We start from the raw sequence: 283,558 nt of genomic DNA, 5'->3' as shown, positions 1-283,558 counted from the left end.
GAAGTAGTCCCAGTATCAGCCATGACTTCAGGAATTGTCATCCGTGCCCTGCAGCGCTTAATCACTACACTTGGACTGCCGGACATCATCGTGTCAGACAATGCCGCCCAGTTCACTTCGCGAGAGTTTCAGATGTTCCTGGATAACAATGTCATCTGGCACATCACGTCAGCGCCATTCCATCCCTCCACTAATGGGCAAGCTCAACGAACGGTGAGATCCGCGAAGGATTCGCTGCGCAAGCTCAGCCACAGGGACTTCAGCCAGCGCCTGACGGAGCTCCTGCTGTGGCAACACACACCCCACACCACAACGGGCCGGAGCCTGGCGGAGCTGCTAATGGGGCGAAGGCTGACCACCCTTTTGGATCGATTGCACCCAGATTTCACACCTGACGCAAAGGGGGGGGACTGAGGTGCCTGACCCACCCAGGGCATTCCAGCCTGGCGACCTTGTGTATGCCAGGAACTACGGATCTGGTCCAGTATGGTTCCTGGCAACCGTCACCAGGACCACAGGGCCAGTTTCCTACAAAGTGGCTGACTCCGCTGGCAAGGCTTACCGCCGGCACATCGACCAGCTGCGGCAACAATGGCCGCCACGGGAGCAGGAACAGGACAGAGACTTGCCCCCTTGTTCTACAGAGGTGAGAGCGGAAACAGATGTTACAGCCGAGAACCACAGGGATGGGCCACTGGAGGGCCGCGACTGTCTACCAGCAGCGTCAGGCATCCCGGGCACTGCCAAGACAAACCCCTCCATCCCCGCAGTGGAGCCAGCAAAGGATGTCGGGGGACCAGTCGAGGGGAACCCGAGCACAGAAGGTTTGCGCAGGTCCCAACGGGTTCGCCAGCTGCCTGCTTTTCTGGGAGACTATGTGTGGAGCGGGGCACCCCAATCTTAGGGGGGAGGGGTGTTATGTATTGGGCTAGCTTCAAGATAAACAGGGCTCCTCAGGTAGCCAATCCTATTAGGAACTGGGATATCAGCAACCAATAGTTTCCCCTGGATGTGGGCCAATTGCAATCATGTAAACATGCTGCCTTTTGTTTAGTGCATGCAAATGAAGGATCCTAGTGCCTGTGTCCTTATTGGGGAGTTTGTGAAATGGGGTGGAGTTGGAAGTGTATCTATATATGTAGCTCCCTTGGGAGCCAGGTTTTTTTCCTTGTTACCAATAAAGGTATACTATGAGCTGAAGTCACTGCCTGGCTGAAATCACTTGAGCGCCAAGCTCAGTACTTAGCACCAAAACTCTCCCTCTTTTAGACCCAGGGCAGCAGGGCCCTTGCCTCCCCCATGATTTCTCCTCCCATTCACTAACCATCTGTGTGGCTTATCAGATGGTAGCAGCGCTATGAGATCCAAGGACAGCCCCTTCCCAGAGCAGCAGGGGAAGGAGGAGGAGCAGGGGAGGGCGTGGGACTAGTCTCACTAGCGGAGGGAATGGTAACAGCCATGCTCCGAGGTCTCCTTGTTGAATAACCACCTGCATGAAGTAAAAACAGAGACGTGTGCAGTGATGGCAAGTCCCATCCCAGGAGGTCAGTGTTCAGGAGTCACGCACACACACCCCCGAGGGCAGGTGCTACTGCTATCCAAATTACACTTACCCAACCCATATGGAAGTGCTCAGTGTCTTGGGCAGCAGGCAGGTCCTAATTGTGGGCCAGGTTGCCTGGGAGCTGCCTGGTTCTGCTGAGTGGATCACCTGGCCAAGCAAACCTGAGACCCGTTCCATTGCAGGATCAGGGCTCTATGCAGTGCTGTTAGCAGGAGCTAGTCAATCAGAACTGGAAACCATGCTCTGTTCATGCTTAAGGTTTCTTCTTTCCTGTTGAAGTTTTCCAACTACTTTGTCAGACTGCACAGGGAAGCCATTGAAATTCACAAGCATAAGCAAAACTTCAACAGGAAAGAAGAAACCTTAAGAATGAACAGAGCATGGTTTCCAGTCCTGAAAAACACCAGGCTAACAATATACCCAACAATAGCCCTGCAGAGAAGATTAGCACATCAAGCACCAAGCCATATGCAAAAGAACCTCCTCAGGATACAGTGAAGCCTCCCGCCATTAGCATTCCACACCCTGGGAAACTCTTACAGGATGACTCAGCTCAACCCCACCCCTCCTGAGTAGATATAAATGACCTGCCAACACCTTTTCCACACCGTGACACTGAGAGATCTCTGTCTTTTGGTGCTACATCTCTGAAGATGCCAGCCACAGCTGCTGGCGAAACGTCAGGAACTACAATGCCAAGACCACGGCAATACAGCCCGGAAAACCCACAACAACCATCGTGCTTGACATTGTCTGTAGTAATCTCACTATTTAATCTCCCCTTGAGTCTCAGTGAGAAAAGCGGACTATAAATGACAAAAATGCTTCTTGCCCTTGGTGAAGCCAGCGCAAGTAAGACAGACAGTAGACGGCAGGAGTGCGTCTTTCTTTCTTTCTTTCTTTCTTTCTTTCTTTCTTTCTTTCTTTCTTTCTTTCTTTCTTTCTTTCTTTCTTTCTTCTTTTTTCTTTCTTTCTTTCTTTCAGTTATTTTTATTTTATTAATGGAAATAAAAGCCCACAAAAAGGGCAGAAAACAAGAATAAAGAAAACGTAGACAGTAACACAACTTGAAACTTAGAAAGGAAAAAGAACAATAATACATATTTCATTTCCATTCTTCTCTACACCTTTTTTTAAAATCAAAATTACAGACTCTCCAAATTTTTCTCTTGCACTCCTGCCTCCCTTTTATTTGTTTTATATTCCCTCATTTTCTTAATTATCAAAACAAATCATCAAGTCACTATTCATTTCGTGCAGAAAGTCAATAAAGGGTTTCCAGTTAAAAAAGATAAACAATGTTTTGTCTCTGATCAAAGCTGTTAGCCATCTCCGAAGCATCTTGGCAGGGAAATGTGAGAGATGGGAGTGTCACTGATAGGGAGGGCATATGTTGTACTCCCCCCGGCTAGGAGGCACCGCCTTGCATCAAGCAAATGCCTGGCAGAACAGCTCTGCTTACAGGCCTGGCAAAAAGCTAACAAGTCTTACCCGGCCCTGGTCTCATTGGACAGAGCCTTCCACTAGGCTGGGGCCAGGATTGAAAAAGCCCTGGCGCTGGTCAATGCCAGACGGGTCTCCCTAGGGCCAGGGACCTTTAGTAGATGTTTATCACTAGAGTGAAGAGTCCTCTGGGGTTCATATGGGGAGTGGTGATCCCGCAGACATGCTGGTTCCAGTCCGCATAGGACTTGGTAGGTTGGTACCAAAACCTTGAACCTGATTTGGTACTCCACCGGCAGCCAGCGCAGCTGATGCAATACCAGTGTTGTCAGTTCCTTTGGAGAAAATGGCTGCTTTGGAGAGTGGGTTTTATGGTATTATACCATTCTGAGGCCCCTCCTGTCCCCAAACCCCACTCTATCCAGGCTCCACCCCCAAAATCTCTAGGAATTTCCCAGTGTGGACTGGGGCAACCCTACTGTGATGCCTGCCTGCTTGTACCCACCCCCCCTTTCTGATGGTTCAGTTGCGGAACTCTGTGTTCTGAGGTAAAAATTGGGTCAAGAAACTGCAGACAGTTAAAGAAAGACAGTGCAAGACCCCTGAACAGGGATTTTATATAAAAGTCAGTATGGCAACTGAGTTTTTAAAATGTTCATGGGGAGATGGTGCATGACCTTTCTAGGGGCCATTTCAAAGTGAACCTCTCACATGAACCTGCCCAAGTGCCCACCACACCACCCCTCCCTCAGTCCAACTCCACCTCACACCTCTTGCAGCCATCACCTTTTACTGCCCCCAAGAAGCCTCCTGGCAGGCATCATACAGGATACACCAATGCTAAAAGGAGGAAAGGGTATTTTGAGGCACTGAGCATAGCCCTCAAAGATGTCGGGGGCTATGATACTGACTTCCAGGAAATGGCACAGCACCATCGGGCTCGCTGAGCTTCCTCACATCCTCTTGGAAGCTCACCTCTCAAACTTCAAAAGTCCCCCCGGAGAGGGGGGTTAAGCTGAAGCGCAACAGGGGGTATCAGGTGGAGCAGCGGCTCGGCTTGCGACCCCCCCCCCCATCTGCTCATTTGGCGGAGGGTGAAGAGGAAGCCTTGTGGCTCACAAGCTGGGAATCCCAAACTTTGCATAACTTAGCATGACTGAAAATGACAAGCACCGTGAATCTGCAACAGCAAACGTTTGAATATGTTCCGAACGTATGGGTGAGATCTGATCTTTTTTCTTTTCAACCTAACTGAAGTGGCTACCAACCTAGAGAAGTTTCAAGTATCCCCCACCCCGACCCTTTCTCTTTTTGTGCTTCTCTTTTTACCTTGTTTGAATTACAGGGGGGCGGGGAGAGAAGAAACTATTTGCTTAAGGTCCAAGGCACCATAAGGACAGACTTTTGCTTATTTTATACTAAGTGACAAATTAAGACTACCCTTAAAATAAGAGAAGAAGAGGCTCAATAGGCTTCTATATGGCCATCAACTGATATTTAGCAACATCAACATATGATCTACGAGCTGAAACAGACATGATGAGTTACCTAAGTTCAACTTGGGTTTCCTTACATCAAGGTTTGACGGGAAGTGTAGGTGTCCTTGCAGGTGCATTGCTGCATTTCTTCTTCCCCTGCTTGTGTGACCCAGAGCTACATAGCCCCATGTGCTCTGCCTCCCCCACCATTGCACTGAGTGTCACTTCATCTCCCCCCCTCGCCTGGCCCAGCCCCCACAGAGTGACACCAGGCTGCACTGGGAGAGCGGGAGGAAAGGCTCCCGGAGCATGCTGCATCTCCCCCTCACTCGCCCGGCCCTCACCAGAAGCTGTGCAGCCCAGAACTGCAGGGACTGGGCCAGACAAGGGAGGGGGGCAGATGAAGTGACACTCAGTGCGACGGCAGGGGTGGGGCAGAGCACGTGCAGCTATGTAGCTCCGGGCCACGCAAGTAGGGGAAGGAGAAATGGAGCAATGCACCTGCAAGGACGCCTACATTTCCCGTCAACCCAAGTTGAACTTAGGTAACTCATCACGTCTGTTCCAGCTCTACGTTGACAACTTTTAGAAAGGCTTTGGGATTGACAGAAAAAGACCTCTGAGTTACTAATAAAGAATATCTGGATTACAGTGTGGTTTTTAGCTTGCATGGGGTTTTTTTGTTTCCTTTTTGCCTCCTGTGATTTTGGTTCCTATATTTTATCTTTTCCCCATTTCAGGATATAAATATATGTTTTTCTGGGTTTTGCTCCTTTTCATCTTTTCCTTTTCTCAGTGGTGGATTCTTGATGATCTTTTATTGCTGAAGCTTGGCTGGATTTCTATTTGGATAGATCTTCATTCTTTATTTTTTATTTTTTGTATTTTGGGGGGGGCTCTCAAAATGGAGTACAAAGTAATTGAATCTGTGTAGTGCCTCTCCCATCTTCTGTAGCTTCAGGAAGATCTCCCAAGACTAACTTCCGGGGCATAAGTTGGTTCAGCAAGAGAGAATGTTGTGTTTTTTCTCCTCGAAAGATACTCAGATATTGTCTGGATGAGAAAGGAACTGTTTTGGAACATTGTGGTTAATGAAACAAAATACTTTCTTCTATCTTAAGTGGGTAGACGGAGGGAGAGGGATGGGGCCTGACTATTTTAAGTTACTGAGCTGACGATAGATAGCAAAAAAATTAGAGAGGAGATATTTGTCTAAAGATGTTGCCAGGTAAAGAAAAAGAAAAAGGCCATCCCCTGGAACCCTCAAATCTGTGACATCAGCTATGACACAGGCACCTACATCCACAGAGGCATCAGTCCAGACAATACAAGTTAGCATGGCCCAGTTGCTTGACCAAAAGAAAATTATGAATGATAGGTTTGAAGAGTTCCAGAATGAGATGAGAGAAACCAAAAAGGATGCAGCCGAATTAACAGCTAAGGTATGCCCATGAAAGAATTCAGTCAGGGGTGAAACCACCATATAAACGCCAGTAATGAAAAGTGGAGGAGAAGACTCAACAGAATGAAGATAAAACTGAAAAAGTATCCAAAAGCCAGTTGATGATGGAAACTAAATTGATAATTTTACAGATGGAGAAAGCAGCATTCATGCTGCGTTTGCAGAATGTGAAGGAGGAAGGAGGAGAAAATACCTTGAAGGTGGCATCAGGGCCACTGGCAATAGCATTAAATATTCAACCAGAAGAAATGGAAACACAGATAGACTCAGCCTATAGAATAAGCTCATCCTATGCAAAAAAGAACAAAAAAACATGGGAAATCCATGTCAGATTTATCAGACACAGACTCAGAGATGACATTCTTAAAGCAACTCGAGAGACTACCTTGAAGTGACACTGAGAGGTCTCTCTTTTGGTGCTACACCTCTGAAGATGCCAGCCACAGCTGCTGGCGAAACGTCAGGAACTACAATGCCAAGACCACGGCAATACAGCCCGGAAAACCCACAACAACCATCATTTGTATGGTTTCTTTTCTGTGTGAATTTTTAGATGGCAATTAAGACTTCTACTTTCAATAAAGGCTTTCCCACACTCCTAGCATTTATATGGTTTCTCCCCTGTGTGAATTTTTTGGTGGGAATAAATCTTCCACTATCACGGAAGCTTTTCCCACACTCCAGGCATTTATAAGGTTTCTCCCCCATGTGAATTCTTTGATGACAATTAAGACCTCTACTGTCATTTAAACTTTTCCCACACTCCAGGCATTTATGTATTTTCATTTGCTTATAAATGTTCAATAGAACATTAATATCTGATATTTCCGAAACATTTTCCCCATTAGCAGTCTGCTTGTTCCTACTGTCTCTTTTGTGTATTTTCTGCAGCGGAGAGTCACCCTGCTGTGAAAGTCCTGAATTCTTCCTCCCTTTATGTGGGTGTTTTCCCTTCTTAATATTGACTGTAGTAATCTCACACTACATAATCCCTGGAGTCTCAGTGAGAAAGGCAGACTGTATAAAGACATAAATAAATACTTCTTGCTCGTGTTGAAGCCAGGACGAGTGAGGCAGGGGGTCCCTTGGGAGACAGGCAGCAGATGGCAGAAGTGCTTCTTTCTCTGTTGTAGCGCTCAGTGGATCAGGCTGCTTGCCTTGGCTGCGTGATGGTGAGATACCAAGGCTGCCCACTTAGAACTTCTCTGTCGGAAGGTGGGGGAATTCTCGCACCCTGTTTGGTGGGTTATCTAATACACACCCAATGTAGGGTCTACCTAGCTCAGTTCTGGGAGAGATGACCTCAGAGAGATCTATGGAAGATAAGTCCTGAGAGAGACTTACAGCACAGGGAAGCATCAGGGTCTTGGGATCTGATCTTCTGCCAGCAGAAAAGACAGGGAGCTTCTTCGTGGTAATGATTTTATTCAAACAAAGCATAACTCTTTTAATTGAGCAAGAACTTGATAAGTAAATACAGGAGCTAATTATTCCTACAATTACAGAAAAAACACATGCAGCAAAAATCAGGTCTCCTAACATTTCTCCAACTTAGCTACATAGATGAAGGTAAGGCACAACATGTTTGAAGCTGATTGGCAGAATGTCATGTAAAGTTTGAAAGACCCCCTGCTAAAATACATATCTAATAGCAAAGTGGCACTGACGTGTGCATACTTAAATCCGGGAATTGGGACCATCTAGCTACAAACAGTTGCTTCTGCAACTTTGGGGGACTCCCCAGGTTCCCCCCAAACTGAAAATGTGTAACAATTACATAGGGGGTGTTACATCTCCTCAAAACAAAACTGTTTCTGCCCATGTGCAGAAAATGTGCTTGCCTCCTCTTCCATCAGCAATGTAGTTCACTAGGGCCTGGCAGCACCACGGGATCAACCACTTGGCTTCTCCTTCCACCTCCTCCTTACTTCCTCAATGGACCCGGTGGTGGCAGAGGCAGAGACCTGCTCAGGGCCCAGCAGTGGCACCTGGGATCCATGCCAGGCCTAGCACGGGTACCTGCCTCACCAAAGGAGTCGGACAAGGAGGCCGGCGGGAGCAGTTGTGGAGGAGAAAAAACTGCAGTAAGGCAAGCTGCAGGGAAATGACTGCCACCATGCCAAGGCTGAGGGGGGTAAGACACCACGGGAACACAGGGGGGCGGGGTGCAAAGAGTTGTTTGAATGCTCCCTGCAGTCCCCTCCCCATATTTCTCACAGGAGCCCACCCTTGCGATTCTGTATTAGGCAAGAACTTAATATAAACAGGAGCAAATTAATCCTACAAGTACACACAATTTCAATGCAATAAAAACCAGATCTCGTAACTCTTCTCAAACAGAGCTAAATGCATAAATGTAACAGGCAAACCAGGTTTCCACCTGCTAGGCAGAATGCTGTGTGAAACGGGAAACTCAGCACACAGGATATGCTGCCCAGTATGAAACTTCCAGGGAAGGAAGCAGAGGGGGAGAGACAAGAGGACAACAGGCAGAACAGGAAGGAGAAAGCTGCAGATTTCCATAAGAGCAGGTTGAAGGTCTTCCTTCCTAGGAAGTGGGACAAACGGGTGCATTTGAAACGTCACATGGCAAAGAGCCGTGTCAAGGCAGAGTCCCTTCATTGGAGCTAACAGGATTTCTCCAGAGGTCCACTGACTTGATATGATAACTGGATCAGACTCCTCTCTTCTTCCTCCACCTCCTTTGGTTTTTCCAGCCTGCAGACTCCATTCTGCTCCAGGCTCCAGAAGAGACTCATGTTTGCTGAGCATACCTATAACTGTCCAATGGGACCACTCGATCGCTCCAGAAGCTGGGTGGACCCAGTCCAGTGGCTGTGTAGAGTGAGTGGCAGCCTTCACCTGTCACTGCCCCTGTGGTATTTCCCTCCATGGGTGCTCATCGATGGGGGCATTTCAAAAAGGCTATTATGTGCCTGGTCAGGCAACCCAGATAAATGCTTGTTGCATTTTGTACTCAGGAAATCCTTAAATGCTGGTAGCTCTTCTCTGTACCACACAGCCTTCCACTGCACAGCCACACTATTTAAAACAGGCGCCATGGAAAGGGGGTGGTCTAATGGCCGTTCATGGATCCCCCAGTGGTACACAAATGCAGCAAGCAGGCAGTGATTGGGGGAGACTGGGCACAAGGCAGGGCTTCAGAGTGCCAACGCTGAATAGGGGAGTAGGGTGTCTTGGCCCTCCCCATGGGGAATTCCCACAAAGGCCAAGTGGTGGTGGTGGGTACAGGACAGAAAGAGGAGAAGATGGGGGATTCAGGGGCAACAGACAGGTAACACATGCAAGGAAGAATCCTGGACAGCAATGGGTTAACCCCAGAGGGCAAGAAGGAGCAGTGCTCACAGGTCAATGGGGCTGTTCCATCACTGATAAGTTCCAAAAGGGCACATCAGCAAAAAAACCTGCCGACTGGGTCCTCCCCTCCTATATTCTGGGGTTTACAGGGGCCTCTCCCCACAAGGGCACCAAACTAGGAGCCCCAGGGGTGCTATCCCAGGGCCTTTCCACTGATCTACCCCTGTTATTGCATGGTCTCAGTCTGGCCCCACATGAGTGGGGGTATGTCGAGGATGCAATATAGCAGTTAAGAGCGCGGGACTCTAATCTTGAGAGCTGGGTTTGATTCCCCACTCCTCCACTTGAAGTCAGCTGGGTGACCTTGGGCTAGTCACAGTTCTCTGGAGCTCTCTCAGCCACACCCACCTCACAGGGTGTTTTGTTGTGGGGATAATAACGGCATACTTTGTAAACTGCTCTGAGTAGGCATTAAGTTGTCCTGAAGGGCAGTATATGATCCGAATGTTATTATGTTATTATTAACTGATGATGTTCCTCCTTTGCAAGCACCATCTTGACCTGGAAAATGGACAATGCGCTGTGATTCAAAGAACTCATTGAGAGTTGCCAGCTCTAGCTTGGGAGATTTCTGGAGATTTAGTGGGGGTGCTTGGAGTGAGCAGAGTTTCAGGAAGAGAACGACTTCAGGACGGATGCAATGCCTTAGGGTCTGCTCCTTAGAAGCTGCCATTTCCTCTATGGGCTGGAGATCAGGTATAACTCAAGAAGAACTCCAGTCACCAACTGGAGGTTGGCACCAATACACCCATCTCTCCTCCTGTGGTACTCCAGTGGGAGGGGCTCATGGGGATGCAGCCAGATTGGGCGTTTGCCATGCCCATTCCTGCCACTGAAAGGGACATCATCAGGCAATGCTCTGATTGGCAAGTTTTGCTAGAGATTCCGGTATGATCACGGTGCAATCTGGGTCTTGAAGAGTGCCAGGTATTGTTTCACTACTCCTCTAGAATGTCCATAAGGATACAAATCCAAGCATTTCAATTACTTCTCACTTTTGTGAATCTTTTGATGGGAAGTAAGACTGTCACTGGGATGAAAGGTTTTTCCACACTCCAGGCATTTATATGGTCTCTCTCCTGTGTGAACTCTTTGATGGTGAGTAAGCTTTTTACTCTCATTGAAACTTTTTCCACACTCCTGGCATTTATATGGTTTCTCCCCTGTGTGAATTCTTGCATGGACAACTAGGCTTCTACTATGACGGAAGCTTTTTCCACACTCCAGGCATCTATATGGTTTCTCCCCTGTGTGGCCTCTTTGATGGCAAGTAAGTTTTCCACTCTCATTGAAACTTTTTCCACAGTCCAGGCATTTATATGGTTTTTCCCCTGTGTGAATTCTTTCATGGACAACTAGGCTTCCTCTATGACGGAAGCTTTTCCCACACTCTAGACATTTATATGGTTTCTCCCCTGTGTGAATTCTTTGATGGGAAGTAAGATTTCTACAGCAGCTGAAGCTTTTACCACACTCCAGGCATTTATATGGTTTGTCACCTGTGTGAGTTTTTTGATGAGAATTAAGGCATCCGCTATCACGGAAGTTTTTTCCACACTCCAAACATTTATATGGTTTGTCACCTGTATGAATTCTTTGATGATAATTAAAACCTCCACTGGCACTGAAGCTTTTCCCACACTCCAGGCATTTATACGGTTTCTCTCCTGTATGGATTTTTTGATGGGTAGTCAGGTTCCAACTGAAACTGAAGCTTTTTCCACACTCCAAGCATTTATATGGTTTCTTTCCTGTGTGGACTATTTGATGGCGAGTAAGGATTCTACTCTCACTGAAACATTTTCCACACTCCTGGCATTTATAAGGTTTCTCTCCTTTGTGAATTCTTTGATGGGAATTAAAACTTCCACTGTTACGGAAGCTTTTCCCACACTCCAGGCATTTATAAGGTTTCTCCCCCGAGTGAATTCTTTGATGGGAAGTAAGCTGCCCACTGTGGCTGAAGCTTTTCCCACACTCCAGGCATTTATATGGTTTCTCTCCTGTGTGAATTCTTTGATGGGAATTAAGGCATCTAGTATTTTGGAAGGTTTTCCCACACTCCAGGCATTTATATGGTCTCTCTCCTGTGTGGACTCTTTGATGGTGAGTAAGTTTTCCACTCTCATTGAAACTTTTCCCACACTCCTGGCATTTATATGGTTTCTCCCCTGTGTGAATTCTTTCATGGACAACTAGGTTTCCACTATGACGGAAGCTTTTCCCACACTCCAGACATCTATATTTTTTCTCTCCTGTGTGAATTCTTAGATGGGAAGTAAGATTTCCTCTGCAACTGAAGCTTTTTCCACACTCCAGGCATTTATATGGTTTCTCTCCTCTGTGGACTCTTTGATGGTGAGTAAGTTTTCCACTCTCATTGAAACTTTTCCCACACTCCTGGCATTTATATGGTTTCTCCCCTGTGTGAATTCTTGCATGGACAACTAGGCTTCCACTATGACGGAAACTTTTTCCACACTCCAGGCATTTATAAGGTTTCTCCCCTGTGTGAATTCTTTGATGGGAAGTAAGCTCCCTACTTAAATGGAAGCTTTTTCCACACTCCAAGCATTTGTATGGTTTCTCCCCTATGTGAATTCTTTGATGGGAAGTAAGCTGCCCATTGTGGCTGAAGCTTTTCCCACACTCCAGGCATTTATATGGTTTCTCCCCTGTGTGAATTCTTTGATGACAATTAAGTCTTTGACTGTTACTGAAACTTTTCCCACACTGTAGGCATTTATGTATTTTCCTTTGGCTATAGGTGTTCAATAGAACATTAATATCTGATATTTCAGAAACATTTTCCCCATTAGCAGTCTGCTTGTTCCTACTGTCTCTTTTGTGTATTTTCTGCAGTGAAGTGGAATCACCCTGATGTGAAAGACCTGAATTCTTCCTTCCTTTATGTAGGTGTTTTCTCTTCTTCTTTATCAGTTCATCACAATCTTCACCCTTCTCTGTTACATGTGAATACATATCCTCTTTTTCCAGCAGTGCCAGCTCAGCTGGTTCATTGGTCGACTCCCAGGTGCCTCCTGCAGATAGGAAAAGAAATCCGGTGTGATGATATGCCATTTCCCCCTAGCTATTCATGTAGTAATGTAGCCAAAGAGAACAAAGAAAAGAGAATACACAATGGAGACTTTCTGCCTCAAAGGGAATCAGTGGTTTTAAGTGTCTCTTTCCCTGCCTGGGTGAGTTTAGAGGGGGATATGGCTTGTGAGGAGAAGGAGGGGACTGATTTAGAGAGGGAAGGAATTGACAGACAATCTCTCCACCTGGAGCAGACCTCAATGCCAGTGGTTGCCAGGCAGGGTAGTATGGGTGGCTGGGGGGGCACAGCTGACTGGCACCCCTCCACAGGCACTCTAGGGAATTGCCAACGGACAAGTAGCTGACTGGGGCGGCTTAGTGGCTAAGGGCTGTACCCAGCCTTGTGTGGGCTGATTTTTCTCCCTACAGTTTAGTTGCCAGATGAAATCCAGCAATTCTACTCCTAGCTCCATAAGGCCACAGAGAGTAAATCCCAGTTGTAAAAGAGAAGATGAAGGCTCGGGAGACACTCATCCTCTTTGTGGACTGGTAACTTAAGAGTGGGACCAGCAGGGTAAACCCTCATTCCCTGTGCAGGGAGTGATTTCACTATACCTGGGATGAGCACACACAATAAAAAGGAGCCTGAAACCAGGGAATGAAGAGGCCCCCTGCCCTCCCCCACCCAGGAGGGAATTAACGAACAGCCTCCCCCTCCCCTCTTCTGCTGTGGAGAAGGTAAGAACTTGAAGGGCTGGTGTCTGGACACCTTCCAATGTTATGGTTGGGAGTCTGCTCCTCCGACAGACTGGACAGTATTGACCATCCTGTAGCTCTTGGCAATTAAATGGAGAACAGCCTTTCACAGAAACTGCCATTTGCAGAGAGACAACACAGAAGTCACACTCAGACCTGACTGCTTAAGGAAGTGGAAATCACTGCAGTTTCCTGGCCTGGGATTTATGTAAAGAGGCGCACTGACTCCAAAAGGGGGGAAGCCAGTGTGGGGGCCCTCCGAACAGAGCTATGCTTTCAGAAGACAGTCAGGAGCAACCATCAAGGGCAGCAGAGATTCAGAGGCACAGGACTTGATGAGAGATGCGCAGACAGGTGAAGAAGGCAACTGGGAGGATTTTAATCTGAACAACAAACACGAAACTAGTAAGTCACATTTGCCTCTCTCTTTAAACATCATAGAAATCAGTTGTGTGGGGACACAAGATGCATTTTTGCATACTTGATTCCCAGTGCTCAGATGTCGTAGTCGTACAGTAGTCAACTATTTGTTTTTTGCATATCTACTGAATGCTATATGCTATAAGATAAATAGTTCTCTTTCTTAAATTGGTGTCCTTTGGGCTTATAAAAAGCCCCAGGATTGGGCTCCTGCATAGTGGAGAATATCTCTAAGGATTCAAGAGTTTACCCCTACCTCCACGTTGGCTGATATAAAGGGGGGGGATACTGATAGTATTAAAGAGGGTCTCTTTCAGCCAAGCAGACTGTAAGCCTCTCAGAGGCAAAAGGAGCCAGCTCTGAGAAACAAGAAAGGGGATTGAGCGGGATAAAGGCTGAAAGGTCTGAGGTTTAGCAACTGGAGATTAACGCCGTCAGTATCAACCCCTCATTCCCAGTGGAAAACAAGGCCCGGCAGGGTCATTTTAGCACAGTTCTCCCGGCCAGAACTGGACCCACCTTTCCTTCCATCCTAGGAAAGGCCCCTCACAATTTGGGAACATAACCCACATCTTCTCTCCCCTCCTCCACTATGACGAAGAACCAGGGGTCCGTCCCCCCCCCCCCGCCTCAGGCATCAGCTCCAGCACCTCTTTTTTTAGCAATTAAACATGGGAAGAAGGCAGGAATGGAAAACCTTAACAGTTAACCCTACATTCAGAAAGTGGGGCCAGCCTCGGACGTGAAAGTTCACTCTCCATTCACCTTGAATTGCACAAGGTGGGGCAGCTCTCGACCTCGCATCGCCTCCAGCCTCCTGCAAAGGGCAGCTCTTCATCCAGAGGCTCTGCTACAGCCAGGTCTGCCCTGGGCCAGCCTCCCCTCCCCTCCAACCCAACCCCTGATTGCTGTGTCCCCATCCTCTCCCCACCCCCTGCAATGGGGGAAATCCCCTAATCACCCCTCCTCCTGTGAAAACCACTTCTGCACATTGCACAGGATACTAAATGAGCAAGTGGAAGAGCTGGATCTGGACGAGGGTTCAAAATAAGCTGGGAAAGACAGAATTTCTGTGGTAAGATGTTGAATTCCATATTAGTATGCTGTACTGTTGGCAAATGAGCTAGACCCTTCAGAATCACTTACAACCCTCCTCTTTGTAAATGTGGAAAGAAGTGGAATGTGTTCATATAAATGCATTCTGGAGTTGCTTTGGGGCTTTTTTTGGGATAAACAACATGCCCGGAAGAAGCAATGCCTGGCACCTCCACTTCCAGGGGTCTCAGGAGAAGCAGGGCTTAGTGTTTTGGGGTGAATTTTAGAGAATCGGACTCTGTGCTTTCACATTATGCCATAAATTATGTCATTGGCTGATGCTATGGGGCCAAATGAATTTCGGTTTCTGGATTAGTTCCCCGTGCCTCCATCCCCCACCAGTGAGGTGACCCCCCCCCCCCCAACAGAGGAATGGCAATACTGGACATACAAGAGATACAGAGCAAACCATACCAAATGAGATGAGAGTAAACAAAGAGTTAGTAGCATGATGGTTACAGAATATACAGCCAGACTACAGAACTAAAGAAGGACAAAATACTGTAAATGGGTGAAAACTTGACAATATATACAGTCAATGGCACAATGGAAAAATGTGCCAAGTCAAGTTAAATATAACATACAGCCAACGACACAATAATAAAAATAGATGGAGAAAAATTCCTTCCTTCATTCATCAACTACCTCCTTTACACAATATCCTGAAGATGCCAGCTGTGGCTGGCATCTTCAGAGGTGTTAGCCACAGCTGCTGGCGAAACGTCAAGAACTATAACGCCAAGACCACGGCTATACAGCCTGGAAAATCCACAACAACCATCATTCTCCAGCCTTGAAAGCCTTCGACAATTTTTTAGTGTGGTTATCCCAAGAGTTATTTCAGCAGCCAGAAGTAGGTTTAGTTTTATACCCAGGAGTGAGCTTCAAATGTAGACCACAGAGAGAATTTTCCAGTGGAATTTCCACCCCTTTCCTCATGTAGAAAGGCTGAATGAGGTTTCAGGCTGTGGGTTTCTCAGATTTTTTGGGAAGATCTGAGCAGAAATGAGAAACAGCCTTCTGCTTCATGAGGCCATTAGAGATGTAATGTGTGTGTCCTCTGAAGTCCTTTACACTTCCTGTTACTAAGAGATCTTTTGATCTGAGACATTTTCCCAATTCAGCCCATGTTTTGGAATGTCTGTGTAACCTTGTCTGTGTGGGTGAAACCAGTTGGCCTTGTAGAGCATCTGAACATCACAGCAATATCAGAAATAAGAACCTTGAGGCATATTTTCCAACGCATCATAAACACTCTGATTTTGTGGTTTTTGCTACTTAGGTGATAGACGCTAGGCCATACACCCATTGGGATGTAAGTTATTGATTGTGAATCTGTAGCATTTCTTTAGTTTGGGGGGAGGGAATTGAAATTCTCTGTAGGCTTTTATCTATATTATTGGTGTCCTAGGTACACACAGAACGGATGGATTTTTGTGCCTGAAGTTTGTTTATTCCACCAAAATCTGAAGAAGGAAATTTCCTGCTTTCAGAGGTTCAATATTTACAGGCACAACTTCATCTCATTTCAACTCATCTAAGCTTTTTTGAGGAGAAACTCAAACTGTGAAGATAAAGAAGGCCACAGAAATCCACCAGCCTTGGAAGGAAGTGCAGACAACTCACAGTCCCACAACAAACGGAAGTGGCTACCTGTCAATCCCTCCTCTTCATCAGAGCCCTGGACAAAGATCTCTTCCTCCTCTTCTAGCCAGGATATGAGGCCAGGCTTGGCATTCTGAGGTCCTTTGGGTCAGGAAAAAAAGACAGAATTATTTGTGTGCACATACAGTCAGCAATTCCATGCCATAAATACAAAACAGACAGGTAGTAGAGGTGGGAGGTAGTACAGTATGGGAAGAAGAATCATCCATTTGGCACTGTAATCCTCTGCCTAAATCCTGCCCCCTTGAGTACTAAATAAAGTGGCAGAGAAGCCGGCAGAGTTCCCTCCACAGTCACATCTCAGCCGAGGGAAGGCAAAGCCCAGACTGGAGGGAAGCCCCTGCTTAGACCACCCCACCTTCTCCAGGCCAAACCTCACTTGGCATCTCTTCTGATGCCCTCTCATGGGGTCCAGACACAGGACTGCCAGGCAGGGGCTCCCTCTCTGCAAGGAGAACCCAGAACCCCTCCCATATCAGGGGATGGATCACGGAGGGAGGCAGAGATCAGCCTCTGGGTCCAGAGGAGACAGCCTGACCACCTCCTTCCTCATTAAGGACCTCCTTACAGCCACTCTTCACACAAAGAAGGAGAAAGCCCAGGAGAAGCCGATACTTACCCAGGGAGGCCACGTTCCCAAAATTCTCCAGCATGACCTCCTTGTAGAGAGCTCTCTGGGCTGGGCTCAGCAGGGCCCACTCCCCCTGGGAGAAATGCACAGCCACCTCTTCAAAGGACACCCCACCCTGGAAGAAGACAGAAGAAGCATTTCTTTACATTCCTTTACATCACTGGAAAGCCGGTCTATGGAGGGCAGGGGTGCAAAAAGAAAAGAGAGAGAGAGAGAGGAGAAGTAAATTAATGTTAGGAGACCAGCACAAACAGGAGGGGAGAAGAGCCGTGTGGGAATGTTGCATATTCATCTTTTTAATGAAGTATATGCACGTTGATCTATGTAGTTTTATGGAATGTCATAATTTCTGGAAGGCTCAACTGCTAGTCAGGAATAGTACCGAAAGTTCAGGGCCACCTCTCAACTGGAGAATTAATTATCAGTATAGCTGAAGAAACAGCAGATTAATTGTTCTTTAATTGCAAGTAAGTGCCAATTTTAGACTTACAACTTTGTTTGGGGAATTTAGCAAGAGAAATCAAAATGTTTTATAGACCCCTTGTTACTGAGCTGCATAATCCGTTCAGGGACTAATTCTTTTACTTACAGAACCATCACGATTTAAGATTTCTAATTTTGGAACGAGTGACTTTCCAAGTACAACTGGCACAAAACACTTACAAGTTGTGATTGTCAGACTATGTCATTCCAGACTGGTAGTCTGTCTCACTCCCTTCTGCAAGAAGACACAGTCTTTTTGATTTCAAAAGGTTTATTGTGAAAGACAGCATTCAAGTCCAGATGTACATATTCCAGGACTAGAGGTCCTGGCCGAGCAAAGAGTTGTTAGGAATGACTCATAGAACGAAAGTTGTTACATCTCACACTCCCTGAGTCCAACCTCCCCCCGAGTTACACAGCAAAACTTCTCAGAGGAGCGCTGAGCTGGCCAAGGTCGAGACGACAGATAAGACAGTATCCTTTCCCATGGAATCGGCTCTTTGCAGGTGGTGGTGCCTGGAGGGAAAGACTAAACACTACAGGATTAAACATGGTGTTACTTAGGTTAAACAGGTTCTGACATTGGTGGCATTGTTTGCTTATAGTGACAGTATGCTATTTAACTCTTTTAACTCAGCCGGCCAACAATGATCTGGTGCAGGAAATATTGCAAATAAACAACAAATATTTCAACTTATTTTTCAAGGTTGTTTCTTTCTTTGAGTTTCTTGTCGTGACAATCATATGCAATAATTCTTCCTCTAACGAACATTTTAGAAGCATCCCACTCAACAGCACAAGCACTAGCTGTTCCTTGGCTAGTTTTAAAAATGCTCTAATAATTCAGCCATCATTTCATTTTTAAAAATTCCATCAGTAATAACATTAACACACCATCTATCAGGAGGACTAACCCAAACTGGAAACTGAAGGGCTACTGAAATGGAAGCAAGATCTATACAATCCGGGGCATCAAAAAAACTGAGACAAGAAAATAGTTTAAGTGAAAGCAATTGTGGTATAGAGAAGAAACCCAGCTGTCCCTTAGATGGGCTGGCTGGAAGAACACCCGCCTATTCTTTGAAGCGACACCGGCATGGAGGGGCGTCCACTGCTCAGTCTACTGCTGACCCAAATGATCATCAGCCTGGCCAACCACACGCATGGGGGCTGCAGTTGGTCTTTTCACTTGACACAGCTGTCATGGGGCGTGGAAGTCTTTTGGGGGCCTAGTGAACCCTCCTGGGAGCCTCCAGCCCCACAACCACAACCCTTTCCCTCCTGCCCCTTCAGCCTTGGAGTAGGCAAGGGCCTTATACTGGCCGACACCACTCGGGTTTGGGAATTCAAGTATAGGAAGCCCAGATCACCCCCCACCCTATCAAGCAGCGCTGGGTGAGGAATCCTCTCCTACTCTTGGGGGAAGAAGGCCTTCCCCCTTCAGGGGGGACTTGTGTTATTTCTCCCATGAGCCTCCCGACTGGCCTTCCCTTCCTCTCCAGTTTCCCATATTCCAATCCTAAAGCAGGGAAAGATCTTGGGAAGTGGCAGCCAAGCCGACTGGAAAATTTACGCTAGGCCTCAGGCTTCCTTAAGGCCTACAGGCCGAGGATCTTGACAACAGCATTCTCCTTAAAACCTGATCAGCCTTCATCATGGGGAACTGTAATGATTATTTATCTAGCTAAGTTTGGGAAATGTTAGGGTTTTTATCACATGCATTTTTATCTGTCCTCATAGGATTAATGTCTGTGCACCTGCATATATGGATCAGGTTCTCGCCTAATCAAAAGAGGGTTTTTTATTTTAAATGAAATCACTTCCTCCTTGAAATTCTCGGTCTTTTCTGCTGGAAGAAAAGCTGCAAGACCTCAGTCTCTCTCATAGTTTGTCTTGAACAGACCTAAGGAGTGATTCTGCAGATGAGCACAGCTAATGAGCAGGGTTCTCAGGTGCTCGACAGTCGCAGGCAAACTGCCAGGGGTTTGCCACCTGGCCCGCTGATCCGCCAGTGGTTGGCAGGAGGTCGTAAGCTCCCAGACGTTGCCTGCCACTAGGCACCCCAGGAATGCGTGCTGTGTACATGCTCGCAAGGGGCACAACGTCACACTGCGAAGTAATGTTGCTGTGCTGGCTGTGGGAGCGTTCCTGCGCTTCGTTTGTGGCCAATTTGGATTGCCAGCGTGACGTAACTGCCAGGTCCCCCACCACTTCTGGCGGGAGGGTATAGAGACCTGTCAACCCAGCTAATGAGGCTGCAGCGCTCCAAGAGCCGAGTTCTGGGCACATCCCTAAAGTGGGTACAAATCAGAAAGTTTGTCACAGGGACTTTTCGCTCCCCACTCTCAGTCTTCTTTGGAGGTGTCTTGGGGCCAGAGGGGCTGAGCTCAGTCGCAGGGGGACTAGCAGCCTTGGGAGGATGAGGCCAGAGATGTCCATATGGCAAGTAACCACGCAGTTTTCTGTAGGAAATCCATGGTCCACTATTGTTTCCAGGGCCGGTGCCAGAGGTTTTGACGCCTGTGGTGGTGTGTGCACGCTCTGCGCACGCGCCATGGACTGCGTGATGACGTCATCACAGACGTCATCACGCGCCGCAGGGGGGCTGGGAGGCACGTGGAGGACGGCTGAGCGCAGAAGCTGCGAGCTGCTGCTGGAGCGGCGCGTGGAGGCTGCTCCGTGCGCCGGCCTAGCAGCAGCTCATGGCTTCTACGCCCAGCTGGGATGGAGGAGTGCACAGTGGAGCTGGGCTGACTGGCTGCAGCAGTAGCTGCAGCTAGCCAGGCAGACCTGTGCTGCCGCCGCCACATGCCCCAGCCGAGCACAGAAGCTGCCAGCCGTGGCTGGGGCGGCGCGCAGAGGCTGCTCCGTGCGCCACCCCAGCAGCAGCTCACGGCTTCCACGCCCAGCTGGGGCGGAGGAGTGCACAGCGGAGCTGGCTGCAGCTACTGCTGCAGCCAGCCAGCCCCATGTGTCCGCCGCCGCCACATGCCCCAGCCTGGAGCAGAAGCTGCAAGCCGCTGCTGGGGCGGTGCACGGAGGCTGCACCCGGCTGGGGCGTGTGGCGGCGGCAGCAGGGCTTGAGTGGGGCACAGAGGCTGCACCCGGCTGGGGTGTGTGGCGGCGGCAGCAGCAAGGGGCTGGCTGGCTGGCTGCAGCAGTAGCTGCAGCCCAGTCATGCCAGCTTCACTGCGTGCGCCTCCACCAACAACACCCCCTCCAGTGCCCCTCCAGTGCCCACGCGCCTGAGGCCACCGCCTACCTGGCCTCCATGGGCGCGCCGGCCCTGATCGTTTCATAAGCCCTGCTCGGGTCACCATTTTCCTGCCTCCTCGGTGGGCAGCCACGACATCTTGCAGCTCCAGAACAAAGGAACCAGTCTTCTGTGTCTTGCAACACATAAAGAGGCATCAAGCACAGCCCCCCATCCCGCATACCTGAGCTAGCTGCATGGCGGCTCTTTTCCCTTCACCACACAGAGAGGATGGCGGAGAAGGCATCAAAGGTCTCTTTTCACCGCTGCTTGGGAAGGAGAGAAAGAACCTCCGTGAACTTCTCTTTGGATTGGCTTCAGGGCACAATTCAAGAGACTGCATTTGATCTAGGAAGGCTCCAGAGTGTTTGGCCCCACATCTGTCCCCCCAGCCATTCTTTATGGGGAGGGCAGTCCCACCTTCCTCATTCACCCACTCCTTCCCATCCATTAAATGCTTCCTCCCAATTCCACATCAATGAATCCCTGACCCTGCCTGAAGTTAAACCTCTCCCTCATCCCCACTGAGAGATTGTAAGACCCTCTGTCCTGCTCCACACAACTAGGAGAACGTGCTGGGAATGAAGTGGCAGAGCCTGAGGGGATGAGAGAAAACACTTCAGTGAGCGCAGGCGGCTGTTGGGAGATGCCAGCTTGGAACAAAAATCTCCCCGCACTGAGAAAACTAGCTCTGCAGGGGAGAATTTCTGCCTTCTCTGCCTGTGCTGGCCATAATTTTTTTCTGTGGCAAGGACATTTTAAAAGGAAAAACATGTTCCTCCACTCATGTCTCATGAAGCCACCTTAAAGTTATAGATGGAAAAAGAAGGAGAAAAGAGCCCACGTTAATGGCATCCACTTGGAGATGTGGACAGATCTGAGACTCACCGTGTCTCCTTCCTGCTGACCCGAAGGCTATCTTGCCACTACTGTTAATAACTTAAAAGGGCTTGGTGGGAAAACACCCCTTTACACATGCTCGGTAGAGCAGAAAAACAGACCCCAAATTACAGGGGAAAGACAGAAAAGAGGGGGAAGGTGAGGGGGGCATCTACGGCGTTTCCCCAGGGGACAAGCTTCGGGATTCCTCCATTCCGTCCAGGCACAAAGGGGCTCCCACGTGGCATTTCCCCTGCCCCAGACCCCCAGCAGCCGCGACCTCCACCCTCCGGCACTTCCAACTCCACACACACACACACCCACTTATTCCCTTCCCGCATTTGCTCCCTCCCAATCACCCCCACACCCAGTTATCTCTCCCTCCCCCCCCCCCGCGCAGCCTCTCCGTCCTCAACGCCGCTGGCCTTAAAGCCACGTGAGGCACGCCCGACCTCCCAAGGGGCCGAGTTCGACTCCCTCCCTGAAGGACCGCGTGGCTGGGCGCCAAGGGGCCGGGCGGCTCTCTCTGGGGCAGGAGCGGGAGAGCGGGGATGTGGGGAGGGGCTCCCGCTCCGCCCACCCCGGGGCATCCCCCCCCCCGCCCGTCTCTCCGCGTTGGGTCTTGCCTTGCAACCTCCCAGCTCCGCTCCCCCTCCGAGGCCCCTTTGAGCTCACCGGATTCCCCCAAGAGAAACCCCGAGACCGCCGGTGGGGGCGGGAGGGCTTTCCCGGGGGCCTCTCTGGGACTGCGGCTCGCTCTCTCCCTCTCTAACCCTTGACGCGCATTCCAGCCGTCCAAGGGGCCCGGCAATGCAAACAGGGCATCCCAGCAAAGGGCAGGTGGAAAAGAGAGCCATGCATCCCTCCCGCCAGGGCTTTTTTTCCTGGGAAAAGAGGTGGCGGAACCCAGTGGGTTGCCCTTGGGAAAAAAATGGTCACATGGCTGGTGGCCCCGCCCCCTGATCTCCAGGCGGAGGGGAGTTTAGTTTCAGCTGAAAAAAAGCCCTGCCTCTGCTATTGATGAGGTCCTCCCTTGGCCGCCCTCCAGGCTAGACTGTGTTGGAAGAAGGGCGGGGGGTTTGCAGCTGCCTTAACTTCATTCTCCAGCATTAATGCTGGATCCAGAAGAACCCCGTTGAAACTGGGGAGCACAGCAATCCCGCCCGGCTTGCATACTCCGCCCCTCTCATGACTTTTGCAACTGATTTGCATTTACGTGGCCCTCACTCCCTGCACCCTCCCCTCACCCCCTCTATATCTCTGCCCGGTTTCTTCATACCCTCCATGCATCTGACGAAGAGAGGTGTGGTTCTCGAAAGCTTATGCTACTACGAGCAACAAAGACAGTTGTGGGAAATCATACAATGGGCTCTAGAAAGGGGAGGGTGGGCCGGAGGGCATTGCCTCCTCCTCCTCTGTGACTGATCCCGTCCAGCTGAAGGCGGGGGGGGGGGGTGTCATGGCCACTTCCTCCACACCTGGTCCCTGCTGCGTGAAGGTGGGCATTGCCTCATGCTCCGCTCATAATCCCAGCAATGCAAACCAAAGAAGAAGCGCCTGGAGACTAAGCTAAGAAGTGGAGTGAAGACCACACTCAGAGATTAGTAAAGATTCTCAAGTATGCTATTTGTAAATGAATGAATTAACCTCTAAACATATAAAGTGCCAAGTGCAATCAGAATACTTATAGTCAGCTGAATCCGTTTCAAAGAACACAGTATCTGAAGATTTCACACCAGATTAATATACAATGTATCCAATCTGAGTAGAAAAACTATAGACAACCATTTGCCAAAACGTTTGCAAAACATTTAAGGTAGACCATATATTCAAATCCTCTAACTTTTAAGGTGGACCGTATCTTCAAGCCCTCCAGTGCCGCTTCCAAAAAAATATTTCATTCATCAGTGAATTTTGGTGGTTGTATCCAAAGAGTTTACTAAGGTTGTTTCCACAAGGATTTAAGCCTTTTCTTAATGTTTTCTTGCAGGTGGAGCTGAACAAACTCCAGGAGGGGGACCCAACGGATCTCCAATCCAAACAGAGAATGAGACCCAGGGAAGCGTACCAAGGTAGTTTCCACAACAATTGATGTGTTCTCCCACGCATACAATGTTTATATCAGAAATTTTCAAAAGGGTATTTTTGTAAGGGGAAGAGGCTTGTAGTTCCAGTCTCTCAATTTTTGGACTTTTGAATTGAATTATATTTTGAACGTGTTTTGTTTTCTTGCATTGCTCTGGTTTCTGTATACCTACAGGACTGCCTCTCTTCCTACGTTCTGCCAGGGCAGCTTTGCCCTTCTGAACAGGGCTTTCTGCAGGTGCCACCCTCCACATGGGCAAAATCCACAGCTGCTCCTACACGTGCATTCTCTGTCGTGGCTCCGCCCTGTGGAACGCCCGCCTGAGGTCAGAAAAGCCCCCACTCTCCTGGCATTCCACAAATAATGCAAAACTGAATGAATCAAAAAGGCTTTTTTACTCAAATAGGAGGGCTGCACTGTAGGGAGGTGGTCTCAAACAGAGAGGGACCATAGACTTCACTGCTATGTATGATCTGTTGCATTAGGTACGATCCAACTGCGTAGTTCTATCTTGTTTAATATGTCAGTCTTAGAATTGCTTATGCTCCGTTTCAGCATTTTTTCTACTCTGCATTGGATTTTTAGAGACATTGTCTTTGTAAATTCACATTTGTATACCCTATTGCATTCTTTATTGAAATGTGCTTAATATTGACTGTAGTAATCTCACACTACATAATCCCTGGAGTCTCAGTGAGAAAGGCAGACTCTAAAAGACATAAATAAATAAATACCTCTTGCTCTTGTTGAAGCCAGGACAGGTGAGGCAGGGGGTCCCTTGGGAGACAGGCAGCAGACAGCAGAAGTGCTTCTTTCTCTGTTGTAGCGCTCAGTGGATAAGGCTGCTTGCCTTGGCTGCGTGACGGAGAGATACCAAGGCTGCCCACTTGGAACTTCTCAGTGGGAAGGTGGGAAAATTCTTGCGCCCTGTTTGGTGGGTTATCAAATACACACACAGTTTACGGTTTACCTTGCTCTCTTCTGGGACTGAGGGAATACACACACAGTGTAGAGCAGTGGTTTCCAAAATGGGCAGTACCACCCCCTGGGGGGCGCTGTAATGATCCAGGTGGGCGGTAGGAGCCTTGAGAGCAATTGGGGGGCGTTGAATAAATATAAGGGGGCAGTGGAAGTATGAAGAAAGAAGAGTCCAGAACCTATCTAAAGCGGCCTTTTCCTGCCTTCTCCTGGTGTTCCCTGGGATCAGGGAGGGAGGGGGCAAATTTGTCCCTGCATCTTTTTGTCCACTTCATGAACTTAGATTTCCAGGGGGGGGCCGGCGCTGAGAAATTTTTTTCCTGAAAAGGGGGCAGAAGGCCACATTTGTTTGGGAACCTCTGGTGTAGAGTCTACCTTGCTCAGTTCTGGGAGAGTTTTCCTCAGAGAGATCTATGGATGTTAAACTGTCTGAGAGAGACCTACAACACAGGGTAGTATCAGGGTCTTGGGACCTGATCTTTTGCTAGCGGAACAGGCAGAGAGCTTCTTCACGTTAATGAAGTTATCAAAGCAAAGCCTAACTCTTTTTGTTAGGCAAGAACTTGGTAAGTAAATACAGGCGCTAATTAGTACCACAATTACAGAAAAAAAACGCATGCAACAAAAATCAGGTCTCCTAACATTTCTCCAACTTAGCTACATAGATGAAGGTAAGGCACAACATGTTTGAAGCTGATTGGCAGAATGTCATGTAAAGTTCGAAAGCCCCCCTGCCAAAATACATATCTAATAGCGAAGTGGCACTGACGTGTGTCTTCTTTGGGGGCTTCTTGGAGCCAGAGGGGCTGTGTTCAGTCCCAGGGGGTTAGCTTGTGAGGAGAAGGCCAGAGATGTCCATAGGGTAAGTAACCACACAGTTTTCTGTAGGAAATCCATGGTCCAGTATTGTTTCATAAGCCCTGCTTGATGACCATTTTTCTGCCTCCTCAGTGGACAGCCACGACATCTTGCAGTACAAGAACAAAAGGGAAGGAGCCTGACCCTCTCTGCCTTGCAACACAGAACCAACCATGCCATCTGCTGCACATCACCCCAGTGAACCACCCCCATACCTGAGCTGGCTGCATGGCGGCTCTCTTCCCTTCACCACACAGAGGAGATGGCAGAGAAGGCATCAAGGGTCTCTTTTCACTGCTGCCTGGGAAGGAGAGAAAGAACCTCCATGAACTTCTCTTTGGATTGGCTTCAGGACACAATTCAAGAGACTGCTTTTGATCTAGGAAGGCTCCAGAGTGTTTGGCCCCACATCTGTCCCCCCACTCACTCTTTACAGGAGAGCCAGTCCCACCCTCCTCATTCATCTACTCCCCTCCCATCCATGAAATGCTTCCTCCCGATTGCTGCCAATTCATTCCAGAGCAAGGAATCCCTGACCCTCCCCACTGAGGGATTCCAAGATGGTCTGTCCTACTCTACACAACTAGGAGAATGTGCCGGGAATGAAGTGGCAGAGCCTGAGGAGATGGGAGAAAAGACTGCCTGACTGCAGACTACAGTTGGGAGATGCCAGCTTGGAACGAAAATCTCCCTGCACAGAGAAAACTAGCTCTGCAGGGGAGAACTTCTGCCTTCTTTGCCTGTGCTGGGCATGATGCTATCTGTGGCAGGGAGATTTAACAGAGGGAAAATGTGTTTCTCCACCCACAGTCTCAAGTGAGGCCTCGAATTCCACAGGGAAAAAGCAGGAGAAAAGTACCTGAATTAATATTTTCCACTGGCAGCTTTTCCTTCTGGATATGTGGACCACATCTGAGACTCAGATTTACAGATGTGCCGGGCAGGGACTCAGTCATCAAACAAGAAAAAATTCCCGTGTACTGTAATGCCTCCACAATCAACAATAAAGCATGTAATATTGTCTCCAGAATTATTTATTCACCAATATATAAGGGGTATATTAAACAACTTGTATTTCAAATTATTTCTCTTAGCACATTCAAGAACTGTACCACATATTGCACTCCCCCTCAACCTCAATCATATAGGCATTTCAGACGTCCTGTAATTAATCTATTAAAGTGTCACGTGCTCCAAGTGCTATAATTATTACAATTAAAGTGCATTTACTGGTCGGGCATCCTATGACACTACTTTTCCTATACAGGGTTTAAATTGCCTTGTTCACAATTATAATATACAGTCACAATATAGGTGCAGTCCAAGAATAATTCCAGACACTGTGGGCGTCACAGCTCGTGGGTAGACCTATGTCCTTCCAATATGCATTGTAAACTCTGTGACTGAGTTCTCTAACGGACGGTCCAGATCCTTGTAAGGTCCGTTTCCAAAGTTCTTTTTCAAAGAGCACAGTAGCCTTCTAAACAGCTTGGAGGCATTAATTATCAAAGAGAGCTACAAGTGTTAGATTTTACTGGAACACAGAAAGGAACCCCACCCACGGCTCTCTGATCTCCATCTTGGCGGACAGCTTGACAGCTTGGCGGAATGTTAGACAAGTGACAGTTGAAAAGTCCATTGGACAGCAGTCAGAGAGCGAAGCTGCGAGACCAGGATGCCTACATTTCCCATCAAAACTTGAGGGAAGCTGACAAGTGTCCAACCTGTGCAGTTTGTCACTTGTGGTTCCGCTCTGAGTCTCTTGCCTGCTGACCCTGAGAGATCCTGCAGCTGTGGTTAATAATCTGTTGGGGCTTGGAGGGAAAACACACATGCCCGTCACAGTAGAAAAAGAGCTCCCAAACTACATGAGACTGAACAGAGTAAGGGAGAAGGAGAAGGAGACAAGTTGTTGGTGAGGAAAAAACCTAGGGCCCCCCCCCACCACCACCCATGGCAACTTCTGCTTTTCAGAAAAACAGGTCTGGGAAAGATTGGCAAAAAGCAAGGGGGATCTCTGGGAGGTGTCCGAATGTTCCACGAAGTTGCGAGGAGGCAGGAAAAGAAATACAATCCCCCCAAAGTATTAAATTCGGAGCAAATAACCCATGTGGGAAAAAACCGGTCCTGCTTCTATTGCCAAAGGAGAAAAGGGCACAGTGTTGATACCAAGAAGGAAGATTTACTGAGAAAATCCCCCCACTCCACTCCAGGTTCTGTTTTGCATGGGCCTTCCAGGGATCGAGGGCCACAGTCCGAGTCCCCGACTTCTTACCACCCCCTCTCCTGCTCTTTCAGCCCTTCCTTCAGCACCGGAGTCCTCATCTGCTCACCGCCCCCCCACTCTCTCCCTCCCAGCATCTGCCCGCTCCTTCCGCCTAGAATCTCCCCCATCCCACTGATTCCCTTCCTGCATTTGCTCCCTCCTTTTCCTTCCCCAGTCTCACCCCACACACACACACCCCACTCCCACCATGCATGAGCCTCCCGCGGCCTCCTTCCAGGCGAGGCCAAGTTGGAAGAAATCAGCTTTTGCAGCTGCATTAACTTCCCTCTCCAGCAGTGCTTTGAGAACCAGGATAATTCCAGTGAAACTGGGGAGCTCCGTGTCCTTCAGCATCTCCGCCTTCCCAGCCAGCATTTCTATTCTTATTTGTTTTCCTTGGGACACCGTTCTGGTATTAGCACTGTTTTAAGCTAACGTCATAAGCAGTGGGCTCACCAGAAGGGATATTCTGTTATGGTTATTTATTTACTCTGTTTACAGCCCACCTTTTTCACTTGGAAGCGAGTTGTACAGAGTAAAACGATGGAATCAACAGAAAGGGATGTCTGATTGACAATGCGGTAGGGTTTAACTTGAAGAAATCTGGAACCAACCAGGGATCAAAAACAAAGCATAAGAACAGGACACATGAAGTGATCTGGTTAAGGGAGGGGGACTGTAAGCTATACTACTGGGTACTCTCTGCTGGTGTAGATATGCTCCTACTGGATAGCTTCTGTGTCCTTTAGAAGTGCTACAGTGTTTCTGCAGCCCATAACCTATTGTATTGTTTACTAAATGTCCCATCCACTAATCATATTATTTACACTGACCAATCTGCCTTGAGTCTCAGTGAGAAAGGGACACCACAGACAGACGAAAAGACAGAATTAAGAACCTGCTTGGTAACAGTCCCATCAGGCCTCAGCTCTGGTGGGGCAAACACACATCTCTTGGGATGCAGACCAGCATCCCAAAGCAGCAGTGACTATGTGCTTTTCAAACCATGCTGCTTTTTCTGATTCCCGGAGGGGCTACCCCTCTACTCCTAGGACACCAGGGCTTTTCTGATTTTTTAACAAGTCCTCAATTTCACATCAATGGATCACCCTATCATTGTAACAGGAGATGCAGCAGATTCTCTAAATTGCCATTTTTTATTTAAAGAAAAAAGTACGTCTCTATTCCCTTTCCTTGTGGAGAGAAAAGGGGAAGTGCCTGTCAGCAATAGAAGGGGCAGGAGACTCATTTTTTTAAAAAGAAGAAAGCATAGAATTCAGACAACCTGCTGCCCAGATAAAACATTATGAAATTGAAGGAAAGGAAGGCAGGGGGATGAATGGTTCAACAATGATGAACATCCAATCATCGAGGAGCGGGTTGGAGGTGGGTAGGACTGGGTGTGACAAACAAAAACAAAAGAAACATTACGCACAACAAAAAAAATGACTCAAAATTGGTTTCCAGAAAAAGATTGGACTAAAGAACCAGAAGAAATCAGGGGAGGGGCAGGAATGAAGAAATGTGTAGTATGAGGCCAGAACCAAAAGCGGGAAGAGGGGGATGTGGAAACCCTCAAGGCTTGAAAGCTGACCATGATGTACTGGTTGCTTGCTAACCTACCAATGGACACTGGAGAAAGAATTCCTTTCTTTAAGTTTCTGTTATTTTGGGTTTGTTTCCTGTGCGTTTTTTCAATGAGCTGGAATTAAGGAAATGTATACAAGGTTAGTCCAGAAGAAGTGTATTGTGTGTTTTTTAAACTTCTGTATTAAGCTGTAGAAAGAAATCCTCTTGTAAATGCTTGAGAAGGGCTCCTTGGGCCACCACTGACCCCCGTGACCAAACCAGCCCATTTCACTGAGAGCAGAACTACAAGTGACAAAAGGCACAGGTCGGACACTTGTCAGCTTCCCTCAAGTTTTGATGGGAAATGTAGGCATCCTGGTCTTGCAGCTTCGCTCTCTGACTGCTGTCCAATGGACTGTTCAACTGTCACTTGTCCAACATTCCGCCAAGCTGCCTACATTTCCCATCAAAACTTGAGGGAAGCTGACAAGTGTCCAACCTGTGCCTTTTGTCACTTGTAGTTCCGCTCTGAGACTCGGGATGTCTATCAGTTAAGTTCAAGAGCCAAAATGCTGAGTGGATCTGGGTTCAAAGCTGCACTTGCTCCAGGAGGTCATGGGCTGACCTTCGGCCAGTCACTTTCTCTGCCTAACATACCTTACAGGCCTACTAGATTTCCAGGCTATGGGCTGCCTTGGGCTGGACATAGAGGGGCAGGATTATCATCTCTGTTGAAACACAGCAGCAGCTGAGGAGCCTCAGTCATTCCATCGATGGTTCTAGGCTGCCCTACCACTGTGTTAGCTCTATTAATCCTCACCTCAGGGATCTCCCCTCAGAACCAAGAACAGACTTATGGGAGGAAGGATTCCTCAAGCTAGACAGGCACATTTCCAAAGCACCCAGGGCAGCACATCCCTCCATGCTATAATCCACGTGGGCAGCCAGCAAGAGGGAGTGGCTGGAGTCCTGATATGACTGCTGGGATGCTGTTTCCGAGGGTCAGGAGCACACGGCACAGCTGGTAGCTATCACTGGGGATAGGGCTGGCTGGCAAGTGTGCATCAAGAACTGCCTGGGCAGCTGTTACAGTGATTGGTGGCCTTGCACTGGCCACTGCAGTCCCCCTCCTACTCCACAAGTGGCAGCAGTCACCAGGGATGTACCCCTGTAGCTGGCACTGGCAAAGGGGTGCTAAAAAGCACCCTCCAGTGACCAGCTGGCACTCATGTCTGGCCTAACGTTTCTTCTCCTCTCCCCTTTGCTACACATGGGAATTAAACAGGGTGGACCTGTTTAGAGATGCTCCAAAATGCACAGGGTGCTGGGGCTCTCTTCCCAATTTTTTTGTGCTGCTGCCTCTGCTGGTTTGGCTGGCGCCTGTGCCAATGAATGGGCGGGGTGTGTGCCACAGGTGTGGTCCAGAAACCAGTGAACTTGCCTTTCCCTACCCCCTGCTCACACGCCTGCAGAGCTGAGTCCTCATGGCTACCATTCAGACTTTGTTTGGTTTCCCCATCCATCACAGCTATGCTATCACACGCCTGTGACATTAACTGGGCACAGTTGTTGACAACAGACCAGTGTAACCACTGTTCCACCAACAGCTGGCCACCCTCACCATAGCAGACTTCAGGATTGCACTACCTGTCATTCTTTCTCCTGAATAAGTCTTTGCAGCCTATGCTGAGAGCAGGGAAAAGGGCAAGAGCACAGTGAGCAAACCAAACACACGTAGCTGGAGGAAAACAAGGCCACAACTTTATTGAATACAGCACAAGAGGAGCATTGGCGAATCATATGAATCGGATCCCAAAATCGACTGACACGCCTGCCAGTCTATGACCCCTCACCCCCTCAGACCCCCGCTGAGGGGGGGGGGGAACCAAGGAGTGACATTAAGGGGGAATCACCTGGGCGTACACTCCTTGATGATTCCCCTGCCGTCTGGGAGTGGGTGTGCCCTGGCAGCCCCCAAGCTGGGCATGCACCTCCATCACCCACTCCCAGGATTCCTTATGGGAATCCCCGTCAAGGAGAACCTGGACACTGCAGGTCCTGGTTCCCCTCAAAAGAGATCCGATCCAATGGCAAACCGCCCAACCATGTCGTGACAGAAAAGAAAGCATCAAACACATAATAACAGGGAGAGGTGGGTGGGTCTTTGCTGCAGGAGAGCAGAATGCAGGGGAAGCAAGGGAGCAGCTAAATAAATACCTAGCTGCTGAACCAGAGGGAGAACTGCCTCCCTGAGGTCCAGTGCCAGCCCCGCCCCCTTTGCATGTCCCCGACTGCTGCTGATTGGTTGGCCTGGGATTTCAAACTGATTGGCTGCTGGGAAATTCAAACCAATTGGCTGCCGGGGATTTCAAACTGATTGGCTGCCAGCTTGCCCAGGGGAATGCTGAGCAAGCTGCAGCAAGGGCAGCCACCATGCCTGTCCCTCCTCCCCACCTGTTGGCTGCAAACCGGCCACCAGGTAAGTTCAGTGGCCAATGCTTCCCACATACCTACACAATATGTAAAACAGAAATAATTAGGAGAATTGTTCTGTAAAGGTAACAGCGTTGTTTTCTCTCTCAAAAAATCTCAGGCTGTTTTACTGAATTATGTATTGTACATATTTTACTATTTTACTGCATTGCTTTCTAACGTTCTAATTCAGTTGATTTTTCTCCATTCCAAGCACTGCTATGGTTTCTCTCCTGTATGAATTCTTTGATGAGCAGTAAGGTTTCCACTCCGATTGAATGTCTTTCCACACTCACAGCATTTATATGGTTTATCTCCTGTGTGAATTCTTTGATGAAAAGTAAGTTGTGAACAAAAAATGAAGCTTTCTCCACACATGAGACATTTATATTTTTTCTCCCCAGTGTGAATTCTTTGATGGGAAGTAAGATTTCCACTGTGACTGAAACTTTTACCACATTCTAGGCATTTATATGGTTTCTCCCCTGTGTGAATTGTTTGATGGGACATAAGGTTTCCACTCTGACTGAAGTTTTTTCCACATTCCATGCATTTATATGGTTTCTCCCCTGTGTGAATTCTTTGATGGACAGTAAGTTTTCCACTCTCACTGAAACTTTTTCCACACTCCAGGCATTTATATGGTTTTTCCCCTGTGTGATTTCTTTGGTGGAAAGTAAGGCTTCCCTTCTCACTGAAACCCTTTCCACATTCCAGGCATTTAAATGGTTTCTCCCCAGTGTGACTTCTTTGATGTGATGTAAGTTGTGAATTAAAACTGAAGCTTTTCCCACACTCCAGACACTTATATGGTTTCTCCCCGGTGTGAATTCTTTGATGGGAAGAAAGGTGTCCACTGTGACTGAAGCTTTCTCCACATTCCAGACACACATATTTTTTCTCCCTTGTGTGAATTCTTTGGTGGGAAGTAAGATTTCCACTCTGACTGAAACTTTTTCCACACTCCAGACACTTATACGGTTTCTCACCTGTGTGAACTGTTTGATGCGAAGTAAGGTTGCCACTCTGATTGAAACTTTTCCCACATTCCAGGCATTTATATGGTTTCTCCCCTGTATGAATTCTTTGATGGGAAGTTAGTGTATCTGTCCGCCAAAAACTCTTTCCACACTCCAGGCATTTATATGGTTTCACCCCTGTGTGAATTCTTTGATGGGAAGTAAGGTTTCCTTTCTCACTGAAGCTTTTTCCACACTCCAGGCATTTATATGTTTTCTTCCCTGTATGAATTCTATTATGGGAAGTAAGATGTCCCCTCTTATTGAAGGTTTTCCCACACACTGCACACTTATATGGTTTCTCCCCTGTGTGAATTCTTTGATGGGATGTAAGGTTTCCACTCTGACTGAAACTTTTACCACACTGTAAGCATGTATATGGTTTTTCCCCTGTGTGAATTCTTTGATGGCAAGTAAGTTGTGTACTCTGACTGAAGTTTTTTCCACACTCCAGGCATTTATATGGTTTCTCCTTTGTGTGCAGTCTTTGATGGGTAGTAAGTTTTTCTGTTTGCCCAAAAGATTTCCCATATTTCAGGCATTTATCTCTGCTGTTTCTGTTATGGGTGTTCCAATGAATATTAATGTCTGATTTTTTAGGGAAGTTTTCCTCTCTCACAGCGTTCTTGTTCGTATTGTCTCTTCTTTGTGTATTATTAAGTAGTGGAAATTCTTGAGAGACATCACCTTGTAAAAGGTGGGATTTATTCTTCAGTGGATCTTTTCCGTTCTCCTTCTTCAGTGCATTACAATATTCAGTGTTCTCTTTCACATCTATATATTTTTCTTCTTTCTCTTTTACTGGATGCTCTTTTGTTCCATTTGCTGACTCCCACATACCTCCTACTGAAAGAAAGAGAAACTTAACATAATCACAATAAAAATGCAATAAAAATTAGGGAATGAGCTAAATTTACTGCTGTAAAGAATGGAAGAAATGAAAGGCTTAGTTTCTGGAAACACTTCAAAATCTCTTACTTGGGAATATAGTTCTGTGAGATCCTATATGGTATTGACTGAACTGTCACCTGTGACAATTAAAGGGAGAATAGCTTTTCAAGAGAACAGTTACTACCACAGAGATCCTTCTTTGACCCAAATTGTAAGTCAGAAGAGTTGCTTAAAATGTGGCCATAAGCCAGTGAATTTTAATTCAGGCAGTGATGAAGGTCCCACATTTCCTGATTATTTGGTCTTCCCAGATCATTGGGGGCTGATGGAACTGTGGTTGTGCTAAAAAGGCAGTGGAGATCTCCTGCCAGTGATGTTGGACCCACAAAGCATGACAGAGAAGCCCACCATTGTAGGTATCTGAAGAGATGAGCTGTGACTCACGAAAGCTCATATACCCTACCACAAATTTTGTTAGTTTTATAGGTGCTACTGGACTCTTGCTCTTTTCTCCTGCTACAGACAGACTAACACAGCTACCCATCTTGACTGATCTCCATTGCAGACATTGTGCATCTTCTAGTCTCTTTCGCCTTTTGGAGAGAGCCAGACCATCTGAGTTTGGGATTGTTTATTGGTTTTTCAGCAAAGTGGGAAATAATTTTATATTATGGGTCTGCTACACTGCAGTAGTAAGAATCAACATTAACTCCATTGCCATGGTAACAGAGATCTCTTACATACTAATAGCCAAGTGGGCCTGATCTGAAGATACTTAAAGCTGGAGACTTAAGCCATAAATGGACAAGACAAATCTTCCTACATGCCTGAAAAATGCCCCTGGTTTGCAGTAAAAACCTGAAAGTTGAAAAAATACACAGGGGTGGGTGGGTATTTCAGGTGTGGTTTTGTGTCGGGAAAAGGTGGGAGGCAGCACTCTATCCAGGGGTGTTTGGGCCTTTCATAGAGGACTCATTCAGGCCAACCAATAGGCCACTTGATACCACAAAACTTGCATGACTTATCCAGGCCTGGCTGCTTGTTACCAGTTTAGAGTAGTCATTAGAGTTTCAGAATAGGATGTGAGACCCAAGTTCGAATCACCCCTCTGCTGTGGAAGCTCACTGGGTGACTTTGATCCAGTCCCACATTCTCAGCCTAACCTAACTTTCAGGGTTGTAGTGAGGATAATATAGAGGCAAGGAGAATGATGTAAGCTGCTTTGGTTCCCCATTGTGGAGAAGGTGAATTAAATGAAGTAAATTAAGAAATCTAGGTGAAGATGGGAGGCAGACAAAAGGTAAGTTGTTTAGTAGGTTTGAAGGAGAGAAGCACATAGGGAAAGGTGACCATATGGAGGCTGCCAAGAAAAAGGAAACAGAAAATAGTGTGGGAAGGGGATTCAAGGGGAAGGAAGTACCCCCCCCACACACACACACACCATGAAACTAGGCCTGGCTCAGCAGACACCATGCAACTGGGCCATATGGGAAAGGAAGTCTGGGAAGGGAGGGGGAAAGGTGAAGACAGGGGCAGGCAAAGGTGGAATGGAAGGAGAGAAGGAAGCAGGAAAAGGGACGAGGCTATGAGGGCAGGGAAGGAAAAGCAGACAAGGTGAGAGGGGGGGAAGTAAGATGCACCCCCCCGCAACTCTTTGTGGATCTGCCATTTTAGTATATGGCGAGTTTGGTGTAGTGGTTAAGAGTGACGGGACTCCAATGTGGAGAGCAGGGTTTGATTCCCCACTCCTCCACTTCAAGCCTTGGGTCAGTCGCAGCTCTCTTAGAGTTCTCTCAGTCCCACCGACCTCACAGGATGATTGTTGTGGGGACAATACTAACATATTTTGTAAAGTGCTCTGAGTGAGCGTTAAATTGTCCTGAAGGGTGGTGTATAAATTGAATGTTATTATTATTTTTTATTATTGTCACATATCTAACAGCCAAACTACATGAGATGCCAGACATGTGTCACTCTCTCTCTCTCTCTCTCTCTCTCTCTCTCTCTCTCTCTCTCTCTCTCTCACACACACACACACACACACACACACACACACACACACACAAAGAACAGCAACTTGATGTTCAAAAATCCAGTCCGCTCAGTTTTCATCCAGCAGTTCAGAAACGGCAGAGGGAGGGGAGGGATGTAACAAGAGGCAGGGAAAAAAACTGAGAGAGAAAATCCATGATGAGATTCCCCACCAGAAGAACAATGGGAGGGACTGGGATTCCTTCTCACATGCAAAAATCTCTGCTTTTTTCCTGCCTCCTGATATATCATCTCCTCCCGCCCCAAGTTCTGGGAGGATTTTTAAGAGAGAGAGAGAATCCCTCCAGTTGTGATTCTCCCTGGCTGAGAATCGCATCAAGTGGCTGGGGTTTTTTTAAGATTATACTTTTCAGGGAACCTTGCAGGACCCAACACGCGCCCGTGCATCTCTTGTAGTTCCACTGTAATTTGTAAGTCATCTCGGCATGCACGTATTGGGAACATTATACTAATAACAACAACAACAACATCCGATTTATATACCGCCCTTCAGGGCAACTTAATGCCCACTCAGAGCAGTTTACAAAGTATGCTACTGTTATCCCCACAAGAAAACACCCTGTGAGGTGGGTGGGGCTGAGAGAGCTCCAGAGAACTGTGACTCGCCCAAGGTCACCCAGCTGGCTTCAAGTGGAGGAGTGGGGAATCAAACCTGGCTCTCCAGATTAGAGTCCCATGCTCTTAACCACTACAACAAACTGGCTTACATGAGTTAGCATTTTCCTCAGGCCTGGGGCATTTCCAGTTCTGCAGGAAAACATTAAAGCTTTGGAAAAGGTGTGGGGGTCCAAACCCCCACCCCAAGCAGCACACATCACTGCATTTGCTTAGATCTCTTACAGACTAAAAAACCTGCTGGGCTGATTTGCTCACCAAAATTCAAGAAGCTGACAAGGCATGTCATTTGCAAAGGCTCCTCGACGCTGAGGCTTCAGGTAGGTGAGTCTCTGCTGCCTTTCTTCCTCCATCCTTCCCAAGAAAAAGTCTGGGGGGCAAGAGGCCAGCCTGGGCCCTGGTGATACAGCCACTGCAATGGGACAAAGTGGCTGGGTTTGCAGGCACTTTGGCCACAAGATTGGGATGGGCCTGGAGGGGTGGTAGGGAGGGGAAACCAGGGCATGGAAGCACCCCCTCCCCAATGCACAGAGGCTTCCGTGGCTGGTGCCCCCACAACCAATATGCCACTGTAAAACAGTGGCTCTAAAACATAACAATGTCAAAAGCAACTCAGGAAAAAGGACTCGCCCCCGTTAATACTTACAGTATTAACGAAAACTGTTAGGGAATTTTTAACCTTTCATCCATTATGAGTGCTATTGAAGCAGACCGGCGGAACATTCTTCCTTAGCTAAGCAGTCTCGTGATTAGAAAGTCAGGGTGACCTCACAGTAGCCACAAAAATGTCAACATCTCTTGTTTTCCTCTTCCCCGATCAAAATATAGCCTTGGAAAGCAGTCACTGTACGAAGCAAGGCAGAAAACTTCTTGACATGTTTGTATCAGGAAGTGTTTGCTGTCTTATCATCCAGACCCATCAGGAGCCATAATTCCTGAAGACAGCATTTCCAAAGAATTATTTGTACAAACCCTGGCTGTTTCCACACGCACTCCCCTCCCAAAATTTGGCGCAAAACTTACAGAACGACTTGCCTTCATAGCGCAATTTTCCAGCATGACTTCGCTTCATGGCACGTTTTCTGACGTCATTGCTCCACAAAGCAAAGTCATGCCGGGAAATCGCGCCATGAAGGCGCGCCGTTCCGTAAGTTTTGCGCCAAATTTCGGGAGGGGGCGAAGATGTGTGGAAACGGCCCTTGTGTGAACCTTTGATCTTTTATTCTGTAAACAATTCACCTTGAAAGGTATATAAGATTCTCTGCTGTATCTGATCTTTATGCATGTGTCAGAACCTGGCATAACATCTGGGTTTTATTGTAAATAAAGCTCATTATTATGTATGGATCACAATTTTGGTGTCTTGATTACTTGTGGGTAATGGCTGTTGGGAAATATAATCTGAACGCAGAGTACCTTTAAGAAATGTTTCCTTAACAAAAACCAACTACATATCCCCACACTATGCATAAGTGTCACTGGAAAAAGCCAGACTGTAAATAATAGAAACAAAAACCTTTTAAAAAATGAACTTCAAACTGGGAAATTCCTGGAGATTGAGGGGGTGGGGCCTGGGGAGGGGCCTCAGCACGGACTATTGCCATAGAATCCACCCTCCAAAGGGGAAGGGGCAGCCAACAGATTCTGCACCATTTTATTGCAGGTCCCCACTTGTTTTTATATAAAGTTCAATAATTGAGAAAAAAAGACAAGGACAGGGAAAGATCTTTTCAGACACTGCTTGGCCATGCTTATACAATATAGGCTACCACGGTATTAAAATAAATACCGTTCTTCCATCCTCAAAGGGGCAGCCCCCTATTGGGGAATATAAGCCATAGCTTTTCCTCTGTACCGGTACAAAAAAAGGAGCAGGATTAACACACATACCCCAAGCTCATCTCCATCACCTTTTTAAAGCAAATAAACATAGGAAGAAGGAATGGAATTTGGGGGCGGGCGTAAAATGTCCATTCTAAAAGAATGGACATAAGAAGTGAAGGCTCTCTCCTCCTCCCCCAGTGAAGTATCAGCTTTGCAGTCCTGCCCCTCCCCATACACCACTTTGGCACATTGCTTGGGGAACTAAGAGCCAAAACACACGAGAAGAAATACCCAGGTTCAGCACGTGTTCTCTTACCTCAAGGTTTGCCAGGATCTGTAGACATCCTGGAAGCTTAAAGTTTAGCATTTACAGAGCAGCAGGAAGGGAAATACAGGCGCCTGAATTTCCCTTCCCCTTCCTGCTGCTCTGTAAATGCTAAACTTTAAGCTGCCAAGACACCTACACTTCCCAACAAACCTTGAGGTAAGAGAACAAGTTTAGCATTTACAGAGCAGCAGGAAGGGGAAGGGAAATGCAGGCGCCTGTATTTCCTTTCCTGCTGCTCTGTAAATGCTAAACTTTAAGCTTCCAGGACGCCTACAGATCCCGGCAAACCTTGAGGTAAGAGAACACGTGCTGAACCTAGGTATTTCTTCTCGTGTGTTTTGGCTCTAAGTCAGTTCCCAGAGTGGATACTCCAGACTTCATGCAACTGGCTGTTAGCTGGAAGAGATGAATCCAGGCTAAAGCATGAAATATGCCGGGAAAGCTGGGATTTCCTCTGCAAGATGCTGACTTTTACATTTGTCTGCTGTACTTTGGGGGAATTTCTGTGTGCCAGGCCCTTCAGAATTAGAATTATCAGAATCATAACAGCTACGTCCAGGAAGAAGGTTAAAATATGTTTGCATGTGGGCTACCTGGAGTTGCTTCAGGTGCCAAAATAGTAAAGAGTCCAGTAGCACCTTTAAAACTAATCAACTTTACAGTAGCATAAGCTAACACAAGTTGGTTAGTCTTGGAAGTGCTACTGAACTCTTTACTATTTTGCTACTACAGACTAACACGGCTAACTCCTCTGGATCTATGGCTTTGGGTGACCTGTCTGTGGTAAAGCACATGCTTTGCATGCACAGGATCCCAGGTTCAATGCCTGTAAATGCCACTTCAAGGGATCTCATGGGAAACGATCTTGCTAGAGACCCACTGCCACTTGGAGCAGGCAATACTTTGTGGAGAAGTGCCCTCCACCCTAAAGATCAGATTGATTTTCCAGTAATTGGGATTACACCCTATCTGTGGTATCCCACAGGACTATGGGAAAGGGATGTCTTGCTGAGCGGACACCTGGCATGGCAGCGGTGTTTTTTAGGCCAGCAGGAACAGGGCTTGCAAAACTGTTCCTTCACAGTTGGCTCTTTTTGGGAAAAGTGGTATAAACAAGTTGCCTGTTTCCCTATCTTCAGGATCTACAGCCTTCACACCTCATCCAAGCTCTTTTCTGGAGAAGGTCAAACTGGGAAGATAGACAAGGCACCAGAAACCCACCAGCCCTTGGAAGGAAGCGCAGGCAATGCACAATCCCATAACAGATTATAGCAGTTACCTGCCAATCCCACCTCTTCATCAGAGATCAGGAGAAACAGCTCTTCCTCCTCTTGAAGCCAGGATAGGAGGCCAGATTTAGTAATCTCTGGTTCTTTGAATCAGTAAAAAATCCTCTTTGTGCACATAAATCCAACAATTCCAACCAGTTTGACTGTCCCTCCAGAAATATACAACAGGCAAGTAATAGGGGTGGGGTGGAGTAAAGTAGGGGGGCCAAAAATTATCCCTCTGGCACTGGCAGTTCTCTGCCTATGCCCTGCTAAAATGAGATGGAAATGCCCCCTGAGAACTAAGCAAAGTGGCAGAGAAGCCAGCAAAATTCCTTCCACAGCCACGGATAACGCAAGGCCCAGACTGGAGGAAAGCCCCTACTCAGACCAGCTCACCTTCTCCAGCCCAAGCATCCAGTGGCATCTTTTCTGATGCCCTCTCATGTGGCCCAAACACAGGACAGCCGGGCAAGAACTCCCCTCTCTGCAAGGAGAGTCCAGAATCCCACCCACATCCGAGGAAGGATCATGGAGGGTGGCAGAGATCAGGCAGCGGGCCCAAGGCAGGCAGCCTGACCACGTCCTTCCTCATTTTTAATTTTTTTTTTAAAAAAGATTTTATTTAAAAAGAAAAGATGTAACAGTAGAAAGTGCATAAAAACTGATACAGGCATAACATCCAAAATCAGATCAAATGAACAGAAAGATACATTCAGAGAATGTAGCAGCACAACTAAATTGTGTAATAGCTCTCATGTCCTTCCTCATTAAGGACTTCTTTAGTCACTCCTCATAGCCAGAAGGAGACAGCCCAGGAGAAAGGGATCCTCACCCAGAGACGCTGTAGTCTCACAATTCTCCTGCATGACTTCCTCGGAAAGAGTTCCTTGCGCTGGGCGCAGCAGGGTCTGCTCCCCCTGGGTGAAATGCACAGCCGCCTCTTCAAAGGACACCCAGCCCTGGAAGAGGAAGGAGACACTTCCGTACACCCCGGATCCATTGGAGGGAGCCCAGAACGGAGACATTACATTAAAACGGAAAGACCAGCACAAAGAGGAAGGGGAAATGGCCCCAGGGGGACATTTGGAGCCCCCCTTCCCAGACCTCCTAGGGGGGCGTCTTGGTGCCAGAGACGTGTCCTCATTGAGGGGACCAGAAGCCTTGTGGGAAAGAGGCAAGAGAAGCCCCTGTGAGAAATGCATGGTCTAGTACTGTTTCATAATTCCTGATGGGGCTTCTTTGCGCAAGCCATCCCAGACGAGGGGGAACCAGTGGGCAGGCTCAAATCTTCCAGCACCAGAACCACGGGCTAGGAGCCCAATCCTCTGAGGCTTGCAGCAGAGAAAACAACATTCCTGGCCTCCACTCTTCAGTGGAACCCCCCCCCCCCCCGCATCTCAGCTGGCTGCAAGGTGGCATCAGGGGCGTCTCTCTGCTGCTGTCTGGGAGGGATAGAAAGAAAGAGGGTGGGAAATCCCTTTTCTGTGCCAGCCCCTGGAGTGGACCTCTCTCTGGATTTGCTGTCTACAGACCAAGACAAGATTCTGGGGTTTGATCGATGAAGACTCAGGAGTGTTTGGCCCCACACCTCTCTCCCTTCAGGCAGCCAGTCCATATGCATGGAGGTCGCATCTGTTTTATCCATCTGTCCCCTTCAGTATTCTTTCTAATCCCTGCAAATCCATTCCTGGAAGCCATTCCCTGACCCTGCCTGAAGCTGCACCACTTCCTCCTTCCCTCTAGGGAAGCCAAGTCCTTCTGGACAGCTCCACATAATGAGAAAAATGTGCTGGAAATAAGGAGGCAGATCCCTGACATAATGGAGTAGACTAACAGACTTGAGGCAGCAGGTGGGAAATTCCAATCCTGACCGTTCCAGGTACAAATGTTTCTTTGCATAACAAAACAATTCCCCGCAAGTAGAACGTTAGCACTGCCAGCACTGTCTGGTTCTGCTTGCTGTGCTGCTTTCCTGTGGCAGGGAGTTTTCAGCACAGGAAAACATACCATAATGTGCTCCTCCCCTCTGCAGTCTGAAGGGACGTCATTTTCAGGCCACCTTCAGGAAAAAAGGGGCTTAAAAACAGGGCAAATAAAGTGACACCCCCACTCCCACTTCATCACCTCAAGTCTCTTCCACGTCTCTTCTTAGGCCTGAGACTGAAATTTATACATGTGTTGGGCAAGGAAGATGTCGGTCAGGGAGGGTGTCTTGTTTTCTGTCCTACCCGGCTGACCCTGAAGAAATCGTGGGTCTGTGGTTAAGAATCTCTAGGAGCCTGGAGGGACCCCCACCTTTCCCACACACCCAGTGAAGTAAAAGGGCAGCCCAAAATTTAGAGGCGACAGGGCAGGATTTCAAAACAGCAATGGGAAAGGAGGCTCTTCTAGCACACGCCCCATCGAGGATTTGGGGTCCTTTGGGAGCCTGAGGTGGAAGACGCCTGGGGGAGGGGGGGGGGGGGAGAAAGGAAAGCCCTGCTGGGGCCAGGCTGAAAAAAGGCAGAAGGGGAGGAAAGAGTGGGGGCCCTCCTCACCCCCCCATTTCCTGCCCTGCCTGCTCTTCCCCAACCTTCACCCACTCCATCCCGTCCCCAGTCCAAACCCCAATTAAGATTAAGTGAGTCTCTTTCCTATTGGTGCCTCCTGCAAGTCTTTTATTTCCTGGCCAGTCTTTGGACATGTCTTTAGTTTTGCACAAAGCTGGTGTAGGAGGGCAGGAAAGCAGCTTGGCCGGGGGGGGGGTGCTGTCTCTCATTCCCTGCGTCCCCTCTTTTCTGACTGCTTTGGGTCTTGTATTGCAGCCCCTCCTCTATAGCCCCCCCTTCTCCCGTTCCAAAGCCCCTTTGAGCTCACCAGATCCCCTCCCAGCCATTCAAGCAGAAGCCCACGAAATGCAGAGGAACCTCTGAAAGCGGAGAGGGGAGCAGGAAATGCCCCCCCCCACGGCTTTCCTTCTCTACCCCCCACCTGTGCCTCTCTAGGACTTCCTCTCTGTCACTTTAACCATTGGAAAGGCTCTCTCCCATCAAAGGAGCCTGAAGCAGATAGCTGCCAAACTAGACATTTTTTTAGCAATCCAGTTCGCTTTGATGCTGCATCTTTCCCACACTCCAGGCGTTGATATGTTTATTCTCCCCCCATGTGAATTCTTTGATAGGAAATAAGGCGCCTACTCTGACAATCCTTTCCTACACTTCAGGCATTTAGATAGAGAATCTCCCCACCCACCCCCCAAAGCTTTCCCCACATTTGGCATTTAATTTGGCACATCTGGCACTGAATTATTTTCTTTCTCTTACGGGTGTTCCCATGCATATTTCATCTGAAGCGGGATAGGTCAGCTGAAAGTTGGGAAGTTCCTGGAGTTTGGGGAATGGAGTCTACGGAGGGCAGAGTTTGAAGAGATGCAGACCTCAGCTGGGGTGGAATGCCACAGCGTCTTGCCTCCAAAGGATCCATTTTCTCCACGGGAAGTGATCCCTGTAGTCTGGAAATCAGCTCTAATTCTGGTTGATCGCCCAGGTCCACCTGGAGATTGGCAACCCTGCCACTATGCCTCAGAAGCTATGACATGGAGTCAGGGGCAGCCTGCTCTCCTTCCAGGGGAGACTGCAGAGGAGAGATCAGGTCTAGGACACCCCCTTAACCCCCTCTTTGAACAGGGTGATTTTGGGTCAGTCACAGCTTCTAGGAGCTCTCTCAGCCCCACCCACCTCACTGAGTGTTTTGTTGTGGGGATAATAAGAACATACTTGTAAACCGCTCTGAGTGGGTGTTAAGTCATCCTGAAGGGCGGTATATAAATCAAATGTTGTTGTTGTTGTTATAATAACTAGTTTCACTAAGAACTTGGAAGAAAATTGGAGAAAACGGGGAAAGAAATCTATACCTATCATTACAGAAACGGAGGTTGATTTGAGTCACGGTTCACTCCCTACATGAAGCTGCATTTTATTGAGCAACAGAAACAAATGAAGGGAGGGGGAGGGGGAGGGGGAGATCCAGTCCAAATAAGATCAGGTAACCAAAAAGGTTGAGAAAAGCAAATCCAACTGAAACGAATGCAAATGATAATACAGAAACAAAAAAAAAAACTAATACAAAAATATTTAATAGGATATTAAAACAATATCTAGCTGTACAGTTCCACAGTTTAGCACCTTCCCCTTGTGTAATACAAACAGAGGACAAAATATGCCAATACACTTAGGGAAGCCATACAGATTGCTTCCAAATGATCAGGTACAATTACATAAATATCTCCAAACCAAACACATCTTAGCCAAAAGATCACATAAGTGAACCACTTAGATCTATTGTAAATCAATCACTAACTCAGAGCACCTTCCCACGGCAGCTCAATCAGGCAGTTATCTGTCTGCTAATTAAAAAAAACATCTCTAGACAAAGCTGATGTGGCCATTTATCGCCCAGTCTCTAATCTGCCCTTTCTGGGCAAAGTGATTGAGAGAGCAGCAGCAGACCAGCTCCAGATCTTCTTGGAAAACTCTAGCACTCTAGACCCTTTCCAGTCTAGATTCAGACCAGGGCATGGGACAGAGACAGCACTAGTAGCATTACTGGATGATCTCCATTTGAATATAGACAAAGGCCATGCCTCCTTACTGCTCCTCCTGGATCTATTTGCAGCCTTTGACACAGTAGACCGTGCCATCCTGTTGAGGCATTTAGTAACAGAAGTGGGCATCAAAGGATGTGCCCTGGATTGGTTTAAATAGTTTCTCGTGGAACGGACTCAGAGGGTGGCCCTCGGAGATCAGCTATCTCCAGAATGGGAACTAACTTGTGAGGTTCCTCAGGGCACAATCTTATCTCTTATGTTATTCAAACTCTGTGTAAAACCTTTAGGAGAACTCATTCACAGCTATGGAGTGGGATGTCATCAATATGCAGACGACATTCAACTCTATATCTCACTATCCAGGTCCCCACAGGATGCAATAGAAATCTTAGATTGCTGCCTGACAGCTGTAGCGAAATAGCTGAAAAATAAATTGACATTGAACCCAGACAAGACTGAAGTGATGCTTGTTGAGAAGTCAGAGCTCTTGAAGGACATTGTACTCCTCACTTTCGATGGAGTTCTTTGACCCTTGCAAACTCACTTAAGAACCTAGGGGTTATACTGGATCCAGCGCTACTACTAGAAAAACAAGTTAAGGCAGCTGCAAAGAAATGTTTACTACAATCTCACTCTAGCCTGGAAGATGGCTTCTTATCTTGTCATGACTAACCTGGCCATGCTATGGTAACATCAAAACTTGACTATTGTAATGCATTATACATAGGTCTCCCATCTAAGAGCAGAACCACAAGTGACAAAAGGCACAGATTGGACACTTGTCTGCTTCCCTCAAGTTTTGATGGGAAATGTAGGCAGCTTGGCGGAATGTTGGACAAATGACAGTTGAAAAGTCCATTGGACAGCAGTCAGAGAGCCAAGCTGCGAGACCAGGATGCCTACATTTCCCATCAAAACTTGAGGGAAGCAGACAAGTGTCCAATCTGTGCCTTTTGTCACTTGTGGTTCTGCTCAAAGTTAATGAGGAGGCTCCAATTAGTGCAAAATGCTGCAGCTCAACTGTTAGCAGGAGCAAGCAGCGGCATGAACATCACTCCCATCCTACAGTCGCTCTCTACTGGTTACCCATCAGTTACTGTGCTCAATTCATTACTGGGGGCTCTGGGCTCATTTAGTGGGTGAGGAGGGGAGCCAAGCTAAGTGGAGCCAAACCCTTCCCATGGAAGAATTCAAACTCTGACCAGTTTCTTCTCGCACTCCATGCATCTGACGAAGAGAACTGTGATTCTCGAAAGCTTATGCTACAGTAAAGTTGGTTAGTCTTAAAGGTGCTACTGGACTCTTTTCAAACTCAGGAGAGAAGCTGATTGGAGCCCCAAATCAGGCTAAAGCATTCCCTAGTGGCATATTTGGCACCAGAGAGCCAGTGTTGTGTAGTGGTTAGAGTATCAGACTAGGATCAGGGAGACTCGGGTTCAAATCACTGCACTCAGCTACATTCTCTGTGCCTGACCTACTGTTACCAGAACTGCTCTTTTATTATAATGGGGAATTAGCTGCAGCAGTCTGTAACTTTAATATTAAGCGAGGATCATAACCTATGTATACGGAGGTCCCGATCCCAGACACTCTAGTGAAAAAGAGGCAGACAACGACTAAGTTCCAAACACGTGTATTGAGTGTGGCGTAAGCCTAGCTTGCACAATCATACAAGGAACACCCAAGGTCTAAGAAATACAGAGTAGGAAATACAGAGACATTCGCATTAGCGGGTTCCCAACGATGGTAAGGGAAATACTCACAATCCTGGAGCGAAGCAGAGACACGGCAGCGAGGGTGGCCCAATGCCAGCACTGGGACCACAGGCGGACAGCAAGGAGGTCTGGATAGGGAATGGCCGAGGCACCGAGTGGTCTGGGAGACCAGCTTAAATACCCCAAAACGTACCCTGGGGCTGGTGCTGTACTTGGTGGTTCTCACAGTTTAAAACAAAGGGTCTAATGGGCTACTGAATGGCTTAGATGGGCCACTTTGGTAATCAGATTGGGATAAGTGACACCTCAGGAAGAGGGGACAAAAGAGGGAGGGGGAAATCCAAGTGGGCTGAAAGGATGTTCCAGCGGACAGGGCTTGTCCTGATGTCATCAGCTTCTGGAATGCGGAGGTTTCTTTGAGATGCATTCTCTAAGTGCTTGGGATGGTCGGCACTTAGTTCCTTCTCTGGGGCGGCTCCTAAGATATGCAGAGCGGGGCGAGGGGCTCTCGCTGCGGACGTGGTGTGCCCGCTTCGCCGAAATGGCTTCCCAAAGCAGTCTTCTTCCCAGGATCTTCTGGCTGCCTGAGAACATGGATGCCGGCTGGGCATAGCTGGGGCTGGATAGCAGGCTGCCCGGTGGCGAGGGCAAGCTCGGCGACCAGCTCGCGGGAGGCTCCAGGCGGGAACTGACCAGGGAGCGCCTAGCCAGGCTCGCTGGAGGTTTCCCCCGGCTGGCGCCCGGCTGCTAGCAGCGTCTTGGGCCCATATGAGGCAGGCTTTCATGGAGGCAGCGGGAACAACACTTTAAAACACAGTCCAAAGCAGGGAACAGGCACGGTCCGTGGCAGATGGCAGTGCAGGCACGGGGCACACTTGTAACACAGTCCAAACACACACTTGGAAGTCCAGATACAGGTCAGGGCAGGGCTGCCCAGAAAGAGAGTCCTTTGTGCAGTTATCCAAACATGGAGTCAGTAACTACACAGTCTATAGCAGCAGCAAGGCAATTGACACGCAGGCAGGAAACTGACACGTGTATCAGAACACACACGTGCAAAGCAGTCTTTGTGCAGCAGTGAAACAGTAACGCAGGAAACTTTAACACAGTTCATAGCAGGCTTTAAAGCAGGGGAGGGGGCCTACTTGGCAACAATTCCCCCCCTCGGAGACCCCGGGACGTCAGGCACGCGGGTCTCCGAACTTGACTTCAAAGGCGAGGTGGCTGGCAATGTCCGGTGGTCGAGCTTCGAGCGAGGAAGGAGTGGGAAGGGAAGGGGGAGGAGGCGTCACTCAAAAATTTAGTTTGGAGAACCACCTAACCGAATAAGTGCAATTTAGATCAGCCAATGGGCTGCAGGTCTTTGGGTTCACACCAGGGGGTGTGCTAAGTGCAATCGTCAGAATAAATAGCAGTAATTCATAGGTAATAGCAATTCATAGTGATACAGGCAGCAATGAGCAATTCATGCATATAAATAGCAATAATTCATATTTGTGTACATTGATTAATTCATGGATGAAGGTAGTTCATACGGAATTCATGGTGGGTTAAAAGTACTAAAAACCAGGGGCAATTAATATACATGGATCAATTCATAGATAAGTAAAATCATAAATACATAGGATTAAAAGCAGGGATAATTCATACAGGGTAAAGTGAAATGTGCAAGCATGGCATAATTCATTGAGGGTAGGCTAATTCATAAATGGTTAAAATCATAAATACATAGATACATAGGGTTTAAAATGATAATTCAGGAAGTTAAAACCGATTTCATAGATGATAGCAGCCATAGTAAAAGCAAGTGCGAAGAAATAATTCATGAGGGGTAAGCGGCGGAAGGGCTCATAGGGGACAGAAAAATAAACTCTGCAATTAAAAGACCAACTCATATAGTCAGATTAAAACCAAATTCATCGAACTTAAAATCAGAAATAAAATAACCTTTGAAAGAGACCGTTCAGGAGGGGTCCCGGTTAAAACCAAATTCATAAAATAATAAATAGGCTAGAATTACCTCGGCGGAGGGAGTCAGGTTAAAAAGGCAATTCAAAAGGTTAAAATCAAATTCATCGGGATAAAGTTAATGGGGGGTGATAAAAAGGGTCCCAGTTCATGGGAAGATCATGGGCGCACTTGCGATAGATAGAGGGAGGGGCTAGTTCGGGGCTAAATTCATGGGAGTGAAATTCATAAAAAGCAATGGCAAGAAATTCATAAAACAATAGAGCAATAAAGATCACAGACGGCTCAGTCCGCAGTACAGCTGCTGGACTGGGTTGCATATTTACAGGAACAAGCAAACTTAGCTCATGTGTTCTAAAACACACTTCCACCCCCCCTTGCTGTCTGCGTCAATCCGCAGGGCAGGGTCGGCAGGCGGCGAGAAGGGCTTCAGACACACAGTTCTAGTCCTCATGGAGGTGGCGCTGCTGGCGGTCGTTTTGAGACGGGCCGTGGGCCGGGAGGCAGAGTAATATGTCCCCCCCTAGTCCACAAGAGGGCCTCGGAGCAGTGTCCGGCAGCAAAGCGTCCATGGGGCTGGTTCAGGATCCATACACATAATAAAATATAGTCATAGTTCATAACAACGCAAGCAAATAAACAAGGGTTAAAGGAGGGCGCCAAGAATAACCCTTAAGGCAGAAGAAGGTCGGGGTTATAGTGATCCAAGCGGTGAGACAGCTGGAGTTGCTGGAGCTGTCGGCGGCTCCAACAGCCCAAATAAAGCAGTGAGGCACATAGTAAAACTTGAAAAGCCAAAATAACAATAATCGGGTGCAAAGCCAAATTGTAAATTCCAGTGGCGGTGGGGCTCCAGCCAAAGAGGGTTTCCCACCACGAGTGCTCACCGGTGGTCTTAATCCGCTGGACAAGATCCAAAATCTCCTTGCCGTTGTGGGACACAACCAAAGCAGTGGTATCCCTGTCCCTCTGGATGCTCTGGAGGGTGCGGTGGAGCTGCGGGTGGGTCAGGAGCTCGTGGATTAATTCCAGACCGATGCCAAGGGGAATGGGCTTCACATAACAATAGATGGAGGGTGCCACCAGGATCTCTTCTTGGGTCCAGACCGGTACCGTGTAGGTGAAGTCGCAGGCTGCCACCGAAGACAGGTTGCAAAAGCAGCGATTGACTCCCGGGATCACGGGCTTCAGCTGGAACGAGTTCAGGACCACAAAATCGCAGGCCGTTCGCACGCAGGCACATCCTTTCCCAATGTAGACGACAGCGGAGCTGTTCTCCCGGACGACCTCGAAGGGGCACTCGTTGAGGGCGTCGACTTGCGGGGCTACACAGGGGTGATGAGGTGCAAAGGCTTGGTCTTGGCAAATGAAGCCGGTCTGGTCTCAATGCTGGCACCCTTGGAGGCTGACGAGCTGCCATCCGGTCGGGGTGAAGCGGGCCCAATGGTCGGGGTGGCGGGCGTAGAGGACTTCGGTGTCGCTGACTTGGAGTCCCAGAGGCACGACTGGATACACGTGGAATGACTCGTGCGCACTGGCCGTTAATAAAAATAATTTAAGCTCCTGGGTGGTCGGTGAGAAGGAGGAATTTACAAGAGACCACCAGGATTCAAGCTCCAGTTCAATGGGTGACAATTTGGGCATAATCAATCTTTTAATTTCCAGGGGCAAATGCCCATCCGTGGCTTGCCGAATTAGCCCCATGGCCACAGCCTGGTTTAATTGTTGGGCTTGCATACATGCCATGGCTATTGACATGTTGCGTTCCAAAGACTGTGTTCCTTTGAGCAGCAGAGAAAAATCTCTTTCAATTTGACTCTCCCAGTTAACTAAAATGGAGCTGATCTCGTGTTGCCCATTCGAAATGGAATTTAGGGACTGCACCACCGGTTTACCTAAGTCGGAGATGCTAGTCGTGACATGGGCAAACTTATTAGCGAGAGTCTCAATATTGACCGAATCCATGATTGCTAAGCCTCCGGCTGCAGGAGCAGTCCAGTCGGCAATGCTTCGTCTGGCACGCGAGAGAGAGGGGGAGGGATCGATCCACAGTTGTAGCCATGCATTCCAACCCTTGCTACCGGCCTCCAGATAGGGAGTGCACTGCGGCAGCCTCTGGGTTACATTTAGCTCAGCTAAGTCTATGCGGATCTCTTTTAAAGACATTTGCGGGCGGACTAGAACTCTCTCTCGAATGTCAGTTTTCAAAACATGGGAGCCCACTATATGCGTGCCGCCTTGGCTTAATTGTTCACTGCTAGCAATCAAAGGGTCAATTTGGATGGTGTGGGTCTCCTGGGTCCGGATCAGCAAGGAATAATTGCCTGGTTCATGAGTCAAATTTACAAAGAGCAGCCCAAGCCGGTGAAATTTCTCTACTAGGGGCTTGGTTTGGCATTCGGGCGTCTGTTGAACCAGTATCCAATCGGGTGGGCCGTGTTTGGCTAGGTCTTCCTCTTTTACAATCCAGGTCAGATTCTCCCAGCGTTCTATAGCAAAGGAGAGAACTGCGCCTGAAGGGGGCGTGATAGTGACTGATGCAGATTCAGTGGCAGTAGTGCCTAGTAAGATGGTCATTCTAAAGGGGTCTCCTGCCTTCCATACTGCGGCCGACACTAAAATAACTTCACAGTATGGTCCGAAATCCTCAGTGACAAAGGGCGAGGTTTCGAAGTTGGCAGGGGTGGTATATTTGTCTACCACCGGGACTGCGGTGGGGGCTGGCCTGATGCGGGGGAGGAACATACAAGGGATCGGAGCAAGTGGTGACACCGTATCGGTGGGCGAGTAACACACTAGTTCTTGGGACATAGTTTTTACTCCCACACATAAAATAACAAGCTCAGGGGGTCGGATCCACTGCTCTTCACAACTGCGGAAGTTTGTGCGATCCGTGGGGGTGGTCATATTGCTCTGCTGCACAACCTTGCAGACCATCATTTCATTTCCTGCCAGGGTATTAATACATCTCCAATGGGGGTAGGGCATTAATTTGGACGGGCGTCCCTCTATTAGGGTGCCTGCCAGCACGAGCAAACACAGGGTAGCCAGGTGCCTCATCTCCTGGCCTTCTTTTCCTTTCTGTAGTGAAAATATCCTGGGGAGACCTGCGGATATAAGTACAGGCTCCCTGAGTTTCTTGCAGCAAAAATAAAATAAAGTGAAGTGGAATGGGGGAAAAGGGAGGGTGTATTTCTGCCAGCACTGTTTATTAGGCGGGGTTCGAACGAGAAGTCCCGGAGCATTAAGCGAGCCTTCCAGCTTGTTGCTCTGGGGAACTCCTATGCGGAGGCTTCTTCCTAAAGCATGTATATTTCAGGGGGGACGTCTTTGCGTCGGGCGAGGGTCGGCGGAACGTTAGGCGGGATTATGCAAACTCGCCCCAGGGGTCCCTGGGTGCCTAGGCTATGTGGCCTTCAGGTGCCCCTGGCTCGGTGGCGGGCTGCTTTTATTTTGCAGGCTGAGAGCTATCGGTCCGGCTCGGCCTGGCCTTGCCGCTTTGAAAGGGAAAAAAAACTAGAGAGCGGTTTCCATTAACTATAAGGGTTGCTGCAGACGGGGGCCCTCGCTTTAATTTTCAAAAATAGGCCTTCGTCATATATTTGCAGGACAACCAATTTTTGGAGGGACTCCCTCGGGAGGCCCCATCTTCTAGTTAAAAGAAAAAAAGATACACCGGGCAAAAAAAGAAAAATGCACTGAGCGAAAAGAAAAACACACGGAGCAAGAAGCATACGGGTGTGGGGTGCTTTTAGGTTGCCCTTACTTGGGGTGCCTGGCATGGCTTCATTAAAACTTCAATATGTCTCCCCCCCTTCTTTTCCCTTATACGGTACGGGCAAGGGAAAAGATTACGTGGGGCGAGCAGCTGCTGGCGGAAAGGGCCGAAGTGGAGCCGAAGGTGCTCGGCAGCGTTTATCGAAAAGCGGCGGAGGCGGCCGAGATCTGCCGGCGCCACTGGGTCTGGGTTATTCGGGGGTCATCTTGGCGCAGGGGATCCTGGCTATGTAAATGAGGCACGCTGCCCCTTGTGCGTGGCGAACGCACCCCAATAACACATTCCAGGGGTAACATATTTACAAAATACTGGCGGGTCTTTTACCTTTGCACTAAAGCGTACTAGATGGTGGCGCCGTATAGCAACTCACCATGACGAATATGAACATTAGTAAAAGAGGGATGTTGGGCTATCTGGGGGTCCTTTTCCAGGGGAGGCACGGCCCTCAAAGCCAAAGCCGACCATCATGCGAAAGCGTGGGTCTGGCAGGTGAGACCCCGAATCTACGTAGATGCGGGATCTTCACCAGCACGGCGGGTGAAATGTTTTCAAACAAAGAAATCACCTTTTTTGGTGGTTTCAACGTTGGAAGACTGCATTCACTTTTGGGCTAAAGCCTCTCCAAACACTTTCACACACAGCAAATCTCCCCTGCCTGTGCAATTTTTTTCCTGAACATGCGGCTTAAAATCCACTTAAGAATCACTCTCGGTGGTGGTCCCACCCGGCCTCGGTTGCCGTGTTTCCCCCAAGGGTCCCAACTATGGGGCCCGCCAATAAGGTTAAAGAATAGAACTGACAAGAAATAACAAAAACACTAAATAATTATAGGAAGCTAAGTTGGCCTTTTACATGATTATAGGAAGCTACGTTGGCCTTTTACATCTAAATTCAAAAGGGAATTGGGCTTCAGGTTCACACACACATAAAGTTAAGACTGCACAACGAAAAGGGAGGGGGGCTGCAGGGACTTGAACTCAAGTCTCCTTAAGGTGGCTTTTCCACTCCTGGTTCCAATCCCTTCCAAATTCTGACAGGGAACCAGTGATTACATTTATTTGGGCTTACTTCAGCCTGGGAGAGGACAAAAGGAAGAACTGGGAGGAGGTCAGAATCCTGGTCTGGCCAGTTTTTCCATTTCAATGAGGGGTGGGGGTGCAACGCTGAGTGGGAACAGTCTGTTTTAGACGCTGCTAGCAACTGGGATTCTTTCTGGAGTCTGCTCACTTGCATTATTACATTCCTGACTGCACTTACTGCTGGAGGCTCTACCTTTTCATTAAGTTTTGGGCTTGAGCCTTTTAAAACGTGGAAACAGATACACAAATGTCTTTGAATTAGCTCAAGCACTACTAAACCACACAGGCCCAACATAAGGTTTTCTTCAGGAGTGTTAGTCAGGGAAGGCTGAGAGAAAGCTATTTGGTGTGTAGTTGCAAGCACTGGATTCTCAAAGCAATTTAATTCTTTTAAAGGAACTGCATTTTTACTTTTGTTTACCTGTTCTTCAGGATTATTGCAAGAGGGCACAGTCACAGTGGGCTGTGTATAGCTTGGCTGGGGGCAGTCTATGGGAGCCAAGACAATTTCTTGGGGAATGACTTTTAAACTCTGCACATGCTCAGAGGCTAAAGTGAATTCTGGCTTCTTGGGCATGGGGGCTGAGGCAGAAATTGGAGGCAAAGGTGACTGGCTACATGTTTCACTGCCTTTGGCGGGGCGGGGTGCTGATTCAATCACTGATTGTTCCTCTAAAGTCTTTAATCTGGCCTCAGTGAGTCTCTGGGATTCCAGGAGATTTAGCATCAGGGTTTTTAAAGTGGCAGTTTCATTATTCTGGTTCTCCAGCAAAGTCTGCATGTTAAGGAATTTATTGTGGAGCTGCTCTTTCTCTATTGTGCAAGCATTTAATTTTTCCTTTAATTCCTTATTCTCTTTATTAAGATCATTTATTTTTAAATTCTGTTCCCTATTTACACTTATGAGTTCATGGATTTTATTTTGCAGCTCTGCCAGGTTTCTTTCAGAGGTGTCTGGCAAAGTTGCTGCTGGGTTCTGGGTGCGAATCACCCTTTGGAATCTTTCCTTCTCTCTTTTAAGTTCCAAGCTATTTTTAGTTCCCGGAGGTCGAAGGCTAGCCTCAACCTTTGGTTTTCTCCCACGGGCAGTTAAGTGGGGAGAAGCATGTGTGACCCCCGGGCATCCCTATTGGAAAAAGGGGTTCCCAGCTGGTGGCGGTTCTCCTATGTCAGAGGGCTCCTCATGGTCCTTTGGCTGCGGTCTCCAGGAGTCAGCCTGACTTGGGGGAGGGTAGACCTGGTGATTGTATGTGTGCGGTGCTCGAGGGGGCGGAGGTGCCGAGGGCAGCGCAGGTCTCCAGGGCTCAGAGGGTCCCTGTGGGGAGGAAGGGTAGCGACTGGGGGTGGGCGCAAAGGTTACTCCTGGATGGGAGTCCCTCTGGCTGCGGCCCCGAGTGAAGCTACCACTTCTCCCACGCAAGATGCCACCTCTAGGCTCCGAGTACGAGCTATGCCCTTGGGGCCGATATTGGGAGTGGGGACCATGGTTGGCATACGTGACTGTGTTGATGGGCTCACTCTCTTTCCTATGGGAGGCCGGGGACTTCACATGGCGGATCGCCCCAGTTTCTCGCAACAGGCCAGCAATGCTCCTGATGCGAGCTTCCAGGTCTCCCCATGAGATGCTCCCGGGTTCTACTCCTGCCAGGGCCAGGCGCGTGGTGCTGTTGAGCCCATCTATGACTGCTCTCCTAAACTCTAAGTCATCGAAGTCGGGCATGTCGCTCAAGTCTAAGTCTACCTCGTCTGCTAGTTCGGCTAGGAGCTGCTTTCTGGCTAAATATGCCTCTGGGTCCTCTCCGGGTTTTTGATACTCTGCAATATACAGGGCCTTTAAACTCTTGGTGGGCCATAAGAATGCGCACAACTCTTTCATGGCACCATACTGACTGCGAGTGGCTAGTCTCCGGTTAGAAATATATGCGTTAAGAGAGGTGACTATCTCGGGGCTGGCACAATGGCGAGCCAGCTGAGCTACATCGGAGCCACTGGCGGAGGGCTGGGACATGGTCACGTGTGCAAACCATTGTATAGCTGAGTCTCGGTTCAGGGGTCCCATTCGGTCCGCTATGGCTTGGAGCTCATCGGGCCTCCAATTGCGGGTCTCTTTAACTATTCGGTCTGTCTTCCTGCCATCATCGTCTGTGGTGACAATTTCTTTGGTAGCTATCGGATGGAGGGGCTGTGGAGCTTCCTCGGGCTGGGGCGAAGGAGGTGACCAACTGTCAGTACTACCTTCGGGGAGGGCCAAGAGGGCTGCGGGATGCACGGCGGAAATTACGGCCTGCTGCATCCCCAGGTGCTGTTTTAGGGCCTCTAGCTCCCTCTTACAAGCGGAGTGGTCTGCTGCGGCTATCTTTGCAACTTTCTGCTCTGCCATGAACTGGGCGGCATGGGTTAGCTTAGCGATTCTTTCCTGTCCCTCGATTACTGCGTGCTCAGCCATGTCGGCACGAGCGGTGGCCGCTTCAGCCTTGTGCTGGGCGTCCTGGAGGGCGGTAGTTAATCCTTGCTTTTCTAATATGAAATTGACGCGTTCAGCGCGCCACTCAACTGCCTTTTCCTCATGGTCTTTCTCCTGTTCGGTTAGCTTAGTCCTGAGGGTCTGGATTTCTAGACGCAAGGCGTCCTGCTCTCATTCTGACCTTTCCTCTAGCTCCTCCTGCGCTGAGTGCAACTTACTAATGAGGGACACGCTGTCCTGTAGGGCGGTGAAAAGTGCCCAAGCTCCGTATCTGTCCTTCTTACTTGACCTAGGTTTCTCTTTTTCACAAAAATCTTGGAAGGCGCTTCTGACTATCTGGAGTGGGTCGGGTCCCTTGAAGGAACCGGCTTCCCAAGGGCAATCTCCCTTCTTAACTAGCCACTTCTCCAGGCGGGGTACGGTGGGGTTTGCCCGGTACATTTTTACTTTCGTTTAAGGCTGACCTCGGGGGAGGTTAAAGAGTAGATCAGCGACACCAGGGGTGGGGCGATTAAAGCTGCTCAGGGGTTTTAACAACTTCTTCCTCTCTATGTTCCTTTTGGGAGGTTTATCCTTCCCTCAGGTCCTCAAGGGTTTTTACCAGGGGGTTTTAAGGTTCTACTTTTAGGTTCACAAGGGGATTTTTAAGGGTCCTACACTCGGCTCTTCTCCACCGGGGGAGAAGGAAAAATTCCTATTCCCGTTTCAAGCTTGCCTACAAGCCACGGGACCAGGAAAGCTTACTGGCTCAGAAGGTGCTCTCAAGCTCTCTAAGCCCAAGAACCAAAAAGAACGCTCAGTGCTCCCAAGCCTCTGCTCAGAAGCCAAAGCTCAGGGGTCTCCCAAGCCTATGTGCTCAGAAAACCAAAAAAGTGTTCCCAAGCCTCTGCTCGGAAACTGCAACTAAGGGGTCTCCCAAGCCTCTGCTCAGGCAACCAGAAATGCTCCCAAGCCTCTGCTCAGAAGCCAAAATGCTCTCAAGCTCTCTGCCCAAGAACTATACTCAAAAGTGTCCCCAGGCCTCGTGCTCAGAGACAAACGATTAAACTGTCTCCAAGCCTCGACCAAAAGACTAAATGCGCTCAAGGACTGCCTCTGCAAGTCCCCAAGCAAAAGTGCCCAGGAGTAAAGCTTACTGTACTCCCAAGCGGAAAAAGCGCTCAAGAGTTCTAACAACTCCCAAGCAAAAGGGTGCCCAAGAGTCCCACTGACTCCCAAGCGAGGGGTGCCCACGAGTCTGACTTAGAACTCGCAAGCGGAAAGGCGCCCAAGAGTCTATCTTAAAACTCTTAAGCACGGTGCGGCCGGCTGCCGCGGGGCTTCAGGAACCTGGCTTTAGATTCCCAAAGCTAAACTGACTGAACAAACGGACTATCGATCCCTTCACGTTTCCTCCGGAGCGGGGATTGAAGCCTAAGTGCTGGCAGGAACGGGGTTTGGACGGACTTAGGAGAGACGGGGGAGGGCGGAAGAGAATTTTATATGTGCTGCTTCAGGATGTATATATGAATCTATAGAGCCTACTTCTGGGATCCCACCCACATAGACGCGTTTAGGCGGCCCGGAAGGTGGCCAGGAACTTCACCAGTTCAGAGGTCCTCACCCACAGTACACCGGTTATAACGGCTGGAGGGCCTCGCGGTGCACCACAAAAGGCAAGTAGTCCAAAGCTGGCTGAAGGAGGAAATGGGGAAAAGCCAACCCACAAGATAGGAAATGCTCGCTAGAGCCACACACACTCACACTTTTAATTCCCTGAGCTAAATTGCGCTCTTTACACTGAGGTCTGGAAAATTTTCCTCTAAGTCAGTTCGCTGAAGACACGCGTGTCGACTCACGTGTATTCACACGAACTGGGTTATGCCTGCATTCTCCACCAGTAAACTGTTACCAGAACTGCTCTTTTATTATAATGGGGAATTAGCTGCAGCAGTCTGTAACTTTAATATTAAGCGAGGATCATAACCTATGTATACGGAGGTCCCGATCCCAGACACTCTAGTGAAAAAGAGGCAGACAACGACTAAGTTCCAAACACGTGTATTGAGTGTGGCGTAAGCCTAGCTTGCACAATCATACAAGGAACACCCAAGGTCTAAGAAATACAGAGTAGGAAATACAGAGACATTCGCATTAGCGGGTTCCCAACGATGGTAAGGGAAATACTCACAATCCTGGAGCGAAGCAGAGACACGGCAGCGAGGGTGGCCCAATGCCAGCACTGGGACCACAGGCGGACAGCAAGGAGGTCTGGATAGGGAATGGCCGAGGCACCGAGTGGTCTGGGAGACCAGCTTAAATACCCCAAAACGTACCCTGGGGCTGGTGCTGTACTTGGTGGTTCTCACAGTTTAAAACAAAGGGTCTAATGGGCTACTGAATGGCTTAGATGGGCCACTTTGGTAATCAGATTGGGATAAGTGACACCTCAGGAAGAGGGGACAAAAGAGGGAGGGGGAAATCCAAGTGGGCTGAAAGGATGTTCCAGCGGACAGGGCTTGTCCTGATGTCATCAGCTTCTGGAATGCGGAGGTTTCTTTGAGATGCATTCTCTAAGTGCTTGGGATGGTCGGCACTTAGTTCCTTCTCTGGGGCGGCTCCTAAGATATGCAGAGCGGGGCGAGGGGCTCTCGCTGCGGACGTGGTGTGCCCGCTTCGCCGAAATGGCTTCCCAAAGCAGTCTTCTTCCCAGGATCTTCTGGCTGCCTGAGAACATGGATGCCGGCTGGGCATAGCTGGGGCTGGATAGCAGGCTGCCCGGTGGCGAGGGCAAGCTCGGCGACCGGCTCGCGGGAGGCTCCAGGCGGGAACTGACCAGGGAGCGCCTAGCCAGGCTCGCTGGAGGTTTCCCCCGGCTGGCGCCCGGCTGCTAGCAGCGGCTTGGGCCCATATGAGGCAGGCTTTCATGGAGGCAGCGGGAACAACACTTTAAAACACAGTCCAAAGCAGGGAACAGGCACGGTCCGTGGCAGATGGCAGTGCAGGCACGGGGCACACTTGTAACACAGTCCAAACACACACTTGGAAGTCCAGATACAGGTCAGGGCAGGGCTGCCCAGAAAGAGAGTCCTTTGTGCAGTTATCCAAACATGGAGTCAGTAACTACACAGTCTATAGCAGCAGCAAGGCAATTGACATGCAGGCAGGAAACTGACACGTGTATCAGAACACACACGTGCAAAGCAGTCTTTGTGCAGCAGTGAAACAGTAACGCAGGAAACTTTAACACAGTTCATAGCAGGCTTTAAAGCAGGGGAGGGGGCCTACTTGGCAACACTACCTCACAGGGTTGTGAGGATACAAGGGAAGAGAGGAGAAGGATGTCAGCCTCTTCAGCTCCCCAGTGCAGAGAAAGGTGGGTGTAAAAGAAGAAAATAAAAATTAGATCGATTTCATTTGTAAGCACAGAGGTGAGGTGGTACACTGGCATTGGGGTCCCACAGAAGATGTGTGACATCTTGGCACACGTTGGATAATGCACTTCCAATCCTCTTTAGAGATCATTTGGAACTGAATTTTTCATGTGTGAAACAAAAAATCCACCTCAAACGATTGCTAAAGTGCATTGAAAGTGCATTATCCAACATGTGCGGAATCAGCCCTTGTTCCAACAACCTAAAGCGCCTTTCTGCCCCTCAAGGCTGTGAAATTTGCCCTAATTTTGTTCGGGCTCTGCTGCAGTCCTGTCAGTCAAGTGGTGGCTTTGCGTTTCCTGCTCCTTCTTGGTAGGGGCAAACTGACCTCTCCTGCTTCAGAAGAAATAAGCATAGGGACATCCATAAGAGAAAGGAAATAAAGCTGCAGTCAGAGATTGGATGCTCTGCTTTTCCCACACAGGTAATAAACATATACATGCATAGAGCGTGTGAAAGAGCAAAATTATTATATTAGTAGAAACGTTTTCTCCCGGGAATCTGTCTTTGTTTTCCCTCTCCCCTCACAGGGTTCTCAATTCCTGTTTGGGAAAACCTATGGATTTGGGGATGGAGCCTGGGGAGAGACTTCAGCAGTGTATAATGCCAAAGAGTCCACCCTCCAAGGCAGCCATTTTCTCCAGAGCAGTTGATCTGTGTACTCTGCAGATCAGTTGTAATGCCGGGTGATCTCCATCTCCTTTCTGGAGGTTGGCAACCTTACCTGTGTTCTTTAAAGTGGCGAGAGCCTCTCCAAGGGTTAAGGCGAACGAGTCTGGCATCCTAGAGAGGCATTTAGGGGGGGGGTTCAGTGTGTGCGCGTAAGCCATTTTTTGGTCTTCCCTCCGTCCTGCAGAAGCTTCTGTATCTCGGGCTCCTGTTTGAAGGACTGGGGAGGAATCTGGTGAGCTCAAAGGTGCTTTGGAAGGGGAGGGGAAATAGAGAGGGAGGGGCTGCAATGCAAGACCCACAGCGGAGAGAAAAGAAGGGAAGGAGGCGGTGAGAGGGAGCCCCCTGCCCCCCCCTCTGCAATTCCCCTGCTCTCTCGTACCAGCTTTGTGCAAAGCTAAGGAGATTCCCGAGAAAAAGTAAGGGAATAAAAGACGCACAGAAGGCACAGTTTGGACCTGGGCGGGGGGGGGGGCAGCAAGAGGGGCAGGCGGAGTCTTCTTCCTTGCTTCTTTTCAGCCTGGCCCCAGCAGGGCTTTCCTCCCTCCCCCTAGACTCCTTCCACCTCAGGCTCCCAAAGGACACTGGCTCCTTGATAGTGTGTGTGAGCGGAACTACAAGTGACAAAAGGCACAGATTGGACACTTGTCAGCTTCCCTCAAGTTTTGATGGGAAATGTAGGCAGCTTGGCGGAATGTTGGACAAGTGACAGTTGACAAGTCCATTGGACAGCAGTCAGAGAGCCAAGCTGCAAGACCAGGACGCCTACATTTCCCATCAAAACTTGAGGGAAGCTGACAAGTGTCCAACCTGTGCCTTTTGTCACTTGTACTTCCGCTCTGTGTGTGTTGGAAGAGTCCCTCTTCCCATTCTCCCTTTATCATTTCAGAATCCTGGTTTGACTCCTTTGAGATCTGGGCTGCTCCTTTACTCCACTGCATGAAGGGAGATGGTTTCCTCCAGGCTCCCAGGATTGGGGGGGAGGGGGTGTCAGCCATGTCAGACAGGCAATGAATGATGCCCACTCTCTCCCACATGTATATAGTTTCCCATCTAAGGCCTGCTTCGCACATGCCAGGGAAGGAGGTTACAGGGACCTGAGATGGGGGAGATGGCTGGCTCACTTTATGTGCAGTGTTATTTAAGCCCCCTTTCCTTAAGAGTGGACTCAATGTAGCTTCACTGCAGACTGCAGGTGGAGGAGCACATGAAGGAATGTTTTCCTGTGTTAACAATTCCCTGCCATAGGAAATCATGGTAGCAAGGAGAACCAGAGGACAGAAACTTTCTACTTGCAGTGCTAACTTTCTGTGCGCAGGGAAACGTTCCCTTATACAAAGAAACATTCGTAGTTGGAATGTTCATGGCTGGAATCTCCCTCTTGCCGTCTTGTGTCAATCATCTCATCATGGCCAGGAGGGGAAGGAGACTGATGAATAAGATAGGTGGCACCTCCACTTACAAAGAATGGCTGGTCTGGGGAGAAACATGTTGGACCAAACACCCTTTCTACATCAAATGCAGTATCTTGAATTGTGCCCCAGAGCAAATCCAGAGAGGGTCCACTCAAGAAACGGGCATGTAACAAAAAGGTTTCCTCTTTCTCTCTTTCCCAGGCAGAAGCATAAACCCAACCTTGATGAGGTGAAAGGAAAAGAGCTACGATGCAGCCAGTTGAGGTATGGTGGGATTACCAGAGAGACGTGCTGTAAAAGGCAGGAATGCTTCCTTCTCTGTTGCAAGGCAGAAAGGACTGGGCACTGTCAAATATCGAGGCTGCCCATGGGAAGGCAGGAAAATGCCCCACCTCTCACTCACCCCATCTTGGATGATGTGGGCAGAGAAGACCCATCAGGGACTATGAATCAATACTGGCCTATGAATTTCCCACAGAAAGTTATTTCCCAGGGGAAACTGTTTGGTCCTTTACCAAATGGACATCTCTGGCCTCATCCCCAGAAGTTGCTAGCCCCTGCCAATGAGGACAGACCTCCTGGCCCCAAGATGTCCCCAAGGAAGGCTGGGAGGGGAGAGCCAAATGTCCCCACAGGGTTTGTTGTGGCAGAAACAAAATAAAGACCAGGTGGGATTAAAAGAAGCCGGAAGCTTATTAACAACAGCTATAGGGTCTCCGTGAAGGGCACCCTGTCCCTTGAGTGTCAACTACGTGAAGAATAAATGAAACAGCAGTGCATGCTCTCTTAAGCATAAGAATTTGCAATACATAACAACCCTGCCTGAGAGCCAGAATGCTATCTCCAGGCAGGAAAAGAAACATTTGTACTTGAGTAACTGAGACAGAACTGGTTTATACTGGTATCCATGCACTCCAAGGGTTCCCCTGCCCTTTATTTTGGGACCTTTTAACCTGGATTTCTAAGATGGAGTCTGTTAAGTTTAAAATGGCTGCTAGAGGCTCTTCTCTCCTCCTCTTTCTGCTGATCTTCCAGTATGGATTTACTGTCTGTTTTTGCCTCCTGCCTCCATGCATCAGCTTTCCAGAGATATAAACAAACAGCTTGTTCTTCTCCTTCCAGGGTGTCGTGTCTTTTGAAGAGGTGGCTGTGCGTTTCACCCGGAGGGAGTGGATCCTGCTGCGCCCAGCCCAGAGGGCTCTCTACAAGGAGGTCATGCTGGAGAATTTTGGGAACGTGGCCTCTCTGGGTGAGGATCCTTTTTGTCTTGGACTATCTCCTTCTTGCTGTGAGGTGTGACTGTAAGGAAGTCCTTGATGCTGAAGGACGTGGTCAGTTGGTCTTCCCTGGGCCCATAGCCTGATCTCTGCCACACTCCATGATCCTGTCTCTGATGTGGGAGGGATTCTGGGTTCTCCTGGCAGAGAGGGATCTCCTATCGGGCAATCCTGTGTTTGGATCACATGAGAAGAGGGGCCGAGGGATGCTTGTTAGGGAGAAGGTGGGTCTAAGCAGGGGCTTCAGTCTGGGCCTTGCCTTCCCTGGTCTGAGATGTGGCTGTGGAGGGAACTCTGCTGGCCTCTCTGAAACATAGTTAGTATATGATTGGCATTTCCCTCTCAGCTTGGCAGGGAGCAGGCTGAGAACTGCCAGTGCCAGAAGGATGATTCTTGGCCCCATATTGTACTCCACCCCACCTGTGTTACTTGCCTGTTGTTTATTTCTGAAGTCAAGCTGGAATTGCTGAATTTATGCGCACTCAGAAGTTTTAATTTCAATTTCTCTTACTGATACAAAGGAATTCAGGTTGCCAAACCTGACCTCATATCCTGGCTGGAAGAGGAGGAAGAGCTGTTTCTCCTAATCTCTGATGAAGAAGATGGATTAGCAGGTAATTGCTTAGATCTGTTGCAGAATCATAGAAAAATAGAGCTGGAATGTCCCCAAGGGTCATCTAGTCCAGCCTCCTCCACAATGCAGGAAATTCATAGCTATCTTCTCTCTACCCTTGCTCAATGGCCAGAGGAAGACAAAACCTCCCAAATCTCTGGCATGGAGGAAAACTCCTTCCTGGCCCCTAAGTGGAATTCAGCATTAACCAGGGCACATAAGAACAGGCCACGAGGACCGAGCAGTGGCTTATCCCTTCCTGCCCTCCCTCTCACTATCTGCCGAAGTTATAGAATCCATATTGCTGACAGCTGGCCATCTAATCTCTGCTTAAAAACCTTCCAAGAAGGGGCGTCCACCACTTCCTGAGAAAGCATCTTCCACTGAGGAATCATTCTTACCATCCGGAAGTTCTTATTAATTTTTAGTGAAAAACCTTTAGTTTAATTTTACCCCATTGTTTCTGGTCCAACCCTCTAAAGCAAGTGAACACAACTCCACCCCGTTCTTTAGGTGCAGCCCTTCAGATATTTGAAGATGGCTATCAAATCGTGGGATTGTGTGTTGCCTGTACTTCCTTCTAAGGGTTAGTGGATTTTTGGGGCCTTGTGTATCTTCACAGTTGGAGCGCTTCCTGAAAAGAGCTTGGCTGAGTTGTGGAGCTTGTAGATATTGAAGATACGAAAACAGGCAACTTCCTTATGCCCAGTCGAATCACTTTTTCCAAGCAGAGCCCGATACGAAGGAGTGGTCTTGCAAGCCTTGTTTCCGTTGGCCTGGAAGGTCAGAAAAACTCTGCTGCCCTCCCAGATCTCTGCCCAGCAAGGCACCCCCTTTCCTGTAACCACTTCCAGAAATAAATCTGAAAGAGCTCTGGTTCCCGACCTTTTTGGTATGGTGACCCACAAGTCCAAATTTACTTTATAGGGTGCCAAGGCTGGCCCAAGGTGTTTTTGACACCCTTGATGAACCATGACATTGTCACCCATCTAGTCCAGTCCTCTGTTTTCTGTAGTGCCCAATCCAGGTATCTTTGAGAAAGCAGCAAATATTGGCAGGTTGGCAATATTGGCATCTGGAGATTATATTTGATCACCTTGTCCTTAACCATTACTCCCTCTAACCTCTGTAAGATTCTAAGAAACTCACTGTAGCAACCATTAGGGCACCTTTTACTTGATTCTTTATCAAACAACATAGATAAAAAAACTCCAGTAATATATGACATGAAAGATACTGTTTCCAAGGTCAGGCCTAAAATACAGTGAAGAAGAAATACCAGCTTTATCCATGTCAAAGCCTTGCCTCCAAATAAGCACTGAATTTGATTCTTCTAAGAACCACGGCACGCATGATGATTTTCCCACAGAGAGAACTATTCAAGAAAGTAAATTGTCTATATGTGTACAGTGTGCAACTGTGCCCTGAAGTGTGTATCATGGATCGCTTACTGAGATGACAAAATTGGTTTCATTCTTCAACCCACACGTGGAGAAACACTATAGAAGAGTGCCTCCTGCTACACCAATTTGTACATCTTGCGCTCTGTACCAGCATTGCAATGTAAAGGCCCTGCCTAGTTGCTGCATCTCCCACTTCATTCAGACTAGCTAGCACGGGGACGATCTGTTACACTTTACCACTTTAGAGATGGTGAGGTCAACTGCTTCCCCTCCCCTTTCCTGGTCTTCGGAAAACAGAACCAAATTGGAGTGGTGTTTTTGGAGAGATCAATCTTTTCGCATTCAAATTATAAGAAAGTCTAATGAATGAATAAAAAGCGTACACACCATCTGTATATTAGTCAGAACAATGGTGTAAAGAAACAGTGAAGCATACAGTCCTTTAAGCCCGAAACTCTTTACTTACTGTAAGCGGTGTTTAATTAGGATAGGTGAGCCATTTTTGTGGCATTTAAAGTATCTTCATTATGTTAGTTTTTGGAGTTGGGATTTCTTCCCATTGTCCAAGACAAATGATGAAGTGCCTAGGTAAAAGTTTAGTCCTTCATGACATGTGCTCATCTGAGGAAGATGAACAAAGAGAAGAGAGAGTGAAGGGAGTTTCTCCCTCATGTTCTGAGAATCAATTAATTGAATGGTCAATATGCAGATTATAACCAGCTCATTATCCAAATCCTCTGCTGATGCAGTAGAGGTCCTGAGTCGCTGATGGACAGCTGTCGTCAAACGGCTGAAAGCAAACAAATTGAAACTGAATCCAGACAAGATGGAAAGGATGCTGGTTGGAAAAGCAGAGATCTTGAAGGACATTGTACTTCCAGCCTTTGATCAGGCCCAGTTGACCCTGGCTGACTCATTGAAGAGCCTAGGGGTTATATTGGATCCAGCACTCCTGCTAGAGAAGCAAGTAAATGCAGCAGTAAAAATGGCCTTCTCACAACTTAGACTAGCCTGGAAGATGGTCCCTACCTTGAACATGGCTGATGTGGCCACGAGTAACATTGAGACTAGACTACTGTAATGTACTCTACATAGGTCTCCCCTCAAAGTCGACTTGGAGATTGCAGTGCATGTGTGTGCGTGAACCAATACTTAGGGAAGTGGGAGGAACTTTGATGAAGTCTGCTTCCTTAAAAAGAGATTTTTATTCACTACAGCACAGAATCGGGAAAATATCACAAAACAAAGGCTATTGCAGACTAAGAAAGGAAAATAACTCACGATGATTTATCTTCGGCATCCCTCTCAAGGGAATAGGCGTAAATCCCCAGGAATGTAGGTATATACAGGCAAAGGCCTCTCTGTTCCCTCCTTGCTCCTAATTCAGCGGGAACACCCACAAAACCAGGGTTTCAGATCTTTTAACCCTTTCTCCTGATGAGATTTGGAATCAAAGCCCGTGTGGGTCCTTCCTGAATCATGTTAGTGTACATGTGACCCAGCTTTATTGCCCAGCACGGTACACAAATAGTCATCCATCTTGCCCTTCCTGGCAAAGGGGACAAATTATTATCTTCTGGCAGGAACTCATTTCCTCTCAGTCAGTATTTGAGCCTTTTTTTACCCTCCTATCCCAGGAAAGAGAATCCTTCCCAGAAACATTGTGGCACCTGGAGTATAATTCACGGGATTTTACACTGATCATTTATCACACTCCCCCCTCCTCTTTCTGTCAATTTTTGAATTTCCTATTTAAAAAAAAACTCTCCATCACCATGGCAACAGGATTAATCTCAGTTTTCAGAACTGCAGTTCAGAACCATAATGTAAAATTATTTTCATTGAAAAACATATAATCCCATGAAGCGGCAGCTGCCTCGCGAGATTATTATTGACTTTTCATCTAAGAAGACTTGGGACACCATCTTAGACAATTCGTATAATGTGGACTTGGATTATTTGGGCAATAAGGTTAAAATATTGAAGGATGTTCCATTTTTGGCTCATAAAAGAATATTCAAGTATAAAGGACTTGCGGCTTTCTTGAGGAAATGTGATATAAAATATAAGTGGCTGTTTCCAGAAGGTGTCTGGTTCAGATATAAGGATCAAACTTACAAGATCACATCGGACGCGCAGCTGACAGACTTTTTGTTCAACCATCAGGAGTTTCAGCAAGAAGAAAGTTCGAAGTCTGAAGGGGAAAGTAGCGGGGGGGGGGAGGAAAGAGCGGGCGCAGCTGCTCCAGCTGCGCAGAGAGAATTGAGACCGAGACGCAAGGGGGGGGGAAGAAGTCCTGATCCTGAATATAATCTGTATTGTATAAGACCTACCAATCTGATAGCATATTAGAAAGTTAACTTTTAAGAAAATTGCAGCATGAAGGGAATACAAGACATGTAGTGTAGTGTTTGTTGTTTGTATGTTGATTTTCCCTTTTCCCAGTCCTCCCTTCCCTTTTTTTCCCCCTTCCCTTTATACTTTTGTAGTCTTTTGTAGTTTTTTATGTTAGATATTAAAAAATAATAAAAAAAACTTTCAAAAAAAAAGAAAAACATATAATCCCAGACTGAGAAGGTATGGCTCTGTCCAGAAGGCCAAAGAACATATCAGCTGCTAAATATCCTTAATGGTGGGCATCTCGGTCAGACTTTGGGGGTCCAATGTCACAGGCAGGAAATTCCTCCTGGCTTTCCATCATCCCAATCAGGCAATAAACCCAATCAGGCTATCTGGGATCTCCATATCTGCCTTAGTGCATACTTATTGGGCGGTGGCTGCTCTTTGGATCAGCTCTTCTGACTTGCATTTTGGGCCAAAGAATGATCTGTCATACAGTAACTGTCCCCATGAAGTGCTGTTCTCCCTTCAACTGCAACATACGACAGATCAATCCATACAATTTCGGATAATTTCAGGTAGGTAGTTTTAGGCATTCCCTACAGCAGTTAATTTAATTCATGCCCTAATGTTTAGGCTGCATTTTTTTTGTTTATCATGTTCATACTAGGCTTTGCTTTCTTTCAGGAGAAGATTTGTGGGAGTCAGAAAATAAAACAAAAGAACTTCCATTGATGGGGAAAGAAGATATATATCCAGATGTGAAAGAAAACACTGAATATTATAGTGCACGGAGGAAGGAGGAAGGAAAAGACCCACCAAGGAAAAGTTCTTGTCTTGTACAAAGTGATGTCACTCATGAAGTTTCACGACTACAAAAAATATTGAAAGGAGAAAATAGGAATGAGCAAACAGAAAGAAAGGAAAATGTTCTTGAAAAATCAGAAAATAATATTCTCTGGAAAACCCATAAAGGAAAGAACTTATATAAATGCCTGGAGTATGGAAAAGTATTTCAGCAGACAGATAAATGTACTTCCTATAAAAGAATTCATACAAGGAAGAAGCAGTATAAATGTCTGGCATGTGGGAAAAGCTTTGGTCAGAGTACACACCTTATTTGCCATCAAAGGATTCACACAGGGGAGAAACCATATGAATGTCAGGAGTGTGGAAAGAGGTTCATTCACAATGGAAGCCTTACTTCTCATCAAAGAATTCACTCAGGTGAGAAACCATTTGAATGCCTTGAGTGTGGAAAAAGATTTAGTCAAAGTGCGAACCTTACTTCTCATCAAAGAACTCATACAGGGGTGAAACCGTATAAATGCCTGGAATGTGGAAGAAGTTTCAGTAAGAGTGATCAACTTACTATCCATCAGCGAATTCACACAGGGGAGAAACCATATAAATGCCAAGAATGTGGAAAAAGCTTCTCTGAGAGTGGAAAACTTACTGTTCATCAAAGAATTCACACAGGGGAGAAACCCTATGAATGCCAGGAGTGTGGAAAGAGGTTCATTCATAGTGGAAGCCTTACTTCTCATCAAAGAATTCACACAGGGGAGAAACCATATGAATGCTTGGAGTGTGGAAAAAGATTTAGTCAAAGTGCGAACCTTACTTCTCATCAAAGAACTCATACAGGGGTGAAACCGTACAAATGCCTGGAATGTGGAAGAAGCTTCAGTAAGCATGATAAACTTACTGTGCATCAACGAATTCACACAGGGGAGAAACCCTATGAATGCCAGGAGTGTGGAAAAGGCTTCTCTAAGAATGAAAAACTTACTGTCCATCAAAGAATTCACACAGGGGAGAAACCCTATGAATGCCAGGAGTGTGGAAAGAGATTCATTCACAGTGGAAGCCTTACTTCTCATCAAAGAATTCACACAGGGGAGAAACCATATGAATGCTTGGAGTGCGGAAAAAGATTTATTCAAAGTGCACACCTGACTTCTCATCAAAGAACTCACACAGGGGTGAAACCGTATAAATGCCTCGAATGTGGAAGAAGCTTCAGTAAACATGATAAACTAATTGTTCATCAAAGAATTCACACAGGGGAGAAACCGTATAAATGCCAGGAATGTGGAAAAAGCTTCTCTGAGAGTGGAAAACTTACTATCCATCAAAGAATTCACACAGGAGAGAAACCATATATGTGCCTGGAGTGTGGAAAGAGGTTCATTGACAGTGGAAGCCTTACTTCTCATCAAAGAATTCACACAGGGGAGAAACCATATGAATGCCTGGAGTGTGGAAAAAGATTCAGTCAAAGGACAAACCTTACTTCTCATCAAAGAACTCACACAGTGGTGAGACCATATAAATGTCTGGAATGTGGAAGAAGCTTCATTAAGAGTTATCAACTTACTGTCCATCAAAGAATTCACACAGGGGAGAAACCATACAAATGCCAGGAGTGTGGAAAGAGTTTTATACATAGTGGAAGCCTCACTTCTCATCAAAGAATTCACACAGGAGATAAATCATATACATGCCAGGAGTGTGGAAAGAGTTTTATTCACAGTGGAAGCCTTACTTCTCATCGAAGAATTCATACAGGGGAGAAACCATATGAATGTCTGGAGTGTGGAAAGAGATTTATTCAAAGTGCACACCTTTCTTCTCATCAAAGAACTCACACAGAGGTGAAACCGTATAAATGCCTGGAATGTGGAAGAAGCTTCAGTAAGAGTGATCAACTTACTATCCATCAAAGAATACACAAAGGGGAGAAACCATATAAATGCCAGGAATGTGGAAAAAGCTTCTCTAAAAGTGGAAAACTTACTGTCCATCAAAGAATTCACACAGGAGAGAAACCTTATTCATGCTACCAGTGTGGAATGGGATTCATTCACAGTGGAAGCCTTACTTCACATCAAAGAATTCACACAGGAGAGAAACCATATGAATGCCTGGAGTGTGGAAAAAGATTTAGTCAAAGTACACACCTAAGGTCTCATCAAAGAACTCACACAGGACTGAAACCATATAAATGCCTTGAATGTGGAAGAAGCTTTAGTAAGAGTGATCAACTTACTGTGCATGAACGAATTCACACAGGGGAGAAACCATATAAATGCCAGGAATGTGGAAAAAGCTTCTCTGAGAGTAGAAAACTTATTGTCCATCAGAGAATTCACACAGGGGAGAAACCATATTCATGCCAGGAGTGTGGAAAGAGGTTCATTCACAATGGAAGCCTTACTTCTCATAAAAGAATTCATACAGGGGAGAAACCATATGAATGTCTGGAGTGTGGAAAGAGATTTATTCAAAGTGCACACCTTACTTCTCATCAAAGAATTCACATAGGGGTGAAATCGTATAAATACCTGGCATGTGAAAGAAGCTTCAGTAACAGTGATAAACTTATTGTCCATCAAAGAATTCACACAGGGGAGAAGCCATAGAAATGACAGGAGTGTTGGAAAAGATTTAGTTGAAGTGCACACCTTACTTCTCATCAAAGAACTCACACAGGGGTGAAACGGTATAAATGCCTGGAATGTGGAAGAGGCTTCAGTAAGAGTGAAAAGCTTCCTATCCATCAACAAATTCGCACAGGTGAGAAGAAATATAAACGGCTGGAGTGTGGAAAAAACTTCAATCAGAGTGGAAACTTTAATTCCCATCAAAGAATTCACATACATGCTAGGAGTGTGGTGAAAGCTTCAGTCAAAGTGGAATTCTTGCTGTATTCAAAATGGAGATTTTATAAGGATTTATACAGGGAGCTTCCGAGGAAAATGGCAAACTGAACAGGAGCATTTTTAAAAGTTCCAGACTCATCTTGGTGTAAGGCATACTCATACCAGGATTGAGATAATTCATGCTCCAATCTTTGCCGAGTTCCCTAAGGGGGAGCTCTCACTGATAGCTCTAACTGATAGGTGAATCCATGGGGTGTAGGGAGGGGGACCTGATCTATTCAGACTCCTCCTGGGGTTTGATAACACCAAAGTCAGTGGAGAATAAAGAGCTTTTGCCGGGAAAGGTTGACTCCCCCCACTTCCATTTATTTTTTCTTTTTTCTTTTTCCTTTTCTCTTTTTCATAATTATGTAATGTTTTGGCTCATTCCTAAGATCCCGCTAGGAATTATAACTTACCTTGGTGGACTGGTAGATTCCCAGAAGTGTTTAATTTCACCAGTAAGAGAATTTCTGAAAAGTACAGAGAACTAACTAACGAGATTTATGACAGTGCAGATATAAACTATTGAACTGTGCCTAATTTAACTACTACTTTCAAGAAAGCTCTCAAACAGAGCAGAAATATCAGAAGCAGATGAAATAATCTGTATTCTTCCCTTTTAGAAAAATTTTATCTCAGTGCACAAATCTGTGGATTATCCTACCTGTGGACTAACAATTGGTTCCAAATTCAGGTTCCAAATTCAGATTTATTACGGTCAAATGACCAGATCACATATACAAACCATAGTTCTTATCTACATAAAAAGAGAGAAAAGATTTAGTTAAAACTGTTATCATACTCTGCAGATAAATCCTAAAAAATAAAACTATCTTCAGTCTCTCCTTTTGTTAAAAACTTCCGCTTGTTTATGACCAAAAACCAATTATTTTGTTACTGCAAAATTTTGCTACTGCAATATTTTGCTACTGGAAGTCTTCCAACAAATATTTCAGCAGTACAGAATCTACAAATTTCAAATAATTATCCAAAGATTTAAACTAGGAGAGTAATGGATATATTAACTGCTGTCTCTCTTCGGAATACAACTTACAATGTATGAGAATATGAGCAACGGTTTCAACTTTCTCCTCTGGGCATATCCAACATCTTTGATGGATAAGCCTACGAAGAAACCTTCCCCGCAACACATTAGAATTAGAAGAGAAGGCATAGAAACGAGCTCTAGAAAAGGCCCATCTGTACTTTTGGTGCATAATGTTAGAGAGATATGGGGCTGCTGCAAATCCAGACCATGATTTAAGACTACTATACATACCAGGTAAGAGTGCTCCATCAGTTTGGACCTCTATGTCAATCAAACATTGTTTAACCATAGATCTGGCTGTACTTAGACCCATTTCCAAAAGATTTTCCGTGGATATCCCAATTGTTCTCAATTTATCCATTATTCTAATAGACCCATCAGGGTATGGAGAGGAATTGTCGAAGGCTTTCACGGCCGGAGAACGATGGTTGTTGTGGGTTTTCCGGGCTGTATTGCCATGGTCTTGGCATTGTAGTTCCTGACGTTTCGCCAGCAGCTGTGGCTGGCATCTTCAGAGGTGTAGCACCAAAAGATAGAGATCTCTCAGTGTCACAGGGTGCTACACCTCTGAAGATGCCAGCCACAGCTGCTGGCGAAACGTCAGGAACTACAATGCCAAGACCACGGCAATACAGCCCGGAAAACCCACAACAACCATCTATGGAGAGGAAGTTAAGAATAAAGGGATCAGTCCCATAGGCTTTAGGTGGATTCTTAACCAATAACATAATAATAATAATAATAACATTCGATTTATATACCGCCCTTCAGGACAACTTAATGCCCACTCAGAGCATTTTACAAGTGTTATTATTACCCCACAACAATCACCCTGTGAGGTGCGTGGGGCTGAGAGAGCTCCAGAGAATTGTGACTTGCCCAAGGTCACCCAGTAGGCTTCGTGGAGTGGGGAATCAAACCCGGCTCTCCAGATTTGAGTCCCATGCTCTTAACCACTACACCAAACTGGCTCTCAGCCAGTCCAGATATTGCAGCTGTCCAGATATTCAATTCTACTCTTGGTATCCCTGCCTCGTCTTAGGACCTGTCATGATCTGGCTGTGCCAGGAAGGCCTAGCAAGGCCTCAGAAACCTGTTAGCAGTGGGAGTAGGCCTGCCTACAATTCCCAGGAGCCCTGGGCCATTTGGCGCCCTTTTTGGCCAATCAGAACACAGGGGGCTAGTGCCATATAAGGCTGGGAGGAAAAAAGCCTGTGCTCTTTCTCCCAGGGAACAGGCCAGAGGAGGTTTCTGCTAGGGAGAGAGGCCCTCATCCAGGTAGGGTGAGAAGACAGGCCTGGCAGACAGAGGGACAGTGCGTTCAGTTGCGCTAGGGCCTTTAGTTTTTTTTTGCTTTCATCCATCTATTGTTGCGAATGTACCTTGCTTGTTTGTTTGATATTAACTGACCTCCTTGTAAATAAATCCTTTTGTTTGTTGTTACTCTGCTGGGTCCTCACGCCTGTTTATTGGCCAAGCTACGGAGGTCAGAAGGGTTGAGAGGGTACTCTGGGCCTTCCCAAGGGACCCTAAATCCCAGAGTGGTGGCAGCGTAAGGTGGCTCACCCCACCTGAGGCATGACATGACCACATTCGGCATACATTTTGGTGCAGTAAACAGTGCCCTGAGAAATTTGGATTGTAACCTCTCTAGCTCCGTATAGTTATTACTGCTGCTTAAAATTACTTCCATCCCATAAGTAAGTTAGGTCAGTACTTTAGCAGAGAAGAGCTTTAAAGCTGCCGGGACTAAACCTGCACCTTCATTTCTGAAGACTCTGAGGATAGCATTGGCACTTCTCTCTGCTGTGTTGGTTATAGATGTCATATGGGCTGATGGACTGCCATTATATGTAAAGGCTTCCCCCAAATATTTATAAGCGTTTACTTGTTCGATGTTCTGGCCATTGATTTTCCACAATTGGTTCCTATTCCTCCTCCTCCTTTTTTTTTAAACTTGGTGAGGGGTGTTTATTGTTTATTGAAGGGACTGGAGCTTCGGCTCACGTATGATGCAGCAAAAAAGAGTAGCTTGGCAGATTCGACAAATAGCTCAACAGAAAGATATAAATTGCTCTCTTATTTTAAATGTTATTTATTAGAGTACCATCTCTGATTATTCCCAGCATATTTTTTTTCAGACAACAGGAACCAAAGAGGAATCAGCACATTGGAAAATAAAAACATAGTGCTGGGCAAACCCCCCTCCCTCACTTTTTTCCTTTGGCCTTTTCCGGATGAAGTATAACAGATTATTATAATAGACTCTTAGGAGCCAACAAACCAATAATATATATATACTAATATTTGTTCCTTTTCTTTTTTTCTCTTATTTTTTCTCTCTCCCTTCTCTTCCCATTCCCTCTTCCCAATTCCCCTTTCCCTTATTATTTCTCTCCCCGCCCCTTCCTTATTAAATTAAAATTTCAATAGAAGACATAAAATGTTTGACTGGTGACATGATTATGATCATGAAATGATGGTTGAAAATAAGCCATATTTTTTCATTTTCATGTCTTTTATTCTTATGTATAAAGATTTTCTCCCTATTAGGCAATGACAGACAACCCCATAACAAAAACTCTGCCAGGAAAACATCATGATGTAATATCCCCCCATGGGTCAGTAATGTCTCGGTGCTTGCACAGGAGACTACCTTTACCTTATAACAGATATTCACTATAGTTTGGTTATTTTAATAATATAAAATGTGATAGTTGTAAGTTCCTATATCTGCACAGAAAAAAGATATAGAAATAGTACGTGGGAAATCTGTATAATATTTTTAAAAACAGAAGGGTTCTTGAATAGCATCTGGAATATGTCAAAAACACAAAAGGAAAGTAGAAGAAACTGATGAAGACCAAAATCCCTCAAAGAATTGGTGGAAAGCTATTGGAAATATTAGTAAATCAAATACAATAATTTGAGGAAAGAACTTAGAAGAAAATTCAGAACATTCAAGAATCTAAGAGAAGAACACAGAAAAATATTCAAGAAGCACGTCAGGAAATAATCTGCTGGACTATCAGATTAATGCAAAATTACAAAACCAAATACAAGAAATCCTAAGTATTAAAAAAGCAAAGAGAAAATGATATATATCTAGCCAGTTTGGTGTAGTGGTTAAGAGCACAGGACTCTAGTCTGGAGAACCGGGTTTGATTCCTCACTCCTCCACTTGAAGCCAGCTGGGTGACCTTGGGTCAGGCACAGCTTCTAGGAGCTCTCTCAGCCCTACCCACTTCACAGGGTTTTTGTCATGGGGATAATAATAACATACTTTGTAAACCGCTCTGAGTGGGTATTAAGTTGTCCTGAAGGACAGTATATAAATCGAATATTATTATTATTATAGAAAGACAAGATTCTCGAAGTGAGAATGCCGAACAAGGAACTGAAATCTTGGAAACCCAATGCAGAGCAAATAGCCTGTATTTTAGAGGCATATCAGAAGATATGTAGAGGCTAAACTTGGAAGAGAGATTGCTTGACAATACAAGAAGACATTCCTGATATTGATCAGATATTTAGAGTGAATTCAAAATTTGCATTCAAGAATAAGCTACCTTGAGATATACTGGTTCACTTCACTCAAGAAAATACGAGATGCAATGCTAAAGACGCAAAGAGAATAAGACAAGATACAAGGATCTTAGACAAGATGCAAGGATCAAAGGAATAAAAGTGGATGACAGAGAATTTAAAATGAGAACTTATGCAGGTGACATGGTTCTAACAGTTTTGGATCCACAATAATTGTATGTAATGGAACATATTTAAGAATTTGGATCCTTTTCAGGATATAAAACCAACAGGAAGAAGACAAAAAGGGTAACAAAATTTTTAACGCAACAAGGATATTATAAAGAGTATAGAATGAACAGTAGCCACTGATTCTATTAAATATCTCGGGATAAATGTGAATGGACAAAATTGCAATCTTTTGAAAAACAATTAACAGAAGACCTGGAAACTGATACAAGCAGATTTATCCAGATGGAAAAAATGAAAAAAATCTCATGACTGGAGAGAATTTCAGCAGTCAAATGGATGTCAAAATTATTTTTTCCATATGTTACCTATATATGTGTAGGACAAAATACTAACAGATTGGAAAAAGATAAATTTAGAGATGGACTCTTGAGGATATGGTTTAAATGCGGATATATAAGTTATTACTTCAGTTAGAAACAGAAGAAGAACAAGTGAAAAATGTACAATTAAATGGATGCAGAATTTTAGAGAGCAAATACCTATGCACCAATGGGAACGGTTATGGGGGAAAGGAATTAAGTTCACAGCCAGCTGAGCGTTAAGAGAAATTGGTATAAAATATTTTTCAGCTGGAATATTACTCCAAAGGATATTGAGAAAGTAGACAAAAACTGCAAAGGAAAATGGTGGAAATGTCAAGTATAGATGAAATCTTTGTGGTGGATTTGCAAAAAACCAAAAAGATACTGAAAGGAATTACATGGGAAAATGCAGAATACATTAAAATTTAGACTCCCTAAGGAAGCTAAGAATATGCTGTTAGAAATATTGTCTAATAAACTACCAAAAGTTCTGGAAGAGATATTTGAATATATATGTGGTGACAGTGGCTAGAATCATCTACACAACAAAATGGAAACCAGCCATCTGTCCAAGCTTAGAAGAACGGGAAAATAAACATACAAAATATGCAGTATTGGTGAAATTAACAACTTATTTGAGAAACAGATCAATCACGAAATTCGAGGAGAGATGGAATGTGTATTATGCAAACAGGAGATAAATTTAGAATGAGAAACAGTTTTTAAAAACTGTTAACAGTATTGCAATGTAGAAGTAGAATGAAAGTAAGTTCTAAGTGTAACATCTTGAATATAAATGTATAAAGATGTAGATTTTGAGCAGAAACCTCCTTTACTTTCTTATTTCCTTATTTTGAGATATATAATGGATTTACCTTTTGTACTTTATTACCTATATGTTAAAGGTTATTGTGGGTATATAGAAGTGGCAGAAGTATGTAATATTGAGTTATGTAGTAATGATGAAACCAATAATGTAGTCGCAAAACAGATTAGTTATGAAATTTGAAACCTAAAACATTGAATATAAATGCACCCCAACACAAGCATGTCCCATTTTATTTCGTAGAGTCTTAAAAAAATTTAATGAAGGGGGTGTTGGGGAGAACTATTTATTTTGTTTTATATACTGGTCTACAGAGTTATGTTATGTAATCCCTTTTCCCCCTTTCTGTATCCCCTCTATACTATCATTTTGTTTTAAAAAATAATATATATGTTATATATTATTATATCTATATTATTATATAGATATATATTATTTTTAAAATTATATATATAATTTAATATAATTATAAATATTAAATTAAATATATTAAAATTACATATATATAATTTTAATATATATATATAATCAGTAAGAGTTCATACCTTACTTCCCATCCAAAAGCCCCATACAAAGCAGTGGGACTGACCCCCAGAGAGGTGGCACAGGGAGATGAAAAGGAACACCGGGCTGGCCATGGAGGTGTGCCGAATGGTGACTGCTTCCCAGCATTCCAACCACAGTTCTGGGGCTGGCCCTGGGGAGGCTCCCTGGACAACCCCAACTGCCACCACTCATGCAGCAGGAGAGAGAAATGCGGGGTCAGAGTCTGGGGCAATGTCAGAGATTACTACTGAAGGCAGCCCATTCAATCGTACCAGTCAGCTGCTCACATCTCCTATGACCAAGCACATGCAATTTAACATAACATATTAAACAATGTGGAAATTACCTGGTAGAGTATACCGGGTAATGAGCTCACACTCATTCTCTCCCCCGATGACTACTGTCAAACACATTGACTCTCTCTTCTGTTCACTGTCTCCATCCCACACCCCATCACGCTTTCTCTCTCCCTCTCCAATGCCTCCTATCACACATGCACACTTTCTTTCTCTGCCACCCACTTCACTTTCTTCTCCAATTCCTCCTGTCACACACACACTCTTTCTCACTCTTTCTTCCTCAATCCCCTTACCACACTTTCTTTCTCTGGTTGCACTCCATCACTTTTCTCTTTCTTCCTCCTCCAGTGCATCCTGTCACACGCACTCACTCTCATTTTTTCTTTCTGAAGAGGAAACTATTGCGGGGGAGGGTGCAGCGATGGTTTCCTCTCCCCCTCTCCCCACTTGCAGTTTCACCATGTCCATATTGTAATGCTGTGGTATTGGTACAAATTCAGCTCTGTTTTACGTATACCACCACAGAGAGGCTGTGACTCTTGGTACTGCCCCACACCACACCTGCATACATATATGCATCTAAGACAGCAAACGATAAAATGTGTTTTGATTTCTGCACATGGTCTTACCTCATGAACAGATATTAAAGCGATGGAGGGCTATGTGGAAAAGTACAGCATTCTGTGGTCACAAACTGACTCTTTCCTCTTGGAACAAATGGACTCTTTCCAGCTCCTCCCCTCACACTCCGTTTATGGTCTTAGCATCTTGGCTGTATGTACTTCAATTAATGGAACCATTGCTGAACCCGAACAGAAAGTTTGTCAATTTAATCTGATTTCAGGTTTTTTTTTCCTGTATAGGTATAATTGTCCTAGTCTTAACTGTGTACCTAACCTTTAAGGGCCCTGACCTGGATAGGCCAGGCAAGGCTGATCTCCTCAGATCTCAGAAACTAAGCAGGGTCAGCCTTGGTTAGCAACTAGATGGGAGACCTCCAATGAATTCCAGGGTTCCAGAGGCAGGCAATGGTGAACCACCTCTGTTAGTCTCTTGCCCTGAAAACCCCACCAGGGGTCACCATAAGTCAGCTATGACTTGAGGGTACTCTCCACCACCAACCCTGAAGGAGCAAGCAAACCACAGTAAGTTTTGTTTTCTGCATCCTCCTTGACTCAGTTTTATGGTATCCTATCAAACAAATGATGTCATTCCAAGGTGGGTCCCTTGCAGATCAGCTTCTCCATCACGGAAACTCTCTCAATTTCTTTTTACCCATATTCCTGTTTCCCCTCAGACAACTGTCCATCCTGCTGCATCAGTCCTGTACCCCCTAACTTTCCTGCTGCATCCTAACAACCTAAATTTCCAATCAACTTCAGAATTATATCTCACAGCCCAATCCAGATTGAGACATGTACCAAGTGTCCATAATAATCACTCTCATTTACATATGCACATCCATTTTAGTATAAGCAAGACACTCCAATAGGCGATGTGTGCACAGGATCCAAGGTACGTGTGCAGGTTGTGTATATTGCATACAGGTGCATTGGCAAGCTCACTGTCTTGCCTAGCTTCTTGTACAGGTTGCTGGGCTCCAGTATCGGGTTACAGCATCTCTTTCAGTTACTCAGAATAACAAGGCCAGGGGGAGTTCCAAGGTCAGGTCATTCAGGCTGTAGTCTGGTCTTCCAGCAATCAGTCTTTTTTAAGATAAGCCAGAGAGGGAGTATCCGAAATTCAGGCTGAGGGCAGGTCTTTTCGTAATCAATCCAGATAGTGTTGGCAGGTCAGCGTCTCAATGTATACTTTGTGTCCACTGCCCAGAAGCATCTCTCTCTCTCTCGAGGCTTTATAGCCGGCATGCCCATACGTCTCGCACCCCGCCGGCTTTTCAGGCAGAGTCTTGTAGAGACTCATCTTCAGTGTCAGCAGGCAGCTGCCATCAAGCGTGCACTGTGCCTTTTTGCATGTAATTCTGCCCTTAGTCTTCGCCTACTGCGATCCATATGCCTCTGGATTGATGATCCTGGAGGGTTGGGAGCAGATAGCTGGCCTTCACCTGCTGGGTCAGAGCTGGACGATAGAGGTGCTTCTGGCTGTAGGTCCTGGCATGCCTGCGCCTCATTCTCCTGCTGGTTGGCTCCTGTCAAGCCTGGGCTGGTTACATAGGGCCCTCCTCACCTCTGCCTTGGGAAATTCCTGGAAATCTGGGGTGCTGCCTGGAGAAGGTAGAGTTTGGGGAGGGGAGAGAGCTCAGCAGGGGTGTGATACCATAGAGTCCATCCTCTGAAGCTACCATTACTTCCAGGGGAGATATCTCTGTAGTCTGGAGATCACTTGTAATTCCAGGGGAAGTTGGCAACCCTCAGTAGCTCAGAGGGACCTGGCGATCTCCCGGAATTTCAGCAGATCAGACCACAGAGATCAGCTACCCTGGAGATAATGGATGCTTTGGAGGGAGGACTCAACAGCATCGCATCCTGCCTGAGCTTTCTCCCCTCCTCAAGCTCTGCCTTGCCCAGGCACTGCCACCAAATCACCAGGGATTTCCCAAGCTGACATTGGTGAACCTTTGCAGTGGGTAGGGGTGAACTGATGCCTCAGGTGAAATAGGCATAGGAACACTCATAGGTAAAGGTAGTCCCCTGTGCAAGCACCAAGTCATTACTGACTCATGGGAGGACATTGCATCACAAAGTTTTCTTGTCAGACTTTTGTTACGGGGTGGTTTGCTGTTGCTTTCCCCAATCATCTACACGTTTGAACAGCCGGGAAGGAATCTGGTGAGCTGAAAGAGGTTTTAGATGGGGAAAAGTGGTGAGAGAAGGGAAAAATAGGAGGGGGGCTGAAATGCCAGACCTACAGCAAAGAGGAAAGAGGGGAAACAGGAGGGGAAGGAGCGCCCCCCCCCCAGCTGCCTCCCTGCTCTCCACCAGCCTTCTGCATCAGAAAGGACTGCTTGGAGCAAAGTTTAAGAAATCCCAAAGAGCCAGGGAACCAGCAAAAGGCACAAAAAGGAAAGGGACCGGCTTACCCTTTTGGGAGGTTTGGGGAGGGGGAATGATGGGCCAAGGCTGGGGAGGAGCATAAGGTGGGGGATGAGGTGAGGAGACCCACATACACACATTCCTCTGGCCCCTTTGCTTCTTTTCAGCCTGGCTCCAGCAGGGCTCATTTTATCTGCTCTGTTATTTAAACTCAGCAGAGGAAAGAGCAACAACTTCTTGTTTGTGACTTGCCCAACTTACAGTTCCATCCCCATAGAATACATAACCAATAGTAGATCTCCAGTCTGAATTTTCTTTAGCCCTGTCTGCATTGGCATACTCCAATAGTGAGGGATTTTGGGTAGCTGGCAACCTTAGTTTAGAGTGCAACACCCTTTAAAGACCAGGGAGTGCACGTCAGGTTTTTAACCTGAAGGCTCAATTTGGAAAGGTTCAGGATTCCCAAATCGGCCCCAGTATTGCTGAGCCGATTCGAGAATCCCAAAGCAAAGCTTCTTGAAGTGATTGGTATTGCTTCAGGAAGCTTTGGGCAAAGAGCAACACCTTTCTTGCCACTTGCAAGCGGCAGGACAAGTGTTGCTTTCAAACGCTCACAGCTTTTCAGCTGCTCTCCCTCCCTTCAAGCATCAGGCGTTTGAAAGCAGCAACACGTTTCTCGCCGTGCAAGTGTAGCTGCTTTCAAACGCTGGCTGCTTTTTTCAGCTGACAAGAGGGGGAGGAGGGAAAAGCTGGCAGCTTTTTCAGCTGATGGAGGATCCCCTTCCCATCAGCTGAAAAGTGGCCAGAATTTGAAAGCAACACCTTTCTTGCCGTTTGGTTTCTGTCAGGAAAGGGGGGGGTACAGCCCTTTCCAGAACCAATATGGCCTTTGAGGGAGGACTCATCAAGGGAAGGTCTGGCAGCAACCATTGGACAACTTGATATCACATGCTTTGGATGATTCACCCAGGCTCAGTTGCTTGCTGCTGTTCAACACTGGACTCAATTCAAGGTTTTGACTATCACATCCAAAGCTTTTCCAGCCCTTGGCCCCATCTGTCTCCACATGCTCCACTATGGTAACTTTGTTCATCTGAACCAGGCCTTCTGCAGGTACTACCCAGCTGTTGGGCAAAATACATGCTCTTTCTCTGTGGTGGCCCCCACACAGGGGCGGCGCAAGGGTTTGCCACGCTCGCGGCCGGCCGGCCGGGCGCCCCCGCGCGCACGCCCACTCACCGGCCTGCATGATGATGTCACACGTGACGTCATCACGGGAGCGCACCGCCACTGGCCCGATTGCTGCGGCGGGCGGCCTCCGAGCTCTCCCGCTTGGTTGCCTGCACCGCCGCAGATGCCTGCCCGCGGTGGCTGCGCCTGGCCGGGGGCTTGTGCTGGCGGCGGCAGCGGCGCGGGGTGGGAGGGATAGGAGGCTGGTGCTTTGTGGCACGCGCTCCCGCCCGCCGCGCCTCCTCCAGCGCTCCCTCCGGCACCCCGTGCCTGCGGCCACCACCAACTGGCCTTAATAGGCGCGCCAGCCCTGCCCCCACATTGTGGAACAGCCTGCCTGAAGGGGTCAGGAAAGCTTCCACTCTCCTGATCTTCTGCAAACTATGCAAAACTGAATTATTCAGAAGGGCTTTTTCACACAAGCAATAGAGCTGTGCTGTGAGGAAATGGCACAGAGAGATGATTGAGATAAAGGAACTGTAGACTATATTACTGATTACAATCTGTTGATGAAGCTATGCTCCTGCTGGTTAGTTTCTGCATCATTCATTAGGTCATGTTAAATTGCGTATTTTTAGTTTCATGTCATGTGATGAGGCCCAAAATTCTCATGTTTCTTGTAGGCATCTCTTCTGGAAAACACTGTATGTTCCTTCATAGCTTGGTTCAACATCACTTCTTTCCAAAGTTCTATCCAGTGCATGGAATTCCATTTCCACCACTGCAGGACTCATCTTTTGGCTTTGGCTGTTGTTGCCTGTAAAATCCATAATTTATTTATCTCCCACTTTTCCTCATGGCTGAAGACAGTTTCATGTATTGAAATGGGCAGGCCACGCTTTTCATGGCATGGAGAGAAATGATATCACCTGGTAAACGAGATCCTATTAAGCCTCTATTAATAGGACAGGAGATCCAGTCCGGCATAGCGGTTAGAGCACTGGACTAGGATCAGGAAGACCCAGGTTCGAATCTCCCCTCCGCCACAAAAGCCCACTGGGTGAACTTGGGCCAGTCACATGCTCTCAGCCTAACCTACCTCACAGGTTTGTTGTGAGGATAAAGTGGGGAAAGCGAGAATGTTGTAAGCAACTTCGGGTCCTCTTTGGGGAGAAAAGCAGAGTATAAATGATTTTTTAAAAAATCTCAAAACAGTTGGCAACCCCTGTCCTGAGACGGGTTACACATCTCATTTTTTTAAAAAAAATCCTGCCCATGCAAACAAACTTTCTGCGGGGATATTTATTCCCTTGCAAGTTATGATTCTTCCTGGCACTGCAGAGTAGAAAAAGCCTCCATCGCGGTGGACTCCTCACTTCCTAGCAAGGAAATTCACACGCGAGAAAAAACATATCCACGCCTGGAGCGTGGGAAAGAGCTGGCATCGACGCAACTTGGGTAAGAAATATTTTTTCCGTCTCTCTTGGCTTTGTCCCTCCCAGGCACCTTTGCCTGGTAAGATCCAATCCGAGGGTTAAAATGAGGGAGACCGCGGTCCTAGAGAGGCGCATGGTGGCAGGGGTCATGTGGGGAAGCCATTTCCTGCTCACCCCCCCCCTTTGCAGAGCTGATTCTGAGTTCCTTTGGCTGCTGCCCAAGAAGATCTTGGTGAGATCCAATGGGGCTTTGATGGGGGAGAAGTGGGGCTGTAACGCAAGTCCCAAAAGAGAGAGAGGGGGGGTAGGGGAGGAGAAAGATTCCCCCCCCCAGTTCCCTCCCTTGCACCTCTCTGCGGTTGTCCTGCCCTCCTGCACCAGCTTGGTGCAAAGAAATCCCCAAAGAACGGCTTGGGGATAAAAGACTTGGGGGCGGGGGGGCATGAATGGGAAAGGGACATTCTTGCCTTTTGGGATCCGGGAGCGGTCACGGCTGGGGAGCAGATTTGGAGTGGGAGAAAGGAGACCCCCCCACACACACACCGACCCCTCCTTCCCCCTCTGCTTCTTTACAGCCTGGCCTCAGCAGGGCTTTCCTTCCTTCCACCTCAGGTTCCCAAAGGACACCAAAGCGTTTGCTCCTTGATGTGCTAAAGGAGCCCCCTTTTCTGTTTTGAAATCCTGGTCTGTCACTTCTAAGTTCTGGGCTGCTCTTTTCCTCATTTGTGCATGTCGGGAGGGGTTCCCTCCAGGATTCCAGAAATTATTAATCGAAGTTGCAGGATTTCTTCAGGGTGAGCCATGCTGGACAGAAGACCAGAGACAGCCTCCCTATCCTCCACATCTATAAATCTAAATCTCAGGTCAGGTTCACTCATGCAAGAGAAGGTAGTGGCAGAGACCTGGTGGTGGAGTGGGGAAGGGCTTACATTATTTGCCGTTATTTAAGCTCCCTTTTTCTGAAGGTGGACTCAAGGCAGCTTCAATTTGGACTTGAGGGGAAGGAGCACATTAAGGCATGTTTTCCTGTGCTGAAAACTACCTACCACAGGAAAGCAGCACAGCAAACAGAGACAGAGGGCAGAAACTGTCTCCTTGCCGTGCTAACTTTCTAACTGCAGGAAACTGTTCTGTTATACAAGGAAACATTTGTAGCTGGAACATTCATGGCTAGAATCTTCCACCTGCAGTCCTGAGTCAGGCAGTCTACCCCATCACCTCAGGGCTCTGCCACCTCCTTCCCAGCACATTCTCTTTGTTGTATGGAGCAAGCCGGAGGGACTTAGCTTCCCTCAGAAGGGAAGAGGGAGTGGTGTGGCTTCTGGCAAGGTCAGGGACTCATCTCCAGGAATGGATTTGTAGAGTTTGGGAGGAAGCATTTCAAGGAGGGGAGGGGGACATATGAATAAGGTCAGACCTCCCCAGTAAAAATTGCTGGTTGAGGGGTGAGAGATGTTGGGCCAGAAACTTTGGAAATTCCTATATCAAATGCAGTATCTAAAATTGTGCTCTGAAGCCAATCCAGAGAGGATCACTAGCACAGAAAATATGTATGTGGTAAAAAATGGTTTTTCACTCTCTTTCTCTGCCAGACACTAGTAGAAAAACACCCTTGATACCTTCTCTGTCATGTTCTTCATGTAGGGAAAAGTTCTGCCATACAGCCAGCTCAGGGACAGGGTGAAACTACAGTAATGTGCAGTAGAGGCCAAGGATGCTTCCTTCTCAGTTGTAAGGCTTAGAGGATTGAGCTTCTTGCCCTTGGTTCTGGCACTGCAAAATGTCGAGAATGCCCGCTGAGGAGGCGGAAAATAATCACCCCCTGCCTACGATGACATGTGCAGAGAAACCAAAGCAAGGATTATGAATATCCCATGGGAAATGATTTGGTCCTTTACCACGTGGACATCTTTCCAGCTGTATAAAGAAATGCTTTCTCCTTCTTCCAGGGTGCGGTATCCTCTGAAGCAGTGACTGTGTTTTTCACCCTGGGTGAGTCGGCCCTGCTTGCACCCATCCACAAAGAAGTCATGCTGGAGAATTCTGGGAACGTGGCCTCTCTGGGTAAGGATCCATTTCTCCTGGGCTGTCTCCTTCTTGCTGTGTGGAGGAAGTCCTTAATGAAGGAAGACATGGCCAGACTTTCTGCCCTGGGCCCAGTGGCTGATCTCTGCCACCCTTTGTGCCCCCTTTTCTGATGTGGGAGGGTTATGGGCTCTCCTTGTAAATAAGGAGCCATTGCCTGGTTGTCCTGTGCCTGGACCACATGAGACGGCATCAGAAGAGGTGCCAAGGGATGCTTGGTCCGGAGAAGGAGGGAGGGTCTAAGCAGGGGCTTCCCTCCAGTCTGGGCGTTGCCTTACCTCATCTGAGGCTGTGGAGGGAACGCTGTTGGCTTCTCTGCTGCTTTACTTAGTTCTCAGCTGGCATTTCCATCAGACCTGGGAAAGGAGTAAGCAGAGAACTGCAAATGCCTCATGGATTGTTCATGGCCCACAATGTACGCTAAACACCCCTATTATTTATCTGTTGTGTGTTACTGGAGGGACAGAGCCAACACTGCTTGGCATTGCTGAATTTAAGTGCACTCAGAAGGATCATAATTCTGTTTGTTTTCCATGATAAAGAGGAGCTTTAACTTCCAAACCTGCCCTCAGATCCTGGCTTGAGGAAGAGCTTTTCACTGTTTCTCTGATGAAGACAACGGATTGACAGGTAGATGCTTAGCTCTATTGTGGGATTTGGGTGTTGTCTACACTTCCTTCCAGGGGTTGGTGGATTTCCATGGCCGCCTTTATCCTTAACATTTGCTTCCTCTCAAAAGAGCCTGGATGATTTGTGAAGGCTATAGGTATTAATCATATGAAACTAAGCAACTTTCTTTACCAAATCAGGTCAGTCTTTTTAGCGTAAAGGAATTCTCCCGCAAATCCTGTTGCCAATGGCTCGGAGAGATCAGACCCCCCCCCCCCCGCCCCACTTCCGTCCCAGGTCTCCACTCGGCAGTCCATCCCTTTCCCATTGCCCCAGTTTCTCTCAGACAGCAACAAATCCGAAAGAGCATCTTCTGTTAGACAAATCTATATGTCTACCGCTCTGGATCTACATTGCCATTTAAAAGTTCTGCCTACCTGCTGCGTCTCTCACATCCCTAGAACTCGCTGGCGCTGGGAATATCAGGGATCCCTCCCCCCTCCTCAGTGTTTTGATCTTCTGTATTCATTTTAAGCTCTGGTTTTTAAAATTATTTTGGTGATGTATTTGTGTACTCATTTTTATGTTTTTTTAAGTGGATTTTTAAATTTGTATCGTTTTGATTGGTTAGTCACCTTGGTAGCCCTCTGAAGGGTAGAAAGGAGGGCTAAAAATTTAGTTAATAAACAAGTAAATAAATTCTTCATAATTCTTGGAGCTGGGACTTCTCCCTGTTGTCCAAGTAAAAAAAGACATGGAGTCCCTACATGATGGTTTAGCTCTTTAAGGCTTATCTCCTTTTTAGTCTATTCGCTTCTAGAGTCATTGCCAATCTTCCTAACTCAATAACAACAACAACAACAACAATAATTTTATTTCATTTTCAATCCCTTCAACCATTGGTTGGTTGGGATTATAAATAAAACAGAAATGGAACAGGTCAATAAACAATAAATACTAAGATAGTTTAAAAACATATGCAAGAAACCTAGGAACAGCTTCCAGCCACCCCGCATCATTTGAAAACAACAGTTTCATCAATCAATCATTCATTTATTACGGTCGCAAGACCAGCCAAATGTTCAAAATAATATAATTATGAGAGTACTGGACATCAGAGTTGACAAGAGGTCCCAATATATCAATCCTAGCTTCAGTAAACAAAGGACAATATAAGAGCACATGTGAGATGTTCTCTGTTGCTCCAGACACACAAGAACAATTTCTTTCAGTCAAGGGAATACTTTTAAGCCTTCCTATTTATTCAGCTGTGGGGAATGAATTACATCTTGCCGAAAGTACTAAGCATCTGTGTTTGGGATTTTTTCTAATGATAATCAAATAATTAGCAACTGTAAAGGAGAACACTTCTTGTATGATAACAGTAACAGTAATAATGGTGTGCTTTTATACCTCTCTTCTAGACAGATTAGTGCTCCACTCAGAGCAATAAACATAGTCAGTGCTATTATTATCCTCACAATACAGCTGGGGAGCTGGAGCTGAGGGGAGTGGCTTACCAAAGGCCACTTTCAAAGAAACTGTTGCCTAGCCTTCTTGATTTCCAGGTCTCTGTCCAGTTAATTGTGACATTCTAGCCAAAGTATTAGATGATAAACCATTTGTCTCCGTCCGTAAACGCCTTTCCTCTTTGTCAGATAAAAGCATGCAGCTGGGCTTCTGTACATGGACAAAGTGTAGTCTCATTTCGTGGAAGGTAAATCTAATCTCTAGGATGGAGGGCATTTCTCCATACCAAGTACTGTGTCTACTCTAGGTCTCTGGCAAGATTGTTTTCCATGAGATCCCTTTAACTGGAGATGCCCAATATTGAACCTGGGATCTTGTGCTTGCTAAGTGTGTGCTTTACCACTGAGGCATGACTCCAGACAGTGTTCATGTGAACACATTCATCTTCCCAGGACTTAGCAGTGTTAAGCGATTTTGAAGGGATATTTCCCTAAAGCAGAGCATACCAGTGTAAAATTCTGCATCTTGCAGAGGCTGTCCTAGCTTTCCCACCATATTTTAAATTGCAGCCAAGATTTATCTCTTTAGTTTTCACAGCCCACTGCATGTTATCTAGGGTAGCCTACCAGGAAGCCGATTTAGTATCCAAAACAATGCACAGAGGGAAGCAGTGTGAGCAGGGGAGGCCTGCAGAGCAGACAGCTTGGCAGAGGGGAGCCAGAAAAAGTGTCCGGCCAAGTTAGAGGGGCAAACAGGCTGGCCTAGAGATGAATCGGATGTAGCAGCGTGTCCCTGAGAACAGCTGGCACTTGTGGGAGGCAGGAGTACTTTTCTGTTCAGCGGCGATGCAAACTTGACAGCTGCTACTTTTTCTACTACTGGTGGGGCATCTTGAGGCGAATGGCAAGGGAACCATCACTTTCGAGGCTGGCTCCTTTTTTATTATAAACTTGAGCCTTTATTTTTCCCATTCCTTCTTTATTTCCATGTTGAATTGCTATAAAAGAGGGCCCCCTGCTCATTTATCATACTGGAAGAGAGTAGACACCCCTTTCTTTTGGTTTTTCATTCCCAAAATCAATACCACCACCACCACCCCCATATGTACTATCTTACTATCCCATGATACTGCAGAGCTTTTTTGTTTTCAAGATGGAATATTTTACCCACAATTGTTTTACGGGGTTGATTTTTGAATTTGCTCCATCCCAACAGAATTTGCCCTTGTGGCTCTGCTTGAATGTCGGTTCTTGGAAAAATCTCTTATATTAAGCCTTTATTTAACCAACTGTCCCCTTAAGCTCCAGAAACTCTGGTTCCTTTGCTTAGTAATAAGGACCCTGAATTTATTTTAGCCGTCACAAAATATGCTTCGGTCCTTTTAGCTTGGATACAAGGGCTAAAAGGACCTTTTAAGGAATATCTATTTTCTGCTGTTCAAGATTTATGAATTAATGAGCTTCTAAAGGGAATAAAAGGAAAGGAAGGAAGGGAATAGAGAGGATGTGAGTTACGTTCCCAAATTGTGAGGTGCCCTTCTGAAGCTGTGAGAAAAGATCGTCCTAGCTCTAGTGGGGAAAACTTCTGTCACATGTCACCCTTCCACGTGGTCAAGATTAAAAGTCCAACTGTAGTCAAAGCTTAACGTACTACATAGATGGTCCAATGGAAAGAGGAATCACAATGGATTTAATGTATTCTTCAGCATAAATAATTGGGTTCAGGAAAACGTCTTTTGAAAATTTATTGTGATACGGCAGCAGCATAAAATTTACAAGCATAGTCAAGCCATTTTCCAAAAGATCTTCCCCTGTTCTCTTTTCATTTTCTCAATATTTGAACTTTGTATAAAAAGATCTCTCCATCACCGCAGCCCCAGGTTTTATCTTGATTCTCTGTATTGCAGTGCAGAGCCATATAAAATTATTTGCACTTGGCTGAAAAACCAATAAACAATCCCAAATTTAAATGTTCTGGCTCTGTCTGCAAGGCAAGATGCCAAATACCCAGAATGGTGGGCCTCTCAGTTGCACTTTGTGGGTCCACCATCACATGCAGAAAATCTGCACTTTTTTTTTTTTTAACACTAACACAATTCCATTTTTCCACATTGGTCCAGCAAAGAGCAAATAATCAGGCAATGTGGGACCCACATCTCTGCCCGAATGCAAACACTGGCTTGTGGCTGCATTTTGGGGAAGCATTTCTGTCTTGCAATCTGAGTCAGAGAAGGATTTGTGTGGCAGTAACTGTCCTAGTGAAATGCTACTCTCCCTTTAATCACCTCAGACAACAGCTTGGTTAACACCAGGTCCACAAGCAAGAGTTTTCAGTGTTTCCAGACTCCAAGCATTCTCTAAACCTAAAGCAGTTTAGTTCATTTGAATTTTTAGGCTGCCTTTTTCATTACTTTGTTCATGCCAAGTCATTCTCTCTCTTTTTCAGCAGGAAGTGTGTGGGAATCAGTGAATGAAACAAAAAAAATCACTAACAAAGAATATACATATCCAGGTGTGAAGGAGTACACTGAATATTTTGATGCATTGACAATGGAGGAGAGGAAATATACAGTGGGGAATAATTCTCTTCTTTTACAAGATGATGTCTCTCACGAAGTTCCGCTACATCAAAAAGTATGCAAAGAAGACAATGATGAGTGCACTGCAAGTGAAGAAAACTTTCCTGAAGAATCAGACATTGATATTAATTGGGACACCCATAACAGAAAGAACACACACAAAAGCCTGGAGTGTGGGAAAGACTTTGGGCAGACAAAGAACCTTACTTCCCTTCGAATTCGCAAAAGAGAGAAGAAGTATAAATGCCTAGAGTGTGGCAAAAACTTTAGTCAGAGTGGAAGCCTTTCTTCCCATCAAAGAATTCACACAGGAGAAAAACCATATACATGCATGGAGTGTGGAAAAAGCTTCCGTGAGAGTGGAAGCCTTACTTCCCATCAAAGAGTTCATACAGGGGAGAAACCATACAAATGCCCAGAGTGTGGGAAAAACTTCAGTAAGAGTGGAAATCTTACTTCCCATAAAAGAATCCATACAGGGGAGAAAAAATATAAATGCCATGAGTGTGGAAAAAGCTTTAGTCAGAGTTCACAACTTACTATCCATGAGAGAATTCACACAGGGGAGAAACCATATAAATGTCTGGAGTGTGGGAAAAGCTTCAGTGACAGTGGAAAACTTACTTATCATAAAAGAGTTCACACAGGGGAAAAACCATATACGTGCCTGGAGTGTGGAAAATGCTTCAGTCACAGTGGAAACCTTACTTCCCATCAAAGAATTCACACAGGGGAGAAACCTTATGAATGCCTGGAATGTGGAAAAACTTTCATTCACAGTGGACACCTTACTTTCCATCAAAGAATTCACACAGGGGAGAAACCATATAAATGCCTAGAGTGTGGAAAAAGCTTTAATCGAAGAGGAAATCTTACTTCCCATCAAAGAATTCACACAGGAGAGAAACCATATAAATGCCTGGATTGTGGGAAAAGCTTCAGTGAGAGTGGAAGTCTTACTTTTCATAGAAGAATTCACACAGGGGAGAAACCATATAAATGTCTGGAGTGTGGAAAATGCTTCATTCATAGTGGACACCTTGCTTCCCATCAAAGAACTCACACAGGGGAGAAACCATACGAATGCCTGGAGTGTGGAAAAAGCTTCAGTGAGTGTGGAAAATTCACTGTCCATCAAAGAGTTCACACTGGGGAAAAACCATTTAAATGCCTTGAGTGTGGAAAAAGTTTTAGTGACAGTGGAAAACTTTCTGTCCATGAAAGAATTCACACAGGGGAGAAACCATATCAATGTCTGGAGTGCGGAGAAATGTTCACTCAGAGTGGAAGCCTTACTTCCCATCAAAGAGTTCACACAGGGGAGAAACCATATACATGCTGGCAGTGTGGAAAAACCTTCACTCAAAGTGGAAGCCTTACTGTCCATCAAAGAATTCATACAGGGGAGAAACCATATACATGCTGCCAGTGTGGGAAAACGTTCAGTAAGAATTCGTACCTTACCTCCCATCAAAGAACTCATGCCGGTGGGAAACCATAGAAATGCTTGCAGTATAGAAAATATAGCATCAAACCAAACTGCATTAGAAAATTAGTAAGCAATGCAATAAAGCAGTTTCATGCATACAATACACAGTAGAGCAAAGGTGACTACAAGTTTTGCGCAGATCATATATCATATATATGATCATATACGATCATATATTCGGTGGCGCTGTTGTTCTGTTCTCTAAAGAGAATCTGCACAGTCTGCAACCATGCTGGTGTGCTCCAGTGTTGTCATAGTAGTGTTCTGCTGCAACCATGGTGGACAGGCCAGAACCAACCAACCCCAGTGTAGCAGCCATGGAGACCCAGACCCTTATACGTATGGGTAGAGGGTTGGGAGGAGGAGAGCTCACACACTTAAAGGGCCATACCCATGGCGCACATCCCATCCACTTAAAGGCATTGGCCTCCATCAGAATGAGGGTAGCTGCACAAAAAAGAGGGGAAGGGAGCCAGACAGCCACGTGCACCAGGCACACCCTAACCAGATCCATCCAGGGAAGGGCAGAGTTAGGGAGCACACTAGGCGACCTCCTCTGGTGGAGCAGGAAAGAGACCGCATGGGCAAGGAACTGGTCTGAGGCCATGGATGGCTGCAACAGGTCCACAAGCAACTCCTCGATGTTCGTAAGGGAGGGGCTGTGGCTTAGCGACAGAACATCTGCTTAGCATGCAGAAGGTCCCAGGTTCCATCCCTGGCAGCGCCAGTTGGAAAACATCAGGCAGTTGGTGATGTGAAAGGCCTCCGCCTGAGACCCTGGCCAGCTGCTGCCACTCTGAGTAGACAAGGCTGACTTTGATGGGCCAAGGGTCTGTTTCAGTATCAGGCAGCTTCGTGGGACTTGTGCCTTGTCAGCGATCCATGTCCAGGTGCCCTGTAGCCACTTCCTAAGCTGTTGTGAGCCCCTTCATGTACTGCCGACCCCAGGGCACAGCATGCATCCAGGTCTCTAGCCATTCCCTCTTGAGGGTAGCCCACTTGCGCAAGAGGGTAGAGGGATGCTCTGTGCTGAGTTTGGGTGCTTTGCCCTGAATCCCAAGCCCCACTGGGGACTGTATTGAGCACCTCATCTGAGGCTGGGTCCAGGTGCCCAGATTCCCCTTATCCTTCATGGCCTCCATCCTGGTCCTGTCAGCAGATGTTCCACAACACCAGCTGAGAAGGTCAATGTGAAGGAGCCTGGGGGTCAATATAGACCAACACATCAGTTGGCAGGGCCCACCTTTACCACACGTGGCCCCATGGCCACCCTCATCCATCCCTGCAGCCACTGAGGTGGGTGTGGCTGCCCTGAGACCGGCCTTCATCTTCTGGTTCACCCTCCGTGGTGTGGGTGTCAGGGTGCTTCCCACACAGGCGTCACTGGAGTCAGTCGATGGGCCTGGAATGGCATCAATGTCCTTCTCCCCCAGGAGAAGGTTGGGCTTGTGGTTCCTGAGCCTGTGCGCAGCTCGGCACCCAATGGCCCATCACTGACCTCCCTGCTGAGCAAGTTGCCTGAAAGAAAAGGCGGGAATTAACGGTGCTGTGACTGGATAATGGGGGAGGGGGGCAGAATGAACTGCAGTCCAGTCAGAATTCTTTTCTGTCACACAGGCTTCTCTCACTACTTCACTCAGAGTAACTCTCTCACCCTCACAGACATAGACTCTCTCTGAACTCTTTCCCTCCAGATCATCTAACTCTGACTAAATGGCAGTTCATTCCTCCTCGCTGTATCCCACCAGGGGGCACTGTTGGCCATATTGCCACTGGACAGGGCCTCGATACCATGGCATCTCAGAAGGAAGGACCATCATATGCTGTGTTGCATCAGCATAGGGCAGACCCTCCACCACCATCTGTTCATATGTCAAGGGCTATGAGGGCACACGTGCTTCTGAGCCGGCTTGAAGGGGTCATTCACCCTCTTCAGGGCAGACATCTCCCTCTGTGCAGTGTGGCCCATGGCAGAGACCTGCTCCACTGTCATGTGCCAGAAGGCACAGTGGCAAGAGCTAGTCAAGCTGCCCTGGCAATGGTGAGGGCCAAACTAGACTGCTCTACCACCAAGCCTGTAAAGCAGCTCCTCTGCCTCAGTCCAGTTAGGCTGCCTCTCTTTCCTGTCTGTGCTGCCTTTTTCTCTCTAATGGGGACACGTTGTGGCCTACTTTACTCTGCACCAATCCATTTTACCCTTACCACAACCTTGTGAGGTAGATCTCTTTCAGAGTGTGAGACTGGGCCAAAGTCAGCCAGCAAACTTCTTTGGCAAAGTGGAGATTCAAATGTGGATCTAGTCTTTATATATTAAAATTTTCTTTATTTAAACTATAAGCAACACAATAAACAACAAACATAGAGAACAAGAAAAAACACCCAATTCTAAACAACACATATATCTATAAAATGTGGATCTTCTTGATGCTAGTCTGACATTCTAACCACAACCCCACACAGGCTCTGATAGGAGAGGGAAGTAGTGATGCCCCCAGTGTTGTTTCATCCGGGGGTGAGGTGCATTTTCCACCCTCCCTGTCTGTGCTGCCAGCATTTTTCTGGCTTACTGTGAGTAAACCTTTGTTTCCTTTGCAAATAGCAGAGAGATTTTGTGGATTTTCCACTTTACTTTTGGCACTGCAAGTCCAGCCATCATCCAGAAACAAGTGAAATTTTGAGATGCCTAGCTTTACCCTCTGCCTGCCCCAGTCAGCAGTAGCTTCCAGAGCAAATACTGGATTGGGGAAACAGCTGTTGCATATCCATGATTTTAATCAGGTATTCATGTAAATCATATGTATTCCTACATATTTCTTTAATGTAGCTGAAGAACTAGAAAATGTATTGCTTTTTAAATTGCAAACAAGGGTTGAGATTAGACTTATAACTTTGAGAAATGAATGAGTGTTATCAAGCCATCAGGCCCACTTAGAATTAGATGGCTTTTCTTTAGAATAACTTTGGGGAATAATCTTTTTATTTAGAGGACAATCGTGTTATAGTGAGAAAGATTTATGACTTCCAATAAAGACTGCAGGTAATCCGAAGCAACTCTGCACCACTCCTGTCTCTTTTGCATGCTATGCTTCCATTGGGACCTGTTTCATTTGATACTTGTCACAGATATAGTCAGAAATAAAGGAGAACAGTTTCTGGATTTGGCCAAAAAGTTCATAGAAGGTGTTTCTGCCTGCAGGAATAGAGCTAGCCTGATCCCACAGCTAGACACACCACGAAGGGAGTCTAGAGACCCACAATGGAGAGGGGGTATGAAACAAAGGAGTAACACAATTATACAGCCTTGTATAGATTAGAAGAGCTGTCTAACCTTTATCAATAGATACTGTGTTGAGGTGCAGGTGCAGAGACCATCTGAGAATGACAGAAATGTCTAACTTCACAGACATAAAAGATACGATTTAAGAATGGGTCTATTGGTTGAGAGCCGAAAGATACTCATATGTATGATAAACCTTTAATCACTGATTTAGACTTTGTTAAGATAAGAATGACCTAAGAATGACCTAACAATTTTCACATATTTTAAGTATAGCTAATATTTCAAGTATAGCTAATTTTGAATGGTGTTTGAAGTTAATAAGATAATTAGTGTGTGACTTTATCAGCTGCTGCTAGGAGGATGCTAAAATCTCATAAACAGAATTTGATTTGATCAGATGTTCCTTGCTTGTGATTTGCTTATTTTGGGGGTAAGAAACTTTCTTGGACTCATGTAATTACTCTCCATTAATAATCTATGTAGTAATGATGGATGGTATGATTTAGTCAATGTTAAGAATGCTGACTCTTCATGTTTTAATAAAGGTTTAAAATCAAAGCACAGATTCTGCAATAGTATTTACTTGTGTAATATGCTCAGTAACAAACCTAAAATGTTGTTGAGGTGAATCTCTTGCCAGGAGTTAAATGATCTTAGAAAGCTAACCTGACACTTGGTGGTGGAAAGTACCATCTGTTTGCGACTGACTTGTCGCAACCCCATAGGGTTTGCAAGACTCGATATGTTTAGAAGTGGTTTGCCATTGCCTGGCTCTGCATAGCAACCCTAGACTTCTTTGGTGGTCTCCCATCCAAGTACTAATCAAGGCCAATTCTGCTTAGCTTCCAAGATCTGCCAAGATTAGGCTAGCCTAGGCCATCCAAGACAAGGCAGGGCAATTATTATTCATTTTCTCTGTTCCAACAAGACAGTAGCAGGTAGGCTGAGAGATTAACAGTGTGATCCTATTCAGAGTTACTCCAGTCTAAACCCATTGTTTCCTAGCCTATGTGGAATCTGAAAACAAAACCCGTGTAATTTATTCATGTGTGTTATGTGCTTCTGACTTTTGGCAACCCTATGAATTAATGACCTCCAAATTGTCCTGTCATTAACAGCCTTACTCAGGTCTTGCCAACTGAAGGCTGTGGCTTCCTTTATTAAATCAATCCATTTCCTTTGGGGTCTTCCTCTTTTCCTACAGCCTTCCACTTTTCCTAGCACTATTGTCTTTTCCAATGATTCTTGTCTTCTCATGATGTGACCAAATATGATGATAACCTCAGTTTGTCATTTTAGCTTCTAGGGAGAATTCAGTCTTGATTAGATCCAGAACCCACTTAATTTGTCTTTTTGGCCACCCATGGTATTTGTAAAACTCTCCTCCAGCTCCACATTTCAAATGAATTAATTTCCTTCCTATCAGTTTTCTTCATTGCCCAACTTTCACAGTTCATCTTCGTTCTTCTGTGCCTCCACACATGGGGACTGCGCAGGCGCAGGCCAGCCGCCGGAGAATTTTCTAGAGCTTCCATGGCTCCGAAGGGGCCGTTTGTCGCGCGCCTCAGCGACCGTTTTCCCGCCCAAACGGTCACGTGATCCTCCAGCGACCAACGGCCCCTTCCCTCAGTTCTCTTCTTGCCGCCGCTTGGAGAGAACGTGAGCTTTGTTGCTCTGTGCTTTTTTGTGCTTCGTGCTTTATTCTGACTGATTGCTTGGCTTTTGACTTCGGACTTCGTGACCTCGACTATTCTTCGGATCTCGTTTTGGACTTTGTTGTGGACTCGGTAATTTGACTCGGACTGTTTTTGACCTTCCTTTCGCGTGCCCCTGAAGATGGCCTCAAAGGCTCTCTTCAAGCATTGCCTCCAATGCCACACGAAAATGGCCAAGACCGATGGCCATGAACTGTGCCTGTTTTGTTTGGGGGAGACCCATAATGTGTCGGCCTGTAAGATCTGCCAGGGCTTCACCAGCAAGGCCCGGCAGGAGCGCAAGGCCCGACTGAACTCCTCCCTGTGGCAGAAGGTCATGTCCGGAGGCGCTCCGTTGCCCTCCCCCAAGGCCGGCCCTAGCCCCTCTGCCGAACGGCATTCAAGAGCTGGCTCAGTGGCCTCCGCGAGGTCGGGGTCGAAACCGCGTCCCCCGAGTACCTCGGCGTCGAGAGCGGCCTCTCCAGCGCAGGGACCGGTGCGGCCGCCCCGTAGCGCGTCATCTACCAGGTCGGATCCGAGACCAGCTTCGGAACCGAGGATCCTGGTACCGAGTCCCCGGTCGGAACCGACGACCGGTTCGATCCCGATCAAGGCGAAGAGGTCGAAGCCGAGGTCCCCTTCGAAGGCGAGGAGCGCGTCGGTTCCGAGGTCTTCTTCGGAACCAGCGAAGAAGAAGAAGAAGACCAAGCATCATCGGTCGCCGCGTCCCGCTCCTCAGGAGGAGGTCATCGTGCTTCCTCACACGCCTTCCCCTCACCTGGGCTCCCCTGAGCCAGAAGCCATCTCCGTGCCGGTGCCGGATCCGATGGCCTTCAAGACGGTGCCCGCGGAATTCTCGTCGGGGCCGGAGCCGAGCCCGCACCGTCGGAGCCGACCATCGCTTGCCCTTCGGTCGCCGAGGCTGGAACCGAGCCCGTCTCCTCGTCGGAGCCGTCCGTCGCCGGTCCGTCCGTCTCCACCTCCGGTCGGTCGTGAGCGGCATGGTTCCGGGGACAGTGTCCGATCGATCCGGTCCACTGCGTCCCGGCATCGACAGGCTTCCTACCTCCCCTCGCCATACCGTTGCCAATGGGAGGGGGCACCTGCGGGCTTCTCCGCGTCGGAACCGAGGCCTTCGACATCGAGGTCGGCGTGGGCTCCCCCTCCGCTCCAGGTTCCGGAATCCCAGCTCGGTTCCGATGAGGAGGATGTGGAGAGCTTTGGCGGCTACCAGTCGGAGTCCTGGTCCGAACCATCGCCAGCTGAGGAGCTAGTGCCATCTGCGGACTCGCCATTCGAGGACCTCCGCATCTACGCCGACCAGATGGCAAGGATGGCCAAGGCTCTCGAGATGGATATCTCTTCGGCAGTCCCCCAGACCAAGGACAAGCTCCTCAAACGTATTTATGGGGATAATCCGGCGTACGTTGGCTTCCCCATGCTCGAGGGTATTGAGGAGATTGTGGAGAAGGTGTGGCAGGTGCCCTGTGATCAACCTCCAACATCCAAGCGCATCGAGCAGCTTTACAAGATCAAGCAGGGCACCTGGCCGGCGTTGGTGAAGCACCCTCCACCTTCCTCCTTGGTCACTGAGGAGTTCAACCCCCGACGATCGGGTCACTCCTCGGTGCCTGCCGATAAAGAGGGCAAGAAGCTTGATGCCATGGGCAGGCGCCAGTACATTGTAGCTTCGCTGGGTCTGAGGATTGCCAACTACCAGACCATCATGGCAGGGTACCAACTGTACCTCTGGGAGAAGTTGGCATCCTACACTCGAGACCTCCCACCTGAGCAGAAGGCTGTCGTCTCCCTGTTGCAGACAGAGGCTGTCCGGCTGTCTAAACAGCAAATGAACGCTGGGAGTCACGCTGCTGACACTGCTGCTAGGGGGATGGCTTCTGCGGTGGTCCTCAGGCGCCACTCTTGGTTGCGGTCGACGGCCCTGTCCCAAGAGGTGCGTTCCAGGGTGGAGAGCATGCCCTTTGAAGGGGACTCGCTGTTCTCCAAGTCCACCGACGAGACCCTGAAGAAGAAAAAGGAGGACAGGCAGACGGCGCGGTCTTTGGGTCTGGCTCCAGCGGACAAGCCCTCCTCCAGGTCACGGTACGCTCCCCGGTCTGGCCCTTACCATTACCAGGGCAGATACCAACAACAGCGGCCGGGCTACCAGCAGTATCCTGCCTACCAGCAGCGGCCTTACCCTCCCGCACAACAGCAGAGGAGGCGTCGGCCCTTCAAGCCTCGTCCGGCACAGCAACCGGCCCAGCAGAAAGATCAGCAGGGCGCCGGGAGGCAGTACTGACGGGTCACGCCAGCCGTATCCCCGAACTTTTCGGACAGACTGAGTCCACTCCTCGCTGAGTGGGAGTCAATAACATCTGACTCATGGGTCTTAACTATTGTTGAACTGGGATACGGGCTGGAGTTTGTTGAGCTGCCTAGATGCAGTTCACCCCTGACAGCTGTCAATAACACTATGGCCGAGCTGGATGCGGAGATCGTGTCGCTCTTGGCCAAGGGTGCTGTGGAAGAATTGCCCTATGAGGACTCTGTAAAGGGTTTCTTCTCTAGGTTCTTCCTGGTCCCTAAGAAGGATGGGGGCTTACGTCCCATTTTAGATCTGAGGGGCCTTAATGCCTTCCTCAAGGTGACCAAATTCAAAATGGTTACGTTGGCGGCTGTGATCGCCTTGCTGAAACAGGGAGATTGGTTTGCAGTTCTTGACTTAAAAGACGCATACTTTCACGTGGGCATACGGAAGGAGCACAGGAAGTACCTGAGCTTTGTTTACCGGCAAAGGGTTTTCCGGTATAAGGTGCTCCCCTTTGGCCTGTCCACTGCCCCACGAGTGTTCACTAAATGTGTGGCCCCTGTGGTTTCCTTCCTACGGGAAGAAGGCTGTACCATCTTTCCGTACCTCGATGACTGGCTCATCGTGGCTGAATCGGAGTCTAGGCTGGTGCAGGACATTGGCTTGGTACTTGGCACTTGCCAACGCCTGGGGCTCCTGGTGAACTTGGAGAAATCCAAGCTGGTGCCCAACTGCAAGGTGTCCTACATTGGTGCACTTTTAGACTCTGTGGAGGGTAAGGCCCTGCTCCCCTTGGAGAGGGCTCGGTCCCTAAGGGGTCTGGTGTCCATGTTTAAAAGGAACCGGTTCCAGTCTGTGCGCACTATCCAGTGCTTACTAGGGCATATGGCAGCGGCCACCTCTGTGGTGCCTTTCGCTAGGCTGCGTATGCGCCCTCTCCAGAACTGGTTTGTGCGGAGGTACGATGCTCTACTGCACCCTCCGTCCCTCAAATTCTCTATCCCGAGGGTCATCCTCTCCTCCTTGGACTGGTGGCTGTCTGATGACAACTTGTTTAGAGGGACCCCTTTTGGGTATCAACACCATGACATCACGGTTACCACTGATGCCTCTCTGTTGGGATGGGGGGCTTACTGTGGTGATGTGTCTGTGCAAGATGTCTGGTCTGACAGGGAAAAGACCCTCCATATCAATGTGCTTGAACTAAGGGCCATTCGTTTCGCGCTTGTGTCTCTTACAGCACTGCTGAGAAATCGTCAGGTCTTGGTGCAGACGGACAACACGACTGCCATGTACTACGTGAATCAGCAGGGGGGCACAGTGTCCATGGCCCTGTGCCGGGAAGCCACACTCACTTGGCAGTGGGCTATCAAGAACGGCGTGTCGCTCCGTGCTATACACGTGGCTGGGTCAGACAATGCCCGGGCAGATGCCCTCAGCAGGGCCCCTTTACTAGACCACGAGTGGGAACTGAACGGAGAGTGCGTTGGGCCGATCTTCCGGATGTGGGGTCATCCGGTGATAGACGTGTTCGCCACTGCGGCGACCACCAAGGCCCACACGTTCTGTTCCAGGGCAGGGAGCGACCCCCTCTCTATTGGGGATGCCTTCCAGTTTACGTGGACGCAGGGCTTGCACTACATGTTTCCTCCATTCCCCTTGATTCCCAGGGTCCTGTGCAAGATAGAGGAGGACGGGACGGACTGCATCCTAGTGGCCCCCTTCTGGCCACGGCAGGTTTGGTTCCCGAAGCTCCTGCGGATGTCCCAACGGACATATGTGAGTCTGCCCCCTCGGCAAGACCTTCTCTTAAACGGGAGCCTAGTCCACCACGATCCCAGGAAGCTGCACCTAACGGCTTGGCGGATCGTTCCTCCCCGGTAGGCTTTACTGACGAGGTACAGAGAGTCCTCCTGAACGCCCGTCGGCCATCCACTAGGCGCGCTTATGCGGCCAAGTGGCGCAGGTTTGAGCTTTGGGCACTTGCTAAAGGAGTGGTGCCCGAAAGCAGTCCCTTGGGGGTTGTGTTCGAGTATTTGTGCCACTTGCGTGGCCTGGGCTTGAAGGTGTCCTCCCTCAAGGTCCACCTGGCAGCGATATCAGCTGCCCACACCCGAGTTGAGGGTGCTACGGTGTTTTCTCACCCACGATCCCGCCAGTTCCTTAAGGGCATGTACAATCTTTACCCACCTGTGTCGGCGCCAGTGCCTCAGTGGTCGCTGTCCTTGGTGCTCTCACGTCTCATGTTGCCTCCGTTTGAACCTATGGCTACATGCCCCTTGGATATGCTATCCTACAAGGTAGCATTCTTGGTGGCCGTCACATCGGCCAGAAGGGTCAGTGAGCTGTCTGCACTGCGGTCTGACCCTCCCTTTCTTGTGTTTCATCCTAACAAGGTGGTCCTGCGTCCCTGCCTCGGGTTCCTGCCCAAGGTGGTGTCCGCCTTCCACCTCTCGCAGGATATCTCACTGCCTGCATTCTTTCCTCAACCTTCCTCTAAGGGGGAAAAGGCCCTCCATTCCCTAGACTTGAAGAGGGCCCTAGCCTATTACCTGGATAGGACGAAGGGATTCCGTTCCAGTCCTCACCTGTTTGTATGTTTTGGGGCCAAGGACAAAGGTAGCAGGGCTTCCTCACAGACCCTGTCTAGGTGGATTGTGACGGCCATTAGCAAGGCCTATTCCCTGGCAGGGGTAGCTTGCCCGCTTCATGTCAGAGCCCACTCCACGCGGTCCCAAGCATCCTCTTCGGCACTCCTCAGGGGGGTGCCCCTGGTTAACATTTGTAAAGCAGCCACATGGTCCTCTGCAGACACCTTTGTCAGGCATTACGCCGTTGATGTCAATGCGGAGCAGGATGTATCTGTGGCCAAGGCTGTCTTACACTCCCTTTTTTCCTGAGGGAGTTTTGGAATGACTTTCTTGGCGTACCTGTTGGGTACCCTTGAGTGAAAGTGTGTATATATGTACCTGGGGGTGTGTATATATGTAAATATTGAGTATTTATGTGTCCTTACACAGTATTTTTACATAGATGTATATATGCATATCTATTTATTGTTGTTCTTGTTTGCTTAATAAAATTGTGTTGGACTTCACCCCCGCCTTCCTTATTGTGTGAAGCTTGGTACACTCCCATGTGTGGAGGCACAGAAGAACGAAGATGAAAACAGGGTTAACATACCTGTAACTTATGTTCATCGAGTTCTTCTGTGCTGACACACAACCCTCCCTCCTACCCCGCTGTGAACTCCAATGCACGATAATGTAATGGCTGTAACGGAAATTGGTGTTTTTAAGGTGTTATGGCTGAAGTGTGTTGGTCAAGCGGCGGCAAGGGAGAACTGAGGGAAGGGGCCGTTGGTCGCTGGAGGATCACGTGACCGTTTGGGCGGGAAAACGGTCGCTGAGGCGCGCGACAAACGGCCCCTTCGGAGCCATGGAAGCTCTAGAAAATTCTCCGGCGGCTGGCCTGCGCCTGCGCAGTCCCCATGTGTGTCAGCACAGAAGAACTCAATGAACATAAGTTACAGGTATGTTAACCCTGTTTAATGAGGAATAGGGGCGTGCACTGAAAAACTTCCATTTCACTTTTGGATCCAAGGTTTCTGAAGGAACTATGAACAATTGTTTTTTCTGGTTGGAGCATTGCCAACTCAAATCTAATCTGTTTCCTTTGCAATGCCCATTCTTTGTCTATGGTGACAAACTGGTTGGCGAAGCAGTGGTGGTGTCGCAGTGGCAGGGCGGTGCCCAAGCAGGTGAGCATTCCATCCAGCACAGTGCATCAAAGGCATTAAATAAAAATCCTGCTTTTACATATCCCTGTATTCTGAAGCTGACAGGTAGGGAAGGGTCATGCTCCTAGGACTCAATTGACGGGAAGACAATGCCGTTGCCCAGGTAGGGCTGAAATGAAAAAAACAAGCTGCACCTTCCCTCCATGGAGTTATAATAATAACATTAATAATGTAATAACAGTGTGCTTATATATTGCCCTTCTAGACAGATTAGTGCCATGCTCAGAGTGGTGAACAAAGTCAGTTTTGCAACTATCTCCACAATACAGCCAGGGTTGAGGGGAGTAAGATGCATGCTTATATGGTCAGCATGCATCTGACCATGTCAGCATCCCCATTTTGTCCTGGTGTGTAGGGTAATGGTAATTCTGTGCTGAGCTCCATTTTCCCTGAGATACGTCTGAATTGCATGAGAAGTGCCCAACTGCCATTATCAGGCTAAATGTCTTGGGATTTTCTGTTGAACTTGTTAGAGGCTATAGTGACATATTGTCTCAGCTTCTGCTCAATCTCTTTCGGCAAATAACACACAATATTTCTTGAGAAGTCATCAATAAAAGACAATGATGAATGTTATATCCAGTTGATGCTGGTTTAATAGGCCCACATAAGTCAGTGCGGATTAGCTCAAGAGGCTGCCTTGAGCATCGGTGGCTTCATTTGGGAATAATAGGCGCACTTGCCTTTCCCTTTATACAGCATGCACATAATTGATTATCACTGGCACATTCACTTATATTGATACCTGTTAGCAAATCCTTAGACTGTAGCTCCTTGATAGCCCAAATATCATAGTATGCAAATCTTCAGGGAATCCTCTTTAGCAGGAATTGTTGTGGCTGTACAGGCCTTTTATTCCTGGCAGTCTGCGTCAAAGGCTCCGTTCATAAGACCACTCACTATCACGAGAGACTGTACATGCATTGTTCTAAAAGTGTAGAGCAGACCCTTTGTTTGAAAGGGAATTATTATTTTACTGCATGCAGAGGTGGGTCTACTGTGAAACTAATGAAGTTTAAGCTTTGGGGCCCCTAATCCCAGAGGGCCCCTGAAGCAACTTTTTTTTTTTAATGAGTAAATTTTTCAACAAAAATGAATGGATTTTAAAAAAATGTTTGTTATTAAAATAAGGACATTTTAGTGATAGAAGCATAAGCCAATGGGTTGAAGTACTTAATATTGACATTAGAATGGAGCATGCTCAGTGTTGTAGCTTCCCCTAAAGTGGGTTGGTTGCACCCAGCAGCCTAGCAGTTTAGCCTGGCCCAGGAAGAAGCAACAGGATCATAAGGGTAGGGAAAGACCTGCACAGATCTTCTTGTTTCAAGGCCTGTTTTGGATTACTGCAGGTAAATGTTGGTAAACTGTGCAATTATTAAAGATCTTTTAAAACAAAGGTGAAGTTACTTCTTGGGAAGTAACTTCTTGGGCCTTCGACAATACATATTAAATGTTAGTTTGGAATTAAGACTTCTAATGGGAAATTCATATGATCATGAAAAAATATGTAATTTTAGCTTTATTCATTGAACCACAGAGCTGTTCTCTCTGAATGGCTCAGAAGTTATTACTGATATAAAGGAAAAACGATGTTTCCAGCCAATAATCATTCAGTGTTATCTTTAAGACATTTATTAAAAATCAATCTAAGCAAACTTGAAGCAATTAAATATACACAGATGACAAAGATACCTATTACAGATCCATATATGAAAGAAACAGATAAGTATGCAGATGGAGGCGCAGGTGGCCTCCCAGACCTCCTGCACAGCTGCCTGTGCAGCCGCCGTCAACTGTGTGCACTCCCTGCTAGCAGCCACGCCCAGCATCCTGTTTTTGGTGGCACCTAGGGCAAGCAACCCCCCTGCCCCCCCAAGTATGGCCCTGCTAACATAGACTCAGTAATAGAGATGTGCATAACAACAAATGAGCCAAAAATATACAGAGAAATCAATGGTTCAATTTGTTAAAGAGGCTTCTGGAACAGTGGAACAAATCCATGACACCAAGTTATAATGGCACATTCCCACCAAAAAGTTTGTGTTTCTTTTCGGTTCATACTTTGCAGCAGCAGCAGCAGCAGCCGCCCTAGGCATTGGGCTCGGACAGCAGCATCTTGTTTTCCTCAACAGCATTCACCAAACGGATCCAAGATAACCCTTATGTTATTAATTAACTCTGTGGGTGGGAAGGAGAAATGTGCAATGCTCATGAGTGCATCCCCACCCCCACCCTCACCCAGGAAATGGCATTGCCTCCCTGCCAACCAGGTCCTCGCAAGGGGAGACCCTTCCTGGCCTATCAGCTTTGGAAATGTTTGAAAGAGGGAATAGGCTACAATTCTAAAGACATGTTCCTGGGAATAAGCACTACTGAATAGCATGGGGCTTTACATCTGAGTAGACCTTTTTAGTGGGTGCATCTTGGTTTGTTTTGTAGTGCTACCTGGGCATTTGTCTGTCTCCTCCACCCCTATCAGGGCACTTGGACAGTCAGTCCCAGTGAAGTTAGTGAAGAAAAATGCTATTCGGTGTGGGTGTGTGAGCGTAATTGGTCTGTTTAGTCAGTCAAACTTGATAAAAGCCCCAGAAGACTTCAATCCTAGGTTGCAATTCTACAGACACTTCCCTGGGAACAAGCACTATTGAATAACATGGGACTTACATCTAAGTAGATCTGTTTAGGATTGCTTCCATAGTCTATCAGAGCTCTCTTTTTCTGAGTCAAATGACAAATGTGTACTTACTCCGCCCTTTCAAAAACAACCCAGAGCAAAATTAAAACTTAAGGGGAAAACATAGGTATGTTCGGGAAGTGGAAGGGTGAAATTCAGACCATCGTTCTGCCTGCCTACATTTGAGCAATGGAGAAGATTGGCAGCAAGAATGCCTGGTTTTGCAGCAGAATACTGAACGTCAAAAAGAAGTATTTGAATTCGTCCATCATCGTGGGAACAAGGAAACATAACAGCAACAGGCAACAACAGATTGCCAGGGTAATAATCGATTGGCACAATAATTGCTTGGCACAATAGAAGAAGAAAAAAGTGAACTTGAAGCAGGATTGTTTTTAATGTTCCTGCACTGCAACGATTCGCGCACTCTCCTGCTTGGGAACTGCCCTGCCATCAACACTGCCCTTTTGCCAGTCCGTTCCCCACCATAAAGTAGGCCTACTGACACTTGCCTTCTATGAGGTCTGCTGTTCCACGTATGTGATTGTGCTTGAGGAAAAACTCAGTGGTTTTCAATGGTTTAGACAAGAAGAGGGACTAATGGTTAAAGCTGTCTTTGGTTAAGTGTGAAAACAGCTTCCCCTGAGCCTCGTTTCCCCACCCGCCCCCTGAAAAGAACAGAGTGTACATGTGCAACCGTCCAACACTCACCTTGATGCCTTCCCAAAACATTCTTCAGGGTGGTTGTTGTGGGTTTTCCGGGCTGTATTGCCATGGTCTTGGCATTGTAGTTCCTGACGTTTCGGCAGCAGCTGTGGCGAAACATCAGGAACTACAATGCCAAGACCATGGCAATACAGCCCGGAAAACCCACAACAACCATCGTTCTCCGGCCGTGAAAGCCTTCGACAATACATTCTTCAGGGTCCTTAAACACTGAAGCCCACTGTTGTGTGTGCTGAAACTTGGTGGGTCAATGGCTTTGATGGAGGACTGTGTTATCTGCGATTTTGGTGCCATTGACTGCAAAAACAGTGTCCCACAAAGCCTGGAAGCCTCGTTGCAAAGAATGGGTCTGAAACTCATGATAAGGAAATCAAAAACATTACATCCGAGCCACCAATGCCTCAGACAGAAAAAAAAACCCAGCAATGGTACATAGTTGGTTTAGAACCCCCCAGATCCAAAACCGAAATGAAAATTTTTCAGTGTATACCCCTACTCAATATAACGTGAAGTCCATATGATTCTCCCAGCTTCCTCTGTTTTGTCACTTCCAGTGACCTGCAACGAGTTTCTTTCTGAGCTTAAGAATTCTCTCATGGAATAGATGTTACAAATAACTGATGCGTTTTTAATTCCTATGGAACATTTTTATGCTGGGTAAAGATCCCAGAGGGATTGGAACAGATGAGGCTATAGGTAGAGCTCGGCTGTAGATGATGGATTGTCTGGCGTGAATCTCATGGTCAGTTTCTAGCAGGGTCTCATGGGAAAGGGACAGGCCCCGCTCAAGTGAGAGGGATTCCTTTTAAATATTGACAGAAATGATGATACTCCCTTGCTCTCTCCCCTCACAGTAGGACTGTCTTTACCCAGCTAACACCCTGACTCTTGTAACTTCTAGGGCAAGGCCAGCCAGGAGCACTTTTAAGGAACTGAGTCCAATGGCCCCTTAGAGACCAACAAGATTTTCAGAGTGTGAGCTTTGGAGACCCAAGAGGAGAGCTTGTGGCTGAAGAAGGGAGCTCTGATGAGACAGAAGTGCTAGTGGTGAGGGAAAGGTCTGACCCAGGTCCCAGGATTTAAGGTGTCACCCATTCTGGATGGGATTGCACGCCCCTTGAAAAAACAGGTCCATAGTGTTTGGGGGGTGCTCTTGTGCCCAGGCCTATTGCTCAGAGCCGTATCTTGGGCTGCCATCCCAAGTCCGGTGGCGCCCCTGCTCCCACACATGCACAAAGCATGTGCACGCTCCAAGGAGTGTGTGATGATGTCATTTCCATGATGTCATCACACAGGGTGCCCCCCGGGAGTGTGCTGCCTGCACTGCCGCTGGAGGGCTGGAAGCGTGCAGCAAGCCGGCTGCCCCATCAGCACTGCCGGCACATGGCACGGGTGGCCTCCCAGCCCGCCCGTGCTGCTGCTGGAGGGCCGGGAGTGCACAGCAAGCCAGCCACCCCATCAGCATGGCAGACGCCCAGCGCAGCACGGGCGGCCTCCCAGCCTTCCCACACCACTGCCCATGTTGCCTCTGGAGGGCAGGCATGCGTGCTCCCAGCCACTCTGGTGCCCTCTGTTTGGCAGCACCCAGAGCAAGTGACCCCCCCTGCCCCCCCAGCCCTGCTATTGCTGGATAAACCAATGGCAACTGTGGCCAGGAGCGTCTTTTACCAGCTTTGACTGGTTAGTCAGCTGCAGCCATTTCTAGGCAGGAAAGATCTGGATGCTCTGGTGCATGCCCTGTTTACATCTAGGTTAGATTACTGAAATTCACTCGATGTAGGACTACCCTTGAGAAGTATTTGGCAACTTCAGTAGGTGCAAAATGCTGTAACCAGGATATTGACTGGAGTGAGTCGTAGGGCTATCACTCCAGTCTTGGCTTGGTTTCTACCAGGGGTCATTTAGTAGAAAAAGAGCAGAACTCATTAGCATAATAATTAGCACAACTCATTAGCATTTGCCACGCCTCTTGACATCACCAGAAGTGTGTCATTGGCATAACTGATTTGCGTATGCTACACCCCCTGACATCACCGACCCTGGCTGTTTTGGACCCAATCCTGGCCATTCAGGGCTGAAATTGGGCCCAAAATGGCAAAAAGGGGCTGAAAATGGCCGAAAAGGGGCCCAAAATGGTCAGGATCGGGCCGCTGCTGAGTGGGAGAGTGATTCACCACCCATCATAGGCCCAATCCGGGCTGTTTCGGCCTCAATCCAAGCTGAAACGGGCCCCAAATGGCTGAAAGTCAAGTGGGCGGGGCCACTTGACATGTGACCTCTTTGGGGAACTACTGGAACTGCGTTCCTGCGCATTCCCCCTCAAAATGAGCCCTGGTTTCTACACTGGCTCCCAATTTGTTTCCAGGCACAATTTTAGGTGCTGATGCAGATGTTTAAGCCCTATATGGTTTGAGACCAACATACCCAAAGGACTGCCTACTCCCTTATGAACCTACTTGACCACTATGGTAATATTCAAAGGCCCGGTTTGGGTGCCCTCCACCTTCTGAGATTAGGCAGGTGGCAACACAGGAGAGGGCCTTCTCAGAAGTTGCTCCGAAATGCTGGAACTCTCTTCCCAGAGAAATCCCACCGTTCCCTTCTGTTGCCATCCTCTGCCGGTAAATGAAGGTTTTTTGTTTTCTTTGGCATTCTTCAGTGATCCCTCCTTCGTGTCCAATATTTTTCACTGTTGTTTTGATTCTGTATCTATTTTGGCTCTGGTTTTAATTATTTTAATAATGATTTTTATTGGGTGCTTTTAATGGTTTTGAAATGTGATTTTATTGTGCGTTGTTCTGGATGACTCTGGTTCCAATACAGGCATGCATTTAAGAAGCCATAGGCATCTATAGTTAGCTTTCCTGTATGAGATCTTTTTAGTTCCTGGCAAGAAGTATGCTTTAAAAACATTTCGGTCCATTTCAGGTTTACTATACAAGTAATACTGCTAGAGAGTCTCTGCTTCCATTTCAATCTTTTATTAAAACAAAACTATAACATTTTAACATTGACTAAATCAACAGAAAACTATGCCATTCATTGTTAAAGGAGAGCAATTAAAGGAGTTAAGGAGTCAATAATATACCAAAAGGTAAGCAGGGTACAAGCAAGGGGCCCCTTCTTTTAAAAATCTCTCAATCAATTCAACATCTCATATATATATAGGTTTTGGAATCATCTTCTAACAATAGCTCACTGTCCCACTTGATATGGGCACATATTCTTGGCTGATTAATTTTCTTCAAACACCATACGAGGTTATCTATGCTTGAAATGTCTTAAAATATATAAAAATCGTTAGTTCATTCCTGCCATGTTTTATCTTAACGAAGTCTGCTTAAAGTAGTGGTTACAAGTTTCTCATACACATAAACATATGTTTGCCTCTCAATGAATACACCCATCTTTAAATCACATCTTCACTTCTGTGAAGCTGGATGGCCTTATCAATCTCAGATGCTCTCTGTGTCTGGGTCTCAACAAATAACGTCTATTGATACGTGTTAGGCAGCTTCTAATCTACACAAGGCTCTATAATTATGTTACTACTTTGTTTCTTGCCCCTCTCAACGGCTATCCTGTTCTAGGTCTCTAGGCTCCCTTTCTGGCATGTTTAGCTGACAGGCCATGCTATCTCTTCTACTGTGCACAGACACATCCTCTATAACCTTTTTAGATAAGTCCAAAATCTGTTCCCTTATACTTCTGGTCATACATTTTAATATGTTAGCTGCCTTGGTGACCTTTGTCACCAGGATGCAAATTTTGTAAAATAAATTAAAAAAACACAGAGGCTCGGTGAGGTAGTTAGAATGTTGGATTGCACCTTCGAATCCCCACTCTTCTATGGAATGTTGCCAAATGTCTTTGGGCCAGCACTCCTTCTGAGCCAGACCTACCTTACAGGGTTGTTGTGAGGATAAAATGGAGGGGAGGAGAACCATGTAAGCTGCTTTACATTCCCAATAGACAAAAAGGCAACAGAAACTGAGAGGGTGGAAATGTTCCTTTCATTAAAAAACAAAGAGGGTTTAAGGACCTCCCTGAGCTATGAGAAACAGCCTAACTGGACTGAAGCAAAGAAGGTGGTGTTCTAATGGCTCGTGGTGGAGCAGTCCGGGGTGGCCATTCTGCTCCACAGGCAGTGGTCACCAGGGGTGCTCCTGCTGTGGCTGAGACCCATGGTGCTCGGCACCTGTGTGTGTCTCCATATTCCTTTTGCTGTCCCCATGCTGCTTCCCTGGGGGTTGGCCCCATTGCTTTGCATTGGGATTACTTCTGGGTGGACTTGCCTATGAATGCTCCCAAGTGCTCGGAATGGTGGAGCTCCCTTAACCCCCCCTTTTTTAGGCTGCTTCCATTTAGATTGGTGAGGGCCTGTCCTTTTAAGGAGGTGGGTTGTGTGTCATAGGCATAGCCAAGTGGTACATTGCTCTGCCCCTTCCCAACCCTCTACTCATTTGTCCATGGGGCTTGATCCCCATGACTGCTGCTCTGTGTTTGGTTGGTTCCCCCTGTTCACAGCTGTGCCCTGTGGCATCTTCTAGACATGATGGTACAGTAGCTATGGACAGAACAGTAGTGCCACTGTTATGCCAACAGGTGGCAGCCTCAGCCTCAAAGGAACTCAGGATTGTATTTTCCATCATTCTTTCTCCATGGACACCAGATTTAAAACAGAAATGATTAAGAAGGCATTTTCTTAAAGGAAATAAGGTTGTGATTTAAAACTCTGGAAAAAATCTTTTTCTGTATTATGTATTGTATGCATTTTGCTATTTCATTGCATTGCTTTCCAGTTTTTTAATCCAGCTTCATTTAAAGCAACATTTTCTACATTCTGAGCATTGTTATGGTTTCTCTCCTGTATGAATTTGTCGATGGAATTAAGTTGTGGAGCTGTTTCCAAACACCAGGCTTTTATATTGGTTGTCCTCATGTGAATTCTTTGATGGGAAGTAAGGTGTGCACTCTGAGTGAATCTTTTCCCACATTCCAGACATGTATATGGTTTCTCTCCTGTGTGAATTCTTTGATGGTAAGTAAGGTAATCACTGCGACTGAAGCATTTCCCACACTCCCAGCAATTATATGGTTTCTCTCCAGTGTGAATTCTCTGATGGATAGTAAGTCTATTACTTTTACTGAAGCTTCTTCCACACTCCAAGCATTTGTATGGTTTCACCCCTGTGTGAATTCTTTGATGGGAAGTAAGGCTTCCACTCACACGAAAGCTTCTTCCACACTCTAGACATTTATATGGTTTCTCCCCTGTATGGATTCTTTGATGAGATGTAAGATCTCCACTGTAACTGAACATTTTGCCACAATCTAGGCATTTATATGGTTTCTCCCCTGTGTGGATTCTTTGATGAGATGTAAGATCTCCACTGTAACTGAATATTTTCCCACAATCTGGGCATTTATATGGTTTCTCTCCTGTGTGAATTCTTTGATGATAAGTAAGATAAGCATTCCGACTGAAGCCTTTGCCACACTCTAGGCATTTATATGGTTTCTCCCCTGTGTGAATTCTTTGATGGGAAGTAAGGTGATCACTGCGACTGAAGCTTTTCCCACACTCCCAGCAATTATATGGTTTCTCCCCTGTGTGAATTCTTTGATGGATAGCAAGTCTATCACTTTTACCAAAGCTTCTTCCACACTCCAGGCATTTGTATGGTTTCACTGCTGTGTGAATTCTTTGATGGGAAGTAAGGCTTCCACTCACACGGAAGCTTCTTCCACAGTCCAGACATGTATATGGTTTCTCCCCTGTATGAATTCTTTGGTGACATGTAAGGTCTCCTCTGTGACTGAATATTTTCCCACAGTCTGGGCATTTATATGGTTTCTCCCCTGTGTGAATTCTTTGATGGGAAATAAGGTGATCATGCCGCCTGAAGCTTTTTTCACACTCTGGGCAATTATATTTTTTCTCCCTTGTGTGAATTCTTTGTTGGGAAGTAAAGTTATCTGTCTGTTCAAATGCTTTTTCATACTCTATGCATTTAAACATTTTTCTTCTGTTACGGGTGTTCCAGTGAATATTAATCTCTGATTTTTCAGAAAATATTTCCTCTCTTGCAGTGCGCTCATTCGTATCGCTTGTTCTGTATATTTTTTGATGTAGTGGAACTTCATGAAAGGCATTGCCTTGTAAAAGACCAGACTTATTCCTTGGTGGGTCTTTTCCCTCCTCCTTTCGCAGTGCATTACAATATTCAGTGTTCTCTTCCACATCTGGATACTTATCTTTATCTGTCACTGGATGGTCTTTTGTTTTGTTTCCTGAATCCCACACACCTCCTGCTGAAAGAGAAACCTGGCATGAATATGGTAAGACAAATGCAGCCTAAAAATTAGAGAATGAACTAAATTAACTGCTGTAGAGAACCCTGGAATTTAAAGGCTTGGTATCTGGAAACACTTTGAGAACTCTTGTGTGGGAATATGGTTCTGTGACATCCTACATGTACTGACCAATATATTGTCTGTGGTGATTAAAAAGAGAACAGAATTTTATGGAGACAGTTACTGCTTCTTTTACCCAAATTGTAAGTCAGAAAATCTACCCCAAAACGTAACCACCAGCCAGTGAGTTTCTCCTCAGGTGGTAACGTAGGCCCCAAATTGCCTGATTATTTGTTTTTCCCAGGTCACTGGTGGACGACAGAATTGTGCTTGTGCTAAAAAGGCAGTGGGGATTTCCTGCCTGTGATGCTGAGCCCACCAATTGTGACAGAGAGGCCCCCTATTCCATTTATTTGTCATCGGATCGTATCTTTGGCCTTCTAGACAAAGCCAGACCTTCTAAGTTTGGGACATGTTTTATCAGTTTTTCAGCAAAGTGGAAAATAATTTCATATTATTGCTCTGACCTGTAGTACTGGGAATTAAGATTGCCGTATGATGGAGAGATGTTTTTATATAAGATTTAAGAGCTTGAGAAAAAGAAAAGGGGGGGATATTTTGGGAAACTGCTTGTCCAGGTTTGTAAATTTAATTTAATTTAATTTAATTTATTATATTTATATTCCGCCCTCCCTGCTTTCGCCATGGTGTTACAATAAATTTTTGAAATACGTGTTTTCTTGAACCCAAGTATTTAGGTCAGAGAATACATTGGACCTGTCTACATAGTACAGGGACCCTTGGCTACAACTGGGCTTTCCCCCCTAACTGCATGGAAGGGTGATATACAGCAGAAGTTCCCTCTGCCAGAGCTAGAACGATCCGTCCCCCCATCCAGAGAAAGACACCCCTCCCACCTCCCCTCTTCCAGTATGATAAATGAGTAGCCCCCCCCCCCTCCAAAAGGCTTTCTCTCCAGCAACCTCTTTCCTTAGCTTTTAAAAATGGGAATAAAGATGGATGAAAAAAACTAAGGGTAAAGTTTACATTCAAAACGAAAAGACAACCTTGGAAGTGACAGTTCACTCGCCATTCACCTCAAGTTGTGCCACCAGCAGAAAGAGTGGCATCTGTCAGTTTTGCATTGCCACCAAAGGGAGAAACACTCCTGCCTGCCAAAAGAGCCCCCTGTTCTCCCAGAGCCTGTGCTACATCCAACTCGACTCTGCGTTAACCTGTCCGCTCTTCCAACTTGACTAGCAATTTCTCTCTCCTCCCGCATGAGTTATCTGCTCTGCTTCTCCCCCCGCCCCACTTTCCACAAACACACACCATTTCAGCATGTTGCTTGGGTTACTAAATCAGCTTTCTGACTGGCTGCTCTGAACCACACACAATTGGCTACTAACTGGTGGTGGAAACTGCCGTCATGTTACTGCCAACTTATGGCAACGCTGTATGGTTTTCAAGGCATGATACTAAGAGAGATGGTTTGTCATTGCCTGCCTTTGTGTAGTGACCCACTGGATTGGTCTCCAATCCAATTACTAATCAGGGCCAATCCTGTTGAGCTTCTGAGACCAAGATCACCCAACTAGGGTTGTTAAAGAGAAATTATCTTAATTCCTCTTTACCCAGTTGCTACCTCAAATCCAACAATACTTCCCATCTTTTTAGGACTCAGGATTCAGTTTCTCATTAATTTCTTTTTGATCAAAGAGAAATTTGAGGAAAGGAGAAACAGGAAGGGAGGTTTTGCAGAATTTCACTCTGTAGATGCTCAGAGACAGGCCACGTCTTCCTAAACCTTCCATTCTTCCTGCTAGGGCATCGCCATAGAGCGTATAGCATAAAACAACTGCAAGGGCTGATGTTACGAAAGGGTGTCTTGATTTCTCTTTGAATAGAAATGAAAGAGAAAGGCTGCTCTTAAAAGAAAAAAAAAGAAAATAAGAGGCATCAATGCTTAAAAATGTTAATTTTGGGAATAGAAATTCACCACCCCATAGCAATCCTACTATTAACTGGAGAAGAAGAATCATTGCTAAAGTATAAAATACTCTGAGAACAGCCAGAGTTTCCTGTGTAGATGCCAATTTTTATATTTGTGTGCCCTGCTTTGGGGGATTGGTACGTGCCAGACCCTTCAGAATCATTTAGAACACTGCTAGGTCCTGGGGGTGGAAAGGGGAGGTAAAATTTGTTTGCATGAGCATTGTTGGAGTTGCTTTGGGTCATGTCTCTCTGTAAGATTATAGGAAAGGGATGCCTCTCTAGCTGGAGACCTGGGATGGCAGGGTGGCTAGTCTGAACTCCCAGGCCAAGGGGAACAAGACTTCTGAGATAGTTCTTCACATGTGGCTATACGTGGAAAAAGTGATACAAAGAAGCTGCATAGTTGCATATGTTCAGGATCTACTGCCTTCACAATTCATTCAAGATCTTTTAAGGAAAAGCAACTGTGGGGATAAAGAAGTCCAAAGAGATCCACCTGCCCCTTAGAAGGAAGCTCGGGCAACACACAATCCCATGAGAGATCTAATTAGCTACCTGTCAATCCCTCTTCTTCATCAGAGATCTGATGAAACGGCTCTTCCTCTTCTTCCAGCCAGGATATAAGGTCAAGTTTGGTAATCTGAGGTACTTTTTAATCAGAAAAAAACCACAAATTATGTCTTCTCTGTGGACATAAATCCAACAATTCCAAGCCAGCTTGACTCTCTCTCTCCAGAAATGCACCACAAGCAAGTAATAAAGTTGGGGTGGAGTCTAGCAGGGAGCCAAGAATAATCCACCTGGCACTGGCAGTTCTCTGCCTAAACGCTGCTGAGCTGAGATTGCAATGCCAGCTGACAAATAAGTACAGTGGCAGAAAAGCCAGCAGAGATCCCTGTACAAGCCCATCTCAGCCTAGGTAAGGCAAGGCCCAGACTGGAAGGAAGCCCCTGCTTAGACCGCCCCACCTTCTCCAGGCCAAGCAGCCCTTGGCACGTATTCTGATAGCCCTTCGTGTGGTCCAGGCACAGGATTGCCAGGCAGGGGCTCCCTCTCTGCAAGGAGAACCCAGAACCCCTCCCATATCAGGGGATGGATCATGGAGGGTGGCAGAGATCAGCCACCGGACCCAGGAAAGACTGCCTTCTTCTGCATCAAGGACTTCCTTACAGTCATTCACCCAGCAAGAAGGAGTCAGCCCAGGAGAAAAGGATCCTTACCCAGAGAGGCCACGTTCCCAAAATTCTCCAGCATGACTTCCTTGTAGAGAGCCCTCTGGGCTGGGCTCAGCAGGCTCCACTCCCCCTGGGTGAAACGCACAGCCACCTCTTCAAAGGAGACCCCACCCTGCAAGGAAGAAACATTTCTTTACATAGCTCAAAAGTTGGCCTATGGGGGGGGGGCACGATCCAAAAACAGCGATAGTAGAAGAGCAGCGGAAAGAAAAAGAGGCCTGTGGGGACATTTGGTTCCCCCATCCCAGCCCTCCTTGGGGCATCTTGGGATCAGAGGGGCTCTCCTCATTGGCAGGTGGCTATCAGCCTTGTGGGGAAGGGGCCAGAGATGTCCATATGATATACGGACAAAGAGTTTTCCATGGGAAGGTCATAGTCCAGGCTTGTTTCATAGTCCCTGCTTGGGCTTCTCTGCCCATAACATCCTAGACGAAGGGGTGACCATTCTTCTGCCTCCCCCATGGGCACCGCCAGAACCAAGGGCAAGGAGCCCAATCCTCTGAGCCTTGCAACAGAGAAGGAAACATTCATGCCGTCCTCTGCACGTCTCCCCAGTGACTCCTTTCCCCCTTTACCTGAGCAAGTTGCACGGCGGTTCTTTTCCCTTCGCTATGCAGAGGAGAGGGCAGAGAAGCCATTAAGAGTGTCTTTTTGCTGACGCCTGGGAAGGAAAGAAAGAAGATGGGAAACCCTTTTTAGCACACACTCACTTTCTGTACCAGTCCCATCTATGGAGCTCTCTGGATTGGCATCAGGGTACAATTCAAGATACAGCATTTGATCTAGGGAACTGAGGAATGCTTGACCCAATATCTCTGTCTGCAAACCAGCCATTATTTATGGAGGGAGCAGTCCCATCTCCCTTGATCATTCATTCCTCCTTCCCCTCCTTCCCCTCCTTGAAATGAATCTTCCCAGGCCCTGAAAATCCATTCCTGGGAGATGAATCCTTGACCACTCCCTCCTCTCATCAGAGGGAAGCCAATACTACCAGGCCTACTCCACAGAAGTAGAAGAGTGTGCTGGGAATGAGGGGGAAAGAGCCCTGAGGTGGAATGATGAAATGACTGACTTAGAGGCTGCAGGTGGGAGACGCCAGCTATGAACGTTTCAGCTACAAATATTCTTTTGTATAAGGAAACAATTCCTTGCATGCAGAAAGTTAGCACTGCAAGGAGAAAGTTTCTGCCCTCTGTCCCTGCTTGCTGTGGTGCTTTCCTGTGGCAAGGAGTTTTTAACACAGGAAAAGATTCCTTGTTGCGCTCCTCCCCTACACACACACACACACACACACACACACACACACACACACACACACACACACACACACACAAATAATAAAGGAGCAGCCCAGAGCTCAAAGGAGACAAGCCAGGATTTTAAAACAGGAAAAAGAGAACAGGAATGTGATAGGATTCTTCAGTCCAGGTAAGGAATTTCCTGGAAATTTGGGGGGTGCAGCCTGGGGAAGATCAAATTTGGGGAGGGACCTCAGCAGGATGTGATGTCATATAGTCCGCCCTCCAAACAGCCATTTTCTCCAGGTGAACTGATTTCTGTAGTCTGAAGAGGCTTTCCCCTGAAACTTTCCCCACACTCCTGGCATTTAAATGTTTTGTTTCTCACTACGAGTGTTCCAGGGCCTATTTCATCTGAAGCAGGAGAGGCCAGCTCACCCCCTCCGCTGCACCTCAAAAGAGACGACAGAAGAAAACAAGCAACAGAAACATTTCAAGAGCTAAACTGAGAAAAAGAGAAAGGATTTGGGGGGAGGATATTTTGGGAAACTGTTTGATCATGCTTATAAAACTTATGCTGCCATAGTATTGCAATACATTTTCAAATGATATGTTTTCTTGAGCCCAAGGATACATTTAATCAATAGTGCTCCTCTTTCCACTGGGCCCATCCTTGTAGTATGTTGAGCTTTGACTACATCTGGGCATTTATTCCTGACCCTCTGGAAGGGAGATGTGCAATAAAATGGCCCCTCCTCAGAAGGGCACCCCAGTATTAGGGAACATAATCCACATCCACTACGATAAAGGAATAAGGGTCCCCCCCCCCCCCACCAAGGCTTTCTCTCCAGCAACCTCTTTCCTTAGCAATTAAACATGGGAAGAAAGAAGGAATGGGAAAAATTAAGGTTTATATTAAAAAAAGAGAAGCCGATCTTGGCAGTGACAGTATACTCTATTCACCTTGAGTCGCACCACCAGCAGAAAGAGTGGCAGCTGTCAATCTTGCGTTGCCACCGATGGATGGGACAAGCACTCCTGCCTCCCACAAGTGTTCACTCGGTTTCTGTGCTATATCCGACTGAGCTCTGGATCTGGCCGCCCTTCCTACTTGACCCTCAATTGCTCTGCCTCTGGGGGGATCTGCTGAGGAGCTCTCCCCATTTGCATGTTTTTGGGGTAACTAAATCAGCTTCACAAGAGGATGCGTTAACCACATACAATGGGTTATTCTCCAGAAGGGATGAATCCTGGCTAAGGTATAAAATATGCGGGGGAAAGCCAGCATTTCCTGTGCAGGATGCCAAATTTTACATTGGGGTGATCTACTTTGAGGGAATCTCTGTGCCAGGCCCATCAGAATCACTGCTAGTTCCTGGGGGTGAGATAGGGAGTTAAAATGTGTTCACATGAGTGCTGTCTGGAGTTTGTTTTGGGTCACGTTTCTCTGTCAGAGGACATGCTTTGCATGCACAAGGTCTCGGGTTCAGTGACCGGCATCTCCAGTTAAAGGAGAAGACTTGCTGTGGAGAAATGTCTTCCACCCTAGAGATTGGGTTTATCTTCCACAAATTACTATTGCACTCTGCCAATGTTCAGAAGCCTGGCTGCAAGCTCATATCTGACAAAAAGGAACGGTGATGCAAACAAAAGATTTACCATCCAAAACCTCGGGTGGAATGTCACATCTAAAGGGACAGAGACCTGGAAAGCCAGAACTCTGGATAGAGATACTTGTTCAGATCTTTTCCTGGCAGGGGCTAGCAAAGATGGAGATCTGAAAGGCAGTAGGGCTTTTCTGAACTCCTGGGCCTACAGACACAGGGCTGGCAAGACCATCCCTTCACTCTTGGCTATACTTGGTATAAGGAGGCTGCATATTTTCATATGTTCAAGATCTACAGCCTTCACAAGTCATCCAAGTTCTTTTGAGGAAAAGCAAATGTGAGGAGAAAGAAGTCCACAAATCCACCAGCCCTTGGAAGGAAGAGCAGGCAACACACAATCCCATGACAGAACCAAGCAGCTACCTGCCAATCCATCATCTTCATCAGACACCAGGAGAAAAAGACCTTCCTCCTCTTCCAGCCAAGATATGAGGTCAGGTTTGGCAATCTGAGGTCCTGTTTATCAGGGAAAATAAACATAATTATGATCCTTTTGAGTCACATATATTCAGCGATTCCAAGCAAGGTTGACTGTCTCTCTCCAGAAGCGCACAGCAGGCAAGTAATAGCAGAGTTTGGAGTGTATTATGGGCTACTAATCATTCATCTGGCATTTGCAATTCTCTGCCTTTTTCTTTCTCAGGTTAGACTGAAATGCCAGCGAAGAACAAATTCAAGTGGCAGAGAAGCCACCAGAGTTCCCTCCACAGCCACATCTTATCCAAGGTAAGGCAACGCCCAGACTGGAGGGAAGCCCCTGCTTTGACCAGAATGAGAAGGTACCATTTTCGGCCAGTACATTTTTGGCCATGAATTGGCTCAGTTGCAAACTTCATCTTTGAACAAAATGATTCTCAGACTCTGACTCTCTGTAGTTTGCCATCAGGAACTGTGACTTTTGCTGAGACTGCAAAAATACTGCACTGGGTGGTGCCTGTGTATTCCATGAGGAACACATCAACACAAGTAGCTGTAAACTCTGGAAAAGCACCTCCTAATATAATAATGATGATGATGATGATGATGATGATGATGATGATGATGATGATGATGATGGTTGTTGTGGGTTTTCCGGGCTGTATTGCCGTGGTCTTGGCATTGTAGTTCCTAACGTTTCGCCAGCAGCTGTGGCTGGCATCTTCAGAGGTGTAACACCAAAAGACAGAGATCTCTCAGTGTCACAGTGTGGAAAAGATGTAGGTCATTTGTATCTACTCAGGGCTATTGTCGAGTATAGAGTGTTTTGTTAGCCTGGTGTTTTTCAGAACTGGAAACCATGCTCTGTTCATTCTTAAGGTTTCTTCTTTCCTGTTGAAGTTTTGCTTATGCTTATGCTTGTGAATTTCAATGGCTTCCCTGTGCAGTCTGACAAAGTAGTTGGAAGTGTTGTCCAGTATTTTGGTGTCCTGGAATAAGATACTGTGCCCTGTTTGAGTTAGGCTATGTTCAGCCACTGCTGATTTTTCAGGTTGTCCAAGTCTGCAGTGTCTTTCATGTTCTTTTATTCTTGTCTGGATGCTACGCTTTGTGGTCCCGATGCAAACTTGTCCACAGCTGCAGAAAAAGACAGCAGAGACCCCCTCACCTCTGCAGGAGTATACCGTATACCCTGCAGCTGTGGACAAGTTACCCTGCAGAGAAGATTAGCACATCAAGTACCAATCCATATGCAAAAGAACCTCCTCAGGATACAGTGAAGCCTCCCGCCATTAGCATTCCACACCCTGGGAAACTCTTACAGGATGACTCAGCTCAACCCCACCCCTCCTGAGTAGATACAAATGACCTACATCTTTTCCACACTGTGACACTGAGAGATCTCTGTCTTTTGGTGTTACACCTCTGAAGATGCCAGCCACAGCTGCTGGCGAAACGTTAGGAACTACAATGCCAAGACCACGGCAATACAGCCCGGAAAACCCACAACAACCATCGTTCTCCGGCCGTGAAAGCCTTCGACAATACAATAATAATAATAATAATAATAATAATAATAATAATAATAATAATAATATTTGATTCATTGGAAGTCCTCAGAAAGCACTGCTGATTGCTGAGGAAGCAAGAGGTCCCCAAGGACACAGGCGCACCCCTGAAACTGACTAATAAGACCAGGCTCATAACCAATCAGAAGGGTTTTGACTGGCAGACTGTTTTGGAGTACTGGAAGATGTTGTGGGTTTTCCTGTCCTCTGTGTGCCAAAGTGAACAACAAATAAGGGGAAATTTGTCCATACCTCTTTCTCCATCCCTGAGCAAGTGAAAGGCATAAAGACCTTAGGTGAGAGCCGTCTTCTAGCAACTTAACAGCCACTCACCTGTGGATACGGCCTTGCTACCTTCATGTCCCTTTAGACCTGTTTCTGGGACGTGGACTTAGGACTTTTACCGTCTACATTTTCAGAAGTTTTGGTCTTTATTCCTGTGGTCTTTTGTTCTCCCCATGAGGAAGAAATATACTTTTCAAAGGTTTTATTTCTCAGAGCCAAGGAACTCCAGGTTTGACTAGGCCTGTCTTGTAGATCAGGCCACAAACTCCTGTGCCTTCCCCCTCCCACCATCCTACTTCTCAAGAGTTGGAGGGCTGAGAGCTAAGCTACACGAGACAAATTACACGAGGAGCACGTGAAGGGAGTCACCATGTTAGCCAGGAAGCTGAGTTTTAAAAGAGATCAGAGGGCTTTGTCAATTTCCCCTCTACAGAGCCAGGGAGATCAGAGCTCAGAAGGTTTGAAACTGACAGAGTCTGCCTCTTCAGTTCTTCCTGGGTCCTTGGAAAGATCCTTGGAAACTGCATCAGCAAGGAAAGGAGGCAGAAGGACAATTAATGATTTCACATATAATTGCCTTAAGCTCACTCTCACGTTTGCCACCTTTTGTTTCAAGTGTGTTTACAGTCCTTGATGGTTTATGGTTCATCTCTTCATGGCCTACTGTGTCCTCAACAGGGGATTGGTTTAGAACTATATCTATTTATACATACCATAATATTTTTCTATAGCCATAAGCACCTTTCTAATGCTTTCGTATCCTTGCCTTTTCATATGCATTCATGTATTGTGCATCTAATGCAGTTTGCAGTTCACGTTTATACACATTAGTTCACATTATACAGCAATGCTTTCCAATAAACCACTTAATTCGTATCAGTAACATGTTAGTCAGCATCTTTCTACTGACAGGTGTGTATCCACTGGGCTGGGAACCCATAAGAACAGAGTTCCTCCTGTTCAGCAGGACTGAAACAGTACAAACATCCCTTGGCACATCTTCTGATGCCCTCTCACGTGGTCCAGGCACAGGACTGCCAGGGAGGACCCCCCTATCCTCAAGGAGAACCCAGAACCCCTTCCACATCAAGGGAAGGATCACAGAGGGGGGCAAAGATCAGCAGGAATTCCTCACAGTCACTCCTCACAGCAGGAAGGAGACAGCCCAGGAGAAAAGGGTCCTCACCCAGAGAGGCCACATTCCCAAAATTCTCCAGCATGACGTCCTTGTAGAGAGCTCTCTGGCCTGGGCGCAGCAGGGTCCACTCCCCTTGGGTGAAATGCACAGCCACCTCTTCAAAGGACACGCCAACCTGGAAGAAGAAGGAAGAAGCATTTCTTTACATCACTGCAAAGTTGGTCCACGGTGTGTGAGGGGGAGGGGGAGGGGGAGGGGATCCAAAAACAGGAGCAGTGAGCCCATACTGGAAGAGCAGCAGAAAAAGGAGTGCCCTGTGTGGACATTTGTCTCCTCATTCCCCCCCTCCCAACCCTCCTTTGAAACTCTTGGGGCCAGAGGGGTTGTCCTCATTGGCAGAGGGCGAGCAGCCTTGTGGGGAAGATGACGGAGATGTTCATATCATAAATCCTTTTTCTGTGAGAAATCTGGGATACAATATTGTTTCGCTGTCTGTGCTAGGGCTTCTGTACACATGAAATCCAACCAAAGAGGTGACCGTTTTCCTTCTCAGCGGGCAGCCTCAACATTTCGCAGCACCAGAACCGAGGGCCGGGCGCCTGAACCTCTGAGCCAGACAAAGGCGAAGGAATCATTCATGCTTTCCACTCCCCAGTGGACCTCCCCCCCCTTACCTGAGCTGTCTGCATGGCGGCTCTTTGCCCTTCACCACATGGAGGAGATGGTGGAGGAGGCATCAGGGGTGTCTTTTCTCTGCTGCTCTGGAGGAAGAGAAAGACGGTGAGAAACCCTTTTTGATACACACACGTCCTCTTACTGAGTTCCTTCAGTGACCTCTTTCTGGATTTGCTGAGGGGCACAATTCAAGATTCGGAATTGGAACTAGGATGGCTCAGGAGTGTTTGGTCTGACGTGTGTCTCCTCAAACCAGTCATTCTTTATGGGGGAGGTCCCGCCTTGTTTATTCGTCCCCTCCTGCTCATGTTTCCTCCCAAACTCTGCAAACATCTCCCGTATGTTCCTGCCCTCCGGACTGACTTATCAACCAAATAAGCTCAGTTGGTGGGTTCATGATGAGCCTCTTTGCTCCCACTACAAATGCCGTCGGCCTTCTCAGTGCCAGCCCTATGATTATGGAACAATCTTCCCACAGAAGTGCAACTGGCTCCCCCACTTCTACCTTCAGGGGGCAACTGAAGTGTGTTTTGTTTAGGGTGGCATTTGTTTAGCCACTTTTAAAATGTATTTCTCGTTCTGAACTATTGTTTTCAACTGTGTTTTGATGTTTTTTAAAGCTTGTCCTGTCATACTGTAAGCTGCCTTGAGTCCCAGTAAAGTGGAAAGGCAGATAATAAATATTTTAAATATTCCAGGGCGATGAGTGCTTGCCAGAAGCCACTCCCTTGTTTGATTTGAGGGAAGCCAAAACGTTTTGGCCGGCCCCATACAAAGTGGAGAACATGCTGGGAATGAGGTGGCAGAGAGGCCTGAGGTGATGGGATGGACTGTCCTGACTCAAGGCTGCAGGTGGAAGATTCCAGCCATGCATGTTCCAGCTACAGATGTTTCTTTGTATAACAGAACAATTCCTTGCATTTAGAAAACTAGCATGGCAAGGAGACAGTTTCTGCCCTCTGTGTTTGCTTGCTGTGCTGCTTCCAGGGGCAGGGGGTTTTCAGCACAGGAAAACATTCCTCACATTCTTCTCTGCCTGCAGTCAGAAGAGAAGCCATCTTGAGTTTAACTTCTGGAATAGGGAGCTTAAATAACAGGGCAAAAAATGAGCGCCCCCCCCCCTCACAACTCCACCTGCCTCAAGCTCTGCCACCTCCTCCTCTTGCATGCCAGAGACTGTGGCTTAGACAAGTGCTGGGCAGGGAGGGCATCTCTTGTCTTCTGACCAGCACAGCAGACTTTGAAGAAATCTTGGGGCTGTGGTGAATAATCTCTGGCAGCCTGGAGGCCCCTCCCTGTTCCTACACACACAGCAGAATAAAAATTCGGAGGAGTCAGACCAGGATTTCAAACCAAAGAATGGGAGGGGGAGCTCCTCTAACACACACCCCCATCGAGGAGTAAAGGAGTTGGTCTCCTTTGGGAGCCTGAGGTGGAAGGAGCCTAGGGGGAGGAAGGAAAGCCCTGCTGGAGCCAGACTGAAAAGCAGCCAGGGGTCAGGAGGTGGGCGCCCTCCTCTCTCTGCCCACCAACCTCCTGCCCACCCCTCCTGCTGCCCCCACCCCCGGTCCAAAAGAGCAAGCACTTCCCTTTCTTCTTCTGTGCGTCCTGCGGGTCTTTTGTTCCCCTGCTGATCGGGGCGGGGGGGGGGGGTCTTTGGCTTTGATGCAGGCGGGCAGGAGAGCCGCAGAGGGGGTCGGGGGGGGGGGGCGCTGCGAGGCTCTCTCTCACTCCCAGCTTCCCCTCTTTTCTCCCTGCTTTAGGTCTTGCGTTGCAGCAGCCCCGCTCCGTGCCCCCAAGCCCCTTTCCGCTCACCCTCCCAGCCTTTCAGGCAGCACAGCGGGAAGCCGGAGCAGCTTCTGCAAAGGGAGGGGGGCGGAAATGCCTTTACTACATCCCCCCCCCCCCAATGTGCCTTTCTAGAACTTCGACTCTCTCGCCTTAACCTTGGAGCCTGGCAGAGAGAAAACAAAGAGCCTCTGAAGCCAGAAAATGTTTCCAATCCACTTAGCTTTGACGCCTCCCGCCTCCCTTCCAGGGACCCGGTAAAATCCGGAACAGACCAGAAGGGGCGCTAAATAAATAAATAAATAACAGCGCCGCAAAATACAGTGGAATGCATTAATGACACTGAAGACCAATAGTTCGAAATTAAAATCGTGAACTACGGTGCCTCTGGGCTCCAGCCCTGACGTGCTTCTCCAGACCCACACGGCTACCTAACTTGTTCATTTATTTCCTTCTTTTACTGTCTGAGGCTCAAAGGCTGATCACATATTGAAAAAGAATGAATGAATGCAATAAGAACAATATGACATTTAGCATGAGCAAAGGAATACAAACAGCCTACAAACTTTAAATAGCGTAAAATTGCAAATTTTGAAAAAGAGGGACCGACCGATCTCCTTCAGTGCCCCTCCCCCCCTCATCCTCTGGATTTCCCAATGAGTGATCCCTCGAAGGGGTTAAAGGGAGAGTGTTCCGATGATGAGGCAACTTCCGGCTCGGTCCCCCCTTCCAGAGGGAAAAGAGGCCATTCAGAATCTGGTGAGTTGGGGGGATAGGGGGAGATTTCCAGCACTGCAATTTGGGGAGGGGCGCCTTAATAGGAATAATAATAATAGGAATAATAATAATAATAATAATAATAGCAAAATCTCAATGAGAGTTGGCATGGCGGGCTTGGGATGGAGAGATGCTCAGCCAGCAGATGGGGGTAAATGGCAGGGCGAAAGTTGTATTGTCGAAGGCTTTCACGGCCGGAGAACGATGGTTGTTGTGGGTTTTCCGGGCTGTATTGCCGTGGTCTTGGCATTGTAGTTCCTGACGTTTCGCCAGCAGCTGTGGCTGGCATCTTCAGAGGCATAGCACCAAAAGACAGAGATCTCTCAGTGTCTTTTGGTGCTATACCTCTGAAGATGCCAGCCACAGCTGCTGGCGAAACGTCAGGAACTACAATGCCAAGACCACGGCAATACAGCCCGGAAAACCCACAACAACCAGGGAGAAAGTTGCTGCTGCTGCATTGCGTGGGAGGGCTTAGTTGGGGTCAGCAGTCCTGAAAGTGAGATTCCCCCCCCCCAGAAGAGACTCCCCCCATGCTGCTAATCAATCCCTCCACAGCACCCACCCCTTGGAGCTTTTTTCCTCCTCAACTAAGTATTTTCTTACAGCATCTTCCCAAAGACCTTCATGCAATACCATTTTCTTTGAATCTGGTTACCTTTAAACAAGTTTCTACTTTGGGTTAAGGGGGGGAGGGGTCTGGGTGCGTAGTTCAAAGGCTTGTCAACTTCAAATTGGGAAATTCCTGGAGATCTGAGGCTGGAGCTTGAGGAAGACTAGGACTGGGAAGGAGAGGGGCCCCAACAAAGCAGCCGTTTCTTTTCTCCAGGGGAAATTATCTGTAATGTCTGGAGATCTGTTATAATTCTGGAAGATCTTGAGGACCTTCCTGGAGTTTGGCAAGCCTGGATGAGGCAAGGCAACTGGAGAAAGTGGAGGGGATCTAGACCAAGAAAGAGTAGATGGAGGGAGAATGGGGAGATCAATGACAGTATGCCACCGGTCACACATCTGTGTCTGCTGTAGCAACCATTTGGAATGGAACACAAATGAGTATATGAAATTGCATTCTACTGCATCAAGCTCTTGGTCTATCAAAATCATTATTGCATGCCAAGCAGAGGCTCTACCGTTGTCTCGATTTTCCCATATGGAGAAGACACAATCCAGGATGTCAATAACAGAATAGTAGTACAGTATCACAGGGCTTCAGCTTCTAGACCTTGAGTATCTGGCCCTGACTGTCTGTCAGTTTCTAGTTCCTGTTAAATAATATTGATGTACCGTTATTAAAGTTCCTTCACAATATCTTGGGGACTCTGACATGTGTGTCAGGAATACCTCTGAGAGCCGAGATAGGGGAGATGTCTTACGAAGCAAAGGCTTGGTGGAGAGCATTTAAAATAAAAATTAGGATTTTGAAATCAAACTTAGAACCAGGTCTTCTTGGGTTAGTTATGCTGGAAATATTTGGAATACAAATTATCATGTTTGGACATCACCCATGATCTGGGCTTTTTTTCTGGGAAAAGAGGTGGTGGAACTCAGTGGGTTGCCCTTGGAGAAAATGGTCACATGACCATGGTCACATGGCCGGTCACATGGTCACCATGTTACCATTTTCAAGAGGTTCCAGAACTCCATTCCACCGCGTTCCTGCTGAAAAAAAGCCCTGCCCATGATATGATAGAAACTATAAGGAGCAGAAAATTAAGTAAGTTAATCAAAAGATGTTTGAGGGATCTTGATTATAAGATCATTTTCGTTAGAGCTCACAGGGTATGTTCTTCTCTTTCAGCTGGTATCCCTCCTCTGATAAAAATGCCAGACTATATGTTTAACTCTCCCGAAGTACAGAAGGGTAGTCATGCTTGTGCATTTGAATGCCTTGCCATCGGCAGTGTTGTTGGGAAGTTTTAGTGGTATTCCCTAGTCTATCAGACTCTGTGGATGTGGTAATAACTAAATTGATTCTATAGATCATATTTTTGGGATAGTCCTGAATTTAATAATAATAATAATAAATTGAATATTAAATTGAATAATAAATTGAATAATGAATAATAAATTGAATGTTATTATTACTAAATTGATTCTTCCTCTGTTTAAGCAGGATTTCCTTTCTCTTGAAGCTAAATCTTCTTGGCTATTAAGAGATGAAGATAAACGAGTAACTTTGCGTGTGGCTAAATTTTTGGTGGCTGTGGTAAAATTACATTGTAACTCTGGCAGTAAGCTAGGTTTCCCTTTCAGGAGGTAATGGCTCGCTCTTTATGAAACAGTAATTAAGAAGAAGTCATTCCTGTTAAAACTGTAGTTATCCTCCAATCTTCCTGCAAGGAGTAGACACTATTGCTCACTGGAACTGGACGCTTTCACCTTGTGGGATTCCTGCCAAGCTGTCCATTAAAGAAACTCCAGCCTGAAGAAACTGACTGGGTCGAAGAGCAAGGAGATCCTTTGGCCCTTTGTGATGGATTCCCTGGAGCACAGAGGCAAAACGGAAGAGGAAGGGTCAGCTGGTCGTCAAGGAGGAAAACGTCATGATGCTATCAAGACTGAGAGCAGTGAGGAATTCTGGGAAAGAGCCCTGCAGAAGAGCTTGCATGAGGACAGCCCCTGCAGTGACAAACGGCAGCAAAGCTTCAGGCAGTTCCTCTACCATCAGGCCGAGGGGCCCCGAGAGGTTTGCAGCCAACTCCATGCCCTTTGCCTCCAGTGGCTGAAGCCGGAAAGGCACAGCAAGAAGGAGATCCTGGACCTGGTGATCCTGGAGCAGCTCCTGGCCATCCTGCCCCCGGAGATGGAGAGCTGGGTCAGGGAATGCGGGCCGGAGACCAGTTCCCAGGCGGTGGCCCTGGCGGAAGGTTTCCTGCTGAGTCAGATGGAAGCCAAGAAGCAGGAAGGGCAGGTGAGAACAGCTCATCCTCATAGTCCGGAAGTAATAATATAATAATAACAACAACAGTGTGCTTATATACCTCCCTTCCGGACAGATTAGTGCCACACCCAAAGCAGTGAACAAAGTCAGTGTTATTATTTTCCCCACAATGCGGCTTCCCCAAGACTATGTGTTGAGCTCATGGCAGTAATGGGAGTTGAACTAGCAGAGTGCTGATTCTCAGCCCAACCACTTAGCCACTATGCTACAACTGGTGGGTGAGGGATATGAACAAGCATGTGCTAAAATACCCACCAAGCGTCGATTTTTCCTCCCTTTTTATCATCCTAGCAGTCGATGTCCCAAATTCCCCGGGAGCTATTCTTAACCATTCTTTCATGAATCTTTCTTCCTATCTCCTTCTTGGGATCCTAAAATTATTTCATGTGCAGGGACCACCCAAAGCAGAGGAGGGTACACCTGATGCCAAGGAGACGTCATTGCCAAAGGGGCTCCAGAGGGACCAAAGCATCACTTCTCAAGGTAAGAATGAATTTTTTCAATTAGTCTTCCACTAGAAACAGAGCCTGTTGTGAGAAAAAATACAACGGGCTCTAGAAAACTGATTTAGCAGGGCCCTGCTGCGTGGCCTTGGGAGGGCAGTGCTGCCATGCTGGGCCTCTCTACTGCCTCCATGGGCCACATCGGGCAGCTCCAGAAGTTGCAAGTGCTGCCGGGGCGGCAAGAGCCCTGGAGTGCTCCTGTGGCCCACAGCCACCAGATTCGTCCCCACAGCTGGCTGCAGAGTGGGGAGCACTGTGGTGGGGGGGCATCAAGGGCCCTGGCGTGCTCCTGCACGTTGCAGCTGGCTGCAGAGGCAGGGAGCACTACTGACAGGGGGTGTCAATGGCCCTAGTGCACTCATACAGCTGCCTGGCAATGCTATGGGCAGTAGATCTAGCCTCTAGGAGTACAAAGGCCAGGTGTATCCAGCCAGCAGAGCCATGGCAGGTATACCTGGCCTTTGTGGGTCGTGAGGCCAGGTCTACCTGCACAGCAGCCAGGAAAGAGGAAGGTAGATCCGGCCTTAGGGGAAAAGCCAGGAGGGAGGAGGAAGAAGAAGTGACTGGCCAGGGTGCTGCAGCGCACCTCAGGCCAGTGGGAGGGTGGTGGAGAGAGGGAGGAGGCAGCCAGCTGGGCGATTCAGCGCTCCTTGGGCCAGTGGGAAGGTGGGTGTGTGTGGGGGGGAGGCGGCCAGCCGGGGTGATTCAGCGCTCCTCGGGCCAGTGGGAAGGAGGGGGTGGGGGGAGGAGGCAGCCGGGTGGGTGATTCAGAGCCCTTCGGGCAGGTGGGAAAGCCGGAAACGGGGAGGGGAGGAGGCAGTCCTCTGGCGAGTTCATGATCCCAGCAGCGGCTGTTTTGGCCTCCTCAGGTCCCGATCTGTGGCAGCAGGCAGTGCGACTCTTTGCTTATCCCCTCTAGGGGCGCTCTACTGTGCCTGCACTATGGAATCCCAGTGAGTCATCCAAAACATGCTTAAAGAACTGTTATAGGATTCTTGAGACTTCTCGAGCTCTCTTGACTGCTTCTGTGTTGCCCTAAAGAAATTTTTACTTCCAGCAGGTTAAGACGTCTCTAGAGATGGACATGAACCGAAATACAAACCAAAGTTTGGCACAAACTGGGTCAGTTTGTGGTTCACAAACCAGCGGTCCGTCAGAGCCCGTTTCTGATGAACTGCCACAAACTTTAGGCTGGTTTGTCTGGTTTGTTTTTCAGTTCGTCACTGCAGACAGCCTGACGCCGATCAATCAGTTTCCTAGGCAACAGGGGATGGACTTTCTGCAGACCTTCTGTTGACCTGGAAATGACAGTCTGCTCACCTGGAAGTGACATTTTCATGAACCAAATGAGCTGGTTTGCGAACCGGGGAGATTTGTGAAAGTTCGTGGTTTGTGGTTCATGAAATGCGACGAACCACGAACCACAAGATTTGTTTTTTTCCCAGTTTGTGCCCATCTCTAGACTTCTCCTATCAAAAAATGATGTTCATTATGGCCGCAAGCTCTGATTCCATATATACATGGATAAGGTCTGAACTATCAGTGACAAACCCAGAAAGTAGTCTCGGGGGGTCACTGTTAAATGTTCTGCCCAATGTGGCAGAAGTAAAAACAGGAAATTCCATGCTAGGTATAATTCAGAAAGGGATTGAAAAAAATGGAAACTTGATTCTAATGCCTTGAGAAAAATCTCTGCCAGGGCTACATTTCAATTACAGTGTATAGTTCTGGTCAGTCCTTCTCAAGAAGAATGTGGTAGATCTATGTTGTTGCCTCACTTGGAATATTGTGTGCAGTTCAGGAGGTATCGCCGACAGGACATTGCAGAGACTGAAGACTCTGAGACTTTTCAGTTTAAAAAACAGACGACTGAGGGGGGTACAATAGAGGTTTATAAAATTGTGCAGGGGATAGAGAGAATGGACAGAGAGTAACATTTTCTCCCTCTCCCAAAGTATTAGAACTCGAGGCCATCCGATGAAGTTGATGGGAAATAGATTCAAGATGGACAAAAGGAAATTTATCTAACTGTGGGTTCCTTGCCAGTAGAGGCTGTGATGGTCATGTGTGTAGACTATTTGAAGGTCAAACTATACATTACAGCTTTTAGAGAGTCTGGTGTGGGTTCCCTGGACCCAAGTTGTGTTCCCCATTGCCACACAGCAGCTGCATGAAATGTCTTTTGAAGGAAGGAAGAAAGGAAGAAAGCTCAAATAGGCTTAGAAGGCTACCTTGGTGTGTGTGGGGGGGGGGAGATCATGCTCCCCCCCAAAAAATATTTTCCTACTCAAAAACAGCTCTGGGGAGTGAGCTTATATACCCCCTTTTGCTGCACCAGAGCCCTTTTAGGCATTCTTCTTCTTTCTTTCTTTTTAAGAAGCAATTCCTCACAGTGGCTGTGTGGCCGTAGGGAACCCCAGCCCAGCTCTTTGAAAACTTGTTAACATACTTTGGCCCTTTAAAGAGGACTGGACAGATGCATGGAGGGGAGGTTCAACTAGTCCCATGTCCTGTTTTACACAATAACCACCCAACTTCCCTGGAGAGCTTCATGTGTCCATGTCTCCAGCTTGCAAGCTTCTGGCCAGCCATGGTGGGTAGCAGAATGGCTGCAGTGGTGCCGATGTGGAGAGAAAGAGATTCTTCACAGAAGCAACTGTAATCCAACATATATAAAAAAACCTAAATGTGCAAAACATCTTCTTGCCATTGTTTTATCCTTTACAGGCAGTGGAATGGTGCCAGCAATGCATTCTGGGTCTCCTCTCCTTGGTGATGGAATGGAACCAGGTCAGGTGAGGAAAAGTCTCTGTCCATTCATGAGGACGGCCTCCCTCCATTTTCCGCCCATCTGCATGGCCCTGAAAGACTCTGTCTCATTTGTCTTTTGTCAAAGCTGCCCAGCTCAAAGTTTTGAATCCTCCATAAGAACACACAGTTAATTCGCCATCACCCACTCTTCGGGAATGGGCTTAGACATGCCAGAACTATGGCAGAACTTATGAGGAAGACATTTCTCCTTCTTCTCCTTTTCCTCATCTTCCCTGCAGTGTCTGATGTCTTTCGAAGATGTTGCTGTGTATTTCACCAAGGAAGAGTGGGCTTTGCTGGATCGAGACCAGAGAAACCTGCACTGGGAAGTCATGATGGAGAATTATGGGAATGTGGCCTATTTGGGTGAGCATCCTTCTTAGTTCTAGGTTGTTAAGACATTGTCTACAAATACTACGGGAGAATATTTTTGCGGTCCCAAGAGTCCTCCTCTGCTGGCCTGGCAGGATTCAAGTACCCATTTTACAGAAGTACCCTAGTAGGGGTCCTTTCAGGATGTCTGAGGCTTCCTTCTGGCTTGCCTTTGGAGGAAGGGTGATGCTCAAATAGGACGTCTTGCTTTTATTTTGGCTGTGGTTCCCTGTGTTTCATTATGGCCAATAAGTCAATGGAACAGTCTCACAGGGAGGAATCTCTGCTCCTTAGTTCTGTTGGTTAGTCATAATGATGGGCTGCCTGAAACCATTTGCTCTCATCCCTGAATCTCCTTGCTAATAAACGGATGTTTTCAATTCTGCTGTGTGAACCTAAGAGCAAGAACCTGAGTGAGTACCCAGTTCATGATTTGAAAGCAAAAGGAATTGTCACAGGTCAAGCACCAGAATGATGTTTCAGTACTACACACACTCACACACTCAAATGTATATGAAGAAATTAAATCAGAATCATAGGGTTGAAAGGGACCTCCAGGGTCATCTAGTCCAACCACAATGCAGGGGATTCACAACTACCCCCCCACCCCCAGTGACCCCCTGCTCCACGCTATACATCTCCTTTTGCATTTGTGGGGGGGGGGGGCGGGCGGGATTGGCAACAAAGATTACATGGGCTGTTTCCACACTACTCACCTTCTTCCGGAAGGCTGCGGAACGTCGTGAAAAAAAACACGGAAGATAGCGTCTTCTCGCTCAAGTTTTGCGTGACATTGCACAAAACTCATGCGAGAAGATGCTATCTTCCGCGTTTTTTTCACGACGTTCCGCAGCTTTCCGGAAGAAGGTGAGTAATGTGGAAACGGTCAAGGTTTAGAAACTCTCTGAGCATGCTCATGTCAGAATTCATCAGTCTCCATTCCAGGAAGGGCTTCTGATTCCCAAATTGGATCACAGTTCCTGGTGGGATAAAGAGAAAGTTCTACTCATTCAGGATCCCGAAGAAGGAGAAAAATCAGCAGATAACTGCATATTTATGCCAAGGGTCCCTTTGTTAGGCATGTCAGGCTAGAGGGTGGCAGACATTTCCTTTGGCAAAAAGTCATCCTTTGGCATCTGTGATCAGGAAATGGCTGCCAGTAAGAGAGCTGATTGAAGATACGCAGTTGCCACTAGCTGGGCCGTTTCCAGATGGCTTACCTGAAGCCGCTCCATGCCGCAATGTTGTGGATCGTGCCGGGGAAAATGCGAAATGTCGCGTTTTCTCGCGCAAGTTTCACGCGACGTTGCGCAAAACTCGTGCGAGAAAACGCGTTATTTCGTGTTTTCCCCAGCATGATCCACAACATTGCGGCATGGAGTGGCTTCAGGTAAGCCATCTGGAAACGGCCCTGATCTGATCTTGAATAGCCTACCAGGGCTGGCAGTGAATCCTTTATACACTATGCTACTTGTGAGCCATTGCCTGGAACTGTTGAGGATTCAAGCTGGGACTTCTGCACACAAAGGAGGGGCTTAAAGAAGCAGTTGAAGCCAGCTGTACGTTGTATCGCACCGGCTACCTTTTAATGCCAGTCAAGTGCGGCTATTTAATATCAGGCAGAATTTGCCTCTTTCTCCATAGAAATCTTAAATGAATATAATATTTAGGGTGGCACCAAAATTGTGGAACTCCCTCCTGCTGGGATAGCCATATGTTTCCTTCACTCACTTCCCTCAATGATTCCACCTTCTTGCATTATGTTTTAATTTGCTCTCTTCTGTTTTATGCATATATCTCTAGCTTTGGTCTTTAATTGCTTTTACGACGTATTTTTATTATCCTGTTTTAATTGTTAGCTGCCTTGGTGTGAGATTCCGTCAAGTAACTCTCAAAGGCGTCACTGCTTGAGTCCAGGAACTGCATGAGTTAAAGCATTTTATTTGATAAGCTGCTAGTTCATTCCCTATTACACTCCTTGCCAGGAATGGCATTTCTCCACAAGCACATAACGTATATAGGATTCTAAACCCAGCACCAGAGTTCCCACCCCCCTTCAGGAAACAGCTAAGTTTAATAAATGAGCAGCAGGACACAGCAGAGATGATGTGTGAGAAACTCCAAGGCCATGAGGCCCGGCTTCTCAAGCGAAAGAGAAACCGCAGGCCGAGAAAGAGATAAGAGCGGGCTGTCACATTCCAGGCAGAGCACAGCTTCTAACATCAATGCCGCACAGAATCAAACAGGCCTTGCAGAGTATGACAAGAAGTATCCTTACTGACACTTGGTAACCTTGTTAGGGTAGAAAGGTGGACTATGAAATTTGCAAATAAATAGACTAAATAAATATTATGATACAATAGGCTAGGACAGGATAAGATACAGAGAAATACAGTAGTTGTTCCTATACAAGGCTAATTTTTTTAAACCAGGTATGACATTAAAAAAAGAGGGAGTCAACTTCAGTTAATGTACAATTACATTTATGGCTAATAAAAAAAACTGAGATGCAAAAAATTTTTTTAGGAGTGGGGGTCATCTTATATTCAGGGTCACCTTTGTTTCAAGTAGATACATTTTTTGTTCTTCAAATTAAAAGCAGTTTTGTTTTCTATGCCTGGAGGCTCTCTTTATCTCCTGGCTCTTACCAGTTTTCTCTTTCTCTTCCAGCAGGTGGACAGGAAAGGCAGAATGAGAGCAGGCCATTCACACCATACTTGGAAGAAAAAGGACATCAGAGAAGGAGAACAACAGAAGATCAGGCCAGGAAGAATTGTAATTCCTCTCCTCCTCAAAGTGATGACTTGCATGAAATCTTAGTGCAAGAAAAAGTAGTCGAAGGAAAGGAATGGGCTCAGGGGCCCATGTTTGGGGAAAGCTTCAGTATGAAGTCAAACCTTAATGCTCATTGGCAAATCCATACTGGTGAGAAACCATATAAATGCTTGGAGTGTGGAAAGAACTTCACCTGGAGCTCAACATTAGCTACACATCAAAGAATACACACTGAGGAAGAACCCTACAAATGCTCCGTGTGTGGAAAAAACTTCAGCACTGCCGCAGTCCTTATTAGACATCTAAGAATACACACAGGAGAGAAACCATATGTGTGCTTGCAGTGTGGGAAAAGTTTCTGTCAGAGCTCATCCCTCACCAGGCATCAAAGAATCCACACAGGAGAAAAACCCTACAAATGCTCAGTGTGTGGAAAGAGTTTCAGTGCGAGCTCTGTACTGAGTAATCATCAGAGAATCCACACGGGGGAGAAACCATTTCAGTGCTCAGAATGTGGAAAGAACTTTTGCCAGAGGGCAAAACTTATCAGGCATCAAGCAGTTCACACTGGAGAGAAACCATATACATGCTTGCAGTGTGGGAAGGGTTGCAGAGACAGACCCGATCTGATTTCCCACCAGAGAATCCACACAGGAGAGAAACCATATCAGTGCTCAGTGTGTGGAAAGGGCTACGGTCAGAGCTCATACCTCAACAAGCATCAAAGAATCCACACTGGGGAGAAGCCGTACAAATGTTCAGAGTGCGGAAAGGGCTTCACTATGAACTCAGTGCTTAAAAGACACCAAAGGATTCACACTGGGGAGAAGCCATACAAATGCTCTGACAGCGACATGAGTTTTTGTCCAAAAATCTAGTCCTAAACGTTTAGCAGGAACTGCACACCCATAAGAAACTGTATAAATGCTTTGAGCATGGAAGAAGCTTCAATCCTAGCACAAGCCTTCACATCAAAGTATGCACACAGGAACAAACCATATCAATGCCTCTGGTGTAAGAAGAGCTTCATTTGAAAATGAAGCATGGATTTGCATCAAAGAATCAACAGAGGAAATCTGTGTGTGAATTCAGGAAATGCTTGGCACATAAAAAGAGCCTTCAGGTGCAGATCAAAACTTCACCTCAAAGGATTTACTCACCAGTATATAAATAGCATTTTACTAACTAATCAAACCTTAATAATAATCCATGAAGGATTCTGTTTCTCATTTCCCTCTCTTGCAAGAAGATCTTGCTATAATATTACATTCTCATGGCTTTCCCACATGGGAAAACTCCAGTGGCTGCACTCCAAGTGCACTTACAGAGAGTAAATCCCACTGAATAAATGGAACTTCTGAGCAAACCTGCAGCTCAGAAGTTCCTGCAGCTAAAAGCACACTTTTAGTTTCCTGTGGGATGAGATTTTTTGGGCATTTTTGTAAGATATATTTACAAATATACAACTTTGATCTTGGAGAAATAAATACATGGGCTGGACCCAGTGAGATGTTTCTACAGGTGCCAGGATTTCTGCCCGTGGAGTGCAACTTTCTCGTCATTTAGGGCTGCTGAGATGCTAACTTTCTTGGCATTTTGGGAAGCTGAGGAAGTCATATTCAGCTGGATCCAGCCCAGCAGATACCCTGAGAGACAGGACTTTGGTTTCTGAGTGCAGTGACAAAAGTAGTATGTGGATCCTTGGTAAGAGGGAGATCCCTTTTGCAGGGATCCAGCTAATGTGAAAATGGAGCCTTCTCTGTTTTCTCAGCATGGGGTCAGGGACTCTCTATGTCAGGGGAAGGGAGATAGAATCGCTTCCCCCACTTTGAAAGGGATGGAGGTCATAGAACTGTGGTGGTGTAGTATTTAGAGTATTGGGCTAGGATCTGGTAGAGCCATGTTCGAATCCCGCTGTGCCATAGAAGTAAATCAACAGAGTTGCCACAGTCTAGGGTCACACACCTTCCCGATCACTTCAGTGAATTTACCCCAAAACAACCTGAGTGATCATAGGGAACCATCAGCTCAAACTGGGCGGCAGGACAATCCTAATGCAATCATAATAATTATTTCCAATGTAAAATGGAACAGGTTTTCACTCCATTTCTCGCTGGAAGCTGACTTGGCGTTTTGTGAAAGATGAGTGTCCCCACTCGGTTGTCCTTTTTCTAAAATGAAAGTCCCAGACTTTTTAGCCTTTTCTCATAGGAAACATTAACCATCTCAGTCATCTTGGTTGACATCTTCTATACTTTTGCCAGCTCTGTAATATCCTTTCAGAGGCACAGCGACTGGAACCGCAGGTCTTGGAGGTGGCTGGCTCTGGGAACCAGTCTGACATTTGCTGCTCCTTTTCTTTACTAGACAGCTAGGTCCTGCTTTTGGGGGGGGGGGAGGCGGAATAAGGTGGTGTGAGATTTTTTAAAAATCTGTTCTTTTCTGTTTTATCAAATTGTTCTGTAAATTTTTAATATTATTGTTATATCGTTTTTATATGTTGTTATATTGCCTGAGATGCTTGGGAGAAGGGTGGGTATAAAAAATATACGTATTTTAAATAAATAAATAAAATTGGCCCAAGTTTCCCAGTCCAGTGCTTTCTACTCTACACACTGGAGGTCCCTTAATACCAAGAAAAAGAGATTTTGCATGCCAATTCAGCCTTTTCCGCTCTGTTATTTACAGTAGGAATTGTTTGAAGTAGATTGTGCTACATATCCTACTCCATATTCTTTTACTGCCAATGAGCCATAAACATATATTTATTATAATTGTTTGGATTTTGGATTATTTATTGTTTTATTTTGAGATTATAAATGCCTTGGATTTTTTATACAGATGAAATGGGAGAGCGAACTGTACATGCCTCCTTACTTAGTGACTTACTTATACTCCACCTTTCTCCCCAGTAGGAACACAAAGCTACTTATGTTGTTTACCATCCCTCCATTTTATCCTGACAACCACCCTTTAAGGTAGGTCTAAATGAGAAAATGTGACTGGTCCGAAGTTGGCCAGTGACTTTCCATGGCAGAGGGGGGATTTGAACCTGAATCTCCTTGATCCTAGTCCCATACTCTAACCACTATACCCCACTGGCTCTCCTTTGAGCTCCTTGGAGGGAAGGGATAAAAATTCACTAGTCGGATATATAGAAAAGCAGGACAGAAACATTCTCAAACAGATATGAAAATGAATTTTAAGCAAGGCTACTGAGTCAACCAGCAAATAGAGTACCGAACAGGATCAAACGATTTGATCTATTAGCAAAGATTCTTAATAAAACAAAACAATGTAATGGGGTTGGGCACTGAGGAATTGTTGTCTAAGGCAACAAAACGATCAATGTAGGAAATGTTTTTCACTTGTAGAAGTCGCGTCTTGAGCTCATCCATTCTACTATAGCTCTCTCTTTATAAGAATACTCTCCTGAACAATTCTGTTTTGGACATTCTGTGAAACTATAGAAGAATGGGGACCTTTCTGACCTCTTCAGGCAGGTGATTCCACAAGGTGGAAGCCACAACAGAGAACAGCAAGATTCAAGTCCTGAAGCACTTTAAAGGCCAACAATATTTGCCTCTCAAATGAAAATCTTGTTGGTCTTGAAGGTGCGACTGGACTCGAATCTTGCTGTTCCACTGCAGTCTAACGTAATTGCCCACCTGAAATAAAAGAGAATGCACATTAATGGGAGGTTGCTGGATTTTGCCTCTTTGTAAGGTGGTACCTTCAGAAGGCCTTGCTCAGATGAGCGTTGCTGTTATGACAGAACTTAGCAGAAGAAGTGCTCATGCAGGGATGTGGATCAAGTGCTGGGGAAGGTGTCCAGGGTTTGAGGTTTATGAAATAGTCCCACCTGGACTAATGTGTGATGTTTTGTTTTTTTTTAAAGATCTGGGTGTTTCAATAAATTATTTAAAAACAGGACAAAGAGATGACAGCACTTGCCCATAAATTGAAATTGATTTCCAAATCTGAAGGTGGTGCTAATGTAGATCAACTAAGGGAAACTGCACTATAATTCAGCACCAGAGTATATGAAGCCATCCATTTGCTTCCTGACGTCCTAGTTAAACACAATTTGCTGCTACACTGCCAGATTGATTTGTCCATCGCATCAGTTAACATGTCCATGGCCACAGGTTCCACAACAAAAATCAGGAATCTACTGCTTTGTGGCACTACTATGGAGCAAAAGCATGTGTCTGAGGTACAGATTCTCATTGACCCTCAAGATTTTATATGGGATTTACCTAAATTCACTAACAAATCACATATCGTTTTCATAGCCACAGATTGCACCACAAAAATCACACACAAGCCACTTCAGGGTGCTGCCACGGCACAAAAACATGTTTCTGAGGCACAGGTAATCAGGATTACCCCAAACTCAACATCAAATCATATATATCCATGGCCAAAGAACTCAACAAAAAAAACACAGATCCACCAAACATCATGCCTCGAAAATAACAAGAGGATAATGAAGGGGGAAAGACCCAACACAAAATGAATCAGGTAACCAAAAAAGCTGAAAGAAACAAACCAAAATGAACAAAATACAGAGAACAAGAGAAAAACATGGAGGGGGGAATCCAAAAATATTTAATATGATATAGAACAATAAAACATGTAGTGAAAACATCTATATGTATGGTTCCTCAGTGTAGCTTAAACAATGTCCACCACCGCTTCCCCCAGTGTTTTGATTGACTCTCTTTTCACTTTCAGTTGCCAGCACAAGCATTAAAAAAAGAAGGGGGAAAACTACCTGCCATTTCTGGTTGGAGATTACAAAAGGAGCCATGGACATTTGAGAATTTTTTCAGAGGCCAAGGCCTCAAAGCAGCCATATAATTCTGCCATTGGGACTCAATTAAAACGAGCCAGCATAAAGGCTTGTTAATATTTAGGGCCTGTCAGGTTGTCGAGATACACTGGGCTAGTTTTTTGGATATGCCGTTCCCAAGTAGAGAGGAGAACAAACTCTACAAGCCCAAATTCTGGTACGGAGCTCATCTAAATCATAAAGGTATCTCAAAATCAAATTTCTGGTAAAAGTCAGACTGGGGCAATCAATGTCGTTAAGGGGAAAAATCAGGCTAAAGAGTTAAGTTATGGCATATTGGCACCAGAGAGCTAGTGTTACAGTGGTCAGCATGCTGGACTAGAATCTGGAGACCCAGGTTCAAATCACTCCTCAGCCACAGTTGACCATGGGCCAGTCACACCCTCTGAGTCTGACGTGCCTCACAGGGTTGTTTTGAGGATAAAAGAGAAGAGAGGAGAATGATGTCAGCCTCTTTGGGTCTGCAATACAGAGAATGGTGGGTATAAAAGAAGAAGAAAAATTAAACCCATTGTTGTGTACTGGGCTGAGTTGGCAGAGCAAGGCCTCTAAAGCAGTTACTGTATTGATTGTAATGCACTATACTGTGTTGAGCTTAAGGTTCAGTCAAGGCTCCCAATGCCTGCATTCTCATTAGTCCATAATCCCTGCAATATCATTGGTTACTTTCTCAAGGCAGCAGCCAATCGGTCCTCTATAATAAAGACCAATCAGTGGCCTGCCTACTTCATACATTGTATATAGTTTATGCAAATAATGGTATTGTAAAGTATGTGTTCTCATTGGCTATCAGTCTGTGTGTGTGTGTGTTGTGTTTAGGGTTGCCAGCCTCCAGGTAGTGGCTGGAGATCTCCCAGAATTACAACTGGTCTCCAGGCCACAGAGATCAGTTCACCTGGAGAAAATGGCTGCTTTGGGGGGGGGGGGTGGACTCTATGGAATTATGCCATGTCAAGGTCCTTTTCCTCCCCAAACCTCACTTTCTCCAGGTTTCAACCCCCAGATCTCCAGGAATTTCCCAACTTGGAGCTGGCAACCCTAGTTGTGTTCCTGACAAATAAAGAGCTGTTGAATTACTTCATGTTTGAACCCACAATTTAACACCCATACATTTGTATGAACAGTGGTGGGGCAGGATACTGACACTGGAATCTCACAGCAAAAGTGTGAGGGCTTGTTTCAACAGCCTAAAGCGCCTTTCTCTCATACCCCTGTACATTTTGTCTTAAGTTTGTTCAGGCTCTTTTGCAGTCCTGTCAATCAAGTGGTGGCCTTGCGTTGCTGACTCCTCAGAACTTAGGGGTGCCAACCTCCCAGAATTTACAACTGATCTCCAAACTACAGAGGTCACTTCTGGAGGATATAGGAGCTTCAGGGGCAAACTCTATGGTATACCATAGATTCTAGGTGAAATCCTCCCCAAGTTCCCCCGCTTTGCAAGCACACACACCCTAAAAAAAATCATCAGGAATTTCCCAGGCCAGAGTTGGCAATCCATTCTGGCGTGCACCGGGATCAACACTTCCATACTTCACTGCTCCCTACGGCAAGAGACAGCAGCCTTGCTTTCTATTTAAGAGTTAAACAAACGATTTTGGGATTGCTAGAGAGGCATCTTTCTGCTCTGCAGCCCCCTCTCCCTCATCCCAAGGGTGGGTGGGGGGAAAGGAGACATTGATTTTCCTATAGAGGAACTGGTGAGTTGAAAATTCATTTGCGGGGTTGGAGAATCCCGGGGATGGAAAATGCAAGAAAGACAATAAACAGAAGGGGAAGGGGGTGTTCAGGCTCAGCCAAAAAATAGAAACAAAAAACTCAGGGGGGCGGTGCTTTTGCTGAGAGGGGGAGATTGCACTCCCCCCCCCCCCACACACAATTTACCCTACAGGGCCTCTGGAAATCTGAGGTGTTTTTCTGCAATGAAGTGGGGTACATATGCTTCCTATGAATTTAGACAGGGGAAACCAGATTCAAACTGGTTTACTTTTATCTTCAGTAAGCATACGGGTGGGGTGAGAGGGATTCTGGCTGGGGGCTTCTGAGAAGGGGATTGTAAAAGAACCTATTGGGAAGGGAGGGGTCAAAGGAACTCAGAGAGAGGGACATAGAGTGGTTAGAGACAACCCATCTGTGGGGAGACCCAAGTTCAAATCCTCTGACAGCCGCACAGGCCAGTCTCTCTCTAAAAGGACCCCCGAGCTGTCTTCAATAGAGGCAGGATAAACGAAGAGACGAGACACTCCTCTCCCAGTTTACATTTTCTTTTAGAACCCTAAAATGGCTCTAAGAGGGAATTAGGTGCATTCGTGGAGGAAAGATCAACTAATGGCTACTAGAAATAGGGACCAAAAGAAACCTTCATATTCAGAGGCAGTCAGCCTCTATGTCCTGTTGTTGGCCCTCCAGAGTAATTAGTTGGCCTCTGTGTGAGACGGTATTCTGGACTAGATGGGCCGCTGGTCTGCTCTAGCAGGGCTCTTCTGGTGTTCTCAAATGTTTGCCTGCCTTTTGTATAGAGACCTTACCAGATTGCAAGCTAGAACCACCGCCAGCTTTGGTCTTGAATTCCCAATCTGGGGCTAATGTCTTGGCTTGCTTGGACTTAGGGACGCCTCTAGTTGGATCAACGAAGAACATGTCAAAAGCAGGAGGGGATTGCTGGGCCTTATCGGAGGCAGCTCTGGAGCAGGGGTTGAAAACAGAAGAGAAAGAATCTTGCCTTGGAGCATCCCAAGGGCCTGTTGCGATCCAAGCTGGAAGAAGTGGGGGAATCTGTGAAAGAAGCATGCAGACGTTTCCGGAAGAGGACACCGTCAGCGCCAACGCACAGTGCCTGCAGTTCCGGCAGTTCCCCTATCAGGAGGCCAAAGGGCCCCGTGAGGTTTGCAAACATCTCCACAATCTTTGCCACCAGTGGCTGAAGCCAGAACAACACACGAAGAAAGAGATGCTGGACCTGGTGATCCTGGAGCAGTTTCTGGTTATCCTACCCTCGGAGATCCAGAGCTGGGTCCAAGAATGCAGGCCAGACACCTGTTCCCAGGCGGTGGCCCTGGCAGAAGGCTTCCTCCAGAAGCAGGCCGAGGGGAAGAAGCAAGAAGAGCAGGTGAGAGCACTTTGTCCAGGGAATGTGTGGGGGTTAATATTTCAAACAAGGAAGGATGGGCTAAAATTCACCCGTATCCCAATCTTTTTTTTAGAAATCTCACTTCCTGTCCAATGCTTTTATTGTTGTCTTGATGTTTTGTTATATATATATTTTAACTCCAGTTTTAATGAGGCATATTTTGTTGGTTTTAATGGTTTTTAAGATGTGATTTCATTATGTGTGTTTCAACTTTGTTAGCCGCTTTCATGGCCCTCATAAATAAAATAAAACCTTTAAGGCCCACGTTAGTTTATTTTAAACACCCCCCGCCATTTCCCTGTGGGGATCCTGATATGTTCTTTCTGGAGCAGGGGCCTTTATCAGACACGACCGCAGCTCATTCCCCCAAGATGGAGAACGCTCAGTCAGAAAGCAGCCTGAGGCCACCGTTGAGGTGGGTCGTGGAAGAGGGTGACCAAGATGCAGTTGTCTCACTGGGTAAGGATTTAACAGCTTCTCTTGACCTGGTTTCTCTTTCCTTCCTGTGCCTAGAATCCAGGGTGGTGCTTGGGTCTTCCCTTGAGTTATGAGAGGGAGACGGTTGTGCTTCTGGCCTCTCCCACACAATATTATATGTTCATAGCAGCAACTAAAACTTGGGCCAAAAAAGGAATCCTTGGCAGAGATTAAATAGGAAAGTGATGTTGGGGTCTTGGTGGATACATTAATGAAGACGTTGGCTCAGCACGCTGTCTAGAAGTGCACATGTAAGCCTATTTAGAGCATTTTTGTTCAGGCTCCTGAGATCTCTCAGGTCCAGTTTTGGCCTGCCACCCAGTTAATTAGTTGCACCTGTGTGCCGTTGCTCAGACAAGGCGGCCTTGACAGAAAGGGAGTCTTGGTTTCCGCACGTCCTCTTTCTCTGTCTCAGCCTAGCAATGCTGATGGCAAGTGACTTCTGATTGGCTGTCACTGCTAAAAAAGTTGGCTCCTCGCTGCACCCTAAATTGACTGCACTCTCACCAGGACTTGGCTTGACCGTCTTGCCTTGACGCTCTTGTACCAGCATGTGAGAAACTTTGTGCCCTGTCGGGCCTGAAACAACCTGAGCTGCCTGGCATGGGGTTTGGACAGTGTTGTGAGTATGAGCACTCGAACCACCAGAGAAGACAAGTTAGTTAGTCATGTGTCTAGCTAGTCAGCTTTTAGCCAGAATAGAATAAAATTGTTTTTTGTTTTATTTGCCATTGCTTATGCCTTGAGAGTGGTTACTGCTATGCTGCAAACACTCTCCTAACGCAATAAATAACTACCTTCGTTTTATGTCTGTGTCTCGAGTGTCTGACTTACCGTGTGCAGGGTCCTCCAGACTAAGAACCCAGAGACTGGGAAGTCTCATATAAAATAGGTGGGTTGTAACCCTCTAGGAGGGCTGCTAGGGGTCTGGGTGGCTGTTAGTAGCACCTGGAACGGTGGCCAGAGGGTTCACCCACTTCAGACACACGCGTCAGAAAATTGCATGTAAAAAGGGAATATTAGGAAAAGGATTGAACATTGCCTGTACTCGAAGGAGCTTTAGCAAATCTGTGATTCAGCTTGGCTGGTAGTGCTGGTCCATTCCACGTTCCCCGTCTCTGAAAGGACACCACAGAACTAGGAAAGGTTCAGGAGAAGGGGATGGAGATTATCTTTCCCTTCCCAAAGTGGGAAGCATACGTGAGAGGCGACTGTACGGTTCAGTGAAGGCTGAGGGGGAGAGATGCTTCATCCTCTTTTATAACACCAGGCCTCGGGCTTATCTGATGAAACTGACCGGCAGTTGATCCTCTACAGACCAAAGGCAGCACATTTATCAATCTGAGAGGCAGGTCCATTTATTGACGTCTCTCCCTCAATTAGAAACGTATATAGTCTTTGAAGAATAAATTTCTCTAACTCAGTGCATAAAGTGTACAAAGTGCTCAGTGCATATGATAAATACAGTTCAATAAATACATCCAATAAATAGAATTAAATCTGTCCCTTTTTGAAAAATATATACAATAAAATTAACAGACTGTCTATGATTACACATCAGGAGAAATAATTTCAAATTGAGAAGTTATTCCAGCCTAATTATGCACGGAATGTACTGAGGACTTCTTATGAGTAATTTCATGTTGTATGATTCGTTGATGCATTGTGTTTTCTGAGCTGAATATTTACGGTATATATTTTTCAAGAAGGGACAGATAATGGCCTGAACTGGGAAATGTGTTTTTAAGCTTTGTTGTGATCCACCCTGAGCCTGCTGGTGTGGGGAGGGCAGAGTATAAACTGAATAAATTAAATTAAATTAAATTTAACTTTATTTATTGAATAACATATGCACTGAGCACTTTGTATATTTTATGCACTGAATTAGAGAAATGTTAAATCGGTTATTATTATTAATTTATTCTTCAAAGACTGTATACGTTTCTAATTGAGGGGGAGATTTTGTTTGTTAGCTTCTATCCATATCTCCCCAGAAGACTCTCATAGGTTTGACCATTTACTGATGTGTCTTGTAGTTGGTAGTTCTCAGATAGCATGAGCATAAAGAATAAAACATCTTCCTTCTATCTTTGTCTGCTCAACAGGTGATGGGCCAGCTTTAAGCCCTGAATTTTCTGCTCATTGTGATGGAGTTGAGACTGCCTTGGTGCAGCCAGAACAGGTAAGGGTGGGACAGGCCAGGGACGGCTTGGGTACCTCTGGCCCCCAAACATCTACTTTTCCTTCTATTAAAAATTTCCTCTGGGCAGGCAGGGACTGCCATGGATTTTCATTTGGGAGCCTGCAGGAGAAATTTCAAGACAGTAGCTGCCACTACAGCAAAAGGATCTTCATTGTATGACTGAAGATAAGCTGCAGCAGCCATTTTGTGGCTGGCTGTGCCTCCTGTGGCTGCCATTTTGTGGCCGCCCTCACCACACTCTGTCAGAATTCCAGAGGTGCCCACAGACACAAAAAAGTTGAGGACCCCTGCAGTCCATTATCTGTGGGAGAACATGTTTCCTTCTCCTTTCAGGGTCCAGTCTCCTTTGAGGAGGTGGTTGTGTGCTTCACAGAGGAGGAGTGGGCTCTGCTGGATCCATGCCAACGGGCTCTGCACAGGGAAATCATGGTGGAGAATTATGGGACTGTGGCTTCTCTAGGTAAGCCTCCCACTTTCCTTCAGTTGGCAAAAACCGGTGGAGGTCCCCAGCAGTGGCCTGAAATCAGGGAGGGTCTAAATATGGGAGACAAACAGAAGCTTGATCGAGACAGGGTGGGGGCACTTTTGGATGGTGAGAAAGGAAAGCTAGGTTAGGTGTAGGGTGTATTTTGCACAGTACTGACTCACCCTGGAAACATCAGTTTTGCCTCTTGGGATGCTACTGGCAAGCTGGGTGGCAGAGGTAGTCTGGGGTGTCATTTTGCTGTTCAGGATTGCTTACTAATGTTCCTTTCCCTAAAGGCTGATCTGGCTGGGGAGACAAAATGTGTGTGCCAAATATGCTTGAGAGCCAGTTTGGTATAGTGGTTACAGAGTCTGTGATCTGGGAGATCCAGGTTTGAATCTCCACTCTTACAGGAAAGCTTGCTGGGTGACCTTTGGCCATTCTCATCCTTTCAGCCAGACCTACCTCACAGGGTTGATGTGAGGATAAAATGGAGTTACGTTAGCCACTTTGGCTCCCCGGTGGGGAGAAAGGTTAGGTATAAATGAAGATAAATCAATAAATAACCTGGGGGGGTGATAAACAAAGTGTTAGAAGGCTTGAACTCTTGTGGCCAGGATGGGAGGGCTAGAGCGCTTGGTACCCAGTGAGAACAGAGGTTGTGAGGTTGGGTGTTTTCCATATGGGGACAGGCATTTGTCGTTTTCTCATTACCACTATGGCTGCTGATACAGTGCAATGACAATGGAGCTTCCACATGGCAGGTTTCCCCATAGTTGTCCTGCCCACTTCCCCTGGGAGCAGCCACCTTCCATCTACCCACAGCATCAGGGCTTTTTAAAAAATTGGCAACTGAATATAGAGTGCTAGATGTCAGGCTCTGCTAGTTAGATCCCCAGTTACTTCACTGCAGACACTTCAAGAGTCCAGTTAAAGTTTCTTTATTAGAGATCCATCGGTATCAGTGCACTCAGACAACAGCATTGGCAGAAGTGACGTAAAGGGGGAAAACAATGTTAGTTATAGGGCAAGGTTCCCGCCCTGGGATAAGGACCATTAGAATTTAGGTGCACAGGGCCTGGGAGGTTGGATGGGGTAGGGGAGGGGACGACGAGGATGAGCTCATTTCATGTCTCAGGGAGACATGGTTCCAGCCAGCATTTCAAGGACACTTTCCCATGCCAGTCGAGAAAGTGAAAGTAGCCACCTGCAAGATAAGCGATTCACAGCTTCACAGTTAGACGGTTACACAGTATTTCTTTACACATTCTCAGAGGCCAAGAATACAGTACAGAGTATAATATGCACACATGGCAGATAAGCAGGGCACATCTGACACTAGAAATATAACATTATAGCAACCTGTGTATCAGGTTCTCTGAATTCCCAGCTTTCATTTAAAAAAAAAAAATCTGTCGTCCTTTCTGTTGCAGAGATGTGCCTTTCCCCTTGTATCTCCACAACAGAAAGGGCTAGATACGTGCTTTTTTTAAAATGAAAGCTGTGAATTTAGGGAATCTGATAACAGTTTGTTATAAAGTTATATTGCTAGAACTATATTCAGTAGCTTAAAACGGAAACAAAGATGCCCCCCATGGCTGGGGTGGGGTAGGTAAGTGGCTGTTGTGCGAGGCAGGACCAGGAAGATCTGGACTTTCCTATCCACATGGCAGCCATCCAGGCTTTACTGCAATCTGTCCCAAAATTTTGGAGTAAAGCAGGCTTGAGAAGGAGCAGAGAAAAGCCAGGGAAACCACAGGCGGTAGGCAAATGCATGAAAATGCTGTGATAAAACAGGAGAATAAAGCTCTTCTCAAGAGTATCGAGCTGAGCGCAAATGACCCATGTGGAAACAGCCTCAGGTTTATTCCCCACAGAGGTTTTTCTTCACTGTTGGTTGTGAACTGTAGCACTGTTGCTTTTTTGCAGCATTTGCAAGATGCCATCTCCTTTTTATATATATATATATATATATATATATATATATATAATTTTTTATTTTTAATATCTAACATTAAAAACTACAAACGACTACAAAGATATAAGGGAAAGAGGGGGGACTGGGGAAAAGGGAAGAACAACATATAAACAAAAAACGCCCACTACTCTACATGTCTTGTATTCCCTTCATGCTGCAAATTTTCTTAAAAGTTAACTTTCTAATATGCTATCAGATTGGTAGATCTTATACAATACAAACTATATTCAGGATCAGGTCTTCTTCCCACCCCCCGCGTCTTGGTCTCAATTGTCTTTGCGCAGCTGCAAGAGCTGCGCTCGTTCTCTCCTCCCCCCACTTTCCCCTTCAGACTTTGAACTTTCTTCTTGCTGAAACTCCTGATGGTTGGACAAAAAGTCTGTCAGCTGTACTTCCGATGTGATCTTGTAGGTTTGATCCTTATATCTGAACCAAATGCCTTCCGGAAACAACCATTTGTATTTTACATCACATTTCGTCAGGAAAGCCGCAAGTCTTTGATACGTAAATCTTCTTTTACGAGCCAAAAATGGAACATCCTTCAATATTTTAACCTTGTTGCCCAAATAGTCCAAGTCCACATTGTACGAATTATATAAGATGGTGTCCCGAGTCTTCTTAGAAGAAAAATCAATAATAATCTCGCGAGGCAGCTGACGCTTCGTTGCATACTTTGAAGATGTCCGAGGAACTTCCAAAACATCGCTTTTTAACCCTTCTTTAGTTGCCTTTGCGAATGGCGCCAAAAGTCCCAACACCAAATCTTTTAAATTTTCACTTTGCTCCTCTTTTACATTCTGAAGACGCAGTACCGTTTGGGCACGGTCCACTTGCAATCCTATTATTTGATTCTCCAAGAGCTTCACTTCTTTACTTGTTGCTTTCATGAGTACTATGTTTTCATGTGCAGACTGCTCTGCTCCAGACGCTGTTTCTTTAATGGTTTTCACTTCGCTTTCCACTGAATCAACCTTTTGCCCCATTTCATTTAACTTCGCTACAAAGGGCTGCATAGCTTCAAAGACTGCTCGTCTCACCATCTCTTCCAAAGTTTCCCCCTTCCCCTGTAACATCGCCATCACCAATTTACTCATTGCAGGGCTCTGCTTTTTCGTCGCCATCTTAGGGGGGGGGCGCCAGCTAAGTTCCGAAACTCCGTGAAGGGGAAGAAATCCGCACCTTCTTAGCTTCAACTTCCACCAATCCTTCGCATACGCTTAGAAATCAGAAGGGATTCGCTACTTACAGGTTTTCACCTTAAATCTGCTTATTTCCGTTCTCCATGGCCCGGCTGCACGCGATGTGCTGCGCAAGTCTGCCGGCCTCCGTTGGAGCAAACGGGCAATTTACCCCCTGCATTGCTTTCAGGGGGTTCTTCCCGCCGCGCTCCGGATCCTGCCTCCCTCACTGGGAGTCCTGGGGGTTAACCCTCACGAGTCAACCGCCCGGTCAGGCTGCTCGGACGTTTCCTCCTGGACCTGCGGAGAGGAGCGTCCGACGTGGCCAGGAAAATGAAAACGAATCGCAAGATGCCATCTCCTAAGCATTCTTTTCCTGGTTTTTTCCTGTCCTCTTTTGATGTTCCCCAAATCAACTTTGTTCCATTTTTTAAAAAAGTATGCAGTCAAAGTGCATTATCATGCCGTCCGGATGGGAAGATATGTTTTTTCATAGGTCCCGCCCGCATCAATCTTTTGGAGGATTAAAAAAACCCAAAACAGTAATTACTATACAGTTTTAATATGATAGCACTATAGCAATTACTGATTGTTTTTAATGGCTGCAGAAACCCTTCCATTAGTGCAGTGTATAAAATGGTGACCACAGGGGACCAACAATGGGAAAGTGCGCTAAAATGGCCATTTGGGACCTCTGTTGCTGTTGTTCATACCTCTGCATGCACTGGAGTGACAAAAGCAATGTAAAGATAAAGATCAATGTAAAGAATAAATAAAGATCAGTGTAAAGAATCCTAGCCCTGTGGAAGCAGAGTTGGGATGGTGAACAATGATGAGATAGAAAAAAATCACTGAGATGGGATCATCTCTGAATTAAACCTAGAGAAAGGACGGGGAAGAATTTTAAAGAGGACCAGAAGAATAAACTTGCAGGGCAACCTTGGGCCGATTAGACCTGCTAAACCTAACCTACCTCATAAGGTTGTTGTTGTGAGGATAAAACTGAGGAGGGTAGAACAGTGTAAGCTGTTTTGGGGGGGGGTCTCCATTATCATTGTCCATTGGCTTGGAGAAAAAGTGTCCTGTCCTTTTAATAGAGAATAAATCAGATTTATTTGTATGTTTGTTTACTTATATCCTGCTTTTCTGTTCAAAAGAACACCCCAGACAGGTAACAGAAATGGTATCCTACTATAATACAAATGTGAAATATATTATAATACATCAAAGTATTAACTAACAAAGTCTCTCCAGGCAAAAGACAGCATCTCCAGGTTGCAGCTCCTTTAACACAGGGTGGGGCTGAGCAGGTCGAAAAGCTGGACCTAGATGGCAAAATCTCCCTTGGCACTAGAGGCATTTTTTATCCTGTGATGCAATTTCCCTCCGTTCAGTGATTCATCTGTCTGTTTCCACACATTCAGCCTCTATTCAAGAGGCAGGATAATTTTCTCCACGCCTGTTGGCAATGCTCGTCTCCATTGCGGGGAAAGGCGGGGTATAAATGAAATTAATAAATAAAAATGAATATTAGCCTCCAGAGAATTGCTGTGGGTGGAAATGCCAACCCAAAAATGATTTCATTTAGGGAACCAGAGCCGATTCCAGACGACTAACCTGAAGGCGCTGCATGCCGCCATGTTCCGGATCGTGACGGGGAAAACGCGAAATATCGCGTTTTCCCCATCGCGATCCGGAACATGGCGGCATGCAGCGCCTTCAGGTTAGTCGTCTGGAATCGGCCCTTCTGTGCTTACCAAAATTCCAGATTGAGGAGAAAGAAATCAATGATCCTGGAGGAAACAGGTTCAAGGGACACTTTCTGGCCTTTGTGCCAAGGCACTGAATCCTGTTTTGCTCTTTATCTTTCAGACTCTTACAGACAATAGTGAATGATATTGAATATTCAGCTGCTATTCTGAAATCTTTTTCTGGCTTCTCTCTGGAAGTATTTCTGGGTTTTGTTGCCAATTGAGCTTCCTGCCTGACGTTTTTGGCACTGTTTTGGGTTGCATTTAAATCTTTGCTTGCGGTTACTCTCTTTATTCTGTCAGGTGATGGCTGTGAGAACAAGATGAAAAGCGAATTGCCCGGAAGGTCAGGGGGAAGTGCCTGTAGTCAGGAGGGGGAAGAGAAGAGCATGAAGGTGGAAACAGGAAAGCAGAACACATCCCCCACTCCGCAGAGTGGTGATACCTGTGAAATTTTAGTTCAAGACAAAGTTGAGAACGAAGAGGACAGGAGTGAGTGCCTTCTATGTGGTGAACGCTTCAGCTGTAAAGTGGGCCTTCGTGCTCACTGGAGAATCCATACAGAGGAAAAGCTGTTCAAATGCTCAGAGTGTGGGAAGAGTTTCAGTCGAAGAGAAAAACTGATCAGGCATCAAGGGATCCACACAGGAGAAAAGCCTTATGCTTGCCTGGAGTGTGGGAAGAGCTTCAGCCGGAGAGATAAACTTATCAGGCATCAAGGGATCCACACAGGAGAGAAGCCATACAAATGCTTACAGTGTGGGAAGAGTTTCAGAGACAGAACAGATCTCACATCCCACCTGAGAATCCACACGGGGGACAAGCCATATAAATGCCCAGAGTGTGGAAAGAGTTTCAGCCAGAGGTCATACCTCGCCTCCCATCGAACAATCCACTCTGGGGAGAAACCATACAAATGCTTGGAGTGTGGGAAAAGCTTCCTTTGGAACCACAAGCTTCTATCCCACCAAAGAATCCACACAGGGGAGAAACCGTATCAGTGCTCCATCTGTGGGATGCGTTTCAGCCAGAAAGTGTATATTACTGCCCACGAAATAATGCATACAGGGAAGAATCCCTATGAATGCTTCGAGTGTGGCAAGATCTTCACCCGCAGCACAACTCTAACGACGCATCAGAGAATCCACACTGGCGAGAAGCCCTTTAAATGCTCTGAATGTGGAAAGGGTTTTGTTAAGAATTCAGCACTGACACGACATAAGAGGATCCACACAGGGGAGAAAATCTACAAGTGCCCAGACTTCGGCTTGCAATTTTCTGATAGTTCGACTCTTACGAAGCACCCGCAAGTTCACGCAGGGGAGGATCTATTTGAATGATTGGTGTGGGGAACAAAGACTGGCCATAGGGAAAAGGCTATCTTCTCATTACTCATATGGAAGAATCCTAGAAATGCTCAGCGCATGGAATGTAGTTTAGGTGGAACACAGATTAAAGAGTTTTTCTGACCTTGAGAACCAAACCTTAACCAAATTGTTGTTGAGAAACCACAATTTGTTCCTCAACATGTATGTTTATCTTTTAACTGGAGACACCAAGGAATCTGTTACCTGAGTCATGGTCTTTTTGCATACAAAGTTTGTGCCCTACCACCAAACCACAGTCCCTTCCTGACAGAAGACACTAACTGTGCAGTTCTATGTAGTTATTCCAGTCTAAGACTATTAATTTTACTAAGTTTAGACTGCAGTAACTGCCTAGGATTGCACTGTAAGTGAATTTTCTAGAAGATAGATCCAGGTCCAGTAGCATCTTAAAGGCCAACTAGATTCCCAGGGTATGAGCTTTCAAGAGTCAGAGCTCCCTTCATCAGATATCTTTTTTGTCAGACATCTTTATCTTCTAGAAGATACTTCTAGAAGATACTTTCAGATGAGTAGCCATGTTGATCTGTTTGAAAGCATATTCTGCAAATCTTGCTGGAGCAATCTTGTTTTCTAGTCCTGCTGGGACATTCTGGGTCAGTGGGAATGTTTTGCTGTAGCCCCCAAAGCAGTGAATTGTATAGAGATGGAGCCATGCAAGAATTCTTCCACACCTTCTAAAGCCAACCACATTTCCAGAATCAGAAATAAAATTCCCACAGGATGGGGATGGACAAAAGCCCAGAGATGCAGGCAGTGCGTTAACTGCGTAGCTTGGTTTTGAATATTTCCCCCCTTTGCTGAAAGTGTATTTAATAAGAAAAACGGGATAATTAATCAAGACCACCAATGAGCAAAATCAAAACTATTCTGAGTCTAAGCTGTATGCTCTGTGCTGCCATACTTACTTACTTACACTATATGCCCATTAACTATTGCAGTAGATTCATCTAAACTCTTTCCATAGTTTTTTTGTTGCACTTCCTGTTTCTACAAGCCAAGGAGGGCAAACGTGTTGAGCATGCTCTGTTCTTGGCAATGCTTCAGGATCTGTAACACCTGAGATGTATATATATAAGCAAGGCAAAAGGCATGCCTTAAAGACCTGAAAAATGAATGAAGAAGACTATTTTTTCTCATCAGCCATGTATACTTGGTGTGGTAGTACTGTCTTTTTATGTTGCTTACCAGATCTCATGTATTTTCTATGTTTATGTTTTCTTGCAAATAGTCATTGGATTCAGTTACATTTAGATTTTTCATTCATTTTTCATTGTTTGTTAATTGTAGGGTTTTGTTTCCCTTTGTGTGGTTACACACTTTTTAAAAATAGGTATAGAGATATGTAAACATACATTTATAGAAACACATACTCCACATTATCCATTTATTTTACTATGGTATAGAGCAGGGGTCTCCACACTTGTTGAGCCTGTGGGCGCTTTTGGGATTTTGAGAAGGGTTAGTTAGCATCTCTCCAGAACGGTCACCGTGGGAGGAGAGCGCCAGTCACAAAAGGTGATAACGGAAGACTTCTGAAGCACCTCCTGCTCCAATGAGGTGTGGAGGAAAGCCATATATGGCTCTTTGGGTTTGAGCAGAAAGTAATGGGTGCCAGAAGAACCTATCAGCAGGCACCATGTTGGGAATCACTGGTTGATGGTACAGCGCATGAAGACTGGAATTCTGGGGGAAAGGGAGAGGCACAGAACTTCTATTACATTTGCAGTACTTGCTGTTTGAAAAACAGTTTACCACTGTAGCTAAGAGCACTTTCTACCATTTGCCTCTGGTTCACCAACTCTCTCCTTTCTTAGGCTGTTTCCACACGGCTTACCTGAAGCCAGGCCATGCCGCAACGTTGTGGATCGTGCCGGGGAAAACGCGAAATATCGCATTTTCTCACTTGAGTTTTGCGCGACGTCGCACAAAACTCGCACGAGAAAACGCGATATTTCGCGTTTTCCCCAGCACGATCCACAACGTTGCGGCATGGCCCGGCTTCAGGTAAGCCGTGTGGAAACGGCCTTAGACTCCACTGATCTGGCCATGCTGATCCATGCTTTCATAACCTCGCAGTTTGACTACTGTAACACATTCTGCATTGGGCTGCCCTTGAAGACCATCTAGTAACTGCAGCTGGTCCAGAATGCAGCAGCCCGAGTATTGTAAAAGGCCTATCTTGTCTATTTTAAAGCAGCTATGTTGACTTCCAGTTTGTTTCCAAGTTCAATTCAAGGGATTATGACTTTTAAAGCCCTTTATGGCCTAGCGCCCTCATGTCTGAAACACCATCTCCTACATGTGCCAACAGTGGTCCTCAGGTTGCTACCTGCTGGCTGTTCCCCTACTTAAGTTGCCCACTTGGCATCAACCAAAGCCTGCTCCTTCTCCTTTGTACCTCCCACTTTGTGCAACAGTCTCCCAGAGGAGGTGAAGGAGGGCACTATTTTTAGAAATTTTCAGGTGTTGCAGGGCCATTTTTTTTTTTTGCTGAAGCTTCTCACGTTGTATAGACTGCAGATATCTTTTGGGGGAAGGAGGGTTTTCGAAGGTTTTGTTTTGTATGTTTGAAACCGTGATGCTTTTCATTGTGATTTGTAAGCCATCTTGAGCCACAAGGAAAGGGAGAAGGAAACTATTTTAATAAATGAATGAATACTTTCTTGACTGGATTGCCAGTTTTGTAAAGAATCCAGCATCTAGTGTCTTCCCCAGTAGATACTATTCAACCTCATTTGCCTTGTATCAATGTACAAGACGGGATCTCCTCCTATCTGTTACTCTGATGATAGCACCTCAAGAGGGAGAAAAACTCCAATACATTTACATGGAGACAAGACCTTTCCAGCCCTGACCTGGATAGCCCAGGCAAACCTAATCTCATCAGATTTTGGAAGCTAAGCAGGGTCAGCCTTGGTTAGTAATTGGATGGGAAACCTCTAGTAAAGACCAGGGTTGCAGAGGTAGGCAAAGGCAAAACCACCTTTGTTAGTCTCTTGCCTTGAAAACCCCACTTGGGGGGGGGGGTCACCATAAGTCAGCTATGACTTGATGGCACTCTCCACTGCCAAGGCCTTTTCTGTTCTTTCCCACCCAGAAAATTCAATTTCTAATGTATTAAAAGTTACTGATTTATTCAATAAGTCATCAGGATATAGAACAAGACAAATTGTGAGGTATGCGTAACACCGATGCAAAAGGATTCTTCTAGAAGTTGATCTTCAAATGGGAAAAAAGTCATTTTAAAATCCTCTGAGAGTTTAATAACACATAACCTCAGTGAGATGCCTAACCCTGGAATGGACAGAGGTACTCTCGTCTAATACTAATGATTTCCATGGGTTTAGACTAAAGTGACCCTCCAGACAAATCAGACAAATTTTGATAAACTCATAGGAGATTCTGGGAGATCTAAACAGATTGGATTAAAACTGAGGCGAGCGGTTTAGTTAAGCCAGTGAATGTATTATGAAAGCAACTGATATAATACATGGACTCTCAATTTATATTTCCTTATTTATTGCTACAAATGTAAGCCAGATACTTGGAAATTTTGTGGGGGCATCTTCAGGAACATTGCACATGCCAACTGCCAAATACTAACTGCCAGTCCAGGAGGCTGGAATGGGAATATTTGAAAATACTGAAATATCAGGGATCTTTTGTTTAAATTCTGGCACTTAACATTCAAATTACCAAATTGACTTTACTCAGAGCAACAATTTCTTTCTCCTGAGAAAAAGATACCAAAACAGGTAGTGATTTTTAAAAATGTCGTCATTTAAATTCCTTGGTATGGTTCAATCCATCGTTTAAAAAAAAGGAAAAACTGTTCACAAGACATGCAAATTCTTGAACAGATAGCAAAATCTTTCTGTAAAATTATTGCAAAATAAATCCATTCAATCTTGCTGGGGGACCTTGAGCCACTCATGCACTGTTCAGCCTAACCTACCTCACAGGGTTGTTAAAGTAAAATAGAAGAAAGGCGAATGATGGATAGACATGTTAGTCTGTCTGGAGCAGCAGAAAAGAGCAAGAGTCCAGTAGCGCCTATAAGACTAACAAAATTTGTGGTAGGGTATGAGCTTTTGGGAGCCACAGCTCACTTCTTCAGGTGTTTATGAAGAAGTGAGCTGTGGCTCCTGAAAGCTCATACTCTACCAGAAATGTTGTTAGTCTTACAAGTGCTACTGGACTCTTGCTCTTTTTTACTGGGGAGAAAGGCAGGGTAGAAGAATTTGGGCCAGTTCCGGAGATCTCTGAAAAGGAAGAATGATTGAAAAACATTGCAAGATAACCTCATCCACTTCCATTTCAGCTCTAGAGCAAAACAGAGTTTGAAGAAATTCTCTCTCCTAATCCAAGGAAGAAAATGTTACTGAACACTAAGAGAACAACACTTTAATATATTTTACCAAAAAAAGAGTTTTCTAAAAAAGAGAACAACACTTGACAGTAAGATTGCAATTAATGTATTTTAATAAAAAAAGATTCTTATCATGCCTTAAAAGATTTATTGAAGCACTCATTTTTGTGAACTAGATCCCACTTTATCCAATGCATGAAGTGGATTCTCAGTCAGCAGAATAAAAAGAAAAAAATGTGAACTGTGTATTTAAAAAAAAAATGTAAGAAGCATAGATTGTGACATTGTTGTTCAGCATTCAAAAGCATACTTGATATGCACAATACTCCCTAATGGATCATCATCATCATCATCATCATCATCATCATCATCAAAATAATACTTAAAAATTAAAAATCCACTCCTCAAGTCTGATGAAGGGAACTCTGACTCTCAAAAGCTCATATCCTGGAAATCTGGTAGGTTTCTAAGCTGCTACAGGACCGGAATCTTGCTCTAAAAAAATCAAGCGCTAGTTCATGATGCCATCGTCTTTGAGGCTTGGCTATGTCTGTTGCACAACAGAAATCCAGTGGCACTTCAAAGAAGAACAGGTTGGAATAAATACTGTTTGTTCCAAGGCGCTAGTGAACTTCTGCTTTGTTTTGGCTACCCCTCTCTTCCATCCTCTTTGCCTCCAGTCCATCTAAGGGTTTAAGCTGAGTGAGTCTCGAGGGCTAGAGAGGCTTCTTCCTGCTCAGTGCCAACGCCCCCTCCAAGAGGAGGGAAAGGGGTCGTTGGTTTCCCCCTCCAGGGTCTGGTGAGGTGCCTGTGCATTTGGCTGATGGGGCTTCTCAGGGCTGCAATGGGGGGGGGGGGGACTGAGGTGGAAAAGCAAGGCAGGAAATGGGGGGGGGGAGCCAGTGAATGGGGAGGAGGGATTCAGGGATTAGTTGAGGGGCTGGAGAAAGAACACCCCCCACACACACACCATAGTGAGTGGGACTGGGCAGCAGCTGCATTATGGGGGAAGTCCTGGCTCTTCCAGACTCCCATTCAGGGAAGAGCAAGATCTGGATCAGAGCTCTGACTCTGAAAAGCTCATACCCTGGAAATCTAGTTGGTCTCGAAGGTGCTACTGGATCCAGATCTTGCTCTTCTACCACAGAAGATTCCCGCAGAGAGCATTCAAGGCAGTGCCTTTTCAAAGCAACTGGTTTGAAGCTTCTTGGCATGCACAGAGTGGCCAGTGTGGAGGTGGGGGTCTCTGCGGAGGGGAAAGTATGGGGGGGCGGTTTGTCAAGGAAAGGCAGAGATATGATTGCCAACTCCAGGGCAATAAATTCCTGGAGATTTGGGGTGAGAGCCTGGAGAGAGGGGAGTTGTGAAGAGGGAGAGGGGTCTGTAGAGGTGTGATGCCATCAAGCCCGCTCTCCAAAGCAGACCTTTTCCTTCAGGGAAATTGATCTTTGTAGTTTGGAGATCAGTTGTAATTCTGGGAGAACTCCGGGCCCCATCTGGAGGCTGCAATGAAGAGTATTTATTCCCCAAGTTAAAAATTCCCTATGCATTGCGCTATAAATCTGTAACATAGTACATCAATATAAGTTTTAAGTTCCCTTAACATTATTAAAATATTATTAAATTATCTATATAAAATTATACTAACAATTAAATGGTTGTCTCTCTTCTGCTCTCTGTTCTGTCTACAATTATGAGAATGGAGTAAGTTCTAACTGTTTAATTAGTTGCTCTTGTAAATAGTTGCTTTTAAAGTTTTATTAACTGTACATTTAATTTTTAGCATAATTTTATATGGATAATTTAACAATAATTTTATAACATTATGGAAACTTAAAACTTATATTGAGGTATAAAGGAACTGATTCCCCTAAGGTCGTTCTCTAGTGAGACACAAAGGGAATTTTAGTTGCATAATGAATGCATTTCTTCATTTGCACCATTGGCTTTTGTTTATTTTCTTTCTTCTGTGATTGGTTGCAACCAGGGCTTTTTTTCAGTGGGAACGCAGTGGAATGGAGTTCCGGCACCTCTTTAAAATGGTCACATGGCTGGTGGCCCCACCCCTTGATCTCTAGACAGAGGGGAGTTTAGATTGCCCTCCGCGTGTTTTTGGCAACCATTTTCACCGAGGGCGAATTAAACTTTAAAAAACTCCCCCCTTGTTCCAGCTGACCCAAAGTGACGGCGTTGTGCCGTCTTGAGTTCCTCCACTGAGTTCCACCACCTCTTTTCCCAGAAAAAAAGCCCTGGTTGCAACCATCCTGTTTTCTTCCCACCTGGAGACTACCAACAATAGAGTGGAAGAAATGGAAGGGCTGGAGTTGTCAGGGGCACAAGAATGCAGTAACTCTTGACCCTCCCCTGTGTAGAAAGGTTTGATGTCTGTGAGTCCCAGGTGAAAGACACCCCCAAGTCTGCCATTCGTGTTTGAGACTCCGCATTTCCCTCTCTTCTGTATGACATTAGTTGGGATTTGTCTGCTGATATTGCAACTCCTAATTTGAGAAGTTGTATGCAGGAAGGTGCTTTCGTTTTGCAGCCCTTTGGACCCAGCCTAAACTGGGCCACCTTTGCCTGAAGAAGCAGTTATGGTAGGACGCCATCCCGAGGTCCTTTTGGATGCTGCCATGAAGCAAGGCGTGAAGACAAGAGAACAAGAAATCCATACTGAGACATGTGAGTCATGCTGGGAAGGAATTGTGCAAAGGATTCTGGGTGAAGACTCCACCAACTCAGACATGCAGCGCCTGCGATTCAGGCAGTTCCACTACCAAGAGGCTGAGGGGCCCCGAGAAATTTGCAGCCGACTCCACCATCTTTGCTGCCAGTGGCTGAAGCCAGAAAGGCGCAGCAAGAAGGAGATGCTGGACCTGGTGATTCTGGAGCAGTTCCTGGCTGTCCTGCCCCCGGAAATGGAGAGCTGGGTCAGGGAATGTGGGCCAGAGACCAGTTCCCAGGCGGTGGCCCTGGCAGAAGGCTTCCTCCTGAGCCAGGCGGAGTCCAAGAAGCAAGAAGGACAGGTGAGAGCGTTTGTGCTTATGTATCTTAAGGTATTTGTATCTATGTTATAAGCCACCTTGAGTGCCATAAGGTAAAAAGGCAGCTAATAAATACTTGAAATAAATAATAAAAGCTCACCCACCCATCTTGCTTGAAGCCCAGCTTCTAGTAATTGTCAAAAAACAAAACCCTCGAGGCCTTTACCACTGCTGTTTCTTTTCCTTCCAAATATATCAGTATCCCACCCCCCCACCGCTTATTTTTACATTGACTGATATAACTTCTTAGAAGAGAAAAGGAAAGAAAGTCAGGAAATGTCCAGACCTAATTGAAATTATGGGGAGAGGAAGGGTAAAGGGGCAGAAAGGGAGATGTCAAAAGTATCCGTTAATTGCTTCTTTGGGTGGGATTCTCAGTGACTTTTCAGGTGTGGAAGTCATTCCCAAACACAGCTGCTCATTTCTCACAGGCAGCAGAATCGGAGACAAAAGTGGCGCCACCATGGAGGGGAGTTGAGCTCAAGGGTGGCCGAGATGCTGCTGCGCTGGGTAAGGATTGAGAGGGCTAATTCAAACTTGGCTTCTCTCTCTTAAATATGCTTGCTAGGAAGTGAGGCCTATTAGAACCGCAGTACCCTGCGGCATTTATTATTGATCAGAAGCCGGTAGGTTTGCCAGGTTCCTGTTTGGGGTGAGAGATGTCCCACCCCCAGCCAGCCCTTCCTGCCACTGGGCAGCTGGGCAGCGGGAGAGAAATGCAGGGGGGTTGCCGGTGTCCTGACTTGATAATGTTACATCCTACATGACCACAGTTGAGGTCTTTGCATCACCAGTGATGCTCTAGAATCCAGTCAAAACTTTATCCCCCACACAGTCTCTCATGGGTGGAGAGCAGCAAAGCTTTCAGTGGTGGGTGAGGGATCCCAGGCTATGAATTCCCATTGCCTGACACTGCTCGAAGGGGCAGCATGGGAGGGAATCCCTTTAAAGCAACATTGCAGGTGTGACAACGTCACTTCTGGGGAAAGCCAGGAAGTGATGGTGAGTAGTTTCAGGATTCGCTGGAAATTCTATGGTTTTACTATAGAGTTCCTGGTGATTCCTAGAGCTACCCTACATTAATTGTGGGTTTCCCCAGGAAGTGATGTAGCAACATAGCTGACATCGTAACCCTAAGTCCCCTCCCCCAACCCTCCCACCCTCTGGACTGGCAACCCTAGCCAGTTGTCAGCCTTATGCTTACCTAAAAGCTAGTCATCGGGCAGAGTTTTTTCTGGCCTCACTGGAATAATTTTTTTGACTGTTGTTGGAGACAGATTACTGGGTTAGATGGTCCTTTCAGCTGACCCAACAAGGCTCCACTGAGTCCAAGAGCTGACACGGTCAGAAATTTTTGTCATGTAAGGAACTGAACCACAAAACAGAGATCAAAATACAAAATATGTGGAAACAATAAATGATAAACCATCTTCCCACAACATTTGTTTCCTCCACAGGTGATACAATAGTGCCAGCAAGAAGTTCTGGTTGTTCAGCTCTTTGTGACATGAGAGAAAGAGCATCAGAGCAACTGGATCAGGTAGGGAAGGTATCGGTGGAGACGCTATTAGGGGACAGCCTGGATCTGCATGATCCTTTGAAGGGCTATGACACATGGAAGACTTAACTATGCTAGGGAATGCCTTGACCGAATCAACACTTCTGGAAAAGGAAGGAAGCGTTAACATTATCCAACAGGAGAAAATGTTTCCTGCTTTCAGGGTTTGGTGTCCTTTGAGGAGGTGGCTGTGTGTTTCGCAGAGGAAGAATGGGCTGTGCTGGATCCAGACCAAAGAGCTCTGCACAAGGAAGTCATGATGGAGAATTACGGGACTGTAGCTTCTCTAGGTAAAGCTCTTTTCCCCTCTTGCTTTGTAAAACCAGCAGAGGCCCTTTGCTTGGTCCCTTCCATCTTCTGGTGAAGAATTTTTAATTTCAGAAGACAAAGACTAGTGTCATATCCCGATATTGCGGATTTTCTGAAAATCTTTCTGTGCTTTTTTATTGGTTTGTTCTTCAAGTGGGACGCTTTGGCCTTCCTTTGATACTAGCAAGAGAAAGAGATAGCCTGCACCATCTTGAATGTTTAACAGAGAAGTAGGAGGAAAATATGTTAATTAGATGAATTCTGCATATAAATACTAAAAAACAAAATCTATAACTGTGTTTGAACTCTTGCTATGTTTTGGCAGCTATAAGTTATTATTATTTTTAATTTACTTGTTTTATTTCCCCCCTTTCTCACCACCAAATATCTGCATAGACAAACAGTGGCCATTGCAATAGGACTAGGATTGCAAATTTAGGGAAACATGTGAACAACAAATTATTTAAGGGAAGTAAACTATAAATAATACAAAGCGTGGATTACAAGGCAGAGATAATGCAGTAAAAACAGGAGATAACTGCAGCAGCAACAACAGTATACTTATATACTGCCCTTCTGGACAGATTAGTGCCCACTCAGAGCAGTGAATACAGTCAGAGCTATTATTATCGCCACAATGCAGCTGAAGAGCAGGAGCTGAGAGGAGTGGCTTACCCAAGGCCACCAACTGAGCTCATGGCAGTAGTCAGTTTCAAACCAGCAGAGAGCTGACTCACAGCCCAACCATTATGCTACAGCAATAAAGGTTACTAAGTTTAACAGAGCATTGAAGTCACTGAGCTTTAGAAGGCTAAATTCTATTTGGATGGCTCTATAAAAAGTGGAAATGGATTTTCTTCCTATTTTCTAGAAAGGCTGGTAACCACCTACACAAGAATAATTAGAACAGGGAAATGAAAGCTAAACTATTGGGGTCCAGGGAGGGGGCATGGCTCAGTGTCAGATCATTTGCTTGGCATGCAGAAGAGCATGGGGTCAATCTGCTGCATCCCCAGTTAAATGAATCAGGTAAGTAGGTGATAGGAAATACTTTAATGTGAGACCCTGGAGAGCTGGTGCCAGTCTGAGTAGACCATAATGGACCATTGGTCTGATTCAGTATAAGGCAACTTTATGTGTCATATGTCCAACAGGCCTAATTTACATCCAGCGTCCAAGTGGACAGACATTCCTATGTGTCTGATGGTGTGAGCTCTGACTTGTGATGCTTATGCTGTTGGTCTTTAAGGTACCACTGGATTCCCAGTTAAGCATGGAGACCTTTCAAAGCATGTGTTGGGATACTAATTGCAAGGCATTTCTCATGTACAACAGCAGCTGCTTGGGTGCACTCTTTGACTTCAGGCTCCACTTGAGATTCTTGCCTGGTTCTCTTTTTATTATTCTCTTTTCTAGCAGCTGAGAGTTGGAAGAGCAAGAATGAAGGAGACCACTTTGGTGGATCATTGGAAGATGAGAGATCTGAAGAGGAGAGGAGGAAAACTGAATTTGGGAAGAATTTGGCTTCTCAAGTTGGTGATGTCCATAAAAACCCAATTCAAGAGAAGGTAGACAAAGGAAAGAGCAATATTCTGTACCCCGTATGTGGAGAAAGTTTCAGCTGTGAATCAGGCCTTAATGGTCACTGGACAATCCACACAGGAGACAAAACCTTCAAATGCCCACTGTGTGAAAAAAGCTTTGACAGGAGGAAAAGACTTACTAGACACCAACAAATCCACACAGGGAGGAGACCACACCAGTGCTTGGAATGTGGTAAGAGTTTCAGCCAGCGCTACAGACTGGTGAGGCATCAAAGAACACACACAGAAGAGAGACCATATACATGTTTACAGTGTGGGAAGAGCTTCAGAGACAATGCAGGTCTAAATTTACATCAAAGAATCCATACAGGGGAGAAACCATATAAATGCTCCGAGTGTGGAAAGTGCTTCATTCAGAAGACACAACTTACAGCCCACCAAACTGTCCACACAGGGGAGACACCACATAAGTGTAGTGAGTGCGGGAAAAGCTTCACTCAGTTTAAGAACCTAATTTCACATCAAAGAATCCATTCAGGGGAGAAACCATACAACTGTTCAGAGTGTGGAAAGAGCTTCAAACGAAAGGCACACCTTATGTCCCATCAAGCTGTCCACACAGGTATGAAACCATATAAATGTTCAGAGTGCGGAAAGTGCTTCATTCAGAAGTCACGCCTTATTTCCCATCAAAGAATTCACACAGGAGAGAAACTCCATAAATGCCTTGAGTGTGGAAAGGGCTTTACTCAGATGGCAAACTTGATTTCACATCAAAGCAGCCATGCTGGAGAGAAATCATATCAGTGTTCAGACTGTAGCATGACTTTTTCTCAGGAACGAAGGCTTAAAAATCATAGAAGAATCCACACTATGGTGGAGAATATAAATACATTGAAGGTAGGAAGGGTTTTAGTCACAACACAGAATCCTAACTTCACATCAAAGAATGCATAGGCAGGAGAAACCACAGAAATGTTCATATTGTAACAAATGCTACAGTGTGGTTGCTACAAAATAGGGGGGCCCAAATTACAGAAACAAGTGTAGTATGTTATGACTTGGCATAGCATAGCCTGATCTTGTAAAATCTCAGAAGCAGTGATAGTGAACCACTAAGAAGATGTTACAGAGGAAACTGGCAAACCACCTCAGCTTCTCACTTGCCTAGCTGGGGCCACCATAAGTTGGTTGCGACTTGATGGCACATATTTAAGTACATATGCTAGGAAATAAGTATCTAGTATTCATCCAGTATTGCTGAAACTCTTTTGTAAGGAGGCAAAGCTAGGGCTATCAACTCTAGATTGACTTGAGGGTGGAGCCTAGAGAAGGATGGAGGAAGAAAAGACCTCAAAGGGCTATGTGTCAAGCTATGGATGACAGGCTATGCCAGATAGACCTCTGTACCATCACAGAAAGAATCCAGGTTCTTGGTTAAAAGGTTTTATTCAGGAATCATATCATTTCCACAGATATGTCCATAGGATTACTTGGAAGCAAGGTAAGCAACTAAGCAGTAAGAACAGGTTGACAGGAATGGCAACATGTGTGAAAACCATTCCTCTTAAAGAACACAATTGCTCCTTTCCCCCTCCCATCAGCAAAACATAACTTTTGGTGCGAACCAGTCCTGAGAATTTCTCCCATATTTTAACTATCAAGTCTCGACACTGAGAAAGCAGGAGATTAAGTTGAGACATAGTAATTCATGGAAGTGAGCAGTGTACAAGGTCAGAAGCACTGAGAGCTCCAAAGCCGTTAGATAAGACACCTGCAGCTTCAGTAAGCCTCTGAAAGCAAAGTAGTTATGGCATTGGCAACATGACATCAAGGTACAGCATTAAACACTGGTTCAGAATAACTGGTCAGCATCAAACAATGGCATGGACAGGGCACAGACATGACACTATGATGTCTTAGATTCCACCTTCCAAAGGAACTGCTTTTGCAATATGGTCTTCATAGTATGGAGAGCAGTTATAGTTCTGGGAGATCTCCAGACCCCAAATGAGGGATGACAACCCTAGGCAGAGTTGTTCATTCGATAATAAAACTACTGTTCCATTATATGCTTTTATCGTAAAAGCTGCTGCTCTTGTTTTCTTCGGTCTTATGTGTTTGCTACGGAATGTGTGTGGATAAAGTGCAGTAAAGTTGCAGTCGACTTCTGGCAACTCCTGCTGGGGTTTTCAAGGCAAGAGACTAACAGAGGTAGTTTGCCATTGCCTGCCTCTACATAACAACTCTAGACTTCCTTGGTGGTCTCCCATCCCAGAATTAATCAGGGCCAACCCTGCTTAGCTTGCAAGATCTGATGAGATTGGGCCAGCCTGCAATGGAACGGAGTGGCATAAATCATGTATGCTGTGCAGTTCATACCTGTAATTTATGTTTGACATCAAGGCTTGACTGCATCTTGCTTATAGAGTTTTTCAGTTTTCCTATAAAGGCTATTCTTCGTTTCTTCAGCCACGCACAGGCCAGCCAAAATGAAAAAGTATATGGTTCATTCTTAGAACAAGTTATAAAGGGTAGCTCTTCAGTCAAACTAGTTCTTAGCACGTTAAACAATGCCGTATGGTTGATTCAATACCTAGAAAACATCCCACTGGGAAAATAGTGTCTATCAGAGCCTATTCAGAGGAGCATCATAGCTCACCTTTAGAGAGCAATAATCAGTTGGTTTCATAATGTCAGGTGTTGGTCTGTGTAATAGCATCTACATAAACTGGCCACACCCTATAATCCCTGAATGTCAGGTGTGGAGTTCAGCGCAATCTGCATTTCCCTTAACTGGCCAAGAGGCTTTGGAATTTAATAATTTTTTGTATAGTGAACTTTGAATAGGAATGACACGTGTGTTTATATAGGATTGATTTATATGGGGTATACCTGTGTTCTATTCAATAACATTTTGTTTAATCAGATCTAGCATTCGCAGATTATTTTGAAATAAAAATTTAATTATTACGTTGACTGTTTATTGCCTGAGAAATAAAGGGTTTTACTTTGAACCTAGAACAAAGAAATAAACAGCAATACCTCCCTCAGAGATTAAGGGCTGAGCCCAGCAAAAGTTGAATGGTTTAATGAAGCATTCAGTTACCAACAAGCACTGTGGTTTAGTGGTCAAAGTGTTCCTTTAATTCAGTTCAGTGGTGTCCAGGAGCCCAATTTGGGCTGAAGCTAAAAAAAGAACAGGGAGACCCTGTCTGAAAACCAAAACTTAAGCCATGAAAATCACTGGGCAACCTTGACTGACTGACTCTGACTCTGTCTCAGCTTAACCTACCTCACAAGGCTGTTTTAAGGAGAAAGGGGAAGGGGAACATGGCCTCTCTCTACCCCCTGAACTGCTTCCAAAAAGCGTGGGATTAAAATCTGATAGGTAAATAAGACAGCTTTCAAGTAGATGTAGATATGACAACCCTATGAATGAGTGGCCTCCAAAATATCCCATCCTAAGAAGCCACAAAAGGGATTTTATTCCATTTATTTACAGAGCATAAACAGATTTGAACTACCCAGTAGGATCATACTCCAGACCACATATAGCAAAATAGTAAAGCGTACTAGTAAAGTCTAGGCCCCTGACCCTCTAGCGATGCATCCCTCTGAACAGAGATATTTTTCACTCGCCATCACCTTAACACCTTCCCCGGGTTCCAAAGGGTTAATACCACAGAGTTAACTCAGAGTGAGCGTCTGAGGGGTGTGAACACCTCTTCCTGTAGGCCCCTCCTCTTCAACAGCTTCCCATCCAAACTCCAATCAAATTCAAATGAGAGAGTCTCAAAGGCTGGAGAGGCTACTTCCTGCTCTGGCCTACACCCCCCTCCCCTTCCAGGGTTCATTGATTTCCCCCCTCCAAGATCTGGTGAGTTTTATGTGCATTTGGCTGATAGGGCTTCTCAGGGACTGTAATAGGGAAACAGGGAGGGGGATGAAATGGAGGACAGCCCACACTGAGAAAGCCTCAACATGCAAGGAAAGCCAGTTAAATGTGTGTGTGTGGGAGCAGAGAGGGAGTTGCCGCTTGGGAAGTTGAGATGCTGGGAAGAAAACAAAAAGAGCCTGCTCATTTCGACACATGGGCAGGGTACCTTTGGCATTCCTAACGTAAGACTCTTAACCAGGAGAACCTTTCATCTGCTAAGCCATGTCTGATTCCTGGTTTCAAAATTCAAGGCAGTGCCTTTTCAAAGCTGCTGCCTTGAAACTGCTCGGCATTGATATTTTATTTATTGTCTTATTTAAAACATTTCTATGCTGCCTTTTCACTCAAATAGGGCCCCTAAGGTAGTGAACATCAAACACTAAAACATTCCAACATCAAAACCCTGGATAGTCCAGGTCAACCTGAACTTGTCAGATAGATCTTGGAAGCTAAGCCGTGTTGACCTTGATCCTTACATGGATGGGAGACCACCATGGGAGTCCAGGGTTGCTACACAGAGGCAGGCAAGGGCAAAGCACCTCTGAAAGGCTGTTGCCTTGAAAACCTCATGAGAGGTCACACACCTTGATGGCAAAAAAAGTGGCAAACATCAAACATCATGATAGTTTCAGGCAGGTAGCGGTGCAAATTTTAAAATATAAAATTATAAAAAAAATATAAACACACATCTATAAAGTGGCCAGTGTGGATATGGGGGCCTCTGAGAAAGCAGAGGAAAGTATCGGGGGGGGGGGTTTCAAGGGAAGGCAGAGAGGGAGAGAAAAGAGGGAGGGAGCTAATGGAGAGAACAGTGTCTGGCATCCTCATCTGGCCTCCCTCCCCTTGAAGAACATTTTGCTCTACACCATTTTCTCTCCCCCCGCCCCATTGTCTTAGTTCGTAATTTCTGTTTGGGACTGACTCTTTTTTTTGCCTTTCCCACAGGGCAAAATTGGGCACACAGCAGAGAGCTCCACTTCAGTTGCAAGTCCAAACATACCAGAGAAAGATCTTGGTGGAAATGCCATTAAACTGGGTGCATTCTGAACAAAATATGGCTGAAGAAAGGGGTGATTCTGCCCTTTGGGGGGCTGCCTTGGAGAAAGGGCTGAAGGAGGAAGGCTGGGCTGAGGCTGAAGCCTGCAGGAGCCACAAAGCCCTTTGGGTAGGAAGATCCTGGGAAGGAACCCTGCCAGAGATCCAGGCTGGAGAAAGACCCTGCTCAGATCTATTCCGCCAGCAATTCAGGCACTTCCGCTACCAGAAGGCCAGTGGGCCCCGAGAGGTTTGCAGCCAGCTCCACCACCTTTGTTGTTGGTGGCTGAAGCCAGAAAGGCACACCAAGAAGGAGATCCTGGACCTGGTGATTCTGGAGCAGTTCCTGGCTGTCCTGCCCCCAGAGATGGAGAGCTGGGTCAGGGAATGCCGGCCGGAGACCAGCTCCCAGGCAGTGGCCCTGGCAGAAGGCTTCCTCCTGACCCAGGCAGAATACGAGCACCTGGAAGAGCAGGTGAGAGGGTTCACAGAATCATAGAATCATAGAGTTGGAAGGGGCCATACAGACCATCTAGTCCAACCCCCTGCCCAGTGCAGGATCAGCCTAAAGCATCTCTGACAAGTATTCATCCAGCCTCTTCTTGAAAACTGCCAGGTGGTTTGTGGGGCACAGCCTGTGTGCAAGAATGTGCCAAAAATCTGCACCTGCCTTCCCCGCTAGGGTTACCAACCTCCAGGTGGCAGTTGGAGCTCTCCCAGAATTACAGCCTTATCTCCTGTAATCCCAGCCTATTCTTGGACTGATCCCAGTAGGGACATTTTTGTGCCATTTCAGTGCATCTTTTCCTTTTGTCTCACTGGGATCCTGACATCTGTTCCACTTGCAGGCTCATATAGAAGACTTGGGCACACGTTTCCCCCAGGCAGACAAGGTAGAGCATAACCAAGATGCCAGCCCATTGGGTAAGGATTGACGGGGGGGCACGTTTTAACTTCGTTTCTCTCTTTAAAGCATGCTTGAAGTCCATTGTCTGCCTTTCTGTTCCCCAGCCTTCAGACTCTCCCACACTTTAAAAATGCAATCATTTCTTGTTTTCATTGCTGTGCTAAAGTGATGCAGGCTTGGTCAAAAAATCCTAGCCAGAGATGCTGTATGAAGTAGCATTGAATCCCAAAAGACCGGGTGAGAGAGAGAGGTGAATGGCCCTGGAGCCTGGTTTAGCTGAGTCTGTTTAAGTCAAAGGGATTTGAAATGGGTGAGACATATTGATACACTGAGATGTGTTTTCATCATGGGGGCTGAATGGAACCTCCATATTCAGAAGCAATTTACCTGGGAATACCAGCTACTGATGCGGGCAATGTGATGTAGTGGTTAGAGTGTCTGACACAGGTTCGAATTCCCCCACTCCTCCCACCATGGAACATTGCTCTGTGACCTTGGGCAAGTTGCACACTCTCAGCCTAACCTACCTCACAGGGTTGTTGTGAGGATAAATGGAGGAGAGGAGAATGAGGTAAACTGCTTTGGGTTCCCATTGGGGAGAAAGGATGGGGGGTATAAACGAAGCTGATAAAATAAAAATAAATATAAGGGACTAAAATATAAAACGTATAAAAATACAGAATGTAGATAAAGAATGAAACATCTTTCTCCAACTTTGTTTCCCCAACAGATCATGGAGAGGCGCCAACAATAAGGTCTGAGTTTCCCCCCCTTTGTGGTGTGGAGGAAGCATCTTCAGAGCAGCCAGATCAGGTAGGGAAGGGATTGGCGGGGGTGGCGGAAAGGGGGGTGGCCTTGGTCCTTTGTACCCCCAAACGGTCCCCTTTCTGTCAAATCTGCCCTCTGAGAAGTCCGTGGTTGTCCCTTGGGAATGATCCATTTCTGCGGACTGACATCCAGATACATTAATGTAGCTGCACTTGTGGTTGGCCATGAGAAGGGAAAGATGCACATTATCGTCCGTGAGGAGAAAAATTTTCTTGCTCCCTTCAGGGTCTGGTGTCCTTCGAGGAGGTGGTGGTGTGCTTCACCGAGGAGGAATGGTCTCTGCTGGATCGAGACCAAAGAGCCCTGTATGGGAAAGTGATGGAGGAGAATTATGAGATGGTGGCCTCTCTGGGTAAGGTTCCTCACTCTCCCCCTCCTTCAGTACAGGTAGTGGTGGTCCTCAGGCAACATCTGAGGGCAGGAAAGTGGTGGATGTGGGCAGACAAAGAGAGTAAGTGTGGGTTGAGGGAGAAAATTGACCCACAGTTAGGCAGACAGCCTGTTTCACATAGGGTTCCCGGCATCCCTGAAGAATTGGGATTGCCATTTGTTGGGGAGGAGGGGTCGCATCCAATCTAAGTGGCTTAAGGAGGCATTTTATTTAGTGTAAAACACAGCAGCCAGGTGAGAGAACACCAGTGGAAGGATAGAAATGCTCAGGGTGGCAATAGAGTAGGCTCTTGTATCATGGAAAGAAATACATTGAATGCCAGCATGGTGTAGTGGTTAGAGTGTCCGCTCTAGGATCTGGGAGACCCAGGTTCAAATCCTCACTCTGTCGTGGGTGACCTTGGGCCAGTCACATGGTCTCAACCCACCACACAGGGTTTTGTGAATATAAAGCGAAGGAAAAGAGAATCATGTGAAGTGCTTTAGGTGTGCATTGGAGAGAAAGGTTGGGGTATAATGAAGTAAAAGAAAACTGATGTTATTTTGTAGATGCCAGGATTTGCCTTTCTATTTAAAGGTTGGATCTCAGGGGAAATTCCTTTTATCAGAAGAGGGAACTCGAGCATACCTCTTCCCCCCCCCCCCCCCCCACACACACATCTGTTTCTGGTCCGCTGTTCCCCCTGGAGCAACCATTTGGGGACAACTTTGAGCTGCAGCCAGGGAGGGAAAGTAAGAAAGTTCCATTCGGCTGATGAAAATTCCTTCCATCAGCCGAGTATTACTGCACGATTCAAGCCTATATTTTTTCTGGACCTCATTGATATGACACATCTGAGTACAAACATGAAGCTGCCTTCTGCTGAGTTAGACTTTTGGGCCATAATGGTCAGTATCATCTACTCAGATGGGAGTGGCTCGCCCGTGTCTCAGGTTAGGGTCTTTCACATCACGTACCTGATCTATTTTAACTGGAGATGCCAGGGGTTGAATCTGGGGCCTGCATACCAAGCAGATACACTACCACTGAGCCAAGGCCCCTCCCATAACATTTTAGGATATAAATTGAAACATGCAATTATATGCCAAAAAGTTGCTAACTGGGACTATTCCTAGATTTGTAGGTCCATTTCAATGGGAGGTTCTCACTACTTCTCTTTTTGCTCCAACAGGCATGAGGCGGAGGACTGAGAATGAGGGAGACCCACCCGGGGTGTCATTCAGAGGTGGCCAGTCTGAAGAGGAGGAAGAGCAGAAAAGAGGAAATGAAGAAATGAAGATGAACAAACTTGCTTCTCAGGGTGGCAATATCCATGAAATCCTAACTCAAGAGCAAGTAGACATAGAAAAGGGAAGTATTCAGTGCCCCGTGTGTGGGAAATGCTTCAGAATTCAATCAAAATTTAATATTCACTGGACAATTCACACTGGGGAAAAGCCATTCAAATGCTCAGAGTGTGGGAAGACCTTCCGTCAGAGGAATAAACTTACCACACATCAGCGAATCCACACAGGGGAGAAACCATATCTGTGTACGCTGTGTGGAAAGAGCTTCAGTTGCAACACACACCTTACACTGCATAAAAGAATCCACACAGGGGAGAAACCATATAAATGCTTGCAGTGTGGCAAGAGCTTCAGTGTTCGTTCGAACCTCAGAAGACATCAAAGAATCCACACAGGGGAGAAACCATATGAATGCGCCGAGTGCGGAAGGTGCTTTGTTAATAATGCAGACCTCACAAGACACCAAAGGATCCACACAGGAGAGAGACCTTTTAAATGCGCGGAGTGTGGAAAGAGGTTCAATCAGAGGGATGAACTTACCATACATCAAAGAATCCACACAGGGGAGAAGCCTTTCAATTGTTCAGTGTGCGGAAAGAGGTTCCGTGGGAAGAGTTCGCTTTCAAAACATCAACAAATTCACACTGGGGAGAAACCCTTTGAATGCTCCGAGTGTGGAAAGCGCTTTCTTAATAACAGAGGTCTTACAAGGCATCAAAGAAGCCACACCGGAGAGAAGCCTTTTACGTGTCCGGAGTGTAACAGGAGCTTTTCTGAAAACTCCACCTTAAAGAAACACCTGAGAATTCATACAGGGGACAAACCTTTTACATGTTCAAAATGTAGCAAAAGCTTTGCTGAAAACTCAGTCTTAAACAAACATATGAGAATTCATACAGCGGAAAAGTCATATCAGTGTTTGTAAACTGGACAGCAGTTCAGGTATATGTCACATTAAATCCTCAAATGTAATCTTAAAATGTAAATCATAAAATGTAAATACTAAAATCAAAGGTTGGGAAGAACTTTGCATTGATCGTAGATTTTCACATCAAAGTCTTCATTCTCATGTAAATAATCAGAGGAGACATGTTCTGTCCAAACCAACTTTGGGAACAATCCCAGAATTCACATGGAGAGAGAACTTATAAATGTTCTGATTTTTGTAAAAGTATTGCATGGGAGGGGAGGCAGCATAGTATAACCCGAACTCATTAGATCTTGAAAGTTAAGCAGAGTTGGTACTTGGATGGGAGACCACCGAGGAAGACTTTGCTGAGGAAAGCTGCGGCAAACCACTTCTGGTTCTCATTTGCCTTGAAAGCTCCTTGCTGGGGTCACCATAAGTCAGTTGTGGCACATACGTATGTATGTATGTATTGCACAGGCGAGAGTGTGTGATTCTGGAAAACACATCTGAACTGGAACCAACATCCTATCAAGTACAAAATTAGCTTTTTGAGCAGACCCATCTGCAGTGAATCAACCTTGCCTCCTAATAACCAACTAAGTATTCATTTACATGTGGACAGATGACTTACTCAGCTGCTTTCAGAAAGGAAGAAAATATTGGACTCTTCCAATGTTTTAAGAACACAAAAGGAGACTTTCTGGATCAGAACCAATCAAACACTATGTTTCCCTCTGTGAATGTCTCCAAGTAACAATTGATGGGGTCCCCAAGATATCCTCCATTAATTTAACCAGTCATCTCAGACAATACCCGTCACAACTTTTCATTTACCTTTCCTGAATCAAATGCTGATGGGTTTATATAGCTTTGTATCTTCAAATGTACTAAAAACAACAACAAATGTTATAATGTCGAAGGCTTTCACGGCCGGAGAACAATTGTTTGTTGTGGATTTTCTGGGCTGTATCGCCGTGGTCTTGGCATTGTAGTTCCTGACGTTTCGCCAGCAGCTGTCACTGGCATCTTCAGAGGTGTAGCACCAAAAGACAGAGATCTCTCAGTGTCACCTGTGGAGAAGATGTTAGCAGGTAATTTATATCTACTCAGGAAGGTGGGTTTGGGTTGCATCATCCTGTAAGAGTTTCCCAGGGTATGGAATGCTAATGCTTCACTGTATCCTGAGGAGGTTCTTTTGCATATGGATTGGTGCTTGATCTGCTAATCTTATCTGCAGGACTATTGTAAGATGTAGAGTATTTTATTAGCCTGGTGTTTTTCAGGACTGGAAACCATGCTCTATTCATTCTTAAAGTCTCTTCTTTCCTGTTGAAGTTGTGCTTATGCTTATGAATTTCAATGGCTTCCCTGTGCAATCTGACAAAGTAGTTGGAAGTGTTGTCCAGTATTTTGGTGTCCTAGAATAAGATACTGTGTCCTGTTTGAGTTAGGCTATGTTCAGCCACTGCTGATTTTTCAGGTTGGCCAAGTTTGCAGCGTCTTTCATGTTCTTTTATTCTTGTCTGGATGCTACACTGTGTGGTCCCAATGTAAACTTGTCCACAGCTGCAGGGTATGTGGTATACTCCTGCAGAGGAGAGGGGGTCTCTACTGGGTTTGGGACACAACCGAAACCCACCTTCCTGAGTAGATATAAATTACCTGCTAACATTTTCTCCACAGATGACACTGAGAGATCACTGTCTTTCGGTGCTACACCTCTGAAGATGCCAGTCACAGCTGCTGGCGAAACATCAGGAACTGCAATGCCAAGACCATGGTGATACAGCCTGGAAAATCCACAACAACCAACAAACATTCATCATCCTGGAATAATTTGGTGACATCCACAAACTCAGCCACCTCCTTGATCACCTCTGGCTCCAGATCCTCTCTCAGGTAAACAGCACTGGTCCCCAAACAGCTCCTGCTCCATTCTCCTCCATTTTGAAAACTGTCAAGGTTCCCCATCTCTTCCTCTTCTGGATTCCCCAGGGCTGGCAGTTTCATGATCCCTGCATTAACTCTTCTCATATCCTTTGGCTTCAAGAAACAATTCTAGGTTAGTGACAGTTTTTGGCTGTTCTTGAAGTCCACTGAATAAATAGCATCAAGATATACACAATATGTTATTTGGGCATATGATGTTATGTGGTCCCATTTCTCAGTTGAGCTTTGGCAAGAGTCTGTCTGATCTGTGAAGAGAATTGTTTTGATCTGGATTGGAAAACAACCAAGAAACATATTCTACCCAAGTCAGCTCACCTCTCAAGTGTGACCTCTTCTTCCCAAAGAGAAGCAAATCACCAAACTTTTGCCCCAGGTTCTAGTTTTGGTCACATTTACATCTTCAGGATATGGCCCATATTCCTTGGCTTGCTTTTCTGTGGCTTGGACTCAGTATTGACTCCATATAAGTTCTGACATTCTGATAATGTGTTTGCTGCTTTGATGGGGCATGATATGCGCTCCACCACTCTCAATAAACTCCGTCTGCTGTTCCCTACGTTTTTGTTTCTTATTTAGGATTCTTTAGCATACATTGTTTCCACTTTCCTGTTATCCTCTTCTTCATAATAACCATGTATTGTTATTGTATCAAATGTTATTATTGTTAGGATTAAATGAGGGGGCAGGGGAGCACTGACACTGGTCTGAATTCCTTCAAGAAATGGCAGTGGGGGGATACAGTAAATAAATGATTAAACATATAAGTAAAGGTAACTTCCTCAGAACTCACTAGGGAAATTCTACTAAGAGAGAGAAGAATTACTTTCCAGCCTCTTTGCCCACACAATGAATTTTATAAATCTTAGGTCATAAGGAGAGTCCTGCTGGATCAGCCCGGTGGTCTACCTAGTCCAACTTCCCATCTTGCACACTGGCCAACCAGTTTCTCCAGAAAGCCAACAACAGGGCAGAGAGGCTGAGGTCTTCCCTTGACGTTGCCTCCTGGCACTGGTATTCAGAGGTTTCCTAACCTTCAGGGAGTATTTCCCCCCCCCCCAAACTACACCCCCATTGCTTTACCTATTCCTCACAGCAGGGTGCTCTAGTCTCTAGATCAAGGATTTGGGGATCAACATGGACCACATGACATTTCTATTGACCCTCTTAAACTGTGAGGTAAGCTGGGCTGAGAGTGTTTGACTGGCCCAAGGTCACCCAGCAAACTTCTGTGGCAGAGTGAGGATTTGAACCAGATCCTAGCCCGAAACTCTAATGCAGGAGTTCCCAGCTTTTTAAAGATGGAGGGCACCTTTGGAACTCTGACACAGGGTGGTGGGCACAACCACAAAATGGCTACTGCAGGAAGCTGAGGCACCCACAAAATGGCTGTCTTGAGAGGAGAAGCCAAGTACACCAGAGGAAGGCCAAGTGCAAAGGAAAAGAGAGGTGATTTTTTAAAAAAAATACACTGGGAAAGAAAAGTGAAAGGGAGAATTACACCAAAAATGCATTATTTAAATCTGCACAGCCGATCAGATCTCCACTGGCTGACCAAAAGCACTGCTGGGCAACAGCCCCAGCTGGTCCTACCCACCATCTAAAAACACTTGGAGGGCACTATGGAGCCCACAAGCACCATGCTGAGGACTTATACGCTGACCACGCCACAAGACTTTTCTCTCAGACTTTGGACAAAATAATTTTGGGGTCAGTCAGAAATGTTGGCTGGCCTTAAGTCCATTGTGCACACACACATCATTTTATTCAGGAATACCTTAAGGTTCTCTTAATGATGGACGGTGAGGCAAGTATCTTTTGACAGAGTTCTCAACAGAGAGAACAGCCATCCTGTGAGGTAGGCTAGGCAGAAATAGTAGAGAGAGAGCAGGTGACTCAAAATAACCATGGCATAGTGGGGATTTGAACCCAGGCCTCAAAGCCTCTAGTCTGACACGTGAACCCTTATCCTCAGCTAGCTGTCAATGTGGCCTGGACTGCTAATGAAAGAAAAGCAGAAGCCTTACCAAGAGAGGCCACAATCCTCTAATTCTTCGCCATGATTTTCCAGTGCAGAGCCCATCAGCCCAAATTTTATGCTGTTTCAACTTTTTTTTAGCTCTGTATTGGGTTTCTGCCATTTTTTAAAATCTTTGTAAATTTGCATGTATATACCCATTACATGCTAATTGAAACATCTTTGATATTGACTGCACCGACTTGCACTGCATACTCCTCCTCAGTCTGAATGAGAAAGGCAGACTATAATGATGTAAATCTATATATATAAAGACAAGTGTCCTGACAACACCCAGCCCAAACTCCTGGACCTAGGAATGTGAAATTTGGGGAGAACATTCGTTTCATGATGTAAACACCCATTAAGAAGGGATTTTAAGGAATGCACCCCCTAAGGGAGTCAAAGGGGTAAAATGTGTTTTTCCCAAAGGGATACAGCTTCCCTGTGTGGAGGGCAGGCTGCTGCCTGCTTGCACCCTCGCCCACTGCCAGCTCAGCCACTCTTCCCTGATTGGGCCAGCCTTTCAAGGTTTCAAGGTCACTTCACTTGCATATGTGGGATGATTGGGGCTCACAACATTCCACACCTCATCCTACCCAGAGACAGTTGGAACACAGAGGTTATTTGCATATGTGGTCTGATTGGTCCTCACCCCTAACATTCTGAACAGTATGCAGTTGCTATTGGAAGTCACTGAATGTGTCCTGAGGACAAATGCACCTCCCAGTCTTCCCCTAAAAGTTCACTAGGGTTGCCAACTCAAACAAACAAACAAACAAAAAAACCCACAAACCAAAAAATGTTACATACTCATAAGTATTATAACTGGATTTAGTTAAATATTGTAGCAAAGCATGGGTATCAAGCTAGTAAATAAACGAATCCAGCAGAGCCTCCTCCTCCTCGGTGAAGCACACAGCCACCTCCTCAAGGGACACCAGTTGCTTTCTCTACTGCCACCTATAGTCAATTCAATATAGCTTCTTATAGTAATAATAAAATTATGAAAACTGAGGCAGTTAGAGTTAGTTAGCTTTATGCTATAGTGACGACAATGAGAATTTTCCCATCGTTATCTACACACTGTGCTTTTGTCATAGCATTAGTAAAATTATGAGAAACCACAAAGAATTTAGGATTAGGTTTTGTGCTAACATTAACTAAAGTTGAAGTCAAAAGAGTTTACTGTCTATAGCCATAGGCCGTCACAGTTCACCAAACATTGACTCTAACATTAACTAGAAAATGTGGTCTTTAAAATACAAAACTCTAAAAGTTGAAAAATGAGTCCGGTTCCTAAATTTTTGGTCTGGCTCCTAGAGTTAAGAAAATTTGTCAAGGCATGTGGTAAGGAGAAAGCATTTCCATTCTGTCTTTTTCTTCTTGAGTCCATTGTGGTTTGAAGAGGTGCATGTATACTTCACCAAGAAAGAGCAGGCTGTGCTGGATCTAGACACGGAAATCATGAATGGACAATTTTCCAGCATAAGAAACTTAGTATTGAATCTTTCACTGGTAGAAAAACTGGTGGTAGCCAAACACTTGGAAAGAGCTACCACCTGTTAAGAATCTTCAGGTGACACAGACTGGCACCTTTGGGTGATGGAAATGCTTACCCATCTGGTAAAAGCAGGCAGAGAACAAACCAGTCCAGCTGATTTCTTGATGGCAGGGCTGTCTTTCTTGGAATATACTGAGCTCCCCAAAATAATTGATCCCACTTTCAATAAATACTCTTCAACTGACTGTATTAAGACCATTCTGGTGTAGGCCTAATTTCTGTATATTGGCTTGTGTGCATTTTTTGTGATTTGATCTCAGATGGGGAGAGTAAGGGGTTTCAGTTATGTTCTGATTTTTTTTGTTCAATGTTTTATTGTTATTTCCTACTTGAAAAATTAAAGAGTAGTTTATAACCAAGGTGCTAGGTAGACTGCTGCAGGCTGACACAAATGAGGTGCCACCACAGAAAATGACCTGTGGCCACCTGCTTCATCAAACAAAGGCACCCACTGAGTTTGAGGGCAGAGTGGGGACAGGAACCCGGGTCTCCCGAGTCCTCTTCTAGCACATTGACCCCTTTGGGGCAATAGCCCAAGTGATACCATTACATGATTTGCCTATTCCCAAGAGGACTAGGCCTCGATTCAGTACTGAGTCAAAATTTGGGGGAAATATTTTGATGGGTTTCTCGACAGTCGTTCCAAAGTAATTTTCTTCAGGGATTCAACAGCCACTTCTCGACGTGGGCATACAGGTAAGAGAGGTCACCTGACTGGATGCCGAGAGTGTGATGAATTTTGGGAAGTGGTTGATGACCACTATGCATGGCAGGTGTAAGTCTGGCAACTAAACCTCTGTCAGAACACAGGAAGCTGAGTGCTCCAAGCCATGACACACACCTAGTGTGGAAGAAAGAGAGCTTAGGCAGGAATCTGCAAACAGTTTAGCACCCAAGACTAGGATAGGGAGAGAACATGGACACATAGATATGCAAGTCAGTGGCAGAGGTCTTCCATTTTCCAGCATGTTACAACCAGGAAGACACAGCAAGGTAGTGTCTAGACTTATGTGCAGAACCCTGAAAAGCATATCCACGATTTTTAATGCCTATCCATCCCAACCACCACCAATTATAACAGCAAAGATAAATCCTTTATCGTAGCTCCAAGTTGAGAGTTCTCAGGAACATTCCAGTTAAGTGAGACACAAGCTTGCAGAAAACATGACACCATCATTTGATAAATCATTCTCACGCAGAGATGACATCAAAGGCGCCCTCAAAAGAGGGTTTGAAGCAACCTGCTAAACATTATACCAAATTTCCCATTGGCGCACAGACCTCTTCTGAGATGGAAAGGGGAGATTAGACGTGCAGTTCTAGATATATGCATTGAGCACATAAAACAGTGAAAATATCTTAAGCGTTTTCAAGACTCAGGGTCCAACAGATCTGAAGGCACATGAACAGCCTTCTCAAGCCAGCTTTGATTTACAATGGAGAATACAGAACACCTTTAAACCAAGCAAAGCAAACACATTATAAAAACAATGGCAGTCCCATCTACCTATTTCCAAATCAAAGCACAAAACGCTGTCCCCAAACCATAAGAAATGTCCCAGCGGTTCCTCTTGAAGATCCAACTAGCTTTGTGTTGTGTTTCCAACCAGCCACCACAAGCAGACCTGTAAGGCAACCTCCTTCTCCCCCAGCAGATATCCAGAGATATACCGCTTCTAAGCATAGAGGTTCCATTTAATCCCCATGACTAAGGACTACTGATAGACTGGTTATTTGTGAATTGGTGCACCATGTAAGCCAGGGCCCACCACCACTTTTTGTGGCGAGTGTGAAGGAGTTTATGCCTGTCATTCTTCAAGTGGACCTAATATGTGTGATTTGCTCTCCCAAGATGTGGTGATGGGATTAAGAACAGGTAGGGCAAATTTATGGCAAGGTCTATCAATGGGTATTTAGCACTTGATAGTGCGGTGAATCTTCAGAAGGAAAATTATTTTCAATACAAGAAGCAGGTGGGTTAAAAATGAAGGAGAACTGTTAACTTAATGCCCGGCTTAAAAGCTTCCTGTGTCCATCTGGCTGGTCACTGTGGAAAGAGGATCCTGGAAATCAGATCGGATCCAGCAAAGCTCTGTTTTCCTTCTCAAAAAATGGTTTACAGTGTTTTCTTCCTTCCCAATGACAGCCATGTACGTGGATCAATTTCCACAGACACAGGGATTCACTTAGTGGTGGGAGGCAGGACAGATTCGCAATAGGCAACCAAGCACACACCAAATGAAAAAGCCGTTCTGAGATCTCGGCTTAAGCTGAATGTTGTTTCCCAAAAAATCACTCATTTTTCTCACAGGGAACACAGATGACACATTTGCACAAATCTGAGCATTTATATAGTCACTCCTTTTTGTGGATTCTAGGTGGGCTATGAGGATTTGATCTGTCAGAGAATCTCAAGTTTGATTATTTCTGCACTTGGTGCAAGTGTCAAGCTTTCTGTTTCCGTGCCCCATCTGAAGTTCTTCTCATCATCCAAGTATTTCTGCAATTCGCAGGATTCTTCCATGTGAATCCTTTGATGGGAAGCTAGGCTCATGCTGTGGCTGAAGCCTTTGCCACACTCCAAGCACTTATATGCTTCTTCCTCAAGGTGCAACCTTTGATGATATTTCAGGCTTCCTCCTTGAGAAAAACTCATGGTACACTCTGAACACTTGTATGGCTTCTCCCCCGTGTGGATTCTCTGATGCCTTGTAAGATCAGAATTCTTAATGAAGCTCTTTCCGCACTCCAGGCACGGAAAGGGTTTCTCTCCCGTGTGGATTCGCTGATGGGAGAGAAGGACTGAGCGCTGAGTAAAGCTCTTGCTGCACACAGAACATTTAAACGGTTTCTCCCCAGTGTGGATTCTCTGGTGCCTCACAAGGTCTGTGTTCTTACTGAAGCTCCTCCCGCATTCCAAGCACTTATACGGTTCTTCCTCCAGGTGCAGCCTCTGATGATATTTCAGGCTTCCTCCTTGAGAAAAACTCATGGCACAGTCTGAACACTTGTACGGCTTCTCTCCAGTGTGAGTTCTTTGATGTCTTGTAAGGTCTGTTGTCTTGCTGAAGCTCTTCCCACACTCCAAGCATGGATATGGTTTCTCTCCTGTATGGATTCTTTGATGGGAAGTCAGAGCAGAGCTTTGGCTGAAGCTCTTCCCACACTCCGAGCACGTGTATGGTTTCTCTCCAGTGTGGATTCTAAGATGGGAAGTGAGACCGGAGCTCTGGCTAAAAGTCTTTCCACACACTGAACATTTAAATGGTCTCTCCCCAGTGTGGATTCTCTGATGAGTCTTAAAACTTGCCGTGGTACTCAGCCTCTTCCCACACTCCAAGCATTCAAATGGTTTATCCACCTTGTGCATTCTCCAATGAGCATTCAGGCTAGACTTAAAATTGAAGCTTTTCCCACACACCGGGCACTGAGTCCTTTCCTTTGTTTTGTCTACCGGGCCTTGGGCTGAGATTTCATGATGCTCATTGCCTTGACAAACACCAGATTTCTTCCATGTCTGTGGTTTTGCTTCCATTTCACTCCCCAGCAGATCCTCTTTTTTACACTCGACTCCTTCCAATGACGTTGCAAGGGGCTCTCCTTCCTTCTCGCTCTCCCCCTCCTCACCTGATGAGTCAAGAGCACAGCAGAAGGTCAAATCACAATTGCCCAGTGAAACAGGGGGCAGTAGGTTCAGGACAGACAGACAAAAGAAAGTGCTTTTTCATACAACATGCAATAAATATCTGTCATTTAATGTCACAAAGTTTGGCAGTGGCCCTTGAGTTGAAAAATATGGTTATGTGAAGGCACAGTGGAACAGCATCTTGTTCGCATGTAGAAGGTCTGTGGTCCAATCCCTGGCACCTGCAGTTAAAAAGGACTATGCCTTGGGTGACATGGACGGCCTCTACCTGAGACCTTGGAGAGCTACTGCTGGTCCGAGTCAACAATACTGATCTTGATGCACCAAGGGTCTGATTCAGCATGTGCATGTGTGAACCATATGGAAAAGAAACTGAGCTTGGAATCAGCCCAAGTAGCTGCTGTTGCATATATCTAGAACTGCTCATTTGTTCATTTTCAATTTATGCATGCTTTTAAAAGCATCAGCAATTTAGTAGGAAGGTAGACCTTGCCCCCACATTAAACAGTTTCTGTTTATTACCGTTATTTTTCCATTTATTTTCAGTAAAATAGTCCATAAAGCACAATGACTTGTGAGACTTTCCAAACCTGTTCAACCCATACAGAACCCGAGGAAATGACAATATGGTGGTGAAAAGTGCCATCAAGTCATAGCCAACTTACGCCGACCCTGCTGGGGTGTTCACGGCAAGAGACTAACAGAGGTGGTTTGCCATGGCCTGCCTCTGCAACCCTTCTCTTCCTCAAAGGTCTCCCATCCAATTACTAACCAAGGCCGACCCCGCTTAGCTTCTGAGATCTGATGAGATCGGGCTTGCCTAGGCTATCCAGGTCAGAGTAAATGCCAATATACATACAGATTATATAAAGAGACAGAGTGGTGCAGTGGTTAGAGTGCCAGACTAGGATATGGGAGACCTAAGTTCAAATTCCCACTCTGCCACAGAACCTCTCCGGGTGACCATGGAACAGTTCACATGCTCTCAGCCTAAACTACTGCGCAGGGATGTTGTGAGGATAAAACAGAGGGGAAGAGAATGACATAAGCTACTTTAGGTCCCCACTAGGGATAAAGGTGGGTTTAAATGAAGTAAAATAAATAAATGTATAGGCACTGAACTACAGAATGCTGCATGCAGCTCAGTGGTAAAGTACCCACTTGGCATGCAATGGGTTAACTCCCGAGATCTCCAGCTGAGGGATTTCAGATCCCCCCACCCACGCATGACGCCTTAGAAAGAGAGTTACTGGCAGATTTCTGCAGATTTTACCAAGCAAGGGAAGACGGGGGGCTTACCTAGAATTGCCACGCTCCCACAATTTTCCAGCATGACTTCGATGTACAAGGCTCTCTGGTCTGGATCCAGCAGCGCCCACTCCTCCTCGGTGAAATCCACGGCCACTTCTTCAAAGGACAGCAGCCCCTGAAAGGAGGAGAAAAACGTGCTGGTGATGCAACAGTTCTTTCCCCAAAAGAGGGCAAACCAAAGGAGTGATTAACGGAAGGGGATTCAATACTTTCATTCTTCCTCGGTGGTGTTCCCAGCCTCCCTGGGGACAGCTTGGAGAGACACAAAGGGAGAGAGGCAGGTTTGTTTCTGAGTCCAAGGAGACAGGGAGGGAGGGCCCTGCGAATTCCCACCGTCATGCCTCCCCTACCTGATCTGGCTGCACGGACTTGACTTCTGCTCCGTCGATAGGAAGCGACAACCTGGTATGCGTCGCTGGACTCATTCCAGTGCCTGTGAAGGACACGGGAGAGTATCAATTCTTTATACACACGTTGCATTGCTATACACTGCACTACAGTCCCTTGTGTGAAAAAGGACGTGTCCTAGCTTTCCAGTTCTGTCATCCTTGTCCTCCTGCATTCTTTATTGGGTGTTTTTGCTGTACAAGAATTTTTAAAAATGTATTTTGTAATCTGCCCTGTGCCTCAGCAAGAAAGGCAGGCTATAAATGAAGGAATATAAATACATAAATTAATGAAGTAAATAAAATAATTCACCATTCAATTTCTTTTAAGGAATCCTAAATTCAAGAGAAATAGGAAAAAAATCCCTCCATCTGCTTTCTCTGATCATTCACATCATCTTCTAAACACCTGTTAAGGCCTGCTTGGTAATTTTCTTCCTTTAATTATAAAGGCCCCTAATGCTTTTGACTTTCTTTGCACTCTGTCCCTTGCCCTATTTTCTCAGCTACAACCAGGGCTTTTTTTCAGGGGGAATGTGGGGGAACGGAGTTCCGGAACCTCTTGAAAATGGTCACATGGCTGGTGGCCCCGCCCCCTGATCTCCAGACAGAGGGGAGTTTAGATTGCCCTCCGTGCCGCTCAGCGGCACGGAGGGCAAACTAAACTCCCCTCTGTCTGGAGATCAGGGGGCGGGGCCACCAGCCATGTGACCATTTTCTCTGAGGGCAACCCACTGAGTTCCACCACCTCTTTTCCCAGAAAAAAAGCCCTGGCTACAACATATCTTTTTTTGAGATGGGGCAACTAGAACGTATTCCATTACTCAAAATAAATCCACACCACACATTTCTACAAAGGTTATTCCCTGCATTAGTATAGATTTTGCCTTTTCTGATTGGTCACTGCAGGCAGAGTTAATGTTCATTCACCACAAGCAAATATCACTTTCCTTTTTATTTAGAGAATTTATACGCTGCCTTTCCAGAGGCCTGTTCATAGTCACTCCCAAGATAAAACTGTAAGAACATGAAAGCAACATGAATCATCAATCTAAAAACAAAACAAGCCATTAAAAACAGCATAAAAACAAAGCACTGACCCTTTAAGAATATCCATGAAACAGACCTCAGATAATAAAACAGTGCCTGGGGCCTAAAAGACTGTTCCATAGACACCAGGCACCTTCAAGCGGCAAGGTACCACCACCAAAAAGGTCCTAGCATAGATGAGTCATGTGAGGATGCAAAGTGCTTTAGGAGTGTAAAGACTCCAGATTTTTGAAAAATGGGAGAAGGAGAATGTCCCATTAATCCTTACCTTTCGGGGTGGTACTAGTATTGCAAACCCGTGTGATCCTCAAGAAAAGTGGCCTCTCCTTAGTATCCCATTGAGCTGTCTCTGCCTTCGAGAAATCAGTGTCTCCTTCAGAAGATGCTCCCCACACCTGAAACAGCAGTGAGATTTGTAGTCAGGCACGATGGAGGGAGAAGGATTGGAAGGGAAGGCTGCAGGAAACAGTCTTGGGGCTTGCGACATTCCCTCCTTGGGGGCATGCCAGGCAAATCTGAGCAGGATAGAATCCAGATCTCGTTGCTCACTTTAATAGCTTGGAATCCCCTGGACAAGACTCCCCTCACCTGCTCATCCTCTCCTGGACACAGCAGAAAACCTTCCGCCAGGGCCACCGCCTGGGAACTGGTCTCCGGTTTGCATTCCCTGACCCAGCTCTCCATCTCCGGGGGCAGGACGGCCAGGAACTGCTCCAAGATCACCAGGTCCAGGATTTGGTTCTTTGTGTGTTGTTCCGGCTTCAACCACCGACGACAAAGATGGTGGAGTTGGCTACAAACCTCTCGGGGGCCGCCAGCCTCCTGGTAGCGGAACTGCCTGAAATTCTGGCACTCTGCCTCTGAAAGAATGGTGACCTCTCCTGGATTCTGCTGCATAGTTTCTCTACAGAATTCCCCACTGCTCCTTGGCTTGATGACATCAAGATTTTCACTGGCTTCAGGGCCAGCTGGCTCTTGCCCTTCCATCTGGACTCCAAAGCTGCACCCAGCTGGTCTCCCAAACCAGGAAATCTTCTTCCCTAGTTTTTGTCAAAACAAGAAGAGCCTCAAGGTCGGTCCAGAGCTGAACTTCCAGCCCCCAAATTAGGAACAACCCAAGTGGAGGATTCCAGTTAGTGCCCAGGCTTTCATTAGGCAGGAAATAAAGTCTGTTATCATTCAAGAACAAGACTACAAACGCTCAGGGGAAGAAGGAAGCAGCCCCTTGAGAGTCACAAAATAATAACATCATCAGAGTCCTGCTAAACTGGACCAGAGGTTCATCGAGTCCACCACCCCGTTCCACACAGCAGCCAACCAGTTGCCCTGAAGGGTCAGGGCACAGAGGCTGAGGCCTTCCCCTGATGTTGCCTCCTGCCACTGGGATTCAGAGGTTTACTGCCTCTACTATGGAGGTTCCTTTAGTCCCCACGGCTCATAGCCACTGACAGACCTCTCCTCCATGATTCTGTCTGATCTTCTTTAAAAACCATCTATGCTGGTAGCCATCACCATGTCCTCAGGCAATGAGGCAATTCCACAATTTCAGTAGAAGAGCAAGATTCAGATCCAGGGACACCGTAAGGACCAACTAGATTTCCAGGGCATGAGCTTTTGAGAAGGGAGCTTTGACTCTCAAAATCTCCCACCCCAGGAATCTAGTTGGTCTTTAAGGTGCTACTGGACTCAAATCTTGCTCTTCTACTACATGGCTACCCACCTGAAACAATTTTGGTGGAATAATAAAAATGCAGCACCCCTGTCACCGGACTGCCACTAAGAACTCCTCTCCCCCTCTCCTTGGACTCTCCACCCCCTATACCAGCTTCCTCTGCTTCGCTCTCTTCCCTCCAGAACCCCCCCCCCACACACACACACACACTGTGGTTCCGCAAGTTCTACACTGGCTACTCTGTATATGTAACCTGAAACCAGTTCTGTATTATCGGACCACAAGATGCACAGCCTCCACTGAATTCTCTTTAAATGTGTTGTGGAGAGACCTCCTGGCTTTGCAGGGAGAGGAGAGAAGCCCCCCCCACCCCGACTCCACGGTGAATGTACTAAAGAGGGAGTGGGTCATCACCTATACAAGACCCCTCCCTATGGAGTGAAGGGAACAGAATTCAGTCTTTCCTTCTCATCTTGAATCGCCTTTATATGGATGGAGGCTGGACTTCAGGGCTAAGCATCTCTCCCGGGGGTCCTCTCACTCACTCTACGTTTGCCAGCCCTGCTTTTTCTACCTTCTTCATGGTGGGGAGGGGGGAACCCAAATGCATTTGCAACTCACCCAGATCTTGGATGGGAAACCCTCTGACCACATTCCCTCCCCTGGAAAGAGAAGGCGCAGGAAGAAACCTCTCTAGGAAATATGACTTGTTCATTTTAACCCTTGAATTCCATACACATACACAAAAATTGAATCAGTGTTTAAGAAAGGAGGCTTTGGTAACTGGGAAATATATAAATTTGGGAGATAATCGGGATTTGATTAAGAGCCATAAGGTGGTGCTATATGAAGAAATTTGCTCAATCCCGTCATGGAAGAAACCAGGAAGAAGAAGCACAATGTTCCTTGACCAACCAACTAAACAATCAGTCAACGAACAACAGCAATATAGGTCACAACAGTAAAGTAAAATACTGCAATAAAGTGCTCGATGCTTGTATACATTAAATAACAGTAAGAAAGTGACCAGTGCTTATAGATGTAAAGTGACAGTGCCTCGAGTTTTGATACCGGGAGTAATATCGCCTTCTTTGGACTGAAGGAACAATTTCTTATAAACAGGACACTGATCTAAATGGACCACTGGTCTAATCCAGCAGGGCTCTTCTTATGTTTGTAAGACAGCAAGGGTTTTACTGTAACTCATTTTTTTTCGACATTCCATGTATTTATGTGAGTTGTCATGTGTTTTGATTTTCTGATCTTTCTTATCGCTGGCATTGCCGCAGAACGCTTTACCATCCCCAGGGCACTTATTCCTCCTCTTTCCCTTCTCTATATTATAGTCTTTTGTTGATATCTCATGCAAATCCCTTCTCTGACACGCAAATAATTCTTTCCTCCAGTTCTGTTTTGCCCCTCTTTTCCTTCTCAGCTGCCTCTTTTGTCTGCCTGGATTCCTTGGTTCCTCTTCTGCCTCCAGATCCTCCTCTCTTTCCACAGACCACCCTCCTGGGTCCCTCTCATTCTCTTATCTCCCACTCAACTCCTGCTGGAACAGCCAGCCAGGAATCAACGGAGAGCCTCACCACGAGAAGGAGCGCTGCGGAGCAGAGACACCCATTAGCAAAAGGCACTTTCTGTGAGGGGCCAATGCGTGTGGCGGGAGGAGCATATCCGCCCTTTTGGATCTGACTCTGGTGATGCTCAGGAGACCATGCGCCTCTGTCAGGATCTCTGATTCCACTTTGTGGGGCTAAAGTAGACTGCCACAATTACTCACCTTTGTCGTCTTCTGTGCATGCGCAGAATTGGCCTGGCACGAAGCGTGGAAGCACTCCTGAGGCCTGCGTGATGACATCACTCCTGGTAATGACGCTGTCACTCCACACTGGAAGCACACCCTGGGAGGACAATCCCCCCCCCAGCCAGGTGAGTGGTGGCAGGGAGCAGAGGGTGGGAGGTGGGGACTTCCTGCCCCCACCAGGGGACTGGCAAACCTAGTGCCAGGGGTGCAAAGAGCAAAAGGTGAACAGACTACTGACCTGTCTCTCTTTCTAATGTTCTGGTTTATCCCCCTCTGAAACCTGAGAAAGGGATACCTCTGTCCTCCTACAAGGGATGTCTGGCTGCACAGCCACACAACCCTCTGGCTCTGGGGACTTTTTCCATCGGGGAAAGTGAAGGGAGAAACCAGAGTTTTCCTACCTGGGTAGGAGGACTGACAAGTATACCAAAAGTCCCCTCTTTTAAAAATGAAGGAGCAGTATCATTTTGATATCCTGGTCTGGCCCATTTGGCTACTGGAGGGGAGAGCGGGGGGAGGACTGCTTTGCTCTAAGAGACAGCAAGTTGGAGACCACTAGCTAACAAAGGGGATAGGAAGGAAGTGAGAATGGCCAGGGGATTTCCTCCCAGTCCAAATCTTCCCTTCCAGGATAATATACCCACTTCAGGGCACAGAGAAGAGACCCTTTCCTGCTCTGCCATCTCTGTTTCTCCAATAGGTTTGTAAAGGAGATTTGCTTTCACCCTGCTTTGCTGGGAAGGAAAGGTTCTCATGAGATCCTCCAGGTGAACTCTCCAGTGCCTGTACTGAGGCCAGGCCTTCCTCTTCTCCGAAGATCCCCTCCTCTGCGTGAGAGGAAGACAAAGAGGTAATCTTTAGTCTATCAAGGCAGAATATTGAAGAGAGGAGAAAATTCTTCTAGGGTGACTTCAAATAGACTGGGCGTGAAGAGTACACAGTCCCTCTCAGGGGTCATGGTCAGACCAATGAGGAGAATTTCACACCACAGGAGGAAAACTCAAGAGTGGGAGAATCTGTCTTTCCTGGGGGGAATTCGATGGGATCCCATTTCTTAAGATCTTGAGAGGTCCTTCGGCGCATCAAAGGAAGTATCTGGCAGGGGCTCCATTTCCTTGGAGTACTGGACTAACACTTCTCCATCTTTGGGAAAGGAAGGGGCCGTGGCTCAGTGGCAGAGCATCCACTGGCCATGCGGAAAGTCCCAGGTTCAAACCCCCAGCATCTCCTGTTAAAAGATCAGGTCGTTGTGGATGTGAAAAGCAAGATTCCGATCTAGTAGCTTCTTAGAGACCAAACAGATTTCCAAGGCATAAGCTTTCGAGAGTCAAAGCTCCCTTCATCAGGCACCTTTGACTCTCAAAAGTTCACACCCTGGGGATCCAGTGGGTCTCTAAGGTGCTGCTGGACTGGAATCTTGCTCTTCTGCTACAGACCAACATGGCTACCCACCTGAAACTATCTAAATGGTGTTCAGTAACACAAAGAGAACAGCAAGTCCAAAATGTTCACTTGTTATTAATAGGAATAAACTCAAGGTGGCTGCATGAAGCCCATTAAAAAGATACGTAAAGGAGAAGCAAACTGGAAGCCTCTGTCTCCAGCCAGCCCCCTTCCTTCTCTTTTGTATTTAGGGGCTCTTTCCCAGTATATTTCCCCCTCTCTCATCCCTCCGCCTGTTCTTGTCCAAGATCGCTTCGGGGAATCCCAGCCTCAACTTGCCCGCAGAGACGCAACAGCCAAACTCTCCCTCCACCCCTGAAAAGGAGGGTCCCTCTTGAATCCCTTCGGGTCCCCGCAAAAAAAGCCACGAGACTGAGCGCTCCCGCCCTCTCTGGGAAAAACATCTGGGCGGGCCGCCTCGGGGCTCGCAAGCGCTTCGGTCTTGTTCTCCCGCGTGGGGCTTCTTGTTTCAGGGAACTACACTTCCCAGGAGGCCGTGCGAGAAGCAGCCAGGCCAAGCCCCCGTTTCTTCCTCGAGAGGAGGCAGGCGGGGAGACATGGAGCTCAACGGGGCCTCTCCTCTCCCGCGGCTTCCTCGGATGGAGGGAGACTTCGGCTTTGGCCCGTCTGCGGGAAAGGCGAGTTTGGGGTCTCATAAGCAAATGCCGGGCAAGAAGACGAGTTGAGGCAGGAATACGTGTGAACGGGATGGAGGAGAAAGGGCGGGCCGGGGGAGTGCAGAGAGATCTGTGTGTGACCCCGCAGAGCCCCGGTCAGTAGGTCCCTCTCCTAAAATGGTCTTTCCCAATAGGGGAGTCGGGGGTGACTCTAGCCAATAAATGACAGCTGCCTTGTGGCTGGGGAAGAACTTGGGAGCTCTGACTCTGGAGAGCTTCCACCCTGGAGAGCTTGTGGGTCTCTCAGGTGCCGCTGGACTGAAATCCTGCTGTTAATTCGGCCAGTTTACGTTGACAGAGCTGGATGCAAGCTTTACAGTAACACAGAGCACTTCTTGGGGGGGGGGAAGAGGAAACTTTCGGTGGAAACACAGTTTCTAGGTTTGTTTAATTAGACTTGACCAACAGAAGCCCAGTTCCGTGGAATGATCTTTTCTTCTTGGAGACTTTTAGTTTGTTATCCCTGTTGGATGTTGGGGCAGGAAGCAATTTTTCTTGCCATCGGTTTGCTGTATTACATTCATTTAATCAAACGGCTAGCTGAAGGGATTCGTTCTTTCTTGAATGCTCAGCAACAAGAATAAATGATCAAGTAGGCAATATTTTCCTCTTTCAGACCTCCGCAGTGTCCTTTGAGGAGGTGGCCGTGTTCTTCACGGAGGAGGAGTGGGATCTGCTTAGTCCAGGCCAAAGACAACTCTACTGGGAAGTGATGCAGGACAATTACGAGACCGTGGCCTCTCTGGGTAAGACTCTTTCCCCTTTTCTCCTGAACACAGAAGAGAATATGGGGTGGCATCTTCCTTTGGTCCTTTGATTTCAGGACACCTGTTCATTTGCCACAGAGGAAAGACTCAGAGGAGTTAGCCGTGTTAGTCTGTAGTAGCAAAATCAGAGTCCAGTAGCACCTTTAAGACTAACCAATTTTATTGTAGCATAAGCTTTCGAGAATCACAGTTCTCTTCGTCAGATGCATGGAGGGAAAAAAGAGAAACTGGTCAGATATAGAGGAGGAGAGGGGGGAGCGGGGTAGATGCAAACATCTCCTTCTGATATGCAGATGCAAACAGCTCCTTCTGATGTGGAGATCAGTTTGCTTCTGTAAAGGTTCAGAGGACTTAGCCGTGTTAGCCTGTAGTAGCAAAATCAAAAAGAGTCCAGCAGCACCTCCAAGACCAACCAATTCCACTGCAGCACAAGCCTTCGAGAACCACATACCTGGGGATCCGACAGCTTCTGAAAATTAAAGAGAAATCTGTTGATGAAGAGGGCTCTGACCAGGAGAGGTGGACATTATTCACTTAGGTTCATGCTAGCAAATCTCCCCAAGCTCCTGTTTCATTCTCTGGTCTTTCCTTTTTTTACATGGTGTGGGTCTCCCAAAGTCCTTTGGTTGCGTGACTGAGGCCGATGGGAGGAGAAAGGAACTGGTATTGGCTGGGGTCCTTGCTCTGTAGCAGAGCTCCTGCTTTACTTGTTGAAAGTTACTGGTTCCATCCATGCCAATTGGAAAGGGGTTTAGAGAGGATGGTCTTTGGCTGCAGGGCTGGGAATGTTCCTTGGCTGAGGCCTTGCAGAGGCATGACCCCTTGGAGTGGAATCTATGGGGCTTAATGGACAGATCCAGGCAAAATCATAGCAGAGGGGAAAATGTGAGTCACCTGTGAACTTTCTGATGGTTGTTGTGGGTTTTCCGGGCTGTATTGCCATGGTCTTGGCATTGTAGTTCCTGACGTTTCACCAGCAGCTGTGGCTGGCATCTTCAGAGGTGTAGCACCAAAAGACAGAGATCTCTCAGTGTCACAGTGTGAACTTTCTGTTTCCTCACAACGTTGGGGAGGAAGGAAGGTGGGATGTGGGGTAAGAGAAGCCAGGTGAGAAACACTGCTGCCAGGTTCCAAGTGATGAATGAGGATTTTTGAGGCAGAAGTGCATCTTTTTGTAACATTTCTTCTGTTCCGTGTCCAGCTGAGAGCAATGGGAACTAAGCCAGGCGTGGGCCAGGCCAATAGCCACTTTATCCTCGGGTGTCTTGTACTCTCTGAGTATTTAAGGGTCCCAAGATGGATGTGGTGGGCAGTTGGACTCCGTTCTCTCCTCCCTGTTCTGCATTTCAGGGAATACCTCTCTGTTAATTTGGAAGAACAATGTGAACTTTGGCCTTCTTCCTCCCACCCCACCTGTACCAGACAGGAACACTCCTACCTTTATTTTTCTGGAAAAATAAAATGGGGCTTCTACTTATTCAGTTGATATCTCTGAAAAATGGACTCCCACACATGCATTTTTTAAAAGAATGTATGAAGAGCCCTGAAGAATCAGTCCAGCGGTCTGTCTAGTCCAGCAACCTGTTCCACACAGTAGCCAGCCAAGTGCCCTGGAAGATTAACAAACCGGGCACAGAGGCCGAGGCCTTCTTGAGATGTTGCCTCCTGGTAGTGGAATTCAAGAGTTTAGAGCCTTTGAATATGAAGGTTCCCTTCAGTCACCGTGGCTAGTAGCCATTTACTCATTTCCTACAGGTCTGACCTGCTTACTCCAAACGCCAACTCCGTAGCTTCCTTGGCTGCTATGTTTTCTGCTGAGTTATGCCTGCCAGAAATAGGGAACTGTCACTTCCATTGCAAATAGCAGAGGGATATACTTCACTTATGTCCCATCATCCTTCCCAGAGGGGACCCAAAGCTGCTTACATAGTTCTCTTCCATTTTATCCTCTGTGAGGTAGGTCTTGCTGAGAGAGTGTGACTGGCCCAAGGTCGCCCCAAAAGTATCCATGGAAGAGTCCTGGGTATTCAAATCAGGGTCTTTTAGAGCCTAGTAAGAGCCAAAACACACGAGAAGAAATACCCAGATTCAGCACGTGTTCTCTTACCTCAAGGTTTGCCGGGATCTGTAGGCGTCCTGGAAGCTTAAAGTTTAGCATTTACAGAGCAGCAGGAAGGGAAATACAGGCGCCTGAATTTCCCTTCCCCTTCCTGCTGCTCTGTAAATGCTAAACTTTAAGCTGCCAAGACACCTACACTTCCCAACAAACCTTGAGGTAAGAGAACAAGTTTAGCATTTACAGAGCAGCAGGAAGGGGAAGGGAGATACAGGCGCCTGTATTTCCCTTCCTGCTGCTCTGTAAATGCTAAACTTTAAGCTTCCAGGACGCCTACAGATCCCGGCAAACCTTGAGGTAAGAGAACACGTGCTGAATCTGGGTATTTCTTCTCGTGTGTTTTGGCTCTAAGATACCCTAATCAGTACACCGCACTGGCTCTGATAGCTCAGGGAAATGTCTATTAAATCCCCTTTGTATACGCACTCCCTGTCTGTGCTGCCTCCTGGTTTCTTGCAACTGAGCCTTTGCTGACACTGAAAACAGAACTGAGATGTTCCTGAGATAATCTGGGCAAGGATGTTGTGATTCCCTTAGTTTTTGGCACTGCTACACTCACAATGATCCAAAACCTGGTGGCCAAATGCGTAGCCGTCTTTTCTGATGAGGTACGCCTGCCACAAACAGACAGACAGAAACATCCTTTCGTCAATACAGACCAGACCCCAACCCACTCACCACCTCGTAGCTTGCTGCACTTGCAGCATTGCCTTTAAAGGCTCGTCCCCGTAAGTTCTGCAGGCTAAAACTCAAAGTGGTATTTGGCCATTGATTTCTCCAATATCTTTTTAATGTATAATGTATTTTCAAATAAATTTCAATACGCTTCCTTCCTCCAGATCTTTCTTTGTGGCTTCCTCTAGAGTAAGATTACAATGTGCATCATGCTCAAGAAGGTCTCTTAACTGGCATGTTTCTCCTGGCCCAGGTTATCCCCTGGAACCTCCACCCCCTTCCTATTTGCATTTATTATACATGGGAGCCCGCTTTTCTCTTGCCAGCCTCATAAGCCACAGTCGCTGCAATATTATTTTACTCCAAGTGTGCCCATTTGAGATTTTAAAGAGTAGTTTGAATACTGAATGAGCAGCTCTGCCGAGGGTTTCTATCCTCAATGGGGGCTGGAAATTTTCCTACATTACAGCTCTATACTACACAGATCAGTTTCCCTGGAGAAAATGGCTCCTTAGGAGGGTGGACTCTTACGACCTGATACCCCGCTCTTTCTAGGCTCCACCCCCAAATCTCCAGGAATTTCCTAGAATGGAGTTGACAGCTCTAGGTGTACCTATTGACAAACGAGTTATAGCAATACTGGTTGAAGCAACAGTCTCAGAGGCCATCTTTTCCTGGCAAACTAGGCCAAATTAGATATTTATAACAAATGTCATAGAACACCTTTTTCCCTATTGGGATCCCAGATGGCTTACATCTTTCTTTTCAGCATTTCATCCACACAACAACTCTGTGAAATAGGTTAGGCTGAGAATGCATGCCTGACCCAAGGTCAACCAGTAAGCAACTGCTCTCAGCCCCAGCTCCCCAGCTGTATTGTGGGGATAATAAGAACACTAACTTGTTCACGGCTCTGGGTGAGGCACTAATCTTTCTAGAAAAGCGGTATATAAGCACTGTTGTTGTTGTTGTTATTGTTGTTAGTCAGACCCTTTACCCAGTAAACCACACTGGCTCCAATAGCTCAGGGACATTCTTAAACCGCTTTAATAAAGGAGGGGATATTTTTTCACTCTCTTTCCCTGTGCCGCCAACCCGTGGCCAATTTTGAGACCCCCTAACTTTGCTTTTTTAAAAATGAAGTATGCCTACTCCAGTCTACTGTATGTTGAAGTGCAAATTGGGGGCGGGGGGGGGGACGTTCTGGAAATTAACAAGACCATAGTGGCCCAGTTACCTTCATTTGGGGCACAGCAACTCCCATGATCATCTTGAAGAGACCAATAAGGCCACTAGCCTTCTTTTCGAATGTGCTATGCAGGCCCGCAGCCACCATTGCATCTGAAACAAAAAGCAGGGGGGGGGGGGTGGTTCTGGGGACTGCGTGGTCCAGGGTGCTCCAATCCCTTTCGTGTTTTGTGCTGCAATTTCCACAATCACCCTGAAGCTGTTGGCTCATTTTGGGGCCTCTAGCTGTATTTTCTGAAGAGTCACACCTTCTGCAGACTAACAGAGCCTTTTATTTATTATAGATGTTGAATTTATCAACCGTTCTTCCCTGGGTGGGTAGGTAATAATATTATAATAATAGCAGTGTGCTTATATCTTCTGGACAGATTAGTGTCCTCTCGGAGTGGTGAACAAAGTCAGTGTTGTTATTATCCCCACAGAGTGTTGGTTTGAATCTCAGCCATTTAACACGTAACATCAGTCTTTATCAAACACTTGTTTGCTGAGGTTCATGTAGTCTTTTTGCTTTTCATCATAGCTTCTTTTCGAACAAAAGTGGGTCCTTCTTTGTAGCATTCTTATTTCGATGGCTACAACATTTAAGATTTTTACAGGGAGCTCACCACAAGGTGTTGGGGGGGGCATCTCATTTTTTCTCCCCCACTATGTTCTCTTTCCCTTCTCTGAAAGCCTCCATAGCTTCCCCCCCTTTCCTCATTCCTTCTCTCCTTTCCACCCCTCAGTCCACCTACCTTTATCTGCCCTCGTTCATCTTCAGCTTCCCCTTCTTCCCTCTCCCTGGCAGCCTCTAACTTGTGGGGATCCATTTCTCCAGGGCTAGACTAGGGGTGTGCACTCCTCCCCAGAATTTGGTTGAATCCAGATCTGGGTTTCAGGAATACACAAACAATTCTCTGATCTGGGTTAGCAAACCCTGGATTTATCCCGTCAATATTCCCTATAGGGAAAAATATCCTAACCCACCAAATTTGCCAGGAACCTGCTCCTATCTGTCCCATAAAGACCCCCCCCCCAATCTCAGAAGGGATGGACTCTGGGATCCAGTTCTTTAGACCGCTGAAGAAGCTGCCTGCAGCCACTCTCCATTGTACTGTACCAAAGGGACTGTACCAAAGAGACAGGGCACAGGAGAGATTGACAGCCAGCCAGCAGCTAGCCAGACAGTAACCTTACCGGCAGGGGAAGAAAGGCAGCAGAAACAGCGTAGGGCCACTCCCCAACCTGCAAGCAGAGTGGAATAGCAAGGGCCAGATGAGGCTGGGGTCAAGGCAGCCTCAGGTGGGACTGCCTGAGGCAATCAGCAAAGACAGCCTGGCAGCCAGCAAAGGAGGCTCCGGTGTGGCTGGCCCACGCAGCCAGCAGAGCGACACCATGTGTGGCTGCCTAGCACAGCCTGGGCCATAGCTAGAGTGCTGGGGGGCGTGGTTGGCAGGTGGAGCCAGGAATGGGTGAAGGGATATAAGGGAAGTTTTCTCACAAGGTGGCGTGGTGAGTTAGGAGCATGGAGGAGAGAGTGAGCACAATGGAAGGAGGAAGAGTGAGCGAGAGGAAGGAGGGAAAGAGCAACAAGTGAGGAGGAGGTGAGGAGGGTGAAGTCTTTAGGAAGGTGGAGGCAGGAAGAAGCAGCCGGGAGTCAGAAAGGTTGAGCAGGCCTGCAAGTGCATTGAGAGGGAGTGAGGGTGAGGTATACCCCCCTCCTTCCATGAAGCGAGGCCCTGCACCATCCCTGACGGCTTTCTGGAATCAGAGTCAGGTGCACTGGTGTACAGCACCACTGCGCCTGCAGAGGAACCTGACAATGAGATCTCCTGTCCTTGACTGAGGAGCAAATCAAATGACATTCATAAGTATATAAGATGTTCCTGGGAAAGTACAGTCCCCACCTAAAAACTGTCAACTCAGCTCCGGTGGAATTCACTAACAAACCATCCCTTTTGTACAGCACTAGAACATGTTTTGCATTTGCTTTCACACACCCCAGCAGCTATCAATCAAGGTACTCAAACCTTTTGTCAAACCCAGGAACTGACCATTGGAGGCTTTGTTCTAACGGCTAGGTGGGCTCTTCCAGCTCAGGGCACATTTTACCTATAAAGGTAGAGCCCTGGCCTCATTCAAATTGTGCATGCTTCCTGAGTCCAAGTGCAGCTCCCTTAGAGTCACTTCCCTAAGCCTCTCTCTCATCGTACACGCTTCCGGATCCATAAGCGCTCTTCCTTTGAGGCTTGCCCAAGCCTCTTGCTCTCTTGGCCGAGGACGCTGGCTGTTCGAAGCTACTCCCTTCTCCTGCTGACTGGACCCCTCTTCAGGATAGGTAGATATATTTGCTCCCTCTTTCTCTATTCCCAATTTCTGACTACGCTTCTTAGGACTCTGTGTGTGTAATTATTTTTACCCCGTTATCCTGCGTGTATGTGAATGTCATTTTGTTCTTAATAAAAGTTATTGTTGGACCTTAAGAACCAGCCTCATTTGCTACTTTGGGAAGGGACCTGGTAGAAACTGGTGATAGATCCCTGCGGTTACCGGCCTCTTGCGTAGCCATTCTCCTTGCTAGCTGATTCCCCCACAAATCATTTTATTGCACGGAGACCAGTTCCGGTAACAACCGGCTTAGCCTGATTATGCTGTATTGGCGTAAACCTTGCTTTTTTGTCAATTTCCCAAGTCCAAACCACACATCCCAAGGTTGAACTTGTAAGGAATTCTGAATCCCCTTAACCGAACACTATTCCTTCTTTCCTTTCCCTTGACAACCTCCTTATTGTCAATTTTTCTTTCTCTCCTTCTCACCCACCAGCTAAGCTACCTGTATCTGCCCACCCCCCTGTGGTCAGCTTTCCCTCCATCCCTCCGCCAGGCACAATTCTGATGTGCCAGCCCAGCTGCTGGAAATACCCAAAATACCCCTCAAAAGTTTTTGAGAGCCTAAGCTCCCTTTTCCAGACAACAAATGGTCTAGCCTCATGCATTCTGCAGGCAATAGGAACAACTCATCCGACAATATTGTCAGCCTTTCGCAGCGCACTCTCAGCCCACTGGAGGAATCTGTTCTTTCACATCGACTATTTATCCTTCTGCACCACAAGATCTGCTCAGATGATACAGTGCTGGGGTGACTCGGAAGCCTTTTTCGCTGTCGGCATCTGAAGGAGCCTCAGAATAGAACATGGCTGGACACGCAGCATCTTCACAAAGGAACAACTCCAAATCCATTGCTGACCAACTCGCATCTCTTCTGCCTCTTAATAGACAACACACTGCCCACCAATTGCCACCCACCCATTGCCACAGGAAGCAAGACTTCACATAGTCCCTCCCCACCCATCAGTCACAATGCCAGATTGGTTCTCTACATAAAATGCTTTTGCTGCAGCATCCAAACTGATGGGATTAAGAAACACCAATATCTCACATGTAGATGGACTGCAAGCCATCAGGAATACTATCCCAGACAAAACCACAGCACACCTCGCCACTGAACTTTGCCACTTCGAACTCACTCACAATTACTTCAAATTTCATGACAGCTTATATCTACAGGTTAACAGCACAGCCATGGGTATGCGCACGGCACCACAATATGCTAACATATTCATGGCGGACTTGGAGCAACGCTTCCTCAGCTCCCATCCTCTGAAATTACTCCTGTACTTAAGATTTTTGTATGACATCTTCATCATTTGGACCCATGGGAAGGAACCCCTTGAGAGATTTCATCAGGACTTCAACAACTTTCACCCTAATATCAACCTGAGCCTGGACCACTCTACACAACAGGTACACTTCATGGACACCACTGTACAACTACATAATGGACAGATAAATACCACCTTATATCAGAAACCCACAGACCGATACTCTTATCTACATGCCTCCAGGTACCATCCTAAACATACCCCTCGGTCGATTGTCTATAGCCAAGCCTTACTTTACAATTGTATCTGCTCCAATGCTCTTGATTGGGACTCCCACTTAAGAGATTTACAACAAACTGTTTTGGGGCTACAGTACCCACCTAATGAAGTGAGGAAAAAAATCGACAGGGCCAGACTAGTACCCAGAAACAGCCTGCTCCAGGACAAACCAGTAGCACCTTTAAGACTAACCAACTTTATTGTAGCATAAGCTTTCGAGAATCACAGTTCTCTTCGTCAGATGCATGGAGGGCAAGAAGAAACTGGTCAGATATAGAGGAGGAGAGGGGAGGGAGGAGTAGATGCAAACAGCTGCTTCTGATATGGAGATCAGTTTGCTTCTGTTAAGGAAGTCAGTTACTTCTGATAATGAGATAACTATTCATAGTCCCTATTCAGTCCCAGTCTAACTGAGTCAAATTTACATATGAATTCCAATTCAGCAGCTTCCCCTTGGATTTTGTTTTTGAAACATATTATCAGTGAGCTACAACCCATCCTGGAAAATGATACCTCTCTCTCAGAAGCCCTGGATGGAAGACCTCTCCTTGCCTACAGACAGCCCCCCAACCTTAAACGACTTCTCACCTACAACCATGAATCAGCCAGCAGAGTCACCAGCACAGGTACCAGGCCCTGCAACAGACCCAGATGCCAGCTCTGCCCCTATATCTACCCAGGGAATACAATTACAGGACCCAATGGCATCAACTACACTGTCTCTGGCTCTTACAGCTGCTCATCCTCCAATCTGATATATGCCCTCATGTGCCAACTATGTCCTTCTGCTCTGTACATTGGACAAACCAGTCAAGCTCTACGCAAAAGAATAAATGGACACAAATCTGACATTAAAAATGGCAACATCCAGAAACCAGTGGGAGAATACTTCAATCTACCAGGACATTCCATCAAAGACTTAAAGGTCACTGTAGTTCAACAGAAGCCTTTCAAAAACAGAATCCAGCGGTTATTCTATACAGTATTAAGTAATCGTTATTATGTGATAGATAAGAATAGAAATTAATTAATTAATTATGTTGCTGGCAGATAGGGGTGTAATTGAGAATTAATAGAATTAAAATTCATGAATACAAGAAGGGGGGGAATGAGAAGTAGCATATAGAATATAGATTAAATTGATTGACTTATGCTGAAGGTATTTTTGGTTATAGCGATATTTAGAAATGTGCAGAACATGGGTTAAATTGATTGACTTATGTCGAATGTATATTGTGTTCATAGGTATATTTAGAAATGTGTAGAACACGAGTCAAATTGATTGACTTTATGTTATAAAGATAAGAGATATAAGAGGAAGTAAAGAGTAACATATAGAGTATAAGTTAAATTGGTTGACTTATAAATGTATTCATCACTTATGAGTACTCAAGTTATGTATAGGGAGGGATAAATTGTTTGTCCCATATTGATGACATTAGAATGAATAAGTTAGAGTACAGGATATTGAGAATATTACCAGTATTATTACTATTGAATAACATGCCAGGAATGTATTAGTTAGTTGATAAGTGAAGGGAAATTGACTTAGCACTGTGTTATAATAGACTAGCTTAGAAGAGTGTGAAAGTATATGTTTAATTGATAAAATAAGTTGAAATGAATAGGGGAAGAATAGACAAAGGGTTGGAAAACTGTTGGAAGTCAACAAACGGGGGGGAAAGGGAGGGGGTTAGAACTGGAATATTAAAGTAATTTGATTGTTATAAATGACAAAATATTTCTAATTCCAATAAAAAATTTAAAAAAAAAGAGAGAGAATCGAGTTCTCTTCGTCAGATGCATGGTCAGTTTCTGTACCCATGCATCTGACGAAGAGAACTGTGATTCTCGAAAGCTTATGCTACAATAAAATTGGTTAGTGTTAAAGGTGCTACTGGACTCTTTTTGATTTTGCTACCACAGACTAATACGGCTAACTCCTCTGCATCATTTGATAGCTCTGTGAGACTACCTCGAAGGGACGTTGTTATATTTATGTCTGTATTTTGGACTTTGAATTATGGGTATATGATTGTACTTTGTAAATAATTGTGTATAGCACATTTTGCCACTGAGCTCTCTAAAGAAAAAGTAACTTTTGTTAATTACAGAATCTTAGTCTGTTATTTATAGCAGCAAGTGCTGTTGTTGGGTGAATTATTCAGATGCTAGCAGGCAAAATACTGGCTTGCGGGAAGGTCTCTTATATTGGGAGACCCGGCAAACCTGGGCCCAGCCCAGAACAATTAGTTAGGGTACCTTCTGTTTGTTGGCTTATATTGCATTTTGTTTATGTTGGTGATTTTGGTAAGCACGTGTGATAGGAAGAGCCCAGAAATGTACCCCAGAGGCACAGCAGCTAGTGCAAGGAAAGGATAAGATCCGACGGGGAGACGGTTAGAAGAAGTTAGGTTTTGAAGACTGAAGAGTCAAAAGTTTGGCTTTGAAGGCTAGGAGAGAAGGTGTGAATTAACAAGATCTGTGCATTAACAAAAGCGTGCAATAAAGATCTGAGAAGATGTGAGAACAAAAAAAAAACACAGAATCCAGTGGGAAGCTGCTGAATTGGAATTCATATGTACATTTGACTCCATCAGGCTTGGATTGAATAGGGACTATGAATGGTTATCTCATTATCAGAAGTAACTGATTTCATTATCAGAAGCCAACTGATCCCATTATCAGAAGCCACTGATTGCATCTACTTCCCCCTCCCCTCTCCACCTATATATCTGACCAGTTTCTTCTTACCCTCCGTGCATCTGACAAAGAGAACTGTGATTCTCGAAAGCTTATGCTACATTAACATTGTTAGTCTTAAAGGTGCTACTGGACTCTTTTCTATTTTGCTACTACAGACTAACACGGCTAACTCCTCTGGACTTATCTCACTACAGATGCAAATTTCTGCTCTAATCAAGTTGCATTGTACTTTTATATCCTGATGCTATCCCTTGTATGTATGTATGCATGCATGCATGCATGCAAGCAAGCAAGCAAGCAAGCAAGCAAGCAAGCAAGCAAGCAAGCAAGCAAGCAAGCAAGCAAGCAAGCAAACAGGTATCTGAAGAAGGGAGCTTTGACTTTCAAAAGCGTACACTCTAATCTTATTGGTCTGTAAGGTCCACTGGACTCTCATCCTGCTGTTCTGCAGATAAATACAGCTACCCCCTTAAAACTATTTCAATACAATTCAAGGTTTTCTTTTAAAAAGTTCCTGTTCTATCTCTGTGTGCTTCCTAAATTAACACTAGAAAACACATTAGGCGTTCTGCAACAAAAGTGAGGAATTCCCTTCCGTCATGTTGTGGTGACCTACCTTTCCAAGACATCCTGGTGCATGGTTAGAGGTTTTTCCTGGCCCCTGGCTCTTGCTGCAGAAATTATCATTCAATACTGACTGTACCTGCTAACAGGCATTTTTTCCCTTTCCCTTTTCATTTGATTTCTGTCTCTGTTTTCCATCTGCAGATGTGAAGGACATGGTGATTGAGAAGGAACCAGAAAGGGTGATTGGAGAAAGAGATGAAGATCTGCAGGTAGCAGTGAAATCTGGGGTTCAAGTGGTATTCAAGAAGGAGCGGAGAAGCGAAACAAAAGCAAAACAGAAGCAGAGGAAGGAATTGGTTGCCCATCAGAGCCGGAAGATGCCTACGGTTGCAGCCCAAGAGGAAATACAGAAGATAAAGAGAAGGCTTACAGGTGCAGTGATTGTGAAAGGATTGAGCTACACACTCAGAGTTAAAAAATATCAGAACATTACGATATGCTGGAAAAGATATAAATATTTGGAGTGTGGAAAGACCTTTCAGAATAGCAAGCTAGCAAAACAACAGAGGATACCCATGGGGGAGAAGCCATATAAATGCTTGGAATGTGGGAAGAGCTTCTCTCAAAATGGTGGCCTAACTAGTCATCAAAAGGTTCACACAGGGGAGAAGCCATATAAATGCTTGAAGTGTGGGAAGAGCTTCTCTCTGAACGGCAACCTAAAAAGACATAGCAAGATTCACACAGGGGAGAAGCCATATAAATGCTTGGAGTGTTGGAAGAGCTTCTCTCAGAATGGCCACCTAACTAGTCATCAAAAGGTTCACACAGGGGAGAAGCCATATAAATGCTTGGAGTGTGGGAAGAGCTTCTCTCTGAACAGCTGCCTAACTAGACATCAAAAGGTTCACACAGGGGAGAAGCCATATAAATGCTTGGAGTGTGGAATTAGCTTCTTTCTGAATAGCAAGCTAGCTAAACATCAGAGGATGCACACAGGGCACAAGCTGTATAAATGCTTGGAATGTGGGAAGAGCTTCTCTCAGAATGGCAACCTAACTAGACATCAAAAGGTTCACACGGGGGAGAAGCCATATAAATGCTTGGAATGTGGGAAAAGCTTCTCTGAAAATGGCACCCTAACTAAACATCACAGGATTCACACAGGAGAGAAGCCATATAAATGTTTGGAGTGTGGGAAGTGTTTCTCTCAGCGTGGTAACCTAATCACCCATGAAAAGTTTCACATGGAGGAGAAGCCATATAAATGCTTGGAGTGTGGGAAGAGCTTCTGTCTGAACAACCGCCTAAAAATACATCGCAAGATTCACACAGGAGAGAAGCCATATAAATGCTTGGAGTGTGGGAAGAGCTTTTCTCAGAATGGCCACCTAAGTAGACATCAAAAGGTTCACACAGGGGAGAAGCCATATAAATGCTTGGACTGTGGGAAAAGCTTCTCTGATAACGGCACCCTAACTAAACATCACAGGAGTCACACAGGACTGAAGCCATATAAATGCTTGGAGTGTGGGAAGAGCTTCTCTCTGAACAGCAGCCTAAAAAGACACTACAACGTTCACACAGGGGAGAAGCCATATAAATACTTACATTGTGGGAAGAGCTTCTCTCTTAATAGCCTCTCCACCTAACTCTACATCAAAAGGCTCACACAGTAGAGAAACCATATAAATGCTTGAAACGTGGAATTGACCAAGAAGAGAAGCACCCCTCGGGTAAAAGTCAAGGCAAAGATGAAGAGTGGAGAACCACCAGCTGAGAGGAGAAAAATACACAATGAATATAGAAATATATTTTTATATCTAATAAAGAGCAATAGTGATAAGGTGCTTGCAGATAATTGCATCTGATGAAGAGAGCTGTGGTTCTCAAAAGCTTATGCTACAATAAAGTTGGTTAGTCTTAAAGGTGCTACTGGACTCTTTATTATTTTGCTACTACAGACTAACACGGCTAACTCCTCTGGATCTATGCAGATAACGTGGATACAATAAAGACAATAAATAAATTACTTTTAATAAATACAGTCAAAGTCCAAATCACAACCCAGATAATGTAAGAATGTCCAAAAAGTCCCAAGTTGCTCATATGCTTGTGTTATTTTTTCTTCTTTTCTTTTTGCATTTATTGTATTTATTGTATCTACATTACCTGCAAGCACTTTATCACTATTGCACTTTATTAGATATAAAAATATTTTTCTATATTCACTGTGTATTTTTCTCCTCTCGGCTGGTGGTTCTCTATCTTTGCCTGAAATGTGGAATTAGCTTCTTTCTGAATGGTTCACTAATTAGACATTAAAAGGTTCTCGCAGGGAGAAGCTATATAAATGCTTAGAATGTGGGAAAATATTTAGTGAGAGTCACAGCCTTAACTTACACCACAAGGTTCACACAGGAGAATAGTCATCCAATCCAAGTTAGTGGGTGGGAAACAACTTAGTGTGTCTGACCTTGCTTAGTGTGTCATGATGTGATTTATGGTAGCTGCTCTGACAAGGAACGTTTTTAGGCCTAGTTTCTCTCTTGTTCTTCATCTCACTTTTCTTTTTGTTAGCATCAAATATATGCATGTGGGACTCCTCTTGTGCAAAATATACGTTTTTTTCCTGTATTCTCTTAAAGCCCCTCATGTTAATGGATCATTCACCGAGGTAGTGAGATTAATTAATGCCTCATATTACCTCTTACAAAATGCTAGAATTTACCAGTGGGAAGAACTTTTGAAAAGTTGTCATATTGTGGCTTAAATTTCTATCCTTCCCCTCAAAGGTCACTAACAGATGTAACTTATCATCTTGAGTGTATCTTAGGGCTACAGTATCCTCTTCCTGGAAATTTTATAAAAAACTTACTAATAAATTTACTAAAAGTTATCAGTAATTTTAGTAAGCTTTCTTCTGTAGGAATTTTGTTCAGATCAGCCTTGCGAAGTTTTGCACATTTAGGCAGACAGAGTCCTGGATATCCCTTCTTTCTCATTTTTCAGTTATAATTTTTGTCAGTTTTATTTTTAAGTGGTTTGCTAGTTTACATTCTTAGTTTAGTTTACAGAAGATTCTCCTCTGTAAAAAATGAATAGGTGTCTCCTGCTTGGACAAGACCACTCACATCTTTGTCCCCTCAGTTGTGTTTGGCTGATGGGATTGGAGAGCATGGAATATATCAAATGCATTTGGTAGTTTTTCTTAGTGCCATGGCAAGATCCTCCCTTCTCTCAGTGCAGTTAATGTGATACAAGGCTCCTGCTGCCTATATCCTACTATATAAAAGAGTAAGCGTGTTCCAGACAACTCACTTCCTACCCTGGTGCGCCACCAGAGGGTGCTGCAGCAGAGGGAAGCCCAGGCAAGGCAGCCTGTCCCTCCAGAGACCGTGCAGTGGCGGGAAATGCAGGCCCGGATCAGGAGTGGAGCAGGTGGCAGTCCCCACCCCCTGCCTTAACCCAGCTGGGATCAGGAGTGGAGCAGGTGGCAATGCCTGCCCCCTGCCTTCACCTGGCTGGTATCAATCATGGAGGAGGCAATGCCCATTTGCCCACTCTCCCCTTTCTAGAGCCCGTTGTATTTTTTCCCATGACAGGCTTTGTTTCTAGTTTTATAATATTTTACCTGTTTCCAGTGCTGGGAAGGGTGATGTATTTCAGGTATAAACCACCTTTATGTATTTTTATCTATACCCTCAAGCAGTTTCCAGTCTTTAAGCACCTCTCTCCATCTCTGACCAAGATGATAATTTTGCATTGTATATCAGCATTGTTACTCCTGCTGGCCCTTCTTTGTGACATCCCTCCCACCTGAATAGGATGTGATGGCTGATGGGTCTTCATTCTCATTTGCATCTGGCAAAGTGAGTTGTGATTCACAGACCCTCCTACTCTGGAAAATATTGTCATTTTTAAAGGTGCTACTCTAATACCCACCAACATGATTACCCACCTGAAAATATTTGCATAACCTTCATAAGTTTAATAGCTATGTGAGAGTGTAATGAGACATCAGAGCTGTTCATTCAATCGGTTATCGCTTTGTGACTGAATCTGTGAATAAACAGACCCATCGATATGTAATATGAAACCACCAAGCTTGATGGACCTACTATGAAACCAATATACTTATTGATACTCTGCAACCGTTATGCATTTGTATTTACAAATAAATTATATTTCTGGTTAAGCCTAATGTGTGTTTCATCCGGAGTACAGGATCCCTTTTTCCCCTCACAGCAACCCCCTATACATTGACTGATCTGTCATACTACCAGCTACATAAATATATTTTATGATTCATCAGTTGATAATTTAGTATAACAAAATTCTGTTCCTTATGATCTTCCTGAATGACCTCCTGTGTCCAGTGAAATTAAATGTTTAATTTGCCAACTAAAGGTTGGGGAGGTCCCGGGGCCAGATGGACTCCCATCTGAATTATCGAAGTAGTATTTAGAATGGTGTAGTCTCTAGAGGTGCGCATTTTCTATGTTAACGGTGGACCATGTGTGCCTATGGCCATTCATGTATTTAATGCAAAATCGGTAGCTCACCTACTATATGGGATCCCTATTTGGGTTAGTACATTTACAATGCAATGTCGCTCTCGTGAGTCTGTGGATCCTGGAGGGGATAGGGCAGCTGGCTGATCCTGAACTGTCAGCTCTGAGTGGGCAGGCGAAGCCTGGCCTGGCTAAGATTCCTCGTCTGGCTGTTCAGCTGCAGTTGGCTGGTGACTGACAGGCGTGGAATTCTGCAGCTCTTCCTCAGAGGGGACAGACCTGTCTCCAGGCTCTGGCTGTTCCACAACACCATCCTCCCCTAGGGCCCCTCTCACCCAATGGTGCAGAAGGTAGTTTCTGCAAGTATGTTCTATAGAACTGATGCACTAGGTCCGGGTCGTAGAGGTTCTCAGTGGGTTCCCAAGAGTGATCTTCGGGTCCATAGCTTTTCCAGTCCACCAAGAACTGCAGCTGACCTCAGCGTCACCTGAAGTCCAAGATTTGGGCTACCTCATACTCTTCATGGCCCTCTACCATGATGGGTGGTGGCAGCACCTTGGGGTGTTGGCGAGGGTGCAGAGCAGCGACAGAGACAAGGAGGGACCGATGTAACACGGGATGTATGCAGAGGGTGGACGGTAGCTGTAACTGGTAGGCCACTGGGTTTATTTGAGCAGTGATCGGATATGTCCCGATGAAGCAAACATCCAATTTCTGGGAGGGCCACTGACTTGGGAGGTGTTCTGTCGATAGCCACACCAGGTCTTTCCTGGCTGGTGCCTATGGTCTGCGTCTTCTTTGTGGGCTGGTTTGGCCTGGTGTTGGTCCTGCAGGATCCTATGCAGAGCTTCTAGTTCCTCCACAAAGTCATTGGCAGAGGGTACCAGTGACATGGGCAGGACTTGACGGAAGAACTGGTGTGGTAGTATCCATAATTTACCATGAACAGGATCTGCTGGATTGAGGTATGCATTAAGTTGTTGTATGCAAACTCGGCCAGAGGGAGCAGAGTAGCCCAGTTGTTCTTCTGGTGGTTAACATAGCACGTTAGGTATTGCTCCAGTGTAGCATTGGTGAGCTCCGTTTGGCTGTCAGATTGGGGGTGATGGGCAGATGAGAGGTGTACTTGGGTGCCCAATAAAATGTGTAGGGCCTGCCAGAAGTGTGAAGTAAACTGGGCCCCTCGATCAGAAATCAGGTGCGCTAGCAAACCGTGGAAACAGGATATGGTACAGGTACAACTAGGCAGTTTCAAGGGCCGTTGGGAGCCCCGAGCATGAGAGGAAGTGGGCCATCTTGGTGAGGAGATCCACCATTACCAAGATGCTTTTATATCTGGTGGAATCGGGAAGGTCCATTTGCCAGTTTGGTGTAGTGAAGCGCAGCGGGACTTTAATCTGGAGAACAAGTTTGATTCCCCACTCCTCCACTTGAAGCCCGCTGGGTGACCTTGGGTCATCACAGCTCTCCAGAGCTGTATTGACCCACACAAAATCCAGAACAAAAAAGCCCCCAAATCCATGTAATACTTTTTATTAGGGCCAGCCAAAATGATTCAAACAAGTCTGCAAGCTTTCCAGCTCACCAGAACTCTTAATCAGACCAGAGGTTACAAAATAATATTTTTAGGAGGAGAGAAAAAACAACAGATTTTTCAGGTCAAGATCTAAAAGCCCAGTTTTGTCAGTCTTTGGCAACAAACTTCTGACTGTGACTGTTCCAGGTGGGCAATTCCTGGGGAAGGCAGGGTTTAGGGATGAGAGAGACTTCAGTGAGGTATAATGCTATATAGAGTCCATCTCCAAAGCAGCTATTTTCTCTCTGTAGTCTGGAGATCAGTTGTTCCATTACTGCACTTCTGTGAAGAAGGAGCAATCCGAAAATGTGTTCTGTGGATGTTTTTGGTCTCCAGTTAACTAAAATATTTTCTTTTTCTTCTTCTCAAAATTAATAATTCCCAAGGGTTTACCCTACATACATTCTAGACAATCCCACTCTGCCTCTCGAAAGCTTACAGTCTGAAAATCTTGTTGGTCTCTAAGGTGCCATTGGATTTTAATCCTGCTAGAACATCACAGTCTGGAGGAGTTAAAAATGACAGTAAGATCCTTGTAAAATGTATCAGCTTGGTTTAGATGATGGCTAATTCCGCACACATTGGATAATGCACTTTCAATGCACTTTATCAGTCGTTTGAGGTGGATTATTTGTTCCGCACACAAAAAAATCTGTTCCAAATGATCTATAAAGAGGATTGGAAGTGCATTATCCAACGTGTGCGGAATCACTTGATGTTAGATGACACGAAGAATGTCACCTCCTGAATCACTTTGAGGGTGTGATGAAAGTAAGGGGGAGGGGGAGTCTTGTCCTTTTGGGGAACTCCCTTAAATAAAGGGTTCACTGGAAAGAACCCAGAAATAGCTACCCCCACCCAGGGAAGCCCTGAGAACATCTAGACCAACCTGCTGAATAAGATGTCCTTCTAGCACAGTACTAGACCAATAAAGTCTATTGCAACCCCTGGAAAATACCTAATAGAAAAGTACGTAGCATCTATGCAACCTCTCTGGAAGAGATTAAGATAAATATCCCAGAGCAATGTACTGTACTAAACAAAGACCCCAAAATGTCTTTATAAAAATAAACTTTTTAAAAAGGGAAAGGGTGTTTGGGTTAAAACAGGGGGCAAAGCAAAATGCAGGGGAAAACACAATATCACCGCATATCGACTTTCAGACAAAAACAATCAAGCCTGTCTAATTTAACTAGTTACATGCGGCCTAGACTGCAGCAGATTCCTCAAAACCTGTGCAGTTCCTTGCAGTAACAGGAGCCTGGCGACAGATGCAAAAAACCCTATAGACATTTATGGATAATGGAATCTGATCTAAGCCAGCCTCCTCTCCGGCTCGCTGATTTAGCCAATCCAACATAAAGCCCCGTCTCTGATGTCAGAGATGAACGTTACCAATCAGAATTTTATCAAAATGATAGTCCCTCCCACCAAGTAGCTGTTAATGACGCCAAACTTACATGACAAACAGTTGGTCCCCCCCAAAACTGGTTTTCTTTTGTCTAAAAAGGATTAAGTTTGGTACGTGGTCTAATGTGGAATGGAAATTAATTGGTTATTCTAATGTAAACCCCAGGGGTACAAGATCCCAGACATTCTAGAAGGCGATGTACTCCTCTATATGTATATGTACTCCTGTATACTACCTGTGTTTTATGTTGTTCAATGTAAGTCCTATAATTATGTTCTGTTTCAGCTAATACCGTATCTTTGTAAACTTATATTCTTTTACCCCATGACATTGTTTATGGAAATGTTCTTGACACTGTATGGAAATGTCTGCCCTTGTCCTTGCCACTGACTATACAAATCTCACACTATGTAATCCGCCTTGAGTCTCAGTGAGAAAGGCAGAATATAAATGACACAAATAAATAAATAAATAAATAAATAAATAAATAAATAAATAAATAAATAAATAAATAAATAAATCTTGAGTTATATTAACGTTTAGGGCTTCTGCTGTAGAGGTAAGAGCAAGATGTAGGTCCAGTAGTACCTTAAAGACCAGATTATGAGCCTTCGAGAGTCAAAGTTCCCTTTATCAGATAGATGGAGTGGGAAAAGGTACGGGACCATTGCAGATAATCAACTGGTACATGGCCTCTTCTTCTGAAGTTGGGGTGTGGTCCAGTGCTGCCTTCGCTGCCGTCGATCTGCTGCCTCTGGTGGTACTGGCTGTCAGTCTCTGCCTCCTGTGCCCTCTCCGTCTGGCTAGGCTGTTGAGCTGCCCCAGAGCCGAGACAAGGGACTGCTGTGGCATCTTTGCTGGGACACTGGCAGTGGCTAGGACCCAGGAGCTGCTGCCTAGCCTGCCTCCTGCTGATGAGGTGTGGCCTGAGCTTTCTGCACCTGGGGCTTCCTCGGCATTCCTGGTCCTTGTTGGTGTCTTTGTAGCCTGTTCCCTCCTTGCTGGGCGAGTGCTAAGAGTGGCAGGGCCAGATGGTGGGGCTGTAAGCTTTGGTTTTGGGGTGCGTGGCTCTGGAAGGGTTCCCAAGTCTGGCCTGGGTGCCGGACAAGAAGGTTCCTCCAACTCCTCTCTAAATTTTGTTTCAAAGAGGGGGCCCATCCACTGCATTCCCACGTCCCTTTTTTCCCCGGCTGTCCCAGTAAAAGGAAGAAAATGAGCAATTTAGATTGCCCTAGGAGGATGCAAGCTTTCAGTTTGTACAGAGCTCTTCACAGTAAAGCCAAGGTCAGCTTGACACCGTACCATTCTAATAAAATTAAAGTTAACGTTACTGACAAACAGCGCCTGCAATCATGCTGAGAATATACGTCTCGTGCCATGAATATCAACCTGCCAACTCGTGTTGCCATTTGGTTTGAAAAATTCCAGCCAAGTCTGACTATGCCTCTGGCCATGCACAAAACGCATTCCTCGGTGGGGAAGATTTATTGATAGGATCTAAAGGGAACAGAGGCAAACAAAGGAACTAAACAAACAAAGGCAAATTTTAAAAAGGCCACAATGTAGAGAAAGCAGGGAGTAGTGATTCTGTTTTAATGATGTGGAAGCTGCCTTCCAGACAAAGTACATTACCCCCAAAGAATATTTCACATTGTGCGAAGCTTGACGTCAATGGAGCTAACTCGCTTCCTCCCCACCTCTGGATGGCATATAAACCAGCTATAATTCCATAAAAATAAAGCCGCCTTGAACATTTAGAAATGGTTAAATACGAAGTTAACTAGAAAGATCATATACAAGAAGATAGAAACATGAACCATCAGTGTTAACGTGGTATCCCTCTGGTTTTTTTTCCCTTATGCAGCACCATACTTGGAAAAAGCACTCACTGTTAAATCACATAGTCCCTTTAAACATCAGGACATGCAATCCTATGCAGAATTACTCCAAACCTAGCAAATTAATTTCAATGGACTTAAACTGAAGTACTACCGTATAGGTTCCTGTATACAAAAATGGTATATTATAAACCTAGATGCTGAAGCACAGTATGTGCTTGGCTTGTTAATGTTTCAAATAATTTTGAAATATTCTGGTTAACCTATCGCAGAAATGGGAGGGGGGACACACAAGGTGTAATAAAACAACAGAAACCACAAAATAATACACAAAGTTTTTATACAGGCCTCCATATACATAAATGTTTGGGGGAGGGGCAGAAACAAAGCAATGGAACATAGTCATCTCCTGAACTAATCTGATTTACTTCATTTATACCCTACCTTTCTGCCCAACGGGGACCCAAAGCAATTTATCCCTTCCCCACTTTATCCTCACAACAGCCCTGTGAGGTAGGCTAGGCTGAGAATGGTCCAAGATCACCAAGCAAGCTTCCATAGCAGAGTGAGGATTCCAAACTGGGTTTTCCAGATCCTAGTGCGACACGTGAATTGCTAACTGGCTCTCACTTTCATTCGAGAATAGCCCCTGTGGTGGGTTCAGAGATTAAAACAAGCTCACTTATTTATAGGGTCATCATCTTCCTTTCCAACTGCAGGCCTCGAATTTTGGCAGCGTTTGGGACGGTGTAGAATATTTCTACCGGCTGCCCGGTAGTTGAGGTACAGAATTTTCTTTCAGGACCTGACAACTGACCCACGCACACCATTAAGAGAGCTCCCCCATTTGTCCCAAGGCAGCGTAAGACTGTGATCCGGAATAAAGGTACCAGTGAGTTGCTGGTCTGACAGCCCAGCAGGCATCTGACAGAGCCTTTGGTGGCTTTAAGAAAGACTGCCCTTTTACACACATAAAGCGGCCTCCTACTGAATGAGACCAACAGTCCATCAAGGACAGTATTGTCGACTCGGACTGGCAGTAGCTCTCCGGAACCACAGGTCAAGGTTTTTCACATCACCTTCTCCCTCATCCTTTCAACTGGACTGAACCCTGAATCTTTTGTGCCAAGAAGAATCTCTTCCATTGAGCCACAGCTCCTCCCCGACCTCAAAGCCATTTCTCAAACCAACAACACCGGGAGAGTACTGGTACATATGCCAAAAACTTGTCAGCCCTAGGAACGGGGAGAAACTGGGAACTCTGATACGCCTGGATTCAAGGCACTTAACATGCTTCTTCAAATTGTCTCCAAATTACCGCCAAAGTGAAGACGGGAACAAAGTGATTGCACCACGTTTAGTAAAACCAGCAGGGCAGAGAATTCAAAACCATTTTTGAAATCTCTAATGCCAATCCCGCCCCCCTGCCCCAACCACCTCCAAAAAGAAGTCCTGCAAGGATTAGTCCTTGATGAAAGTTCAACTAAGTTCTCAAGAATACTGGAATTAAACAATAAATGAGCAAGTAAAAAACATGACAACATTGTTTTAATTTTTTTAAAAAAACTCTCACACAGAGCGGACACCAAGGAGAGAGTGAAAGACACTTTAAAATACAAGATTTGAAGGAGCTCCTCAACTCTAATGGCAGAGTCCATGATAAAGTCTTGTCGGCTTGCAAGTCATGCCCAAGAAAGAAAGCGGGTTCAACAGAAGCAAAACGTAACTCAAGTATCCAGTTGTTTGAGAGTCCTTTCAACATCCCCACAATTTATAACCTTCATGTTAGAGACGGTGAAGAGCCACACAGCTTCCATGATGCATAAAGATCCGTTTTACTACCTCTTAACTGAGCAATTAGATGTGAAAATGGAGAATACACAACACTGTTAAAAACAAGGAGAAATAAGGCCCCCATGTTGATACTAATGGCATTTAGAACCTACCCAACTAAATTGCAAATATAAGAGTTAAGACTACTTCCCATTATGTAAGAACAGACCTGCTGCATCTAAAACACATTTCCTACAAGGATCTTGGAGCAGACTCCAGGAAGCTTATTTGCAGGCAGGAGAACAGTAGCTTGCGAATGCTGCTTGTGCCTAAAATCAGAAGGTATACTGTTACTCAACATGGAGGTTCATGCAGCTTAATATACGGAATTCATTGCAAGATCTGGCCACAGACACTGTCTCAGGTGAACAGGCAAGGTCGTCTATTGCTATGAGTCTTGCTAGTTAAGTAGAATCTCCATGTTTGGAGGGGCTGAACTTCTGAATAGCAGTTGCTGGCAGACAATTGCACTATCGCCCCGTTTGGAGGCTTTCTAGAGGCATCTGGGCTGGCCAAGGCTGGAGGCGAGTTACGGGACTGGCACTGTGTTCCAGCATGGCTCCTTTTGTGTCCATAGACACATGGTTTAACATGGAATGCACGTTTCATGTTCACCAAAAAGGCAAGAATTTATAGTCTCTGTCTGTGAGAATTTTATGTTCAGATGCATAAAATGGATATAAAAGTCTGATGGATTCAAAACCAAGTGATGATATTTGTTGAGCAATTTTGTATGAAAATCTGTGCTCCAGCGAAGTTCTGTCCAGGCTCGGAGCATTTTTAGGATTTAAAAGATTGTCTGTGTTTTGTTTTTTATACCCTGCCCTTCCTCAGTCCAGGATGGAAAACGTTGTCCTCCTCAATCTGACCTTCAGCATTCATGGCTGAGTAATCTGAACCCAGGTCTCTTTCTGTCCTAATCCAACACACCAACCATTATGCCGCATTGGTTCAGGTCCTGCTTAGTGTGCATTCTTTGGTGCGAACTAAGGTTTATCCTCTGAGCAAAACTCTTCTCATACACCAAGGATTTGTATGGCTTCTCCCCTGTGTGAAGTCCCTGATGACTTCTAAGGCTCCCACCTTGAGAAAAACTCATGCTACTATCGGAGCATGGATACGGGTTTTCTCCTGTGCTGATTCTTCGGTGTCTAGTTAGGTCTGAGTTCTTGTTGATGCTTTTTCCACACGCCAAGCATTTATAAGGCTCCTCTCCCACATGCAGTCTCTCACGATCTTTAAAGCTCGATTTGTAACAAAAATCCATGCTGCAGTCCGAGCACCGATATGGTTTCTCTCCCGTGTGGATTCTTTTGTGCCTTGTAAGGTCGGAATTCTTAATGAAGCTCTTTCCACACTCTAAGCATTTATACGGGTTCTCTCCTGTGTGGATCCTCTGATGGGAAGTAAAATCGGTTTTGTCTCTAAAACGCCTTCCACACTGTAAGCATGGATATGGTTTCTGCCCAGTGTGAATTCCTTGATGCCTAATCAGTTTATCCCTCTGACCAAACCTCTTGCTGCATTCTGAGCACTGGAATGGTTTCTCCCCTGTATGCACTCCTTGGTGTCTAATAAGGTTGGCCTTCTGACAAAAGCTCTTTCCACACTCTGAGCACTGGAATGGTTTTTCCTCCTTGTGAATTCTCCAGTGTGCATAAAGGCTTGATTTCCAACGGAAGCTTTTCCCACACACAGGGCACATACTAATTTCCTTCCCTGTGCTTGTTTTTCCTGGGGTTGCGATTTCACAAACCTCGCCATCCTGAGAAACAGTAGATTCATCCCCTCTTTCTTGTTTTATTTCCATTTTCATTCTGTGCTGTTCCATCTCTTCACACCTGCCTCTTCCTGACATCTCCCTGAGCGGCTCTCCCTCATTCCATCTTTCTGAGAGAAACCAGTGAGATCCAGAGGGAGAGACAGAGCCTGAGAACAAAGAACAAACTTATTTAGCTGTTATTCTGACAATTTAAAAAAAAAATGGTTCAACTAACATCTCACCACAGAAGTATCCCTGGTTATATAAAACAAATGCAAATCCACCTTTTCAATAAGTCTTATCCCCATTCATGAACCCCAGTTCAAACACAAGTAATTTAGTGTTTTGTTCTTGATTATAACATAAAGACCACCCGTACCTGACCAATACGGCCATCCTTGAAGGCCTTGCTTCAGGTGCCCCCCACCCAATCTGAAGTTAGATGGATGACAACACAAGGAAGAGCCTTCTTTGTTGTGGCCATCAAAATCACTGGATTCCCTCCTCAGGGAGATTCACCTGTCCCCTTCCATTGCTGTCTTCTGCCAGCAGGTGAACACTTTTTTGTTTTGTCTGTGTCACTACTTTATTTTCTTGTGTCAGAAATCCAAAGATGCCCACAGGTTGGGGACCTCTGGTCTAACACATACTTTCTGGATGAATATTTGTCAGAGATGCTTTAGGCTGATCCTGCACTGGGCAGGGGGTTGGACTAGATGGTCTGGATGGCCCCTTCCAACTCTATGATTCTGCACCCTGAGAAGTTCAGGTATATTGGCTGTCTTCTGAAATACCTAACACCTCTAAAATCTTTCCTAGCAACTAGTTTATTCCAAGCACTGCTTCTTCCTTCCAACTAACCAGACGGTAGAGGTGGATTAGCCATTAAGGACACCCGGAAAAGTGGAGGCAGACACCCCCCTGGCCCCCAAGTGAGGGGCAGCTGTTGCCTCATGCAGGAAGGGTGCAAGTTGTCATCACCAAATGGCAGGCCTCATCCCACATGGCATGAGGAAGGAGGCGCCCAGCTGGACCACGCGTGGTGTGGCAAAAGACACACCTGGCCGGGCCCCTCACAATGCAAGGCTGGCTGTGCAAGCTCTTTCTCTCTCTTCCCTTGAAGGGGCGGGGGGATCTTTTCCACAATCAATGTTTCCTTCCTGCCAGACAGTGATCCAGGAGGACTAAAATCTTGCATTTTGTTTGGCTAAAAACTCTGCTCACCAGCCTATGAGAGAATAGTTGAGAGCTAAACAGACACTCGCAGAGAATATATGGGTAACTAAGCATTTGAGGTTGCTGGAAATATCAGCAAAGCTTACCCATATGATACCAATCTTCATAGGGAACCCCACGATACCAAGAAGGGTGTTTCACACAAGAATCAGTAAAAAATCTGAGGCCTAGTTTCTAAAGGTTTTGAAAGAACCAGGCCAAACATATAATGGCAGTTGAAGAAAGCAAGACAATATAAAACAAAATTTTCTACTGCTCAAACTCCCAGTTTCTTGTAGACAAAATAAATTAAAGGCAGGAGAATGCATAGCCAGATACATCTGGCAAAGAGCCCCACCCATGCAGCTCCGTGGCGATTCTTCCTTGGGGACCTGGATAAATCGAGCTGCTTCATCTTCCTGCCAGCAGTTGAGATCCAGATTGCGAATCAGAGGTCCTTCTTAAGAAGAAGGAAAAAAACAAATCAGCAATTTCTCACCCTGCACGTAGCAGAAGATATTACTCCCCTTCTACAGTCGCTCCATTGGCTGTCCATCGGTTACCAGGCTCACTTTAAGATATCAACTATCGCATACAAAGCCCTTCCTACCTCCCTCCCTATGCTCTGCCACAGCAACTTCACTCATCTTAACAGGGCCTTCTGCAGGTGCCACCAAGCAAATAGCCAAAATCGATAACTTCTCATATACATGTATTCGCTGTTGTGGCCCCTACCTTATGGAACATCCTGACTGTCAGGCTGTTCCATAAGGTAGTTCCTACCCTCCTGGCTTTCTGCAAACTAGGCAAAACCAAATTATTCTTACACAGATAATGGGGCTGTACTGTAAGAAAATGGTTCCGAGACATGCTTTGGTAAAGGGATAGGGACTACTGCCTGTACTACTGCATACAGCTCATACTGCCTGCTGCTGTAAGTAGAACCCTATTACTTAATTTTTGCATCATTTTAACGCATCATGTTAATACTTATGGCTTTGCTTCAGTTGTGTTTTTCAGATTTCTAGTTGGTTCCAGATTGCTACAATATAAACCCTATTGCATTGTTTATTGGCTGTCCCATCCTGTTGATTGTATTGACTTACTCTGTGTGATCCCGCCTCGAGTCCTAGTAAGAAAGGCGGACTATAAATAACGTAAAACAAAGGAAGTACATAAAGATTCAGAGATATTCTAAGCCCGGGTGTCTTCATGACACCACCTACTTGCACTGCCTCCAAAGAGAAGAACTGCAAGATTGTAATTACGCAACAGATGTTTATGGGGAAGGGGAAATGTTTATTATGGCACAGAAATGTGTGCTGCCCAGCACGTGGTGAAGAAATCCCTGGAATGTAGCAACAGCAAGCAGCACACTTCACAGCCACGAGTGGGCACAGGGAAGGAAAGTACTATCTCCGAGGGGAAGAGGCTTCCTGGACTAACCCAATTCCTTTAAAGGTGAGGCAGGAGGCAGCCTATAATGTCCGGTATTCCTATTTCTCCCACTGGAAAGACAAGCAGGATAAAAATAATTCTAACAAACAAACACCCATCCCATTTTCTATTTATTAGAACATTTCGGTAAAGGTAGTCCCCTGTGCAAGCACCGAGTCATTACTGACCCATGGGGGGACATCGCATCACGACGTTTCCTTGGCAGACTTTTTGCGGGGTGGTTTGCCATTACCTTCCCCAGTCATCTACACTTTACCCCCAGGAAGCTGGGTACTCATTTTACCGACCTCGGAAGGATGGAAGGCTGAGTCAACCTTGAGCCGGCTACCTGAACCTGGCTTTCGCTGGGATCGAACTCAGGTCATGAGCAGAGCTTGGACTGCAGTACTGCAGCTTACCACTCTACGCAACAGGGCTCCATATTAGAACATTTATACCCCACCATTCCCCTTGGCTCAAGGAAGGCCTAGGAGCAATCATTAAGTTGTTCCAAGTTAAAAACCAAATTAAAATTTTAAAACTCTAGATCCCTCCCACTTTCCAAGGTGCCTGCTGCTTAAATCCCATGAAAAGCCCTGGCAAACAAACAATACTTGAATCCCCACCCCACCCAAAAAAGCCCCCAAAGGGAACAAAGTTCAACCCAACAGAGAATTAGGTAACCAAAGGTTAAGAAAAACCAATGCAAAAATAAATAAACATTTGAACTAATACAGAAAGTAAAAAACAAACGTAAATACATAAAATGTCCCAATCTGACTTTCCCCCTTATGCTGAAAAATGAAGAACAGGATAATAAAGGAAGTAAAGTGACTCACTCTCAAATGCCAAGAACAAATTCTGTAATGACCAGATCATACACAATGGTATTGTTCTCTTCTTCATATTTCAACATAAGAAGAAAAGTCAGATGGGGACATCGTAATAAGGTTATTATTTCAATTCTTTGATTTTAAAGTTCTATAGATCATTAAAATGTATATGTATTATTCTCATGAAGGGCCCCCCGCTTAGGGCTGCAGCTCCTCCAGAAGAGACCTCCCAGTCCCACTGGGCTAAAAGAGGGGATGATATGAGAAGATGCAAGAAAAAAAACAACCCTGCCGAGGCAGATCCAAGGGACCCTTACCCAGAGAGGCCACGTTCTGGCAGTTCTCCTCCACGAACTCCCTGTGCAGGGCTCTTTGGTCTGCGTCTAGGAGGGCCCACTCGCCCTCGGTGAAATGCACCGCCACCTGCTCGAAGGCCAGCAGGCTCTGAAAGAGGAATACAGTCACCGATAGGACAGCCATTCTTTCCCTTCTAGTACAATCCTAAAAAGGAACTAAGGAACAGCGACGACATCTTCAGTCTTACCCCACGAGAAGGCCTGTAAGGGCTCCACGCCATGCAATCCTGCACACTGATTTGATTGGGCTTAGCCTGGAGAGACTCCACAGGGGAATGCACAAAGAGCCGTCCCAAGCAAAGTGGAAACGGAGCCACCCGGGCTGTCCCCTGCCCGTCTCCCCCGTGATCCGTTCCTTACCTGATCTGGCTGCACAGCAGATGGTTCCTCCCCATCACAAAGAAGAGACAACCTGATATGCATCGCTAATGCCATTCCATCACCTGTAAGGGACACAAAAGAGAGACGGAACCGCTCTCATCTCGCACACAAATGTTATATATATATATATTTTAATATTCATCGTGTTTCAGTTGCATACGTGGGGGGAAAAAACCCTGCATTCCTACACTGAAAAACAATTTTTCCACTCGATAGTACTGTTACTAGATACTAGCAGGTTAGGCCAGCAGGACTAAATGTAGCTAATCTACAAATGTCTCCTTGGATTCCAGCATCAACCTGATTTACAAACATTTTACATATTATGGATGTTACATTGATGACAATCTATTTGCAGGTAAATCTTGGAGGCGTTGCTTCTTTATGTGGATCAGTTCCTTCAACAAACGCATCCGTTTCACACGTTACAATGATTCTGGTAATGCTGTCTTTTTGGACGTCCCGGTGTTTAACTAGGGGACTATCATTTGTTACAAAAGGGTATTCTAAACCCACCAACAGAAATTCCATTTTTCTTTACATGACTATCCCAGGGGTCCCCAACGTGGTCCCCGTTGGGACCACGGTGCCTGCTGGCAATTTTCCTGGTGGCCACCAAGTGGGAAGGGGCAGGTGGGGCTTTTACCCAGCAGAACTTCTGATTGGCCACTGGAGATTTGATTGGCTGTACAGATTTTTTAAAAATGTTCCTCACAACAATTCTGTAAGGTAGGTTAGGCTGACAGTGTGTGGCTCACCTAAGGCTACTAAGGGATCTTCCGTGACAGAGCAGGGATTCAAACCTGGGCCTCCATACTCTGACCATTATACCACATTTGGACTAAAAGTTGGTCTCAGAAGAGATTCTGACCATAATTTGTTCTGAGTGTTTAAAAGTTAAATAATAATAAATAATAATAATTTGTTCTGAGTGCTTTCATAGAGGATATACATCTTGATTTTGGCCTGGTGAATACATTTTTGACACAACGGAACAAATATTACACAGTGTCTGTGTCGATCAGAAGATGGGCATTACGTCCCTTTAAAATCACTTAGGCCAGCTTCAGTGATCCTGCAGGAGGGGGGAAATTCCACCTAGCAGCCTACATAGTCAGTTTACGCCGTAGTGATCCTGGCAGCTGAAATTATTGCAACCAAGTAAGCACATCTGAATTCGTGTTTAAAAACATGGGGTGGTTTTGTGTGTTGGGGGGGTCTGATTCAACAGAACCAAGTTCTGAAGCCCTTTTTTTAAAAATGAAAAATTCTTACCCCATGTTGTGCATACTCTGAAATTGATCAAGATTCTCCTGCTTGCTGGAGTATTTTATACAGCACAAGTATCCGAAATCAGTCTGTGAGGAGATCCCCTTTTAATTTTTTTTTTTGTAAAGTTTGGCAAGAAGTTTACAATCTGCAATCTTGTGAAATAAAACCTTATACAGGACTACTGCTCGTTCAGTTGATTGCACAGATGTTGTGACAGTCAGTATATACAGAAATTCTTGATCTAAAAAAATATCAAGGACGTAAGAGGAGCCCTGCTGAACTAGACCAGGGGTCCATCTAGTCCAGCATCCCACAGTGGCCAAACAGTTATTCCGGTTTTAGTTTTGATCCTTGTATTTTTGGTTGGTTGCATGTCCTAAACCAACTGCCAATGAATTTTATTAAATAGTCAAGTTATCTAGACAGAACAATTTCAGTCCATCCACTCTCTGTTTCTGCTGCTTTGTACATATAACAACAACAACATTCGAGTTTATACCGCCCTTCAGGACAACTTAATGCCCACTCAGAGCGGTTTACAAAGTATGTCATTATTATCCCCACAACAATCACCCTCTGAGGTGAATGGGACTGAGAGAGCTCTGAGAGAGCTGTGACTGACCCAAGGTCACCTAGCTGGCTTCAAGTGGAGGAGTGAGGAGTCAAACCCAGTTGTCCAGATTACAGTCCTGCCGCTCTTAAGCATTACACCAAACTGGCTCCATGTTTTTATAGAGTAGAAGCAAGCATCACACTCTTGCTGTAGCGCATACGCTCTCTCTCTCTCTCAAACACACAGAGGACAATTTCTAGACAGGACAATTTCAGTTTGTCCGTTCTCTGTTACTGCTGTCTTGCACATATAAAGACTTCATGTTCTTATAGAGTAGAAGCAAGCATGGCACATTCTTTGTCTCACACACACACACAATTACACCAGACCAGAATATATATTGCTTGTGGCCAAAGGCCATCACAGTTAATCAAAAACACAGAAACAGGCATGTTAGGAAAAAACCTATTGAAAACACCTCATGGATCCTTACCCAGTGTGGGGGTCTCACGATTCCCCTCCTGAGAGACCCCATCAAAAAGTAGCCTCTGGCTGGCATCCACAGGAGCTCTCTCTTCTTCAGGGAAACTACTAGCCAGCTCTGCAAATGGCCCCTGCACCTGGAAAAACAAGAAAGACCTCAGGCCAGAAGACGGGGAAAGGAACAGTGCCAGCAAAGAGATGAAGGAAGAGGCGGGACTTCCCTTCCCTTCCTTGGGTGGTTTCTAGAAAAAAGGTGGACAGGGCCTCGGCCCCTCTCAGCTGCCAGGATGACACACACTCACCAGCTGTTCCATCTTCTTGTCCTCTGCCTGGCTGAGGAGGAAGACTTCCGCCAGGGCCACCGCCTGGAAACTGGTCTCCGGCCCGCATTCCCTGATCCAGCCCTCCATCTCCGGGGGCAGGATGGTCAGGAACTGCTCCAGGATCACCAGGTCCAGGATCTGGTTTTTGGTGTGACGCTCTGGCTTCAGCCACTGGCGGCAGAGGTCGTGGAGCTGGTTGCAAACCTCTCGGGGTCCCCTGGCCTCTGGGTAGTGGAAATGCCGAAAACGCAGGCGCTGGGCGTTTGGGCTGCCAGGCCTGCTGCTCAGGATCTTCCGTACCGTTTTCCCCCAGAATTCCCTGCTGCTCCCAGCCTCAACGGCATCACACGGTTTTCCTGCTTGGAGTACCGCTGGGCCTTGCTCTGCCATCTTCAATCTGTGCCCCGAAAAAGTCTCCGGCAGTGCCACCGGACCGCCTTGATCATCTACAAAAGCTGCCCTTCTCAGTGGGGCTCACGAGTCCTGCAAAGCCAACATGTTTTTCTTGTGAGCTAATTATTACTCTGAAACGACTGGAAGGCATCTTACAAACAAAAGCGGGAGACAGCAGTCATATTTGCTTTGTAGAAAAGGCAGCCAAATGCTAAGACTCAGAGGAGAGGTGGAGGCTTTGTTCCGTACTTCAGGCTCACAGCCCGAAGCTACCCTCTGACCTCAAACCACCCCACGCAACACTTCCCCATCCATGCTCCAGTTCTCTCCCTCTCTTCTTTGATCCCTAGCTCCCATAAAACCCGCCTCTGCTTCACTTTTTTCTCCTGCCAGACTTCTGAAGGTGCTGCCCAGCAAATGGGTAAAATTGACAGCTGCCTGGATCTGGGCATTCTCTGCTGTGGCCCCCCACACACCTTGCCTGAGGAAGTCAAGGCGGCTCCCACACTTCTGTCATTCCACAAAACGTGCAAAACAAAATTGTTCAGGTAGGCAGGCATTTGTAGGACCATAGTTAGTATATGTGAAAAGTTAGGCAGATTGCATTCTTTTTTATATCTTATTAAGCCCTCTTCTGTTTATGTGTTTATATTAGTTGTTCCAAAGATACACACACATATAATGCAACATCCAGCGACAGCACTGTGGGATGGGGTTAGGCACATCACATACGTACATATATAGATGTAAGTACATTTATATTTGCATTTTAAGGCTGATTTGACAATGTTTGAGATGTTCGCCACCTTGGGGCCCTGGATTGGATGGAGAACCAGCATAGCAACATTTTCAATAAATACAATATCATACTGGCTTTGAAGCACTGTACTAGTTTCATGCCCTGACCTGGCTAGCCAACGTGAGTCAATCTTGTCAGATCTCAGAAGCTAAGCAAGGTTCTTGGACAGGAGACCTCCAAGGAAGACCAGCGTTGCAGAGGCAGACAATGGTAAACCACCTATGTTAGTCTCTCGCCATGAAACCCCCACCAGGCGTCGCTATAAGTCAACTATGACTTGAGGGCACTCTCCACTACAGTTTCATAAAGCCGCCTTTTTTGTAAATGTTAGTTTCCTAGTATATTTCTGAATTCCTTAAGGAAACTTCTTTAATCGCACCGCCCGCATGCCTGACACTGTTCCCATTGCATCATTTTTAATTGCGCACTCTGCCCTGCGCGTGAGCTCGAAAAGCGGACTAAAAAGGGAACGGGCAGACAACAAACCACTTCGAAAGCGCTTTATAGCGATCATCGTTCCAGCGATGAGAAACACACACCCCGAAGAGGGCAGAGGAACCTCCTGGTATCCTCCTGGTATCTTCCAGAGAAGCAGAGGCGCTCCCGCGGTGCATTTTGTGCGTCCGTCGCACACAGGCCACATCACCCCCTGGGCGGAGGGGGAGACATCCCTGGCTTGCACTTTGGCATCCGCTGCAAATGCCCCCCACGGCCCGCGCGTCCTCCGAGGTCGGGCATCTCCCCGCCCGGGACTTACCGGCCCTTCATTTCCTCGCCCGGCCCCCGCGGCCGCCCTGCACCCAAAAAGGCTCGCGATTCCCCAACTCCGGGCTGGGCCGCTGGGAAAATCAATGCCCCTCCTCCTCCTCCTCCTCCTCCTCCCCCCGCCTGGAATGGGGCGGAGCAGGAAGGCGCCTCGAAAGCGGCCCCTCCTCGTTCGTTTTAACCCTTCTGGCTGCAAAGCCCGCCGGCCGCTCCGGGTGTGCGGAGCCGGAACGCCTTTCTGGGGCGGAGAGTCAACCCGCGCCCTCAGGCGCGGCCTCTCCGATGCCCGTGGGCTGCAAAATGCCGGTGCTCCCAGCTGGTTAAGCCGGAGCGCCCAGGCAAGAATCCGCAGCCCCTCTGCTTTCCAGTCAAGGGTTAAGGCGAAGGAATCCGGGCTGCTAGAGGGACACCTTCCTGCCCCGGGGGCGGCGGGGGTGGGGGGCTTCCACTGATTTCCCCCACACAGGATCGGGTGAGTTGCAAAGATATTCGGGTGCGGGGGGGATTCTGCGGTTACATTGGGGGCAGAACAGGATGAGGAGTGGGTGGGAAGACCCCAGGAGGCGATGCATGGCCAGTGAACGGACGCCCAAGCAGGGGGGCTTCTGCTGGTGGGAGGGGAAGACAACCCCCCCCCCACACACACCCCAATATTAGCCCTTCTATAGCTCACCCGTGCCGCTTGACCCGTTTGGAATTACGCTGCATCTCCTTGACCGGGGAGCTTCTTTCCTAGGGGCTCCAGGAAGGGCCTGGAGTTCTCCCGGAATTATGACTGATGTCCCAACGGCAAGAGTTCAATTGCCCTGCAGAAAATGGCAGCTCCAGAGGGAGGACTCAGTAGCCTCAAATCCCCACTGACCTCCCTCCCTTCCCCAGGCTCTACCCCCAAATATCCAGGGCGCTCCCCTGCTCAGAGTTGGCAAGCCTGGTTTTTTCCTCCTCTCTGCAGAGGGTTCTTGCAGCGAGCTCCTGAGGGCGTTTAACTCAAGACTTTGGATTGTGGGTTGAACAGAACCGTTTTCAGGCTGCTTTCGCCCAATATTCCATGTCTGACTTATCCAGTGTACGCACCTGATAACTGTATGGGGGAACTTCAGAAGGGAAAGCAGGGGAAGACATAAGGCAGACGGAGGAGTGGGGTTGTTGGAGCCAGACCGAGGGCTAGAGGGCTTCCTCTGTTGACCCACCCCCAGAGGAAGGCATTGGTCTGCCCGAGGATGCAGTGATGGCCACGGGCATAGACATCTTAAAATGGGATTAGGCAGAGTCATGGAGGAGGAGGGGTCTCTCAGTGGCTGCCAGCGGGGGGGGGGACTAAAGAGGACTGACCACAAATGTTGTTAGTCTTAGAGGTGCTACTGGACTCTTGCTCTTTTCTGCTGCCACCGACAGATTGACACAGCTACCCATCTTGATCTATTCACTATTCACAGTCGTCCCATCCACCCGCATTTGTAGTTTGTTTCTTAATCTTGCCCACCTTTTGTACAGGGAGAAGACCTGGCTGCCGGCCAGAAGCATTTATCTTGGTTGCAGTTCTTTGCCCAAGTGTCAGAAGTTGCGCATAGACCAACGTGCCTGCTTGGCAGGATTCAGAATCCCTTCTAATCAGAAGGCGCTCCTGGCCTTAAGAAAGACTATGGCAGAAGGGCAGGGGGATCCCCACAGCCTTTTAGAGGCTGCCTCGGAGTACACAATGAAGACGGAAGAGCAAGACGTGGCTGACCCTGAAGCTGAAAAGGCCATTGCGATTGGGGGCAGCAGCGGTGGATTCTGGGGCAGAAGCGTGCAGACGTTTCTGGGAGAGGACGCCATCAGCTCCGATGCGCAGCGCCAGCACTTCCGACAGTTCCCCTACCAAGAGCTTGCGGGGCCCCGAGAGGTTTGCAACCAGCTCCATGACCTCTGCTGCCAGTGGCTGAAGCCAGAAAGGCACACCAAGAAGCAGATCTTGGACCTGGTGATCCTGGAGCAGTTCCTGGCCATCCTGCCTCCCGAGATTGAAAGCTGGGTCAGAGAATGCCGCCCCGAGACCAGTTCCCAGGCAGTGGCTCTGACGGAAGGTTTCCTCCTGAGTGAGGCAGAGGATAGGAAACAGGGAGGGCAGGTGAGGGCGTTGTGTCTGCATACCTGGAGAGGGGCTGGGGCTCCGCGGAAGAGCCTCTGCTTGGCATGCCGAAGGTCCCAGGTTCAGTCCCCAGTTAAAAGGACCAGGCAGTAGATGATACGAAAGACCTCAACCTAAGAGCCTGGAGACCCGCTGGCGGTCTGAGTAGAAATACTGACCGGGATGGACTGATAGCCTGACTCAGTATAAGGCGGCTTCCTCTGTGTCCGTGTGGACTTCAATGTGATCAAGAAGGTCCAAAACATCCTCGGCATCTTTTCCCTGAAATCTTCAAAGAAGAGAATGTCCCTCAACCTCCTGGTTGCTTTTCCAAAATTCTTTCCGTTCCTTAACTAGGATCTTTTGTGCTGTTTCAGGTTCAGGGGACAACCACAGATTTCCCAGGGGCAGGAGAGGCTCCGACGCACCCCGGACCGAGGCTGCTCTTCAGCAGAGTGGCCCAGGAGGCTGACCGAGATGCCATCTGGATCAGTAAGGAGCTTTATTTATTTGCTTCATGAATCATCTGCCTTTCTCCTGGAGACTCAAAAGCGTTTTACTTATATGAACAATGCAGTAAAGACCAGCATAATTCATACAATGAACAGTGCAAGGAAATGGTATTGCACAATTAAAGACTTCTGAAATAAAAGAGTGCTATATCCATGTATCCAATACCCTGGTTTTCAAATTTACAGGAAACAAAGAAAATGACGTCAATGTTTCACAGGCGATTATCATCTCAGCACTATGTGCAGAGCCAGTTTGGTGTAGTGGTTAAGAGTGGCAGGACTGTTATATGGAGAGCCAGGTTTGATTCCCCTCTCCTCTTGAAGCTGGCTGGGTAACTTTGGGTCAGTCACAGCTCTCTCAGAGCTCTCTCAGCCCCACCCACCTTACAGGGTGATTGTTGTGGGGATAATTATAACATACTTTGTAAACTGCTCTGAGTGGGCTTTAAGTTGTCCTGAAGGGCAGTATAAAATCGAATGTTGTTGTTGTTAGAAAGAGGCATCTTTCTGCTTAGTCTTTTCTTTTGGTCCCCCCAAAATCTATGGGCTGCTTTTATGTTCCCCTACAGAGAATGCCCATATATGGGCAGTTGTTGATTTCGCTCATTTCTAGGAGGGCACCTGCATCAGGCCCTGTTCAGAGGAGCCAAGCTACCATGGCAGAGCATAGGGAGAGAGGCGCTCCCATAGATATGAGGGGTCAAGGCCATGAAGGGTTTTGTATGTGAGAGCCAAAACCTTGAATTGAGTTCAGTAACTGATGGGTAACCAGTGCAGAATGGGAGTGATACTGTGGCATGGAATGTGCCGTAATGAAAGTGTCAAGATTTTCAGCAGGAGAAAAAAGGAACTTCTGTGTTGAGGATTGCTTGGGGTGGGACTGAAAAGGAGCCATAGCATAATGCATATGTAGAAAGGCAATGGCCATTAGCTTAGATGAATTTTTAAAAGCTTAAACACATTTCTGGAGGAAAGTCCTGTCAAAGACTGTTTGACATGATGGAGCTTCTGTGTTGTAGCTCTAAAAACCAGACACTGAAGGCCTTCTGTCCCTGTTATGGGCTTCCTGGAGGCATCTGGCAGGATGAATGCTGGAGCTGGTGGACCTTTGGGTCAGATCCAGAAGGGTGCCTCTTCTGTCCTTCACAGTGCCCAGGGGCCAACTGGAAGACACGTTTTTCATACAAGGATCTGAAATACAAGAAGGAAACTACAACACCTCTTCCCGTCATCTTTTGTGTCCATCACAGGTGGTGAGAAGACACCAGCAACACATCCTTGGCCATCTGTTTATGATCCTGTGGACCCAACACCCACACATCCAGATCAGGTAGGAGAGGGACCTTTGTGGAGAAGGGCACAGTGCCCAGCTTGGATATTTCTGCCCCTCCATCAAAGCGCACTGCTTTTCCACTTTGCTTCTGTCAAAATATCCTGTGAGGAAAAGGGGCGATAATGCTTGTGAAGAATCTTCTACAGCCTTGCCTTTAACTGCCCTTTCAGGTTGTGCCAAGAAGGGAAGGACCGCTACTTCATCTCTGAGGAGAAAATGGCTTCTTCTTCTTCTTCTTTTTCTTCTTCTTTCAGAATCCAGTGTCCTTTGAGGAGGTGGTGGTATGCTTCACTGAGGAGGAGTGGGCCCTGCTGGATCCAGGACAAAGAGCCCTGCACAGGGAAGTCATGGTAGAGAATTATGGGATCGTGGCCTCCTTGGGTAAGCGTCTCTCTATGAGCCGTATCCCAAATCTTCAGGGTCTGTACTGACTTGGGCCAACAAGCTTGATCCAGATAAGATGGCGGTGCTGTTGTCTGCTGGGAGAGCTGATCTGGGGCTAGGCATACAGCCTATGTTGAAAGTTGTTTCCGGCCCCCTGGAAGAATCACCACACTGGCAGTGACCTTGCCAGGCACCTTGATACTTGGCAGAAGTTACCTGCTCTGCTTAATTTTGGGGACTTCCTAAGAACATGATGGGATATTTTTAGGGGTTTTTTATTTATTTAAAATATTTTTGCCACCTTTCTATCCAAATAGGGTCCCCAGGGTAGCAAACATGAAAATAGTAAAATATTAAAAACATTATTTTATTTTAATGTTTGTTATTTATACTCCACCTTTCTCACTGAGACTCAAGACACAGCACGATCCAGAGGGCCCCCAGTGTAGAGGCCCCCGTGGAAGTACGGCAGCGCTAGTCCACTTCTTGTAGACATTCTGCGGGAGGATGTCTCAATGCACACACCCACCTCCAGGTCCAGACAGTAGGGCAAGTGCTCTGGAGTCCGTAGTAACAACAATCTCATCCACCAATCACAGAACAGCAGCCGATGACAGTCTTGTGAGTGACACAGGCACAGCCAATCATTGAACACCAATGCAATCACTGCCACTTAACACCACTCCCCCTGCCCACCCTGTCACTGGTTAGGGCCAGACTGGCAGCAAATGCGATGCCCAGTCGCAAACACCCCTGCTCTGAGCCACACACACTTCCCCCCAAAGTAGAAACAGAAAGGCAAAGGGAGAAAAAAGACCAAGACCAGGCTCGGACCCACAGCCCCTGACACTCAGGACTAGCCCCCTAACCCCAGGGACAGGAGAGGAGGTTCCAAAGAGACGTGCCAGCAGGCACTGGACATCCCACTGCAGCCCTGATGTCACCGCCAGCAACGTGGGGCTGGCCAGAGAATGTCACAGAGATCAGGATGGCTCAGTGGAAAGGCACTGGGAACGCATGTCTGGGGCTCCTGGTTCATTCCCCACATGGGCAGAAGGGAGAGGCAGGCAAAAGCCCTGGGGCTGACTTTTGGCCACAAACGGCAAAATGGGGAGCAGGATGGCCCAGCTCATGGGGCACTTCAGAGATTCGTCCTTTGGGCTGGGACATGGCCCCACAACTCTTTTTCTGCTGTATCTTGGGCAGCAGAGCTCTTCCATCCACCTTCCCCCCCGCCCCATGCACTCACGATCTGTATGGCTTATCAGATGCCAGCAGTGCTGTGCAAGTCTGGGACCCGGAGGCCCCCCCCATCCCAGAGAAGCCACGAACCGTCTTGGACCCCCCCCCAGCCAGTTCCCTGTGCGAGGTACACACAACAGCCTGCAGAGTGTGAGAGTAGGGACCTAAGTGTGGGGTCGGCCTCCAAGCCGCCGCTGGAAAGCTGCTCTATTTTGTAGCAGGAGAAAACCAGGGGCCCAGTGACACCTGGGAAACCAGCCACAGCCATCCCAGCATAGGTATCCTGGAGTCAGAGCCCACCCTCTTGGCTGTGTGAAGGGGCAGCCCTAAGGGGAAGTCAGAGAGGTGGGGCACGGAGGGGCATGGAGCGAGTGCCATCCCCTCACAGACAGGGAGACAGTTGTGGAACAACCCTCTGCACATCATGTGGGGGTGTGAGGACTCAGGTTGCCAACTCCAGGACTTCTCCAGGATGGCACTTCTGCCAGTGGAAGCTGCTCCAAGGAACCCGAGGGAGACAGGCCGGACCACCCGTTGCGTAGCATGCTTGTCAGTGAGGCAGGCTTCAAGGCTGAGCATCTGTGTGAGGCAGGATGCTGCAGGAGCCAGGCTGTAATCGGAGTGTGAACAGAGTGAAGAGAACTTTAAAGACCGTGCCCCCGTGTCTCCCTGTTGAAACGCTACCTGCATGAAGGAAAGAGGCGTGCGCAGCAATTGCAAAGAGCAGAGCCTCAGGGCCAGCCACAGCCATGTCGGCAGCACCCCAGGAGGGAAGACAGCCCCGTGCTGGGGTGGGGTGCCAAGAGAACCCACCGAGGCAGATGCTGTTGCCATCCAAATAAAAGTTACCCGTCCGGCATGGAAGTGCTCTGTGAGAGAGGCGGATTTGCTGCTCCTGCTGCTGCTGCTGGCGCGTTGGACTCTCATCCTGCAAGGGAACAAGTCGCAGGGTTCCTTGGGCAGCTTATGGAGAGAGTTCAGCGGGTCAGCTTCCAACCACCCCAGCCCACAGCTGTGCCCAGTCCCGTCAGGGGAGTGTGCTAGCAGTTCTAGCTGGGGCTGCAAGCATCCCTGCCCCCCATCTCCTGAGCGGATTTCCTGGGAGCCTGCCCCATTGCTTGATATGGGCCATGTATCAGGAGGGCCAGGCTTTGGCCGGCCTTCCCTCAAAACACTCTACTGGCCTCGGTTGTGGAATTGGTATTGTGAGGGCAGTGCCTGGCCCCGTATAATGGGAATGCAGGAGGAGGTTGTGGACAGCTGGGCTGGAGCAGCCGGATTTCCAGCTCTTGCGTACCTGTTATTGCATACTTGCCCCTTTGAGCAGAGCCTCCAGGGTACCTATTCGGGGTCTGCCGTGAGAGATGTTAGCTACACAATCCAGTCTTTGTTCTCACCATGAGGTGTTAGTGTTTGTAAACTGCCTTGGATCTCAGTGGGAAAGGTGAACTATAAATGAATAAATAAAATTTTAAAAAAATTAAAAGTGATTGCCCTGTGTTGCTAAGCACCCACTCTGTACTTTCCTAGCCACCTAAGTCCGCACAGCAGGGAGCTCTGAGACAGAGTCTCACACCACACACTCTTCCTAACGAGTTCCAGGATGTCCTGGCAGTGGTTTATGAAGGGCGGGAAGTGTTTGATTGGGTGCTGGGGTGAGGGCATAGCCACCACATGGACACAACGGAGTGGTGGCAGCTGTAGCTGGCATCCTGTGCTCATCCAGGCCATACGGGCGGGACTGCACAGGTGGGGGTGGGGTGGGGGGGCAGTTGACTTTTCCACTTGCATGGGCACCTGTGAACTACACTTTTTTCATGGTGTAAGTTTCTGCCACTGTTGGGGGGGCATTCCCACTCTGGGGAAGCTTAGCAAGCTGACTAACTCTTGGCATGCCCCCGCTCCTGACTTTCCAACTCCCACACCAGAACTTGGGCTGAGGGAAGGCAGCCACAAGGGAACAGTGCTGGCAGATGGGACTAGAGAGGTGCCACCAGGAAGGTGCACCTGCGTGACTCCAACTGACATCAACTTGTGGCGGCTGTGTCGACATTAGGGCCAGTCAGCTCCCTGAGCAGTTTTGCTTCCCCCCTGCCCCCAGGATTGCAATGGAAGTCAATGTGATCAAGAGCTGGGACATGTAATGAACGATGCAATGGGGTATGCAAATGCAAATTTAGAGAAATTTGAAGCAGAAATCCAGTACTGAGCCAAACAACATGTAAAACAATATATAAAATAATACAATAAAACATATTGACACAATACAACAAAGGAAGACCTCACCTGCTGGTGGAAGACAACAATGGAGACCAATATATCTTTCTGGGGAGGGACTTCCAAAGATTTGGCACCATGAGTGAGAAAGCCCTTTCTTGAGTTGCCACCCATCTTGTCTCACATGGCTGGAGTACCTGAAGCAAGGCCTCTGAAGATGACCAGAGTGGATGGATAGGTTTGTATGGGAGGAGGTTTTTCTTAAGTTATACCAGTCCCAAGCCGTACAGGATTTATAAGTCAACACCAGCATCTTGAATTGGGGTCAGAAGCCATTGAATTGAGTCCAGAACCAGTGTAAGTATAATAAGACTGGAATGATATGATCCTTAACTGTCACTCTAGTCAGCATTCTAGCTGCAGTACTCTGTACCAACTGTAGCTTCCAGACAGTCTTCAAGGGCAGCCCCACACAGAGCACATTGCATCTAGATGTTACCAGGACCTTAAGGATAGATAGAAAGTGAAGACAATATTTCTTTTATAGTCTGTCACTCAGAACAGCAACTAATTCATTTATTCTCTCGCTTTGTTCCAGCAGGTGACGGATGGAAGAGTGAGACTGAAGAAGATCTATTCACAGTGTCCTGGGAATGGGGCAGATCCAAAGGGGTGAAAAAACAGAGAAGGAAAGCAGAACTGTCCAGGAAGAATAAGTCCTTTCTTTCTCACCTTGGTGATTTCCAAGAAATCCCTGTGCAAGAAAAAATAGACAAAACCAAAAAAAGATATAAGTGTCCTCTGTGTGGGAAAAGCTTTAGTTTTAAGTCAAGGCTTAATCTTCACTGGAGAATCCACACTGGGGAGAAACCATATAAATGTTTGGAGTGTGGGAAAAGCTTGTGTAGCAATGCTAGTCTTCAGACTCATCTGCGAATGCACACAGGGGAGAAGCCGTTTGAATGTTCAGAGTGTGGGAAAAGCTTCAGTCGGAGGCATAAGCTTATAAGCCATCAGAGACTGCACACAGGGGAGAAACCATATAAATGCATGGAGTGTGGGAAGGGCTTTTGTGAGATCTCAAGTCTTAAGAGACATCAGGGAATCCACACAGGGGAGGACTATAAATGTGTGGAGTGTGGAAAGAGTTTCAGCCAGAAGTCAGACCTTAGAAGACATCAAAGGATGCACACGGGAGAGAAGCCCTATAAGTGTCTGGAGTGTGGGAAAAGCTTTACCTGGAGCAAAACCCTCATCTACCATCAAAGAATGCACACAGGCGAGGAGCCGTTCAAGTGCTTGGAATGTGGAAAGAGTTGCAGCACAGGGTCTGACCTTAGTAGGCATCAAAGAATGCACACGGGGGAGAAGCCATTTAAATGCTTGGTGTGTGGAAAGACCTTCACTCGGAACATACATCTTACTGCACATCAAAGAATGCACACAGGGGAGGAACCATATAAATGTTCAGAGTGCGGAAAGAACTTGAGTACCAGCTCTGCCCTCGCTAGACATCAGAGAATCCATACAGGGGAAAAACCATATAAATGCTCAGAGTGTGGGAAGAGTTTCACTTGGAGTACATCCCTGAGTTCCCATCAACGAATGCACACAGGGGAGATTTCCTTGCCTCCTAAGACTGGTCAGAGCAGGGAAGGGACTTCAGATGAATTTCAAATTGTTGTCTAAGGGCTTTCTATTCTAGCAAAAACAGTTTCTTCACCCAATCAAAGCTTAATCGCCAGCATTTCTGGGGAGGGCACTGCTTATTTCCCTCTGTCTCTCCTTTGAAACCTCTCTTCTATTCTAAACAGTAAAAAAAAAAGGACTGCAGTTTGAATGACAGAAACTTACAATGGCAATGTGCCAGTTTACCAGACGTACAATGCATGTTGTTACTGTATTTAGGGAACAGAAAGGAAAATGGCCAGACATCACACATTAAACGGATATTACAAACACAGAGAGGACATGTTAGAGGGTTTATCTTTAGCTAGTCGGTTGTTGTGAATGAGAATTTTTTCAGTTTCATCCCCTCATTTTCAGACTTTAATATTCTCCCAAAAATATCTGCTATGACTTATTTCGAGATAGAATTTTCGATTTCCAAGGAATTGTAAATTATTTGGGAAGTTTTTTTTAGAATTCTCTACATTTGGATGCTTCTTAATTTTCTTGTGGCTTCTTATGAGCTCTCTATTCTTTATGTTTTGTGAAGCATGCTCAGTGTTCATCGGTCATTTTTCAAAGTCATATTTTTCAGCATAAGTGGAGAGTCCCCATTTGTCTTCCTGGTTTGGTTGGATTTCTGATCAGCTGGATGCACCCATATGACTATGGGATCTAGGATGGTTTTACTTCCCTTCATTTAATGGCAGCTTAGATTCTCCACTGGAGATTGGGTGTCTGGTTTAAGAGGACAGATCTTTCTCTCATGAAAACTATGCAGTTTCTGCTGTGCTAATTCACCAGCTCTACAACAACAACAAAAAGACATCAAGAGGCTTCTCAACCAATGCATTCTTTAGGCCAAAAATACAAACAGACTCCCCTGTTTTAGCCTTAGCACACATCTTGTCTGCAATATGGGGCAGATAATAGTGACCTATCTTACAGGGGTTTCATAACTATTGTACTAAAATAATAACTGCTTTGAAAGTGCTATATAAATGCTCTTATTATTGAGTGTTCCTTCAGATCTTGAATTGGGCATCTTTAACTCTTCCCTTTGGTGTCAACTGCGAGAATTTTATCAATCCACGTTGCCATGTTTTCTACTTGTTCATATATTGCTTAACTTGAATATTCCTGAATGCAGACCCATCATCGAAAATTTCCCTTGGTTTGGAGTTTCAGAAATGGTATTGAATAATCAGCCCTGGTAAGACATAATAAATAGGACAAAATGTAATTTCTTAGTAATTTAGTGTTAATTTGACAATCGAAAAGTCCGTAGTTACAGAGCCTATTGGGTCCCTGAGGGAATAATCCTGAACTTTGGCAGCAAAGCAACCAATAGAAATCTATACTGGTTGGAACTCAGCTTCTTACATCAATGCCCAGCTCAAACTTCTGATCCAAACTGACCCTATAGGCAACTCCTTATAAGGTTTTCCACATTCTTCTTCCGAGGCACAGCAGGATCAATGTGCCACAAGGTCTCCAGCTGAGCAAATGGCTGTTGCCTCTTGTGGTCCAAAGGCTCAAATATGCTGAGCAGGCAGTAATCTGGTTGCCCCCAGAATGTGAAAGCCTCCAACACCAGGAGATGGGTGCAGTCTAGAACCCAGCAGTGGTTCGACATCCTGCTGTGATGTATTTCTGGAGCCAGCTCAGAAGCCCAGCAGTTACTGGGCCTGCTCCAGAATTTGTTTCAGCCCCTCTCTACACACAAACACACATACACATGAAGTTATCTTAGACTGAATCAGACGGTTTGGCCCATCAAGATCAGTATAGTCTACTCAGTAGCTCTCCAGGGGCTCAGGAAGCAGTCTTTCATATCCTCTACTACCTGATCTTTTTAGCTGGAGATGCCAAGGATTGAACCTGGGACCTTCTGCATACAAAGCAGAGGCTCTTCCACTGAGCCATTCTCATATAAGCTGTGGCTTGTAGCCAGGATTCTAAAGTAGTGGAATCCTGTCCAATCCTTAACATTTATTGCTACATTTCATCCATCTGTCCTGAAGACAACTATTTTGAATGATACCGAGAAGCCCATCAAAATATTTCACCCATTTCTGGACTAGGGTTGCCAACTTTGGGTTGGGAAATTTCTGGAGAGTAGGAGGTGGAGCCTAGGGAGGGGAGGTCATAATGTCATGGAGTCCAGCCTCCAAAGCAGAGAAACTGATCTCTGTAGTCTGGAAACTGGCTGTAACTCCAGGAGATCTTCAAGCCACCCTAGTGTGGACTCAGTATTGAATAAAGGCCTAGCCTAATTGGGGACATCGGTAATGGTGTCACTTGCTATTGGCTCAAACTAGGCACATTTCATGATGCCTTCTACTTAGTGTTGCCATCCTCCAGGTGGTGGCTGGAGATCTTCTGGAATTACAACTGATCTCCCGCCGACACAGATTAGTTCCCCTGGAGAAAATGGCTGCTTTGGAGGGTGGACTCTATGGCATTATACTCTGCTGAGGCCTTTCCTCTCCCAAACCCCACCCACTCCAAGCTCCACACCCAAAATCTCCAGGAATTTTCCAACCTGGAGTTGGCAACCCTACTTGTTCCCTTTTCTCAACACTGATGTGTACACATAGCAAAGGACGAAAAGATTCCTTCTTTATTTGGCAAGTACCATTTTTGTTATGTCACATCCACCCACCCCCTCCCCTATTAGAATGATTAGACTACGACCCAAGAGACCTCAGTTCAAATCCCAATTTGCCACAACAATGGGTTACTTTGGGCTAGCTAGTCTCCTCACCTTGCCTGCCTCACAGGGTTCTTGGGAGCAGTGATGTGGGGGCAGAAAATTTTTCAAAGCGATGCTTTTTCTGGCTCGCATATGTAAATATAGTCAGTTCATCTCTAGTTATTACAGCTGGTGCGCTGCAAATAAATCCTATGATGGACTAAATGTGCTACCATTATATATTTAAATTTGAATCAGAAAAAAAATCTTCTTTTGAATTTCCCCAGAGGACCCACATTTGCTGGTTGGGAAGATAAAAATAGAGGGGAGAAGGAACATGAAGGCTTGCCCTGAGCTCCTTAGAGAAAAGGCTGAATAATAACGCACTAAAACAAATGAATTCTAAGTATAAAAATCAAGTAGGTTCTCACAGGCTGTGGCTCAGAGACTCAGCTTGTTTGCGACTTTTTCCAGTTCTTTTTACTCATCCAAGCCCAGTTAGGATTTCTCTGTTGATTTCTAGAGAGACAAAAGAAGGCAGTGTGACACTGGAGAATATCCTCCTGAGAAAGAGGGTGCTTGTCAGAGGACAGCGTACTGTGGGCCTTCTGCAATGGGGACAGCGGCCTTCCCATTGGGACAGCCAGTTATGCAACAATCTCCGCTTTTCTCACAATTGAAATGTTGACCTGGGCCAACAATGCGTAGTGGTTAGAGTGTCAGACTAGGATCTGAGGGACTCAGCTTTGAATCCTGTCTCTGCCACAAATGCTGGCTGGGTGACTGTGGGCCAGTCGCACATTCTCAGCCTAACCCTCCTCACAGGGTGGTGGTTGGGAGGATAAAATAGAAGAGAGTGACGTAAAGCACTTTGGGCCCCTACTGGGGAGAAAGGCAGGGTATAAATGAAGAAATAAAATATTGACACACACACATTAAATTGCCAGGATCAAAGCCGATGGTGAGATTGGCACTCTGAACAGTTCCTCTGAGTGTGTGTGTGTGTGTGTGTGAGAGAGAGAGAGAGAGAGAGAGAGATGCACAACTGCGATGGACCCTACTGTTCTGCTTATCATCTGAACATTTTTGCTTCTCGTTTTGGCTTGATTAACACAATTCCGTTTGCCTTTCTTTCTTCATTATTCCTGTTTTCTGTAATAAATCTGATATATTTTATGTTATGCCCCCTATTACACTCAATCTGTTCATGTAAACATGGTTTTTGCATTTCCTTGCCTGTTTAGGGTTTCTGAATGTAAGGCACACTTGAATTCCCTCAACTACTCTAGGTCTCTTCTACAGACTTCCTCTAGGGTTTTATGTCTCATTTTTGTCCTTACATAATTTTATCCTTTTTTCCTTTGGAATCTCACAAATGATGCCCCTCTTTGCTTCTATTTATCACTAATGCTCCATTTCTGCCTTATTTTAGTCATGATAAAAAGCTGTCTATGAATATCTCCACCCTCTTTTTTTAAAAAACTCTCTAATCTTTCTGTCTCTCTCTCTCTCTGTGTATTAGCATAATCTTTCCTTCTGCGTTGTTTCCTCTTCTATATTCTTCTATTATTGGTATTTTTCTCTGTTTGACAATATACATTGAACTACCTCTTTAATTGCTTCTTTTAAAAAATTATGACAGCTATTCCCCCCCCCCCTCAGATTTCTCCCCGCTACCCCATCCTACCTGCTGGGGATAGTCTCCTCACAGGATTCTCAGCTTCTGCAGTCACAGGTTTATTTTACATTTTTATTTAATGACATATTTATTTATTGTCTGACCTGGAATGATTGCTGTTGCCCAGAATTAACATGGTTATCCAGCTGCCTGTGCCTGGTTTTCTCCATTCCCCCCCCCCCCAAATATACAATGCTTTCATCTTTGCCCCTTTTAGGATTTTTCTTCTACCCTGCCTATGATTCTTTTGTGCTGTCAAGTAGCTGGGTTTTTTCCCCCCTTTCAATACCCAAAATTGGCCAAAGTTTCAGTCTATCCTTTCTCTCACAAAGCCGGCCATTGTTCCAGAAAATTCGCTGCGGTATTTCAGACCAACTGTCATTTGTAAGCATTGCCAACTGTCTCATAGCTGCCAATTCCTACCCATCTCTTTCCATCCTGTTCTGAATTTTAACCCCTTCTAATGCTTCCTTCATGCACAGCTCTCCAGGAGGTCTTATGATCCCTTTTTGGCTCTCATTTTTAAGAGAATAAAATATTAGGCAGATCCCAAGTGCGTAGGAAGTCCATATTACTTCCCTGTTATCAATATTGAAGGTGGGAGATGGATTTGCTGTTAGAGAATTTTAAATAGAAAACGGTTTTATTTTATTTATCATATTTTATTTCCCTCAAAATATCTTACATCATTCTCTCCTCCATTTTATCCTCACAACAACCCTGTGCGGTAGGTTAGGCTGAGAGTGTGTGTCTAGCTCAAAGTCACCCAACAAACTTCTGTGGCAGAGTGGAGACTCGAACCTGGGTCTCTCTCATCCCAGTTCTCCATGCATCTGATGAAGAAAGCTATGGATCTCAAAAGCTTATGCTACAATAAAGTTGGTTAGTCTTAAAGGTGCTACTGGACTCTTTGCTATTTTGCTACTACAGACCAACACGGCTAACCCTTATGGATCCCAGTCTTTAATCACTTCACACGCTGCCTCTTAGGAAACTTTAGAAAGTGCCAACAAAGACCCCGAGCAAGCGATTCCTTGGACGGAATGGCATTTCTAGCATGGATTGTGATTTCTGCCTGTTCCCCAGTCTTTCTGCAGACCCTCCCCCATTTTGCCCCTCTGCCGTTCTCGAAAATCCAGTCCCCTCCCCCAATTCAGGGCCTCAGTAGATGTCACAGAGGGGGAGCAGGAAGGTCCCTTTCTTATTTATGGTGGCAATAATAATATGGGTGCAGTGTCTATTGATTCACCTTGACAGGCAACCTTAATGCATCTGGAATGATGGGGTGGATTTTTCACTGAAGACAAGGAAAAAAACCAAGAGTCTTACTAAAGACCAATAGATTTATTCAGCATAAGATTTTGTGGCATGAAGCTTTCGCAGATGCATGAAGTGTTGCCCACAGTCAGTAGATATGCAGGCATATAGGCATGAGTATAGAGGGGAGAAAAAATTATATGCAGGAAGCCAAAAGGCCAGAGAAATCAGAGAGCTCCAGCCCCCAAAAGGCAAAAGATGATGAAAAGGAACCTCCACAGCCGGAGGCAGCCAGCCTCTGAATACCAGCACTAGAAGGCAACATCCCAGGGAAGGCTGTTCATTTATCACCCGCCTAGACGGCACTGGGAGAAACAGGATACGGGACTAGATAGACCACTGGCCTGGGAACCTCTTGTGTTCAAACAGGGCTATTTTGCTAGCACACTTCCCTCTTGTTCTAGAAGTTATACGTTTAACAAGTAAAGCATATTTTTTCTTGCTTTGTCAGGTTACAAATCGTTAACCCAACATAGTAAATCTGGACTGAGAGAATCTAAATGCAAAAACACCTTCACTCTCAGGCTCTTCCTACTGCAGGGTAGAGCCTCTTGGTTTTCAGTTAAGAACCAACGTAAGGGTTAAAGCCAGAGAGTGGGTTCCTAGAAAGGCTTCATAATTAGCTACTCCGCAGTGAGTCCGGTTCCTAGAGAAGCTCCTTTGTGGGCTGCTCTCCTCCCCCCTCCCCCCTCAGGGGGACAAGACGGTCTTTGCTTCCAGGCTCTGGTGAGTGACAAGTGCTTTGGGGGTGCAGAAAAGCCTCTGGGGCTTCAATGGAGGATGGATGGGGGGGAAAGAAAGGGGAGACCCCATTTGGAGGGACACCCAGCCAGTGTACGGGGACAAAGGGCAAGAAGACATCTGCTGACTGGGAGGGGGAAATTGGGGCTCCTCCCCATTTTCCTTCATAGGAAGAAGGCCTGTGCAACTGAACCATTGTTGCAGATCACACAGATCTCTTTTCTTCTCTCTGCAAAGCCAGAAGATCATTACTGTTTGTTGCTGGAGACGTAAAAGAAATCTGGAGAGAAGAGTCGCCGTTTCAAATTGCCTTGAATGGATAGAGGGTGTGGGTGGGAGGGGAAGAAAAGGAGAAGCTGTCACGGAGGGGAGCCCAACAGAGGAGGAGACACCTGAGAGAGGGGTCCCTTGAGCCCCTCCCCAAACCAATCTATGTGTGTGGAAGTTTAGCTTTGAGATTTAGCATTTCCCTACCTTTCCAACAGGGAGAAGATATGAATGTTACCTGGAATCACCCACTTTCATTGTAATTCCTAATCAGAGAGTGGAAAGTTCCACACAGAACTTGTGGAATTGCAGGGCTTAGTAGCCATGCTAATCTTGAGGTAGCCCTTTCTGTAACGATTATGGCAGAAGAACAGGGTGGTTTTTGGACCCTATTGGAGGCTGCAGTGAAGCATGAATGGAAGGTGGAAAAGGAAGACATGAGTCGCCCAGATGTAGGCAGAAGGCAAGATCTAGAGGTTGGAAGCAATGAGAAATTCCGGGAAAGAGCCCTGCAGACATTTCTGGGAGAGGACGCCCCCAGCTCTGATATCCCACGCCAGAATTTCAGGCAGTTTCGCTACGAGGAGGTGGAGGGGCCCCGAGAGGTTTGCAACCGACTCCATGATCTTTGCTGTCGGTGGCTGAAGCCAGAACAAAGCACCAAGAATCAGATCCTGGACCTGATAATTCTCGAGCAGTTCTTGGCTGTCCTGCCCTCAGAGATGGAGAGTTGGGTCAGGGAATGTGGGCCGGGGACCAGTTCCCAGGCAGTGGCCCTGGCTGAAGGTTTCCTGCTGAGCCAGGCGGAGGCCAAGAAGCAGTCAGAGCAGGTGAGAGGCTTTGACCCCCCTAGTTAAAGGGACTGGGAATGTTTCTGGAGGGATCTGAAAATTCCACACCACTGGGGCAGCTTTTTCTTCTGTCAGAGTATGGAATGCTCCACTGCCCCCAAAGTTTTGCCTGACTCATTCCTTTTCTCCATTCTGGGGTCTTCTTTGCTTTTTCAGGTTCAAGGGGCACTTGCAGGGGTTGCCTTGGATTTCCCAAAGGCAGAAGTGGCTGCATCAGACATTGGAGAGAGCAGGACGGCTCATGAGGGTAACCAAAGTGCCATCCAGAAAAGTAAGGATAATTGAGTCATTTTTCTGCTTGCCTCTCTGTACAATCTCTCCCAAACCCAACGTCATCTTTTATGATTCCAGTGGGTAGCCGTGTTGGTCTGCAATAGAAGAGCAAGATTCAAGTCCAGTAGCACCTTAAAGACCAATAAGATTTCCAAGGTATGAGCTTTTGGAAGTCAAACTTCCCTTTTTCAGATAAAAGTATTTAAAATAAGGGTGTAAAGTATAATAATTCAGCAATTAGCTTAATAGAGCAGGGGTGTGAGAAGCAGAAAAACAGCATCTGTAGTGAGAGAAGAATCCAATGTCCCTATTAAGACCTGAGGAGTTACTTTGAATACCCCTCTCACCTTCTGGCTTGATAAAAATCCTACATAATCCCACTTCTAAATGTATCTGAAGAAGGGAGTTTTGATTCTTGAAAGTTCATACCCTTGTTGATCTTGAAGGCGCTATTGGACTAGAATCTTGCTCTTTTATGTTCCTTTGAGTCTGTAAGATGGAGAGACCTGTCTCCAACCTCTCCTACATGTTAAATTGTGAAGACTTGGTCCTGAGTACAGAGGCAAAAAAAAAAATCCTTCCTTCAAATAGGAACTGTTTGGAAAGGATTGAAATTGCCTACAATTTGTTTGTTTGTTTATAGTCCTTTCTCGGTGAAATTTGAGGTGGCTTACAAACTATAAAAAGCAATACAATACACATCTATAAAAAGCAATGCAATAAAAATATAAAACATACAATAAACATTGCAGTAAAAACTAGATTCCATAATTAGAAAATAATGCAAACAACACTTGGTATGAAATATGATATAAAATGAAGAATCAAATAATAAATTACAAACATCACAATACAGTACCGTGAGAACAAGAGAATATGCGCAATTAAAAGCACTATAAACGACAAGCCTGTTTCCTGTATAAAAGCATCTTCCTGAACAGTTCCGTTATGTGACAAGTCTATTCCCTTTATATTTTAATGCATTTGGGGAAATATTCGTTGCAGCTTAATTTGTTCTGCATTTGGCCTTGTTTTTACTTACCTCGCACAATTGATGTGTTAAAATAAAATAGAAAACACTGTATTCCACTAAACTCCTTGGAGAGAGGTGAAAGCTTTGGAGATTTTTTCATTAAGAAAAAAAATTAGTACAGGGATCCGAGAAAGATTTTTAAAATTATGCATACTTTGGATAAAGTTGATGGGCAAAAATTTACTTACCCTTGGAGACCAGGGTTACCTGTAAAATCGATTGCTGGTTAATACAGTACAGACAATGCTGTGTACAGTGAAATGCTTTTCTTAGTTCAGGATGCAGGTCCATTCACTCATGTGCCTAAGCCTTAAATCACAGTGATAAATGGATCTGGCTCCAGAACTATATGGAATTCATAGCAATGAGCAATAGTGCTGGCCAGTAGGCTAGCTGGCTTTAGGAAAGCCAAAACAAAATTCTGGAGGAAAGTTCAGTCCAAGACTATTTGGCATGATGGATCCTCCCATGTTTTAGCTCTGAAAACGGAGGGCAAGTCCCTGAAGGCCTTCTGTCTCTGTTATGGGTTTCCTGGAGTCATTTGGCAGGAAAAATACTGGAGTGGGTGGCTCTTTGGGTCGGATCCAGAAGGATACCTCCTCTGTCCTTCGCTATGGCCAGGGGCCAAAATGAAGAGATGTTTTTCACAAAAAGAACTGAAATACAACAAGGAAACCACAACAGATGTTCCGTCAATATTTTGTGTGCATGGCAGGTGGTGAAGTGATGCCAGCAACACACCCTCGCTCATCTGTTTATAAACCTGTGGACCGAATTACAAGGCAACCAGATCAGGTAGGAGAACAGAGTGTAGTGCCCAGCTTGGATGCTTGTGTCTTTCCCCTACAAAGCATGCCACTCTTTCTCTTTTCTTCTGTCGAAAGGTCGATACCGCTTGTGATGACCCTTCAGTAACTTTCCTTTAACTGCCTTTTGAGTTTGTGCTAAGAAGAGAAGGACTGCGACACCATCTTTAAGGAGAAAATGTCTTCTTCTTCCAGGGTCCAGTGTCGTTTGAGGAGGTGGCCGTGGGTTTCTCCGAGGAGGAGTGGGCCCTGCTGGATCCAAGCCAAAGAGCCCTGCACAGGGAAGTTATGGTGGAGAATTATGGGATCGTGGCTTCTTTGGGTAAGTCTCCTTCAACTGGCATAACTGCTGAAGAACTGGATGTGGGCAGGATAAGCTGGAGGTGCTGTTGGTTGGCAGGAGAGGTCAGCTAGAGTGAGGGATCCAGCCCATTTTTAATAGTTAGCCTCAAGGTTACCATGGCAGAAGTCCACATGACTGGATCGGCTATGCCAGTGTTTCCCAACCAGGGTTCTGCAGGAGTTCCTATCAAAGGAGTTCCACAAAAAATTGACCACTTGTGCAAAAATAAAGAAGGGACAGCAAATGGTGCAAAGAAAGAATTCTTTAACATTAAGTAACACCTACACGTCCCGCCTCCACTTTGTCAGGGGGATCTACCACTAAAACAATGTAAGAATAGCAATTAATATAACATTTATATTATATTATTATAACATGTTGTTAGATCCCCTGACGAGGTTGAGGCGAAACAGTTTCTTTCCTTACATCATTTGCTGTTCCTTCTTCGTTTTGTCTTGGTGCAGAACCCGTTCTTTTCCAAAAATATCACACTGAAAGTAAATAGGGATGTGCGATTCAGTATATCCGGTTTTAAAAATACCTGAAAAGTAATTATTCAGTATCATTCAAGTATATTTTTTATTATTTATTGTTTTTTAATTTATAGTTCATCTTTCTCACTGAGATCCATTACATACGGCAAGTGAATACAATATAATCAGGGCCGGTGCAGGATGGCTGGGGTGGCGCGCGGAAGCTGCTCCGTGCTCCACATGCCGCCCCAGCAGCAGCTTGCGGCTTCTGCGCCTGGCTGGGGTGTGTGGGGGCGGAGGAGCACGCAGCCCCATGCCACCGCCGCCGCCACATGCCCCAGCCAGGTGCAGAAGCCGCGAGCCACTGCTGGGGTGGCGCGCAGAGGCTGCTCCGTGCTCCACACGCTGCCCCAGCACCGGCTCACAGCTTCTGCGCCCAGCTGGGGCATGTGGCGGTGGCGGCACGGGGCTGGCTGGCTGCAGCAGCAGCTGCAGCCCAGTCACGCCAGCTCAGCTGCGTGCTCCTCCGCCCCCCGACACTCCCTCCAGCGCCTCTCCAGTGCCCTTGCTCCCGAGGCCACCGCCTACCTGGCCTCAATGGGCGTGCCAGGCCTGAATATAATGAATAGCTTGGACATTCACAAAGCAAAAATACAATATGATCAACAGTTAGGACATTCAATGAAGACAGATACAATATGGTATCGTAGTCACAAATTTGAAAACTAGCAGAAAGCCAAACACATAGATGAAACCTTTCTGAAATAAAATATAAGTAATCCACATGACATCTTTAGCAACATCTAACTGTCCAGTAGGAGCATATGTACATCAGCAGACAGGACCCAATAGCCTAGCCTATAGTCCCTGACCCTTACCAACGTACCTCTTTGCCCTATTTCATATGACACAGTGCTACAATCTGAGTAGAAAGCCGTCCTGAACAACTGAGTCTTGCACAGTGTACAGAAAGTCAGAAGAGTGGGAGCTTTCCTGACCTCCTTGGGCAGGTCCTTCCACAAGGTGGAGGCTACCACAGAGAAAGCACGTCTACAGGCCATCATTTTTTTTTCTAGCTTGTATTCATTGGTACCTTGGGATTTGAAAAATGAATTCAGGAGTTCCTCCATGGAACAAGGTTGGGAAACACTGGGCAAAGCCAAGGAAAATGCAGGTGAAAGCAAGTGGGGTTTTTATTCCAACTGAATGAGCTTGCTTGTCCAGTATTAAAACTGGGTCATATATAACCCAGAGGATCTTAACTAAGTCAGCAAGGGTCAGCTGAACTCCATCAATTGCTGGGAGCACAGTATCCTTCAGGATCTCAGCCTTCCCAACCAACATCGCCTCCATTGTGTCAGGATTCAATTCAAACTTTCTCAATTTTAGCCATTTAACTGCAACAGCCTAACGTTGGATTAGGACCAAAGGAATGGAGAGCTGAGTGCCTTCAGCATACTGATGACGTCCGAATGCACACCTACTCGTGATCTCTTCTCAGGGCAGAGCCCTTGTCTACATTCAAACAAAGGGCATCAGCTAAAGCCACCAGCATCATCTCTGTCCCATAGCCGAAAAGAGTCCAGGGCAGCTGTCTCATCTGGGAAGGCCTGGGGCTGTTCTGCAACTAGTTTCTCAGTTACGTTACCCAGAAAGGACCGGTTGGAGACGGAGTGATAGTTAAGCACCAGACTGTTCTCCAGTGATTTTGTTAAAATAATGGACAAATAACCTCCTCCCTCAGCAGTTGAGGAAGAATACCCTGAATCAGTGATAGGTTTATAACAGACACCAGGGGCTCCCAAATGTGGTCCTTACACGATGCCATTGACCTGGATGGACAAGGCTCAGGAGCTCAAGGGGTGACTTACATGCAGCCCCCACACAATTTGGTGTTGCTCCTCGATCCAGCCTCTTCCTGGTGGCAGAGCTGGCCCGGAGTGCCCCTTTTCCTGCCCTGTATTCATGTCCTTGTCGCATTCAAGCTAGTGAGCATAAAGCACTGTAGGTGGGACTGCCTTTGAAGAGCTTTGAGGAGAGCAACAGCGAGAGACTCTGTGGTCTGAGACACTCAAAATAGGGAAGGGGAGAGCCAGATTTGAATCCCCACTCTGCTGTGAGTTACCTTGGGGCAGGCGCTCCCTCTCAGCCTAGCCTACCTCACAGGGCTGTCATTGTGAAAATAACCTTTTCCACATGGAGAGGATTTCCTGAGGTTTCCCCATTTCTGATTAGGCTGCCCATTCAACACAGTAACTACAGGGTTTCCACATTGTGAGTTTCCCCACATTTCCCTGCCCTTGTCCTCCCCTTAGCTGTTCTTTCCCACACCACAGAAAAGCAAGAATCTAGTAATGCCTTAAACTACCCAGACATTTTTAAAAGATCTGTTGTAATACTCAGCAATGCTGATTGGGAGATCACGAGAGGGAAGGCAGGAAGGGTTCGGGTTTAGTTCTCGTGGTCCTTTCTTAACATGCCCAGGGTAAGGCCAATCACCACTTTGGGGTCAGGCAGCAATTTTCCACAGGCCAGCTTGGCTAGGGATCCTGACGGTGTTTTGCCATCTTCTGGGCATGGAGCAAGGGTCACTGGGGGTGTTTGTGGGGGAGGTAGTTGTGTACAGTTGTGTACAGTTGTTTCCTGTATTGTGTAGGGGTTGGACTAGATGATCCTAGAGGTCCCTTCCAACCCTGATTCTATGATTCTCCTCATTCCAGCTTTCACTTTAAAAAAAAATGTAATCCACTAGCCTTTTATAAAGGGAAAGGTCAGGTTGCGTATTTCTTATAACTGCACAGCGAAAAGGACCAGAGACTTACTTTTTTCTAAAATAAAAGCCAGAAACTAGGAGACAGTGACAATAGATGGATATAATGCTATAGCAGTCAAGCAATTCCCACTGTTTTTTTAAAAGCCCTCTGGTGGAGTGGTAGAATGGTTGTGCAGAACTGAGGCAGTAAAAATGGTGCCAGTGTGGGTGGGACTGGGAAAGATCTCAACCATCCCACCGTACAAAACAGCCACCTGATTTTACAGAAATCTTTCCAAAAAGTTCATATTACAGCAGGTTTTGGGAAGACCACAGTAAAGCCGGGGGAAAGCTGGCAAGTGCATGAAAACCCCACGATGCTGTGGGGAACCATATGCATCCAGGGCAGGGGGGAGGTTCCCCAATAACATGCAACTTGGGGCAGTTAAAGTCATCTGTGTGTACTCTTGAGGCTAAACATCACCCACTCAGGGGGAAAAGCTGGGGACTATTTGTTGACTGTGAAAATCAACCCCTTTGGCTCCAGGTACGTATGTATTTGCCGTTAAGCCTTAGTGACTTATGGTGGCCCCAGCAAGGAGCTTTCAAGACAAGTGAGACAGAAGTGGCTTGCCATCGCCTTCCTCTGCAAAACCTTCCATGGTGGTCTCCCATCCAAAAAGAAACCTTGCTTAGCTTCTGAGTTCTGAAGAGATCAGTTTACACCATGCTGTCTTCCTTCCCCTTTGGCTCCAAGCCGCAGGGGAAATCCAGTAACAGTCTTTACTGAATACATGAGGCTGGTCCATCTAGGCTGCTTCTAAACAGAGGATTTGCTCCAGTTGGACATCTAAACCACAACAATGGTTGTTGTGGATTTTCCGGGCTGTATAGCCGTGGTCTTGGCATTGTAGTTCCTGACGTTTCGCCAGCAGCTGTGGCTGGCATCTTCAGAGGTGTAGCACCAAAAGACAGAGATCTCTCAGTGTCACAGTGTGGAAAAGATGTTGGCAGGTCATTTATATCTACTCAGGAGGGGTGGGGTTGGGCTGAGTCATCCTGTAAGAGTTTCCCAGGGTTTGGAATGCTAATGGAGGGAGGCTTCACTGTATCCTGAGGAGGTTCTTTTGCATCTGGATTGGTGCATGATGTGCTAATCTTCTCTGCAGGGCTATTGTCGGGTATAGAGTGTTTTGTTAGCCTGGTGTTTTTCAGGACTGCTTATGCTTATGAATTTCAGCAAAAGACAGTAGAGACCCCCTCACCTCTGTAGGAGTATACCATATACCCTGCAGCTGTGGACAAGTTTACATCAGGACCACAAAGCATAGCATCCAGACAAGAATAAAAGAACATGAAAGGCACTGCAGACTTGGCCATCCTGAAAAATCAGGAGTGGCTGAACATAGCCTAACTCAAACAGGACACAGTATCCTATTCCAGGACACTAAAATACTTGACAACACTTCCAACTTACTTTGTCAGACTGCACAGGGAAGCCATTGAAATTCATAAGCATAAGCACAATTTCAACAGGAAAGAAGAGACTTTAAGAATGAATAGAGCATGGTTTCCAGTCCTGAAAAACACCAGGCGAACAAAACACTCTATATCCGACAATAGCCCTGCAGAGAAGATTAGCACATCAAGCACCAATCCAGATGCAAAAGAACCTCCTCAGGATACAGTGAAGCCTCCCTCCATTAGCATTCCACACCCTGGGAAACTCTTACAGGATGACTCAGCCCAACCCCACCCCTCCTGAGTAGATATAAATGACCTGCCAACCTCTTTTCCACACTGTGACACTGAGAGATCTCTGTCTTTTGGTGCTACACCTCTGAAGATGCCAGCCACAGCTGCTGGCGAAACGTCAGGAACTACAATGCCAAGACCACGGCTATACAGCCTGGAAAATCCACAACAACCATTGTTCTCTGGCCGTGAAAGCCTTCGACAATATATTAAACCACAGCAAGTTTGTTTTTTTATGGAGTATCCACATAACATCATCCCCTAATTGTCCGGTTTCTGTGTTTTCCACCCACTTTGCCAGTGTTTCCCAAACCTGGTTTGGTATGATCTTTTTAGAAAAATCACAGTCAGACCCAGTCTGTATGCCATGTGGATGGGAAAGTGAGCGTTTTGCAGATCAAGCCTATTACCAACACCTCCTTGCCCCAGACTCCATCCCCCACTTACCAGAAGGCTTTTTTATTAATCAGCAATTTATATATCACTATAGCATTATATCATTATAGCATTGTAACATTTTAATAATATATCTGCTACTACCTCTGAATTTCTGAGATTTTGGAAGAGTTAGTAGATACATCATTACAGTGCTATAGTGATATAACAATTGCTGATTTAACTCACACACGCACTTCTGCCAAGCCCTCCAGCGGCAGGTGGGTTGGCAGTCTTGGGAGGCAGAGACAAGGAAAGTGCAGAGAAAAGTGTCACGTGGACTCTCCTTTGCCACTGCCAATACCTCTACATTTGCAAGGGCAATGAACACTACACAGAGAATTGCCCCCATTTGGAAGCAAGCCCTAGCCTAGAGTGGTCTCCTCTGGTTGGCAAGGCCTCTTTGTAATCTTAACTCTTTGCAGAGAGCCTTCACAGGCAAAGCTGGGAAATTAACACTGAGCTGAACCCAAAACTGACTGCTTCAAATCTAGCATCCCATACACTGCCCCCCATTGGCTGTCTGTTAATGGGAATGGGGAGAAGCTATTTAATGGTGGTGGAAAGTGTCATCAAATGGCAGCCAACTTATGATAACCCCTGCTGAGGTTTTCAAGGCAAGAGGCATTCAGAGGTGGTATGCCATTGCCGCCTCTGTGTAGTGACCCTGGACACCCTGGGTGGTCTCACATCCAAGTATTAACCAGGACTTAACTTTTGACAAGACTGGCCTAGTTTGGGCCATCCAAGTCCAGGCAAGCTATTTTATACTTGGTGAACTCCACCTCCCCACTTATGTCTGGAGACTTTTTATAGCATATCATGGAGTCTATGTTGAAGACATTTTCTCTTGTTTGGATAAGCAGCTCATTCAAGTTGTTCCTTGATTTCATTTTACCATCTAGATCTTAAGAGCTTTTCCCCTCTCATTTTGTTTCAACAGGTGGTGGTTGGAAGACTGAGGGTGAGAAAGACCTATCTGGAGTGCCAGGGGGAAGGGGCAGATCTGGAGCAGGAAAGCAGAGACGGAAAACTGAGATAAATACAGTTGCTGGCTCATTTCCTTCTCAGCATAGTGACTTCCAGGAAACTCCAGGCCAAGGCAAGAAAGATGAAAGCCCAAAAAGACACAAGTGTCCTCTGTGTGAGAAAAGCTTCACCTATAAATCAAGACTTAATCGTCACTGGCGAGTCCACACTGGGGAGAAGCCTTATAAATGCTTGGAGTGTGGGAAGAGCTTGTGCAGCAATGCAAGGCTTCAGACACATCAAAGAATCCACACGGGGGAGAAGCCATTTAAATGTTCTGAGTGCGGAAAGAGTTTCAGTGAGAAGTCAGACCTCAGAAAACATCAGAAACGGCATGCAGGAGGAGAGCTGTATATGTTGTTGGAGTCTGGAAAGCGCTTTGCTTGGCGCAAATCCATGATTTTCCATCCAAGAAAGCGCAAAATCAAAGAGCCATTTAAGTGCTTGGAATGCGGAAAGTGCTTCAGTACAAATTCGACCTTTGTCAGACATCAGCGAATCCATACAGGGGAGAAACCGTATAAATGTCTTGTGTGTGGAAAGAACTTCACTCGGAACACACACCTTGCATCACATCAAAGAATGCATACAGGGGAGGTCTATAAATGTTCAGAGTGTGGGAAGAGCTTTGCTTGGCGAGCATCACTGCGTTTGCATCAGAGAATCCACACAGGGGAGGACTATAAATGCTTGGAGTGTGGAAAGAGTTTCAGCCTGAAGTCAGTCCTTAGAGGACACCAACGGATGCACACAGGAGAGAAGCCCTATAAATGCTTGGATTGTGGGAAAATCTTCACTTGGAACACAACCCTGATTAACCATCGAAGAATGCACAGAGATGGGAAGCCATTTAAGTGCTTGGAATGTGGAAAGAGCTGCAGTACAGGATCTGACCTTAGAAGACATCAAAGAATGCACACAGGCAAGAAGCCCTATAAGTGCTTGGAATGTGGCAAGTGCTTCAGCTGGAAATCATACCTGACTGCGCATCAGAGAATTCACACAGGGGAGAAACCATATAAATGCCTGCTGTGCGGAAAGAACTTCACTCGGAAAACACATCTTAATTCGCATCAAAGAATGCACACAGGGGAGAAACCGTATAAATGTTTAAAGTGTGGAAAGAGCTTTGCCTGGAGTACATCCCTGAGTTTACATCAAAAAATCCACACAGGGGAGAACTACCAGTGCTTGGAGTGTGGAAAGAGCTTCCGGCTGAGGTCAGTCCTTAGGGAACATCAAAGGAGGCACACAGGAGAGAAGCCATATAAATGCTATGAGTGTGGGAAAAGCTTCTCTTCGAACAAAAATCTGGTTTACCATCAAAGAATTCATACAGGTGAGAAGCCGTTTAAGTGCCTGGAATGTGGAAAGGGCTGCAGTACAGGATCAGCCCTTAGGAGACATCAACAAATCCACACTGGCGAGAAGCCCTATAAATGTTTTGAGTGCGGGAAAAGCTTCACTTGGAACAAAACTCTGATTTACCATCAGAGAGTACACACTGGTGAGAAGCCATTTAAGTGCCTGGAATGTGGCAAAAACTTCAGCTGGAAATCATACCTGACTGCGCATCAAAGAATTCACACAGGGGAGAAACCATATGAATGCCTGGTATGTGGAAAGAACTTCACTCGGAACATGCATCTTAAATCGCATCAAAGAATGCACACTGGGGAGAAACCATATAAATGCTCAGAGTGTGGAAAGAGCTTTGCTTGGGGCACATCCCTGAGTTCACATCGCCGAATCCATACAGGGGCAGACTATCAGTGCTTAGAGTGTGGGAAGAGTTTCAGTCTGAAGTCAGTATTCAAAGGACATCAAAGAATCCATACTGGGGAGGAACCGTATAAATGCTTGGAGTGCGGAAAGAGCTTGAGCACAAGCTCAGCCCTCACTAGACATCAAAGAGTGCACACAGGGGAGAAGCCGTTTAAATGCCTGGTGTGTGGAAAGAACTTCACTCGGAATATACACCTTAAATCACATCAGATTATGCACACAGGGGAGAAACCTTATAAATGCTCTGATTGTGGAAAAAGTTTTGCTTGGAGTTCATCCCTGAGTTCACATCAGAAAATCCACACTGAGGAGAATCTCATGATTCCTAAAACCTCCCACGGGGTGGAAGGCATTTCAGATGTAGTGGAAATCATCATATAAAAAACCCAACAAAAGCAGTTAAAGTTTTTCTAAGCAGTCAAAACTTAATTGCCATGACTGAGGAGGAGGGGGGGAGGAGTCCACTGCTAGTTTCCCTCAATTGTAAGGTGTCTCTCTAAAAGAAAAGACTCTCTGTTCTAAGTTAGAAACAAATAGATCTTGTGGGGTGAATGAGAGAAAGTTACAACAGCAACATGCCAGTTCACCAGACATGGATTTTGATAAGATCTATGCTGTTTTTAGGTAACAGAAATGAGAGCATGTGAGACATCACACACTAAAGAGATATTACAAAACTGGAGTGTATATCCTGTTAGAGAGTTTACCCTTAGCTAGTAGATTGTCAAGAATGAGAATTTTTTATATATATATTTGCCTAATCTTCAAATTTTGATAAAAATTCTCAAAAATGTGTCTTGTGTGACTCATTCCAGCTTCATTTTAATATTGGACAGGATTGATAAATTGTTTGGGAAGAGTTTTGTTTGTTTACTTCTTAATTTGGTTCTTAATTTCCTTGCAGCTTCATCGTAGCAGCTTTTTCTCTGTCCTTGAATTGACTTTAACTTGTTCAGTCCTCCACAGGTGTTGAGGCATACTTAGTCTGCATCGTGCATTTAAGTTTCCCTCTTGCTTAATTTTCAAAGCCATATTTTTCTGCATAAAAGGATTCCCATTGTCTATCTGCTTGTGTTGCTTTGGGGCCTGGATACAGCAATGAGTTTTCTTTCCTTGATTTAATGATGTCCTATTCTCTGCTATAAATCTAGCTGTTGGTTTAAAAAGACAGCATTTTCTCGATGCTTTGTGGAAATCATGTAGTTCTCTGCCATGCAAATTAGCTAGTTCTAAAATAGAAGTTTTATAGAAAAGAGACTTTAAGTGGCATCTCAAATGACAAGTTCTTGGTGTGCCAAAAATATAGACTCCTAGAGAATGATTGGCTCTCTTTTTCCATCTCAAGGAAAGCCTCTAAACTGAGAACAAGTATAACATGGTGGGAAAAAGGCAGAGCTGTAAACCAGGATTTCCCGGTTTCAATTTCACTTCAGCTATGCACTCATTTGCCATGGGAAAACTACCCTCTGTTGTCCTTAGACATCTCCCACATCTGTTGTATGGGGAGGATAATACTGGCCTACCTTACAGGGCTGTTGTAAGGATTATGGTATATATGAGGAGCTTTGAAAGCACTATATAAATGGTAAATATTGCTATTACAGTGTATTCTTTCAGACCTTGAATTGAGGGCATGTTTGGTTCTCTTCTTGGTGTTAGCTCTGTGTGATGTTTTATTAAACAATGTTGTCATGTTTTCTACTTGTTCATCATCATTATATCTAATTCTGGGCTATGGATCCTTAAATCTACAGATAAGGGCCATGAATGGGTAGATATTTCCACAAACCTGAGAAAAGACCTAAGTTTGCTAAAACCCCCTGAAATCTTAAAAAAAGGTGGGGTAGTTAAGCCCTCCCTCCCCAAATAATAGAAGCATCACCTGTAGCTTCAAAAATGAATGCCCGCTGAGATTCAGTGGCCATGTTGGGGGTTGCTAGGTAACCACAACAATATTGCCAACCTTTAAGCCTTGGTTTCTGTCAATGAAAGGCGGGGGAAGGGTCTGGGCCCTTTCCAAAGCTGTTTGGTCTCCCTGTCCATGCTGACCTTGAGGGAGGAGAGCAAAGAATCTCTAACTGGTAGCCACCTCTGAAGGTAGGAGCACACTAAAGAGGGCCTCTGCAAACAATCTTAACTGCTGGGTAGACTGGATGGAAAAGTGAACAGCCCTTTCATGTGCTGGGGTGAGCCCCAGCTAGGTGGGGATGCAGAAGAGGGCCTTTTCAGTTGTGACCTGGCCTGAACTTCAGTGAGCTTCAGTTGTTCATTTCCAGACTGGCTTTGCAAGAGGGGCAGGCAGTTGAGATGTTGGCTGCCTGATCTGGAATGGAAGTCTATGTGCACGTCTTCTGGATGGAATTATTTAGGATGGACCAAAAGGAGGGCATCTTTACAAGTAGATCGTGGAATGCTCTGCCAGTGGAGAGAGCGATGGCTGCAAGCATTTGCAAGCTTTAAAGGGGGACCCGTGGAGGAGAGCAGTCCATCAATGACTACTAGCCATGGTGCTGGACAAGAAGAGCTTGGGCAACAAAAGAATGTCTGCATTATTCTATGCAGATGATATGATAATTATTTCATTAAGTGGGACTAAAGAGAACTTTGAGAACATTTTTTTGAGTACTGCCCTGAAAAGGAAATGTTTATATTGATAAAACTAAAATCATTTCCTTTGGATCTACCTGTCATCCACTATAGAGTTGGATGATAGGGAAAATAGAGAAATATAAAAGTGAACAAGTTTGGTCATATAAATATTGGGGGGGGGGAGTTGATACAAACATTATGCTGTAAATTGCATGTTAAATCAACTGTAGCAAAGGATAAAAGGGAAATTGGAGCAATAGCAAAATTCTGTTTCATGGCAGGTGTGCTGTATATCCCTGCTGCTGTTCGATTTACTACTAAGATTGTAAACCAGATTTTATACACAACACCAGTCTGGTTACAAATGCTTGCTTCTTTCATTGAATTAATCCAATCTAGATCTTTGAGAACAATTCTCAAAGTATCTGAGACATGCACTACCTATGGCTTTCAAATTAGAAGCTGGTCTTTGGTGACATAAATCTGGTTTAGCTAGCAGCTTTGAGATGTAGGATCTTGCTTCTGTTCATGAGAGATCAGAGTCATTTTCTTTACAGCCTAATGGCAGGTACTTCAAGTTCAACTTTGCTTAACCATGTAGACAGGAAGCTGATCTCTCTTGAATTTTCCTGCTCCTTTTACAATCCGTGGGGCTAAGTAAAGCTACTCTACTGTCATCTCCATCTTCAAGAAGGGGGAAAAGGAGGCTCCTGTTGTGTAAAAGCAGCCTCTAGGGGACAGCTTTCTGCTTTGCATGTCTTCAGTCTTGGCCCTTCAGGGCTTCTGCAGCAAACTGGTGGTTGCTGAGGGTGGGCTGAGAGGCTGACTAAAATGTAGGCTGAGCCAGAGTGAGAGCTGAATAAAAACCTGTTTCTTGTGTATAAAGCTGGCATGTCCTGGTGTTCAAGATACAACACTACCGACCTGTCAGCTTGGCATCCATACCTGGAAAGGTTTTAGAACAAATCCAACAGTCAGTCCTTGAGCATTTAGAAAAGAAGGCTTTGATTACTAAAAGCCTGCGTGGGTCCCTCAAGAACAAGTCATGTTAGACTATCCCTATCTCTTTTTTTAATAAGAGTTCTACTCCTTTGGTGGATCAGGGGAATGCTGTGAACAGAGTTTCTTGGGACTCCAGTAAGGCTTTTAATGAGATTCCACATGATATGCTTGTTGACAAGTTGGTAAAATGTAGTTCGGATGCGGCTACTGTTTGGTGGATTTGTCATTGGTTGACAGATCGTGCCCCAAGAGTGCTTGTATGGGCCCTCATCCTCTTGGAGATGAGTAAGAAGCGGAGGGCCTCGGGGATCTGTCCTGGGCCCCGTGTTGTTTAACATCTTTTTAAATGACTTGGATGAAGGAATAGAGGGGATGCTCATTAAAATTTACAGACGATACTAGATTGGGAGGGGCAGCTAATACAGCAGAAGATTCAGGATGATCTTGGCAGGCTGGGCTAAAACAAACAAAATGAATTTCAACGGAGATAAATGTCAAGTTCTGCATTTAAGCAGAAAAAAATTAAATGCATCGTTCTAGAATGGATGAGGCTTGTCTTGGCAGTAGTATATGAAAAGGATCGAGGGGCCTTAGTAGACATGAGTCAGCAGTGAGGACTGGCAGCTAAGAAGGAGATGCAGTTTGGGGTTGCATCAACACACGTCTGCTGTCCCGATCACGTGGAGTAACGGTGTCCCTTTGCTCTGCGTAGACCTCATTTTGAGTATTGTGTTCCATTTGGAGCACCACCGTTCAAGAAGGCTGTTGACAAGCCAGCATGTGTCCGAAGGAGGCTAAAAAGATGGTCTGGGGTCTGGAGACCAAGTCCTGTGAGGACAGGTTGAAGGAGCTGGGTATGTTTAGCCTGGAGAGGAGACGATTGAGAGGTGATATGATAGCCCTCTTCAACTATTTGAAGGGCTGGTTGTTGGGGGTTTTCCGGGCTGTATTGCCGTGGTCTTGGCATTGTAGTTCCTGACGTTTCGCCAGCAGCTGTGGCTGGCATCTTCAGAGGTGTAGCACCAAAAAGACAGAGATCTCTCAGTGTCACTTTGGTGCTACACTTTGGTGCTGTCAGTGTCTTTTTGGTGCTACACCTCTGAAGATGCCAGCCACAGCTGCTGGCGAAACGTCAGGAACTACAATGCCAAGACCACGGCAATACAGCCCGGAAAACCCCCAACAACCATCGTTCTCCGGCCGTGAAAGCCTTCGACAATATTTGAAGGGCTGTCACATACAGGAAGGAGCGGAGTTGTTTTCTGTTGCCCCAGAGGGCTGGACCAGAACCAGTGGGTTAAAACAAGAGGTTAAAATAAAAGCAAGAGTTTTCAGCTAAACATTAGGAAGAACGATGTATTGTCGAAGGCTTTCACGGCCGGAGAACGATGGTTGTTGGGGGTTTTCCGGGCTGTATTGCCGTGGTCTTGGCATTGTAGTTCCTAGGAAGAACCTCCTGACAGTCAGAGCAGTTCCTCAGTGGAACAGGCTTCCTCGGGAAGTGGTGGCTTTCCTCCGTTGGAGGATTTTAAGCAGAGACTAGATGGCCATCTGTCCGCAATGCTGATTCTGTTTCGTTTCTGCTTCTGTATGGCTTGTGGCTATAATTTAGCGACTGTGGCTCAACAGCCATTCTTCAGTTTGGTACTAAGATGACTTTGAGGAACAAGACGTTGATTTTCTCTGTTTCCCTCTTCCCTCCTCCCTCCCCTCTGGGTAGGGAAGTCTCCTTCCTCTCCTCCTTTCTCCTCCAGCCAGAGAGGGATCTCAGCAAAGGGTTTTTCAGGCCCCCAGGAGGACATCTGGGTCTCCTCCCCAGAGCCCTGGAAGGGGCTTTTCCTTTTCCCACCTGCCCAGAAGGGGCCCCCAGCCCTCCAGCCCAGGCAACTAACAGCTCTTCTAGGAAGGGGAGAAAAGCTGTGGTTGTGATGCTCCTCCACACAGGTGGCCCATTGCCCAGGGGCAAGCCATGAGATGTGGTGGCTCATGCTGCCTTCCCTCCAGAACTCCCTTCACTTCTGACAGCCAGCTGCTGGAAAGTTGGATTTGTTTCAGAGAGTTCTCTGTGACCAATCATTTCACTTCATTTATTACATTTATAGACTGACCTCCCTGCAAGCAGGCTCAGGATATTAAAACAGATAACTATAGTTTATATTGGAATAATAAAACCACAACCATATCAATAAATTATGATCACAAAGAGGCGTCTATAGAAAAGAGTCCAGTAGCACCTTTAAGACTAACCAGCTTTACTGTAGCATAAGCTTTCGAGAACCATAGTTCTCTTCATCAGATCTGACGAAGAGAGCAGTGGTTCTCGAAAGCTTATGCTACAGTAAAGTTGGTTAGTCTTAAAGGTGCTACTGGACTCTTTTCTATTTTGCTACTACACACTAACATGGCTAACTCCTCTGGATCATAGAGGCGTCTACTATCAAATCCAGATAAAGGGCTGGGTAAAGCCGTAAAGAGCAGCTGGCAAAATAAATTCATAACCAGGGCAGGGTGGTGAGAAACGGGCAGTTGGGACTAATTGCCTCAGCCATAGGCCCAGCAGAACAGCTCCATTGCACAGGCCCTGTGGAAATGCAACAGATCTTGCAGGGACCGGATCTCAACCAGAAGAGCATTCCACCAGGCTGGTGCCAGGGCTGAGAAAGCTCTGGTCCTGGTCAAGGCCAGGCAAACGTCCCTTGGGCCGGGGACCAGCAGCAGCTGCTTGTCCGCCAAGTGCAAGGCCCTCCAAGGGACATATGGGGAGAGATGGTCCCGTTAGTATGCTGGTCCCAGTCCATAAAGGGCTTTAAATGTCAAAACCAAAACCTTGAACCAGACAGTTGAGATGCTCAAAGCAGTTGCTGCAGCAGAAAAGCTGACATGATCTGGGAGGTAGAGGGTTGAAGTTCCTCTTCAGACACCGATTCCCCTTTGGCATGCCTTTCACTGCAATAGGGGGATGACTCATATGGGCCTACCTTTCAGGGCTGATGTTAGAAACTCTGACCGGGAAGCACCTGAATGCTCACCAGCCCCTCACATGTTCTGGGTACCATTGGACCAGTCACACCCTCTCACCCTAAGCTACCACAGAAGGTTGTGAGCATAAAACGGAAAACATGTACGCCGCTTTAGATTCCCCCTGGATAGAAAGGTGGAGTATAAACCAAGCAAATCAATCAATGAATAATGACTGACTGAACCGTGATCTAGAATGCCTCAAAGCCTCTGCACTGAATTGGAATGGAGGAAGAGACGGGAGGTGCAGCAGCAGGAGACATCAGGACCTGCTGCAAGCAAGCCGGGGACGCGAAGGGGGGGGGGGACAGCACAGCAGAAGTAGAAACCAAGCTTCACCCTTCCCTGCCCACGGGAGGGGACAGCGGCCCCCTCTGTGTAGAGAGAGGGCACCCAGAAGTGCCTGGGAAAGCCCAGAGTCGAGGGGTCCCTGAGATACCCATCAACACGATCTTTCCAGGGGACAGCCAGTTCCTGCCAAGCCCAGAGCTTCTAGCGGCCCAAAGCCAAGGCAGGCGCCCAAATAGAGCAAGAGGAGGCTGCCAGACCCGCTTCTCACCTTCTTGCTGTCTCCTAGGCTTCAATGACACACGGCAAGGTAGTGTGGGGGAGAAAATAAAATCCCCCCCTGCCCACAAAAGACCAAACGAAGCAGCAGGCAGCTCCTTTTTTTTTTTTTTTGAAAAATTTTTATTGGGTTAGAATCCATTATTTCCACATTTACATTCAATTTTCCCCAATTTTTTCATCTCTAACCCCCTCCCTTCCCCCCCCCTTTTTGTTGACTTCCAACAGCTTTCCAACCCTTTGTCCCCTTTCCCTTACTTTTATTAGCTTCCTCTATCTAAAACAAATATATATTCTCCATTATTCTAAGCAGTACATCCTTAACTATTTTTAACATTATATGCCCAAACTGTAAGCCTTTGTTTCCATCTTAGATAAACAATTTATCCCAATTTTTCAATTTCAGGTATTTCTATATATCATAAACCATATAGATCATACATTCGTTTATATCAAACAATTTGACTTATTCTCTATATATATTACTCATTCTATCTTTTTATAATAGTTCTATATATCTATCCTCACGTAGTCAATCAATTTGACCCATCTATATCTTCAGACATTCAGTTTGGTACAAAACTTATCAGAAAAAAAAGAAAATATTGTTAATCGCTCCTTATATTTAGTCCTTATAATTAATTATTTTCTCTATGTTCTGTTTGTTAACCTATATATATCTATATATATGTCAATCTATTAATCTGACTGCTTATTAATTCACATTTATCTCTTCTCCCCCCGGTAAAGTCTCCCCCCTCTACTTCAATACTTCAGTAGTTCTCAAACTGCCACAGTTTTCCTCCCACCTCCCATTTCTTCTCCAGGTATTGTTTCAGCTTCTCCCAGTCTGTGTTGAACTGCCCTGAGTCCAGATCTCTCAGTTTTCTTGTCATCTTGTCCATTTCAGCCATATACAGCAATTTGTAAGTCCAATCTTCAATAGTTGGCACTTCTTGTACTTTCCATTTTTGCGCATACAAAAGTCTAGCTGCTGCTGTCATATAAAATATCAACGTCCTGTGTTGGGCTGGAATTCCCTCCATTCCCAAGTTCAGTAGCAGGAGTTCTGGGTTCTTATTAATTTGAAATTGTAAAATTTCACTCATTTCTCTTATTATTTCCCCCCAGTACTGCCTGGCTACCTCACACGACCACCACATATGATAGAGGGAGCCCTCATGCTTCTTACATTTCCAGCATTTATTAGAAGTATTCAAATTCCCTAGCGCAATCTTCTTTGGTGTCATGTACCAACGATAGATCATTTTATAAATGTTCTCTTTGATATTAATACATGTCGTTGTCTTCATTGTAGTTTTCCACAAGTATTCCCATGCCTCCATTGTTATTTCTTTATTAAAGTTTATAGCCCATTTCACCATTTGTGTTTTAACTATCTCATCCTCGGTATACCACTTCAACAGTACTTGGTATACCTTGGATATTCTTTTCTTATCTTCTTTAAGAAGGGTCTGCTCTAGTTCCGAATTCTCTATTCGTATACCTCCCTTTACAGAGTCCGAATTATATAAGTCTCTGATCTGTCTATACTGGAACCAATCGTAGTTAGGTGATAGTTCCTCTTGTGTCTTTATTCTAAGTTTGGATGCTTCAGTTTTAGTTATTTCTTTATACGTTAAACATTGTTGTTCATTATCAACAGCTCTCGGGTCTATCACCTCATATGGAACCACCCACAAAGGGGTTCCTTCTTGTAGATAAATTCTGTACTTCTTCCAGATTATGTATAGACTTCTCCGAACAAAGTGATGCAGGAACATCGAGTTGACCTTTACTTTGTCATGCCATAAATATGCGTGCCATCCAAATATTTTTTTATATCCCTCTAGGGCTAATAGTTTCTTGTTCTTTAATGTCATCCATTCTTTCAACCAAACTAGGCAGATTGCATCATGATAAAGTCTCAGATTGGGCAGTTGCATTCCGCCTCTTTCCTTTGCATCTTGTAAAACTTTCACTTTCACTCGAGGCTTCTTGCCTGCCCAAACAAAATCTGATATTTTCCTCTGCCATTTTTCAAATTGTTTGGAGTCTCTGATGATTGGTATTGTCTGTAGCAAAAACATTACTCTTGGTAACACATTCATCTTAACTGCTGCAATCCTGCCCAACCATGACAAATTCAATCTATTCCATTTAATCAAGTCTCTCTCTATCTGAGTCCATAGTTTTTCATAATTGTTTTTGAATAGATCTATGTTCTTTGCAGTTAATTCGACTCCCAAATATTTCACTTTACTTGTTACTTCACAATCCGTTGTTTCCATTAACAATTGTTGTTTCTGCTTAGTCATATTTTTGCATAATATCTTTGACTTCTTTTTGTTAATGAAGAAACCTGCCAAGTCTCCAAACTCCTTGATCTTATCTATCACTCTTGGCATGTTCTCCAATGGGTCCTCTACAATTAACATTATGTCATCCGCAAATGCTCTGACCTTGTATGAATAGTCCTTTATTTTTAATCCACGAATTTCATCATCTTGACGTATTTGTATCATCAGAATCTCCAATACTAAAATGAACAACAATGGAGATAACGGGCAACCTTGTCTTGTTCCTTTACTTATCGTCAATTTCTTGGTCAATTCATCATTCACCACAATTGCTGCAGTCTGGTCTCTATAAATTTCCTTAATTGCTCTGATGAATCTTTCTCCCAATTGTAGCTTTTCCATAGTGGCAAACATAAAGTCCCAGTTTAAATTGTCAAACGCTTTTTCAGCGTCAACAAAGAAGAAACCAACCTCTTTGTCACAACGCTTGTCATAATATTCAATAGCATTGATCACTGTCCTTAAGTTGTCTCTTATTTGTCTGTCTGGCAAAAAGCCTGCTTGTTCCTCCTCTATGACTTCCGAGAGCCACCCCTTCAATCTCTCCGCCAATATCTTCGCAAAAATTTTATAGTCATTGTTGAGTAGCGATATAGGTCTATAATTTTTCACATTAGTCAGGTCTTGGCCCTCTTTTGGGATCAATGATATATTCGCTTCACTCCAAGTTTCTGGAATCCTTTGATCCCTTAAAACCCCATTCATCACCTCTTTTAGGAATGGTGCCAGTTCATTAGCCATTGTCTTATAGAATTTAGCCGTAAGTCCATCTGGCCCTGGCGCCTTTCCTAGATTTGCAGATTGTATTGCCTTACTTATTTCCTCGTCAGTTACTTCACTATTCAACTTATTTCTCCAAGCTTCCGAGATTTCTGGAAGTTTGGTTTTCTCCAAATATGACGCTATTGATTCTTTGTTTACTTCTTTTTTATTATACAGCTTAGCGTAAAATTTATAAAAGGCTCTACTAATGGTAGCCTGCTCCAAATACGTTTTGTTATCTTCGCAAATTTTATTTATTATCTTCTTTTCCCTTTTCTTCTTCAATTGCCATGCCAGGTACTTCCCAGGTTTATTAGCACCCTCAAACGCTTTTTGATTCAGTCTTTTGAGATTCCACTCCAATTCTTTATTGCTCATTGCTGTTAGCTGTTCTTGAAGTATTTTAATTTCCTGGTGTACCTTCTTTTTCCCTGGTCTCTTTTTTAGCTGTATTTCTTTGGCTTTTATTTTCTCCTCAATCTCTTGTCTTTTCTCCTCTTTCTTCTTTCTTGCTCTACCATTTAAGTCCATTAGTATGCCCCTTACAACCGCCTTGTAAGCATCCCAAACTTTATTGGTTGGTACTTCTTTATTCACGTTGTATTGTATAAAAAACTTTGTCTCTCTTCTCAGTATTTCCATATTCTCTCTTTCCTGTAACAAGTCCTCATTTATTCTCCATGCTTTCCTTTTTCTCTTTTTTCCAAATTTCCACATAATTGGGTTGTGATCTGAGCCTACCATAGGCATTATTTCTACCTCCTTAGTCCATAATGCTAAGTCTTTTGAGGCCCAGATCATATCAATTCTTGATAATGTAGAATGCCTTGCAGAATAAAAAGTAAACTGTCTGCTTTTAGGATATTCTCTCCTCCATACATCTTCAAGAGTCTCTTGTTGAATCAACTCAAAAAAAAGCTTTGGTAATAGTCCTCTTTTCTTTTGTGCCGTTGTAGTCTTTTTGTCTAGTTCCAAGTCTGTCACTCCATTGAAGTCTCCAGCAAGAATTATCTGGTCGTATGCAAGATCGTCTAAATGCTTCCTTAAATCCTCAAAGAAGCTTTCTTTTGCACCGTTAGGTGCATAAAGTCCGACTACCAACACTCTCTTTAAATTCCAAATACATTCCACTGCTACAAATCTAGCTTCCACATCTCTCATAACAAATTTTGGCTGTAGCTCTTCTTTTATGTACAACACCACTCCTCTTTTTTTCTTGTTGGAGGCCGCTACATATTCTTTGCCCAATTTTCCAGATTTTAAATATTTAACATCCTGCTTTCTGATATGGGTCTCTTGCAAACAAACAATGTCACATTTTTGTTTTAGTAGCCAGTGAAAAGTATTTTTCCTCTTATTCGGTGAGTTTAGTCCATTTACATTCCAAGATAATACTTTACACTCCATACTCATGATCTTGTTGGTAAGTCTTTTTCATTGTCCTTAATAAATCGCTCCATCTCTCGCTCAGATCTGATGCGTTTTTTGGCCCCTCCAAACTCAAAGGACACTCCTTCCAGTAACTCCCATCTGTACCTGATTTTCATGTCCTTCAAAATCTGAATTAGCACTTTATATTTTTTCCGGTCCAGTAACACTGATCTGGGCAGTTCCTTCATTATAATAATCGTCTTGCCATCAATCTCCAATGGATCTTGAAACTGTTTTGTCACAATCCTCTCTTTCATATTTCGTGTTGTAAACTGCACAATCACATCTCTTGGTAGTTTCCTCTGGGTTGCTATTCTCGAATTCACACGGTATGCCACATCTAGGATAGCCACAACTTCCTCCTCCTCCTTCCCCAGGTACTCAGCCAACACCTCAGTCATCTGTTCTTGCGCTGACTTTCCTTCCACTTCTGGCAAGCCACGAAAACGTAGCTGCTTCTCCATATGTTTAGTTTCTGCAACTGACATTCTCCCCTTCACCAATCTCATCTCTGTTTGTTGCGTGTCTGCTAAATTCTCCATCGCGTCTTCTACTGTTTTAACTCTCTGCTGCGTTCCTTGTAATTCACTTCATATTGTTTCCATACCTTTTTTCACTTCTGACAGCTCCGATTTTACTGTCTGTGTAACCTCTTTAACCTCTTTTATCAGCTCCAATTTCGTGTCCTTAAGTTCTTTAATCATATCTAAAAGTTTTTTGTCCAGGTTTTTATCCAGGTTTTCTATTGCCGATTGCCACTCTTTTTTTGACATCGTGGGGCTTGCTTTAGCTCGCTCCCACGAATCCGCTCTCTTCTTTAACTCCGTGGCATAAAATTTAACGTTTTTCTATTTTAAATGTCCCGGTCTTCTTATAGAAATTAAATTTTAAAGAGTCCAAAATGTCGGGCGTCTTTTCTCTATGGTTTCTCTATGATTTTGTAATCCAAGATGGCCTACTTCCTCTTCCGCTGAAGCTGCGACCCTTCCCCTTTCAAAAATGGCGATTCCCTACTTCCTGCCCTCCAGCAAGGGCCGCTTCTCTCCAGCCACTCTATTGTTATTACGCACTTCCTGTCTCCCGTCTTCCCACAGCAGATCTCGCGATGGTGTCTTTTTCTCACAGCTCCAAAGCCACAGGTATTCAAAACAATAGTCCCATTTCTTTAATAACTTCTTTAAACTTAGTCTCTTTTTAAATTCGATTCCTGCCGAGTCTTCCCCTCCTTTTCACTAGTCTGTTGCAGTTTAAAAATCTACTTTTTTTCCTCTCTGTTTTTATCAATCTGTCCCGTCTCAGAAGATAATGATCTTTACCTTCTCTTCACTTTTCTCGGGTTATAATCGCTGTTTCGATTTTAAGTTCTCCTCTCAGCTTCTTCCCCCAATCGATGCTTGGGTATGTAGGTCTTATGCCAGCCGAATTGGCCCCAAAACTGCCGCAGAGATTATAGCCGACCCGTCGCAAGGTGGGACCTCAAGGATCGGGGGGAGACTCGTTGTGTAGAGCCCCCCCTCGTCCGAGATCTAGCTCACCCTAGGGTCTTGAGCGTTCTTTGCCTGCTCCCCGCCTGAGAGCAGTCGGCCGCGGGCTATTTTCACCCCGCCGGCCGGTTAAAACGGCAGTCCGGTCAGCTCCGCAAGTGGAGCTGCGTTAGACCTCCATGGATCCCAAACAGGAAGTCGCAGCAGGCAGCTCCTGATGAGGAGATGCTCCAGGCCCCTGGGGTGTGTGTTGGGGGACCAGGCTCATCTGCCAGCCTCAGGGAGGGAGAAAGTTTCGGTCCCCTTGCGGCCTCCCCACCCGCTCTAAAAGTCTCAGGTTCCCACTCTGCCCAGCACCAGCCATCCCGGGCCCCTTCCATCTCTCCTGTGTGTACACTGCCGAGCCCTGGCCCTGCTGGGGGCTGCACAAGGCAGAGAGGTACATGAGCAGGCCATCCCTGGAGCTCTTAGGAGCCTCACCCAGATTGCTGATACAGCAGTCCATCAGGCCAATACTGAAGCCAATACTCAGGGGCCAGATGGAAACCTCCCCTGGTGCAGAGGCCCCCAGCCCAGGCCACAGCATGCATTCCTCTGGCTGAAGGGCTCATCCGAACCAAAAGAAAGATGCCAAAGACTGAAGAAAGATGGCACCTGACCCCAAAATTCCAGAACCTCCTGAAGTCTTCTTCCCCAGACTTCCCCTCTCTTCTGGGAAAGGGGAGGTCTCCATTGCCGAAGCAGGCCCAAGGAAGTCCTGACAGGCTACCAACCCCAGCCCAGCCCATGTCCCCCTTCTGTGTCCAGAGGGGCAAATGGGAGTGAAATCCCTAAAATCACCCCCAAGGGTAGCCTGCTCTACTGTTCCAAAAACTGCAGGGGGAGCCCATGAAGTCAGCAAAGAGGATCCCCCCCTGCTGACCTGCAGGAGGTGATCCATTACGACCCCTCAAGGGGTCATATAACAACTCTGTGTGGAAGCGCCACTGAAAAGGGTCAAAAAGAAGACAGCTTGGAAGGTGGAAGGAAACACCAATCTGTCCCTGTCTCACTCTCTCCTCCATCTCTGCCTAACTTGCAGAAGCCTGTAAGCCAGCAAGACGTCGAAAAGACCTGGCAAGAGACGTTGCAAAATATATCAGCGGACAATGTCAGGTAAACCCCTCAGCATTCATGCCCCCTCCAGAAGGCCCTGGGCAATTTCCATTCCCTTGGTGGGTCTCCAGGGACCCCCAACGCCACCCCGCTTCTTCCATGCCCTTTGGTCTTCTGCAACCTCTCCGTCAAAGAGTAGAAGGCCCTAAACCTCAAGGAAAGGCCACTTGGCAGTGAGGTCAGGCCAGACACACAGGGGCCCTGTCTGCCCATTGGACTGCTGGATGTAGGGTGCTTGCAGAAGGCCGTTTTGGAGCCCCAGATTCTGGTCCCTTTGGTGAAGAAAGCGTCTTTGCTGGCTTCCGGAGTGCTTCTGCCTTCGAAGGGTGCAGTCTTCTCCCCGTGTCCTCCTAAGTAATGCCCAGAGGCCTCCGGGGTGGCCAGGAGGGATGTTTGGCCAGGGAGCAATCCTGGCTGGATCAGCCTGCTGTTCTTCCCTGGGTCAGGAAGGCAAGGAGTGGTAGAAGACCCCTTCTTCAGAGGTCCTCTCGGGATAGGGGATTGACTGCTCTCAAGCAAGATGGACTCCTTGTGACTCTCGATGGAAACGTTGAGACACCCCTGCCCCCTCACCTCAGGGTGGGTCCCAGGATGGTCCCTGCCCTGCTAACAGCCTGACTCTTGCTACTTCCAGGGAAAGGGCAGCCAGGCAGAGTTCTTGAGGAAGCAGCAGGCGACATACCATCTCCCCTGCCCGAAGGAGGAGTTGGTGGAGAAGATTAAAGTGAGTGGCATTCCAGGAGCAGTGGGAAGAGGGTGCTGGAAGGTCACGAGGAGTGGGGGAAAGACGGGGGCAAGGCTTGTGGCTGGAAAACAAGCACACAGCGCCATAACAAACTAACTAAGAAAAATCTTTAGACACAATAAAGTACATTGAAAACTGTTTTATTTGGTGATACTTTCATTAACAGTCGTTATAGCGTCACAGATTTTAAAGAGGCAGAAGATGCCAATATCGGCACTTTCCTATCAATATCTCCAAGGCTTTTTGTTTAGGTCATTTACTGCGACTCTTTCTTCTTGCTTTAAGCTTGTAGCTGGGCCAGACAGAAGGTGGGGGAAGGTGCCGTGAATCTTCCCAGGGGCAAACCAGGAGGACAAAAGAGCCCAGGAAAGGGGCCTGGCCGCACCTCCCATGGAAGGAGTGAGAAAGGGCAGGGCGAGGGCCACTGGCTCAGGTGGGGGAGGCTGCTGTCTCCCCAGAGTGGCAACTTGCCTCTCGGATGGCAAGGGCAATCAGCGTGTGATGGGGGCACGTGTCCACCTCCCCCAGGGCCACGTTAAGGGAGGAAAGTCTTGCTGCACTTGGGACAGGTGAGGGTCGATGCCCACCAGGACGTTTCCCTCCTGGTGGACTTCAAAGTGAGCTTGGGAGCTCCTGTGGACTGCGTACTGGGATACGAACCTGCCTGATTGTGATGAGGCTGTGCTGAAGACCTTCTTCACAGGGAAGGGAGGCCAGAAGCTCTGGGAGAAAGGACTGGGCGGGGGGGGGGAAAGGGAGGCAGCATCTCTGGGATGGACATGCCTCTCCCAGACATCCTCGCCTGGTAGTTTGATTCGTGTCAAAGGTAACTGATACAATTCTAAAGGCAATTGAAATTGATCATATACATACCAACACGGTCTGACAAATTTCAAGCACATTGGCAATTTGCAATAAATTCACCAATAAACACAAGAATAAATAATCCAATAAATATAACATACAAAGTTATAAGGTAAAATTTACAAAAATAAATATGTTTTGAAAGGCTATGTTTTGCTGCGACTCATTCTCATTGGGCAAAGTGGTGGTAACGTATACTGGGAACGAATATTCCTCCTTTGTAATATGTTACTATCTCCGTCCAAAATTCCTCCGATGACTGTCTCTCTCCAGTGAGGAAGGTATATCGTTCTGTTCCACTGTATAGATGCCAACCACCTCTAACCACTCTACTTCAACCCAAAAAAGCGGGGGTGATCCAATCCATCCCGACAGGATGCTAGCTATTCTCCTGTTTCATAACCACTTTCTCAGGGGCTAAAGATCATTCAAGTTTCTGTCCAGCTTTGTTCTCAACCAAGTTCCTTCCCTCAATCACTGAGCTGCTCATAAAGACAATCCTGGTTTTGTCCAAGGCCTTCGACCTTGAGAGCCTCACACTTCCCGCGGCAGGCAGTTCCTTGTCAGCCTGGGAGCCTTGGTAGCAAAATGAATTTTTTCGCTTCTCAGATCTCATAGTGAGAGAAAAAAGGAAAAAGGCCTCAATTGAAGTGCCTCTGCCAGCCGTAAGCCAAATTCCAACTGACTGCGTTGACAGCTCTTTTTCACAGGAAAGCAAGGAAGTGAGTTTCCTAACAGCCTCTTTCAGGGCAAGGCACAGGAAGGTCTACCAAAAATAGTGCAGGGACGGTACAGGGGGCTGCACACTGCTCTGCATCTGGTGGGACTCCTTGATATGTGTGGCGGGGGGTGGAGCACACAGAGAAGAGACGGTCCCCCGAGGCGCGGGAGAGGCAGTCCCCACTTCCCCACTGGCCGCTCTGGAGCTCCCCGGCTCATGACATGCCCCAGATGTTACCCCGGGGAGATTCCTGGGGGCAGCTCCTGTTGCCCCTTGGAATCTCAGGGGTGGCTTCTAAGGACAGTTAAGCCGTATCTGAACTGGACCTCTGTGGGGTGCAGGTGGAAGAATGGATCATTCTCCCGTATCTCTGGGCATGGAACAGAAAGCAATACCTTGCTTTCTCCCCAAAGACTCAGGTCACAATCTCAAGATGGATGCACGCAGCTATCCCACAGCAGCGGAGTCCGTGAGGTGACTTCTGTGCAGAGGAGCCCAGTCCTGGCACAGAGCTCAGGGTCTGATTCGGAAGCGCTGCTTCTTTCCACAGCATCTGTTCTACTGGATGCAGAGCCACGAGGCAGAAGTGCGAGCCACAGCCCTCTCCGTATACAGCTCCCTGCTCTCCTACGCCTGCCACCATCTGTCCTGTGAGGTGTGTCCCCACCCCACCCTGCCTAGGGTTTGGAGGGAGCAGATGCTGGTCTCAAAGGCCACAGGGCAGGCCGGCAGCAAAAATGAGGACAGCAGGCAGGGGTACGAGCCACAGCCCTCTCCCTGTACAGCTCTCTGCTCTCCTACGCCTGCCACCTCCTGTCCTTTGAGGTAAGTGTCCCCACCCCACCCTGCCTAGGGTTTGGAGGGAGCAGACAGTGGTCTTGGCCTCACTTGGCCCAAGTCCCTGTCAGTGCAGAGCCTCCCTTTACCTGGTTCTCAGCCCTTGTTCCTGCCACACCCCCTTCGGACTCTTCTCCTTGGCTGGAGCACAGAATCCCAGGAAGAGCCTTTCTGCCGGGCACACTTATCCATATTCTGAGTGGTGGCAGAGGGTCAGGGGTTGCCGTGTGCAGACTTTGGAGCAAAGGACAAGGCTGTGATTAAGGTGGGGAATGGCAAAGGGAGAGGGGGCAGTGTAGAAGAATCAAGAAGAGTGGATTGAGCCAGGGCAGGTCGGCAACCGAAATGAGGCTTCAGAAGGTTGCTACCATAAGAGGGAAAAGATGTCTCAAAATCCAGGCTGCACAAAATGGGTTGCCCTAGAGAAAGGGGTGTTCTTGATGGCTTAAAAAATCTGCCAGGTGGTAGGAAAGGCCTGGCAGACATTCTCACTAGCTTTCTAACTGGAGGACAGCCCAGCCCTTTGAGGTGCGAGGAGCCCAATGGCCTCTTTTCTTTCTCTTTCCCAACAGGAATGTCTTGGGCTTTGCTGCTGGTTCCCCACAGTCAGTGTTTAGACAATACAATAAACAATAACTAATTTTTTTAAATGACCATAATTTCTCCTGTCTTGCCAGGAACTTCCAGCCTGCACTCAGCTGGGAACTGGAGATGTCAGTAGTGGCCTAGGCATTCAGGGTCATCTTAAATGAAAGACCAGGCCATGAAGATCCAGCAAGCACTGGAAACAGTTGAGAAGAAAACAAAAGATGAGGTCAGAATCCCAGGATGGATGCAAGCAGCTATCCCACAGGAGAAGAGTTCCTGAGGGGACTTCTGTGCAGAGGAGCACAGTCCTGGCACGGAGCTCAGGGTCTGATTCGGAAGCGCTGCTTTTTTCCACAGCATCTGTCCTACTGGATGCAGAGCCACCAGGCAGGGGTGCGAGCCAGAGCTTTCTCTCTGTACAGCTCCATGCTTGCCTACTCCTGCCATTTCAGGTGTGACCACCCCGCCCACTCTGCCTGGGGTTTGGAGGGAGCAGGCAGGGGTCTGGTTTCACTTGCCAAGATACCTGTCAGTGTAGAGCCGCCCTTTACCTGGCTCTCAGCCTGTACTCCTGCTGAGCCCCCTTTGGACTCCTCCCGGGAGAGGGCTCTGCTGCCCTCTCCTTGGCTGGAGCACAAAATCCCAGGATGAGCCTTTCTACTTTCTGTGAAAATCTGGCTCTTTTAATCCATGGCAACAGAGTCAGGCCCCTCCCCTGATGTACTTCTTCCCAAGGCCCCACCCCATCAGCCCACAGGGAAGTGGGACCTTAATTCACACCAGAGCCGTGGCCCTTCTCTCATCCATGCCTCATTTCTCAAGTCTTGCCTCAGAGCAGTGCCACAGCTATTCAGGATGGGGTCAGGGAGAAAGAGGGGGGGCTGGAGGAGAGGAGCTCAGAGACTGCTGTGTCCAGAGCTGTTCTTATCTCAAGGGAAGAGTGCGCAAGAGAGTTTCTTGGAGAATGATGGGAAGCTGTGCTGGTCAGGACAAGCACGCCTGAACTTGTGCTTTCTAACTTCCGGGGCTGGGCAGGAGGGGCAACCGCCTGAGGTGGAAGGCAGAGAACAGGCAGGCCTGAAAGTCCCAGTACCAGAATGCAATCTGCATGGGAAAGGTAAGGAGAACATTCTGGCAGTGCTGACAGGGGATCTTTTTTCAAGTCAGCTCACCTTAGAAGGGAGGGTCTCGGTTGAAGGGAAGAAGCATGACAGCCACGCCCAGGAGTTCTTTAACAAGTGGTGCAAAAAGACACAGGACTCTCCTCAGTTTGCAGTTAGGACTCACCCTCTACGTCCTTATTCGAGTTTCGATGACAAGCCATCATCCACTTACCTTGCCCTTAAGAGCATAGCAAGATCAGATGAGTCCCTGTCCCAAGGAGCTTCCTGTTTCTCAGATGAAAGGGGGCTACGCAGTGGTGGGAGGGAGGGAGAAGCCAGGGGCTCCACAGGGTCAGATGGCAGGGCAGCTTCCCTTTTGTCCGGGATAGAGCTGCTACTGAGGGTGACTTCTGTTTTCAGAACTTCTGAGCCTGCTTGAGTGAGGAGCAGCTCTCGGAATGCCTCCAGGCCTTCTGGGACAACATCACGTGCCTGGGCCCAGACTGGGTAAGGGAGAGAGCGGCTTTTGTGGTCTTATCCCTCCTCAGCTAGGCCCACGCTGTTCTAGACGACAAGGATGAGGTGAGCAATGGGGTCAACCTGGCAAGGGGCACTGGGTTGGGTGGAAGGAATGCGCTTCTGATGGCTTATTCCTCTGATGGAAATGGAAAAATTGGGATGATTTGGGGTCTTTTTGGTTCACAGCTATAGAAAAATGAATTCAGGTACAGCATTGCAATGGCACTGAGATCCCACCTGAAATCCAACTCCTTCTCTAACCAGCAAGTAATGCCTTTTCCCAAAAGAATGGGTGGGGGTTATGAAGACAGCCCCCTCCTGAGACGCAAGGAATGAACCAAAAGGACTCCTACTCCCCTGCAAGGTCCTATCTTGAAGTTTTCCTTGGTCCATGGGGAGGCACAAAACTCCCTTCCCTCATTTCTACCCAATGGCTGAAACCGACTTCAACGGTCAACAATGTAGCCCCTAACTGGCTAAACCAGCCTGGGTGAAGAGAGACAGCACCTCAGCCCACTGTCCTCCTTGCCTGAGACACTATACCAACACCAGACCCCATCAGACTGCACTGATGTAGAAAGAACAATCTCCAGCCTGAGCCGAGAGACCAACACCTCATCCCACCGTCCTCTGTGCCTGAGACACTCTAGAAACATATGGCTCCACCATGCTGTGCTGCCATATGGAGAATGGTCTCCAGTCTCAGGGAAGAGAGACCAGCACTTTAGCCCACCATCCTCTCTGCATGAGGCACTCTAGAAACCTCTGCCTCCAGGAGACTCTTCCTTGTTGAGGAAGAAAGACCTTTAGCCTGGGCTGACGTAGACCAGCTGTGGCCATCTCGGTGCATCCAGGGCTTGCCCAGAATGTTCTTAGTGTAGTTTTGCTGATTCTCTTGCCACAGACAGGAACAGCCTTGTGGCAGATACTTTGGTGTTGACTGAAGCTATCATTTCTACTGAAACTCTTTCCACATTCTGAGTACTGATACGGTTTCTAGCCTGTGTAGATTCTTTGGTGTTGATTACGTCTATTGCTTCAACTATAGCTCTTCCCACACTCTGTGCATTCAGTTTCTCTCTGGTATGGATTCTTTGATAGGAAGTAAGGTAGGGGCTTTCCACACTTGGAGCATTGATATGGTTTCTCCACTGTGTGGATTCTTAGATAGGAAGTACAATTTGGGCTCCGACTAGAACTCTTCTTGCGTTCCTAGCATTTGTAACGTCTCTCTTCTCTGAGGATTCCATGATATCTCAAATAATTCCCATACTTGTTACTTTTCTTTCTTTTCTTTCCATTGTAGATTTTTAATTGAATTTCTGTTTTCCGCTTTTAAAAAGCTCTGGATGAATCTTCCCCCTTATGTACCTGCTTCTCCTCATGGATCATTTCTCCATCTTCACTGCCCAACTTCTTTCTCTGTTCCTTCCAGTGACAACCGTAGAAGGTCCCCCTTAATCTTGTTTGCCCCCAACATCATCTGCATGAATAAAAGGAGACAAATTAAGACATTAAAAGTTAAAACCAAGAAAAAAAGAACTTGTTATCGTAGAGAACTTTAGTGCTTTTTTTTTAAAGGTAATTATCTTTGTTTACTTATAAGGAGTGAGGAGCATGAAGATTCTGAAAAGAGATGAATAGCAACTTGGGTGAATGGGGACATGGATGCAGCCTTGGGGAGCCCAGCCTTGGGAAGCCCAGATAGCACAAGCCAGGTTGTAGAGCTAATATATCAACAATCTCTCCCTCCTCCTTCATGCAGGCTTTTGCTGGAACTGTAAGTAGATAGAGCAGGGGTGTTAGCAGTCAGACCCTCCTCCTGCTGAGGGGCAGTTTATAGATATAAAATCATAAGCTCCCTTCCTCTTATAGTATAAATGCAAGGCACTGCCTGGCACAACATGGGTGCCAGCTAGGTAAAAGCCTGGAAAAATAGTTCAGAAAGGAGAGTCAGAACAGCTGTGTAAGGGTCCCTTTTAAGTAAATGTGTGCATGTGTCTTTAAATGCTTGGTGTGATATAGGTGAAGAGTGGGGTGAAAGAGAGGGATGAGTGAGTGATATGATTGGTTGATGACTGAGAGTGTGGGCAGAGTGAATGCAGTTTGAGACTGAGAGTGGAGAGAAAGTATTGAGTCGGGAGAAAGCAGGCAAGCTGTGTGCAGCCTGAGTAATTTTAAGCAGTTTTTATTTTTATCTTTTTTTCAGTTCTCTTGTTTTTATCTTTTGGTTCTAATATTTTTAAAATAAAATTTAATAATAAAAAACCATAATACAAAACTGAGCAGTAATGCAAGAATACAAAGCCCTGGATTCAATTATTGCTGGTTTCAGGACTCCAGTAAAAGGAGTCCTGAAACCAGCCCCAGGGAAGGCCTCAGCCTGAAATCCTGGTGAGTTGCTACCCCCCGCCCCCAAGCAGATAGTGCTGGGTATGATGGGCACCATCTATCTTCACTCTATTCACCAGGTGGCCTTAGCCAACCTACTATCATCACACCCAGAATCCTTCACCTTCGACACTGGGCCTACCCTCAAGGGTTCTCAGAAGGATTACTGCCTTATCATTGTGATGCATTATGAACTCTCAAAAGTGTCTCACAACATAGAAAATATCACAACACCCCCCCCAAGGCTCTAGGCCTCCTCACCTGTATCTGACACAGCTGCCAGATCAGGGGCCCCTCTCCAAAGAGACCTTAGAAAATGGCTGCCCAAAAGAAACAGAGACAGTAGGGTCCGGGACCTTTTCCAAACTTTTTTTTTCTGATTCTTTCTCAGGCAATAACAATAGGAATTTGTATTTTGACAAATGGAATTCTTACCTAGAGAGGACACCATCCCACAATCCTCAGGCATGACCTCCCTGTCCAGCGCTCTCTGGCACAAGTCCAGCAAGACCCATCTCCCACGGTGAAGTATGCAACCACCTCCTCAAAAGTCACCAGACTCTGGAAGTAGAAAACAATTTCCTCCCTCAGGAATCATCACAAACAGGAGGTTAGCGGGATCTCTCACCCCCACCTGTTACCTGAAGGGATCTCCTTGCATAAATATGATTTATGGGGGGAATTAGCTCGCAAGGAAGACCGCTATACGAGAGGCAGTAACTGGAATTGAATCACCTGTGTCTATGGGGTCCCAATCCCAATAAGCCAAGCGAGTCTGGTGCTTCAAATCAATCAATAACTTTTATTAAAGAACAGAACTTTATACACATACACACCAATTACTGGGGGAAAATAACCATAGAGAGAGAGAAAGAGAGAGTCCTAGGAAATAATAGCCAGAAGTATGGGAATAGAGCAAGAGGGAATAATTATATCTACCTATCCTGGAAAGAGGTCCAGTCCATAGGAGAGAAGCTTCCAACGTCCCACGCCGTCAGCCCAGAGAGAGAGATGTGGAACAGCGCTTGTGGATCCAGGAGAGTAAGCAAGCGTGAACAGAGAGACTCAGAGAAGTGACCCTAAGGGAGAAGCCAGATTTGAACGGGGCCAGGACCCTACCTTTATAGGAAAAATGTGCCCTGAGGTGGAGGAGAGTCCTCCTAGCAGTTAGGACAAAGACTCCAATGGTTAGTTCCTGGGCTGGACAAAAGGTTTGAGTACTTTGATTAATAGCTGCCGGGGCATATGAATAGGAGGGCAAAACTGACCGGTTAGCTGGAAGAGTTTGGGACTTCACAGTTTTAAAAAAAAATTGGACAAGAAGGGCTGAGAAGATAGAGGAAGTGAGTATAGAGAGGTGTTTTCTCCAGCACCCAAAATACTAGAACCCCCAACGTTGATCAGCACTCATGACCTGTGGAAGGACTGCTCCATATAATGTGTGATTAGCTTGTGGAACGCACTGCTCCATGAGGTCCTGGAGGCTCAGTAGAGGAGACTTAGGGGGATTACACAGATCCATGAAGAATAGATCTATCCATCAGTGACTAGCAGCCATTTTGGCTAAATGGAACCTCCTTGTCCAGGGGCAGCATGGAGTTGAATATCAGTTACAGGGTCAATCCAAGTATTGCCATTCCCATCTGTGGGTTCAGAGTCCGAGCAGACGCTTCATGTCAGCAAAGTGCATGATAGCACAGACCCATACATACGTAGCCCCCTTTCCCAAGAGAGACAGCAGCAGAGAGGTTTCGCAAGGCATTCCTTCCCTAGTTGAGATTGGGAGTCTTGTTAGGAGAGAACCTCCCAGTCAGGAATGCCACCTTCTGGAGAACTCCCTTGCACTTCTTCCTTGAATACCTGGGGAAGAGATATTAGCTTTCCCCTCAGATGCCAAGGGCTGTGGTGGGTTCCCCCTTGCTGACAGTCTTCAAGGAGCAGATGGACGAGATGCTTTTAGGCTGTTCCTTCATTGGGTAGGGGTTGGGCTAGATGCTCTTTAAGGCCCCTTCCAACTCTAGGATTCTATGAAGTGCGGGTCTAAGCAAGGCTGAATTGCTGGCACATAGGGTTGCCAACCACCAGGTGGGGCCTGGACACCCCCTGGTATTACGACTGATCTCCAGACGAGAGAGATCAGTTCCCCTGGAGAAAATGGTTGCTTTGCAGGGTGGGCTCGCTAAAGTCCCTCCCCTCTCTAAACCCTGCTCTCCCCAGAGTTTGCAGCCCTACTACTGAATCTCCCCCTTCTTTTACAAGTTGTATATTTTTTTTCAGGTATAGTATATTTTTCTTGCTTTGCCAGGTTACAGAAAGTTCATCCAACAAAGTCAATCTGAACTGAGAGAGCCTAAGTGCAAAAACAGCTCCACGCACAGCCTCTTCCTACCGCCGGCAAGAGGCTCTTGGTTTTCCAGAGATAACCGCCGTAACGGTTAAAGCCAGTGAGCTCGGGTTCCTAGAGAGGCTTCTTAAGGGGCTGCTATCCAGCGAGTCTGGGTTCCTAGAGAGGCTTTTTAAGGGGTGCTCTCCCCGCCCCCCAGTTAGAGGGAAAAAGAGATCTTTGCATGCAGGTTCTGGTGAGTGACAAGTGCTTTTGGGATGCAGAGAAGTCTCTGGGGGTGGGTGGAAAATAAAAGAAGGGGAGACCCCCCCCCAGTTGGAGAGATGGTCAGACAGTGCATGGAGACAAAGGGCGAAGCAGGGAAGCTTGTGCAGGCTGGAAGGGGAAATGGGGCCCCTTCCCATTTTCTCTGTTAGGAAGAAGGCATGTGCAGTTAACGCATCAATATTATTCCAAAAGACACAGGTCAGGGAGTCTTCTCTCTCCAAAGCTAGACGATCCTTACAGTCTGTTTATGGAGGATTGAATGGAAGGGGTGGCTTTTTAGTTAGAAGAGAACAGAAATGTTTTCAAACTGGTTTGCATGGAGAGTGGCCAGTCATAGGGTTGAGACATTCCTGGAGATTTGGCCATGAAAACTAGGGAAGGGAAGGCTTGGACAGGGCAGGGACCTCAGTGGGTTACAATGCCACAGAGCCCAAAGTAGGCATTTTCTCCAGAGGAACTCATCTCTGTCATCTGGAGATCATTTCGGAAATCCCTTGGCCCCACTTGGGAGTTGGCAAACCTGTCAGTGAGTGGATGAAGGAGGGGGAGAGTGGGGCTGGTTGGGGGTGTTGCAGAAGCTGTTGTGGAAGGGAACCCAAGAATGGGTGAAAAGGGGGACCGTCCCCAGCAGGGAGGCTGCATTAGGTGTCCCCCCCCACACACACACACACATAAAACCAATATTCCATCTCCTAAAGTTGAAACTCAAAGCTTAATTATGTAATTAACAAAGCTTAATTATGTAATAGCTCTTCTTCCCTCTCCTTGGATACTTGTACAAACTTTAATGTCAACTGCTTTGGTTAGTCATTTCCTTGTGTTTGATCATCTTATTTTTGTACTAAGTTACCTTATAATTCTTCTTCATTTTTGCCTAAGTAGTAAAAAAAATCCTTCCATTTCCCCCAGAATACAGCTATTGGTATATTATGTACATAAGTAGTCAATTTGGCCATTGATGCATATTCAAGAATCTTATCTATCCACTCTGACACATCAGGGCTCATATCTGCTTTCCATTTCACTGCGTATAGCGCTCTTGCTGCTGTCACCATGTAACGGAAAAGGTCTCCTTATTCTTTTTCTGAGATTATTTGATAGGATATTTAATAACATGCTTTTTGAATTTAGCTCAGATCTAAGTCTGAAAATCTTCTGCATCTCTTCATATATATTTTAACCAGTATTTTCATGCTTTCTTACATACCAATGTAATCTTGAGCTGGGCTTTCTTGTAGAGACCATGGCAGAAGATCAAGGCGGGTTTTGGACACTTTTGGAGGCTGCTGTGGACCATGAATGGAAAATGGAAAAGAAACACTTGGGTGGCCCTGAAGAAGGCAAAGGGCCCAATCCCACCGGAGCTGGAAGCAATGATGAATTTGCCAAAAGCCCTCCGCAGACATTGCCGGCAGAGGACCACACTAGCTCCAACGTACAGTGCCAGAATTTTAGGCAATTCCGTTACGAGGAAGCTGAGGGTCCCCGCAAGGTTTGCAACCAGCTCCACACACTTTGCCGTCAGTGGCTGAAGCCGGAACAAAGCACCAAGAAGCAGATCCTGGACCTGGTGATTCTGGAGCAGTTCCTGGCCATTCTGCCCCTGGAGATGGAGAGCTGGGTCAGGGATTGCAGCCCAGAGACCAGTTCCCAGGCCGTGGCCCTGGCTGAAGGCTTCCTCTTGAGTCAGGCACAGGACAAGAAGAAGGAAGAGCAGGTGAGGACATTTTTATCTAAAAAGCAGAATAGATGTGAGAGGAGACCTTGAAAATTCCTATCAGTTCCCAGTTTCTTTCTTGAAATCACCTGAGGAGACACTCCAAACCTCCTACCACTTCTTTTCTAATCCATGCCCTACATGGAAACCCTGCTTTTGTTTCAGGTGCAGGGCCTATTAGTGGAAGGGGCCACTCATTCCATTGTGGCAGAGGCGGGCGTGGTAGACACCAGGCAGAAGTTGATTTCCAGAGCCGTCGTGCCCGAGGGTGACCATGGGGATGCCTCTCTGGGTAAGGATTAATAGGATGTTTCCACTTGGTTTGTTTGTCTTTTGTGCCTAAAATTCATGGCCAGCTTTTATGTCCCCCACCCCATTTCAGTGTGAGGGGGAATCTTCTCACACTTTATCAAAATATTTTGTTCCTCTGAAAGACCAGTCTAGTTTATGTACATTATGGCAAAACAATTCCTAATTTCACAGATAGATTAATGGGATTTGAAGTTGTTTATTTACGTTCTTGTTTTATTCTCTGACTTTCTTCCCAAAGGGGCTGATATCATTCTCTTCTCCTTCGTTTTAGCCTTACAACAACCCTGTGAGGTAGCTTAGGCTACAAAAGTGTGACTAGACCTCGGTTAACCACAAGCTTCCGAAGTGGAGTTCAAACCTGGGTCGCCCAGATCCTAGTCTGCCACTCTAACCACTACACAATGCTGCTTCTCCTTTACACTTGCGTCTAATCCTGGCTGCTGATCACTGTGTCATTTGCAGCCACAGGATGCGAGGACAGCCGTGTGGTTTGAAGGCTTTTGAAACAGATACACAAGCTGGCAAGAATGCCTTTTCCTATGTTATACCCAAGAGCCAACAAACAGAGAGAGAGAGTGAAGGGATTTTTTTCAGAGAAAGAACTTACAGTTTAAACTTATATTTAAGTATCCTTGTGTCCCTCACAGGCAGTGGTATGATGTCCGAAAAACATACAACGCCCCCCCTTCTTGGTGGTCTCATGGACACATCTTCTGTGCAAACAGATCAGGTAAGGGGCAGGGGAATCACTGGGGAGAGGAAGTACAGCAGCTAGCTAGTCTGGGTGCCTCTGTCCCCACCCTTATGTCCCTTGGCCTGGCAAAAATCTGCCCTTTGCTTCCCATGCTATCCATGACGGATTGCATGTTTTCAGACAACCCACAATAACCATGCCTTCATGACCGTTTCTTTATTTCTTCCTTCATGTATTGATATCCCCGCCTTTTCCATCATTCAGTGAGGCTTTCTTTAAATATTTAAAATGCTGTCCCTTAGAGGAGGGACGGGAGCTTCTGTTGGCAAAAGAGGATAGAACTGGAAACAAGGGGTTTAAACTACAGGAGGGAAGGTACTGGCTGGACATTAGGAAAAACTTCTTCATGTTTAGAGTAATTCAGCCATGGAATAGGCTTCTTAGGGAATGAGCAGCTGGGCGAATAATTGTCTGGGATGCTTTAGGCTGTGCCTGCATTGGGCAGGGGGTTGGACTAGATGGTCTGTACGGCCCCTTCCAGCTCTGTGATTCTATGAAACCAGCAGGCACCAAAACAGGACACAGACAAAGCCACTAAAACCAGAACGCTGTTAGAAAATCTTTATATGATTTATGTACTGTATTTAGCTACCTTACTCACCGAGGCTCCGAGCAAATTTGGTGATGTGGGTTTTCCAAGGAAATTCAAATTGGAGAATTTAAATAAATAAATTGAATGTTTAAATAATGCTGGCAGAAGAAGCAAGCACATCATGTGCAAGCCTGAACCATGTACAAGCACAGGGGGGTTTTGCCCATGCTTCATTTCCTACATTTGGCCCATCCAGATAATTGATGGCAGCACAACAGCCCTGAGAACTATAGATAAACAGACAATATTTACATGGCCGGGGGGGGGGGGGGATTTACCGTGGAAAAGCATAGTATCAGAAAATATTCTGTTCTGGAAAATTTTCCACACATCTCACTGGGCAGATTACAAAATTTAAAGCCAATGCAATAGGAAGAGTATGAGACGTTGGATTACAAAGTCAGGAAACGGTGCAATGAAAAAAGGATAAAGCATAGCCAAGCATAAGCAATGCACCAATTAGATTACAGAAATCAGGAACCAGTTTAGTAAGAATGAGAGAATGCCTACAATAAGGAGTGCCATAAATAATAGCCCTTGTGGCACTGTAAAAGTGTCTTCCGGAGCCATTCCATTTTACTGCAGTCCCCTTTATAAAAATTCCCTCCCAAATAAGCGTGGGAACCTGCGTGACCTCCTCAGGCAGACCCTTCCACTGGAATCTGCAGAGTAGCAGGCGGCTGCCCATCTTATAGCTGCTACTTCCCAAAAGCAGCAGGGGTGATACAGATTAGCTTTCATCTACAGCCTTTAGAAAGAGTACAAGACTGCAGTTCTTCCAGCTGCTGGGAGTCTTGCGCACTTCTTTCTGGAGGCTGTTCCGAAGGGGATGGCGGCCATCCTTGAAAACGCACACAATTGGAAGGGGAAGAATTTTGGTATCACCGCTGAGGAAGGGAATGCTTTCTTTCAGGGTCTGGTTACGTTTGAAGAGGTGTCTGTGGATTTCACGGAGGAGGAGTGGGCTCTTCTGGATCCGGGCCAAAAGGACCTGCACTGGGAGGTCATGCTGGAGAATTTTGCAAATTTGTCCTGCCAAGGTGAGGCTCCATCTTATGTATTTACTTTATTCATTTCCTGCCTTCCCCTAAAACGGGCACCCAAAGTGGCTTCCTTCGTTTTCCTCTCCTCCATTTTATACTCACAACAACCTTGTGATGTAGGTTAGACAGAGAAGGTGCGATTGCCCCAAGGTCACCTAGCGAGTTTTCATGAAAGAGCGGTAAATTGATCCTGGATTGTTCAGATCTAATCTGACGCTCTAACCACTACACCACACTGACTGTCTTCCCCTCAGTAGTTGTAGTTGGTGAAGAAGTTATTATTTACTGTATAATGCTAAGCAGAGTTACTCCAGTCTAAGTCCATTGGGGCAGTGTTAGAAAATTTATATGCTGCTTTTCCAAAGTCCTGCTTAAAGGGTCTTCCAAGTAAAACTAATCCCATAGGATCTTCAGTCATCATTATAAAAACAAAACAAGCCTTTTAAGATGGCATAAAACAATGTGCACCTTTAAAATATCCAGAAAGTAGATCTCGGAGAGATGGTTCCTCTGATCAAGGAAGGACTCTATGCAGGCTGTCAAAGTGAATCAGAGGTGCTGTTGGTTGGGGATGGAACCTCTCTAGGGCTACAAATGAGTTGTGGCTTCATGGCAGAACATGTCCCACGTCCAATTCCCAGCATCTCTACTTGAAAAGATGAAAAATAAAAAAGGCAGGTTCATTTAAGTAGGGGGCTTTGGTTCGGTCCCCAGGTATTAGGTGATGTGAATGAACGAGACGCCCAGAAAGCCTCTAGCAGGAGACAACAGTGTTCTAACCCTTCTAGACCAAGGGTCTGGCGCAGCAGAAGGCACATGTGTTCCTTGCTCAGACACCTGAAGGCAAATGATGTGGCCACCCTGCTGAAGCTAAGCCAGTCTGAATGGGAATGCTCAGCTCCATGCATGGTGGAAGAAAGGCATTCTCTAAATGCAATGAATGAATCGTCGCCCATTAGAACATTTCAAAATGACACCAGTGTGGCAAAAGGACTCTTCTGTGAGGCCTTGTCCTTGCACATGTGGCCTTCTTTGAGTTTGGCCACACGTTTAGCTTGTGCACTACCCTCAAGCCACAAGGGCTACAGTCACAGAATCACAGAGTTGGAAGGGGGCCGTACAGACCATCTAGTCCAACCCCCTGCCCAGTGCAGGATCAGCCTAAAGCATCTCTGACAAGTATTCATCCAGATTCTTTTTGAAAACTCTCATCGAAGGGGAGCTCACCACCTCCCTAGGCAGCTGATTCCACCTTTGAACTACTCTGACTGTGAAAAAGTTCTTCCTGATATCCAGCCGGTACCTTTCTGCATGTAATTGAAGCCCGTTGCTTCGGGTCCTACCTTCTGCTGCCAACTGGAACAGCTCCTTGCCCTCCTCCAAATGACAGCCTTTCAAATATTCATGTCCCCCCCCTCAACCTCCTCCAAACTAAACATTCCCAAGGCCCTCAGCCTTTCCTCGTAGGGCTGAGTCTCCAGACCCCTGATCATCCTTGTCCACATCCTTTTTGAAGCGGGGCCTTGTCTAGGGGGTTGCCACCCTCCTGCCCACCGTTCCAAGTGCTGATAACAGCCGCCCAGACTCCTAGCAGGCCTCCTGGGAGGGTGAACTGCCCGTTTTACTTTGTGACTCACTAGTCTCCGGGTTCTTTTCTCTGGGGGAATCTTGCACACAGTTGGTCAGACACTCAAGACACAAGGCTTATATATAATAGACGTTTTATTAACTTGGAAGAGTGCGTGCAGGGTGCAGGAACCACTCTGTTAAGGCACAAGCAAAAGGCATTAAAATAACAAAGCTTGCCTATTCTTTAATAAAGCTAACTGACTAAAAACATAAGCTTGCTAACTTGCATTTCTCTGAAGAGGCTTGAGGCTCATACTCACAAAGTCCATAAACCATGCCAGGCAGGTACAAGCATCTCAGGCCTGGCATGGAGCAAAGTCTCTCACATGCTGATGGAATAGCATAGGATCGTCCAACGAAGTCTCAGTGAGAGCGTGAAGCGTGGTGGTCAGAACAGAGAGGAGCCGTCTTTTCTATGATTGTCAGCCAATCAAAGGCACACTTGCAATCAGCGTCACTAGCCTGAGAACTGAGGAGGAGCGCCTGCGGAGCCAAGACTCCCTCGTCACTCAAGGTCGCCTTCCCTGGGCAACAGCTCACAGGTGCAATTAATTAACTGAGCTGCACGTTCCACTCCCAGGGTGTCAGGCCAAATCTAGGCCTGTAGGATCTTGGAAACCTGAACCAATGTAGGCAATTGGGGTCAATGTGGCTCCTCTAGACAGGCCTCCAGAACTGCACACAGTGCTCCATGTTCTGACCCTTTGATAGAGTCTGAATTATTATTTTCCCTTTGATCGTGACTTAATTATTACCATAAATGTGCAACTGACTTATGACAACCCCTGAAGGGTTTTCAAGGCCAGAGATGGGCAGAGGTGGTTTGCCATTGCTTGTCTTTGCAGAGCAACCCCTGTCTCCCTTGGTGGTTTCCCACCCAAGTACTCACCAGGGCCAACCCTGCTTCACTTCCAGACAAGTTTAAGCTAGTCTGGGCCATTCAGATCTCTCGACAGAGGCTTGGTGGGATGTTATTTACCCAGCGATGTGATTTCCCTTCCTGCCTTGAAAGCATTAGCTGCCCACTTCCGCATACTAAGGCTGCAATCCTGAAAACACTTTCTTGGGAGTATGCCCCATTGATTAACATCAGACCGCTTCTGAGTAGACCCGCTTAAGATTGTTTTCTAAGCCTCTATTCAAGGTGATAATAACAACACTGATTTTGTTCGCTGCTCTGAGTAGGCACTAATCTGTCCAGAAGGGCAGAATATAAGCACACTGTTGTTGTTGTTGTTGTTGTTGTTGTTGTTGTTGTTGTTGTTGTTGTTGTTACTATTATTACTGATCTGTAGCCAGAAAATGAATCAGGAGTCCAGTGGCATCTCAAAGATGAACAAAATCAGTTCTTAAATTTTATTAGTCTTTAAGGCACTACTGGAGTGCGGTTTTCTTTTGCGCTTTTGTTTACTTAGGATCTGGATTTGTATTTTAACATTTTCAGTTAAGATGTTTAGATGATTGCTGGCGAATAGTGAACTGCTTTGGAAGTTTTGTTTAGAAGTTACAGAGTGGTGTCTTAAGCTTCACTAGGCCCAAACGGGGATGTCTATGGATGAGCAGAACTTACTTAACACAAGAAGTTGCTCAGGGTCTACAGAGCCCAATGTAGTCTTCTTTGGTTAGCCGTGGCTTTCCGTGGTCTCTGCAGCTCTACTTCCTGTTAAGAAGAGATGTTAGATGCAAAGCTAAGCTGAACTTGAATCCATTACAGTCTAAGTCCGGTGCTTTATAGATTGCACCGCGCCGTCTGTCTGAATAGCATGAATAAAAAGTATATTGTTGTTTAGCAAGTTTATTTGTTTTGTAAATATTTATGCTGCCTCTCCAGGAACCTGCCATGATACGTGGCAAGATTTCTTTTTCCATTTTTGAGGCTCTTTCAAAGAGTGTCTGGGTATAAATGGAAAAACAAATCAATGAATTGGGTTGGATCTGAACCAACATTTCCACAGACACAAGGATTCCTGCTCGCTGGTGGCTAATTTCCTTTCTTCTTTCCTCCTGGGGCAGCCTGAAATGCCCCCCCCCATCTTTTTCTGGGGGAACCTTCTCAGAATTTCAGGGAGGCTTTTGGGCCTTCAGGAAGGAGCGAAGGTGTGAAGCTTGCACTCTGTGAGTGGAAATCCTTGTACCTATGGAAATGTCTAGTCTGTGTGTCGCCTGCAGCAGGAACTAATAGATTTATTTCTATTTCATGACTTCAGATTTCATTTCTCCTCTGGATTCTTACTAGTTTTTTCTTTTGTTGCAGTGGGAGATGGTTGGAAGAGTGAGAACGAGGGGGAGCCACTTAGGGAGATGTTGAGAAGAGGCAGATCTGAAGCGGGGGAACGACAGAGGAGAAAAATGAAAATAAAGCAGGAAAGGGGGAATGAATCCTCCATTTCTCCAGGTGGGGACTTC

At 46.2% G+C, this 283,558-nt stretch overlaps 11 protein-coding genes, 1 long non-coding RNA gene and 1 pseudogene across 16 annotated transcripts in view; 9 read left to right on the top strand and 4 right to left on the bottom strand.

Moving 5' to 3' along the window:
• The window catches only part of LOC129327834 (uncharacterized), a 994-nt gene extending 90 nt beyond the window's left edge, over window positions 1-904 (top strand). The window contains exons 1-2 of the mRNA XM_054976586.1: window positions 1-350; window positions 466-904. The exon at window positions 1-350 is cut by the window's left edge and continues 90 nt beyond it. Coding sequence (XP_054832561.1) covers window positions 1-350; window positions 466-904 — 789 coding nt within the window. The remainder of the gene's footprint in view (window positions 351-465) is intronic.
• A 6,469-nt stretch (window positions 905-7,373) lies between these two features.
• On the bottom strand, window positions 7,374-42,688 carry LOC129328688 (zinc finger protein 208-like). Of its 2 annotated transcripts, XM_054977915.1 has the most exons (5): window positions 42,632-42,688; window positions 40,608-40,734; window positions 32,219-33,640; window positions 17,931-17,943; window positions 7,374-12,029 (listed from the first exon to the last, which is right to left on the bottom strand). In XM_054977915.1, exons 2-5 carry the CDS (start codon window positions 40,639-40,641, stop codon window positions 10,310-10,312), a joined length of 3,189 nt encoding a protein of 1,062 aa, XP_054833890.1. In that variant the 5' UTR covers window positions 40,642-40,734; window positions 42,632-42,688; the 3' UTR covers window positions 7,374-10,309. The 2 variants fall into 2 exon arrangements, with proteins under 2 accessions (XP_054833890.1, XP_054833889.1); XM_054977914.1 differs by lacking the exons at window positions 17,931-17,943; window positions 32,219-33,640; window positions 40,608-40,734; window positions 42,632-42,688 and adding exons at window positions 16,289-16,381; window positions 16,920-17,038 and having other exon boundaries at window positions 7,374-12,366.
• An 18,422-nt stretch (window positions 42,689-61,110) lies between these two features.
• Window positions 61,111-71,773, top strand: LOC129327833 (zinc finger protein 420-like). Its single transcript, XM_054976584.1, has 4 exons — window positions 61,111-61,125; window positions 61,984-62,110; window positions 62,660-62,752; window positions 67,182-71,773. Exons 1-4 carry the CDS (start codon window positions 61,111-61,113, stop codon window positions 69,917-69,919), a joined length of 2,973 nt encoding a protein of 990 aa, XP_054832559.1. The 3' UTR covers window positions 69,920-71,773.
• An 11,039-nt stretch (window positions 71,774-82,812) lies between these two features.
• Window positions 82,813-94,648, top strand: LOC129328733 (zinc finger protein 501-like). Its single transcript, XM_054977999.1, has 4 exons — window positions 82,813-82,830; window positions 84,548-84,662; window positions 85,226-85,313; window positions 89,208-94,648. Exon 4 carries the CDS (start codon window positions 89,312-89,314, stop codon window positions 90,839-90,841), a length of 1,530 nt encoding a protein of 509 aa, XP_054833974.1. The 5' UTR covers window positions 82,813-82,830; window positions 84,548-84,662; window positions 85,226-85,313; window positions 89,208-89,311; the 3' UTR covers window positions 90,842-94,648.
• A 13,705-nt stretch (window positions 94,649-108,353) lies between these two features.
• Window positions 108,354-122,938, bottom strand: LOC129328695 (zinc finger protein 331-like). 2 transcript variants are annotated; one of them, XM_054977925.1, is made up of 7 exons: window positions 121,888-122,938; window positions 121,262-121,388; window positions 118,169-118,261; window positions 115,476-115,561; window positions 114,886-115,012; window positions 114,221-114,313; window positions 108,354-111,628 (listed from the first exon to the last, which is right to left on the bottom strand). In XM_054977925.1, the coding sequence occupies exons 1-7, from the start codon at window positions 121,948-121,950 to the stop codon at window positions 110,097-110,099; spliced, it is 2,121 nt and encodes a 706-aa protein (XP_054833900.1). In that variant the 5' UTR covers window positions 121,951-122,938; the 3' UTR covers window positions 108,354-110,096. The 2 variants fall into 2 exon arrangements, with proteins under 2 accessions (XP_054833900.1, XP_054833901.1); XM_054977926.1 differs by having other exon boundaries at window positions 108,354-111,625.
• Window positions 122,939-126,926: 3,988 nt separating this feature from the next.
• LOC129327832 (zinc finger protein 3-like) lies at window positions 126,927-136,453 on the top strand. Its single transcript, XM_054976583.1, has 6 exons — window positions 126,927-127,139; window positions 127,302-127,364; window positions 127,787-127,877; window positions 130,625-130,692; window positions 130,948-131,074; window positions 133,751-136,453. Exons 1-6 carry the CDS (start codon window positions 126,927-126,929, stop codon window positions 134,731-134,733), a joined length of 1,545 nt encoding a protein of 514 aa, XP_054832558.1. The 3' UTR covers window positions 134,734-136,453.
• Window positions 136,454-140,341: 3,888 nt separating this feature from the next.
• Window positions 140,342-144,680, top strand: LOC129327831 (zinc finger protein 263-like). The gene is made up of 5 exons (XM_054976582.1): window positions 140,342-140,407; window positions 141,317-141,816; window positions 142,170-142,296; window positions 144,420-144,496; window positions 144,585-144,680. The coding sequence occupies exons 2-5, from the start codon at window positions 141,346-141,348 to the stop codon at window positions 144,678-144,680; spliced, it is 771 nt and encodes a 256-aa protein (XP_054832557.1). The 5' UTR covers window positions 140,342-140,407; window positions 141,317-141,345.
• A 177-nt stretch (window positions 144,681-144,857) lies between these two features.
• Window positions 144,858-205,060, top strand: LOC129327829 (zinc finger protein 420-like). Its single transcript, XM_054976581.1, has 8 exons — window positions 144,858-144,977; window positions 150,194-151,083; window positions 162,349-162,878; window positions 170,619-171,407; window positions 187,497-187,563; window positions 188,713-188,877; window positions 189,533-189,662; window positions 201,117-205,060. Exons 1-8 carry the CDS (start codon window positions 144,944-144,946, stop codon window positions 202,565-202,567), a joined length of 4,056 nt encoding a protein of 1,351 aa, XP_054832556.1. The 5' UTR covers window positions 144,858-144,943; the 3' UTR covers window positions 202,568-205,060.
• LOC129328703 (zinc finger protein 383-like) lies at window positions 178,012-185,655 on the bottom strand. The gene is made up of 6 exons (XM_054977941.1): window positions 185,611-185,655; window positions 183,906-184,357; window positions 183,586-183,712; window positions 182,232-182,314; window positions 181,870-181,996; window positions 178,012-180,551 (listed from the first exon to the last, which is right to left on the bottom strand). Exons 2-6 carry the CDS (start codon window positions 184,302-184,304, stop codon window positions 179,326-179,328), a joined length of 1,962 nt encoding a protein of 653 aa, XP_054833916.1. The 5' UTR covers window positions 184,305-184,357; window positions 185,611-185,655; the 3' UTR covers window positions 178,012-179,325.
• A 5,517-nt stretch (window positions 205,061-210,577) lies between the features above and the next one.
• On the bottom strand, window positions 210,578-222,734 carry LOC129328713 (zinc finger protein 586-like). Of its 2 annotated transcripts, none has more exons than XM_054977959.1 (7): window positions 222,652-222,734; window positions 220,682-221,185; window positions 220,390-220,516; window positions 218,051-218,133; window positions 217,652-217,778; window positions 215,423-215,524; window positions 210,578-214,016 (listed from the first exon to the last, which is right to left on the bottom strand). In XM_054977959.1, exons 2-7 carry the CDS (start codon window positions 221,090-221,092, stop codon window positions 213,004-213,006), a joined length of 1,863 nt encoding a protein of 620 aa, XP_054833934.1. In that variant the 5' UTR covers window positions 221,093-221,185; window positions 222,652-222,734; the 3' UTR covers window positions 210,578-213,003. The 2 variants fall into 2 exon arrangements, with proteins under 2 accessions (XP_054833934.1, XP_054833935.1); XM_054977960.1 differs by having other exon boundaries at window positions 221,003-221,185.
• Window positions 222,735-222,859: 125 nt separating this feature from the next.
• Window positions 222,860-252,044, top strand: LOC129328668 (zinc finger protein 420-like). 2 transcript variants are annotated; one of them, XM_054977887.1, is made up of 8 exons: window positions 222,860-223,131; window positions 224,154-224,769; window positions 225,147-225,261; window positions 226,532-226,611; window positions 226,869-226,995; window positions 231,056-232,054; window positions 249,064-249,170; window positions 249,252-252,044. In XM_054977887.1, the coding sequence occupies exons 2-8, from the start codon at window positions 224,302-224,304 to the stop codon at window positions 250,737-250,739; spliced, it is 3,384 nt and encodes a 1,127-aa protein (XP_054833862.1). In that variant the 5' UTR covers window positions 222,860-223,131; window positions 224,154-224,301; the 3' UTR covers window positions 250,740-252,044. The 2 variants fall into 2 exon arrangements, with proteins under 2 accessions (XP_054833862.1, XP_054833861.1); XM_054977886.1 differs by lacking the exons at window positions 222,860-223,131; window positions 224,154-224,769; window positions 225,147-225,261; ... (1 more) ...; window positions 226,869-226,995; window positions 231,056-232,054 and adding exons at window positions 238,505-238,541; window positions 239,042-239,653; window positions 239,831-239,945; window positions 241,696-241,775; window positions 241,982-242,108 and having other exon boundaries at window positions 248,488-252,044.
• A 17,470-nt stretch (window positions 252,045-269,514) lies between these two features.
• LOC129328774 (uncharacterized) lies at window positions 269,515-273,340 on the top strand. Its single transcript, XR_008596890.1, has 3 exons — window positions 269,515-269,598; window positions 270,005-270,166; window positions 272,886-273,340. It is a non-coding gene; the product is annotated as an uncharacterized LOC129328774 (long non-coding RNA).
• Window positions 273,341-276,247: 2,907 nt separating this feature from the next.
• The window catches only part of LOC129327828 (zinc finger protein 585A-like), a 25,697-nt pseudogene continuing 18,386 nt past the window's right edge, over window positions 276,248-283,558 (top strand).

This window comes from Eublepharis macularius, chromosome 4, assembly GCF_028583425.1.
Source record: "Eublepharis macularius isolate TG4126 chromosome 4, MPM_Emac_v1.0, whole genome shotgun sequence".
Classification (NCBI taxonomy): Eukaryota; Metazoa; Chordata; class Lepidosauria; order Squamata; family Eublepharidae; genus Eublepharis; species Eublepharis macularius.
The sequence above is the reverse complement of the archived record's forward strand: the minus strand, read 5'-3'. Positions and strand labels throughout refer to the sequence as shown.

What these genes read in the sequence shown, in the direction of transcription:
- LOC129328688 (XM_054977915.1), bottom strand. Translation starts at nt 40,641, where the DNA reads ATGCAGGAGAATTGTGAGACTACAGCGTCTCTGG. An exon ending in TGAGACTACAGCGTCTCTGG is followed by an intron (nt 33,641 to 40,607) that starts GTGAGGATCCCT and finishes TCTTTCTTTCAG; the next exon opens with TAGGAGGTATGTGGGAGTCA.
- LOC129327833 (XM_054976584.1), top strand. An exon ending in TGGGAACGTGGCCTCTCTGG is followed by an intron (nt 62,111 to 62,659) that starts GTGAGGATCCTT and finishes ACTGATACAAAG; the next exon opens with GAATTCAGGTTGCCAAACCT. An exon ending in TGAAGAAGATGGATTAGCAG is followed by an intron (nt 62,753 to 67,181) that starts GTAATTGCTTAG and finishes GCTTTCTTTCAG; the next exon opens with GAGAAGATTTGTGGGAGTCA.
- LOC129328733 (XM_054977999.1), top strand. Translation starts at nt 89,312, where the DNA reads ATGGAGGAGAGGAAATATACAGTGGGGAATAATTCTCTTCTTTTACAA.
- LOC129328695 (XM_054977925.1), bottom strand. Translation starts at nt 121,950, where the DNA reads ATGCCTCCTCCACCATCTCCTCCATGTGGTGAAGGGCAAAGAGCCGCC. An exon ending in TGAAGATGATGGATTGGCAG is followed by an intron (nt 115,562 to 118,168) that starts GTAGCTGCTTGG and finishes TTTCCTTCCCAG; the next exon opens with GCGTCAGCAAAAAGACACTC. An exon ending in TGAAGAAGAGGGATTGACAG is followed by an intron (nt 111,629 to 114,220) that starts GTAGCTAATTAG and finishes TTTCTCTTTCAG; the next exon opens with CAGGAGGTGTGTGGGATTCA.
- LOC129327832 (XM_054976583.1), top strand. Translation starts at nt 126,927, where the DNA reads ATGGATTCCCTGGAGCACAGAGGCAAAACGGAAGAGGAAGGGTCAGCT. An exon ending in CCAAAGCATCACTTCTCAAG is followed by an intron (nt 127,878 to 130,624) that starts GTAAGAATGAAT and finishes TATCCTTTACAG; the next exon opens with GCAGTGGAATGGTGCCAGCA. An exon ending in TGGGAATGTGGCCTATTTGG is followed by an intron (nt 131,075 to 133,750) that starts GTGAGCATCCTT and finishes TTTCTCTTCCAG; the next exon opens with CAGGTGGACAGGAAAGGCAG.
- LOC129327831 (XM_054976582.1), top strand. Translation starts at nt 141,346, where the DNA reads ATGTCAAAAGCAGGAGGGGATTGCTGGGCCTTATCGGAGGCAGCTCTG. An exon ending in AGATGCAGTTGTCTCACTGG is followed by an intron (nt 142,297 to 144,419) that starts GTAAGGATTTAA and finishes TCTGCTCAACAG; the next exon opens with GTGATGGGCCAGCTTTAAGC. An exon ending in CCTTGGTGCAGCCAGAACAG is followed by an intron (nt 144,497 to 144,584) that starts GTAAGGGTGGGA and finishes TCCTCTGGGCAG; the next exon opens with GCAGGGACTGCCATGGATTT.
- LOC129327829 (XM_054976581.1), top strand. Translation starts at nt 144,944, where the DNA reads ATGGTGGAGAATTATGGGACTGTGGCTTCTCTAG. An exon ending in CTGAATGTGGAAAGGGTTTT is followed by an intron (nt 151,084 to 162,348) that starts GTTAAGAATTCA and finishes AGTTTCAGCCAG; the next exon opens with CGCTACAGACTGGTGAGGCA. An exon ending in TTGGCCCGTCTGCGGGAAAG is followed by an intron (nt 188,878 to 189,532) that starts GCGAGTTTGGGG and finishes TTCCTCTTTCAG; the next exon opens with ACCTCCGCAGTGTCCTTTGA.
- LOC129328703 (XM_054977941.1), bottom strand. Translation starts at nt 184,304, where the DNA reads ATGGAAGGGCAAGAGCCAGCTGGCCCTGAAGCCAGTGAAAATCTTGAT. An exon ending in GTCCAGGAGAGGATGAGCAG is followed by an intron (nt 183,713 to 183,905) that starts GTGAGGGGAGTC and finishes CTGCTGTTTCAG; the next exon opens with GTGTGGGGAGCATCTTCTGA. An exon ending in AGTCCGTGCAGCCAGATCAG is followed by an intron (nt 181,997 to 182,231) that starts GTAGGGGAGGCA and finishes TCCTCCTTTCAG; the next exon opens with GGGCTGCTGTCCTTTGAAGA.
- LOC129328713 (XM_054977959.1), bottom strand. Translation starts at nt 221,092, where the DNA reads ATGGCAGAGCAAGGCCCAGCGGTACTCCAAGCAGGAAAACCGTGTGAT. An exon ending in TCGTGAGACCCCCACACTGG is followed by an intron (nt 218,134 to 220,389) that starts GTAAGGATCCAT and finishes TGTCCCTTACAG; the next exon opens with GTGATGGAATGGCATTAGCG. An exon ending in CTGCTGTGCAGCCAGATCAG is followed by an intron (nt 217,779 to 218,050) that starts GTAAGGAACGGA and finishes TTCCTCTTTCAG; the next exon opens with AGCCTGCTGGCCTTCGAGCA.
- LOC129328668 (XM_054977887.1), top strand. Translation starts at nt 224,302, where the DNA reads ATGGCAGAAGGGCAGGGGGATCCCCACAGCCTTTTAGAGGCTGCCTCG. An exon ending in GAGTACATCCCTGAGTTCCC is followed by an intron (nt 232,055 to 249,063) that starts ATCAACGAATGC and finishes CCTTTGTCAGAC; the next exon opens with ATCAGCGAATCCATACAGGG. An exon ending in AAAGAATGCATACAGGGGAG is followed by an intron (nt 249,171 to 249,251) that starts GTCTATAAATGT and finishes CACACAGGGGAG; the next exon opens with GACTATAAATGCTTGGAGTG.